We start from the raw sequence: 288,358 nt of genomic DNA, 5'->3' as shown, positions 1-288,358 counted from the left end.
ACAGAAGGGCCAGTTTCTTCCACCATGTCCTGACGAGCTGAAAAGTCTCTGGTGGGTAAAGAGGGACTTGTACAGAAAGTGATCAGGATCTGGCAAGTGGTTTTGTTGCTATGTTTTTAGCAGTTTAGCGAAAAGCAGGCTTGGTAGTCCAGTAGAAAGCTAAGCAGTTAGACACTTGTTCGGCATCTGTGTCCCTGGGGTATCCTTCTTATTGAAATGGATAATATTTTAGAGCACATAGCCCAAGCGACAGCTGACAAAGGTAATGCTGAGATTATTAGCAACTACTGCAAAGCTCAAACAAAAAAAGTGGCTAGCCACAAAACCCAGAAAATTCTACAAATTCTGCAGATAAGTGGAGGTCACCAGGGTCTATGGGATGCAGGATGTGTGCCTTTGGGACTAGAGACCATATGGGGAGAGTCAGGAAGGAATAAGATGCGTATCAGCTCAGCTCTTCCCTGTGGATGTGCCAGTGCTGAACATCTGGAAGCAGAGTGGGTGCACAGCTTGGATGTTTTAATACAATCCCCAGGATCAGCATGTGCCTGATGCTGTCTGCATTTTCAGTCTCATCCTTGCCCCCCGCAGATAAAACAACTTGGAGATAATTGGCTCTTCCAGTGGCGTATAATGAAAGCAACATTCTTCCTTCACAGAAGAGTCTTTATAAAGCAGCCGCTGAAGTAAATGCTTACAGTTATGTCCCATCTCAAAATATGCTATAAACTCCATGAACTAAGCTATGTAGAAGGAGCAGGTTGAATGACTGTATTTTTGCCACTGAATACTTTCTATCACCTGCTGTAGCTATGAGAAGAAACTCTTATGGACTGAAAGAAATTGCCCACAGACCAAGCAAGGACCAAAGGATGTATTTGTGTTGAAAGCACCAGACAGAGATTCAGGAGGAAAGGTTCAGCTGGCAACCTGTCCACAGGCTTCCTTTGTGCTTTAGTTCTCCACATGTGAAACATGGAAGCCATGTGCAGGAGAGTGTAGGGATAAGTATATCCTTACAGCTTAAGGCTTAATTTAAGGTTTTGTGAAACGAGCACTGGCATTTATCATAGTTCAAATGGTAAAACATGCCCAAGTAGCACACAGATGCTAAAATGACAGGTATAGTATTTTTGCATATGTAGAAATGTTTTACACCTGTAGCTAAACCAGAAACCATCAATAGCTGTCATGTCTCTATCTCAACATGGTGAAACTAGAAGTGTTATTTATCACAGAAGAAAGATGTCAAAACCATTGACTGATATTTAGTTTTTTATTTAGTGGGTGATTAGAATCATCAAACTATAGAAAAACACGGATTGGAAAGGATGTTTGGAGGTAGTCTGATCCAACCCCATGCTGAAAGCAGAGCTGCCTTCACAATCAGGTGAGGTTGCCCAAGGCCTTGTTTGGTGAAGATTTGTATCTTTGCAGGAGTGGGGTTGCTGCAGCGTCTCTGGACAATCTGTTCCTGTGCTCAACTGCCCCCTCCACGAAGAATCCTCTTCTCTCTTCCAAGAGACAGGTAAGAAAAGATTTATTTCCTGATTTCCAGAAAAGCTCAGTGTCAATTGGGCACTTTACTCTTTAAGCACCTTAAAATGCAGGTAGCTGTACACATACCTGGAGACAAAGACTTGCTTTCCAGAGTTTGACCTGCTCTAGTCAACTGAGCAATTCCTGAAGGCTGCGAGCAGTCCCTCTACTGATTTTTTTCAAATATTTGGTGAAGTTTTTCTTTCCGTTTGTGACTTTTTAATGAAAATTCAGTTCAGACTCATTAGCTGCTTGCTTTGAGGGTTGGGGTTTGGTTTTGGTCAGTTGGTTGGTGGGCTGGTTTTTTATTTGGGGTGTTGGGGTTTTCCTGATTGTGGCATTGGGTCAGAAAACTTACCTGATTTTGTTTTCAACACTGACTGCGGAAAAAAAGAAATCACTTTTGCTGTAAGGCCTCACAGTTCATAGACCTTTCACTCTGGCAGTTGTAGACCTGTGAACAAATTTTTCTGGTAGGCAGTGTGAGGTAGTATAGGAGATAGTATATAATAACCATTATAGAGAGGATAGTATGAGAGTAAAAGTAGTAGTTTGCTAGTTTGAGTAGCAGTTATTGACACCTTATTTCAACCTCGCTCTAGCAGGCTGAACAGAAATTGCAGGATCAGAAAATACCAACATGAAAGACACAAATGAAATGAAACTATGAGCAAAATTTTAGTAGAATTAGTGTGAACATTAAGTAGCAAATAAATGTTAATACTTATTTTGAATAAGAGCAGATAGTTATGAGCATATCCAGTTACCTTGTATAGATTAAGATATTTTGTATTACTGCTGAGTATGGTAAAAGTTTGGTATGGCTCATAGATGGTGTTCCTCTGTTCTGGGATTCCTCTATTTTTATCCCTGTCTAGTAGTTTTCATCAGCCTTTCAAGGCAAGTTTTTATGATGTGAACAAAGGATGGCATATAATCTGAGATAGAGATTGATGGGTTTTTCTCCTCATTTGTAAGGGAACGGTGTGCATTATCATTTTAATGTCTACAAATAGAAGCTCACTTTTACATAAAAATAAAGTAATCTTGATAATTCATTGACAAACAGCATCAATTGCCGTTTCTGTTGGCATCAATCATCAGCAAGTTTCTGGATGCTACTTAAGCTGCAACAGAACGGAGGAAAAGAAAGTTTCTTGTGTCATTTTCATTGGCCTTCAATCACAAGTTATGAATGCATTACTTTCAGGAATTTCATTATGTATAAGGCTGTCAGGTATTTTGGGACTTGATGATTTATGTTTTCTGAAAAATGTAGAGCTTTTCAGACAGCTGGGTTGTTTGGGGCTGGAGGAGCTAATGTAGCAGAGAAGGCACTCATTTCGGGAGAAATTTGTGAGAGATATGGCCTGCACATGAAGAAGACAAGCTACTGGCAAAAGAATTATAATATTATGGACAGCTATATAAAATACCAGATGTGGAGAAGTAGGATGCCAAAAAAGCCAACAAGATCTCGGTGGGAAGCTTTTGGCATGTCAACTTTAATGATCGAGCAAGATGCCATGAGAAAGGAGAATTTTTTTCCAGGAATCAGAAAACTAGGGATGTGGTTGCTGAAAGCAAGAATTCCAGGAGAGAGAAGGGGGGAGAGAAAATTTCAGATAGAGATGTACAAGGCTTTGCTGGAAAGCTTACACCTTAAAACATTTGAGTAAGGGCATTCCGGTTTCAAAGTCATTGTGTTAAGGGTAATAACCTAGATAAAAGAATCCTGAATAAATGGGAAGTAATGGTGTTGCTCCACTGCATGCTTCAATATTCCTGGCACGTCACAGCACGGTGGAGTCCCTGTAGGCAAGGCCTGGGTCAGGAGCTTCTCTTCTGAGCACTTGGTGCTCCTGATAGGAGCGATGTAGACATCTCAGCTGTTAGCAGAAGACTTGTGTTTTACAGACATCTCAGCTGTTAGCAGAAGACTTGTGTTTTACAGACAACTACATTCAGGCACGGCTAGAATAATCAAGATGTCTTCTACCAGTGGCAGACCACTAAATGGACATCTTGGCTTTTTCATAATTCTCACTAATGAAATACCATAGGGATATTTTTGCTGGGATAACCATGTTGGCTACAAAATGCTGCTTCTTTCTGGAATGAGAGTCCAGTTATTATTGATATGTTTCTAATGTACTTAAGGCAGTCTCTTTTCCCACACTCTAATATTGCGGTTCTGCATTTTTGGTAGTAGCCAGTCAGATGTGTTATAATTATGAATCAGACATTGGTTTTAAGGCTTGCAGACCTCTCTCATAAAGCTTTAATTTCCTTAGCCATTTGCAATATTCATACTTCTGTCACATTCGCAAGGTATCTAGACAGGGTACCACCAAATTCCAAGGCTGTGCCAGGCACAGTCCTGTATTATGTCTGTGGATTGTACTTAATTAAGCCCTAAGTAGGGCTTGACAAGTCACTGGCATATGATCCAAGTCTTTCTTATTTATCAGGGGTACAAGTGGTTTGTGGTCAGTCAAAAGTTGAAATTACTCTGGAATAGTAATTGGAAGAGCTTTCTTATGCATTTTTCACATGCTTCTTTTACAACGAGACACTCCTCAGTCTTCAGAGAGTGATTTATATCATCAGTGAATGACCAGGAGCAGTATGTAGCAGCCCCTCCAGTCTGACCAGGCTGCAATAATGCAGTAATCTACAACGCAATTACAGGAGGCGGCTGCAAGTGGTTAGGGGAAGGGAGCACTGGTGTGCCTCAGGTGGGGCTTCTGCTCAGTTGAAAACATATTCTTGTATTATGTTCAAATATCAGGATATCAGGTGCTTACATTTTCCAGGAGTTCATTCCAAGGATGTATTATTGCCATTCATAACCCAGCATTCATTTCATTTTGACATAGATTCAGGAGCTTGCATTAATTTATTGCATACTTAGGCCAATTTACCTTTTCTCAGTCTGCCCTTAGGCCTAGGTTTTGTGCATGTTATCTCAGTAGTTCAGCTAGTTTTGATGTAGCCCAATGTTTATTGCATTTTAGATGCGGATACCAAGTGTCTCTGGAAATCTAGACTGGCTTTTATCATATTTCGCTTCTTAATGGCAATATCCCAGGACTTTGTCTGTACAAGCAACTATCCCTTTCCAGGTGCTGCAGTAGCCTTGTCATTTCCTTTGGAATATATTGGGTGCAGTAGCAATGCCAAAAGGAAGTCTGCGGAAAGATTACCATCCAAAAGGCATAATAAAAGTAGTTAACTTGGCGCCATCTGGGTGTAGAAGCATCTGCCAAAAACTATTTGCGGCATCTAAAAGGGGAAAAAACTTGGGCATTCATCTTGGAAAGATGTTGTCCACTGCGGATAGGACAGTGTTCTGTCACGCACTTCGTTTTGTGGATTCAGGTCAAAGGATATGCTGACTCGTCTGTTTTTGTTGAGGCCTTATAACCACTGGTAAACACCGTTCAGTGGGTTTGGCTATTTCTTCTGTAACACTGACAGGGCTTGGACCGTCTTATCCTGTTCTTTGAGTGTGAAGCACTGAACTGAGTATGTTGTGACTCTAAACACTGTAAGGAGCTATATTTCTTTGCGTAGAGGGGAGATGAACTTAGTGGTTCTCTTTCTTCCAATGTTTTTGGCTCATTTTCTTTTGGCAGATTTGGCAATGTCATTGGCGTATCTTACTGAACAGTAAATTTTTGAACCCCTGGGAACAAAAATAGCACCCCGTCTGTTCTGTAACATTGAAAATTACTTCAGGTCTTACTAACATGTATGTTTATCCATGAGTTCAAGTGACCCAGTCACTTGTTATTTGTTTTTAATCAGTTCTTTCCCATTTCTCATTTCTGACTGTTCCATGACTCCCCTCAGGGACTTTCTTCTTGTTTCTCCGTCTTCAAACCCAAGAGACTGCTTTCTGCTTAATTTTCGTCCTTCTCTAATCTCTCTGAGAGGACCTTACTCGGCTTTTATTGCCCAGCCTATTCCCCTCCATTCCTGCTGGGGTGAACATCACCACTGTGATCTCAAGACCTCAGTTCACTAAAGCTCACCTCTATCTCCCTGGAGATGTTCTGCTTCCACAAGAAGTCTGTCCCACTGTCTCCATAGCATGAAATGGAAGTATGAGAGCTCACAAGGAGTATTCATTGCTGTCAGCTAATAACTAATCAGGGCATGAGGATCTCAAATGCATATGTATTTCTCATGTTTTTTCCTGGTAAAGAACTAATTCATGTTGCCAAAAAAAAAAAAATCCCAAAACTGTAAAATTTCTTCCATTTCCTCTTGTCAGTTTACCCTGTGCAGGAAGATGGCTAAGTTGTGAGTGTACACAATTTTGGCCAATACTTCACAGTCAATAGTGTTGCCAAAGGGCAAGAGCTATCAACCAAAATGTGGGGATTCAAAAAATGAAAGTTAGTATCCATTGTTCTGTATTCTACTTGACCAAAGCAAGCGGTCTGGATTTGAGAAATTATCATGCCCCTTTAAAAAGATCAGGCTTCAGTCTCATTTTAAAGCACTTAGAATTGAAAATCATTCCTGAAAATTTTGACTTAAGCCGCTGCTATTATACAAAAGGCATCACAAACTCACTTGACCCTCAGAACTGAAATTTTCTTCTACCTCCAAGTTCCAGACCCACATCCTGCACACTTTCTTCATATCCCTCTGTTAAGTACTTCCAGTTGGAATTCTTAATGAATAAGGGAGGCAGAAGTTGACCCTATTTATGCATGTGTATGTTCCTATCCATACCCTTGATCAGGATTTACGTGGCCCAGTATATACATGTATATTCTTGTTAATTATGCCTGTGTGAGCCTACAGCTTTTGTTGCAGGAACCAAGAGAGAGAAACATGAAGTTACTGTAGCCAAGTAGCAAATGTAAGATATGGGAATTTCCCTAATGGTGTAAAACATACAGGAATACGATACTAGAAATCACAGGGAAAGCTACAAAATCTTAGATGTCGCATCACTCTTATGACAGGGACTAAATCTGTGCATGTGAACATATAGCTCAATGTTTAGCCAATGTGGTCACTTGATAAACAACGAAATTTAACCATCTGCATCAGTCCTATGAAATAAATGGATGTTAGGCATGCAGACATAGGATGGCTGGAGTTGTCATTTGAGATTGTTGTCAGATACCTCTACCTGGCCTGCCCTGGGGCTTTTCACTAAAAGACTTCAGGCGAAAAGGCTTTCCTTTGCCAGAAATCTTGGTGTTGTCCTTCAGGACGGGAGCTCAGGGTGCTCTGAGCCGCTCTGCCCCTGTGCCTTACAGCCTCTGCCCCTCCCCTCACACCAGTTCATCCTCCATGACCCCAGCACAGTCCTGGTGGAGCTGATCATCAGGGTCAGTGCCTCGCAGCTGATGCTGTTGGTGGCCCCACGACAGCAAGGACCCTGCTGTGAACGCATATGGTGGGATGTACGTGGTGTTCTTGGCAAGACAGTTTGAGGAATAAAGTTTTGTGTGGTCATAAAATCTCAGATGTGAGTGGCTTTAAATGAATACTTTTAGACAAGGGAGTGGCTAAGAAAGGCCACAACCATTCAGTATGCTTTTATTTTAACTGAACTACCGAGTGCTGAGAATCTGTGAATGTGTGGGAGATCCTCTTGGTAGAGTGTAGTTGCATCCTGACTTCTCACAACAACGTGTTGCTCTCAGAAACCCTCTGGGGATTGGAGATGTGATTAGTTTGCCCTCCGATCCCCTTTGATTAGTATTTATGACCAAAATGAGGGGTGATTTTAGAGGAAAGCACTTAGGTCTCATTTTGTCACAGTGGCAGTTAGGCTTAGTATTTATCGTTGTCGAGGCATTTGTATTTTCCATATGTTTTTCTCTTTAGCTGTAATGTTAAAGTTTCAAGGGGTCACTGAATTTGGCACACATGCTTTTTCATTTGACCGTGTCTTTGACTATTAGGGGGCAGTAAGTGTTTCTAAATCCTAAAATGGTTTAAGGAGGTACACGTAGGCTCAGATATTTATCTTCAAATATTTGTAACAACAATAATAACAAACAACCAGGAAATCCTTTTTTCATTATTCTTTTCTAGTTAATGACTGGCTTTTCAGGAGCCGTGGTCTTCACCCCTGTAAAGAGAGGCATTACTCGGAAAAGTCGGGTGCAGTTGAAGGTTTTCACCAAGAGGTGGTGCTAACAATTACCACAGTCGGGATAGCATCCTTGTAAAATGTCTATAATCTATTTGAAACCAAAATTAAAGGGTTTATGTGGCTATGTGTGCTAGTGCAGTAGTACGGCGTCCTTCTATTTATGAGCTGTGTAATTGTATGTTTAGTCCTTTTTCAGTGTAGGAAAGCCGCACCATAATGTGTAATTATAACCTTGGTAAGTGTAACACCATTAAAGTTAGAACAAGTGGTGTGTGCAGCAGAGAAATGATAGGGTGATGACAGAGTGACATGCTATAATCAGAAGAGTCTTGTTCCTGCTATTAAAAAGGCTGTTCTCTGTACCAGCTAACTTTTGGTTCCCCAGGAGAAGCAAAATGATGCTAAGCCTCACAGAAGCACTGGCTGTGCCTGTAGCAGTGACATTTGCTTGACACTTACCCAGAGGCTGTTAAGGACCTAGAGGGATCAGAGCATTGGGGGAGGCAGAGTCTCAGGATGTCCTGGCAGTCTTTGGGGGCAGCAGCACTGGCCATGACGCAGTTGGGGTGTTTGTCCTGGGGGAACTTGTTCAAACCAAGCCCTCCCCAAGCACTGAGCACCCGCCTCAATTTTGGCAGACAGGAGGATGTGCCAGCAGGAGGGCTGTATTAGCAAGTCCCTCCAGTGCACAAAAATCATTTTTCACAAGCTGTTCCAGGGTGTTTTTGGCTCTGCAGGTGCAGAGGACAGACCCTCTTTGCCCCTCTGTTTTCCCAAAGGCAGGGGAAGTAAAGCAGTAGGTACTCATCAGTGCAGGAGGCTGCAGCATGTGGCATGGCAGAGTGGTGGGGAAGTGGCCTTACTAGGGAGGTGTCTAGGTGAAATGCTGGAGCCTTCCCACCAAAGTTTTCTGCAGGTGGAAACAACCAGCAATCTTGTGAAAAGCAGCCTGTGGTGGACACAAACTTTGCTCAAGAAAGCACAGACTTTACTCAACTTTTTTAATGTTGCTGTCAGTAGTGAATCCCAGGTTCATCTCTGAGCAGGGGAATTTCCACTCCCTTGGTACCTGTGGGATGCTTTAGCCACATTGGAAGTGTGTACCAATTAGCATCATGGAGGAAATGAAAAAACTCAGTGTGGGTATATGGCATAAGCTACACTACAAATCAAATTAAACTCCCTGAAAATCCTGCCAGAGAGGACAGCCTTTTACTGATTAAATCCCAGCCTTGCAAGCGCTTTTATATAGGATTGCAGAAGAGAGCCTTAAAATGGTCCTTACGGCATTTTTAACAGAGGCCAGTCCCAGGGCTGTTTTGGGGTAGCTGGTCCAGTGGTTGTTTTCACTTTGGCAGGAGTACATCACTAATATGAAAGCTGTTGACAGTCTTCTCAGTGATGCTTTTTTTCCATGTTTGTGTTTTGTATTTTCTGGCTGAGTTAGCCCGTATCCTGTAAACTTTCTTATTGTGCTTCATACTCATTGCAATGACATCTACTGTGGAAGGGAGAGAGAAAGCTTATTAACCGCAGGCCCGCCTCCTGCTGACTGCAGTCAAAGACGGCCTGGGACAGCACTACCAGCAGATGTTTCTGCTTTATAGATCAATGGAAACTTTACAGATATTTCTCTCTCCAGTCCAAAAGCAAATGCCAGCAAGTCTGAGATCCAGTAACTTTGCTGGACACCAAGAATTTTATTTGGTTTATTATATTTTTTATACTCACACAAACTAGCTACCAGAAAGTTGCCTTTAACATTGCTTTAAATGGCATTTCTTACAGGAATAAAGCTGCTATCCACTTGTGGAGAGCGGTCTTGCTGCCTTTGCCCGCACATGAAGTGTCATTGTAGGCTAGAGCCCAGCAGATGGGTACGGCACAAGACACAAGCCATTAGCTGTCACCATGGGGTGGTATTTTCTGGTGCTGAGTCTCCAGGGACTCTGTGGAACAAATCCATATTTCAAAGGATAGAAAAGTGCTATTTTATTCAAACAAAGGGGTGGAAATGTATCTTTCTTTCTGCACATTATCTTGTTTTCTCAAGGAGGGGCTGACTGGAGAAGAAGGGAAATGGAGAGGAAGGAAAAGGGAATACTTGATCTGTGCCCACTCATGACTCCCCATGCATGGTAACACATTACCCCTTTCTAATCACAGCACTACTGTCTGCTATGGCTTCAGGTACAGTTGCTCCCATGCTACAATTTCCCTCAGAGCAACTGCAAATAGGAAATAATTATTTTTGTTCTTTCAACCAAGAAAGCTCATCTGTGGTTTCAGATCACCCATGTGAAACCCTCATAATCCTCCAGGACTCCTTTTTCTCTCATACTTTGCTGTTTGTGCAAAGGAAAACAGGAGCTGCTTCACTTCCATGTGTGTGTGCACTGCAAGAGTGGTGGCATCTGTGGGAAACAGACCTTCAAACATCCCACTCCTGTGTGATAGAGGGAGAGAGCTTTTTAGCTTCACAAATATCTGCAGGAAACTCTGAATTCAGAGACATGTCTTTCAGTGACAGAAACTTCAGCTATGTTGAAACCTCAACTGATGTTTCAGTGATGGAAACATCAACTGTCCTGTCAAAGAAAACTTAAATCTGTGGGAGTATTTTTCTGTAGCAGCAAGTAACAAACTTTCAGTGATTACCTGCCATAAAGGAGCTGGAGACTTCCTCTGACCGGATCAGGCCAGATCTGGAGATATTTAATGTTCCTTTAATGTTTAGGGATCTGCGTATTTGGTGGGATATCTGCATGAAGAAACAGCTGTACTGTGTCTGGGCGTTGTCTTTTCTCAAAGGGCATCTGTCTTTTGAATGTATTGCAGCCTTCCCTTTAGGGAGAACAGAGAGAACCAAGCAGACCTCAGAAGTATGTGCACGGACTGCACAATAACAGAAGTTTCCTATAATTCAGTTGGCATTTCTGTGTTTGGTCAGAAAGCCCTGAAGGCCATGAAGTTTGGGAGAGCAGATTTCCTTTAGTGCCTGGCTTTTAAATGCCCACTATTGTGTAACACAATGGTAAGTCCAACCAGGTTGTCAGAGACTTACAAATACACAGTTCCCTACCTTGTCTTTCCGAGCTAAGCTTCATTGCACTAGTGGCATTTAGAAAGCATATGAAAAGCTTATAATTTGATTGTTAATCAAAGTAACCATGATCATCCAGCTTACATCTGAGGCTCTGGCTATTTCTGTCCACAGAGAGGGCAGCAGCTTTATAAGCACTGAGCAGAAGCAAAACCATTCAGTGCTGTGGGGAGCTCAGGCTGCTGCAGGTAGCCTTTCTGGTCAAAAATACTGTAGACACACTCCTCATCTTCCTCCTGCAGGTCTGGATTAAGTGCAGTTTCCCATATGGACACATCTACAGCTTCATCTAATTCCAGTACATGGCAGCAGCTTTCAGGATGCTCCATTGTGTTTTATATTTGTCTCATCCTTAAATATTTCTCTATGCACCAGCAAGTCCCTGACATCCCTGAGCTCACTTTCTTATAGCATTGGCAATCTCAATTTCTTGTTTTGTTTTTTTTTAAAATATGTCTGCTGCTGACAACCCATATGTCGTCCTTGTTATTTCATAATTTAAAAGTACTTCATATAGATCTGATGACCTCTCTCCCTCCTTTGCCAATAGGTGCCTTATTACATTGGCAGCTTCACTCACTGGCCCAATATGGTGCTATAAAGGGGGCCTGCAGCTGTGTGTCTGGGACTTCACTGCTTTATGTTTCAAGCTCCAGATCACTGGTGCAGCTTGTGGTCAGGTACCTTTACATGATGAGTGCCACAGTGAGTACAGGTAGAGCGCAAAGCAGCCCTTGTTTACTGGTGCTATCCCCTGCTAATCCTCTAGATTGTTGATCTAGAGGCTGTGTTTTTGACTATGAACTCTCTTCTATGTTTTTATTAGATATCCAAATATTTTCCCTTAATAACAAAAAAAAAAAAAACAAACTCCACTGTTCCCAGGGCAAGTTTGTCATGATCTTTTCAATAGCAGTAGTGACATCATGTTCTTTCCAGCTATTACAAGCCTCCAGTAGCTGAAGACATAAAACCTTTGACACCCAAATACCATAGTCAAAACCTTGTTCTCTGTTACAACATACTGACATTTTTATTAGCATCCATGAGACATAAACTCATGCTTTTAGGAGGATCTCACCAATACCCTTCATGGAAGAGTCTAAGGACTTCTCAGCTTTTTACTCACAGTTTTAGTGGCTCAAGGCTGAAATTCTTCAGTGCAGTACTCTGATTAGCTACCTCAGACATTTTAATACTGCCGTCATCTGCACACCTTTCAGGCTCTCAGGTCAAGTAGCTGGATTAAGCATGAATTTCCTGTTCTCACTCAGTATTTTGAGGGATGCTTGTCCTTCTTGCACCTGTCTCTGCCAGAGTTCCTAGAGTCTTAGTCCTGGCACCTCCTGGCCATTTTTCTGTATTTATTTTTCTCCTAGGAACATTATTTCTCTTACATACAAAATGTATTTTCAATTTTTCAGATTTAGGTCAGCACTCTGTTTTTTTGGTTTGGGTTTGGTTTTTTTTCTGTCTTGCGCAGAGCCTCCATCCCTGTTATTTTCCTTCTGATTAAAACTTTATTTCTGTAAACCTTTGTACACTTTACGCTGTCAAAACCATAATGCATTCATTCAGTCATCAAAGCCATTTGATTTCCAATCCACATGGAGAAGAGGTGTCTTTTCCTTTGTTAAATGAGCACAAATGTGTGCTCCATTTGTGTAGTGGTACCTGCCAAAACCTCATATCAAGCACAGCAAAAACATTTGGCATCAACCACCTCTCCAAAGACTTTTCCCCTTGGAGGGTAAAATTCCATTTTTCCATGTTACATTCTTTCAATGATGTACATAAATGAGACTTTTTAAGGTTTGGCTGCATTTCTACCCATCTGCATAGACTATGCACTTACAGCTTCTTCTGCTCTCTCTCAGCTTCCATGCTTCTCCTTCCTCAATTTGGTAAGACTTGTATTTTAGCCATTAACACCCTGTTTTCTGTGGGTTTCCTTGTAATGTTAATGTTACTCTTTCTGGCACTACTCTAGTCTAGAGCTTGAACACTCCAAGGAAAGCTTATGATGGATCTGATCTCTTTTTCTAGATGCCAGGTGTCTGCTTGGTTTCTGTTATATACCACAGCAAAGGAGTCTCCATGTACAGCTCCTAAGGGGTTCAGGCTCTGTGGGCTTCTCTGATCTGAATTTCTTCACATGGGATCTCGAGCTTTCTGGGATGGCCAAAGCATCAAGAGCTTCAGTCTCAGAGTGTGCTGGGATCCTTAAGCGTCCTTCTGTGGGACTTTAGTCCCATACTGACAGCTTAACAGTAGCTCAGCTATCTGAAAATACAGAGGCATTTGACAAAGCAACAGAGCTGCCAGACACATCTTAAAAAGAAAAGTATGAATTTCAGTACAGGACTGAGCATCTTTGATTGTGCTTCTGGCTCTATCGGTAACCACCGTTTATCTTTGGATAGGACACTACCTTTACCATGGCTCTACTGTCTTATCCATAAAATGAAGGTAACAGGTTTTTTTTTGTAAAGCACTCTGAGTCTCAGCGGCAAAGGAGATGTGGCATTGCAGACATAAGTCAACTGAAATGGCTGCATTATTTTTGTTGAAGCCTAGAGTTTATCCACAGCCTGAGCTAACCGAAGCAGTAGTTAGACAACAGGAGAAATAACTGGGTTGGGAGCTATATTTATGAACAGAGGCAGGGTCATATTACTCTCTGTGAATAATTTATCTGACAAGGACATATAGTTTGCATAATTTTCTTAAAACACTGTTCTGTAAATACTGCAGTCTGCTGAATAATTTGAGATGAGTCAATGGGATCTGGTTAAAATCCAACAACTTCTTGAATTATTGAATTCCTCACTACCAGACACTTACTTGAACAGCACCAGCTGCCAAACGAGTAGGTTCCCACTCACTCCAACTGGAAGTTCCCTTCTCAAAGTGGATTTGAGAACTGGCTCAATATGGTTGACAGAAACCTGGCCCTTCAAGGATCATGGGCTACTTGGCTGCTGTTGCAGACAGTATGCCACCAAGTCTTGCCTGTCACACTAAAACTTGTTTTGAAGAACACGGGCTTTTGGTAAAACCTTGCCTTTTGCTCTGTGTAGCTGAGTGGCTCTTGGACTGTGTTTTGCACAGTGTTAAAGCTCAAGCATTGCACAGTAACATTTGCTCACATGAACATTTCTGCTCACAATGGACTTCTGTGAGCAGCACACAGTTTGCCTTCATAGAGTATTATTTTAAATTTAACTTAGCATCCTTGAAAACTTTAAAACTCTGTGTTTATTCACTCCTAGACCCTCACTGTCTTCTGGTTAAATAAACCTTTGTGGCATTAATAGTGCTCAATAGTGTCTGTTTGAATGAAGAACCTTAATAGTTTCTGAACGTTATTCTTCCATTCATAGTCAGAAAAAAGCTCCCATATCTCATGGGGTTAATGACAACCACTCACCTCTGTCAAATCCTCTCTTTCATCATTTGATTTCACAAGACAAACAGGGTCAGTGCACAGAATGGCTGGCTGGTTTCTGTAGGACCCGACCTGCTGGAAGTGTCTCAGAAGAGTGCAGTCACGCAGAGCCAGCTCTCCTACAGAGGGAGCTGCACCACTGGAAGGCAGGACCTTGCTGAGGGCTGCTGCAAGATGTTTCTCTTGCAGTATTTTGTTCTTTGAAGGCATCATGTTCCAATGAGAACAACTGTCTTGTTCACCAAAAATCCTCTTCATCATGATCAGACCTGTGTTGCGCTCCCTACACAACAGATACGAGCAGCTTTCACCTGTCTGGTTGAGCTGCGTTCCACAACACTAAGAACTTGGGGCAGGTCCACCAAATCTTTTTCTTCACATCTATTTCATTATTATTACCTTCCTTCTTGTGCTGCCCTTCCAAGCAGTGGGAGAGGCAGTGATGCTGCACCTTCCTGGAGAAGGATAGTCTGAATTCTCATGCGTTCCCTTGGTTGAGGTAGTGGGGCCAAGCAGATATTGCAGGAGGAAAAATGAGCATGGGATGAGGAGGAGACTGAACCTCTTAGGGAAGAAGCAAAGCAGTCAGATAGCAAGAAAAGAGAGGCTGAAAAAAAGAAAGGAGAAATTAAGCTTTGGAAGAAGAGGTGGGGAAACAGCTTCTGAGATGAAACTAGCATTTACTAGGGTAAAGACTGCTTTTCCCCCAGATCTCCCACTGGAGGAGACTCCTCCATGACCCTAGGCTTTAGCTTTGCTGCTCTAAGTTTAGATGTTTCTACTATTTATTTTCAATCTCCAAAGTAAATAACAGGACATGGTGTATTATCTGGCATTTGGAGTTATAGAAGACAAGACCCAGGGGGAATCACTTTTAATGTGCTGCCCCCTCACTTACTCAGACTCACAGTGAAAACGTGGGTATCCAGCCCTGCCGTGGGCATGAAATACAGTGTCTAAATTCAGCACTGAAATTAGTACCCTTAAGTGAATGCTAACCATGTACCCAGACAAAAGGAACGCATTTGTTTGGTCAGTAAACAACTTTTTATGGGCATGAAAATAATTTGGTTTCTATTTTCTCCCTACTAGGCAGATTTTATTTAGTCAGTATCAGGGCTATCAAAGGCTGTGCCTTTTTTCTCTTTGTCATGCCCCGTGCTCTGTGTTGCTGGAGCTCTTAGTGGTGCTTCAGGAGAGACACAGGCACAGGGCATGAAAAACCTCTGCTGCACATGGTCGCTGCTTTACTGGCATTGTAACACCCTCAGCAACCGACTCAGAAAGCTTAGAGCTGACTTTGCATTTTTTGGCCTTGATGTCTGGCACTGAAGTTAATTGGGATAATTCAGAGTTCACACCCATCTCCCCAAGGGGCTGGTTTAAAAATACATGTAATGTGAGTTTTAAAATAATTTCTTTTGATTGGAAGTATTTGGAAAAGTTCCTCTCCACTGGTTTTAAAAGGCGTCATTTTTTTATGAATGCTGAGACGTTGATTAATAAAATTCCGAAAGCATTAACTCAATTGAGTGGACTCCAACTTTTCCTTTCTTTATTATTATGATTTGTGAAAATAAATGCAATAAAATAGAAGTCCCAGCAGCTCTGTTAAACTGTATCCTCAGCAGTCTCCTTCCTGATAGCCCTACCATATGTTTTACGATGCTAGACACAAGGCCGTTTGCTCTTTTCTCGGGGGAAGGCCGAGCAAAGCCTTGGCTCAGCACCAGAATCCTTCAGCTTGTGGCCCTGTATCTCAGGCACATTGTACACTAGCCTGTACCCTGGTTTCATCTCCCTGCTTTTAAGACACCTTAGGAAGGAGCAGGTTCTTGGCTGGCTACCTCTGGTTGCCCTCTTCAGCCTCCCAGGAGCAGCTTAAGGGAGGTGATGCTCAGGTCCATTCTCTTTACCACGTGCCCTGGCATGGCCCTGGGGGTTCATTTAGGAGGATGGCAGCTTCAGGCTCTGGCTCTGCCCAGTGCCACCTCCCATGCAAGGATGGTCATGGCCACCCAACAATGGGAGACCCACCAGGGGAGATCTCCTTCCCTTGAGGCTGAGCTTCTGATTCTGCTCTTACCAGGTCTGCCACGAAACATGCCCTCTGAATGAAGGTAGAGAGGCTTCAAGCCTTTGTATTTAGGAGGGATGAGGGGGTGAAGACTGGGGGAAGGCAGAGGCAGGGACCGCTTGGGCTCTCAGCTGCTGACTGGCCTGCCAGGGAAGGATTTATTGCCCTGGTTGCATTTGGAACGCAAACTGCTCAGAATATCTATCCGTCCTACATGTCCAAGTGAGCTGCCACAGGAGATTCATCTGTAAGCTGGCCTACCTTCTTCTTGAGGTTTCTTTCTCCTTTATACTGCAAAGGCTAATATACTGCTCAAATTAAAGCAGGCCTGGGGACCGAAGACAGAGCTGGTTATTGAGTGGAATGGACTGATGAGGAGTGGGTAATATATTTAAAGACTGTGTAGGAGCCACTAGGGATGATATAGTCTGATTTATTTGATTTAGCATAATTTATAGGACACTAGACTATGTTGTGATTCTTTGGGATTTTTATCAGGAAATTTGCATTCAATTTTTAAGGATCTCTGGGCAGAAACACTCTCGTTCTCTTATTATTTTGGCTTTAAACATATCATGTACCACAGAAGAATTTATAAGTGTATAAAGGATTTTAATAAGTTCAGATGGCAAAAAAAAGGTTTGGAACCTAAGATCAGCAGAGGATGAGGATTCCTGCTTCACCCTCTCCCAAGAGCATGAGTGGACTTCATTAAAAAATAGGCAATGCTATATCTGCATTAATTCTCCTTTTTTTGTCTTTAGGACAGAGACAGCCTTGGCAGAATAGCCAACATCCAGTAGCTTCGGCTGTATAAATAAGCACTGGACCTCTCTGCTTGTGCCCACTAAAAAATAGATCTGATCTGTTGTGCACCTTCCTTTCTGAAATGGTCCTTGATATTAAGGCTGGAATTCTATTTAGTGGAATAGACGATAGTCCATATTTTTTTATGCTCTAAGCAAGATTTTTCCATCATAAAAAAGCTTGTGTTTTGTAAGTTAGTCCTCTCGTCATTTCATCCTCTTCAGAGACCGTCCCAAAATAGAGATACCTCAGGTGAAACTGGGGCTGTCGATACAGCAGAAGTGGCTTCAACATAAGATTGGGTGTCTAAGCACATCATTAGGAGAGACTCAATCTTTTTGTACTAAAAGTTTAAGCCTTTTCCATGCAGAGAGCAGGAAAGGGGGGCGTTCCCCAGACTGTGCCCTACTGAGGTACCTCATGATTCACCAAATAACTCAGCAGATGCCAAGATGTAAATATTACCATTTAACATCTTAATGTTCATGGAAGGCTCTTGATCTCAAATCTGTGACATGCCATGGCTTCAGTCACTCTGCTGGACCTTTCCATGAATTCACTTATTTGGAGGTTCCACATTTTTTGATGTTTGCATCCCACTAAAGCATAGTGGACTGCAGCCCTTGAGCCTCCAGCATGAAGGTGTTCAGTCGAGAAAGCTGAATCCCTGGTGATCTGCAAACTGCAACACTATTTAAAACCTTTGTTGACAGTCAAGCACACTGAGTGTTTAAAGTTTTAATAGGCTTAAAGTTAATTCTGGAGTCCACCAACATCTGCATACATCCATAACTTACGAGCGTCTCTTACTTGGTTGGTTTAGTAAATTGTACCTAAGAGTGTTTTTGGAACTTTGGCAGCTCTATTTAGAGTTTCATGATTCATCTGTGCCTTTGCCAATTGCTTCAGTTCTTTTCTTTTTGCTTCATCCTTTTATCCTTTACCCTTTTTCCCCATTGGAGAACACTCTTCAATACCTAATTCAGGGCTGGGGTTTGGAATGCACTTTATCACACACCTTTTCTGTGCCAAAACCCTTTACACACTCTGTTAAGGACAATTTTCCACATACTAATGTACTTATTTGTGAAACGGCTTTTAAAGTTGGTGTAGATGGCAGAATGCAAAGTGTGATGGTCCAAGTTCACTTGTGAAGGAGGAGCCTTGCTCCTTTCTCGCAGCTTACACCCCTGCCTTGTGCAGGCAGGGCTTGTTCTCCTGAAACCTCTCCCTCTTGCAATGCCAGCAACGCGGGCAGGACATCTGTGTGCCGTTTTGAGGAGAGAAGTGATGGGCTGGGAGCTGTGGGAGTGTCTGTGGATGGGAAGTGATGGGTGGGTGTGCACCATTAGTGGCAGGTCCCCAAGGTACCACTAGGTGCCTGACTTCTGGCCAGGGATATTGCTTCGTCTGGGAGGGTCCCATCAAGGAAATATAGGACAGCTGCCTGGAGGAGGCAGCAGGAGAGCATGGACGCTTCCAAAAAAACATCTTTTTGCCTTTGCCCTGGAGAGCCCTTAGGAGCTGGGCTGGGAGCCGCCAGGCCGGTTCATTGTAAATAGAAGAGTCAGTCTTCCTCGCATGTATGAACCTTTTAGTTTCTGGCAGCTCTTGTCAAAATAATCCTGTGTTCCTCAAAACATGTGAGCTTTTTTGGGCTCTCAAGAAGCCTGAATGCCTGACAAACTCAGCGCCTGCCTCTTCAGGCAGCTAGAGGTGGCGGGGGCACAAGTGCGATGCTGGCTGCATTGGCGGCTCTCATAACTTCCCTTGTTATTTTTATTGTCTGAGCCTCCAGAGTGCTTTGATTAGGTTGGAATCTTAGCTTTCATATTTATTTATTTTTTTAAAAGCGAGTTCCTAGCCCTTGTGGCTGTGGAAAAAGTAGCTTGAAAACATGCGTTGTGCTTTGGATGTGCTAAAATCAGAACAGGAACAAAGAGAGCCCAGCTGGGACTGCAGGCATGAGACATGGATTTTCTGTCTTGCAGAAGCTTCAGTCTTGTCGAAGTCAAGGTGTCCACACCATGTGCTGCAGTGCTGCTGCCTCACTGCCTCACAGAGGCATTTCACAGGGTCCGGGCTGGTGCACGCGTTGGTCATGCTGGGAACAATTGGTAGCAGAAGAACAAAGAGTTAGAAAAGGAGTTGTTTGTATCTCATAACAAGTCAGCTTGCTTTCACTTCGTGTTTCTACCCTAAACCTCATGATAGTGCATTTTCATTGTGTTAGGTTTTGATATCTACAGCCTTGTTATCACACCCTTGCGATACCCAGTGCAACACTCTTGCTGCAGTTGGCAGCTTGGAAAAATTTGCCTTTTTCACCTGAATTTGGCAGCATTAATCTGAAAGCACATGCCCTTTCCCTGAAAGGGTGCACCTCTCAGCATGTCTCATGGCTGGGCAGTGAAGCAATTAACGTGCAACAAGACATTCTGAGCTCTAATGAATAAAGGTCTAAGAATTATGCTGTGAAGAAGTCAGATGTGAGGTACAGAGCCATTAATTGTCAACAGCTTGTGCTCTGCTATCATTCCTATATCGAAATAAGGATGGTTGATGATCTTGTACTTATGCTGGTTGATTTGACTCAGGCAGATGGCTGACAAAAGGATTTAAACTGAAGTGAGACGGAGTAAGGGGTGGAAAAAGACACAAAATAGAGCCAGTCCCATTTTAAGAAAAAATTACTAACTCACAAAGAGTTAATTCAAGCAGGTTTATATTTATCTGTCTGATATGTATTTGTCTGACACATGTGGTCGATACAAAGAACTGACGTCTGCTCTGTCAGTAGAAGTATTTTATTATTATTAATAGCTATTTGCTAACTCTGGCATCTGTAGTCTGCCAGGCACTGTGCAAAACCCAAGGAAAGCGCAGTGTCTCCCCAGAGAGCTTATGGTAATCTGTTCTATTGCAACAATATTTTTTTAATGCTGTGTATAAATCATTCTTCTCGCAGTATTTAGTATAGAATTTTACACTTCCCCATTCATGTTTTCATGGCAGACAGATTTGCCACAGTGAAAACACTATGCAGTTCAATCCAGCTATATTTTATGGAGTTTCTTCCAGGCAAACCGTTGGAAACCATCGCTGCAGAGAGACCCTTAACACGCAGTTAACTTTGAAATCTGCCTAAGCATCATTAACTTTAATGGCCCTGAGCACATGCTTCCAGCTAAGCATATGCTGAAGTGCTCTCCAGAATGTAGACAGGATTAGGCCCATACAAACTGTTTTGAAGAAATGTGGCATAAACCTTCAGAGAGATTAAAATCCCCAAGGATTCACCCTTCCATTCAGGCCTATTTTCCAGTCTGAGGTATATGGAAATCCCTATTGACCCCAGGGGCCTTTAGCAAGGGTGGACTGTGCTCTGCTGCATGGCGAAGTGCTGCGGAACTGCCCTGCATGTCATGAAAAATGACTCATAAGAGAGTAGATGAGATTGTGATGGCCAATAGTGTAAGATAAAGATTTTAAATAACAACAACCAAAAAAAGACCTTAATTGAGTCTGACTAGAACTAAATCTGTAGTTAAATAAAGGCATATAATGAAATGGAAACAAGGAAAAAAAACACAGAAAAAGAAAATAAAACAAAAAAAAATGTTGTGTGCTAAATAAACTGTATCATCCAGTCTCCAGGGGGAAATAAATGAAAAAAAGATAGTATTGGAATAACTTTTAAAATGGAATAATGCCTAATGAGGTCCTTAGGGGACTATTTATGTAGACTTCATGAACAGCTTGATTGAAAAGAAAGCTTTGCCCACATTCCAAATTGTGTTCAATTTAGTCTTATTTATTTAACACCTGAAGCTAGCTTGCATCCACTGTTGAAATGCTATCAAGAAGCACTGGCTATACCTGGTGGTGCCCTCCTGACTTTTAGGGAAAAATAAACCAGCAGATCCATGATAGCACTTGCCTGATGGCAAAAGTTTTTTGATTCTCTACTGGGTCACTGACCCAAAATTACCCTGCATGTCTGAACCTTTTGTGAGCCTGTGGGGAGTCAGAGGCAGAAAGCCTTCATAATGCAGAGAAATATCTGAGCTAGCCTTTTTCGCCACAGGACCACGATGTGGAAAAGGGGGTGCAAAGGAGGTGGTGGTAAGGAGCAAATTCAAGCTCCTAGGTTGGATCACTCTAGATTTCTGAAGAGATGCCCTCACTGTAGGGATTTTTCTATTCTGCTAAAATCACAGAATCATTAGGGTTGGAAGAGACCTCTAGAGATCATTTAGTTCAACCCCATCTAGGCCAAGGCAGGGACATTTTGAGCAGGCTACACAGGAAAGCATGCAGATGGGCTTCAAATGTCTTCAGAGAAGGAGCCCCCACATAATTATAGGTAAGACCATTTGGAAAAAATAAATGTGCAAGGGCAAGTGCATTTATTTCTTGTGAGTCTCTTTAGAGGCAGAAGGCTTCAACAATCAAAGTCTTAGATTCCCCAAATGGCTACATTATGAGTGTCCTTTGTTTTTAAGAAAGCTCAGTAAAAGTTGCCTCATTTCTCTTTTTAGAATGTACCATCATAAACATCTTCCAATCATCAGATTTGGAAATCTTCCAAACATCAGGCAACCACGATATGGCTTTGTAGAGTGTTTTAACTTGTTTAACATGAAGAAGAGTCTGCTCAAACAGCTCTGTTTATAAAATTATTTGCTAAACAATCAAGAAAATAGTTTATTTAGAAGCACTAAATGACAAGATTGAGAACTGGAAACCAGTAAGAAAGAAGGGAGCAATAAAATACTAGGCACCCAAATGGCTGTGGCTTGATATATCTTGTCTCAGCTTTTCTTTGATTTTCTCCAAAAGAAGTTGGCAGTGACAATAGAAATGCTGTGAACAATGTAACAATGTGATGTACTCGTGCCAAAATGTAAATACAAAGGAAATTTCCTAAAATACTCTGTATCAAATTATCTGCAAGAACCAGAAAAAATGAATCATATTTTCAGTTCTTTGGAAACACAGAGAAAAAATCACATGCTGAGCTTAAGAGTTTATCTTTACATAGGTACAAATTCCGTATTAAAAATTTAATCCCAGTTGGAGAAGACCAAATGAATACTTTGGTGATGATGTGATGGATGGGATACTTTAGTGATGTGTTTCATTATGATCCCAGTAAAATGAATAAAACCAAAAAAACATCAAAAACCCAGAATGCCTCACACATCTCTTTCTCAACAACTAAGGATATAAATGAGGATGTATTGACTTTTAAATGAATTTCAAGTTCCACAAATGGGAGCCTTTTAGGATCAAGATATTAGGTGGGCGTGCAATGTGATATTTTTATAAGGCTTTCAGATATGGTCTTAATGCAAGAGGTTACAACCACTCAGATGGACAATAACTCTTCACTAACTCTGGATTAACAGTGGCATAGAGAGAGTATGTAGGGAGGAGAAAATAGTCTCAAGCCAAAGGCCCACCCTGTATGCCTATATATGAAGCTCAAGAGGCATAAAGACCTTAATCTACCTTTCCTTTCCTAATGCAATATGTTTCCACAATAAAACCAATGTCTCATCTGTATTAAGTTTATTCCTAAACTAATGTCTCTGGACTCATGGCTTAAGCAAACAGCATGCTGCCCCAGGAAGGCTCAGGGTCATAGCTGTTAAAACTTCTGGGCGCTTCGTAAGTTAGGTGGGTGTACTAGACACTCATTTGAACAGTTTTGTTTTCAGAGGGTATTGAAAGTTTTACTCTCTAGCATTGCTCCTTCTCTGGCCTATGGCCAAAGTACCAAGCCAGTATGCAGGCAAAATTGTATTTCACATCAATACTCTGGGCCTTGGTCACTATTCTCTTTTGATCTTGTAAGCATATATTGTAATACTGAAACAAATATTTACTGTTTGGTACACAACATTTTGTAGTCCTCCTGTGGTCTTTGATAAAATTCACTTCACTGCTCATGTTTTCCTAGCTAAAAGCTAGTTAACGAAACAGATGGATGATTGCATGCGTGTGATGTTGAACTCTAGAGGAAAGTCAAATGCTCTGCTTTTTTTCTCCATGTAAATTTGATCTGAGATCACTGGGACTTTGCTCTTAGAAGGTTCTTTTTTTCCTTAGTTAACCCAGTGGCTTCCAGTGGGTCGATGACAAGAAGACAAACTAGTCTAAGAAGAAAACTGTGTTGGTTCTCTCTTCCACATCTGGTCCTTAGTTTTTTCAGTGCGACCTTAGTTTTTTAGTGGCTACAATTGTATGAATAATATGCCTAAGTCAGTCCATAAGATTAAGAAAACATTACACATAAAACCTGTACCTGAGTTATTTTTCTTAGTTTCTCAACTCAGGAAAAAATAATTAGATTAAGTTCAACACACTCCTACAGCAAAAGGATATCACAGTATGCTCTGATGGGCAAGCGTAGGAGGCTGTAAATTAAGCGAAATACGTTTGTTGGGATCCTCCAGTTCAACTGTATGAGAAAGCTGGCTGTCTCAAAATAACTCTCGCTGCCCTTTTTTTTCTTAAGGTCATATAGACAGGGCATCTGGCAGACTCACGGTCTCAGTTCAACCAATAACATTAACCTTAACCAGCCCGAATACCAACTGGATCACCTCCTTATCTGTAGCAGAAGAAATCAAGCACAATTTCCTAGTTGCTGATATTTCAAGAACTACATGAAATAGTTCTATTTTCAGTAAATATCAAGGCCAGGCTGAGTGCAAGGCCTCCACTCCAAACACCCTTTGTGCTAATAAAAGCACATAATCTTTGTAAAGTAAGTCACTATTTCATTGTGAACAAGGGCATGGCAGTCTGCCCCTAAATTAAAAACTAAAGCCAAATCCCATTTGTTGTGGGTTATTGCTATAATCTCCAACTGACAATGACTGCATTTTATGAATCCATCAACAAATAATAATTTAATTTACAGCATGTCCGGGTCTGTTAAGCATCAAAGATGGTAACTCATAAATAACATCAGCAATAATTCTGCCGTCAGCCAAGGCCATTTCTGCTGTCAGTCCAGGCTCAGACTCAGCACTTCAGCTGGCAGCTGCTTGCACTCACCAGATAATGCTCAAGCATCTGTCTTTCAGGAAAATGGATGTTTCTCTTTCTGAGGGCAAGGGGACACCTCATTCCCTGCATGCCTGGGAGGAAAGTCTGCCTTCTCTTGGAGACGGGCAGCCTCTGGAGGCACCTGCACCATGTTGGCTTGAGGCTTCCAGGGCTTTGAGGTAATGTGGATGTCCCCCCCAGTCCCAGTGCTGTGCTGCTCCTCCTGCTTCACATGGGTGATTACTGGGCTCAGAGATGCTGCTTTTGCATGGCAACTATAGTAGCCTTTCCACAGGAGAAAGAGTCATTGGAGAGCGTGCTTCGCAGTCCCCAGGGTCATCTTATGGTACAGGATGGACAAATCAGCTAGCAGCAACCGCCTTCTTCCAAGGCACTGGAAAGCTGGAACTTTTCTAGTTCTTTTTCTAGTTCTTCACCATTTTTGATGCCAAATGTCATGCAGAGTGTGGGAAGCTCAGAGAAATGCTGCCTGTAGATCCTGAGCTGTTTACCTGAAAGAAAAACTCTCCTTCCTTTTAGGGGACCATGGATCTAGAGAGAAAACTTCAGGGTAACCTGTTTGTCCATCAGTACTTTGCATGCTTTTTATACCTATGTCTCCTCACTTGGACATGTTCTATGCTTGCACCCCACAGGCTTCAGTCCACCTTCTTCCCCCACTTGCTGGTCTTTGATGGACGTCCCCATCCTTCATCGATCTGAAACTGGTAAGGAAGTTATTGCTTGATTTTTGTTCTTCATGTTCATGTCTTCTCCAAGGGAAGAAAATAAAAGGCAACTGGGGAGCACAGGGGACAGAAAAAGACAGTGCTCAGTGTTAACTGGGAAAAATGTGGGAATGGAAGAACCCTTTATGCTATCAGGGCACGAGGTATGGAGACCTTTGCTAACAAACTCTGCCACCACAGCAATGACTCCCAAGTGTCTTGGTCGTCTGCAATTGGCGACAGAGATACATCTGCTCTCAACTTGTCAGCATATAACAGCACTCATAAAATTGCCTACACCCAAAATGAATTGGCTCTGTACTGAAAATATCCCCTGTTACAACTGGAGACGCTGAATACAGGAAATAGGCTGTCAAAAAAGTAACGATCCAACTTATGGCTTGATTGAACATTTTATCATCTTTAAAAGGCATGACAGCTGGTGTGAACTTTTGTATCAGATATCAGAATTCCCTGCTCCAAATACTTCCATGTGACTGGCTTTGGTTAAACAAGGCACTCTTCCTGAATTTAATTAGATAGAAACACAATTTAGGGGCAAATACCACCCTTCTTTTTACCAAGGAAGATGGCCTGGAGCTTTGCTTTGTGCCCAAGAGTCTTCCTAGCCCAGCTTTCTGGCTGAGAAAACAATGCGCTACATCCAGGAAAAATATGAAGGCTATATCTGTGCCTAGAAACTGTCACACTGGTATCTTTATAAATTGTACTGATACAAAAACAAAGTGCCTTAATTTAATTATGTGTGTTTTCTTTGGTTAGTTCTGGGAGGGGATCTGAGGACCTTTTTCCTATCAGACTGTCTTGAGAGGCTGAGGCCTCAAAGCAGATGCTGTCTGCACTAAGAGATGTATGCTTCTGCTGCAGGGCCTTGGGGTGCTCACTTGTCCTCTCTCCATGGGATGAGTCTGCTCTTCCCACATGCACTGCACTCATGGCTTGGTTATTTTAGTAATGGCAACAAATTCTGGGTGAGGAAAGATTATGATTGGGGCTGGGAAACCTATCTGAGAGGAAGACTTTATTCAGCAACTTTCTTTCTCTTCCTTCTTCCTTTGTGAGTTACCCACAAGCAGGTGGGACATTTTCCAACCTGGCCACCTGAGCACCGCATTCTGGGCAGATCTGCATCCCAAGCCTCTTGGAGTACAAGAACAGCACATCCTCCTGCCACAAATCCGCAGGAAGAAAGAGCTTGCCCTGGCTTGGAGCTGCTCCATTGGCCAGTGTAGGGGCAGGAGTGCAGGAGGCCCTGTGCCCCAGGGCTGGGAGCCTGTGGTGCCCTCACTGGGGAAAGAGATGAAGCTTTAGTACACGCGTAACGATGGTTTCTAACCTTTCTGCAGATCACACAGGGGAAGAAGACTTTTGCAGCTGTGTTTCTTAGTATAAGGTGCACCAAGTGCAGAAACACATTTTGAAATAATACAAGCACTTTCATTTGTATTGCCCATTAACAGTCCAACCCCTTTTAATGTCTATAAGCAGCCCGGAGTCTGTGGAGAGCTGCTGAACAGCTTGGTAAGAGCTTGCTGATCAAATCTGCTTGGTTGTGATCAGCTGCACGGCATATTCCCATGACAGTGGGGTAAAAGCCCTGCACCCTCCTCAAATAGTCTCCAGAATTACCTTCCAGCTTGCAGCTTTAGCACTCTTGCCTAAAGCATGTCTCCTGTATTTGTAAGTGAAAGGGAACAAGGAAGGGACATAGAAGACAGGCTGTGAAAATAATCTGACATCCCTTTTTTAAAGAAGACAAGACAACAGCCTGCAAAGTTTGGGAGAGCTAATGCTGCCAGCGCACTTGAGTGGGAGACATCTGCAGTGAAGGTATGCATGAACTCAAAGCCGCAGCCAAACATGCCTAGTGAGGTTCTGAATGAAGCACATTGAGGAAGAGGTAGGACAGATCCCTGCTATCATACTGAGCATCCTGGGAAATGGGAGTCCCAGGCACTGCAGGTGCAGGGTGGCAGGCACTGAACTCCCAGGCAGAGCTGAATCAAATGGCTGGGGAGAACTGGACAGGAAAACATGTTGCTGGAACGGTAGCCATCAAATTCCTCTTACTCTTTCTCTGGCACTTGGTTCTCTTTGCAAAATGTTGACAATGTTCCTTAGACAGAAGGAGACTAGAAATGGAAAAAGTAAGCGGATAGGCCGTGGTTATGGCTTATTTTCTTTCCCCGACAGGGGAGTATTGTATAACAGAATTTTGCTTGAGTATCAGTTTTATTCTTAAAATAGTTATTATTCTTCATACTGCATATGAAAAAAGAGCTATGTTTTGGGTCTAACATACTCGTTGATAACAGATGGCAAGTGACCTTTTAAAAAAGTAATAAATTTAAAAAAAGAATTTATTAAATCCATTCTAAATTAATTTAATTTAAACTAAATTAAAATTAAATGTAGAAGGCGATATGGGAAAAAACTTTTTTGTGTGTACTGGGGCAAACCAGACATCTGTGGACCCAAGGACTCTGAGAACAAAAATCTTTTGTCTTCTGCTTTCTGGTAAATGAACTAAACAAAGGTGTATTTTGGAGACAGTGACCAGATTCTGATATTGGGTGTAATTTAACACTGCCAGACTGCCATGTTTCCCAGAGTCAGAATGATATCCACTGAAAACTGAGTGTCTCTCTAAATGAGACATGTCCACCACATGATGCTAATATAGGATCAACAGTGGTAATGTATAATGCAACAACCATCCGAGTGTCCGAGTTCTCCTGTATCAAAACAAGGCCGCTGTGTTTCAAGAAACCTAAGAGCCTGAAAGAGATCTTGTAACTACAAGAGCTCTACTTCTAAATCCAAAAACTTAAGGAGCAAAATTCCCAGATCAATCTTTCTCTTTTTTTTTTTTCCCTACTTTGTTTTGTTTTTTTTTTTCTTGCATTGGAGCAGAAAGACTATCAAAAAGGCATCTCTCAAAGTTATTTCAATACTTCCTGCAGTTCTGAGAAAAGATATATAAACCTGAAAAACATGCTGGAAGAAGGGGACAAAGTAGCCTTGAAAGACTGTGGTTATTCATGGGCAGGTTGTGTAGCAGGGGCAATGTGCTTCATTCTGTGCAAGACAAAAGGTTTAAACAGTCCTCTCTTCAAATATATTACCCACATAAAAGACAAGATGTTGCACCTAATTCAGTTTGCATTCATTCTAACCCAGCTGAAAAAACTTCTGGAAATTTAGTGTGAGAACAGTTTCCAAAAATAGGTAAGAAGTGAAGGATTGATGACGGAGATGGCAGCATCCATGGGAAAAGGGTGAGACGGCCGCAGTACTCCCTCATCTTCTCTGTGCCCCAGAAAACTTTGTCTGGTTTTGCTAAGTTTTTGACTAAAAATGGAATTCTCTGGTATTATGCATTTTGTTTTCTTTCAGTCACCTTTCCCTGTATATTACCCCAGTAAAATAAACAAGTGCAAGGAGCTATAGCTTTGATTTTGAGGTGGCTATGTGTGAAATATACTGAGTTAGGAAGGCTATGCTAACCATATGTACTGTTGTATGTATGTCACATAGACAGATGACCATGAACAGGAAAATGCAATCCATCATGCCGGCACTTTCTTCTCAGCCCTCCTCTCATGTGCCTGCACCAGAAACCATTGATATGCACACATGTGTAAACAAAAGTTGGCATATTTCTATTGCTTTTGCATTTTTTTCGGATCCTTCTGTAACACAAGGATAACAATTGCCTCTCATTGTTTTAAGTGGCAATAATCCACTTGTAAGTGGAAAAACTACAATGCAAAGGTTTTAATTTAAAATCCAACACAGAAAACAGATTATTGCTGAAAAAAAACAAAGCTTTTTTATCCAAGAACCCTTTTTTAAATAATTTTCTTGATAAAGTTAGAGGCTAATAGCAGTGACCTTAAACTAAGTTTAATTAGGCACAGCTTGTATAAACTTCCCTGAAAACCTTTGCCAGGGTATTTTACTCTTCATCTGTGTGTCACTCCTTGCTAATGCTGTTGGCTACACCACAGCCCATTTTGTGATGTGGAGCTCCAGGTGAAGTTGCAAGCTTCCACTCCATACTGAGATCCTGAAAAAAGGAAGATCCTGAAAGGTCCTGAAAAAATTACATGCCCAAGGAAACCCAGAGGCTCTCACAAGAATAATCACCTATTTTAATGCTTCCAAAATGGAAGCTTTAAATGGCTCTGCTTCAGCTCTCCCAAAGTTACTTTCTGATGCATCAATCACATATACAATGGTCGAACTAAACTGCACTAAACAAAAGCTATTGACATATATCCTAAACCCACTACTAGAATACAGTGATCTTGAAACAAGTCTACTTGGCGAGCTTCAGAAATGTCTTGTCTTTCAGGCATTGTGAATGCAGAACTTATGGAGCTGGTAAGCCATTCAGTGTGCTGGCACACCAGCATATGAATTCTGGAGATTGGGAACACCAGTGGAAGGTTGGTTACACAACCAGATGCCTTAAGCAGGGTTGCTAAGTGGTTTAAATGAAATCAACAGTGTGCCACATTAAAGGGTGAACTATTGCTCATGACAACTCTTTTCCATGGGGCAAAGAAATTAAAGCTTCCTAGAAGCCTCTAAAGAAAAGAAATCAGTGGGCTCCCTTGAAAGATCTGACTCCTTAAAATTTATGTTACTGGTTTCTGGGGCCACTTTGAGCTGCTCCACTATTATTAAATAACTGACATTTTTTTACTGGCCACAGTTTCAACACTTGGGTAGTTGAGTTGTGCAGCCCCTGGAGTGTTAGTAAGGTAAGTGGTGAGATGCATTTCCCTTCAGGTTACGCACAGTTCTGTGCTGTTGGGGCATCTGTTTGTGAGCTCTTTCCCCTGCTGGCCCATCCACATGGACAACAAGCAGCACCATCGATTGCAGGTGCTTGGTGGCACCATCCTCACCACTGGATGCATGCACCCACCATATGCATGGCTCTCCCAAACTGAGAGTCCTTTCTTCCTCATTTAGCTGGATTTTCATAAAACAACCTGTGGCTTAAAAGAAAAAGAATGGACTTTGGGTGTAAAAAGCTAGCATGCTGACTCCACACCATCTGGTGACTTAACTGCAACCATACAGCACAGCACAAGTCCTCTGAGGCAAGAGGTGACTAATAAGCTGCAGAGAGATCCTGAGCTGGTTAGGAAGTAACATTAGATTTCTGCTGTCTTCACTAGTTAATGTGATATGTAAATGAGTAACATATGATATGATTTGAAGCCCTTGCTGTCTGTAGGAAACATATGCCAGTGTAAGTGCTTTGGAGGGGGTGGTTTCCCTAATGAATATGCTCTTTGTTTGAGAATGACAGTGGAGTCCCAGTTTTCTTCTATCATGTTGTCTAAAGCAACAGTTGTTCCAAGGGGTGGAAAATGTTTGAAATTTGAACAGGATTGGCTCCATTAGCCTGAATTTGTACTGTCACACCCTGGCTTCCACACTGCAAGAAATCCTAGCCCCTTCTTCAGCTGCTGGAAATGGACTTTACAGTGTATCTCAAGCCAATAAGAAATCCCTGAATCTGCTGATTTCCACCAAAGCTAGAGTTAACATAGCAGACATTTGAAAGCAAATTTAAGACAGAAATTTCAGAGACACCATGAGTTAGATTTTCACACTGGACTGAGGCACTCAGGCAAGGGGCTTGTTTTTTGACCCAGCTCAGTGTTTCTCAGCTCCTGTGGATTTCTGTGAAGACTAACAAACAGTCAGCATCTTTGCAAATCAGACCTATAGGAAGGTTCTGACTAGGAGCAAAGGACACTACTTTTAGGCATCAAGTTATCAAACTGCTGTATCTAAGCTTTCTGCTGTGCGGCTCATGTTCTTGCAGTGAGAGCTACTGAATACCCAATTATCTGGGGAGGTGGTCATCATGTCTTCCTGCTGACTCCCCATTTTAATGTCTTGTGTCTTCTATTTGTTCATGTGCATGGCCTTCCTGTTTTTTTCTTATGTTAGGCCTCTGGGGAGGGGTTTTTATTGTCAAAACTGGTAGAAGGAAGAGAGAAATGCAAAGAGACAGAATACAGCCTCCAGTCATGTCTACCTTGAAGAGGATGGATTGAATTTCATCCTGAATGAGCAAATTTTGAGGAAATCTCAAATTTTCTAGTATTTTCCCCAGCAACTTAATCCCTAATGTCATACTCAAGTAGTTAAGAAACAGAATCATACCACAAATCTTAGGGATCCAGTCAAAACAGCAGGCACTTCTGATGATAAAACATTGCAAGGTGTTTCCCAGGCAGATTTAGAGCAACAATTCTTAGTAAGGGTACTTTTGCAACATGATTAAAAATAATTAAAATTCAAATAAAAATTAAATAAAATCACCCACTGCAGAAAGAGGAGTGGTTTCTACATCTTACATAAGTTTTTCAGTTTAGATTCATTTCATTCAGGTGTACTCCTGGGGAGCAATAACAGCATATCCATGGATTCTCACATTTTTTCAATGTGCTGTGAAAACATCTGCTAGTACTCATCAAACTCCTCTGCGGTTGGTTGTCCCCATTTTACAGGTTGAAGGAATTAAAGAGGCAGGTTTAAAGGACTTGCCCAAGACCACACAGAATCAGATGACAGAGTAGGTATTAGAATCATAATTTCCTGGCTCTACTTCCAATTACTTTGCGCCAAGGAAAGGTCTTTTTTTCTAGCATAACACCTTGGTTATTTGACTTTGCTCTTTCTCTCTCTCTTTTACTCTTGCTCCATCTCACCTAAAATGTAATTGAAGAAAAAAATATCTCCCCTTTAGTGTGCAGCTTTGTATTTAATCTGTGGTGCCAAACAGATCAAATAAATGTTGTCACCACTCCAGAAAGAACAGGGAGAGTTTATTTAGCTGATGTGATGGCATAGGTGGCCTATAAAAAACTCCCAGGTTTTTGGCAAGGAGGTGACCTCTCAAGCCCTGATTAAGCTCACTTGTGTTAAGCAGGCTGGTCTGCACAGCTTCCCAGGCAGGACAGGTGCAAAGCTGACAAAAACAGCACCTTGAAAAAACAGTATCCCCCTATGGATGTCATCCAAAACACCCACCTCAGTTCCTCATCTTTCTTTTCCTGTAGCTTTCCAGCCAAACATGCCTCTCTATCTGATTTTGGTGACAAATGTGATGGGGTAGGAAAAGGGCTACATGTCCTTCTAAATTAAGTCCCTAAAGAAGTTATTTCTTTATGGTTCTCCTTTGTGCCATGAAGAAATCTTCTTTCCATACTTTAAAGGTGGTGGTACTTGATTTGCTATAAAAGCTGAGGGGATTTGATATTAATGCATCCTCAAGATGTATCTTTTTTTTTTTTTTAAGTCAATAACAATTGCTTTTTTATAGATGTCTTTCACTACGTCTGAGGAGTAGTAATTTTGGAGAAGTAGTTATCATCAGCCCTCAAGATCAGGTATTACTTTATTCTCATAGAATCATAGAATAGTTAGGGTTGGAAAAGACCTTAAGATCATTAAGTTCCAACCCCCCTGCCATGGGTAGGGACACCTCACACTAAACCATGTCACCCAAGGCTCTGTCCAACCTGGCCTTGAACGCCACCAGGGATGGAGCATTCACAGCCTTCCTGGGGAACCCATTCCAGTGCCTCACCACCCTTACAGTAAAGAACTTCTTCCTTATATCCAACATAAACTTCCCCTAACCCATTACCCCTTGTCCTATCACTACAGTCCCTAATGACTATCACTACCAGCATCCCTATAGGCCCCCTTCAGATACTGGAAGGCTGCTATGAGGTCTCCATGCAGCCTTCTCTTCTCCAGGCTGAACAGCCCCAACTTTCTCAGCCTATCTTCATCCAGTCCCCTGATCATCCTCGTGGCCCTCCTCTGGACTTGTTCCAACAGTTCCATGTCCTTTTTATGTTGTGGACACCAGAACTGCACACAATACTCCAGGTGAGGTCTCATGAGAGCAGAGTAGAGGGGGAGTGCTTCGTTAGCTGGAACATCCAGTAATAACTTGAGACTCATGAATTAGAAGTGACATGAAACAGTCTTCTGGAAGTCACTGAAACTTCATTTGTGTGAGGTTTTGTAATGCTGTTTCTGCATTTTTCTCCTCATAACAAACACAACAGTTCAGTTCTGAGTTGTGCTGACAAAGGGATGCAGATGAACAATAATCCAAACTAGCTGCGCCACAAAGCTCACATCCAGTGCCTGTGTTATCAAGGGTCCAGCCTTGACCGTGCGGTCCAGCCTGTGCAGCATCACCGCTGCCTCCTAACTGGGTTGGCTCATGCTAATGAAAAGGTGAGCGGGACTCCACTGTGCCTGGTCCTTCTGCCATGAGACACTTGGGGATCTCATGCTAGCATAGTCACTAGAGGTGCTTCTCAGCTGATGTTATGTAAGCCCAGCTCTGAAGTGACTGCGAGTGTGCCCACACTTGCTCTTGCCCTTTCTATCCCTTCTGCATTTCATACTCTCATCATTCTCCAACTTCTCAGCATAAGTAGAATCCAGCCGTCACGGCGAATTTAACTCATGCCTGGAAATGTGCGTGGATTCAGTGCTGATTGTGACAGTACAGTCCATTTACCTTAACAAAAACAGCTCAACAGAGCAGCAAAACACCCCTGTGGAGGCTGCAGAGATGACATCTCTTGCACTGGGTTAAGTATATTGTACACTTACAGCAGGATCTGGAAAGCTTTGATTGAGTTACTTGTAGGTTAAGCATGTTAGCCCATTCTTAAGCTGCCTTAAATCCGGGTTACTGGTTTTCACTCAAATTATGAGCAGCTTTGCAATAGCCAAGTGGCTCAGCAGCACTCTTTCTCATCTGCCTCTGCAGTTGTTCTTGCATGGAAATAAATCTCTTATAATGAAGAACTCCTTAGTGCTACATTATCTCTGACCACAAAGCTGGACTACATCATTCTTGTGAGATACAGAAATACAGCATCAGAGACTTTTTCAATTTTAGGCTTCCCGGCAAATAATTACTTAAAAATAGTTTACTGACTCTTTAAAGTGTCATAAATACAGCATAATGGTCTGCTGCCCAAGGAAGGGTATGGGATGTTTCTTGGAGTGGTGTTTTTTAAGCAAGCACTAATACCGACTAATACCCATGAACATAATGACACCGTTCATGCAAGGTATCTGTGAGCCATTGCATGAGGACATTAGAAACCATGTAAAAGGTATGAATTGGTGTTTGTCACCAAACTAACCTGTGAAGTTTGTGCATACTGCTGCTCTTGGAATAGTGACAAGAACAGGATACAAGAAATTATACAGATAGAGATTTGTCATTGCCACATCCAAACCAGCAGAGAAGCTGTTCATTAGTGATATACTGTAAGAAAAATATGTTTGGTATAACAGTAAATTAGATCAGCAATATGTGTTCAGCAGGAGAGAATTTCAGGTTTATATCTAAGCAAACAAATGGTTACTTATCTTCTGTTTTACCAGGTGGTGTGGTGTGTGTCTTGTTCTGCTGCTGCTGTATCATAATCTCTGATACATGTATTAAATGAATGTGGATCAAGCTGTTTTGTTTTCTAATCATGTTTTTTTTAAGAGGAGTCACTGGGCATAATGGTCTGTTTGTAGAATATTCTCAGGTTATATATTTGCCAGAGGTGTACACAGGCAGCAGCAGGGGTATAGTTTGTCTAGAAGCCAACTTTTCACAAAAGAAATGCTTCATAAATCACTCCCCTGAACTGTCAGTGCTGTTAGCAGCTCCCTCTGGCACTGTATAGCTGAAGGGGTTATGTTGAGCGCAGCACTCCTCTGCAGCCAGAGGAGTCCGGCTTTCGTTTATTTTTCTTTCCTAATTACCTATAGCGAGGGAAAGCTGGTCCAAGCTGAGGAACCTTTATAAAACACATTGGATGATCAAAAAAAACCACGACAGGCCTCTTCCTTGCCTAACAACCAATTGTGCACAGTAGCCTGCGCCCCTGCTAGAGTCAGCTTGGCATCACTTACTCCTTCCTTCGCATCATGGTAATGAGCATTCCTTGCTGACTTAAAAAAAAAAAAAAAAAAGTGCTTTTGAAAAAGAAACAATGTGTGGGTGTCTGGACCCAAAGTCATATAGCTAATGCAGACATATAGACAATGCACAGAAAAGCTTCCCAGTGTCAGATGAGAAGAGCATGGGCTGTAAATTCTCTGTCCTTAACTTATATCCACACAGATGGTTTTGATTACAGCAGATGTTGTGTGAAAATTAGCTTCAGCTTGTGGCTAAGTGGAGGAGCATTTGTAGAAAGGGGTTCAGGAGGTGAAGGTTATTTTTAAGACTCCCGTACATAAAACTAAATCTTTGTCTATAGCAAGGTGGCATAGTTGCCTCAAGGTGCAGATTGCACGCACAGAGGGGTAAGGAAAATATTTAGCTTTCACAACCACCTTGTACTGCATTACTTGTAGATGCGGCACTTCAAATAGCGCCTGCTTAGTGTTTTTATCTGCTTCAACCCATTGCTATGCCAGTTGTTGTAAGGCATGAAGAGTTTCTCTCCCGAATACCAGGAAAGGAAATGAAATGAGACTAAACTGCTCATCTTGCTTATCTTGGATGCTGCTGTTCTTTCCTCTGCTTCTGTGCAAAGGGAAGATGGTGTAGACTGGCCATTTCTCCCAGCCCTTGTGCAGAAAGCCAGGAGAGGTTTACCCCTTCAGACACAGGTGGTGGTAACATTTGCATCCACTGATGTACAGGACTGCCTACGCCATGTCCAGAGAGCTATAAGGCCTGATTTAGGTGCATAAAGGTGCATACATGCTGCAGGTGATATTTCAAGGAGCTGAAGACACCAGGACTTTCCTTATGAGGCACCAGCTATCAGAGGAGCATATGCATATTGATGTCTGAGGGTGATGGCAGAAAACTGCCCCTACCGCCTCAGCTGCCTTTACCTTTGCCCCCAGATACATCCATCACAGCTGGGATTCAGCCACCTCACCCAGCAAGATGACATGAGTGCCCTTGGACTCTCCAGGGCAGGTGATGGGATTTGGAGACACAGCCAGCCAAGCTGGCCACTGCTGAGTTTATTTCTGCCTTTCCCAGAATATGCAGACAGAGCTATCTTCCATTTAATATTTGGTATATATAGACTTATACAGGCTCATTTTCCGTCTTTTGAAACTCCCCAGTTAGCCAATTCAACTCCACTGTGCTTGAACATTTGCTTTCAATAAGAAAAAATGTTGATTAAATCAGTGGCCTGGCCAAATCTTGTAAGTTTTTTCTGGCAATACCTTTAATGAGTCCCATTTATTAATTTTTTCCCCCTACCTTACTTGTGTAACAAATTTCCAGATATTAACATCAAGAAAGGCAGTATTTGGCCTGTCATATGAGAAAAGTAAAAACAAACCAGCACACTTCCTTTTGTAGTTCTCGATCTCATGCTCTCTTAATACCTATGAAAGGACCATTTTGTAAAGTATAAATTTGTAGCCAAGTGCTAAAGTATGCTGGTTTAGATATGATTATGTACAAGCATGTATGTGCTTATATATATACGCATGTATATTGTAATGTGTACATTGTAATCAAGTGACCACTGACCCGTGCAGTCTTTTTATTTTTGGCAGGTCTCTACTCTTTCTTCCCCCTCTCCTCTCTCTCTCAGGGATTGTTCTTTAATGTAATTTTGCTAAATTGGTGTTCTCTTTGTAGCATTTAAAAAAAAAAGAGCCATCATTTCTTAAGCATTCATATACTGTGAGTATATTTTTTGGCTTCGAAATAAAATGACATTCAATTGTGTTCTTAAAATATTATGGCTAGATAAATTAATTACACCAGAAAATCTAGAAGAAACAAACAATAAAATATTAATAAATATCAGCTGCCACTTCAGTCTAAGCTCACCTATTATGCTTTAAAACTTTATTATTTCAAGACGACGTATAATTACAGGAAAGTGGAGGAAGAGACCATTACTGATGCAAATGCCAATGAAACTATCAGACATAAGCATTTGTTCTGGAAGCATTCGGTTCCCAGGGAAGGCAGGAGGGTGAGGGGGTCCCTCCTTGCCCTGCTGGGAGGATGTCTCTGTGTTTAGCATCTCTGTGGGGCTCATGTTGGACACTGGGCGTGTTGCACCAGAGGAGGAAGGGGCCACGCCATGCTCCACCCTGGCTCTGGTGGGACCACCCGCCATGCTGAGAAAGTGGTCAGGTTTCCACCACAGCTCTGTCCTTAACTTCCCAGGTAAAGCCAGCAACAGTGTCAATTAATTCCACTTCTGGTTCTGTTTTTGTGATATTTGCCTCTGTTAATGGAAACCGGACTCACACTATCAATTTATTTCTCATTCTGTGGGCCACCAGCTGGTAACGATACGATTCTTGTTTACTGCTGACCTTGGCTGGATGTGAAAGAGTGACTTAGACGTAAATGGTTCCATCTCCCATTCCCAGACCCCTGAGCCATTATTTCCTTCTGCCCTCTTAAGCAACACGCTGGTTTTAATAAAATCTAATGCCATCTCTTTGAATATTTATACAATTGAACCGTTTAAAAAAATCTATTCACATTAGTCTGGTTAGGCAAAAATAGCCCAAAGACAGCACCACTGCCAACATTTTCTTTGGTTACTGCTACCGAAATTTCCCATTTCATTCTATGGCTGAACTGCAAGACAGTTATTCCTTATTAATAGTGAGTGTAGTGCCATTAAGACTGCCAAGTAACAGTATAGCCAATATAACTCCTACTTACTTTATAAAGACAAACATTAAAGTCATCACTTACTTTGTGGCTAAAACAGGGGAAAGCGCAGGAGCATACCAGATGAGCCTCAGACATTTCACCCTTCGGCACTTGCCCAAAATGCTGTGATGCTGCAAATGCCATCAGCTGCCAAATCCACCTGGTGGATCCTGACATCCTGGCTACACAACAGATGCAGTGGCTGTGTGTGCTGAAGCTGAAATGCTGCTGTGGGGAAACTGTCTGTGACCGAGGATATGTGAGGGTACATATTCTGGACTTGTGCCACCAGAGTTTAGCTTATTGCTATATCTAAAGCTACACTTCAAGCCATATCAGAACCACTTGCTTTTATGGACTGGCCTGTGTCAGTGTCATAGGTTATCCTGACTTTTTAAAATCATATTTCTCTTAAATTTTTCCCCTCTGCGGGAAATGGACATTTGGAAAGCTCATTCTAGTTGCCGATAAAACCAAATGTTGAATTGCAGTTTCCTACAGGACAGAAAGTCTCATGTTCAAGAGGCTCCAGGAAATATGCAGCACTACATGATGCTTAGAGAGAAACAGGCAAGCTTTTCTCTGGAACTGGCTCCTGAGATATGGGAGCTGGGCTCTGGGACTGATAGCAGCTTATAGAGTAAGGTGGAATATTTCACCCTGCTCCCCACTCCCAGATTTCCTGGAAAAGGATAGAAAATCTATAGTGATTTTCTGGGTTTAGTGTGTCATTTTTCATTGAATATGCTGATGCTTTGGGTGCCCTCCTGAGAAGTGCACAGCACAACCTTTCTAGCAGGATGAATAACAACCCATTTAACAGAAAGTGGTGCAGCAGCATATTCTGCTGTCTGCTTAGCCTTGGGAAAATGTATCTGCATAGAAACATGGCCTGAGGTTGGGAGTTCAGGGCATACAAATATCTTTCTGATGCCAAGATGAACCTTTCCTTTGTAAGTGTGCATTTTTCACACATTCAAAGTAGCTCATCATTTCTCTGCTTAAAGAGTTTTCTGCATATTAATTAAAGAAAACGTCTTTTTTTCTCATTTATCTCATGATTAACTTTTACAAAGTGACTATTAGTACATTGTTGTGTGTACTTTGGCACATACTTCCTTTAAGCTTCAGTAAAACTCACTCACACACATTAACAGTATACACACACGCATGAATCACTATTAATCCTTGCTCAGGGGAAGGAGTTTGTGGGGTCCCAGCTGTACAGGACTTGCTGCTAAGATGCAAGGTCTTGTTCTTATGGAGCCACCTGCAAGTTTCTGAACCCAAAGGGCTGCCATTGCTCATCAAGGCTATAAAATATACTCTTGTTCTTGCTGGTGTGAGGGGTTTTGAGAATCACAGTCCCAATGACGTAATGGGTTGCAACACACAGAGTGCAATACTGTCTCCAGCTCCCCCACACCAAGCATGGTAAGCTCCTGCCTCCTGACTCCAAGTGAGCCAGGAGCTGGAAGGAGCCCCTGGGAGGAGAGGGATGGCGAGCTGCAGCGGTCTCCCAACAGTGGAGATGTTGTTGGGGCAAATACATAAAGCTTCCTTGTTTAACTGACAGTGGTTTAACTGGAAAAGGATTCAGACAGCCTGCCTGTAAAATGCAGGGGTCTGTGGCTAGAGATAAAGGAGCCAGGTTTGGTCATCCTGCTTGCATGGCGGGATCTGGGGATAACATCCACAGCCACCTCAGCACAAGAGCACACAGCCTGGAGCAGCACTGCTTAGATAGACAGCCTTTATTCCTCCAACTCCTCCAGTATGAGGGCATGACCTGCTGGAAGTGGTCACTTCCATCCTTTTGCTCTTCTTCTCTGTCGGCCTTGAGCAGACCCTTAATGCTTCTCTGATAGCACAAGCTGCTGTAAAACTATTCTAAATGGACGACTGTAAAATTCCCTAGACATAAGGAAACTAATACCTGAATGCAGATTTCAGCCCAGCAGGCACTTTGCCCCTATGAATGTCTCTGCAATATACTGATGCATTGGGCTGCTTTGCTTGGACAAGCAAGTATCTACGTTATACAACTGGTAAAATGGGATCCACAATTGTTTTTTAAAACACATTTAATAAAATGCTGTATTATGAAAAAGTAGCAGTTATATGAAATATCCAGCTTGCTGGTACTAAATGAATACTTCCACTAGACTTTAATAATGTTCTAAGGGATGATAACCTCACAGTTGCCTTTTCCAAGCGTTGATTATGAAAAAGCAAAGAACATGAAGGAATGGCCATAAATTGGCAATGACACTCATCAAACCTGTCTCAGAGCAGCTTCTCCCTGTCCTGGGACAGGGCAGGTTGCCAGCAGGGAAGCAGCATGGGGGCTCTCTCCTCCCTATCTGTGGCCCAGGGATGGAGCCAGCTAAGATTCAGCAACTGCCTTCCCACTCTCTTACAAGACCCAAAACAGGGGAAGCAGCACCGGCTCCGTGCACTCCCCATATATCCTGCCAAAGGAGCCTCAAAGGAAAAATAAGTGTCTCACACAGAAAAGGGTCCAGTTGCAAATTCTGTGCATGGGGTACAGAAATCTTGGAAGCTTTGTAGCAGGCAACCCTCTACGGCTGGTCCAGCTCAAAAAGTCTCACTGTGCCCTAAGTGATGGAGCAGGGACAGGGCTATGCTTCAGCTGAAACAGGTCACCTCTCTGGAGGTACTCACTTCAGCTGGTTTTGAAAGATTCTTGAGCTGAAAGGTCAGGCATTTTAAAATATAGACCATATATAAATATTTATGTGGAGCTATGTAAGGGGTACTATAGGAGGAATATTTTTTCAGTGAGCATTTGAAAATAAATCTGTGGTTTATGTAGTCTGCAAGCCCCCATTATGTTAAATGTCTCAGGGTTTTTTGTATACAGTGACTTCTTCTAAGATAGGGTATTAAAAAGAGACTAGTGACACAAATTTACTATTCAAAGGAACACATTGTGATTAAAAAAAAAAATCAGAACTTCCCTAGGTCAAGGAAAATAGTGATGTGCTTACAGTATATATCGTGCTGTTATTGCCACATCTGTAATGGAAAGTTCCTCTTTGTCAAATCCATTAAAGCCAGGCCCATTTGTTTAATGAGTCTTACTTTCTGGGTCAGAAAGAGATGGGGAGAACTCTGCTCAGCAGAGAGCAATAACATTTCCACAGAGGCAGCAGTTTTTGTAGGGAGAGAAGAAATTAATTTTCAGATAACTGCATCCTTGAAAATGTATGTGTAGGTCATCATGGCCAAAGTAGCCTTAGAGTTACTTACACCCTAGGGGGGGTTGCTGAAAATACATACTGATAAAGCATCCAAGTAGAAACTGTTGTAGGATGACTTCAACCACCCATGTGGAAAGCCTTCTCCATTTCAGAACAGTGAGTATAAAACCTTAGCACTCCAGCCTTTATCACATCCCACAGTTCTTATTCAGACAGAGAGGGAGTGGGGAGAGGGGAAATGAAGGAGAATGAAAAATGTGGAGAGAGCCACCAAGAGCTGAGCAGGGTTGGCAGTAGAAGTCACTGGAGGATCTTCCCCTCTGTTGTCTGTAGTCAGTGTCTTTCTTAAGGGGCAGAGGTACCCTGTGTGGATTCTGCTAGAGAAATTGACTTTATGAACATCTGTAAGGATCTGGTTTGTTCCATAGGCTGATGTTGAAATAATGAGAGGATTCTGCAAGAATTTTCCTGGTGTAAAATATCACCAAAATTTACCTTATTTTGAGAATGCCACCGTTTTCCTTTTCCACTGTGGCTGGTGAGGAATGCTTGTGTAACTATGTGCTGATCAAGAGAGCTTCTCTTTCTTAATCCCTGTGTCAAAGCAAACAAAATAAAGTCTTAGGAGTGAGCTTTTCTTTTTCTTTTGCACAGACATCTCTGGTGGGCAGAACCTGTCCTGGGTGCAAGACCATCCTTGGAGCTACCTGAAGGAGTAAGCATCCTACCACTAGGCTGTGCACACAGCTATGGGTGGCAAACCCATTCTGAGATGGGCAGTGAAACTGCTCTTTGCCCCTACTGCAAGGCTGCAATAATACTTCAAAAGCACTTTGGGGCACCTCTCCCTTGCAGGGAGATCAAAACACTGGAGTGAGTGATAGAATGGATCTTGCAGAGAAGTTGTTCATTGCTTAATAATGTCTCAACTGCAGTGGGTGCAATGATAGAGAAAAATGACAGCTATTTGGGATTTAACAGTAGTTCTTCAATAGGTGTCAAATAGTATTGAGTTCTACCATGAATGTTTTCTGGCAAGAAACTCATTAGCACAAAGCTAAGATTTCTAAGTGAATGCTTAAGTCACCACATAATAATTTTCAGGATGATATCAGAAAGCAGAATCTACAGCTGGTAGTGTTGTTCTTACACAGTAAAACTTGGCGAAGTGTGCAGTGAACGTACAAACCCCAACAAAGATGCATTCAGATGAAGACTCATCTAAAAGCTGTAAGTCAGACACACAGTGCTGGGGATATGCTGGGAAATTGTATTTACATTCCCTGACTGCCATTAATTTCAGAAATCTGTTGTCCTCTTTTTACCCTTATGGTCACAACACTTCAGAAACAAGTGTGAAACAGCAGATGATTAAGTTTTGCCACTTAAATACTAAAACTCCACTGTAAGCAATCATGGCTGGGAGGCTGGAAAAGATAGATGGAAGAGAAACACTTACAGAGGAATACATTTTTGCACATTAGAGGCAATAGAGCGTGAGGCTGGTGGAAATGGTTTGAGTCAGAGAATACGCTTTTTAGATCCCAGCACCTACCTCACTTTTGTCTGTGCAATGAGACTATAAATGGCAGAGGTGTATGCAGGACTCAGGGTGGTTTGGAGGCTTATGAAAGAGTCTCCCACTTTTTCCACATTGCCACGTGAGGAAGAAGAGGCTTAAACCTGAACAGCTTTGGCACAAGGTGCTGAAGCTGAAGGCACAGCAGCAGAACTGTAGGTAGAGTGGTGAGGCTTTGCTCATGCACCATCACGGATGGGGCAGACATGGAGGCTGCCAGCACTACTGCTGACCCCAGGGGGAGATGGCTGTCTGGCAGCATCTGTCACTGTGACCTGAGACAGCGATTAAAGGTGTAACCTACAGAATTAGGTGTTGCATGCTCCTTACTGGTCTGTCTTGAGATGTGTTACACTGCCTAGAGCGTGACTGGTGTTTAGAGTTGCAAGAAGAAGAGAACAGTAAGAAAAAGGCATATATGCCAATTTGTAATAAGGGCTGAACTGCTCTGATCCATAATTCAGTAAAGAACAGCAGTAAATGTATAGACAAGTAACTGATTTCTAACATCTACATGCTACAACCTAAAACTAAATACAAATTTGAAGCGATGGTTTGCACTTAATTTCTTTGTAAGCAAACTGCAACTTTGTAAGCAACTTCTTAAAGGCCTTTTATATGACTGAATTTTATTTTAACTGTAATATATAAGGTAAGATTTAATGGCTGGCTTACAAGAACTAATAAGCATCTGAAGGAAGCTATCTTAAAATGTCAATATGAGCCTGGCTTAAAAGAAATGCCTTGTCTCTAGCCATCTGTTACATACTGGAGTTAAACAGACACACAAGTGCTTTTTCCTGGAAGCCATCTGCACAAATATTGATTGAGTAATTTCATAAAATTCCGATTTAGTAATTTACCAGTTGACGAGGTGATAGTGCACAGTGTAGGTCTGAGTTCCCTGGTATTTCTACTGCAGCTAAAACAACATTGATGTGCATTTCTTTTGCCACTAGCATTATTGCAAAAGGAGACACTGGAATCAAGTCCAACATAACCTATTGAGGGAGTCTGTAAAATACTTTCCTATTAACATCAGAATAAAAAATAATGTGGTATTCCAGAAAATTGAATGGCACTTACATTCCATAATCTTCATCAGATCAGCTTGCATGGGGTTTTGTTTTTCCTTCGCCTAGTTTGAGGCCGGTTTGTATTAATTCCATCCAGCTTTATTTTAATTAGCTTAAAAGTCTAGGGACTCTTGATTATCACGGTGTTTAAAAGGCTGGGTTTCAGCACCCGCCAGCAGTGGCTTTTTCATCCCCCAACTATTTAAGAGTTGCGAATTTCTCTTCATTTCAACTCCCTGCAGACACTGGCTCTGCCGTGGTGACTCATGCCTCTATGACCCCTGGCTGGCAGGCAGCTGCCTGCAGCAAACCGCCACTGGGCTTTCAGCTGGAGCAGCAAACCACTGCTGGAGAAACAGCCGCAGAGCATGCCCCCACCGCAATACGTCCTTCCACCACCTCTCCGCAGACCCCTGAGCCCTGTGGAACGGCTGCAGGCAGCGCCCTTGCCCTACCTCTTGCCATAGAAATGGATGAGCTATCCCACTGCAGATCCATGATATTTTCCAGTCTCATCCCTTAGTAACTTTCAGAAGTGCCACCTTTCTGAGGGGGCATTAAAGACAGTTTTCATTCCATCCTGTTGTCACTGATTCTTTCCTGATATCCACAAGACTTGACCAATTAGAAAATGGATCTAATCTAAGAGTATAGAATCATGGAATCATAGAAACATTTAGGTTGGAAACGACCTTTAAGATCATTGAGTCCAACTGTAAACCTAACACTGCCACCACTACACCATGTCCCTAAGAGTAGAAGGTAATTTCTCCGTGCTGGGATGGTGGGACCTGAGCAGCCCAGGGCACACGGGGCTCTGGTCTGTGATTACACAGGGTGTTTACAACCCAGGTAGAACCCTGCAAAACCTTCTTAGGCATCAGCACACTTAGGGCTCTTTGACTCAGACTGTAGGGTTAGGAGATAGATAGGGTTTGTTAGTCTCCCACCTCCAGTAGGCACCTCCACTCCTCCCAGAACAAAGGTAGAGGCTTAGCAAGGATTTGTTTCACATCATGGCTTTCCTGGTTTGAATGCTTGGGGTGTTACAGCTCTAAATACTGACAAAGAACATGTGAAACCTGGCAGGGGCAAAACTTCCAACCAGTATGACTGGCCCCCTGGATCTATCCTAAGTGCATGTGATCTTCTGTGCACATGGGAGCAGCCACCTGCGGCTTGTGAAACACTATTTCAGGTGATGTTCCTCCCTTTGGTCCAACATAGGTTGAATCCCATGGGTCACTTCATCACTCATTTGTAGACAGCCAGGATAAGAGCAGGGAGACTACACAATGGGACCAGTAACATCAGAAAGTTATGAAGTCCCAAGAAGGGAAGATGTAGGGTAGGTGTGACTACCTGTAAAAGCTTGCTACCGAGAGGAGTCGGAGAAACTTATCTCTGTATCCATTGCAATCAGACATGAAAGGATGGGCTGTCACTTCAGCAGTGGTGACTTAAGAAAAGCATTTTACCAGAAAGGGTAGTGAGTCATGCAATAAATTGCTCAACAGAAGCAATTTTTCAGCCCTCAGCATCAGGGGATTTATAGAAAAGTTAGATGATCCATTAGGTATAGGTAATCCTGCCTGGGATGGGAAAGGGCCTCCAGATGCCCTTCCCAGCTCTCCACCCAGTGGACACATGGTGCTGTATGTAATCCCATTGCATTTGGGCCTGCCACCCTTCTTGCACAGGAATGGAAATGTCCATCTGTCCTGGGTTCCGCAGTAGCAGTCATGTTTTTCCTTCTATCGCCGTTAATGTAGCTGAAAACATATTAAATGAATGCATATGAACATATATGTAGCATATATTTCACAGGTTGGTTATAAAACAGTCTTCCAACTTAGAGCTCCCAAACTGTTCACAAAGAGAACCTCTTAAAAGTATGAAGAGAAAAGAAAACTCACTCACACATGCTATGGCTCATGCTATCGGCTAGAATAGCACTGCTTTTTTAGGTTTTAAGGAATAAGGTTCATTACGCTTATGTCACACCATGACTTTGTTTAATAGGAAATAAAATGATGTGAGGAACAAAATGGGGGAAAAAAAAAAAAACAAACCTCAAAATAAAATACCCAAAGGATCAATTCAAGTGAAGACTTTGGCAGACATTGTCATTTTATGAATTATTCCAGTGCTGTGCTCATAGCTAAATCTTAGTTGACAGGAAGAAACCCGATCTGTTTTTTATACAAACACCAGAGGAAACTGGAATCTGACCTTGTCTCAGCCCTCTTTCACCATTTGCCTCCTTTGGGAATCTGGGATCAGCCCAGTGTTATCTGTCGAACAATGCTCCTGTGTCGGCTCCCTGGCCCAAGCATCTGAGTGGCACTCCTTTGGGTAGCAGAGAATAGGGAGCTTATTTTGAGGAGATATGAGCTGTTCTGAAGACAAACAACCTCCTAAATTAAATTAACCACTAGCCTAGAAATAGAACTGCACAGTCCTCAGCCGAAATGCAGCACTGGAGCCATTCATTCCCCACGAAGATCTCCTCCATGCTGCAGGGCATTTTCTTGGGATGAACCTGGAATTCCAGTGGTTCATCAGCAGAACTGGGAAGAGGAGCTTTAAGGAGGAAATATGAACTCATGGGGGTCCTGAGGAGCACACGAGGATGCAATGGCGAAGGGATGAGGTATCAGGATGAAGCTCAAGGTGGATTGGAGGTTCACCCACCTGGAGGGCTGTCAGGGAGCCATGCGAGGGCTGCATTGCTTTTCTAATTAACCACAATATGAAGCAAAACCCTGGCTGCCAGCAAAGCCTTCTAGGTCCTGCTTATCCCAGGAGCCCTATGCAAAGGCCAAATGTAGCTTTTCCAGACTTTCAGAGAACTGCTATGGCCAGAGTCCTATTTCCACTTCTAATAACTACATTATACAGCCCTTCAGGAGAAATATTTTCATCTCTCAGTCTTGGTGTTGCTCTAAATTTGTATTACTGACAACTCTATTCATATATATTGAAAAACAAAATTATAAGCATCTAAGGTTCAACAAGCCATGAGAAGGCAAATACTTCAGTACATTGCTTGACTGTAAAATCATTTAGGTTGGAAAAGACCCTTAAGATCATCAAGTTATGAATTGTTTCACATAAAGCATTTTCAGTAAAATATTTATAAGTGAAAAATCACAACTTTTGTTTTTTGGGCTTAATAGGTGGAGTGAATTGTTCCATTTACCTACCTTTGTAGGTTTCTTCAGGAACTCTCTGTGGATAGTCACGTTAAGATAGCTTTTTCTTTAGCTGAAATTACAAGAGAAAAAAATACAAATACCTGTATCATCATCTTAAAAATTAATAAATGAGAAACCCAGCCCATTTCACAGCAATAATCTTAGTATGTGATACGAGGCACACTGCCATTACACCTGACTGGTTAAACGTTAGCAGCCACTTCTGACTGACTTCGCTGTTCAAGAGCAAGGAGCTCAAGGTGCAAGGCCCCCAGGGGAGGAAAGGTGACTCCAGCAGCCAAAGTACCCTGTGCTTTCCAGCAACTCAGGGTAATCCTGATTTTATGAGAAATGGTCCTCAGGAAGTAGATGTCAGTTGGATTCAAAACTCATGGCATTTTGCTCGCGGCTTGTCCTATGTAACCTGTGGAAACTTCCAAGTTTCCGCATGTTCAGCAGTGCAGCTTTGGTCCCCAGCAGATGTTTTCAGCCCTCAAAGGATGTGCAATAGTAAACCATGGCAAATGCTGCCCCGAACAGTGATTTTCCCATTCTTTCAGTTTCCTTCACTGCTCTCTCTCCCGCAGGGGAAAGCCTCTGAGGAGAAGAGCACTGACTTACGAAAACCTTTTGGGCAAGGCCCAGGAAGTTCTATTCCCACTTGTATTAATGAAGTTATCAGTGGTCCCTCTGCCTCACGGACTCCTTCAGACACCTGGGATTTTACTGTGCATGGAGGAAAGCCCACAACAGCCACCTATGTTTACAGTGCCCCTCCAGCAAACCTCACCTGGAACCCTGGGAGAAATGTCTGTGGTGGAGTGTGATACCTGTCCCTTTGATCCAGTACATGTTTGCCACAGAGCAATCCACCTCTGATCAGATTTTTTTACATGCAAGGGCCACTGAATCCACAAAGCAGTAGCTAAAGGCAATGCTCTAATAACTATCATAGCTGTCTTTTAACAGGGCTTAGGTCACCAGGGAACGTGGACTAATTTGCTGTAATTCATTTAATATGTTTAGTCTGAGCAACATAATTTCAGCCCAATAGATGTCTAAGAAATCACTCATCAGTGTTAACTGGGAAAGGGTTATGGCAGTGCCTGATGTGTCCCCAACCCGGGGGTGCAGGGCTCTCCTGGCTTGCCCCAGGCAGGGCACGGCCTCCTTTGGGGCAGCTCCAGGGTGCTGCCCCCTGGCCTTGCTGATCTCAGAAATGCAGCCTTCACTGCCTTGTCTCTTTTTTTTTAATTATTTAGTATTTTTATTGTATTTATTTTTATAGACATTATATTTTTAATGTTTTTTTTTTTGTTTGGGAGATTTTTTGTTTTGTTTGTTTTTTTAATTAACAACTGGAACAATAAATAAGTCAGCAAATTCTGCACAAATAGGTCAGATCAGTTCAGGTCTTGAAAACCCTGTACAAGGTTCACCTGAGTCATTGCACGACCCTTATATGACCACCTCATGAGCCACACACCTATTTGCACATGAGGACTTGCTGCTTCTCACCTCCCTCTGAATGCTTCAAATATGAATGCTTCTGAATCCCTCTGAATGCTTCAAATGTGGTTGTTGCTGCTTCTGGGTAACCAGAAAGGTTTGGACCCCAGGAGTGGGGAATTTCCTTCTGCAAAGACAGATGAGTTAAGTCAGATACAAGGTACTATATCCCTGTCTAATTTATTTTGAAGTATGTACATTCCTGAACAAGGATATTAGATGGCAAAAGCAATACGAGCCTAATAGCTCACAGATGATGCACACACACACACACTTTGCAAACTCCAGCAGACAGCTGTAGCCCAGTCCCCAGCTTATGCCCCTCACTCTTTGCTTTCCTCAGACGTTGCTCCAAGTGTGTAAAAATGCTAAATCTTACAGCCACTCCCTTCTCCCCTTAGCCTTGGCAACTTTGCAACGTGAAATGAAATCCATCTGAAGTATCAGCAAAGCTTTTCTGTTTTTGTTGAGGGCTCCTTTAATTCTAAGGCTTAGATGCCTGTTGACAGCAGATGCTCAAGTTAGAAGTCATCAATTGTCTTTATCAGTTAAATGAACTTACTGCTGGGTGGGATCAAAAATAGCCTATTATTATTATTTTCACATCTCTCACTTTCATTACAGCATATAAAGCCAGACCCTATTTTTTGTGTCTCAGACACGCAAATTGTCAGCAATGATGTTATGGGGGCCTGATCCCAGAGTTTTGCCTGCACAGGGTTTACAGAATGAGGGTGATTTTGAAACATTTCTACTGCCTAAAAATGCTACTTGAAACCTGATTTCGCATGTGTTTATATCAGTTTGACATGGGCTTACCTCCACTGAACTCAGTGATGTCCTTTCATTAATTTCAGCCTTTCTGGGAGAGATCTGCTCAGTTCATTAGGTCTGCAGGCACATATGTAAATCTGACAGTCAGCATATAAGTGTACCAAAGCTCTTTTTTTTCCCTGTTTTTCCATCCACAATTGTATTCAGAAAGTCTACAAGCAATCACTACATTGTTCAAACGTATAGCAGCAATGGCTAACTTGCTTGCAGATGCCTCCTAATATCTAACTGAGCACTACAGCTGCCTATTTTAGAGCAGGTTCCTAGGACATCCACTCAGCAGAGAGAAACCCCACCTTCCCATCCTCCAGAAGACCCAGCAATTTCCCACAACTCCCCAAAACAGAGAGGGAGCATAGACAAACCTTGTCCTGACTCTACTACTCCTGCGAGACCAGCACTGCTAACACAGAAACAGACAAGCCTCCTTCCCTCCCAACATGCTGGCACTAAGAATCACTTCAATTACAACTTTTTTTGACATACATCTCTTATTCTAGATCCACAAAAGTAATAATATGTCAAAAAAATATCTCAAATCCCAGTGACACCAATCAGGCTGATAGAAGAAAGCATTTGAAAAAGCCCAAACACACCAACACCGAAAGTCATGATGCTATACAACGAAAACTGTAAAATACTGCCTCCAGACAACAGTACTTAGTTTTTAAGAAAACAGCTGTGCCATGTCAGGTGCTGATTCTATCCTCTGCATCAGAGCAGGTTTCTCTGCCTTGACCGAACTTCTCTCCAGGTCTGAGCAGTAAATGGAATTAAGGAAGGTGACCTCTAAGCAAGTGGAAATTTTGCTTGAGAGAACTGCAAGATTTCGGCCAAAGCTTCCATGGCCATTAGCAAATTGCTGGGAAACTGTGCTGTAGGTGTGTAGGAATTAAAAAGCATTTGGGGTTTCTTACATACTGATGGACCCTGAACATACTACACAAACCCTGTTAAACCCTTCAGCAATGCCTATAAGAGGCCCAACCCTTTCTCTCACTTTCAGCAGCCCTTTTCATCTTTGGCTTTGAGTCTTAAAAAACATCCCCAGTCCTGGCACCCCTTGCTGCCAACAGAACTCCAAGGGAAGATCATCAAGGGAGATCCAAACTTCAGACATAAGTATGCACCTTTGTTCTGATTCATCATGTATCCTCATGTTCTTCCACAGAGTACCTTGTGAAAGGACACCTGGAGTGTTTTCAGAGCAGACATTTCAAAACTTGGAAAAAGTGGACTTTATGCTAAGTGTTGAACAGTCGGAGGTGGAAAAGGTCTGTGCTGCAGCATTTTGTAGTAGCCATTTTCATTCTGCGTCTGGATATAATTACTTTTATGGAAAGAATATACATGGTTCACATGCTTTCAGCATCTTTGTAAGCTTTGTTCATAGTCTATAAACAAATACAAATCTCCCAACTGGGCTCCGTACATTTTTCTGGCAAAAATCAGAGATCAATATTCCAATTACCTTCCTCTTTTCAACCAAAAGTATGTTTTGAAAAGATGAGATTCACCATCCTCAGTGAGCATAAAAGTAAGCTCTTAAAAAGATAACTGCTGCTCTTAAAAAAGTAGTATTTCTTAAAAATATGCAGGAAATATTGTCCTGTGTTATTTCTTTTGATTTGGTATTCAATCTAGACACAAGCTGTGTTTGTCAATTAATACAGAGACTATAGGCTGAATAACACAGATCTGATTGCACAAGTCTAAGAAGGATGCTCCAGCGTGGAAGGGGCAAATAAATGTGGGCTCGCAGGTAGAGTTTTTTGGGTCAAAGCTTAAAGCAGCTGTGCCTGGAAATTTGATCAAGAAAAAGGGGTATCATCACCAACCTTGAAATGCAATAGCAAGAATTTGACATCCTTCTGCAGTTCATTTTTCATAAAATTCCTCATTTCGCAAGTACCTGGCAGGCTGAAGAGAAACATGGGGATTCTAACCATGGTTTCCACTCATTTATTACGTGTCTTTGCTCAGGTGATGTCTAGAGCTGGATCATTTCTTATGTCCTCAAGAATGCATGGATCTTACTTGTTGCCAGTAATAATAAGTGGATGGTTTTAGTAGCTCATAAAAATAAGGTCAGGCCTGGAGAGGAATGGTGAAGCAGACTGACAAATCTTCTGAATAACAAAATGAACATCAGCTCAAGTACCAGGGAAGTGGCTGTTTCAGATGATAAAAACACTGACTTTGTCTTTTATTGACGGTGACATACATCCAAAATGTTTCCCTGAGGAGAAAAAAAAAAAAAAAAAAAGAAAGAAAAGAAATTTTAGGCGGAATATTGGGAAAAAACTTCCTGACAGTGAGGTCTACTATTCAGACGCATGTCTACCCCAGTGAAATGGCAGAGGGAAGCCTAATTGATTGAACCACTTAAAACTGGGTTGGAAAAAACATGGGAAAATACACTGTGAATGAAGGACTACCTTCCACTGGCAGATCTCTGATTTCTGTCATTCTTCAAAAAGTCACCGCCAGTGTCATTTTGGGAGGGATGGGAGTTCAGGTGCCAAGGCTTCAAAACGCCAGATTAGTCGCATCTGAAAGTGGCCAGAAAGCACACAGGACATGTTTGGTACAAGTGGACTCATCCTGTTGTGATCATGGAAGTCTCTCTCAACTGAGACCAGCCCTTACACCTGGGAATTTGGCTAAGAGGCAGCATGCAGCATTCATCAACGCCAACATGCACCACTTACCTCCACCTCACCCAGGTGGGTACCATGTACATGGCATGACAGCACAAAGTTCAGAGCCTCGTGATCAGAGTTGTTTGAAGATTGGGATGGCTTTTTCTTCTTTTGAAATCCAGGGGGTTTGGCTAAGCTTTGATTTGCTTAAAGGCTTTTAAGTCTATTTGGACCTGAAGGACTTGTACAAGTCTTCACCTAATGCATCAGATGAGGGCACCTTTCCTGAATCGGTAATTAAAACCTAATGCAGACTGGAGAACCCTCTATTGAAAATGAACTGCTACAGCTGCCCTGAGCCTTTGACAGTCCTGTGTCGCCAGAGGGAGGAAGATTCTTGGCTAGCAAAAGGACAAGCTGCCCAGGAACACTGGAAACACTGGGAAAGAGCAGACTACAAAGGGAAAGAGCAAAGGCTACAAAGGTAATGTGCTCCCTGATGGAAAATTTGGGATTGGGTGGAGATGCTTAGACTAGGAAGAAAGCATGGGGCAGCTGTGGGTACTGCCATAGCTGACCTACACAAGCCTGATAGAACAGGAGATGGTTACTGATGAGGAAAGCAATAGAGGAAGGGAAAAAAACACACTGAACAAGTCCAGAAACCCTACTGTTCATTTAAAAGAAAGTATTTAAAAACTATGACACCCAATCACATTATTGATTTTACAGACAAGCTCTATAGCTCATGCAAACCTGGTCCTAGCTGTTCCCCTGCGGAATAAAAATAGGGAATGAGAAAGACAGACACAATTTATTCTGAAGGTTTCAATCAGTTTGGGGACTCAGCTAGTTTCCAGTCAGGTAGTTAGTTCTCTGCACTATTGCTGTGACCCATCACTGTCACCCCAAATAACGGCACCTTTAGACTGCAGAAAGAGCCTTGGGGTTTTCACTGGTGAAAATGAAGGAAGCACAAAAATATTTTCAATCAGTACTGGAACAAACTTCACATTGCACAGCTGCAGTGTAAGTGCTGTCCCCCAGAGACCCTCTAGAATTTGATTAAGGTATACGGAAACTTGACTCATATTTTATGAACATTCATTTTCAGGATACATTTTTAAAGGGACAGCATATATTTCCATCATGTGGAGGAAATGAAGGCTGTTATTTTGACAGGAATAATGTGCTTCTAGCATGCATCAGTTTTTGACGGCAGCTGAAGAAGCAGCACAGGAGCTGTGGTGTTAGCTTCTGTGGGGACTCTCTGGTGGGAGAAGCACCATGAAACATAGTAGAAATTACAGTGATTTCAATTTCTGTTTTTAAAAAGAAGAATAATTTGCAGGAGCAGAAGAGCTTTAAAGAGGGAGGACATGGTTTCCCAAGTCACTGTGGGATGTGGCTCCCAGGCTGGTGGGCAGATCCTGCACCCCCTAGCAAAAGCCCATCTGAAAAGCTGTGATGTACTCTGGGACAGAAAATCACATGCAAGAGGGATGTAGTCCCACCTGATTGCCCACAAAAAGCCTATGGGCTGACAGCTCACCAGCATGGGGGGCAATAAACTGATAAATGCGCAAACACATAAAAGCACATTGGGCTAACTAATGCAATGGCAGGAAATGCTCAGCAGAGCACGTGCTTCTTCAGGCCATACTGCTGTTTGTGAGAACCACCAGTATGTGCTGCACTGGCCCCACAAAGCAGGGAACATGCAAAAACTGCCTTCCTGTAGACCCTAATGTTTCTGCAGGCTATAACTGCAAACTTGCAGGATGATACAGCAACAACAGGCTCTGCCCTGCTCCATACCTGAGCCCCAGGGAAGTCAGGGGAGCTATCAGAGATTTACACCCCTGGTGAATAAACCCCATTGTCTGCAGAAAGATGGTTATTCTCTAAAAGACATGCTTTGCTAAAACATCATTATCGCAGCAGGAACTTTCTCCATCTGTTTTTATGTAAATAATTTCAAAGTGTATGATTTATGTAATGGATTTTGTTTGAATTAGTTTACACCAGTGAAAGAAGGATAAAGATTTTCTTTTATATTACACAGCTGGTTTTACTTCTTCTTAGCATCCAATACTTTTATTATTTATATACAAATTCCTTTACTGCAAGAGATTTATTACTTATAGTAATCTTGCATGGTGTGAATTTCTTATAGCTCATTCATTTGGTCTTTCATGTGACTAGGCTGGAGATAGAATGAAAATGAGGACATCTAAATCTGGTAAAAGTTATGTTTTTTTTTTTTGTCAGGAGTCATGCCTGCTGTCTCTTTCACAGTATCCCAGCATCTTATGTGCATCACTCAAAGAATTAAATAACTAGCTAGCTCAAACAGAGCAGCAGAACTGAATGATTTCATACATCAAAATCTCTCAGAGATGTTGAAAATTGTGAGGTTTAAGAGGCGAAGACTGTTGTTATTGCACAGCCAGACCCCTAAACCAACAGGTGCTAACACAAATAACAACTGCAGGAGCTGGTTTGGAAAATGCACTGATGCTGAACACAAAGCTGCATGGGTCTAACTGAGAAATTGTTTTGAGTACAGCAAAGTTTTGTTAGGCAGCAGAAACAACAGCAAATTTGGCTTGATTTCCTGGGTCATTTGGGTCCAGAAGATAGGAGGATGGCAATTAAGTGTGCAATTATAATTTCGTGAATTTTGTCAATTTCAGAATGAAGCATTTAGGTGTTTCTATTTTGAAGCAACATTACCTTTAGAACTGTTATTTGATTTAGAGAGCTCAACAACATTTTTGCTTCGTCTTCATTGGCAAGTGCTCCAGCCACACCGCCCATGTCACAGAAGGCAAAGGCAGGGACTGGAAGGATGGAGAACTGCCCACTGTAGGAGAAGATCAGGTTTGAGGCCAAGGATCTGAAGGTGCACAAGGCCATGGGAGCTGACAGAAGTCATACAAGTTTAACTTGCACCTAATGATGCTTCTAAATTATTGCCCCTCCATCTATAGGGATACCCCCACAAGATTTTATTGCCTGACTGAAGAGTCTATTTGGTATATATCAAAATAATAGCATTTGTAAATGAAGTGTGTGAGGGCAAAGGGGAAAATGTTAAACAAGCATTGCAGAGCTACAGCAGCAGGGCAGCACCATTTAAGGTGCTTTAGAGATTAAAGAGAGTAAGCAATTTCTAGGTATCACCTGCACTGATCTCTTTACAAATAAGCAAGAGTAGTGAGACAAACAGCTAGAGGGAAGGTGGCATGACATAGAAAACTGATTTCATTTCAGTCCCAGATCTGGCTGTGCAGAGGATGGATTAAACAGCAGGGAAGAGTGAGGCTGAGGATGACAAACTGGAGCTCTCTTGCATAAAGATGAAGTCCACGGAGTATCTCTGCTGGCATTTCACATGTAATGGCAAGGAGGGAATCCTCAACTCAGTCCTTGGAAGCCTCTAGACTTTTTGCTGTGTATAACCTCATTGCAGGCCAAGATAAAAACCTGTCTCCAAAAGCCCTGTTCCTGCAGTGGTCTGGGGAATAACATATGTCAGCTTCATCCGATTCCACCCCTACATATGGAGCACAGGGTCACTGAGCGCCATAAGGTGTGCAGCTCCTCATTTCAGTCTCGGATTTTAAGTGAATGGATTAAACACTATTAATACAGTCCAGACAGAGTAAAAAGTACAGAGAAGAGCAAAATACAAGCAATAGCAGAGATAAAGAAGAGATGTAGGAATTGTTTCTGGGCAGTGTCTGTTACCTTTGTCTGCTAAAAAGCCTTGTCAGCTATATTGGTTTATTATATAGACACACTGTATGTACCTTCTGTTTTTAATGCTTTTTTTCAAAAAACATGAGTAGGCAATTATTGATATATTTTATCCCGATTAAAAAAATAGGATTGCACTTTTTTTTTTTTTTTTTTAGGTGGGAGATGGAGTCAAGCTTCCAGTTTCTTTTTGTTTCCTGTACTAGCAACCCTTAAAAATTGACTACTTTGACTCTAAAGCAGCCACTGGGGATCAGTGTATAAGTGCATAGATGGATTTGCCTAAAGAGTTACTGCGCTATTGCAAGAAGGCTAGCATCAAGTTATGTTGGATATAAAACTAGGGAAGTAAGATGACTTTATTAACTTATGGTATATGTTTCATTATTGTACAACTCCCCTGCTTGTGGGGAAGATTTTTAATCTCAGCTTCTATCAGCTGCTGCAGCATAAAGGTGGAAGAAAAGATACACAGGACTTCCTGAGGTCTCCTTTGAGTTATAAATAAATCAGAGAATGTCTGGCTTTTAAGAATTAATTTCATTCCTTGTCTGTCCTCAGTATGACCACAAGAAATTGTGTTTTCCTCAAACTGTTGTTTTATCCATCGCATTTGTAACAGTCCTTATAAGTCTGCTTCTATTCTACATACCAGTCATTGACCATCGTCTACACGTATTTGATAGCTGGTACCCAAAATTCAGTCAGTCCTCATCAGTTGACTCCATCCTCTAAATCATGCGGTGTAGAGAGCTTCAAGCTCTAAACTAGAGGGCCTAACAAGCAAGGTGCTCCTCAGAACAAGACAACTTCCAGTACTAACGTTTGCAAACCTGAGAGGCAGCATGGGCTGGAGCACCATCTGCTGGCATCCTCTCTGCTGACTGCTTGCATCCAGGCGCCGCATGTTTCTGTTGCTTCCACACCCCTCCGGGCACTACAGCTTATTCCCACTAAGAGACACGGTGGTCAGAGATCCTCGCTCCCACTTCCCCTGCGGGGCACTGGCCATTGCAGCTGCAGAAAGGGGAAGGAGCGTCAGCTTCCTCTTCTGCCTAAGGTTGGCAGGAGCCCAGGGGTCTGCAAGACCAGGGGTCCAGCCTTGCCACCATGCTTCCCAGCTGTGCATCCATTGGGCATGCCTGGGGTGCACAGCTGGTGCAGATACACACCTGAGGCACCTCTCACCTGATAGCCCCATAGGGCTGCACACCCCCCAGATCCCCAAGACCATGACCCAAGCATGAGGAATCTCACGGCCACTGCTGGATCTTGCTTCTGCTGGAGGCGAGCATCTCAGCGAAAACAGTCACTTGTTTCAGTGTGATCGCTTTCCCAAACACAGCATTTTTTGCTTTCTGGGTACCACTGACTTTGCCTGAGGCCATCCCTAAACAGAAGGGAACAGATTTTTGCAAGGTTGATTGGCTGCCAAGAAAATTAAATATGTTTATTTTTTTCTCAGCAAGTTACCGTAAGTATTCTCCCTGTAAAGCATCCTTTCACTGCTTGTCTTCTTAGCTGTCAGAGGATATTCACATATGTTCCCTTTCCCCACGAGCTGCTGCAAGCTCAATTCGTGTATGGCTTTCTTGCCACAGGCATTCCACAGAGGACAGAAGGGCCAAGGCAGCTGTGGAGAAATCCTGGCTCACATGGAGCATCTACAGGCTCCAAAAGCAACTTTTTGCGTGGCCACATTTTATATTTAATAGTCACCAGATCAAATACACAAATACTGGAGAGAGTGCAGAGGAGAGATTAGCAAGAATGATCTCAAAAATGTGACCTCTGAGTAAAGGCCAAACAAACTGAGACTGCTCAGGATACCCTTGAGATGCAAAGACCAAGAAAGGGGAAAGTAACTATCCCATCGTGCTGCAAGGAGAAGCAACACGTTGTTCTCCGCGTCCTTGGGAATAGACCAAGGTGTAGAGGACTCAGCTTAACATCAAAAAGGTTCCAATCAGGCATTTTGGAGACTTTCCAATAGGACAGGTAGCACAGCACAGTTGTGCATAGAATCTCTACAGCCAGGACCAAGTAAGGCTTTTCTCAAGAATGAGGAAGGTATAGCTGACCTTGTTCCAGTGTGCAGGGATGGATCTTGAAATCTTTTTCCAGCTGTATAAGTTTTAGTGTCCTAAGAGCAAACTCATGCATCCCTGCCACAGTCTTCCCTGGAGGAAACACTTCTGTTCTCTCAGAGGCACAGCTTGGGTGTCTGGCGAACAAGAGAGAAGCTATATATGAAGTTATGGAGCGGATGAAAGTGGCTATCCAGAATTACAGGCTTAAAATTACATTCAGAAATTATGCCCAAATTTTACTGTAGCCAGTTAAACATTTTTTCTCCCACTGTGGAGCTGAAGTTCAGTCTTCTCTAGCACAGTCTCATGAATAATGTTAATGAAGATCAGGCCAATGTCTAAGCATGCCCAGTGTCTCCTAAGATCTTAGGGCCCAGTTGTATTATTATGCATTATTCCTGTACACATTCTCAACCTTCTAAACTAAGTCTGGTTAGAAAAGCTTAGGGGCTATTTTAGGCTCCAACAGGCAGACAGAAAATTTGCCATGTTAAAGTAGACAATAAGGACTCTTTGTCTGAGTAAAACTGAGAATTCCCATGATCAACGACTTGATGTAGGAGGAAGGGGAAAGCAAGGAAATTTTTAAGGAAAGATAGCCGTCTGAATGCAGGACTAAGTTTCAAATATTTGTGACTAGCATCAGTGCACTTAATAGAAATCATGCTAATATGCAAATGTTTTCAATTCAGCTACTATCTTTTCATATTTTATTTGTTTATTTAGTCATGGTGTTAACAGTAAAAATGTATTTTCAGCACAGTGCCTTCGGGGATATTAAAGAAAGTTCCTTTATTATTTCAGGCAGCTCCTGATAATAGCATATGTGTTTTATATAGAAGCAGCAGATCAGCAAAAGCATTCCCTCACAAGACATACAAATCCTGCATTTTGCATTTTGCACTCATGCAAATGGGCTAACAGAAAAAGAGGAAGAAAGACACAGGCCAGTAAGCTAGGAAAAATCCTACAGTCAAGCAACTCAAAGAGCCAAATACTCAAGCCTCTTAAATCAGGTCCTCCTAACTTGTCTTCTAGATCGCAGTATGTAACTCACACCAACTTATGCTCTCAGCTGTTTGGATATAAGTCTAGAAGCAAACTGAATACTTCAGCTTTGGATTTCACCCTGCATGCTGAACCCCATGTATCCTTCAAACGTGTCTCTGGCTGAGGGTTAAATTTTAGTTTGCATTTAAAAGCATATTTGGTGGTGAGTGAAAAACCCAGGGAGAAAAGAAACATTGCTATAACCACATGTTTTTAAAAACGTAGTCTATTTGAAACTGCCCTGAATGCCATAGAGGTAGATTAACCCAGCCAGTGAAGTAGATGAATATGCTACATGAAGCTGATTTGCTCATACACTTAAGATAATTCATTGTACAATGCTATCGATGTGTGTAAGAAAAATAAATGGTAGGGAATTTCTTCCAAGTCTATTACGTATATCCATGTGTAGTTGTATACGAGCAAAATGTGGATGAGCTCAGTGATCGCCAAGTTGGCAGCATGAGAAAGCTTCTTTGTTATGACTGTACTCAACTTAGGAACATTTTCTTCTGGATGAGGAAAGTCTCTGATGATGAATAATTTCTTGAAAGCTCATCAAGCTGTTTGTTATACATTTCAGTACTATTAAAGAAGACCAAGTTTTGTAAAAAGAAAATCACTCTATCTTACTATTATCTCTATCCTGCCAATATACAGGGTACACAGCTGACCCGAGTGGAGAAAAGCACTGAGTGTAAAATTTGTTGCAGAAACATATGCCTTGAGATAGCATTAGTCTCCTATTTGTCTGGCCTGAATCAACACTGCAATGAAAATAAACTGAAGTCTTTAGAGGCCACACATTCTCTGCTGTGTTGATGAAACTTTTAATTACAAAATGAGTGAAGCTGGTTAAAACCACGGTGATTGTGCTGCCCTAACACAATTACAGTCATTGCAGGAACATACCTTTCTGCTAGCTCTCTCCCTTTTCTCTCAGGCTCACTGCTCCAAAAACATGGAAGAACAGAATATTGAAACTCCAGAAAATGCAATTTGCATCACTGTTTTTGTGATGCCTTTGTTAATGGCCAAGATCAATAAACTGTTCAAGTGTGTTGGTATGCTTTGCTGGCTGCACACAAGTATGAAACAAACCCAGTTCCTGGTGTAGCCTTGTGAACTGGAGAAACTGAGTGTATTGGAAGAAATTCATATACACTCACAGGAAAAGTGAGGAGTTTATCTCTGCAAGCAACACTTAGAAATCTGCTAGCTGTTGAATGAGATCAGTACATTAAATGGATCACATTCATTTTCAGTGTGATTATGTCATCCTCAAAAATAGGTTGAACTCTACATGTCTTAAATTCCAGATCTTACACTTAGTCCTGTAATTTTTCTGCATGATTTTGTAACAGCAGTGTCCATCAGTGAACTCAGCTTCAAGTATGTGAAAACTGTGAGTCTTAAATTCATAATTCATGAAAATAAAACATTGCAGGAATGTGAAATAAATATATGTGAATAAAAATATCCCCTAAGAGGAGCTGCATGGATTTTAAGGGAGTTATACCAAAAATGCTTTTGGACAATTATTTGATACAAACAGTTATTAAATGCTAAGGTGACTCATATTTATACATGAGTTCTCATAGAAATGTCTGTTATATTGTATTTCTATGCTGCACAGCTGAGCAAAGAGGGATGACATGTAGTGTACTGTATTACATATTAACAAAGCAAGACATTGGCTGTGTTAGGCAAGGGGAAGGCAAAGCCACAATTATTTTTCAGTCAGCTAAATACATTTTTATGTTTCTGAAATAAGACAGCAGGACAAATCCTGAGAAGCCCAGGCACCTGATAAAATGTGATGCTGAGAATCTAATCCAATAACGATGGCCACATTTCTACAGGTATAACAGACAAGGGTCCCAACAAGACAAGGCTACACCAACAGTTGTAAATTAAGCAGTACCAGAAAACACATTGTTGTAGTCCCTACCTGTTCTCATAAACAGTTTCTAGGCATGGTGGGGAAAGATTGCTATCTCCACATTGCACTTGGTGGGCCCATATTCATCAGTATGTACTTTCCAAGGGATGTGTACTTCTTTCTTTAACTGCTCCCATAACTCTTTTTGTCACTGCAGCATATAGTTTGATGAAAAAAAGCCTTAATCTAAATAAAAGGATCTTCTTATGGGTTCCTCCCATGTACACTGTAGTCTTGTCTTGTGGATACACTTGGAAAAGTGAAGTTCTCTGAAACAGAGGAGAGAGAGTTGGCATTCATCAGTGCATCCAGCACTCCCACCCTCTTCCTCATGGCACATGTCAGCTTTCTTCAACAGGTTTTACAGAAGCCAAGGAGTGAAATATGCATGTTTTGATCCAACAGGAGCTGTGGCTGTGTCCACTTACCCCAGCAGCACTTGGCAGCCATGTGTGAGGAGCCGAGAGTGGACAGAAATGCTGCAGCCACTCCTGTGGTGAGCAGACAGTGCCTATTGCTATTGACATATGTTTCTGGGATGTGTCGATGCCCTGGGATTGCACTCCCCTCAGAGCCATTCAGGCTCCCAGGGGTTCTGCTTGTGCCACCCTCTGCTAGGGAGTCAGAAGACAGCAGAGGCAGGAGTAGCTGTCGAGGGCTTGGCTACCTTCAGCTAAGGACCTCAGCACCAGGATGAAACCACCTCCAATAGCAATATCTGATTACCTGCTTGCTCACACAAGTCACTCCAAGAAGTCAAAAGGCAGCACAATAAACACAGACAAGAATCAGACCAAATTGGACTGAGATCTCTCACAGCCTTAGTCATACCAGTAGTTCACAAAAGAGTTTCTTGCAACTCCAGCCTTGTACCATCAGTGTTTGCTTTTGTTTTTGCACCACCATATACATTGGCTGTGAATGGCTTTTTCTTCGTCCTTAAAACCAATCAGCACAAATTGACAGCATCTCAGTCACTTGCTGAAGTCCAAACAACCATTTAAATTACATGGCAAGGGCTTAGATACCTCTGCATCCCCAGCTGAGTTGTGCTATTCAGTCTTGGCACCTTCCCAAACACAGAAACACTAAATTCAGCTGAAAGGCCCCATCAGGCTGAAAAACAACCAAAACCACTACCCACTCCTGTCTGTATGGATTTGTCTTGCTGGCCTCCGCTGGTTTCTTTTCATGTTTAATCACAGCTGTAAAGACTATCTGTTTATCTAGCTAAGAACTTAAGTAATAGACTGGATGTGCTTAATGATGTGGGTGTGGATCTATTGCTCAGGACGCTCTCTGTCAGATAGACGTGTGGCTTTCAGCAAAGCCTATTGGGCCACTGGGTTTTTTACAACCCAGACTCCTGTTACACAACTAAACACACAGTTAGTGGCATCCAATGAAGGAAGCCAAGCTCAGCTCTTCCCCACACTAGCTCCTGGCTGCATGGGATCCCCTTTCACTCCAGTGTTACAGGGCAGCAGCTGGATCTCCTTAAGCTTTGCTGAAGGCTGCCTGTGGGAACAGCCTCTGAGCAGTGCTAGAGGGACCTCCAGGGAGCCCCAGGTTGGGGGGGACAGTCAGAAGCCACCTGGACCTGTCCTCAGGGTGCACTCAGTGAGCATCACAGCTGTGTGGTCAACCGCTGGCAAACCTCAGTGCGCTGTCCTCAGTGCGACGCTGCCAGTGAAGTAAAACCAGTCACATCAAGTAAAGTCCAGGAAAATCATGTAAGAATCAAATGTTGGGGTTTTATTCTCCTTTAAAAGTAATTCAAGGTTAAGCCTCCTCAGTGGCCTTTTTTTTCAGCCAGATATAATAGGCATTTCCTAAAATCACTTTGGTATTTTCCAAGAAATGATGTATTTACAGATATTTATGCCATCCATATATATATATACATATTTTTCATATTTGATAGACTGACAGCTACAAATAGTTGCATTTAATTAAGGTATCCCAAGCTCCTGGCTCTTCACATCTACACCTGTTTCACACTGATTATGTTCTGGATATCTTCACAAGCCTCAGTTGGGATTCTGCATGTCATAGTGCTCCTTCCCATGTTTCTCTGGTTCCACTGACAGTGCCTACACATTGAGGTTCATAGGACCGTTCTTCTTAGGGACACATGTAAATCCTGTTGATTGGTTTGGATTTTTTTTTTCAAAGTCCATGTTTCTGTTCCATCTGAAATTCATAACTGGTTTCAAATCTAAAATATCATTTGAATGTGCAGTTTATTTCTACTGAATTAACAGTTTGCCACATCTGAAGGCCCTTGTAACCTCTGTTAAATCATGGCTTACCTGAGACTGTTTTTCCAATGGTACTACACAGAAAAGAAGTACCCACTGCAGCTGGCAACTATATGTAGCTTGCTCTAGTATTTTTGTGGTGAATCTTGGGGCCAGCCCACCATGTAAATCCACACTCCTTTGTTGGTGCTGGTTTGTAGGAACCTGGTACCATTAATGTCTTTCCAAGTCCAGCAAAACAGCTCATCAGTGGGGAACCCACTGGCCCTGCTTTGCAAGTGAAAGGCTCATCATGAAGTCTTTCAATATCAGCAGGCTATTTAAAAATGGAATTTGTGGCACTCTGCAAGAGACTTCTGTAATTTCAATTAGGCTTTCTTTGGAATGGGCTATCTGAGAAAAGAACAGTTTTGGAAAATAAAGACTTTATCTACTTATTAGCAAGTCAATAAAAGCCATGAAGACTCCAAACTTCTGCTTTGGCTTTGTGTGCTTTAACATGCCAAACAACCTAGCTTCATTTGAAACTGGTTTCAAATTACTTGCAGATGGCTGGATGTAGATGAAAGACTGCATAAAGGTGTTCCTTATTCTATTCTCTACTCCCTAGACTATTGGGCTATGTGCTGACACTTGGATGCTTGTTTTACAATATCATTTGACATGTGGGATTTATGTGTCAAAATTTCATTTAAAGCCAAGAAAATGTCAACTAGCAAGTACAGAGAAGCAGCAAAAGACTGTGCTTTTCAAGACAGAAGTCAGCGAGTCAGACACTGCCAAGTCTTAACCCTGTACCAAGCACACACAGACAAGAATTTGACCCAAGTGCCAGCAAACTAAGATTCCTTTGGTGTGTTCTGCTGAGATTCCATTACTGCCTTTATCATTAAGAAAATAATGTAATAAAATGAAACCTTTTCCCTGAATGCATTAATAAAGATAACTTGTTGGTCAAGCTCCAAAACCACTGGAGCCACATTTAATTTACTGTTTTTATGGATTTAGGATTTGGTTTGCTGCTATGTTCCGTCCACTGCAACAATATAATGGGAAATTGTAATGGCATGTTTAAAAGAAAGGGTTCATAATCTATCACTGAAGCTTTAAAATGTCTTGTGCAGACATCCACAATTAAATGCTACCAAAAATGGCATTTCACATGAATTCACCACAGCTCACCAAAGGCAAAAAAGGGAAAGATCCAAATAATCATCAATACAGCTTTTTGTGCTAGTCACCTTAAAAAAGTTTGGAGAAGAGAACTGCTAAAACAACTTTTACGGGCTTGCAACACCACTATGCCTGTCCTCGTATTAACCGTGTCTGTGTGTTACTTCATAAAATATCAGATGGCATATCGCTTTATTTCCAGTCAATAAAAATAATAATGAGTTGTGTGAAGGTCTTTCTGATACTTCAGTTGCTCAGAAAGGTGATGATCTTTTGTCTGCGCCTAGTTCAGGTGGTGGAGACTTTGCCATGACCAACACATAAGGCACTGAAAAAAACAGAGCACCTGTGGAGCACAGGACCACAGGCCTATCGCATCATTACAGGGATAAAGGTGATGTGAAAGCCTTGTATCTATCAATCTCCGCATGAGAGCCCTGCTTAAAGGGCTGACTCTGCAGCCCCTGCGTTGAGCAGAAACTGCTCCAACAGCTGCAGTCACTTGGGCTTGCTGTTGCCTTGTGATGCAGGAAAAATAGGAAATTGGGTATTGGCTTATTTGAAATGTCCCTTACCTGTAAAGGAGATCATTCTTCAGAGTAATGCATTAAGGCAAAATGCCAGTCTGAAGGGTTAGACATAAATTGGCACAGCTTCAGCTCACAGGCAAAAGATGGGTTCAAGCTATCCTCCAAATGCCACTTGTGTTTCTCCCCCATCCTCCCCAGGCACCCTGAGCCTCTTCCTTGTGCTTGAGCTTTAGAAGATAACAACAGTAGCTTGTTCTCTGAACTGCTGAGCAGTATCCCATGATACCATGATGTGATCCAGCCCCGGCTGAAAACAAACCAAAGCTCCTGACAGAAAGTGAACATGAATCCCACCTGATTCCTTTGGATTTGTTTTAAGATTGTGGGTTTTGTTAAAGAATGTCTGACAAACCCTTTCAAACGTGCCCATCTCTTCGCTTTTGGGCAAGGAAGGAAGGAATTTGTCATTTTAATTTTACCATCAGGATTGATTAAATGCTTTGTAAGTTGTGCTGGATAAAGGCATTCTTCAACCCAGGTGAAACCTTATTTAGAAAATGCATCTTGTACAGAGACTTGCTCTAGCTGCAGAATTAAACAAACACGGTTTTTATTTGTGTTGAGGAGTTTCCATTTGTGCAGCTTTTGCCAGAAGACTGAAGAGGCCTGTGATGTGTAATTTACTGCTCAGTGATTTTAAAGATGAATATTTGGATTCTCATTGATATTTGATTTTTATTGCTCATTTTGTTACGGGGAGGTTTCCACATGCTGCTTTACATAAACTTGGTCTGGTTTCTTGTTCTGTCCTCAGGATACAGCATGTCTTTCTTCACTAAGAGTTTAGAAACATGCTCTGAGTTTGGGTTTTAATTATCTATTAACTCCTTGCTGAAGGTAAATTCTTTATTGTTGGGATTTCTGTCAGTGGTCTTAGGACTCCTTACCCTTGCAGACCTGGTGAACAAGGCTCCCCACAGCAGCTGCAGCAGCAACTGGGCATGGGGAATTCTGCCCATATCCACACTACTGCATGTCCTAAATGCTGAAGCCTGCAGTTTTGCCAGCATGGGCCCACCATGACCAGTGAGCAATTGGTGAGACCCCAAACAGCCCAATCACACCAGTGCCCTTTCTTCCAGCTCAGCTTTGTCACTGTGTGGATGCTGTGAAATCCACCCCAACCAAAGTGTCTTTTAGGAAGCTCTAATGGGTGAAAGTCCACAAAAAGTCCTGAGAGACCTGAAGTAGGGCTCAGATCAAGTGTAGAAGGTTAAATCCAAACCACGAATCCTGACAGCATGGAGCTGACCTACCGAGAAGCACTGGGACCTGGATGCCTCATTGACAAAGGCCTTCTGCCCACACTAGATGCCCCATTGACATGGTCCTTCTGCCCACACCAGAAGCTGCCCCAAGCCTTGGGGCTTAAGCCAGGTCAAGGCCCACTAACAAGATCCCCTTATAGGGTTGTTCCAGTAGGTGTCCAAGGGCATGCCTAATAGATGGTGTCAGAATTTTCAGAAAATGCAGGATTTTCAGAAAATACAGCAGCAGTGCTCATGACATTGGAGGACGGAGAGAGGGTGGACAGAGGGAGGCGATACCCCTTTTAGACAAAAGCCAAGTGGCTGTAACGCTCTAATGAATAAGCAAATCCACTTCATTTCCTCCTCCCCATGGACGGTTTACGGCTCACCAGGTTCCCCTGACTGTGTTTCACATAGGTGCCTAATCAAACAAACCGTTCATGAAATAAGAGCTGACTGAGCAATATTTCAAATCCTGAAACTCTACGTACAATAGAAGCTGTTTTAAAATTACTTGCCAAATTAGCTCAAGCAAGCCAGAAGCACTAACTCATAGCCAAAGCACTCAGTGCAAGTTTGAAAGTTGAAATAAAACTTTCAAGGGCTCTTGAAAGAACAGGAGATGAGGGAAATGGCATTCACATTTATTACAGAAATGTAATTCATAATCCCAGCAGTGGGAATGCTAATGCCTTTTGATTGATTACTGTGGTTTCTTTGTGAAAGCAAAAGATCTCAGGACCTGAGGACACTACAAAGAGCAAATGAATGCCCTGTAATCATGGCTATGATGCAGGAAAGCAGTTAGGCATATACCGAAACTAAAGTACCTGCTTAAGTGCTTTGCTGCATAAGGTTGTGTTTACGTCAATGAGTTTTTTCCTGCAATAACCTGTGTCTTGCCTTGTTCTTGCATTCTGTTTCTGCTTCATTTGATTTTAAGAAGAATAGCTTTTCAGACATGGCTAAAAACATTTTAAAATATTTATCAGTAATGTTTCTTATCTGCCACTAGTTAAGCATACAAGGAGTGTCTCTGAAAATAAACACTGATTTCAGCATGTCTTCTAGCATTTCACATGAAGAGCGCATGTCTTCCAGCACACCTCTGAACACCCCTCTTGACACCAGATATTTTCACCCAGTAGTGACCTCTAGCTAATTCCTCCCTCACCTTCTTGCACATTGGCTTGTAGTGTGGAAAGGTTGTGGCAGGCAGAAATACCTGGCTTGTTCTGTGGGCATTCCACCACAGCACATGAACCATGTCCTATTTGTTGCTCTCTTTATAGAAAGTGAAGTTTATTTCCTGTCTGACACACACAAATAGCGCTGAAGGCCAAAAAGACATCCAGAAAAGTCTGGGCTACAATGTAATTGCATTGCATCCCTCACTGATCCTTCTTATGAGTACCTGGTGCAGCACACATGGTTCTTTAGGCCATCATCCAGCAAAGCACTTTAAGCGCTCTCTTAACTTTAAGTATATGATTAATCCCATCTATATCTACAACAAATAATATGCTTCCTCTCACTGCCTCTGAAGTGGATAGATCAGATTTTATCAAATCCATGCATTTATATATGTATGGATATATATAAAATAGATAAAAATAGTATTTTATGTCCACATGTTGGGCAGTTTATTGTTGATAAACATTTGAATTCTTAGAAACGGGTAACTTGGCACTGAGCATATTCCTTTCGAGCTAGATGTTCTCTAGACCTGAGGTTTTAAACATACACCATCCTTCAGCCAGTCTTGTACAAGAAATACAGCAATTTTTAATTTGATGGGAAAATGCCTAAGTGGATTTTCCTTAAAGTTTCAAATATGAGAAGTATGTGCTATTGCTGTTTTGGAGGGAACGACTCATAAGCACCTGCAACTAAAGTTGTCAAAAGCAAATGCCATGCAGAAATATAAACAGAGGGGTTTCAGTGTCATTTCACGGCATCAGCAGTAAAGTAAACTGTGACCAGTCAGATAAAACTATAAGGTCTGTATTAGTGTATCATGATTCCCGTAAATTTCTCCTATGAATAAGCATGTTTTAAATTAAAGACTGGCAACTTATTTCTACTGGCTCCACTCTTGTCGCTTCAGCTACACCCCCACCCTGGGGATCACAACAGGGGGTTATTGCCTGCATCTGACAGCTGCCCCTGGAATAATGATAAAAAAAACCCAAACCAGAAAAAGGGGAGAAAAAAGAGAGAAAGGAATATAATTGCTAAAACATGGGCTGTACTCAGAAATTGCCTTTTTTCCCCCAAGTAATATACTTTGGAATCTCAAGTAAATGGAGTGTATAATTCTTTGTGAAATGGACACAGAATTAACGCAGAAACAAATATTCAGAAACACAAACTGGCACACGCACACATATGCATATACATCTGTGTTTTACGCAGTCACACACAGGCACTGTGATCCCTTTTATCCAGTTAATTGTATGTCTTCCCCTAACATCTTACTTTCTGTACTTTCAAAGCCTTATTTGTTAATTAAAAACACCTATTTCTTTTCCTAATTTTTCTTTAACGACAAAGCCACAGCAGACTTGTGGTAGGCTTCTGGAGTGCAATTACTCAATTCCACAGCACCAGCCCCTTTTCTTTTTGGATGGTAGTCACAGACTCCAGATGCCAATGTACTGAGGCTAATTTTTTCCATCAGCAACATCTAGCTATTTGGCAGGCCACTCTGGCATTTTTGCTGGCTGCCTCAGAGCGGTTAAATGGCAGTGCTCTGCATATATTGCCTGGGAAACTGATTTACCTGGGTGGTATTTTAATCAATGTTTTGACTTACCCATGCATTTTATGCAAAGGATTCCTACTAATAAACATGCCTGTGTATTATCTGATCATTAGATTTCCCCAAAGATATATTCTTACGTGCAAAGTCCTGCGCTTAAATGTTCTTTTGTAATTCACAGGCTCTTGTGGTCACAAATCCAGGGTACAAGGATTCCTGCACCCCTGTATTGAGGGGCAGTGGAAGCCATGCAACTAATTCTCCTCAATTCACCAGCCAACCTGAGAGAGAGAAGGGAAATTGTTTCAGGCTGACCCCAATTTCAAATTGCATTTGTTTGTTTCATCATCAGAATACTTCCCTTCTCAATGGTACTTCCAGTTGACTAAAACGTCCTACAAAACTTTTAGTACAAACTAATTTTCAGGTAAAAACCTATCAAAATTCTATTTTTTCCAATTTGCTTATCAAATGCTGAAAAAAATGGTGTTCTTTTTTGTTTTTTTTCCTTCTTTTTATTCAGACCAGAAACATTCATGGAGTTTTACATGAATTTACAAGTAAATGTACTTGCCTTGAAGCTTCATGTTTTTTATCCATACCAAGTTATTAACTTCATATTATACCACAAAGCTGATACAAAAATAGAAGATTGGTTCTCACTTAATACATATATAGGTGTGTGTAAAAACTCATAAATACATCCATATGCATATATATATACATGCGTGCTGTGTTGAACTATAGTGCATCTACATGCTATGCAGAACCATTCTATGATTCTATCAGCTGCCCAACATCCGTTGCTTACTTGAAAATATATAATGCCTGAGTTGAATGACATAAAATTGGACCTCAGTAGAGGCAAGTAAGGGGCACAGTTCAGTCAGAACAAGGGCAAGGCTGCAAGGACAATAAAGGCTCTTTGGTGCCCCTGTGGCACTAGATGGCCAGGACAGACCCTGGGACACTTAGGTTAGATACCAAGAAAAAAATTCTCACAATGTAGCTACTTAAACACAGTCCAAGCCTGCCTGTGGAGGATGAAGATACTCAAGATCAGACCCAAGAAGTGCCTGTTGACAAAGATCTGGGTCCAGTTAATGTTGCAGGATGACAGCCCAATCTCTACCACAGCTCTGAGAGCCTAGAACTCCAGGCTTGCTCTCCTGGGAGGCCCTCACCTCTTTCACTGGAATTTGTCTCCCTTGCAAGTGAGAGACAACAGGCCATTGCTTACATCCCCTATAATCAAAACATCAGGCACTTTCCAGGGAATGATGAACAGTAGTCTCTCCTCATAGGAAGCCAACCGTGCGCTGCTGTTCAGCTGAAACGCTGGACGTCTTTCCCGTGAGCTGAATCACAATGATTAAGCTTTCTGCTGGTTTGTATATTAAATCTTCCCATTGTAATTAGGGGTTCGGGAGGAGAGCTGTTTTCTTTGGAATGAGAAGGGTGTCATTTTCATTTTTTCCCTTTGGCACTCCCTCCTTTTGGAAAAGACCCCCATGGAGCTGAAACGTGGATAATTTGGGTTTGCATCAGGAAAAGCACAGTGCATCGTCTGGAGGACAAGGCGTCCCTTGGCTGCAGGGGCCATGCTTCAGGCCAGGCAGAGAGCCATGGGGCAATGGTGGCTCTCCCCCTGCCCATTATGGTAAGCACTGTCCTTTTCACTGTCCGCACACTGCTCGGAGCAAAGAGCAGGTCTCCTATCCACCCCTGCAGAAGCAGTATTTTTTGTGTATCTGTGTTGTGAGGGTGCAGAAAGTGCCAGGAAAAAGCACCTCGTGTTAATGTGCTCTCAAACCCCTCTGCATCCCCCCAGAGTGATGGCACTGCTGGGTCAGCTTTACACTCTGTGGTGGTCTTTTTCCACAAGAGTAACGGGTTTGTCATGCCAGGGCTTTTCTTCCTGTGCATTTTCCCTGCTATCCCAGGTGGTTTCAGGGCCTTGTGAAGGCTGTCAGGTTCACAAGAGCTGTTGCTGCCTCCCCTGGAGCTGGTGACAAGCTACATGGATGACCACAAGATCATTTTGTCTCATTCCTGTGCCTGGAGCCTTTCTCCTCCCCACTCAAAACTACAGCCTTACACAGAGCTACCGAATGGAGGTGAAGCATTAAAAGACATTTTGCTCTGTGACAGTGAAAAAAATACAGCAAGCAATCATAATTTGTAGAAAGTAGCAAACAATCATTTTTTTGTAGGACTGAGCTCATCAGAAGGACAAACTTTCTCTGAAGTAAGATTTCATATCCATCCTTGACATGGTAGCATATGATGTCCATCTTCTCACCAACATACCACAGTAGGAAACTGCAACAATCTGATTTTAAATAACAGAGGGCAGGTCCTCTTCAGTATGAGTTGAAAAGTCTTCCTTTTGCCTTCACCAGTGATTTAATTTGATGCGCTGGACTGTGCCCAAGTGTCAGCAAATCACCTGCAAGTTGGTGCCTCCCTGCTGCAGGTGGAGCCCATGAAGAAAAGCTGACAGGGCTCCCGCTGGGTAAGAACACGCTGCTCCCTCCATTTATCAGTTTCACAAGAAGTCTGCCAACAGCTATGGGTACCTGCGTGTTCCTGTAAATTTGCCTATGACTCCTTATGGTATAAAAAATGCATCATTTTCTTCTTTAACAGCAGAATTTAAGAAACTTAATCCTTGTGTCAAATGCGCTACTGCAAAATTCTGTATCATTCATGAGCAATTGTATAGCACTTACAGCCTGACCTCCACAGCTGCTTATCAATCTCCATTTCTAGTTAACTCAGCTGGGTCACCTCATTCTCCAATGCCTTTGGCTCAGTTACATAGTCTTACAACAGATAAATTTAAGAGTTGGAGACCCAAGGATTAAATTGTGCAGGGTATGAGACCGAGATAAAGGTATAGAGGCCCAAAGAAGTAATGGTTTGATGTCAGCTGTTACCTTGTGCTGGCATTCTTGGGTCATTCAGAAATGTAAATTGCACATGCATGTTCTGTTGATGTTGCTACTTGTCCCATGAAACGCTTCTTCTTGGCCAGTGACAAGTCCAATTCTGGAACACAAATCCTAGTGCTGTTTTATCACCAAATGCTGCCACATGGAAGATAAAATTTGCTATTCTCCCTGTTTTACTGTCAGCCCTTTCTCCCCCAGCAGCTTGTCACATGCCATTCCTAGATTATACAGCTTTCATCTACCCAGTGGTGGATGCCTGGCTGCTGTGATTTTGCACGCTCACAACCGTTGCTTATGGGGAAGACCCAGTGTCTTTTACCCCATTGATACAGCTGATGATCACCCTGTTGCAAAGACCGCTGGTGGGCCACTGGGAATAGGAAGATCCAGGGCTGATGGTGAGCAGCAGCACTGACAATGTGATACCGTCATGTAATTTTCAAACTTGAGGCTACAGCTTCTTGTATCCTTAGCCAGTAACTGTTGGACAACTGCCTTTGTACCAGCTTGTCTCCGACACCGCAGGGCTCCATCTTTCCAAGAGTGGCAGCAGCAGAAAGGAAATAGGAAGAAATCAGAAAGAGCAGTATGACAGGCTTTGCTTGAGGGTGGCAGTGCCTCATCCTTCACTTTTACTTCTTTATCCGTCACAGATGTCAGTAGGCTATGGCTTCCCAGACTCCTATGAGATCAGGCTCCAAACAGGAGAAAACAGATGAAGGTTCTTAAGTGAGGGAGAGAAATCAGTTACCATGATAGATGGGTTGTAGCAGCTGGAGGTGAAGAAAAGATAAACAGCCAGTGAGCTCTCCTACAGCATGCAGCAATAGTCCATGTAAGGCAGCTGTAGCTGGGAGGGTGTTTTCAGCCACATGAAGCATCCATGACAAGCAGAGACAATGTCCACCACCAGCCAAGGGTGGTGCCAGGAGCATCTCCTGGCCGACTGTTGTGGTTTAAACCCAGTCAGGTAACTCGTTCACTCACTCCCCCCCTTTCTTGCCCTCCCCCTGCTCCCGGAGGGACGGAGAGGAGAATCGGAAAGAATGCAACTCCCACAGGTTGAGGTAAGAACAGTTTAGTAACTAAGGTATAACACAAATCACTACTGCTACCACCAATGATAATAATGATAAAGGAAATAACAAGGGAAGAGAATACATCATCTCACCACCAGCCGACCGATAACTCGCCCCCCCAGCCCGACCAAGCTCCGACCGATACCTCCTCCAGCCCTGCAGTCTCCCAGCCCTTCCGGCTACTCCCAGTTACATCCTGGGCATGACGTGCTGTGGTATGGAATACCTCTTTGGTCAGTTTGGGTCAGGTGTCCTGTCTCTGCTTCCTCCTGGCTTCCCCTCCTCCCTGGCAGAGCATGAGGCTCACAAAGTCCTTGGCCAAACCAAAACATCGCTTGTTATCAGCTCTGTTCCCGAGCTGAAAGTCAAAACACTGCACTACACCAGCTACCAAGAAGGGGAAAAATGACTGCTACTGCTGAACCCAGGACATTATCCACCCCTTATTCCATACCATTCACGTCATGCTCAGATCCCACATTTTCAATATACCATCACTCTTATCTCGGTGCACTCTTATCTTAGTGCATGGACCAGTCCCTATAAAGCTGCTGTGTCCATCTGGTCCATGATGTCAGGCTCCATCTCTTGTAACAGTCTTCCAGAGCAGGAGAGACTGTGTGCAGTGTTCACACTCGTGAATAACCTGGGCAATAGTGTCCATTGCTAAGTCCACCCCTCGATCATAAGTCCATGTCTGTGTTGCATCTCTGCTCTGATGGCCTGAAGTGCCATGGGCTGACCAGACTCAAAATAATTCACTGTCCCCTTAAGCACTTTCTGCAGCTTGCTGCTGGGGATTCCATACAGCTGCCTTCCATCTCCGACGCTTCCAAAGCACTGGAGGGGCCCAGTGGACTAGATACTTGCCCATACTGTCACCCACACCCTGCCACTCATCACTGTCCAGCCTTGGAGAAAACCTCTTGGTCACGCTATATTGTTGTCTAACCCCAGACAAGACCCAAACCTGACTCTGCTTAACTTTTGAGATCAGACAAGATGGTTGTGGGTAGAACACAGCCTGTGTGTGTGCCAACATGCTGATCCCCATCACAATCAGCAGGCAGGTCCCAAGGACACCCAAAGGCCATTCACAACCTTCAGAACTCTCAAACGATGCTGCTGTACTTGTCACTGGGGCTGGTGCAGCTGCTGTGCTTGCCGGCTCTCCCACCGCCAGCTTCTCTTTTCCTGAGTCCAGCTCTTCCTCCTCTGCCTTGCTGGGAAATGCTGCGTGGTCTCCTGCATCCTCCTGGGGCTCGGCGGGCGGCTTTCGGGGGATGCTCTCGGCCGTCGCGGGGCTGGGCTCGGCCGCGGGGCTCGACTCCTCCGCGGGGCTCGGCCCCTCCGCGGGGCTCGGCTCCTCCGCCGCCTTTTCCCGCTGCTCGGCAGCCGCCTCCTTCCTCTCCCCGACCGCCCCGACCTCCTCCACCGGCAGCCGTCCCCTCGCGGCCTCCGGCCCCGCTCCCGCCGCCGCTTGGTCCCCGGGGCCGCTCTCCCGGGCCGGTTCGGCTGCCGCCGGCTCCCGGGGCCGCTCCCCCTCGGCTCCCCGCAGCCTCACGAAGATGGAGAGTAGGGTGAGGGCCAGGACGGTGAAGAGCAGCCGGACGGCCAGGTACAAGTCCACGGCCACGTCCGTCCCGCCCTGCTGCTGGAGCCCGCCCGTATTACAAGCCATTGCCATAAAGCACAGTGAGACAAGAACCTTAGCCCAGGCCCCACACTTGATAAACACTAACACAGCAAATACCGGCTCTACGTAAGTTACAACATTCTGAAGCTGTGAGATCAAGCAAAACAACTCTGAGAGCCAATAAATCAGCATTGTGACGAGTGACTATTAATCCAGTCAGATCTGTCGTTATCTCAACCCTTCGTGCCCCACGTTGGGCGCCAAAAAGAACTGTTGTGGTTTAAACCCAGTCAGGTAACTCGTTCACTCACTCCCCCCCTTTCTTGCCCTCCCCCTGCTCCCGGAGGGACGGAGAGGAGAATCGGAAAGAATGCAACTCCCACAGGTTGAGGTAAGAACAGTTTAGTAACTAAGGTATAACACAAATCACTACTGCTACCACCAATGATAATAATGATAAAGGAAATAACAAGGGAAGAGAATACATCATCTCACCACCAGCCGACCGATAACTCGCCCCCCCCAGCCCGACCAAGCTCCGACCGATACCTCCTCCAGCCCTGCAGTCTCCCAGCCCTTCCGGCTACTCCCAGTTACATCCTGGGCATGACGTGCTGTGGTATGGAATACCTCTTTGGTCAGTTTGGGTCAGGTGTCCTGTCTCTGCTTCCTCCTGGCTTCCCCTCCTCCCTGGCAGAGCATGAGGCTCACAAAGTCCTTGGCCAAACCAAAACATCGCTTGTTATCAGCTCTGTTCCCGAGCTGAAAGTCAAAACACTGCACTACACCAGCTACCAAGAAGGGGAAAAATGACTGCTACTGCTGAACCCAGGACACCGACTCACAAGCTTCTGAAAGTATGGCCTTGAGGAGACTATAATGAAGAGAACATACTGTTTTTTGTGCACTTGCACAGCTTGATGCTTAGAAAGTAGTCATCCATCAGAAAGAAAAAGTGGTGGTGTAGATTTTTTTCTCCTTTAGTAAATCTGCTGCTTTTCTGAAGATTTTTTAAAATCATTTTTATGAATGAAAGTGGGTAAAATTACAAAATAATGGTACTAAGCGTATCACATCTTAGGTATTCAACACGGGAGGCTCCACAAGTGCCAGGTCTTCAGAAAGCATCAAGCAGTAATCTTCTGAAAATGAATCCTTTCTAAGTTATATTTGGTATAGGCATACAAGAAATTTGACCCTAAAAACCCTGGTATATTTAAAAAAATGTTTCTATAACCCATTCAACTGTAATTTTGATGTAGCAATAATTAATCAGAGTAGTTCTGCTGGATATTTGTACATAGAGCCATTGACAAAATCATTACTTTCTTACCTTTCATTAAGCTAATGTTAACATTCAATCACTTGCATAGAATAAGTTTAGTTAGTATTTCAAGTATGAAATAATATGTCAGCTTGTTTTTATACTACCCCTTCATGCTTATCTCCTGTACTTTCTGTCTAGCAGAAGATTTGATACACGGCACTGTTTCAGTATCAAGGAAAATATTACATCTGCAGTGGTTTTTCAATACTCAGTGAGAAAAATAGGCCTTGCCAGATATGAATAGTGGGCATATGTTAGCTGAGGAGTTTCAATGTGCTTGTTTAATTTGCAATAATACACAAACTTAACAGTAAACAACCTCAGCAAATAATGATTATTTGATGTAGAACATTTTTTACTAGGGACAACAAGCATGAAAGTCAAGATGAATACATTGCTTTAATTTCATGGACAATGTGAATTAGAAACAGGCTGCATACATTCTGTTTTAACTTAGAGAATAAAACGTTTTCATTGTCTAAAAAAACAGATTTATCTTCGATAATACTCAAACCCTATTTTTTTCTCCCAGTGATTTCCCAAAAAATTTCACAAGTAGGGAGTAGCTGTCTTAAATACGGCCAATTAATTTTGTTATTTAATTGGATGTGAGACAGCAAACCAACTTTCTTGCTGTTGATAGCTACAGAAGAGATGCAATGGATCACCTCAGTCAGCTCAGATCAATCTTTTTGTATTTAACATGCATTTTGAAAACACAACTTTGCAAGTGATTGATGCGAGGAAAATTGACTAGTCTCCTTCTGTCATATTGGCTAGAAATGTCTATATTTAACTCCTAACAGACCAATTTCAGTGCACAGTTTCTGTGCACCAGTTCCAGCTCATATCTAAAGGTCCCTAAAGGACAGTACAGTGGGAATGACAGTTCATGGCATTTTCAGAGATAAGAAAGAAGAAGGTGGAAGCCCCACTTCTACTCCTGCTGTCACATCTGACAGTTGAGTGACTTCAAGTCACTTCTTGTCTCCCTGCTCCTCCCTCTCATGCAGGAAAGAGCAAGGAGCACCACCATGCTCCTTGCTTAATGGCTGCTTAGTGCCAGTCCAAGAAGCCTCTCGTGCCCTACACTAAAGCAACTACACCAGCATATGAGAGTGCAAAACCAGATGCAAAATGAGCCAAATCAGCTTAAGCCTGCAAAGTACCAACTACATTCACAGAATAAGAAAGAAAAGTCTGCAGCATAAGTACCCACACAGATCTAAAACATACATGGGAAAGAATACTACAGCTCAGTAAAGCCAGGGGAGAAAAGCCCACTGGGAAGAGTGCGGGAGGAGTGGGGAACGGCTGCTTCAAAAGATAAACAAGCAGAAGGATGAGAAGCAAGCCCTGGAAAAAGAGTTAGAAAGACAAAGAATAGAGGGTGGGAAATAAATAAAACCAGAAACATAGCAAGGATTATAAAATATTTTTATGTGAACATTAGTAAAGAGCCCATAAGACTGGTAAAATATTATTTAACTCACAGACTCCGCATTTTATGGTGCCTACCTGATTGGCAGGTGCACAAGCCAAGTTCTTTCATAGAAAACTCATTTTTCAGGTGTGCTGCTGCATCTGGAGGAAGGTCTTCTGTAGTTGTCTTAATGTGGATTTTTGCCTACATCCACAGGCTGTGATTTTGCTCCGAATTCCCCCATTGGTTTGCCAATGACACCAAGCTGTGTGGTTCGGTTGATATGCTGGAGGGAAGGAATGCCATCCAGAGGGACCCTAACATGCTTGTGAGGTGGGCTGATGACAACCTTATGAAGTTTAACCAAGCCAAGTGCAAGGTCCTACACCTGGGTCAGAGCAATCCCAGGCACAGCTACAGGTTGGGCAAAGAAGAGATTCAGAGCAGCCCTGCAGAGAAGGACTTGGGGGTGCTGGTTGATGAGAAACGTAACATGAGCCAGCAGTGTGCGCTCACAGTGTTCAAGTGTGCTGGCAGTGTTCAAGGCCAGATTGGATGGAGCCTTGGGCGACATGGTTTAGTGTGAGGTGTCCCTGCCCATGGCAGGGAAGTTGGAACTTGATGATCTTAAGGTCCTTTCCAACCCTAACTATTCTATGGTTCTATAATACAAAACTACTATTGCTACCATCAATAATAATAATGATAAGTGAAATAACAAGGGAAGAGAATATAACCGCTCACCATCAGCCAACCAATACCTAGCCTGACCTGAGCAGTGGTCTAGCCCTTCTGGGTAACTGCCCCCAATTTATATACCGGGCATGACGTGCTGTGGTATGGAATACCTCTTTGGCTAGTTTGGGTCAGGTGTCCTGTCTCTACTTCTTCCTGGCTTCCCCTCCTCCCTGGCAAAGCATGAGACTCACAAAGTCCTTGGTCAGAGTAAACATTGCTGAGCAACATCTAAAAACACTGGTGTTATCAGTGTTCTTCCCAGGCTGAGTCAAAACCACAGCACTGCACCAGCTGCTAAGAAGGAGAAAAATGACTGCTACTGCTGAACCCAGGAAACATGTACAGATAGATACACAGACAGATGGCTGTGCAGTTTTCTCCAGGAGCCATTATGTTATTTACTAACATTTTCCCATATGAAGTGAATTGAGCACAGCAGAGATTAATAGCTACCTAAACAAAACTGCACTTTGCGGTGAATTGGCTAATAGCATGCCTCCTGCCTGAAAAGTGACATGTAAAGCATTGTATGAGTACAATAAAACCACAAAGGCTAAATATGAAGTGGATAACATTTAAGGATAAAAGATAAGTTGTTGAGTTATGCCTGACTGGACTAAATGCATCCTATTTCTGCTTAGCTACAGTCCATTCTAGCAGGTGGATTACACTAAGGGACTATTGCAAGGCACTGACAATACCTGTTTAAAATGAGAATGTAGCTTTTGCAGTAAATGTAAACTAACTGGCAGGATCTTGATTCACCTCTGCCCCCTCTGAGGGGCAGGGATTTTTCTTGGCCACCGACAGTAACTCTTTCATTTGCCTGGCTACATATCCTTGGCATGTGTGATCATCTATTCTTTCAAGGAAAGAATGAAATACCTTTCCTCAGTTTTATACTTTGCAATTGGCCTAAACTTATGGTTCTGAATATGCTTTTCTCCATGCCCAAGGAATAACCTATCAGGCATTCTAAAGAAGTCCTGAGTGGGGCAGGTGAGAGGTGGGTGGTCAACCCCATGCCATGACTGGCCACAACAGCCTGTACTTTCTCAGAGACTGGACATTTCTGCAAGTTTTCTTACACCACGCTGATATGTACAACTCCTACTTCTTTTCCACTAATGCTGTAGAAAATCCTTCTGAAAACACCCAACCTCTTCCAGGCTTGCATTCAATTTGCAAATGCTGTACACATGTGTGTGTGTGTTTGTCATTTGGAGGTGAGGGAAAGGCATTACAAAGACCCCTTTTGGCAATGTCAGGATGTTATTTATGCCACTTAACATGGGCTTCCCACAAATAAAAGCACTAAGTCTTTAGCACCGTAGCCACAGCTGACTTCTTTCTCTACAGTTTTTGACTATAAAACATTTTAAAGTGTTTGTTAGTGTCTGCAGTGCATAAACTGCTGATCTAATGCTTTAGGTTTTAAATCAAGTTGACACTTGTATCAGTCTTAGTAATTCATTTGTGGTTGCACAGAAATATTCCCAAACATACACGTCACCCAAAACATTTCATTCTGAATGCCATGAAGAAAGAAAGGCCTTTTCCCACACAGTGCAAAATTAAACGGTGAAATGTGTCACCCTTACCTTATGGATACCAGAAGTTTAAAGGGATTAAAAGAGAGATTAGGGCAGTTAATAGAAAACAAGTTAGCACAATGGCTCTCAAAGACAAGTTTGCCCATACAGCTTGCAGCTTACCATGTGTCATGGCAGACACGAGGCCCCCGGTGGACCATACTGGGCTGGTTTTGGTACTCTTCTTGCAGGCATCTGCTGTTGGCCAAGGCTGGGGCAAGACATGGGACGGTTCCCATGATCTTCTCTGCCTCCCTTAGGAGCTGTGGATACAGCAAATCTTCCTACAGCTGCCTCTGGAGCAAAGTTATGACACTCTGGGATGAGACCACCAAGGTGTTTGAGCTGTGCTCTTGGGAGCAGACGCCCTTTGCTCTTTCTTCTGGTGGTATGTGTTCCAGCTGTGGTGCCATCACACAGTAAGATTGGGCTAAATGCGCACATGGGTGCAAAGAAAATGAGAGTCTTTGCAAAGTCAAATATTACCACACCCCTTCCATTCTGGGACTATTGATGAATGTTTACGCTCACAGCACTGAGTATTCATTAGCAGAAGCTGTCATTTTTTCATCTGAGATCATTTAGCTAAAGTGTTTTGCCAGTAAATTTCTGGCACCCTTCTTTGCAAGGAATGCCAGACAGCAAACTGCTCACTAGCTGCTGCATCTACACCTTCAACAGTTGACAATTCCATTTTGTTCATTTTCACAAAGACATTGATGTATCTGGCAGTTCCCTAAGAGATGCCTCTGTGCTCAAACTGAAGCCACATCTGAAGAAACAGCAAACTGGAGATGCAGTATTTCTTTTTGCTCTTCCTTCTTAATCTAAATACCTACAGTGTGAAGTGCCAAATATTGGACTCTACCTTTCTCTGTGTATAATAAAAAGGAAATATATTTCCAAAGATGACATTTTTATTGTGAAATAAACTGCTGCTTTTTAAAATACTGTTTTAATTTCCTCTGCATTTTTCCAAACTCTTCTCAGCCTACCCAAACCAATTTTGAGTTTTCTAATGATGTCCATCATCAAAAAATAAATAAATCTGAGCACACATTGTTTAAATTACTAAAATCCACCAGGACTTTTCTACAATCTCTGACTTGTTTCTTTTTTGAGGAAAATCTGGTTGAGAAGAGCTGGAGGGAGGAAGCAACTGAAAGGAGACAGTCAGTTTTGCAAATGGCAATTCGGAAGGCAGGAAAGATGGAGGTTTTGCTGTGCTTCCTCAAGGCATCCACTCGATGCTTGCCCGATCCCTTTCAGGCCCTTGTACCTGAGCCATCACACAACGCAATTGAGTGTGCCAGTCTGCAGTGTCACAGCTGTGCTGGTGGCATGCAAACTGATAGTCAACCTTTTAATGCAGCTGGGACTTGACTGATAAACATGGTGGAAGACTGGGAAGACCCTAACCCATCATCCAGAGCTAAGAGCCAGCTGAAGGACTTGAGCCCAATGTTCTTGCCACATGGAGAAGGCAAGCAGCCACATGCTGTAATCCTAAACAACCTTCTCAATGGTCATATACCTAAATATCCTATTAGACTCCATGGCAAAAGAACCCCCAGACAGAATATGTAGAAATCTTGCAGATCAGTAGATATGTGCTGAGATTTGAACACTAGACCAGTGAAAAGTTTTTAAATTAAACCGCCCAACTTCGTAAGGTGGGGCAGAGAAGAAACTTTAGCCTTAAAACTCTATCATCATATCTAAGCTCTTGCTCACATTTTTGATCAACTGGAGCAGATATACTCAAGAGGCAACATCATTCTCTGATGGGTCTTTATGTAGTTTTGCATAACAGATAAATGATTTTACTTGGCTTGCTTAATGCTCTGTTGACTAAAGAAGGGTGACATTTCTTTGGAAGAAATGCTTTTCCTCTAAAAAACATTTATTTGAGTCAACCAAAATTCTTTGCAATTTGACTGGTATTTTTTGGCCAAAAATAATTAAACCTTCAAACATTTCAGAACACTTCAGTTTTGATTTGTCATTCACTTGAACTGGTTTGCTTCCTGCTTTACTAAGGACTTTTTAAAATAAAAATTACTTTTATTCAGCTCTCAGTTAAATCCATTCTTGGTGGTTGTGATGATTTTACAATAACTTAATTCATTGAACCTTCTTTACCCTTTACTCCAGTTTTCAGGTTGTCTACCAAAACCAAAAGCTTATTGTCTTAGCATGTCTGCCATTCAGGCAGTCAGGAATAACTATTTTCCTGCTTACTGCAATTCAGAAATGCCTTCCCAGTGAGACTTGCTTTTGCAAAGCCTTAACACTCCCTAACCCAGCTGATCAACCACAGGAGAGCTCATAGGCAAATTGGCAGTGTTCAAAATGTTCAGGGAGCTTATGATCACTGCGTGGCACTATGCTCCAAACCGAGGTGCACAATTTCCTAGTTTTCTCTAGAGTTGGGTCTATTTCTACCTAGTGAGACCTTGTGCCTGGAGGTTCTTTAAATATCTCACAAAGGAAGTTATTCTTCTTAATGCCCTCTTGGCTCTACTTCTTATGCCAGAAGAAGCAGCCTCTCACTTGTGAAATGGGGTCATGCTGTTGCTTCCTCCCAGAACTTCAGTGTTTTAAAGTCAGCAGTTACCTTGGAGGTAAAGGCCCTAATCAGCAGTTTAGGTCAGGCTCATTCTCAGAAGGCCTTTCCCATCTAACCAAATCTGGATTTATCTGGGGCTCAGCAATACAACTTCAGCAGAGGAAAATCAGTGTCATTTAGCAATGCTGTTATCAGTCTTACTGTTCACATCTAAATCCAACCCATATTCAACATATTCTTGAATAATGGCTGCCAGAAAAGGAGAGCTTGCACAGCAGTCACTGTGCCAAGTACAAACATGAAAAAGCCCCCACACCACCTAATTTCTCCTTGATTTTAGATACAATGCTGAAGGCTCAGTTCACCTTTTTAGCCAGAGGACTGTACAGGGACCAGGAGTTAATCCATTAGCACCACGATTCCCAGTGCTTTCCTTGGATTGCAGAGTACTATGACAAATGTGGCCAGCATTGCACCAGGACAGAATGCCATACCAGAACAGAAAGTATCTGCCCTTTTCACTGTAACACATCCCCTGACTACTTTTCATTCACTGGTCTCTAGGTTAACTGCAACTTATGTTTTCAGGCTATTGATAAAAGGCAGGAAATTGTATTGGTCCAAGATCTTATCCTGTTCATTCCCCTGATGAGGTCATATGGATTTTGCATTTTTTTTACATCAAAAGTAAAATATAGTGGGGAAAAAAAGCCGCAAAAATAAAACACCAGGAACCTCACATCAGCACAACAATCATTACCAAGTAAACCCACAACCTTAGCACAGCTCTATCAAATTTAACTGGTAAGTTCCCTTTTCCCTCATCTTAAGTCTGTCTCAGCCTTTGCAAACTGGCATTATATATTTTACTGCTGCTAAGTTCCCTCTTAAGTGACACCTCAGCCTTTCCAGCATTTTGTTCAGTCAGGCTGACAAGTGCACAGTGATTACTCCAACTGTCTCCATTTAAACACCGACTTAATATTTACATCTATATTAATTCCCCAGGATGTGTGGGACCACCACATTTAAAAACCAGCCCCTTCTCAGGTAGCTCATTACAAACTCCTATGATCTAATTATTGAGACCTGCGGCTTAACCTGCTTGACTACTGTGTTACTGGAAGGCATTTCAGCATCAACCAGCATAAAAGCATTGCCTGCTTGCCTTTTCCATCTGTCATCTCCAGTATTTGCCTGACAGAAACCTCAGTGCTAAATCCTTCTGCTTAGCTTCATCTGCTGTGGCTGACCCAGTGGGATTAACAGCTTGAGTCATTCAACAGCAAAGCCAGCTACAAACCCAAGAACCAAGCCCCAGATCGTCGTCTCCACACAGCCACAAGAAAGCAAGACCTTTCTGCAACCATCCTGAGCAGGAGCTCACTGAGAGCAAACTCAGCATGTCTGTCTAACTGACAGTGACAGCAGCTGCAGGGAGAGGGCTAAGCCTGGGCTCTTCTATGGAACTCAGGACAAAACAGTAAACATTCCATCTTCTCACAGGAAGATTTTCTTCATGCTGCTATTGTTTTGTTCACCCAAGTTTGAGAGTACTGGATCAAAGGTTCATCCAAACCGGCAAATCTAGTTTTTCCAGAATAGGTTCCCAGGCTCCAGCCGGTTGCTGCTGAAGGATTCCCTGAGCCAGAAGCAACTTCTTTCTAGTAAGACCCCTGAGCGGACTTTTACTCCACAAACTGTTGCAGGGACTTTTTAAACCTTGCATACAAACACAGGCATATGTATGTGGCACGTTTTTGTTGTTATAGATACACTAGTCTAGAGAAGACTATGTATCATTGATAAGCAAAACGATTATTAGAGTAGCTGCTTGATAGGGGCCAAATGGTTACATAAGCAAAATGAAGCCAATTAAAAGCCCATTTTTCTCACAACCACAGTCTTCTGAATCACTCATTGTTCAGGCTGAAGTTTTCCATGCCTAAAGAGAGGGTTTTTTTTCTTATCCCCTTAAAGTCAAAGCAAACTCCCTGCAACCATTTTTAGGTTATGGGAGAATGATTCTAACCAAACTTTTTCCAGAAGAGCTACAGTAAAAACAGATGAAATCTGAAACTTGGCCATGACTGCGTAATCAATGAAAATTAGTGCTCTTGCATGCTTTGAAATGAATTGGCTTTAATTTAGTAAAGTTGTGGCTTCTTAAAAACAGTGTGCCATATACTGACAGCTGAGATATTGTCTACAGGTGGACATACTGAGGAGTCAGTGAGCACACACACTGATTTCATAGAGAACCCTATGTTGTTGCAGAACCTGCCACTCACTGAAGTCACCCTGTATAAAAGTAATTCTCTTTTATGGGTGTGATGTTAAAAAAAATATCATCCAGGGCTTGCTTTCACAAGATCTGAGCCAATCCAGCCCTTGAACTTCCTCTAACCTCCAGCAGGTGTGAGAGGGCCCTGTGCATCCTCTGATGGAATAAGGTAGGAGAGGTAAAAAGGAAGGAACCAATAAACCAACAAGAAGGAATCAATAAACCAACGAGAAGGAATCAATAAACCAAGAGCACTACTGAGTCTGAAAGGATCAGCTTCTCACTCTTTCTTTCTGGGAAGGAAACCCTTGCAGCAGCTCACCTTTACATGGGAAGAGTCCTTTCTCAGAAAACCCAGTGGTCCACTGGAACTTCCCTGAGATATAAACTGTGGTGATTAGGATGCCTTAAGATATGTCTTACCTCATAACTCTTGCTTCTTGGACAAATGTTTTGACTCATTTGCAGCCAGGGAACAGGATGATTCCTGGGTGAAAAGGGGCAATTGGAGATTCCTGCTCTTCTCTGTGAAGTCTGTGGGACCCTGGCAGTGGCTGGGTCATCTTCTGAGCCTGACAAGTTTCTTTAGGAAGTTAAACAGCTGACTGCTTCGTGCGACATTCCCAGAGGCATCCATTGCCTCTATAAGAAATTCACTGAGTAAAATTTAAACTGGGCAAGAACCTTATAGGGCCAAATATGTATAAAACTGATAGGTCAGTGACCATGTCAGGCTACTTGAACTTCCCCCTCAGAGTTTTAGAATGAATATTTCCCTTAATGGTGGCCATATTTGATTATTTTTCGGTTGTGTTTGAAACAACACAAGAAATTGCGTAAGATAACATCCAGCAAAGCAACAAACAAAAACCAGAGTTCTCCTGAAACATTTCCTTATACCTAGGCACCGCCTATTTGCACACCTTTACATGAATGAACAGTTCTCACAGTGTCTGAAAGTTTTCACTTCTGTCACTAACCTTCAAAGAAATTCTTATGAAGCAATTTCCGATGCATCAATTTATAGCCCTTTAAAATAAGATTCCTCTTCTGGGAATCATTTCCTTGGATAACTAAATAAAAGAGCAACCCTTTTTTTGGACAAATTTTATAAATGCTAGAATAAAGAAAGATAACATCATTCTGACCCATTGGAAATTGCTATTGTGCTTTTTTCCTATTTGGAAATTGGATGATGCATGACAGATTACTACCTTGAATTTATGCACCCCCAGGAAACGCTGTTACCTGGCATGCAATGTTGAAACACAGAACTCTAGAAGTTATTTAGATGATTTACACTTATTGTACATGGGTTTTGTTTGGGTTTTTTTTCAGATGCTTATCTGTTCTTCTCATTTAATGTATTTATCTATTTTGTCCTTCATCAACATATATAATGCCCTTTGAGAAAAGGAAGTGCCAAAAAGGTTGGCCACAGAAGATTACGCAAGAACATGATGCTAGAATCACTTTTAATATACAAAACACTAGAATGGATGACCTGGGGCAGGGTTAGGTATGAATAAAATAAAATTTCTTAAATTCTGTACAATCTTAGGCTTCCCCTGCATTACAAGTTTCAACCCTTTTGCAAAGATGCAGCTACAACTGAATAAAACCTATTAACATAAATCTAAACAATCCATGACAATTCCTATTTCTTTCAAAATGAAGAATTATTTTCAATATTAATTTTAGCAGTACTCCAGATTGAAGTATAATAAGCATCTGAATCAAAATAAGCAATTTATGTATTCTTTCCCAAACATAAAAAAATTATTTTAATGTTGGGTTAATCAACCTTTAATTACCACTGTAGGAAGGACTGGAATATATGAAGCATCTCAGTTTAGACAATAAAAAGCCTAGTCAGACCCAAGGAAAGAGTCAGCTTTGAAATCCTTTGGCAATGTAATATAGTTGTTTCTGTTAGAAACCCTAAATTATCTTTTCTTTTATGGGCTCCCAATCCCACTAGTTGAGTTCCTAATTTTCGTCGCTTGCCATTAAAAGACTTTGATCATGTGCTAAATGGTTTTACAGTAAATGGATAGGACTGCAAGTAGCAAGATAGGGAATAAAGAATTCATCCTCAAGAGTCTCTTATTTTGACGGGTTGCCTTTGATCCCACAAAGACCGGATTACAACTTTAAAGTTCATCCTAGCAGCGGGTGGATCACATCAGGAACCGACCAGAGAACAAAGCACATTCCAAAGGCAGAAATTGCAGAACCTGGCTTAAAACTCCTAGCTGCAATTCAGGAACTTCACCAAAAAAAGAAACCTGAAAATTGTGCCAAGCCATCTGACAACCACAAAATTTGGGAGGGCATTCAGCTCACTTCCTTTTCTATCTGTTTGTCCAGCCTCCAGCTTTCCCCTTTAAGATCACCAGGTTTGTTCTTCAGCGTAACAATATCAAAGTTATTTCTTGCATTGTATTCTGTTATGCCTGTACCTTGTGCAAACAACAGGAACTATTTAACATTTATGGGAATGTAGCAGACAAAAGAACCTGGCCCTCCCTTCCTTAAGGCAGCTTAAATACTGAGGATGCTTGTACAGCGTTGAAATACTTAAAAAATGAGGAATCGGAAGACGAAAAAGTGAGAAAAGCATTCAAAATGTCCACAATAAAATAAAGAGAAGGAAATAAAAGAAATTAAAGATTTATTTTTCCTTCGGTGAAAGCCAGCAAGGAATTCTTGAAATTTTTCAAACTACATTTTGCTACACCTTCTATACCTAAACGTGAATCTGCACAGGATTTAAGCACATGCTTCCAAAGGTATTTCAACCACTGGCAATTAACATTGCTCCCACAGGAGGGCTACCTCTTTTCTTCTCATTTCTCTATATCTTCTACAGTGTCTTCATTGAAGTTGTTTTTGACTTGCAAATTTGGTTTCCGAGCAGCAAGTTTTGAAAAAATCGTAAAGCATTAGATTTATTGCAGAGGGAAGCATAAAATGATGTTATTTTCATGTTGTGAGCACCCTTCCACGTATCTAAGATAACTTCCCTGTGTCAGAATCCCACTGAAGCCCTGAGGGAGAATTGGATTCAACAGAATTATTCGAATCATAGAATCAGCTAGGTTGGAAAAGACCCTTAAGATCATCAAGATCAATCCCTGATGGCTAAGTTACGGTTTTTATACTTACAGATATTGAAAAGTGGGAAACTTCATGGATAATGCCAAGAAGTGGAAAACATGTTACAGACAAGAAAAAGAGTAGGACATTTCTCTCCTGTGGCTCATCACATAAACTGGTCCCTGGCTTGAAAGCCACTTGGGGAAGGGAATTGTTTGCATTCTGTTTGTATTGCAGCACTCTGACTAGGAGCAATACCCATAGGAAAAAACAGTTAATTAAACCCCCAACAATCCATTTACAACAACAACAAAGCCTGTTGCGAAAATTCTTGGGAAAGAGATACTACTGTTGTATTTGGGAAATTTCCTCCAAAATTTCCACAGAAAACTATCCAGATTTTAGGCTCTAATACATAACATCCAGTGACTGATTCAGCCTTTGAGCCACAGATGACACTCTGCAGACTTTCAGCAACCAGGAACTTGGGATTCAGCTATGGCAGTTTCATTTTCACAGAGAACTGAGGCCCTAATCCCTGTGAGCAGGGTGCCACTATCCCCAAGTTGACTCCTCTCCCCAACTAACAAACTATGAATCTCCCCCTTGGAATTAGCCTGATCCAAATAGAAGCTACGGATAAGCTTAATGACCCTCCTAGGCTGCAAACAAGAGACTTCATTTCATTAAAAAAACAGGAAGCAATTCCTACCTGTCCATGGTTAAAAAACAAACCTCTGCCTGTGGCTGATCACAAGATATTCCACTTTAAGAAGTGTGTCAAAATTTCTGCAAATCAATTTTAGAGGTTTCTAAATTCATAAGTTCCTTTCCTCTCCCAAAATTCTTTACAGTCGGAATTGTAGCATTAATGGAGTTTGGCTTTACAGGCAGAGACAGAAATAGCAACAATAAAACTTTAAATCTTACTAAAATACTTTATGAATAAGTTGCTGTAGAATATCAGGCATCCACAGAGCACACACTGGTGTCAAATACTCTAAAGGTCTTATTGCTGCTTCTTGGAGATGACCTACATAACTCACTAACAGCATCTCCACTCAGAAATAGTGCACCTTTCCAAATACATGCTGCAAAACCTTTTCAGACCACGTTCCAAAAATGTTACAATCTTTATATATCCCATATACATCTTTTTTATTTTCACATCTCTAAAATCAGTGAGATGATTCAGTAATGCAACATTTAATGGATAAATGTGCTTGCAGTCATTTTACTACAGCTACCCAGTTTGAGTTCAATTCCCAAAACAATTTTTGGCAGGAAGAGATATTGGGGAAGGAGGGAGAGGAAAAAGAGGCAGGAAAACAGAGAAGGAAGGAGAGGTAGATTTGTGCAATTGGAAGCTTAAATTAAATGTGCCTGCTTTTGAATTTTCATGCATTATTTATTATATGTGATAAACTCTATTATGTTTCAAAATATCTTGACGAAAATTCAAACAAAACATTTTGAAATATTTGAATCCCTGAGCAAAACCTGATACAACTCTATTGTTCCAAAGTTTGCATCGAGAAATGGCAGTTCTAGATAGCCTAATGTATTAAACAGAGCTCTGTGAGTTATGGTGCCTTTAAGAGTACTGAGGTCCATGCCAGTACTCATGATTCTGGACACCACCATCTCAGCACATTCTCTTTTGTATTTGCATTCATGTTTTATGCAACTTCTCTGAATGACAGTATTTTCTTTGTGCAAATCAGATTAAATTCTCTTTTCAAATACAACCGTGTGAAGTGCTATTAATCAAAAAGCAGTCAATACCTCTTTCTGGTTTGTACTACTGAAGAAATATAAAGAAGCTTCACCATTTTTAGGAACAACAAGCATTACCCAGTTCATTAATAAGTGAAGGGAATGATAATGTTACTAAGGTCAGAAAAGACATAAGAGGGTGGATATGGCTGAATTAACAGTGAGGGTATTCTGCATTCAAGAATCAAGTAAGAACTGGCTGCAAATGCTTCAGGTATGCAAATGCTAAGTCGCAATAATTTTTGGTAGTAAAAGAATACTGGAATAACAATTTATTTCAAGATGCTGAAAAAGTACTGATGACAGCTGCAAAAATTGCTCAGGGACTAGAGAAAATGACTCATGGTGTGACAGTAAAAAAGGTCAATATTTTTACTAGGTAAAAAAAGAGATCAAAATTGATTTGGTTACAGTGAGCAATCATACTAGAAATTCAGGTGCTCCTTAATCTAGAGCAGAACAAGGTATTATAGGAACCAATATCTGGACAATAAAGTTTGACAAATTCAAATTGGAAATTAGTCCATATTCCCTCTTACAAACTGATGAAGATCTCTTCCGGTCAGGCTTGTTTCTGTCACTGGATCTATTGGAAAATATTACACAAGCCAGAAAAACCTATTTGTAAAAACCAGTCCAGAAAAATCTGTCTCTACCAATGACCTTGTTCCAGGTCTGCTCTTCCCTTTTCAAAGGTCACCCTTTGCTCCTGCTCTAGCACTGCACTATTCATCTAACTGGCAATATAATCTGCAATAAATGTATAATGTTGGAATTCTAGAATTAACTGTTACTTGGAACTGTGTCAAATGCTTTTCTGAAACTCAAATACAAAAATTCCATTGAATTTATCTATGAAGTTACCTTCCCAAAGATTGCAGGGTTTGGGCACATGACCTACCTACACTGAAACCCACGCACAATGTGATTGCATCTGTGTGTCGTGATTTTTCTTCAAAGCTGATTCTAATCCAAGAGAAGTTGTGTGAATCACTTTATTTTCCCCTTCTTTACTAGGGGGAACTCCATCACGATTTTCTAGTAGCATGCTCTCATCCCTTCCTTGATGAAATAATTTAAATGTCACGCCATGTCATGGGCATGTTAACTCCACACACACGTACTTATTCAGTGTCTTAGGAAAAGGACTATTTTCATTTTGTGTGTGGTCTCCCTTCCTTCCCTGCCCTTACTATTAGGTCTGTCCTACCATTCATCCCATGGTCAACATCGCCACTAGCTTTACTGCAAATTAAGGTTAAAAATGCTTTCACTTGAGCCAGAAGACCTTATTTTTAACCTCCACCTCATTTTTCATGGGTCCTACTTCTTTCCTTCCTTTTTACAAGCAAAGAAGCTTTGTCAGTTTGTTGTAATTTTCTTAAATCTATTCACTGAGGTTTTGCAATCCTTACACTTTGTCCCCTTTAAAACAGAAAAGCTCCTTACTAGACAGTCCATGTCCTATTTTCTTTTCTCTGGATAATCTTTGCTATCCAGACAGTTCCAGCAAATGTTCACATCTTTGGCTTGATAAAATTCTAAACTTCCTCAGCATTCAGACTGCTGCGTCCCAACGTCTTCACCTCTATATTCATGAAAGTTTGCTCTTTGAAGTAAGTAATCCTAGCATTTAGCTTACATGACACAGTAGGGAATATGATCAAAGCTATTTTGGGTAGTGTAGCTATGTCAGCGTGATGTTCCACTTGAGCTAATATAGTTTGAATCTGTTAGCCAGAGCAAAACATGTGGCAGTACAGCTTTAGATATTCAAATCAGCCCATTCAGAACTAATTTGGTTCTCTTTGCTGGCTATATAATGTTGTGTAGACATAGTTCTTAGTTACAGACCTATTTCTTCCTTTTATTGGAACTTTTTTAATTTAAACAAAACTAAATTTTGATTACAGATATAAGCTTGTTTTCTACAAGGAAACATCCCAGCAACACAATCACAGAAAATTCTATGTGTATGTATATACTAGTGTCTAAACCAAACTTAGGCACAACAGTCAGCTCTGTAACCAACCAAATCCAAAAAGAGTTCTTTGGCTACTTTCTGCCAAAGTGACAGTAATTCAGATCAGCTTTATTTTTGCTGTCCCTTCCCATTTCTCTACAGTCTACCACATTAGTAATATATGGTGCTACCACATCACATTTTGCATTTAGTTCTGCTCTCCCTGACCAGCCCACTTTTTTTTTTATAATTGTGTTCCAGTTGTAATTATTATATTTGATTTCATATCCTGCATGAACAGCTGAAGTTTCACCATACTGCAAAGTACAGTGCTCAAGAAACAGAGGAACCTCAGTTGTGTCCAGCCTCATTCAATATCAGACCTAACCTTTCATCACCCACTGCATCATCTACGTGATCCGTATTCTTGGTGGTAACACTTCTTTCTTAACATAACAGACTTACAGAATAATTTAAGTCAGAAAGGACTTCTTGAAATCTGTAATTATACCTCTTGCTCAAAGCCATGCAAGCTTCAAAGATATCAATTTGATCAGGGTACCATTTGGTTTTGCAAACCTCCAAATCTTTTGTCCATTCACCTTGCCTCTGTGATTCCTTTCTCCCTTATCCCTTCCCCAACTCACCTGATTCTTCTCTTCCTTGTAATAGATCCAGCCTTGAGAAATTACATGTTCTCCCTGACTTTCTCCACACTGTCTTCCCTGATTCTTTTCTACTTCTTGACAGACTGGCAGAACTCTAGTGAAGGTCATCTAAGCTGCAAGGTCTTGAAACTTCCACCTCTCATGAATATCCTTGATGGACTCTAGCAGACAGTTTCTTTTGTTGAGACTACAGGTGAGCAAAAGAAGCTTTTTTTATTCCTCAGAAGTTAATTCTCCATGTCAGGTCTTTAACATGTAACTGTCCTTGGCAGGCAGCACAACTCTGTTCTTCTGGACCAGCAAGTACTCAGTTCTTCTTAACAGGCAGACCTCATTGACAGAGATCTGCCCCATGTCTGTATGTATCTTTGCTCTTCCTTTCAACTGTAGTTTATCCCATCTTCTCTGTCATAGACTTTCACATATAACCCTCTTTGTTCAGTGCTGAGACTCACAACATCTCTGCTTAGGAGATACACAAAGTAGAAAAAGCACATACATTTCAGAAACATGCAGTCAGCAGTCACTGGAAGGACTGTGCTCAGATTATTCATAATTCATTTCCCTTTTAGGAAAATACTCCCACATCTGTCTTTTATATATATATATATATATATTTTTTTTTTAATTAAGCAGCAGAGTGGATGATAGGTTCTGTGGTGTTCTACCACTCTCCACTCTTGCCACAAAGCATTGCTGATCCTGCCATAGGATACAATACTAGGCACTTTGTTTATACATGTGAGCATTATCACTGCTATAAAAGAGAAGAGCTGTAATAAAAGACTAGCAGCTTTACATGCCCCAGATCTAGTAGTCTTGACCATCACAAGATCTTCCTAAGCAGTTAATGCCTCAAGCAAGTGGATGAACCAGATGAGCTTTTTACTCAGTCTCATTTTTTAAAACTCAGTTATCAAGATGTCCTCTTTGCTTCACCATTTCATCTTTACACTACTTGCAGTAATCAAATTTCCTTGCTGCTTTTGGTTTCTATGGTATAAACATCACTACTTAGCTAAATTTAAGTCACAAAATACCTCACTAAACCCTATCCCAAAACTGTTGGTAATATGAGGCTTGTGCTACTAAACCTTCATGTATCTCTAATTTCCTATTAAATGAACATGACATTCATCTAATAGGAAACATTCACATCCTGTCTTCACACCTTAACTGATTAGGGATCAGAATCCTGTATTTTCAGTTACTAAATATAAGTTATCAGACATATACGAAGGATGGAAATGGTGGACACTGGAACATTCTAGCTAGATATGGAAAAAATCCGGAGGATATGTGAGTTCAAATATATCATTGATCAAGTACAATGTATGATATTCAGCAACAAAGTTATATGCAGTTTTCTGTAATTCTGCTGCCAGCAAACAGAGCATGCTGCTGAAACTTACCCATTCTAGCCAGTGAATGTGTGATCAGACAATGGCACAGGATATTCCATTAGTGCGACAGAAGCCCAAACTCAAACTGCAAAAGCTATATGACTGTGGAGTTCAGCTTAAAATTGAAAAAAAACATATGCACCTCAGAAAAAAAAACCACAACCTCCCCCCCAAACCCAAACAAACCCACAGACCCCAGCCACTCAACAAACCCCAAACCCTTCCTGGCTACCTTAATGTTAACAGTTACGAGGATCATTCTGAAGGCAAGTGCTACCCAGCACTTGACCTCAGGTGAAGTGCTTACAAGACGAAAACAAGTAGTGAAATCCCTGTCTGAAGACATGATTACTCTATGCATTCAGTAAAAGCAGTAGCAAATCAACCAGCAGACTGCAGTTTACATAAAAGTAGAATGAGGAAACAGTAAGTGACCTTTGCCTTACAGACCTGCTCAGACCTTTCTAAAAGTCACTCCAAAATAAGCATATAAAGCAAGGCTTGCATCAATCACTGTGAAGCATAGAGGAACCTCCCCTCTAAATCCCACTTCCCCCACCACCCCATGCTGGTTCTACTCTCTTTTCCAGGCTCTTGATTTCCCTTCTTTTAATGCTTCTTCCTGCTGGTTTACAGCCCTGCACACTGGGGCGCCAGCTTTCTGCTGCCAGTGACTCTTGTTACAGTACCAGGGAGGCACACATGTTGTCCATTTCTTCCAGGTGCATATTTTATTCAAGTCCCACTGAAATAAGTGGAAGAAGTCTTGGGGTGTTGGATCAGAACTCGGTATTTTCAAACCTTTTGAAATTAAATGAACCCTACAGTTTGTTAAAAGGGAGATGCTGGAAATGAGTCTACACCCAGCTAGATGGGGCTTGAGACAGGAATTTCTGAGGTCAATGCAAGCAAGCTTGACTTGCTACTCATTTCTTCTGGTTCTGGCACCAGTAACACCATTTTAGAAACTCTTTCAGGTTTCCCATTTGAAAGTTTTCAACGAAACACTGTAGGCATATATGAGTAACAGCAAGGTATTCCTCCAGGTTGGGATAGTGAGTGGACATCATCTGCCATATCCATTCGCAAATGCCACCTTCACATTACAGCTACTGTTGGTTGACCAGCTCTCACAATCAACAGTTCAACATCCATTTCCTGAGCTTCTGAGAGCTTTTCATAGGCAATTAACATGCAGTTTTAGGGAAGGTGGCCAGGACTGTGCTAAATACTCTAAAAAGAAAGTTAAACATAAGATTATGTTCAAGCAGATACGGTGACATGGACATGGCTGACAGTTTTAATGCAGTTTGTAGTGTGGCAATCCTTTTTTGTTTTTTTTTGAATAGGATATTCAAGAAATTTGAGTTTTGTAATTATAATTAGATTTTCAACTGAAGTTTTGAATACCATGGTGGATGGTCCTTTACCATGACAGCTGCATTTTCAGGCATGTGGTCTGGCATCCCATGCTTCATTCAGGACAGGACTTGTTTGGGTCAGTCAAACATTTATACAATAATGAGGCAGCAATTTTTATTTTTATGACCATCACCAATTAAAGGACTTGGTATTTTCTACATTGCTCAAGTAACTCAAATATGTCAGAAACAGAACAGTTTTGCAATTCTACCCTACCCTTATGCCTCTCTATATTCCTTACAGATGCTTTTCTATTACATTTTACCATTTTAGAAGAAAAGCATCTGACATTTTATGAGGAATAGCCCTAGCACCAATGTAAAGTACAGGGCTAAAGTAAGTTTTAGATCCTCCTTCTTCTCAAACTTTTAAAAAATGTTGTATGTACTTATCATGGAATTTTCAGAGTCACAGAGAGGATCTGGATGCCAGACTCCAGCTCCTCTTACAAGATCTGAACATCTAAATGCATATACATATTGAATATACATTAGGCTTTGCATACTTGCTAGTGAACAGCTAGCAGAGCTACAGCTGTATAACACCCAAAAGTATACTCAATTTGATTCTGCAACACCTTAGTTATTTCAACCAGATCATCTACAGGGAACTACGCCACATAACACCATAGTAAGTTGATTCTTTTGTGCCAGATACTAAGAGCAAGAAGCTGTAAAGCCATTTCACTTGCAAAGTAAGCCAAACACTAAATATAAACCTCCCACCAGAGTATATTCAATTACAAAGTGGCAACCGTCTCCTATTCCAATCAGCTTTTTTACAGGATTTTAAGGAACACCACCCTTCACTCTCAGCCAGCCAGTGCCAGTTCCCTCTCTGCAAGGATTCCTCTGTGTCCTTCACCCTCGGGGGGGTGGTTTTCAAAGAGCAATGCAGCCAGCACGCACTGGGAGGAGGTCTAATCCCAATGGCTGCGCACACCTACAATGGCCAACTGGATTGCCAACTGACCTTTGACTCCATGAAGTGTAGAAGTATAAGGCCATACAGGCACAATCATCTAGCAACATTATAGGCCTATAGGTGTCTCAAAGAGAAGAGTTAAACATAGTTCTTCAGGAAACTACATGCAGTTAAAGAAAACAAGTGAGATACAGCACAAGGAATTGATGGCAACCAAACGTAAATGATAATAGGAATTGGTGGTGCCATAAACTTAGCAATGATGATTCATTTTTATCTAAAACTTCTTTAGGAACAAACAATTCCTGACTGTAGATGAAGATAAAATACAAACTAAATATGGACTTGTGTAGGGAACTGGCATTTTTAGTATCATTCTAGGAAATAAGTATATATATTTTTATAACCTGTAAATTATGGATTCCCTAAAAATATGAAGGCTTTTCCTCTTTGTACAGGAATCTGCTTGAACATCAATTTAATGATTACTACTGGTAGATGGAATTTTTATATCCATTTGGTAGTGATTTACACCAGTGTTTTCAAGGCTGCCAACAAGCAAATCCAGAAGGCAGGCAGCCAAATTCCAGAAGAGACAACTGTCTTTTATTTTATAGCTTATGCATTTTGAGCTTAATATGATTTTCCACTAACAAGTTCTGTACCTTCTCCAAAGTGCTAAAACTGGTGTGCAGTATTGCAAAGTAATACAGCCTCTTCGAGGCAGGCTAATATTAAACTCATGGTAAATTATAGAAGTTATACTGTTTACTTAGGGAAAAAAACATTAAGGTTAAAAGAACTACACGATTTATTGCAGACACTTGTTTAAATGGTCACATTTTTAAGCTTGACTATATATGAAATAACAATATATTCTCTAAGCATTCTTTCTCATTTGATACAGAATGAACAAATACATAAGAGACAAGGAAAAGATTGCTGTAACACTTAAAAGGAGCACAAGGTATGCATTGGTTATGTCATGTGTTTGATAAATAGAATGCAAATAATATCTAATATTTTCAAAAAGGCATTGAAAACAAGCTGCATTTGAAGTAGCAAAAAGGTTACAAAGAGAAACAGGGTTTTCTCACTTTTCAAGCAGAGCTATGGGAAGTGGGCACACATTAGCATGGTGAGCTCCAAATCTTGTCCTAAATGTGATGACTGAATGCCTTCTAATGCTAATAGTATTTCATTTGCAACAGCAATATTAGTGAGGAAAACGTTACTTATCCATTAGCCTAGATTCTATGCATGAAATGAGGCCCTAGTGCCACTTCATATCTATCACTGTGAAAGACCAAACACAGTTTTCTTGTGTAAAGCATTTATTCTTCCACCAATCACCCATTGGAAAGTTGACCCCTTTCAGGACAGCTTGGATCATTGCTCCTCTGGGCAAGAGCTACCACTTGACCATTACCACCTGAAACTAAAATCAGATTAGCTAAATTGTTGACTAAATAGAAAAGTTAGTTCTGTATGCCACGTGTGCCTCCTGAAACTGTAACTGCACAGAACTGGCCACCACAAAGAACACCTCTCATTCTATTAGAAATTACTTTACAAGTCATGCAAGTCAAAACCAAACAGGCTGTAGATCGCATAATGTTAATGGGTGGAGAATAATATTCATTCTGAAACAATGGCCTTAAACTGATATTCCACATTCAGATTAAAAACTGAGAATGACTCCTCCTCTTTGCTTTCCTCTTCCTGTCATGGGGCTTTGTCTGACTATGAAACTTATCACACTGTCTCCTTTCTTAGTAATATTTGTCTGTCCTGAAGAGTTTCTAACTTATGTCTTGTTTCATACTCCACGCAGTACAAAGAACAAATGTCAGCTTTAAAAGAAGCACTTAGGCAGAGCAGTATGGATCCTAACACATGATAGGATAGTGCAGGTGCAGCCTTAGAAACAGGACCTTATTCAAAGACAGGTTATGAGCCCACAGGCTGCAAATCTTGACATGCATGATTGAGGAAAAGACAAAAGCCACTGCACACATGATGCTGATAGCTCAGAATCACTCAGTCTAACAGCACAGTATGCTTTTCCTCCACCTGCTGTGACCTGTATAATATACACCTCTGTACACATCCAACATATAACAGGTTCCCAGGCAACAATTAGACCCTTCCCTACAGACCAGTTTTCATACACATGATGCAAAAGACTTTTAAATATACACTGAAGAGAAACAAGAGTTACTTTAGATGCATTTTCTGTGTATTTTATTGATCTGATACAATATACAAGCATACACAGCAGTATAGGCATGTGCATGTGTCTGGATATACATACATACACAAACTGCCATATGTATGATACATACAACAAAAAAGGCCAGATTATCTGGTCTTGCAGAGATATGCCCAGCCCAGGACCAAAACCAAGGGTGGAGGCATAGAGGCCCTTCAGAACTGTAACATTGCCTATTCTTACAGATGCCTGGGGACCAGGACAACTTCTGTAATAGGACTGACAGTAGGTATCTATTTTAGATCTAGTAATGGAGAAAATGGTTGCTTTTACCTTTGATCTGTTTTCCAAGGGTGATAATTATTATTCAGATAAACATTACTCGCTGGCTTTACACCAGGAGATAAACAAAATGTCCACAGAAACTGCTAAATAGGATTCCACAGCACAGACAGCTTAGAAAACCCACTGGGGAGCCATGGCAGATGATGAAACTGCACCAAGCTGAACAGGCTGTTGTGACCCAGGGGCTAAGATGTGGAAAGCCTGGGCAAACACTCAAGAAAGAGCTCAGTAAGAATCCTTGCTTTATTCTTTGCCCACCCCCAAACCTGCTGTACTTACACATGCCTTTAGTACCTTCTTCTAGTACCACCACAGAGGTGGTCATAACCCACCAGCATGCTAATAAAGTTTTTCCACAGAAAAGAATTGCTACTATTACTTGTTATTGACATATTTTATAAGAAAAACAGTAAAATTGGTCAAGTTGATTATCAGGCAACTGGCTGCATGATTTACCACAGGTTTTTGGAGCTGAAAGAGGAGGAGCTTCATGGCCTCACAATGAATTCTGGGAAGAACAAGATGGATAGTTACCAAGTTTGCAGCTATTTTGTATTTTAAACTTTTCAGCTCATGAAAACAAAAATAATACTGGTGATATAGCTCTGACAGGCATATTTTGCTTTTTTAACAGTAACAAAATATATTTTAAGCCTTATTTTTTTATACCATAATCTACTGTCAGTTAATAATCTAGACCTGAATTTCTTCCTCTGTTGCCAGTTCATGGCTTTGATTGATAAGACACATTCCTATAATTTTCCCATCGGACATTACTGGAGAAGCAGCAGGTGTCTGCATGGTAAGTAAAGAGAGAGAAGGAGAAAAACTTGGAGTCATGGTTGGTGGAGGGTATCTAAGATTACTGAGAAGGGGAGTGTGAGGGTATTTTTTAAACGCTTGTCCTGATACTATATTTGGCATTCGTGGTGGCACTGTCCTTATGCCAGGCTGAGCTACTGATGTTATCAAGGGAGGTGGGAAAACAAGAGATGTCTTCTCATTAGGGAAGCTATGAGTGTACATGTCTTCATCTTTCAGTTTTGAAATATCATTAAACACTGAAGCAAGATGTTGAAATCTGGGTTCCCAGCTGAGCACATAATCCCAGTTATAACCACATCCAGGATCCTCATCACAGGTGCCAAGTGTTGCAAATGAATCATACCCAGAGTCCTGCCTATCTGACATTAAGACATACTCTCTTGTGAGGTCTGTCATTATGTCCTTCTCTTTTATTCCAATTTTCTTATATGTTGGGGATGATATTTTATGTGCATAGGCTGTGTCACAGGCTTCTTCTCTGCCCCCTCTTTTAATGGCCTTCATGCTTTCCATGCTTTGTGTGTTAGCCACAACATCTGTTTCTCCAGACTGACAGGAGAGCTGATCAGACTCTCTTGGGATCCCCGAATCTGGTACCCGTGAGCCACACACACTCACCGCTGAGCCGTCACTCTTTCTGCATGAACGCTCATTGATCCGTTTGATTTCCTCATCCTCTGTTGTTTCTCCTTCAGCAGAACCATGGCCACTGGAGTCTGAATGCCTGCAGGGGACATTATCATCCTTTTCCTCTCCAATTCCTGCTAGGCTCAGCCATTCTGCTATGGCACCCATGGGAAGCATACTGCTCTCGGTACTATGGATTTTCTGGCAGTCCTTGTCTTTGCTGGCTAAATTCACATCAGTAGCTGAGGAGCATGATGCTTCTTTTTTCACGCAAGAGTTCATCAGATCATTCTGCTTACATCTCATAGTAAGCGCAGAAAGACTGACTGCAAGCAGTAGCAACACTATCAAGAAGGCTGAAATGCTAATGGTTAGGTTGTATGCTGACACTACCGGGTAACTTTGAGGAGAATTGGAAACATTTACCAAAACAGTGCATACTGTGAACTTGGACTCAGTTTTGGGGCTATGAGCTCTTACCAACAATTCCAGGGTATCATCATTCCTTTTGCTGCCATTTTTCTTCCTGTGAACAGTCTGAGTCAAATAAATATTACCACTGGTTTTATTCACTGAAAAGAATGGAGAAGTTTTTAGCAGAGAGTAAGTAACAACTCCATCCAGTCCACCATCACTGTCCGATGCTGTCACTCTACCAAGCAACTGGCCTGCTTCATTCTTCTCAGGGAGATTAAAGAAATACTGATCTTGTGTAAACACTGGGTCAAATTCATCCCTCCCCTCAATATCCACCTGAACTGTAACAGTAGCCAGTGAGTCACCTTTGTCTTTTGCTTGGATTATGAGACAGTACCTATTCTTACTTTCATAGTCAAATATTTGTTTTGTATGAATATCTCCCGTCAAAGGATCAATGAAGAACATGTCATGGTCTCTAGGAGCTTCACGATGAGCCAGACATGATGACTGGATGGAGTAGGTAAGGTGTCCATAGGAGCCTTTATCAAAATCCAGCGCATTAACAGAGCACACAAAAGAAAAGGTAGGCAGATTTTCACTGACAGTGCAGCTCAGGCTGGGAAACAAAAACAGCGGGGCATAATCATTGTCATCTAGGACACTAATAAGGACAACGGAAAAAGCCACATTTTTTACATCAGCTCCTCCATCTGTGGCTTGTATGATCAGAGTGAATTTTACGGTATCCTCATAATCCAACGTTTTCATCAAATCCACTGATCCTGTTTTCCCATCTAAGCGAAAATGTCCCCTGTCATTTCCAGAGATGATAGTGTAAGTGACCTCTGCATTAGTGCCTGCATCGCAGTCATTTGCTGAGACTTCAGTGACATGACTACCTACAGAGATGCTTTCTTTGACATGAATATGGTACTCTGGGCTGCTAAATACTGGAGGATTATCATTAACATCCAGGACAGTTATTAGCACAATAGCAGTTGAATTCAAGGAGGGTGTTCCATGATCAGAGGCAAGAAGGACCAAACGGTGAGAAGAAGCCATTTCCCTGTCAAGAACACTGATCAAAACAAGACTGCCAACAAGTCTGTAGGATGTTTCTGACTCCATGACACTTGTTTCCACAGTGAATAAATTCTTGTCATTGCCATCAATAATAGAGTATTCAACATACGTGTTTTCATGTGTCCAGTCATTGTCAATGACTGAAAACATGAGGACACTTTCTCCAACTGTGGCATTCTCACTCACACTGAGATTGTACAGAACCTGTGTGAACTGAGGGGCATGGGTATTTACATCTTCTACATGCACTTCTACAGAAGTGACTGCACTCAGAGCCGGACTGCCACCATCTGTGGCTTCTATCAGGAGCTGAATAATGGAAATCTTTTCCAGTTGTGTCACTGGTCCCGTAGCAAACACTGAACCTGAAAATAAAACAAAATTAATAAAAGCCAACACTTCACACTCTCTAAGGCAAGTAAATGTGATTCCAAAAGCTGTAGCTATTTAATTGTACTTGAAAATGACTCAACTATAATGTCTGCATACCCCAAAGTAATTCTCTTGCATCCAAAGAGTAGTGGGTCAATGGCTCAAGGTCTGGGTACAAAACAGTGATGAGTGGTGTCCCCCAGGGTGTCTGTATTGAGACCAGTACTGTTTAATATTATCATCAGTGACATAAACAGTGGGATCAGGTGCACCTCAGCAAGTTTCCCGATGACATAAAGCTGTGTGGTGCAGTTAACACTCCTAATGGACAGGATGCCATCCAGAGGGACCTAGACAAACATGAAAGTAGGCCCATGTGAACCTTATGAAAGTTAACAAGCCCAAGGTCCTGCACATGGGTTGGGACAACCCCCAGTATCTATCTAGGCTGGGGGATTGAGAGCATCCCAGTGGAGAAGGACTTGGGGGTACTGCTGGATGAAAAATGGGTATGAGCTGACAATGTGCACTCACAGCCCAGAAAGCTGCATCATGAGAAGCATGGCCAGCAGGCCAAATGAGGTCAAGGAAGGTGATTCTCCCTCTCTACTCCACTCTGGTGAGACCCCAACTGGAATACTGTGTCCACCTCTAGAGTCCTCAACACAGAAAACACTCATTGGATGTGGTCCAGATGAGGACCACAAAAATCATTAGAGGGCTGGAGCACCTCTTCTATGAAGTCAGGCTGAGACAGCTGGAGCTGTTCAGCCTGGAGAAGAGAAGGCTCTGGGGAGACTTTATAGCAACCTCTCAATATGGAAGCGGGCTTACAAGCAAGATGGTACAATAGGACAAGAGGTAATGTTTTTAAACTAAAAGAGGGTAGTTTCATACTAGATATAACTAAGGAATCTTTTACAATGAGTGCGGTGAAACAGTGGAACAGGTTGCCCAGAGAAGTTGTGAATGTTCCATTCCTGGAAAGATTCAAGGTTAGATTGGATGGGGCTCTGAGCAATCTGATCTAGTTGAAGTTGTCCCTGCTCATTGCAGGGGGCTGCACTAGGCGATCTTTAAAAGTCCCTTCCAACCCAAACTATTCAATGATTCTGATTCTACGAATCCTAGCCTATGCTGTAAAGCCAAGGCCTACCCATAATGAGGCAGTATCAAACACACATACTGCATTTAGACCAGCAAAAATTTCTCTTCCTAGTAACAGACTGAACATGCAAAATACATAAAATAAAAAAGTAAACAAAGCTAAGGAAATAGAGGCTCCTTACTAGAGGCAGCTATGCTGTGCAAGTTCATTACTGAAGGTCATTAGTTCTGTTTTACTTGCAGCCCAGTAACAGCCTTATGGGCTTGTTTGTTATTTAGATAGGTTTGCCAATAAGCTACGTAAACATGTTTCATTCAAATCATTTATCTGAACATGGGGGTTGGATGATCTTGAAAGGTCCCTTCCAACCCAAACCATTCAATGACTCTACGTTCATAAGCCATCTATTTCTACTTCACCCTTCACTGTGTATAGCTAAGCACCAGAGACAACAATTTTCTGATCCCAGTGGAAAACAGCCACTCGCAAAACATAAAGGCAGGCTACAGAATAAAAAAAATGGGTAAAAATGAAATCTGTTTTAACTGGGTGAAACATCTGTATTTCAGTGCTTGCAGTTACCCTCATCCAACAAACACTGCATTCAAAAATTCACCTCATGTAAACACGTAGGAACAGCAAATAAGAGATAAGAACTTGCTCACTGAACAACAGTTGCACATAATTTTTGCAGCATCTAGTAATCTCTGAGGCTGATATTCCCAAAAATCTTATGTTCATATACATATAAAGAGACACACATTTTTCCTTCTCCCAGAATGTTATGGTATTAAGCCAGAAAATTCAAATTGCTAAATCTTGTAACCACTGAAGAAAAAATTATGTACTTTGGAGAGAGTGTTCTCAATTTAGAAAAATTTTATATTCCATTTACAAGATTACAAGATAACATAAGCTCTGTAAAGATGCAATATTAAAAAAATACTAAGCTGTAGAGAAGCTCCATTATGACAGGTTCAACTTACACTGAAAAAATAGGAAGTATGAACTTAAATTGAATTAAATATAATACATGAGCTGAAACATTATGAATCAATGCAAAACATACAGTAACTTTTCTATCAAAGCACACCAAAGGAATAGCACCTATAGGATGTTGTGGCTGCTTGCCTTGTGCATGGTTCAGGGACAAACTGAGAACTCCAGCCCTCAATGCAATCAGTTCTTCAGTGATAATGGCAGATTTAGACAAAACATATAGTGGACTTTTGCCTCCAAAGATTTCCAGAACACATGTGATCACTGTAAACTGATGAGGACGTACAATAGGACTGCTCAATTCACACTGAAAAAGCTGAAGTAATAAACCATGCTTACAGACTCACCATTCTTGTGGTCAATGGAAAATCCCTCAGTAGAAGAGAGGATTTTGTAGGAAATCACTCCATTTTGCTCCGAATCCCTATCCACAGCAGAGACTATCAGAACAGTGCCATCCATAGAAATGCGCTCTGGCAAGCTCACCTGACATATAAAGCAAAATTACAGTTTTGATAGAGTTTAATAAAAGATTTTGAACATAAAAAAAATGTGTTTTCCTTCACTTGGATCTCATTAGGAGAAAACTAAAAAACAAACCCAAACATAGTTCCCAGGTTTGGAAAAAAAATCACCTGTTTTCTTCTGGGACAAAACTTTAAAGAGTTGAGATATTGAAAATGGTGCATACAATAGAGCCAAATCTTATAGTAAACTAAAACCAGCAGTAAAACCCATCTAGTTCTAGTTCATTATGACAATAAGTTCAGAGACTCACTGAATCTCTTTTTTCAACAGTGGGCTAATGGAAAGAATACCTACAATAGACTGGAACTAAAATTGGCTTTACTCCCTACTTGTAGAATCACCTTGATTGTTGTACACAGAATACAGTCTGCAGTCACCATCTCTAGTACATGATTGACCATTACAAAAAACAACATGCATACCCTGAAAATTCCAGCAGATAATAGCACTTAAACATCACTGGATTATTCCCAGAATTTAGTTTTTCAAAATGCTCCCTTTTTCTCTTCATGTAATGTAGAAAACCATCAAAATCCTTTCCCTTCTTAAGAGCGTCCATTATTTGAAATCTAGATACTGTACTTTTGTGTCCAAAGTTTCCTTCCATCTTATAAATCCAGTTTCAAATGAACAGTATGATTCAGCAGCTACCTTTGTCATAATTTCAAGTGTTAGTTTAAATCATTTTAGCAGAGAGAGTGTATGCATATAACAGCCATAAACATCTATGAAACTATATAGAAAAGTATAAATATTAAAACACTTGAAAGGACAATAAAAGGGTAAAAATTACAGGATGATGAATAGGGAATTATATGCACCATCGACCAAAAAGAAGCAGTGTACCTTACCCTGCAAGCAACACATCAAAACATAAGGATTGTGGGGAGAGAAGCTCAGCTGTTTATGTTAGCATGGTCAATAGAGCTGCACTGTTTTGCATCAGTTAATAATCCTGCCTGTAATGACTGCTCTGATCTACAGAAAAATTCCTAGCACTTGCACAAGCACGTACTTGTCTAAACTATTCTCCAAAATCAGACACAGATGGGGGTGTGGAAAACTTAAGGCAAGGTCTAAAAATCACTTGAGCAATAATAGTGCTTCTTTTTGTTTTTTTCCAGAACTTAGACTTATGAGTTTAAGTGGGCAATTTACACAAATCCTGACAACTCAGGCACCTGAAAGTTTCACAGGTGCCTACAGTCTGCCCTATACTTAGATAAGTGACTAAACTGCTGTGACTTCACATGCTCAGAGGTTGAAATTTCTTTACTAAGACAAATGTTTAGACTTATTTCTTGACTAAATCTGTCTGAGATTTATAAATGAAGCAGTAGTAAATCCACCACTTCTGTGGTGCCTCATATTTTTGGCTCTGAGCACATCTACCACACACAGAAAGCACCGAGTCAAGCAAACAGCTCAGTTCACACGATCGCAGAACGGCTGAGGCTGACAGGCACCTCTGGAGAGCATCTTTTCCAGCCCTTACTCAGAGCAGGGGCACTATAGCAGGGTGCCCACGACCATGTACAGTTGAGTTTTGAATACCTCCAGGGATGGAGAATCCACAAACTCTCTGGGCAACCTGTACCACTGCTTAGTCACTGTCAGAGCTCAAAGGAAAGATAAAAGTTTTCCCAGATGTTTGAACAGAATATCCTGTATGTCAGTTTGTGCTCACTGCCTCTTGTCCCGTCACTGAACACCACACAGGAGAGTCTGGCTCTGTCTTCTTTACTCCCCCCACTAATATTTACACACATTGGTAAGATCATCTTAGATGACCCTTCTATTTTCTAGGCTGAATTATCCACGTTCTAGATTCTCTTGGTCCTGAGCCCAAGCCACACAGCTTAGCCCCACACAAGTCCTAAGGAAACAACTCCTCTGGCAGCCTCACATTTCCTATGGAGCCTAACCTCACCTGGAGCTCCAGATTTTGTCTGTCTCCCATCCCTAACCACAATTCCAAGCTGTTACATGTGCTGGGACTTAGCCCAAGCCCCACAGCCTTAGGACTGATGAAGTCAGGGCAAAATCCTTTTAGCAGCCTACCCTTCAGAGCTTTGTAGGATATTATGCTTGCTTCGGCAGCACCTATGCTAAAATTGAAATGACACAGATTAGCATGGTTCCTGTGCAAGGACAACACCCAAATTCATGAAGCATTTCATATATTTTATTTTTTTAGGGATCTGGAGGTGCTGGTTGACAGCAGGCTCAGTATGAGTCAGCACTGTGCCCTGGCAGCCAAGATGGCAAACTGTACCCTGGGGTGCATCAAACACAGTATAACCAGCTGGTCAACAGACATGGTTATCTTACTCTATTCGGTATTGGTGTGGCCTATGCCTTAAATACTGTGTGCAGTTCTGAGCCCCACAGTATAAGGATGTGAAGCTGGTGAAAAGTCTGGAAGGCATGTCCTACGAGCAGCAACTAAGGACTTTGGGCTTGTCTAGTTTGGAGACAAGGAGAGTGAGGGGTGACCTCATCACTCTCTACAGCTTCCTGAGGAAGGTACATGGAGAGGGAGGTGCTGAATCTCTTTTGCCTGCGATCCATTGACAGGACGCGTGGGGATGGTTCAAAGCTGCACTAGGAGAAGCTGAGGCTAGACATTAGGAAGCATTTCTTTACCAAGAGGGTGGTCAAGCACTGGTATAGGCTTCCTAGAGAGGTGGCCAATGCCCCAAGCCTGTCAGTGTTTAAAAGGCATTTGGACAATGACCTTAACAACATGCTTTAAGTTTTGGTCAGCCGTGAATTGGTCAGTCAGTTGGACTAGAAGATTGCTGTAGGTTCCTTCCAACTAAATATTCTATTATATTCTACTCTATCCTATTCTTATTCTACTCATGCTGCAATTCCCTTAATTGTCTTAGTGGCCCATAGTTGTCCATGTCACTAAACCAGATTTGTTTCAAAACACTGTTGGACAACAACTTCTACAACAATCTAGCATTTCAAATGCTTGTCCAGAAGTCTAAAAGCTGAGCCTTGTACCCTTCTCAGTCTAGTAGGGAATGTTGGGGAGGTCAAAATTCACATGCCTCAATCTCTGGATGAGTGCCATTGTGATGAGGCAGGGTTACATATTACAAACTACATGTGCATAATCTACCACAGGGACATTTGCTACACCTCTGTGGAGCCGTCTAACTGAAATGGCAGAAATTCATGACATAGTAAAGGGGCCAGAATAAATGTACTAACTTGTTTATCATTGTCTCAGAAGACGGAGTTCTGAGCACTGCACCCTGTTCCCCAAACTGGTTTGAATTGTCTCTAGTAACTTCTAGTAATGAATGAGTGGTAATGGAGTACAGCTAGCATACACACCACTTTTCTTCTGAAGTCAGAAACCACAAACATGAAAACTGAACAATTCCCTCAGTCCTTTTAGCAGAATTCCCAGGAAGGGGCTGGAGTTTCCCAGAAGAGCTCTGCTCTGTTTCTGCTCAGTAATAATTCGGAGAGACCCTTCTTCTCAGTGTTCAAATGTTTATAAGACAAACATAAATGAGACAAATATAAGCACTCCTACTATTTATCATCATATAAAGACAGACATCACATATTTGTTGTCCATTTGCCATGTTCCCACCTGATATGAATCCTGAGTGAACACTGGTGGGTTATCATTGACGTCCAAAACAAGGATGGTAAGTTCTGCTTCTGTTTGATGTACAGAATCTGAAACTATAATTCTCAGCTTATACACAGCAGTTTCTTCAAAATCTAATGGTTCCACCACTCTGATTACACCAGTGTGTTGATCCATGGAAAATTTCATTCCAAGACTATTATCATAAATAAAACCAAACTGAAGTGCTGGGCTTGAGTCCACATCATTTGCTGACACCTGAGTCACTATAAAACCAGGTAGGGCATCTGAAACAATAATTTTCAGAGTAAGTCATAGCTAAAAGATGATGTTACAGTTTCTGAAGATTTTGCCAATTTTGTAATATTGCATCTTAGATATATGTAATCTTTGTGTATTAGCTTTTGGTGTATTTTGACTTTGTGTTTTAGAGTAACAGCAATATCCAGAAACACTATGGAAACAGCAGTGGATTTCTTCAAATACATCTACTTTATCTCAATTTTAACTCAGGTCTTCAGACTTCCGCAGATCCAGTGTAGACATAACCAGCAACAGGCACTTGCATGGTCTTCCACAAGCATTTAGGTGATGTTAATTTATTGAACAGTGTTACAAACTTCCACAAGAATATCTAACTGGGGCCTCAGAGTCTCCTGGTCTGTGTAGAACCAGTGATGCAATTCTTGAGCTTTTCCAAAGGAGAAAGCTGCCAGAGAGAAATGAGATCTCCAGCAAACCTATGTGGCACAAAAATTTTAGGAGCTCAAGGTATAGTCTTGGCTGAGAAACTAGATACAGACAGCTTTTGTCATGCGCCGAATTGACAGTACCAGGGATTGCAAACTGAACTTATTAGTGATCATCTAAAAAACCCTGGAGCTAACAGAAACGGAACCATTTCTCATTTGCATGCCTGGGACGTTAAGCCTAACACATGCTGTGCAATGTCCTACAGTAAGTATTCTTAAACAGAATACAAAAACCTGAATAAGTAGCAAATGGTTCAGTTGCTGTGCACCCATGACTTCCATACTTGTCATTATCATTGGCAGCTGAATTTAGGAAAGGCTAAAAAAGTATCAATAGAAAGATAGCCTTGATGTTTTTTGTTAGCAGGAGTACTGGAATTTCAGCACCTAAATCTTTATAGCATTTCTGTGGTGTATCTTAATGCATCACAGGTATAATGCCTGTATTTAAAAATACTGGGCTTAAGACTCAAGGTCTGCAAATGTTGAGCTACTGTCACACAACATACCAGATGTATGAGGTGGGAACTCAGGAGGTACTAGGTCCCCCTCTTTATGATCATCAACTGGATCAAGCTATAGAACATTTTTATACTCCATTCAAATTTACAGAAATTATTTCTTTCATGACAATGAAGTTTAAAATGTCTAATTTCTAGCAATGCTGGGTTTAACACCAAGTATTTTTATTGGAGAAAAGCAGAAACTGAAGACATCTGAAGAATACTATGCAGGAGTCCAAAATGAAGAGATTACAGACATAATTTTGCAGTTTGTTTCCCTCTTTCTGAATTGCCTATGGTTTTGTTCCAAACAATTCTTAAACACAATGTCTGAAGATTAAGAATAATGCCTCTGAGAACAAAAGCAGATATTTTGGTATTAATATGATCCATTATGCTTTTTACTACAGTTGCTTGGTTACACCAATCACCAAAAGCACTATCACCTGAGAACTCCCAGTCCTAACAAAACTTAGCTGTACTATCATACTTACCTTCTGGGACCTCCACTTCACTTAGTGGTCGGACAACTGGAGCATTGTCATTAACATCCAATACTTGTATCTGCACAATAGTTGTAGCAGAAAGTCTGGGGTTTCCTTTATCAGCAGCTTGTACAACCAGCCTACAATTATAGGAAGCAGTAATTTTCACTACTGGTCAGAAATCACTGAATTACCCACTGATGTTATAAGCAGGGGAAAAATTACAAACTAAAAGGTTATCCCTTTCTGCCCCTCATTGCAGCTCTTCAATTCCATCTTTCTGTGACGTTGACTGTCTGGAGTTTTATTTTTTTTGTCTTGCAGGAAAAATGTCCAGGAGATTATAGATGGCAAGACCGTGACAAAATAATACAAAAAAGAGAAAGTATTAATTTGTATTCGTTTCACCCCATTTCATACCAAATGAAATAAAACAAGCTATCAAGACTTTCAAATAAGACATATTTCTCCAGATGGTAATTCAGAGCAGGAATTAAAACTTAAGTACTAAATTGTCCTCTGGAGGAACCTGACTGTCCTCATTGTTTACAAAGGGACAACAGGAATGTGAAAATTGGGTAAGATAAAAACATACAAAGTAATACTCAGCCAAACATCTGCAGAGACACAGAATAGTCCCCCTTTTAAATTACAAATATAAGTGATAAAGTGAAAAAACAGGATACATACACCATTTGACATTTGCAAAGTTCTCACTGATTTTAGTGGGACCACAATCTCACTGTCAGATTGAGAGAGTTTGCCTGTACACTTCCATTTTACACCTGCATAAGGATGGGTTGTAGATTCTCTTAACAACCTTAAAATTTCCACAAACAGTGGAGCAAAAAAAAAAAAAAGGTTAGTAATGACTGCTAAATTTAGGTAAAAGGATGCTTATTCTCTGTGGGAACTATCCTCTGAACAGCAAAGAGCAAATGTTTAGTGTAAGCAGGAATTTGTTGGAAGACCACTCTTCAGTATTAAAAATTACCCAGAAGGGAATTCAAAATTAAATCTAGCTCAAGAAGCTCAACAAGTGGGCTAAACAAACCGTAAAACCAACCACCCAGCTATGCAAAAGGATATACAAGTCAGAGCTTGGCATCTTAATTAAGTATTTTGTGTACTAGCAAATGCCTGTATGTTGCATGATATTTTCTGTGTCTTTCTGCAAATATTCTGAATGCTTTGTATCTCCTTCTTTCTTCTAATTCAGTTTCTGTTTAAAGTGCCAAATAGATGTTACTTCTTACATGTTCACAGGACAATACGGAATACCAAGGTGGTTACTTAAGTGGATTGCAGCACTTCCATTCCAGAATCACACTAGCTGCGGTTTGGTGTTTCCTCACAGTTTCTGATGCCAACTGAACATATAACTCAAATTGCAGGCTAGTATTCAAACAATAACCATGCATAATTCCATATAGAAAGTGAATTTTTATAGAATAAATATTGGTAAAGTATACATATGGAAATATTTTACTAAAAAAAAAATCACGTTCTAAGGGAAAAAAAACCTCATAAAAAAATCTCAGCCAAGGCATTAAAATTAAGGTTCTGTCAACACTTTCCTTATAACTCCTATATAAGGGACTTAGAACTTATGGAAATGAAAATGTTCAATTTATAGATAAAATAAACAACTCCTTGCAAGTTTGAAACATTTTTGTTTCGTAACATTTTGAAATTAAACAGGAAAATGGTTTTGAAAGTTTCTGTTGCTGTTCACATTTCACCTAACAATGTACAGATTAATAACATATTAATAAAGAGAAGGAACATAAAGCTTCGAATTCCTTGAACAAACTGTCAATTTAAAAGGCTAGAATTTCAACCTAAACACTGAAATAGATCAGGCAGTCAGTTAAAGACAGATAGGAGAATTATTATGCTTACATATCCAATGTTTCACCAACAGTAAACATCCTTCCTTTGAAGGATTTATTGCAGGCATTCTTTTAAAGTACTGGTTACAAATAAAATTTATTACACTATTTAAATGACTAAAAATCAGGATGGACACTTTTGAGTCAGTGAAAAACTGAAGAAATAAACTTCAAATGAAGTGTTCTGTATATTAAGTTAAAACAAAGTATTTCCTTTAGGACACTATTGTCAAATTACGCTGATATTAAAAACCCAACATATTCTGTTGAGCTTTTTGATGTGGTTTTAGAAAAGGTATTCTGGTTCCTAAGAATTCCGATTGGATGTTTAAAACTTTGTGGGTCCAGAGGATAGGAAACCTTGTGAATACTTTAACTGATGCCACAACAACATGGAAAGAAAGAAAAGAAAAGACACATACACAGAAATCTACTTTTTATATAAATTGCAGTAGATAAAAATATGAGTATGAATCCACATACTCATATTTTCTCTTCAAGGCATGATTTATTTGCTTCCTAATTCCAATTATGGCATGACCTGTATAGAAAAATTGCCATGTCCACTTGATCATATTTACTCAGAGTTTCTTGGAAACGGGAAAACCCCTAATACTTAGTACAAGACAGCTTCTAGGTGGAAAGAGCTTTCAGAAGCATCTTTATCAGATTATGGTGAAGGAAGTTGGAACAATATTTTAATTAAAGAACAGAACACGTGTGTCTATTTCTTGTATTCAGTTTAAATGTTTTCCCTGTGTCTTTACATACTTAAAAAAAACATTACAGACAGGGAATAGCTGTACAATTCTTAATCAACTAAAATCCAGGAACTGTGATCATTCCTATAGTGAATCATCCCACTCACTTGTATCAGTAAGTGTTCCCATTGATTAAACAAGACTTTATTTCTTCCCCTAAATTTAAGAAGTATGCAAGAATTCATCATACAAATGAGCAGCTTCAGTGCTGTTCTCAATGCTGTCTGGCTTGCACACAGGATTTGTGGGCAACAGATATCAACAGAAAACTATAAAACATGTAACATGAGCAATCTCAAAATGAACAAAAAAAAATACATTTTCATAAGAACCTTGCATACAAACCTGTAAGATGAAGTGTTTTCATGATCTAGGACTGTATTAGTTGCTAAAATCCCTCGTGCTGAATCAATTAGAAATGCTGCATTTTCATTACCAGATAAAATTGAGTATTCAGTTTCCCCATTCATCCCACTGTCAAGGTCAGTTGCAAATACCTGTTTGAGAGCAAACCTGAAACTTAATTCAAAATGTCAGAATGCAATTTCAGAAATAAACCCCCTTTACTAAGGTCATGTATTTCTGGTTATTTTTGACTGCACAGATTTAAGCAAATAATCATACTGGTCCCCAACATGAGTGTCATGTGAGGTTACAAAAATCTGCTCATTATAGGAAGCATACAAATTCTTTCCCTGAGTAATCTGAAATTCAACTCCACAAAGCACTAGGGTTGAACGTAATAATTGGAAACTGCTTATATTACTAACAAGCCCTTAACATATTACTGCTATACTAACAGAAAAAGGATAAAATAATTAGATGAAGTTTTCAGATAATTTTCATGGAACAGTTCATTGATTACTTTTTAAAATACAAACCAGAAAATGCAAAAAGGGGAGAGGCAAGCTATAAAACCAGCAGAATAAGTAACATTCAGCAACAGTGAACAGGTTTCTCAAAGACTCCTCTGGCTCTTTGAAGAGCCGTCTTTGCATTTTTCTGGTTGCTGAACAAGCATTATAATCAGTACAGGATCCAAACCATAGCAGAGGCAACAAGACAGATTGAATAAAGGAAATAGAATGTGTTCTGTCATAAAATTTTGACTACACATCTGTGTTGACTGCTTTGTGATTTTTCTCCATTCCTGGACATATGTTTCTCTAAATACAATGTCCATCAGTTTCTAATCACTTTGCCCTGGAGGCATTTGTAGCTTTCCATTTATTTATTCTCTAGAGGAGGAATATCTTTAGTACCTAACATGACCCTCACTGTGACCTGACTTGCAATGCAAGAACATGAACTGAGGAAATAATGTGTTCTTCTAGTCCAACTGATGTCTTCTTTTGCTCTAACACGGCCAGCTGGAAACACTTTCGGAGAATAGATCCATTCAGAGGAAGAAATGTTTACACATTTAAATTGAGACAAGCTGCTCTTTAGGCATCAGGTTTTAAATTGAACACTTGGGCTGACTCTACTATTCTGATGAGTTGAAAGTATTCTTTTTATTGCTATAGCCCTTTCAGTAGATGCCTTATGCAAGACCCAGCCTTATATTGTAACAAGAGCCACGGCTTTGAATGGTGTTTTTCAACTACTTGAAGAGAGAAACAGAAAATTAAAAACCAAAAAAAAAAACAAAAACCAAAAAACCCACAACAACAAAAAAAAAGTATTTCAAGTCCAGCTGCACAACTATTAAGAAGATAAAGAATTATATAAAGAATTATCTTTCAACTTAAATCTGAAATGTGGTCTAGAAAAAGAATCATTTAATATTTATTTTAGATATTTAAACAAAGTAGTAGCAACACCAAGAATCCATCTTTCAGTTTTTAAGAGACAGTGGTCCAGAACAGACTTAACAGGATTGTAATCATGAATAGATCAACCAAACGTCTTTTTAACTACGGCACTGGGCTTGGGAAGGTGTATTTCCACTTACCTGTAGGATGTCTGTTTTAGGACTTTGGCCTTCCCATACTGATGCTCTGTAATAGCTTTGCTCAAATTTAGGTACATTGTCATTCACATCTTGTATCAAAACTGTCACTCCACAGAGTGCTGAGTTTAAGCTATTTTCAGCCAAAACTGACAAACGTATTTTGTTCTTAACTTCATAATCAAGAAACTTTGGCTCTTTTACTGTGATTTCACCTGGTTTATTAAAACAAAAAATAGAATTAAAAAAGGGAGATGTGATATAAGTATTCAGGAAAAATCATGCACAAATGCAGTTATGAAGTCCCTAACATATAGGGTCTCCTTTACTGAACACATGATCAAATTCCAGCAAGCTCCCTTCCCACCATGTTCTTCTTCTACCTAACATCACCCTCACATGCTAAGTACTGTACAAGTCTTGGACAGTGGATTTTTTGCTGAACAACTACCACATTGGCAATTTCCTAAAACAAAGCTGATTTACTTGTAGAGGACTAGACACAGGAAGAAAGTGGCTGCATGATGTGTGCTTCTTGACATGTGACAATGAGCCAGCTGTGCCTCTTGAGTGCTTCTTGTCCTTCATCTGAGAGTGGCCACATCCAGCCCCCCATCTATATCCAAACTGGGCAGTAGCTGTATCAACTTCTGCAATGCCTTTGAAAACCCATGGTCACTATTTTGATGTTCTAGGTAATATAGTAATATACTCAAAATTCATCATTACATCTAAACATCAAACATAATTATTTGTATGTTAATTTCATTAGAACTGAAATTCATGTTTGCATAGATTTTTCAAAAATAATGCCATAAATATCTATATCCCAAGTTGTGATAGCAGAAGAACTCATCTACTGTGCCTCTCCAAGCTAGTGCTTTTTAGTTTTTATTTTCTATGATAAGCAGCAATTATTGGCTATTGCTTATGGATCTGCCCAGTGTTCAAGAATTGCGTCTTGAACATAAAGATTTCAAAGCTCTCAGGTTATCTCTCCTAAGTACAACACTTAAAAATTACTGTATTCTATATACAGGAAAAGTAAAGTAGGCAGTGACAGAAGGAATACACTTCAAGATGACAGAGAGTAACTGGAAGACTATAGTGTAGAGTGGAGCAAATAACCAAGTTTGAGGTACACCACCTAGGAGGAACAAGTGAAAGAACCAGAGTTGCTCATTCTAGAGAAGTGCACATAAAAAAGAAACAGGGTAGCAGCCTCCAAATATCTAAAGAATAGGGTTTTTGTCTTATGTCTACTATTACTAGGTTAAGAATTATTAAGTTTAAATCATTTCAACAAGCATTCAGATAAGTATGAAAACCTTTCCAACTGCTTAGACAGACTACTGAGGGGGTTTGCAGAATTTGTGTTTAGATCACTTCCTACTATACTTTATACATGAATCCTCCTAGGATGGGAGAAAATCTCCAAAGTGCAGTTAATTAACATCAGTGCTTATAAAGACAAGTAGAGCAGACCTTTGGGTATCAAAAATACATAACAAAGAAATGGCATCAATATAGCTCAAAATATGTCTGCTGTAGAAACAATGGCTAGAGCTATTGGTGTCATAATTAATGCTGAGGGTAAGAACTGCTTTTAAAATGTCCTGAAAGGCTGCACTTCAATTAACATTTTCTGAAAAACAAAAGAAAGAAACCAGAAGAAACCACAGTGGCTCAAATTTCTCAAAGGAAGACTTAGGACATTCACTGCTGTAGAAATTTCACTATTGTTTGTGAAGAGAGCGCTTCTGAGACTCTTAGATACACCATGTAACCACTTTTCAGCCTGGTTTGGTAAAAAAAAACGAAAATCCCATTTGAGAATCACTTTCTTGAGGACAAATTTATCTCAGTCTTTTAAGATTAATCTTAAAGCACATCTTCATTTCAATGAAAGAAAGACTTTGAGATCAAGCGTATGCACTTTTAGTTCCCTTCTTCTAAACAAACCAAACCAATCTTAACTGTCCGTCAGCATCAAACATACTAGGTTTACAGGAGTAAAGCCACTTGATACCTGCAGACACCAGAATAATCAGAGACTAAAGCCTCCAGGAAGCCAGGGAGAAAGACAACTGTTAAGGGTACAACTATTTATACTATTTCTGAGGAAAACTGTTTGCACTGTCTATGCAATCTCAGAAAGACTACAGCTATTCAGAAGGCAAATTCTTTTGTTGCAGATGTTTAGGAGCTGAGAGGCAACCAGAGTAGCTATGCTCTCTTACATGCCTTAGGTAAGAGCATGTAAATGCACACGGGGAATGTCCTGCTCTCCTGCCATCCAAATTTCCTGACTGAAGAGCAGGTGAAGCAGATCTGCTGCAGAACGCAAATAAAATTGCAAAAAAAGAAAGCACAAAATTGACTGTCAGACTTGTCAAGGTTTGCCTGAAACAAAGAGCATTAAACTCAACAAGGGTCTAACGCTTCTTACATTAAGAGTGTTTTGAAGGATTATGTTTATTGAGTTTTTGGGCAGCTTGATGATGAGAAACAAAGCCGCATCTCGGCCTTGGGTCACAAACCAATAGTTTATCAACTCCCAACACCTGGTGATCAATAGTTAATCAGAACTGAGCGTTTTAAACAGGTATACTGGTGTTCAACTTCTTTCCACATCAAGTTTACACTACTACAGGTCTCATCTGCAGTAAAACATTCCTGGTTTTACTAATGATTTATTCATTGTAACAGGAGAGTGATATTCTTAAGGCATGTACCCCCTGCTCTTGTGGTAGGAGCTTGCTCTATTTTAGAGATTAAGCTACACACAGACACTTGAAGAAAAATATGTATTTATAAAAATGTACCTGTAATGGGGTGTATGGAAAATATGTTTTCCTTGTCACTGAAGATGCTGTACTTTATGCTTTCTCCTGTAAATTTGCGTTCATATGCTTCTATGGTTAGGAGTGATGTACCTATGAAAGCAATGCAACATTTTCATCATGTCCACTTTAGAAGGTTTCATTCTAATTTTGTATTACTATGATTAATAGCAGGTGCACAGCCAAACATCTGTGTATTAGGTGAGATGCTACTTCATGAATTAAAATAGTAGACAATAACAACAACTCTTCTATGAGTTTCACAGCATTATAACTTCATAGACAAGGCACTGCCTATCCCTCCTTGCCCAGTAAATTACTCATCAGATCGTAATTTCATCACCTGTCCAAATAAAATGACGAGTTTTAACTTCTCTGAACTGCAAAGATTTCCTATTTTTTCACAGTACATGAATTACCACTTACCTGAGATCCTATGTATTCCTTTTATTCAGGTTATGCCATTTGTGGTCACTTAAATCCCACTTTTTCATTAATTCTTTTAAGAAAACTAATCCCTTCTTTTTTGTGCAGCATAGGAATGCATAATACCCCTGAATCACCATAAAAAGCTTATTTTCACTCATTTATCTGAATTCTATTGGGATTCCTAAACAATATTATAAATGAAATATTCTTTAATTTTTTAATTAGCCATCTTTTAACAGAGGGAATCAAGAGATGAAACTACATGCATAATTATGTGTCAATTCTAGCAGAATCCAAATTCCATGAAAAGAGCAATAATTTAATACAGAATACAAGGGACATGAAATAAAAATCCTGTTTGAAACGAGATTAGAGGAAAAATGGGGAACCGAATACATTATCTTGTTTTAACAAAAATGCATCAAGTTTAAAAACCATTATCAAGATTTCCAAATAATTATTCTTTTCAAGTGAGTTACGAACTTTTTTAGCATATATGGCAATTTCTTTTAATGGATTTTAATTATGTAATTTAACTGTAATTGATTCCATATAACTGTGATGGAGTGAGGCTACTGTGCAACCTGAACTCTTCCAAACAGCATCACAGATAACTAGATATTTTATTACATTACAAAGGGCATGCTGTTCACACTCAGTCTCCTGGATGTCAGAGGCAAAGACATGTATCTTTAGTGTAAAAATGAGAGAGAGGAAACATTGCTGTTACAACTATCTATCTGCTACCTTTTTTTTAAGCATTGTTACTAATTTTTAAACACAGGAAGTTTTGTTTTGTGGTTTGTCACTTGCTCCCAAAATCTATCAAAAGCAAAACCTTGCCACTTTCAACAGACACAATTTTCTGTACTAGTCAGTATATTGTAAGATATTTATAAAAAAGTTCTGGAAGTAAAATAACCACACAATGGGTAAAGACTGCACTGTTGGGTTTTTTTTTTAGAAACTAAAATAGGGAGTTGTAGGATGAATTTTCATTGCCAAGGAACTTTGAAGTACTACAACAGCCTGCAAGCACCATCATTCATAGCATCCTCAGAGCAGACTTGAAGAAAAAAGTTCAACTTTTGAAAAACATTACTATTTATCTTCTAATGCTTTCAACAGCATTTCTGTTTCTTTGTTTGCGTGTTTAAGAACAAAAACTACCAGAAGTAAAGGAAGCAGCATCATTTCTTCTTGAAATCCTGTTTTTCAGGGTTTAGGTTAATAAACTGTTGCTCTAAGTCTTCAAATCCTAATCCTTAAAGTTTCCTATTTTTCACATAGTTAAAATTGTTTACATTTTTTTTTGGCAGAAACTTCTCGTTTCTGATACTTTTCACAGAAAATTACTCCTTCAAATAGTGAATTTTGTAGTTCATTGTCAAAAAAATATGACCCAACTGGGAGGTTTGTTGTGTGACCTATCGTAACACAAACAGGTCCCATACAGGTAAATAACAAAAGATAGTACCCATCTGATGAAGCTCGCAATTTCAAATACACATGATTCAAAGACTGCTTGAAGTAGAGGTCACAAAAAATAACACTTAGCTTGGATAAAATTAGGAGGAAAGTAGCTTTCTGGCTGCACAGAAATGGCATGATGTGTATGAGATCAACACTGAAGCTCGTGCAAAGAAGGGGGGAGATCAGGACCATAGAAGAATGAAAACTGGCTTGAAACACTATGCAATTGACTTCTGAATTAGTTAAAAATATCAAAGGAAGTGAAGAGTGATTTAAAATGTTTATATTTAGGTTTTTTGGTTGTTTTCTTTTTTCAGTTCAATTACAGACAAGCTAACTGCATTTGAAAGTACCTCAAACTGATTTAAATAGCCTCACACCAACCTTTGCATTATGCTTGCCTGCTTGAAACTGAAGCATGGCAGCACAGACAGTATTTGCCTACCTGGCCAAGTACTGGCCATGGTGTTAGGCCATAACATATACGCTGGAACTGAGCTAATGTATCACTATATCATTGTTTTCCTTCTCTCCTCAGTACCAATTACGGTAGTCTCTTTCCTCCTCCTTTGCCATCTAACCCCCTTTCATCCTTGTCATTATTTCTTCAAACCCCTTAATTGCTTACGAAAGAAAAAGCTAACTGCACAAACAGTAAGAGATTACTTACAGAGAGGCTATATATTTGATATCTAACAGAAAAAAAATAGAGGACTTAACAAGTTTTACTCGTGAATTTGTCTCCAATGAAGCACACGACCGTTCAAGTAAAAGCTTGGAGAATAATAAAGGTTTCTTACCCTCTGGAGACTGCAGTGACTTGATTATTTATTGACTGGCTTCTAAGTACCTGTTATAATGCAGTTTATAATATTTAAAGACATTAAATATTCAATAATAAACAAAAAGTAGAAGAATGTGGTTTTCTGAAGGTCAAATTTGGAGGTCAAACACTTAAAGAAAAATATGACCACAAGGACCAGTACCTGAGGCACTCACGCAGTTGACAAGTCCAGACTAAATTAAGACCAGTTGACGAGTCCAGACTAAATTAAGGCTAAGGACCCTCGGCTCTGACTTTTGTTGATTACACTATTCAGATTTTTGATTATTTTAAAAATAAACTTTCTACTTTAATTCTATTAGTTAAGGTAGAAAAATAAAATTAGGAGGAAAACTCACATTTATTAATACCAGGTCTACAAATAATCAGTGCACAATGTAAATCTCCCCTGGACTAAATACACTGGTACCATTCATATTTATAGGGGTCCCAGGATCACATATATTCTATAAGCTAACTTCTGTGAGAGTTTTAATTATAATCACAATTTTTCCCCTGAAATGTAAAATATTTGATATTTATTTATGCTTATATAAATAAGAAAGTACTAAAAAAAAACAGCCAAAAATTATTAGTATTTAGTAAAATCTCTCATACTCTAAAAAGCATTTTTTTAGAGTATACTCTAAAAAGTATGATCTTCTTAGCAAATAAACTTTTATTAAATATACAAACTAATATTTGGGAATGAAACCCTCTTGTTTACCCTGCAGCTTTGCTCAATTTTCTTTAATCAAAACATCTTAAATTGGGTATTATTTATATTCTCTACAGATTGAATGGGACAACATGTGACTATGGCATTCTGATACCACAGCTTCTTGGGGCATTTTGTAATTCCAGGGTTGATTTTTCTAGTCTGACCTCAGATTTTATCTACACTTAGGAAAATTTAGGATCAGATCAGTTTATCTATTGCCATAAAGCCCTGATTTTAATTTTCTTTCTTTAAACCTAACAAAACCTATCTTTCCTCTTACTATTTTTTCCTTAACCAGAAGGAAATTTTAATGCAGGATTAATGCAGGTTAATCACATCTCTCCTGAAAAGACTGAAACCCCGGGACCTTGTCTTTACTTTGCTAGGAAGCCTGACAAACAGGTTCTCAGGATATTTTCTGAACATATAAGCTGCTGCAGCAAGGGAGAGACAAAATTGAGAGCCTGGAGCTCACCTATGGAGTACCCTATTTTCTCTGCTTCCCGGACATTTAGGATGGAGGGCTCCAGACATCACCACAATTGACTCTCAATGGATTTTATCAAAAAAGACAGAAAATGACAGATTTAACATACATTGCTGTGGCATCCAAATTGTAGCTTCTGGAAGCAGCACCTCTCCCAGGGCAGAATCTCATTTGCAAAGTGACACACAATTAAACACTGTACAGTGCTGACTCTAGCAAAACAGGGCTTTGAGGCCCTGGGTTGTTGGTGATTTACACTCACACACAAAAAAAAAAAACAGTTTTATGGTGTCCAAAACTACCTGTAAATTGTGCTCAAATTAATGGAATAAAAGCAATATTTTTTAAATTGCAGGACAAATGTGTTAAGGGAATTTCTTTTAATTTTGTTTTTGCATTTGTAATAGAAGCAATAAATAAAGCACCCTAAAGAATTTATACTTCAGGCTCCCTACTCGGAGGGTTCAGTATAGAGTGAAAGGGAAATAAATACTCCTCTGCCTAAGAAGACCTGAACCTACACCTTTCATATTTCAGTAGTGTTTTAACCACCCGTGTACTGCATGCTCTACTCTTTCCTATTGGAAGCCTTTTGCTTTTTTTCAAAATCTCACATTTTCTGACAAACAAGGGAAGAGCTAGAAGGATGCTCTAGTTTGGTGCTTTGATTGATTAAATTTTTCAAGATAGCCTGAAACCAAAATATTTCATCTATGCTTAAAAAAATAAAAAATAAAAAAAAGTAATTAAAAAAATAAATAATCAAACCTCACCTTATTGCCTATTTTTGATGTGTTAATTGAAACATCAGTAATACTCACAGCATTATATTTACCTTAAAATACAAGGATGAAAATTAGGCTTTTAGTCCCAAACAGGCACAGAGGAAGCAATAGCTGAGTAACCACAGCAGTAATTACCGCAACAGCAGTCTTTACCTTTCATCCTTTTTTCTGTTTATAATTATCCAAGAATATTGATTGGTTTTTCAAATTTATTAACATATTTCTTTTTTACTAGTTCCTAATCAAATATACAGGTTATTAGTCAAGATCTAAGAGTTCACTAGTCTCACAATACCCTTAGGATATAAAGGAATATTGCTTTTGTTTTACTGAGGGAAATTTGAACTATAAAGAGGATAAATGACTTGCTCAAGGTCAGCCTTATGAGGCAGTGCTTGAATCAAGAATACAGCGCAGGTCAGATCTCAAAATACTTCTGGTCGATTGTACAGTGGGATTTGTGTTCAGAAAAATGTGAAAGGTGCTCCTTTCTGCCCTTTATTAGGATGAAGCAGGAAAAGGTACTTGCCATATATAACTGGCAGGAGATATAACTACTAATAGTCTCAGAATGATAAAAAGTAGAGCAGTAATTCTTATCACTATATGGAGCAAAAATAAGTCTGTAAGCATCTTGTGATTGAAGCTGGTTTGTCCATAGGTAGCTTTCAACAGTGCAGACTCTACTTAGAGGTACACTGTAGAAGCCTGTCCAAGTGACAATGTACTACAGCCTCCAAATTCCTCTCCCCTTCACCCCTCATACTCCTTATTCTCCTACTTTTGGAAAGTCCAGGTTTTCAGTAAGGTTTTACAGTATCTCTGCAAGCTACTACCATTCATGACGGGTTTTGCAAAACCAAGAAATGTCATGTTGCAACTGGTACACCCCACTCATCTCACCTGAGCTTATGTGCATTGAGATCGCTAGAGAAATTTTGCTAAAAGAGTGAACCCACTGATGCTCAGGGCATCCCAGGCTGAAGGGTGGAAACACACCACCTTTGTCAAAGGAGTTTCTGTTTATTGTGAGCATTGCTGCTGTACGTGGGCAGCAAACTGTAGCGCCAAACAATGTCTCCAACTTCTTTTTCATGCTTGTGCACTGGAAAAGGGCAGACAGGTATTTGCTACATCCAAATTAACTTTTCCCTTCTGCTTCACAGGGAAAAGGCTTCCCTATACTATTCATTACAATTACGATTCCAAAATGAGGGGAGATGGGCAACTTCAAGAACACAAATTGGGATTTGATGCCCACCTGCTGCACTGTTCTCAGGCATGCTTGCTTCATACAGGCTACGGCTGAATGATATCTCCTCCTCTTGTTCTTCTGTAAAGATGATGACCATAGCTGTGGCTGTTCGAGGTGAGATACCTTGATCTGAAGCCATCACTACCAGCTGGGTACTGAAGTCTTTGGAAGCCAAGGGCTCCTGAAGAATAATGTCACCGGTCTTCACGTCGATCTGAAACGTGGTTTCTGCTATCATCAAACTAAACACAACAGCTCCATTTGACCCCAGATCCATGTCTTCTGCTCGCACAGTGGCTACTGTCTCATTCACAGGGGTTTCAGCAGGCACAAAGGACCTGATAGGATTCTGCAAAAAAATGGGATCATTGTCATTGACATCATCAATGTGCACCACAACACTGACAGTGGTGCTTCTTGGCAAATGTGTGCTACAGTCACTTGCCACAGCCCTAAATGTGTACTGGGATTTGGTCTCCCGGTCCAATGCCTTCGTAGTAACTATAGACCCAGTTACACTGTCAATAGCAAATGCTCCAAAGGTGTCATCAATGAAGGAGTATGTAACTTCACCATTCAGGCCATCATCTTCATCAGAAGCAGAGAGGTGCAGGATGGCTGAGCCTTCCTCTAGGTCTTCTCTCACGGAGATTTGATACTGGGTCTTTGCAAACAATGGGTTGTGGTCATTTTCATCCAAGACTGTTAGATAGAGCTGTGCAGTGGAGCTTCTTGAGGGACTTCCTAGGTCATGGCATTCAATTACAAGAGTGAAGCTGCTGACGTCTTCTCTGTCTAAGCTACGAGTGACAAGCAGTTTTCCTGAAGTGATATTTACTGTGAAGTATTCTCCAACATTTCCACCTTTCAAACACATTAAAAACAAACTGGTCACAAACAATTGCTTTTGAAAAAAATAATCACTTGTGAATACTGCTATGTTAATTGCAATAACATGATGAGATTGCTCATACAGCTGATGCACTCATGTGCCTTTTACATTTTTTATTCCTCTTACATGAATTAAAACCTGCATTTCATTTAAATCAGTGGGTGGCAATGACAGTAAATACAGAATGTCATATCATTTTACAGAGTGGCTATTTTGCCAGGTGCGCATCTTCTTATAAGGTGTGCTGCTTTGAGAAAAATCTCCTGCAACTACGCTGCTGCATAAAGTGACCTCTTCCCAACCTTAGTTATAAATTCCAGAAACCTATAAAGCATTGCTGACAGTTGTAATTACTTGCTCTTCGTTCTCTTCTACAAACCTGTCTCTTGGAAGTGAATAGTTGTACAAGGTCTTGATTTGGGGGGTGTGGGAGAGAGAGGTAAATAGAACTAATAATATAAAATAACTTACATTTATTCAAGTATAAATAGATATAATAAAGCAGTCAACAGAAAAGTCAGGGTGTTTGGTAACAGTGAATGGCATACCTACTTTATAATATGTAGAAAGACAATTAAGGATCACAAAAGATTGTGAAATTAAACCCAAGAACACATAAAGGAATTTATAACTGTTTCTTCAAAGAAAAATGTGTTGGCTATTACCACAGTAGCTATTTGCCTACATTGGAGATACTGCTGAGGGCCACAAACCAAAGTAAGACCAGCAAACTTGTATTTGTGCAAAGATATTGCAGGAGGCTTTGAACAGCTGTGGAGCTTACATTGACACAGTAGACATGGGAAGAGCTTGACAATGTGAAACCCAAGTATGACATTACTAATTGCTCAGTGAAAGCAGCTCTCATGAAATAAAACAGATAAAACTAACAAATAAAATTAGATCATTGTACTTATTTGCAAGGGCATATGACATTCAGAAAATCCACAACTATAACAAATGGACAAAATTATGCCCCCATGATTAATGACTCCTTCCAGCATTTGGTAGGTTTTTTTTGGTTTTCTTTTCTGTACTATTTCAAATCCAGAAAGCAGACTAAAAGTATGCCTGGTAAGTGCTTATTAATGCTAACAAAGGGGTGAAGAATCTTTTTTTCTTCCACACGAAATAAGCATATGGACAAGATGGGAGCTAGGGAGGCCTGGTAAAATCTAAATCTTGGATACTGCTGTTTATATACTTTCTGATTTATGCTAACAAAAATGATGGAGTATAACTTACCAACTATTTTGTATCTCAGAGCTCCATTATTGCCAGCATCCATATCTACAGCCCGCATAATGTAAATGACAGAAGGCTCTTGATTCTCTGGAATACAAATCTCAGAGGTGGGAAGAAGAAATGTGGGAGAGTGATCATTTTCATCCAGCACTGTGCAGATAACTGTTACTGTGCTCGAAAGCGATGGGGTTCCACTATCTCGAACCAAAACTAAGATTAATAAAAAGAAAGCAAATTTTATACAGTGGTTGCAGGTTCAGCAAGAGATGTTCCTTAATAATGGCAGAATAGGAGAGCTCTTTGTGCTATGCAAAAAGTGCTCTTCTGTACCTGAAAATCTTACCATTTCCATCTAATTCAGATGGCATGAAAAAAGGTAATGCTGATAGTAACACCACAACCATCCTCACTTCTCATTTTAATGGCACTTGTAGACATTTCACACTGTTACCTTTAATACGGAAAACCTCCTGGGTTTCCCTGTCCAGTGACACAGTTGTTACGAGTTCTCCACTGTCTGAGTTCATCTTGAAATTCTCATAATCATTTCCTGGTAAGATTTCATATTGAAGCAGGGAATTCAGTCCTTAAAAGCAGAATGGAAGTCTTAGTAGAACACAGCCACACATTCAGGTCAACAGATTTGTCTCTTTTTTCGTCTCCTCCCTGGGACATGGGTTATGTGTATGATCTTATTTTTAATACAGTAACTGCTTCTTCATTAGCACACAAGATACAAATTCAAAACCTGGTTCTTCGAAATCTTTGTCCAGATGCTGCTTTGTGCCTAGATTTTCCAGATACTCAAAGTGACCCCAACAACATTTCTAGGCACTCAGGGCATGCCTCCAAAGAAGCTGACATATTAACATGATGCAAGAGAGCATTAACTTAGTGCAATTGATACATTTGTCGTCTGCTTTCCCAAGGTAGTTAGTTTATTTCTCAACAGGATGTCAGGCAGAGTACTGGGCTGCTCTGGTTCTCCACTTAACTTCACTCGGAGGCAACACAAGAACCTCTATACAGTACAACACTGAATAGTATAAATATTCTGAAAAAACATTCACTTCTTGGCATGACCACCAGTTCTAAGTATTCATTATACTGAGCAGGCAGATGTCTAAGCCCCATCAGGTCTCACGGGCTAGCCAGCTCCTAGCTGTCTTAAACAGAAAAGCCAATTTGGTGTGCTATGGGAATGTTCATCTCAGACCTTTTAGACTGCTCCCATTTGTAGCAGTCTCTGAAATGATACTGCTTGGGTTTATAAAGTCGTGCAGGATTTCCAGAAGGGGAGGCTTAAATAGTTTCCTTCCCTCCAAGTTTTTCTGAATGCCAATTCCATTCAGTTCTTAATCATACCTACCATTTGTACATAGCACAGGGATATTAGCTTTCCTGTCTTTCTCTAGGAAATAGGGTAAAACTGTACAGGCTTTTGAAAACATTTCTTTCAAAGTTGCCTGAATTGAACAAGAAATATGATTCCACATTCTTACCTATTATGGTTATAAAATAATTTCTTTCATATTTCTTCTAGTTTCATCACCCTCCTGAGGAAAGTACAATGTCATCTCCATCACACTTAGAATATTAATTTTAGTGAGTTTAATCCTACATTATACTTGAAGGGCTTGTACTATTGTGGTTTTTATTTTTCTTTCAATTTTTTCTACATTTCATTCAATCACTCTGTGTTTTCCCAACCAACAATCAGTCTTTTAGTAGGGTAGGGACAGTTGGCACACCTGGAAAACTACACCACTTCTAGTCATATGAAACATGCTACTCAGTCAAACACTGCCTGCCTGTTCTTTGCTGCAGTCAAAACCAGGACAATCTGTGCTGGAATTGGTGGAGAAATACCAGCATGAGAGAAGAAACAGAGCCCACAGTTTTTAACATCCATGATTTCCTTTGTTTATCTTTGAATAGCTTTGCTAACTAGTTGACAAAATTTGATTAAGAGAATTACTACTGTAAATGCATTTGCACCTAAATGAAGTCAAAGGAAGGACATACTCATACAAGACACAGCAGAAGGAAAAATAAGTTACAGAAATCCTTCCAGCTTTCTAGCAGGAAGGAGAAAAATCACAGCAGTGACAGCAATCAAGGAGAATGTCTTGAAAGTTTAAGGTTACCAATGCACACTCCCTGATCTGCCCATATTGGATACCATTTAACTATTTTTAGAAACAACTATTAGAAACAATTTAGAAACAACTATGTTTATGAACTCTGCCTGCATTTATCTATTCTTACTCACCAATATGCTACAGATGGGGAAAAATAGGACACATGACATTGTAGAGCTGATATTAACTATTAGCCTTTGGTCTGCTGCAACTGAACTGCTTCAACCCAGTGCCTTCACTTGCAGATTTCACAATGGCCATTATTTACAGACAGTGCCAAAAAACACACAGGTGCCACCCAAGCTGACTATTCACATGCTATTGAAATTAAACTTTTAACCCTTCAAGGACACAGATATGTCACACCTTAATTAGATTTCTCTACCAAGCACTTATTGCCTTCTTTCTCATAGTCAGCTGCTAGGAGCGCACACCTAGCAGCAGGAGAAACCTGCACACCCTGCCCAAGAGAGGAGCATGACAAATCTATGCATTCACATAACACGGCATAACAGCTGACAAGTCTGCACTTGATCCAACCTGTTGGTAAATTATTCAGTAACGCCAGTCACCTTTGGGGGCTAAAATTACACACTGAAATTAGAAACAAACAATTCTTACCCTGCATTACAAGCTCGAAGAGGAGCTAAGCCCCTTCCTTGCAGGACCCCTTTCCCTGCAGGCAAAATTGCAGGGTGGATGCATGGTGTCTGAGCAGCAGCCAGAGAAAAGCTTCAGCCCCTTTCCTGTTCCCTCGCCACAGCACCAGCAACCCCTGTGCTCCCACAGCTTCTCAAAAGCAGCAGCTGTGGCATTACATCATGCCAACACCAGTGAAGAAGCAATGGGAGCAAGGTCTCCCCTGTCCCAAATCTAGGCTCAAGTCTCATCTTTATAATACAAGTGTTTTTAAGACTACGCTAATCCATGAATTTGAGCAAGACAAAATGTCTAGTGAATGGCAGCATGCCCTGTCCCATAACTCTAAGTCAGCAGTCCCTTTTAACGTTCTGAGACTTTCCTCCTAAGGTTCCAGACATAACTACTAAACCACAGAGGTCCACATCAGCTTAAAAGCAGACCTTGACAAATGCTATTTCAGTCCATTCAGAGCTTCTGCAAAGACACATCTCAAGACAAACCCCTGAACTATCTTTAATATGCTGCAGATATCTTTGATTTTCCATGCAATTTTTTACCCCACTATTTACCTGTATTACACAGTGTTAGCACAAGGCTGATATTGTCAGTAAAAATGATTCCTCCCTGTGGTCAGTCAAGGAATATATGAAGTAAAAAACCCAGAAAGATCTGTGATAACAGGAAAGTCATCCACTAAAACTATGCAAACATTACGGGATGTGAACTGCAATTTAAAAAGCAAATAAAGTAAAAAATATGATGTAAAAAAATAAAGACCACCATGAGAGGAGTCATCTCATTCAAAAATTCAGTTCCAAAAATGTAAGAAAAGTGAGTAGCATTGTACTTATATGACACCTACATAAACCCTGTTTTCTTACCTTAGGAGCATCACTTCAGCATTTGTTTGGAACTATGCTGTTACATCCACATGACAGGGGCCAAATTAGCCAAATGTGAGCAAAAAAAAAAAAGTCAACAGAAGGACTGTGGTTACTGAAAAATGCATTTAGAAAAAGACAGGAAGGAGCCATCAGCCACAACAGTGCTGCAGCCCAGAGTGTCTACACAGGCAGGCGCACACTGTGCCACCCAGTACACTTGGAATGCCCTTCCTCTCCACCCAGCCAAGCCGGCCCTGGGCCCTCCTCCTAGCGGCTCCCCACATTTTCCTCTGCTGTATTTCCCACAAGATGTGCAATAAATAAATATAAGGGACAGAGAAAGGAGGGAAAGGAAATAAAGCAAATTCCTACTTATTTTCTCTATTATCTTGCAAATTTTTATATATATAGTGTGATCCACAAAAGAAAGAAAATACTTGGAAGAGCAAGGTCCAGAGGTAGACTGTAATGCTGCTCAGCTGTCACAAGGATTTTCATTGAAGAGCTACCCCCCCCCCCCCCGCTTCATAATTCCTAAATACTTTACATACTTGTGGGGAAATGTCTCTTCTGTACAGCACCTCCAGTGAGCTCACATCAGCTTTTTGCAATCAATACATACTCTACATTAAAATGACAAACGTTACTGAATACAGAAAATTATTTTGCAAATGAGATCTGTTGTTTTACTTATTTCTTGGGTAGCACAACTGTAAACAATTATAAGGATGTGCAGAAAGTGAACACACAGCAAAAAGAAAGTAATTCACAGAGCTGAGACCACCTTTGGGCCAGCTGCAGCAGTACTGTAATATTTAATTCTCTTTCCAGATTCTATCTTTCCTGCAAACTACAGGCTCCATGTAACTGCTTCATGTTACATCAACTGTATGTGCCGTGCATGGTATTACTAAGATAAGATTCTCTCCAGCACACAGACTACCTATAACATCATCTGCATTTTAGATATTTCAAAAGAGCAGGTAGTTATAGAGCCGGAGGGATTTTTTTGTTGCTTTGCAAAGATTCTCTCACGTTTAGTCATTACCTGTGATTCAAATAGCGTATGAACCACCTCTTCTTACTCGTCTATTCTGCATATGTTTGAAAAGCAGTCCATTAACATCATTATGTGTGTAAAATCCTATTTGAAATCCAGAGCGGTTCCACGATCCCGGCAGAGCGCAACTAGCTGGAAAATCTTGGATGACAGTGCCCCTCTCTGGTCAGAAAAGATTAATGCATATTTGCAGGGTCTCTTACAAAACCAGAATTCTTGTCTCGCAAACCGTTTTATAACTACACAAAATGTTCTGATTGAGAGCAACAAAACGTTCAAATATTAACTTTAACTCAGCTAAGCATTGCTTGCTGGTTTATAACCAGAGCGTGCTGGCTACCTTCACATGAAAGGCATAGTACACTCTGCATCTTGCAAGTGTACATTTTACACTTAATTTACCAGTCAGAGCTGAAACTACCCCAGTGTGCAAGTTCAAATGCCTCCAAGACCTGAATAAAGGTTGAGGGCCTGAACCAAAAGCCATGTTTTGAGATCAATATATCAAGGTATATATCACTCAAAAGTGATATATACCTTGGGTAAATCACAACAGCTGTATGCTCAAGCAGAACAGGCAGCAAGATTTGATAGATCTACTACAGTCCACAATGAAATTAATAGCAAAAGGACAGAAATTACCTGCATCTCTGTCCACAGCTTCCACCTTTATGACAAACTGCCCTGGATCTTGGTTTTCATGAACTGCAGTCTCATAAAGTTGCTTCAGAAATATCGGGGTCTCATCATTAACATCAACAACAATGATGGTTAGAACTTGTGTGGCAGAGAGAGCTGGGCTGCCATCATCAAGGGCTATGACTGTCAAATTGTAGCACTCCTGAGTCTCACGATCCAGAAGCTGGGCTGTAGTTAAGAGTCCTATTATAAAGAAATAAGTTATTTATAAAGTATTCTGAAGGTATTAAAAAAGTATTCTGAAGGTATTAAAAAAGTATTCTGATCCAGGTTAGGATCCCAGTTGTTCCAGCACTCACAGCTTCAGTGGTAGCATCACTGTGCATGCTGTGGCACTGCAGCACAGCTTCCAGACTTTGAAGTCAATCATTACATGTGATTAGGCTGACAATTTGCCCAGAAATGCTCATTTTGACATCAAGGAAAACTAAGATTCACAGAATATTCAAGTGAAGTTCAGAGATTCCTTTTTATTTAACTTCGGTCTCAACTTTTTAGCTTAAATATTAAACTTAAATATTTTTAACTTAAATATTTGTCTTCTTTAGCACATAAGTTATGCAATTAGGAGCTCTACAAATCAGCCTCAGCTATATCCCCTAATGTATTCAAAACCAGAGTAAGAACCAGAAAATACTGCAACCATTAGGGCGAGATCTGCATTTGCATGCAGATGGTATAATAGTTGCACAATTCATTCAGGAGTGAGAAAATTTCAGAGGGCTGATGAAATTCATCAGCACTTTGAGCTGCCACCAAGCATGTTCCACCACAGTGTAATGCACACTCCTTGATCTTGACTTTGCCTTTCCCTGTGTGTATGTATAGCAATATATGTGAGCAGCATGCAAAAATGAGGATGAAGCATTTCACTGCACACACGTTCTTCCCACATTCCTTAATGTGCTGTTTGGAAGGTGCTCCAGAACATCTACACAACACAATAACAGTGTCATGTGGCAATTTTTGAGCTGAGCATCATCGAGCTTGCCTACTGCACGTAGTACTGCCATGCTTGTGTGGCGCTCTGCCCAAAGTTATCACCCCTGAGGACAGTAAGTACCATCAAAATGTGGCATTTCATGCACATGGCATTGTATGCACTCTCAAATATTACCGTGAAAAGCACACAAGAAACTCCAGAGAACGGTAGTTACAGTACCTGTGATTTTATCCAATACAAATGCTTTGTTTTCATTGCCTGAAACAATGTGAAATGTAACTTGTCCATTTCTTCCCTCATCAAGATCCTTTGCAATTATGCGGTGCACAAGGAAGCCCACCTCCACATCCTCCATGACATAGGATAGAGGTGAAGATGTAAAACTGGGGCTGTTGTCATTGGTATCTAAAATAACAATTTTCACAGCCAGAGAATCAAGCCTGCGATCACTCAGATTTATTGCCTGGTCTGTTGCAGACACTGTAAGGACCACAGAGTGAATAATCTCCCTGTCCAGTGCAAAAGCTGTGGTCAAGGTGCCGTACAAAGGGTGAATATGAAATAGATTTTCACCCATGTTACTAATTTCTAGGAAATACTGTATTTTGCTGTTCAGAAAACTGCCATCTCCATCTTTTGCATTGAATGTGTAAACCAGAGTGCCAATAGGTACATTTTCCTCTATGCCAATCACTACAAAGTCATCTTGAAAAAAAGGAGAATGATCATTCTGATCTTCTACATCAATACTTAGGAAAACAGTGTTATTCTGTGGAGGATTATTATTATAATCCTTTATAGTAACTTGCAAAAGGAAGTGCGAAGCTGTTTCATAGTCAAGTTCCTTGGAAAGATAAAGGTCTCCTGTCAAGCTGTCTATTTCAAAATGAGTATCATCGTCATCATCATCTCTAGCAATACTGAAATGCAGTTTCCTATTGGCAGTTAGATGATTATCAGGCCACTTCAGAGCATTCAACACTTGCGCAGGTCTAAAATTTTCAGGTATGATAAAGTGCTTGAAATCTTGAGAGAAGACAGATCTCCCATTGGGAAGTGGGATTATCTGAAACAAAAGCACAAAGACCTCAATACTTTCCCATCATTATTACAAATAGTATAATTATTTCTTTTTCCTTAATAGTTTATTTTTTGTGACTATCTTTATCCTAAGCATGCCTCAAAGCCAGAAAACAAACTCAACATGCTCCATGTCATTTCGTAACTGTTTTTCATTCCTACGTTAAAAGAACTAATAAGACTCTCTCACCCCCTTAATAACAGGGTCTGAAGACAAGATGACTTGGATATTGCTATCGCTGCCCCTACTCTGAAGCACTTCAATTGCCTTTGACATAGGACAGCCTGACAGGGACAGATGTGACAAAGAAGGCACAGTAGTTATGCAGCTTGCCAAACAGAGATAGCTGGGGATTTTTGAGGGTTGTTTATATCATTACAGGGTTTCATTCATTACAGATTGCTGCAGTGTTCCAAGTTAATGCTTCAAAATGAAAGAATCTCTTCCACTGTGGGAACTGCATTTGCCTTGTCTTGACTGAAGCTTTTTTTTTCTTTCCCCCAAGCTATCCAAAACAAACCAGCTTTTGGGTGACATGAAAATAGCAGCCTCAGTGACATTCAACCTCTCATAAAGGAGCACACAGGCAGCCTGGACAAAGCAGCCCCACTGCGGCTCAATGAACAGCAGGTGGCTGGCTGTGGAAGGAGCACACGCTGGATTTCACACTCCCACGCAGAGCAGCCCTGTATAAACCAGCACAAAAGAATGAGCTATCTTTATACCGGGTTACAGAGACAAAGTATTTTCCTACTCTTTTCCAGTGTTCATAATGACCTTCTACTAAAGCACAAACATCATCTACTTGCAAGACAATCCAGAATGCTGTTGTGCATTCTTAACAAATCAAAATGAGTCAGCCCTCATTTTCTCCCTCAACAGAAAAATAGCTAAACTACCATGAGACAAGGTGCTTGTAATTTTGAACCTCTTTCTTTCTTCAGCTTTTTCCCCTAGCTTCTCCCCCCCCAATTTTTATTTTATTTTCAAAGAAACTAAGTATCTAACATAACTCTTCTATCTGTACAGCATAAATAAGTACCTGGACATAAACAGCAGCATGTCCTTGAAGTGAAGGCATTCCCTGGTCCTTGGCTGTGACCATAATTCTGTAGTCTGATCTCTCAGCATGTGACAGAAAGCGGGTTGTTCTTATCTCCCCACTGACAGCATCAATCTGGAAGTATCCTTTATCCTGTTCTAGGGGATAAAATGGGTATGAGTTACTGCAGATCTCTTCAGCTTTCCTCTATAGTACTGAACATTGTAATTAACAGTAAGAAAGAGCAGGACACAGAGGAAAGAGAACCTGCTGCACTCACGGCAGCTCTTTGTGGCTCATTTGGATCACCTTTCTTCCTTTGAGCAAATAGTTATTATAAAACACTCAGGATTTAGAGAGCGACAGAGAGAAACACTATGGAGTACTAAAGCAACTGTTCAGTTTTATACCATTGTTATTCACACCACTGAGAGCAGCAGACACCTCAGGATTGGTACTCCTACTTCCAACAAAAGCTGCAGGCAGGGCCAGAATAAAAACTAAGTCCCTACACTGGCATGAATGGTCAAGTAAGTAATGCTGGGCATACAGCTGGCTCATGTCCCTCATAGACTATGGGTCAGAAAAGAGCCCTAGCCACCTCTAAGACACCGTAACTGCAGGGATGCCACCTGCCCTGTCTGTGCTCTGAACCGGGAGGTTACTGGTGGTAGCTAAAATCTTACAGTACATTGTTGCAGAGTAACTTGTGAATTCTGGAAATTATGCTTACATCCTTCATCAAAGACTGGCTGCATGCTAATAACAAGCGACTTCTAATTAAAATTACTACTTGCAGGTACATCATATTACATTTATGCTAGAGCTGCAAAGAAAAATTCTACCATAGAAGAGTAAACAGCTCTTTGTGACTTAGAATCACAGAATTATTTAGGTTGGAACAGACCCTGCAGATCATTGAGTCCAACCATTAACCTAACACTACAAAGTCCACCTTTAAACCATGTCCCAGAGTGCCACATCTACACGTCTTTTAAATGCCTCCAGGGACGGTGACTCAATCACTTCCCTGGGCAGCCTGTTCCAAAGCTTGACAACCCTTTACATGAAGAAAGGTTTCCTAATATCCAATCTAAACCTCCCCTGGCAGAAATTGAGGCCCTTTCCTCTCATCCTATCACTTGTTACTGGGGAAAGAGACTGACTCCCATCTCCCCCATTTTCAAGAAATGCAACACAAATTACTCTCCAATTTTTAGTGAAATGGGAAAGTGTCTATTACCTGGTATACCTTACCAGAAACTGAGAAAATGGAATTTGTCATTACTGCTTCTCTCTTAGAACACTATGCAAACACCCTTTTGTTATGTGGAGTTTTAATAAGGTGTGCTAGTGGGTTAAAGTCATGCAGCATAACAGCTGCAATTCTAATAAGCAGCTGTGGTAAAAATAAATCCAGTGCAGATGTAGTACACAAAACATCCATAAAGAACTTTATTTCCATAGGCACCTAAGTGAGCATGAAGTTGTTTATGGTCTCCAAATCTGCACATGCAAATTAGTTAGCTGCATATACAGATGTTGGGTTTTGTAGACAACCACCTCACCTGCAGCTGGAAAATATCTACACCTGTGCAATCTGAAAACAATACTGGGTACACCAGCTACAAAACAGGGGGTTCACAATCAACAAACATGAGGGGTTTTCAAATATTGTTCTGCTATTTTTGACTAACTATAGGCTCCTAATGCTCCATGAGTCCCTTCTGGGTTGACTCTTGCAGTCTGGAATGTAACAAGGAAATTGCCGACAAAGGAAATAATATGTAGACACAATTATATTGGATGAGACAGTCCCGCACTCTGCATTTTTCATGATAGTTTCGAAATATTAACAGTGCTATATTACTGTTTTCATAAATAGCTTTTGGTTACTTTCCTGGTTTAGGTCCCAACAGTATGTCTACATTCATAGATACGCTATTTTGTTCCATATAGAGTTTCACAGCACAAAATCCCAGCTAAGCAAAAGGCAGAGGAGATATGAAAAACAGAACACATAATGTGAATTGCATGCATAGAATTTTAACATTTTGCTAAAACTGACATTTAAAATAACAAGAACAAGAAAACAGTTAACAGGCTACTATTCCCTTCATTTTTCTACCAAAATAAAGCTACAGTTACCAAACTGAACCAAAATTAAAAAATCACTTAAAGTATAATAATCAGAGAACAAAAACATTCCCAGTGTGTAATTGCAATGTGAGCATGAGGCTATGAGGATTCATCCTTGTTTCAGGAGTGACGAGGATAGTCAGTAACTCTTAGCATAAAGACTGATACTTGGTTTTTTGTTTCATGTAGTGGAACAAAGCTGGAACTTCTAGACGGTTGAAGCTTATTTGACAGGAAAAAGGAATGGTCAGAGTCTACTTTTCTGAATAAAAGAGAGCTGGTCAGGAATTACCAATAGTGTTACTCACCAGAGTCCACAACTCCATTAAAATCCTAATACTGCATGAAACAGTCAGTTTTGTGCATATTTTGGTGCCACCAAAAGTGACAGAAAAATCTGATAATGCTGGAAAGAGATACTGTGTAAAACCAGAACTCCTTGGGACTCCCACTGTGAAAGTGTTTGCAATTTTTATCTCTTTTTTTGCACTAAGAAGCCATGTCTCCCAAAGAGCTTGAATACCAGGGGGCTGCTGCAGAAACACAGCCTTTTGCAAGTCTAGAAATGCTCTCTGCATGCTGCTTGCAAATCACCCTGGAGAACAAGTACTTGTCCACTGACATACGTTCAACACTTGTCAATTTGTGTGTGTTAGCAGGGCAAACTAGGCTTCTCCTAACACTCTGGTGGTCACGTACTAATGTATGCACAGAATTGGTCCAAATAAAACTGTAAAAGCCTCTACTTTGCCAGTGCCAGTCTTAACATACAAAGGAATAGTTTATGATGCACTACAAATACAGAATATTTTTTGGTATAAATGCTATAGTACAAGCTATTGAGAGTCATAAAGAAGGCAAATCACTTTGCAATTGGCAGTGTCACTAAGGAATAATACACATAGCTGAGATCCACCTCCCTCTGAATTCAGTTGCTCTTTCATTGATAACACAAAAGTGGAGGTATGGCCATTGACCATGCATTCCCATACACACGAATGTCTAACGAGGATTTGGTTTAATTTTCTGGCAAGAGGGAGGGGTACTTTGAAGGAAACACTTCTCCTGTGAATGTTAAAATTCATCTGTTGTGTAAATCTCAGAGTTCTTTAACAGATTTTTCCTTATGTCATTTGTTGGCATCAGTCATCAGCCCTCCTGCATAGCTTGATCTATTGCTGCTATCTTGGCATTTCTTTAAGGTCTCAAGAACATTAAGAATTACAGAGTGACTCTTACAAGCTCAACAGCTGACACTGACACAGCTCTTAGTCTTGTGGCAGTGCCTCAACTGTTGAAAAGAGCACTGGTCTGCATGCAGTCCTCCAATTAACCTGGTGTCTCTGTGTTTAACAAATAAGGCTGTAAATCAGATCATATTTCTTCTTCATATATTAGTACTGAACAATGTCCCAGAACTTGAAAATACTATTTTAAATATAAACCAGGCAAGAACTTCACCATCAAACACAAGACCAGATGTTAAAGGCTGTGAGCCAACTCACAACAACAACAACAAAAATTAGTATCAGAGGAGCTCAGCTGTTTCTGGATTTGTTTATCAGGAAAATATCTCGTTCCAAGGCTGGGAGGGCTCTTCTAGTGTTGGTTTGTGGGGGTTTTTTTGCTGCTGTTTTTATCCTTTTGCTCTTTCTAGAGACAGCATTTACAAGACCAGTCATATTTTGTGTTGCTAGTCATTTTTATAATTTGAACTCTTACTTACTCCCCTCTGGGGCTCTACAGTGAAGCCAGTAAAAAGCATCCAATGTGCTGTTTGAAGAAAGGGGATATAGTTAGATATACAGACAGGCAGAGACCCCTGAAGGACACTTCCCATGTTGCCTGGCCACCATCCTTCAAACAAAGGATTGCACATTACTCATTCCCTTTTTCTTAAGGGAGATAATTTCGTGCAAAATATTGTTATTCACAAAGCAGAAAAGTATAATTCTCTCCAGTTCTCTCTGGAAGAGGCAGTCACTTGTATCCAAATTAAGGGAATAATAGCACAGCCATAAACCGACCCTACAGTATTTTATTATCTAAATATTTTCAACTGCAAAATTTTCAATAGAGTTGTTAAATGTCTCATTTTTTTAAGCATCTCATGTTGGAAGACGGCAGAGTTAGCTCCCTGGCCCTTGTGGATTTGAATCTTAAAGTCCTTCCATTACTCCACAGAAGTCAAAAGGGTGCATAAATACACAGTATAACATAATCCATGGGATTCTTTTGGTAATTTCAGCCTTGGCAAGAAGAGACTACAGATACCCTTGCTCTTTAAGAGCGAGGAGTAAGGTAGCTTTGCAGTATTTTTTTCTTTACCAACTGAGTCCATATTCGAGCTTTGCCTACACAGAAAAGAACACTTGAGGAAATGCACTGAGTGGATGGAAATACTGGAAATGCTTTTTTGCTCTGATGAAACAGTATACTTTGTGAGCAAATTACCACAGACTACAAACACCAAGCTTAAAAGGTATTGATTACATGAAGCTGGTAAATAGAGCAGGTACCGAAATAAAATAAATAGTTCTGTTCTTGGCACCTCTTGCTGTCTTGAGCCAATAGCAAAGCAGGGCAGAAGTAACAGACATGTTTTCCTCATTGGTTACAGATGGAGATCTCTTGTGTAAAACTGTAGCAAGTGGTATGTGGCAAAACCAGAGATCACATCTATATCTCTTACCAGCATTAATGGCCAGTCCCACTAATGTTCCAATTTAGGACTGCTCTGTTATCGATTCCACTGCACACAAAACTGGATACCATAGCTTACCCCAGAAGTGAACCAATACATGCAGCAATTACAGGGAAAACTATAGAGAGGAAGTGTTTTTAAGTGGCCACCCTATGTCAGGCTAACACAGTGCTAAACAAAGGGTGAAACATGAGCTAAAACCCACAAGCCTCATTGTTTGCCCAGATTATCTGCTGATCCTTCCAATCCCTGTCTCAGACTGTCATGAACCATTCTTTTAGAAAATTTTCAATTGGTCATGGGAAAAGGGAGGTTGTTTTTCCTTTAAGATGTTAACAATTGAAATACGAAACTGTACAGTACAAGATCATGGCCCTAATCTTTTCTAAGTGCTCTCTGGCCAGCTGTCAATCAAGCAATCAAACCCCTGGGAAGATGGGGCAGAGAGGGAGGGAGAAAAGGTAACTGCTTGCACCTTTTTAAATACTTCATAAGACATATGATGTCCTGATTCCTATTTACGGAGCCACATTTATTCAAACAGACACAAAACAGACATAGCATCCTGTATGTATACATGGCACCTCTAAAGCTCTAGTTTTAAAACTCTACTTCAGTGTATCTTTTCTTATGGATAACACTTTAAATTCTTACCTGAATCTATTGAATATAACACAACACCGTTGTTTCCAGAATCAGGGTCTTTTGCGAAGACAGTGGTAATAAGCGTCCCTGGTGGCTGACCTTCCAAAACCTGTCATCAAGCGGTTTATAAATAATTTGGAGATACACATGGATAACAGTGAGTCTTAAAATAAATCCCTTGCCATAACGCAAGAGTTTAGCTGTTGCTCTGTTTTCCATTTCATTAATATTTACAGTAATACAAAGAGCGTTTCAGGAACTGGTAAATAATCCAGCTCTAGCAATCTATAGTCTGCATATATTGCCAATTCAAAGCCTTTACCTGAGCAGACTCAGAGGTCAGAAATTAAAAGAGATTCTAGGGCACACCTAAATAAAATTACATGTATATATCCTCTACATCTAACAGTATAAAATCTTTTGTAATCATTTTGTAATCATTAATTCATATTTTGAAGTTCCCAAATATATCCGAGTCTCAGTGCAGGATTTCTGTTTCAGAGCACGGGGGATTTGGGCTCCTGCCACAGGGTGGTGCTCGGAGCAAGGCAGCGCATCCCGCCTGCAGCACCCACCTTCAGGTGCAGCCCGTGTCCCGGTGCCGCCTGAGGGAAGAAGGGCCTGTTGTCGTTGAGGTCCCTCACGGTGATGTACACGGCTGCTGTGGCATTGAGCCGCGGTGACCCGTGGTCGGTCACTAGCACGGTCAGCTGGTGGTGAGCTTGTTTTTCACGGTCCAGTGCAACCCAGTTTATGATTTCACCTGATGAACAAAAAAAAATGGAGAAAGTGAGTTGGGTATTTACTATATGCTAGCAGTCATCTTACTACGTGCAATTACATACTTAAGTTAACATGAAACAATGGTAAATGTCTTCTGATATATCTTACGGCTGACATTAAAAACTCAGCTTTCCAAGCTCCATTCCACAGAAGCACCCTGTCAGTCACTTTGCCCTTCTACTTTAGCACCATATTACTTTCTTTACTGCACAGTGGATGCCCCGGAGCAAAGGTATAAAACAGTACAAAACACTGTGCTGACCTTCCAAAGAAATTCATCTGGCCTTTTCTTCACCACACTTCAGGGCAGACAATATAGCAGCACAGGGTTTTAACTGCTGACAAATGGCCTTTATTACACCCGCAGGTTAGGAAGCTCTCAACACAATGTCTCTATATTAATCAGGAACCCTTATGTCTCCTATATGTTCTAGAAAACCCAGTGAAAAAATCTGACCCAAACTTCTCTCCATTTGCTCAGCCATACTCAATATAGCTGTAGATTTGTGGTTGACCACAGTCCTTCACACAGATAACCATGTATTATTTTAAAATCTTCCACATTAACCCCTAGTACTCTATTTGCCTTTAAACTTCCAAAAACGTACTCAACAGCAACCTCCTTTGAAAGGGCAATTTTATTTTGAGATTCATACAGAGAAATTCTGGGAAAACCTATCCACTTCCCCTGAGCACAGGACATTTGTGAACAGGAATTTTAAATGGCGTATCTTTGCTGCTACATATCATTTTGCTAAACAGGATTATTTACAGTGCTGGGGTTCCTTCCAGGATTCCCTTCCTCTGGGCTCTCCATGCTGTGGTCAGTGGTGTTGAGCCATGTGGACAAAGTACCTATTACTAAGACATTTGGGATTCACTGCGGGGTACACCCTGTGCTGTGAAAAAATTTTCTCAGTCAATTTGATTTCTGTGGTGCCATGTACAACATGAACTCAGGTTTGAGGTAACTTACAGAACTTTCTGCAAATATCTTAAATCACTGTAACTGTCAAATGTCATAGTTACCATTACAGTTATTTATGGCTGATTTGCACTTTTCAACTGTACTTGATCACAGGCAATTAATTTCCTCATATGAACTACTAAAGCTGTAACTCAAAACTCCTTCTTTTAATTTGTTACAGTCAAACACTAAAACTTACAACCAAGTCACCAGAATGGAGTAATGAAAAAATCAAATCCTAAGGGTTAGCTCATTCTCCATGAACATGTATTAGATTTATTTCATTCCCCAAATTGTGAAGCTCTGAGTTAGGATATTCACATACCAACCCAAGAGATTCACAGTAGTTCCTGAAAGCTTTACACTTTACTCCCATTCCCTTAGGGAAGGCTGCTTTCCAAAAGCACTATGAAGCAGATCACAAATCATAAAATGCTACCTGTGTTGGAATTCATCTTGAAATACTTTCCATCAGATAAGAGGAAGTAGGAAAGTTGTCCATTTCTTCCAGAGTCTTTGTCAACAGCTGTAATGGTGCCAACCACACCCCTAGGAACTGGATTTTCCTCCATTTCAAAGAAGAAGCTCTCACACATAAACACAGGAGGGTTATCATTTTCATCCAGGACATTAACTATTACCGATGTACTTGCATTTTGCCTGAGGTTTTCATCCTCAGAGGTGCTGACCAGGGCTCTAAAACTTAGTATCTGTGTACATTCATAGTTCAAATGTTTCCGAAGATAAAGCCAACCAGTATCAGAGTTGATTCCAAATGCAATAGAATCCGTGCTAGGCTCTAAGGAATATGTCAGCTTGGAGGTAACACTGTGTAGATCAAGTGAGTGGGCTTTAACCTGAAGGATTCTGGCACCTGGAGAGGTAGCTTCACTGATTTCTACTTGATACACCAAGTTTTGAAAAACCAAAGTAGGGCCCATCTTCTGCTCTTCAATAATCACTGTCAACATCAGGAAAGAAGTCAGAGGAGGACTTCCACAGTCTTCAGCTGCTATATGCAGAGTATATTCCCTCTGCTTATCTGCAAACACTGTCCTAGTGAGGTTTACCACTCCAAGGCTTGGATCAATGCTAAATGGATTTGACTGCTTGCTTGCAATACTATATTTGATAGCCCCATTTAAGCCACTGTCTTTGTCTTCTGCATGAGCAATGTAGACAGCAGTGCCAGGAGGCTGGGTATGTGAAATAGTTACCTTATCAGATCTGGTAAGAAATACTGGGGGGTTGTCATTAATATCGATTACAGATATGTTGACCTGGGTGCTACTGTAGACAGGGGAGTTACCCAGCTGTGACTGAACGGTGAGCACCGCAACAGACTGAGTTTCATGGTCAAGCTGTTTTTGGGTGCGGATGACACCAAACTGAGGGTCAATAGAGAATTTTCCATGTGGATCACCAGAGGAAATTCTGTAAGAAACAGCTTCTAAAGAATCTAGAAAGGGAAATAACACAAAAATGTAGAGAGAAAAAAAAAAAAAGGAAAGATATAACATTAATATTGGTAAGAACATATCTGTAAAGAATGCATGCTGTTAAATTCAGTGGAATAAATATAAGTTACACAAATGTTTATTTGACTTCTTTGGCCTTTTTACGCTTCCTTCTCCCTGCTGCTGGAGCTCTTCAGTAAAATGTGATTGTATATAGTTTGCCCATTTATGCAGCATTTGATTTTCATCTCACTGGTATGATAAAACTCTATAGAGAAAATAGTATAATAGCCTCTTGGTTTTCTCTGATCTAAAATATAGAGAGTAACCCACATCTATAAATTAGTCTTATGTGATTAATTTCACTACACACTTCACTATATGAAGGAATGAAACAGCTGGCTGTTCTCTGAACAAACTTAATTTTACTGAACTTACTGTTCATGGAAAACCATTGTTATTACTCTTATACATCAGATGCTACCTAAAGCAAAAGCTGTTTAAAGGTTCAGGCTTATTACAAAGGCCACTCTGCAGATGCTACCTCACCCTGAGGACAGTGGTCAATGCACTGTCCTTCCAAAAGGAGGAAAGTTAGTGAGGAGGACCTGACTAATTAAACTTACATAAAACCTCTGCCTCTACCACCTTACAAGTATAGATCCATCATTAGGTTGGTATGTGGACTTATGGCTCCCACTGCTCTGCATAGGAAACAAATATATATGGCTGTCAAGATTCTCTGAAGCTTCTGAATACTTTCTAAGCATGAGTATTGCTCTGAGATTTTTCTCACATGGCTAATGATTTAACAGAAGCCACACCATCATACAGATCCTTCCTCACACTTTCACAACATGCTCCCAGTCTCCCCACTTGCAATTACAGAAATCCAACTGGAAGAAACTGGAGGCAGTTGCCAATCCCCATGAACCATCAAGGAGAGTACCATGAATCTCAGTCTTTTCAAAAGGACATCCTGATACAGCAGCGATTACACCAGTTGCTGTAAATACCAACAGTAAATACTATTTAATGCTTGGCAGCCTGAATGAATAATATGAAAGCTTAAAAAAAATTACCTGCAGGTATTTACAGTTAATGGTCACATTAAAAAACTAACTTCAATGCAATCTCTGACTGAGCATGCAACTTACCTGGAGGCTCTCTGGCCTTTACAGTGCCAACTGGGCTGTCTTCAGGTGCATCTTCAGGAACAGAAAACGCATACCGGGATCTCTCAAATATGGCAGGGGCCAAAGCAGTCTGAAGGATGTTTACTGTGATGGCTGCATTGGTGGCAGAGGGAAGGCCACCCCCATCCCGTGCAGAAACGGTCAGGAAGAGCACAGAACGTGTCAGGTGGCCAAGAGCTGAGATCAGGTAAATACTTCCTGAAAGTACACAGAAATGCAAGAGCAATGAAATAAGTTAAAATTTAGCAGCCTGACAAAACAGTTTCAACATGAACTTCTACTCTTAGAGAAGGCCAGATAATGGGCACTTTTTGTACGGCTTCTGGGAAGCAGTCACTTGCTGTCTGATCACAAGTTTCTCATAAAATACCCTTTAATAGTAAATCCTAACATCTGACGAATTTGCAAGCTGCTAGCAATTACATTTTATATAAACTATATGAGATAAGTAATTATTTGAGAATACAATGCTCTGTCCAGAAATACAGCACTTTGGATGTCCCTTCCTCAAGATAAATATATTTTTCATCCTTTAACTGTGATGAATGAGACTAGCTGTCTCCAAATACATTCTCTTCTGACTGCTAAAATAAATCTTTAGTAATATTAGATAATTATGCCCAATTTTCAAATACTCTCCATATAACTACAGAAACCCACATCTAACTATTATTACTTAAGATGGCAGTATGAGTAGAAAGAATGAACATGGCAGGAATCCTGTCCCATTCTTCTTCTATGAGTAAAAATTGCATGAACTTCAAAGAAAGCTTTGTTTGAGTGAAGACATCAGACTCAGCAGTGAGAATTATATTCAAACCACAGGTCTCTATGGGATGTTCATAACGGTCCACAACAATTATCCAAAACTGATACTTGTTAATTGTTCTGTGACAGTCATACATTGTCCTTTGCAAGCAAATTAAGGATTTATAAATGAAGATATAAACCCAAAAATAAATCATTAGCCTTCAGAGTACTATTAAATGTCTGGTCCAGGTGAAGTGAACATAACTAGTTAAAAATTTAGGGGTAAACACTAGATCGAAGGGTAATACAGCAGATCACAGTATGTTTGTGATTTCATAAACGGTACAACTAAATTATAACCTAAATTATAAATTAATTTATAATTAAATATTACAAATTATAACGTGAGGCACACAGCTGAAGACCAGGTGTTTACAGCCAGGTAAAAGATGGAATAAAGAAATGTAATTATGCCCTAGAGAGCATTAAAATTGGTTTATCTTATCCATTCCAGCATCTTCCCTATCACTCACCAGAAGGAAGAGCACTTAAACATTATTTGAGGTGGGAAAAATCCATCAACATTCTTTGGTGGTCACAAATTTTGCAGTACAAAGAACTATTTGTAAGGTAAGGTTTTGAACATGAAAATGAAGATGGGAGGTGACCAAATGCAATAAAATTCTCAGCAATGACTGAGTTTAACTAAATATACACTAAACACTACAATTGCAGTATGCTAAGTAGTAAGGTCACAGTAAACTCAAGTGATTCAATAGGGACAATTTCTACATACCAACAGGTATTTTTAAGAACTCACCTACTCTTTTTCCTACAGTTCATACGGTTTTGTAGACACTGGTGAAGACACAAAACTTCTAGCAGCTCAGTAAAACCCAGCCTTTAAACTTTGAGCTACCTTTGTAATTTCCTGGCTCCTGAGACAGGTTTATTGGGAATGTTGTTTGGTATTCAAGTCAGACATTTAATTGTCCTATTTGTCAGACAGGGTAAAAATTTGGTTTAACTCAAAAGTGCCTTAGGAGAATCAGTGCATTATTCAACTACAATATATCTTCTCAAAATTTTGGTGAAGCCACAACGCTAATTTGCTACAATACATTCTTAAGCAGAATAATGGAAAATATATAAAATCCTTATAAATACTCAAATACGCATGTGGTATACTTTCCAATTACACTGCCAGGACATTATGATAACAAACTGTGTCTTGACATGCTTAAAATGCATTCAAAGGGGCTTCAGGATGAAGGAAGAATACTTTCCACTACCAACAAATGTCACATTCCAGTGTGACAAACCACAGTAAAAAACCAACAGAGCTACAGATGGATTCAGAATTCATTGCTGATCCAGCTCCTATTCCAATAACAGATGCACTTCCAAGACTCAACCTTATTTTGGCCTTTTTTAAATATTTTATTTTTTGTCTTTTGATGATTGGGTTTTACAGTTACTTAGACGTATACTTTCGCATTTCCTGAGGTAATCTGAGCAACTGTAGCTTGAAGGAAAAAGGGGTTTAGCCTTTTCTTTTCCAGAGGTTAAACATACAAACGTGGATTTTAAACACTGTTGCTGTCAAATCAAGTGAAACCAATCAAATGGACTGTTTTTTAGTAACTTGACTAATTGGGTATTTTTCTATTAACAAGGCAAAAAATATCTCATTCCCATTTTGGATACTTCAAGATGTGAAGAGTGGGAAATCTCCTACAGAAAATTATCATGTTGAAATTCTTACTCTCAAAGCAGTAACTAACTTCAGAATATCCCTTAGCAAAGAGGGGAGCAAATAGTGCTCCATTCCAGGAATGGTGACCTGGTGGAACAGACATATTTCAGAATCAAAATTCCTTCTCTGCTCATCTAGACAGATTACAGCACAGTCCATGCCAGATCAGCTACAGAGAGGAGACAGGGAAAAATACTGGTAAAAGATTCATTTTTTTTCTGTGTCCTAGGGAGGAAAGGCAATAGTCAAGCACATCTCACCAACTTAGCCCTCTCCTGTGGGACCAGGGATGCCCTAAGAACAGTGGTAGATGACAGTAAAAAGTATCTGTCTTCCATATAGTTCTTTCCAGCCTCAAAACTGTAGTATGCAGGAAATTTTGTAACCCAGTTTGACTTTTAATTATATATATTCTGTTTCTTTCAACATTTGTAGGACTGGGCATTAGCTTTGCGTCTGGCAATATATAACCCATACAGACATTGAGACAGCTCTACTGTATGTTGAGGAACATGACACATTAGGCTCTATTATGGCACTATATGACGGGAAAGAAGCTGTAGAACTAAGCAGCATCTGGGAGCCTACTTTCTATGTGGTTAGGTAACAGTGTCAGACTATGACTAAAATGAACAGCCATGACTGCTTGGGTGCAAAGCAGCTGCCAGCATACCTCGGAGCAGGCTGGCTAGGCATATTTGATCTGCTAATGTACAGTGTAGGAGTTCCCCAGTACTACATTGCAAAGGCAGGAACAGAGGGCTAACTGCAAGAAGCATGTGGCAGGAACTAACTGTGTAAGTCACACACTTGGTGTGCGAAAACTCAAGGTATGTCTTGCTAAATAACAGGCTGAAGACGAGTCACAGGTTTTTTTTCTTTCCTGTTCTGTAATTAAGAAAATACGGTGTTTATTATTGTTATTACCATGGTCATTTGCAGCCTGCAATCTGTGGCTTCAGGAAACTTAAATGGCAATTAGATTGCTGTGGTACAGAATATATTCTTCCATTACAAATAACAGTTCATACAACAGTTTCTAGAAATGCTGACAACATAAAGGGAATAATGAGATGGCTCCTCTGTGAAGAACATTTTACCAAGACCAAAGCTCTCAGCAGGAGACCAAACAGACACAAATGTGGTTCCACTTTAAGAAGGCACTGTGTGAAAAATGCCACTTTCTTTCTTATAGCTTGGCTCCCCATATATATATATATGGACAATCTTATCTGCTGCCTTTAATAACATTTAATTCCCTTTTTCAAATTCTATTGTTTATGTTACTGCAGTGCCTTGAAAATGTAATTTCAAGTAATTTCTCATTGTGCACAAGAGAGAGCTGGAATCAATTGTGTGTCACAGGTGAACAATCATATAATTACATACCAGATGAAGCATTAACATCCAGCCTCACTTGCAGCTTGGCAACCTCATTTTCTTGACTAGATCTGCATGGGTATAACTAACTGCAGATTCCAACCTTTACAAATCAAAAACATGACACAGAGACTGCCCATCATGATTTACATACACATTTTAGATAGGATCTGCAATGCTTGCTGAAACTGCCACTGCAGGCCTTGCTCCAGGGCAGGTTAGCTCAGCACAGCCACACTGGAATTTACAGATGTTTTGCTGCAGAACAATCTGGGCTCACTGGCTAGCATAAATCGTTACAGTGGTTTCAGGGATTCAATGTACGGTGAGAGCTAGTACTAATAAAAGGCAAAATCATGACTGTCAAATCTTTGATCTCCTTCATGCTCTCTCAGTCACTGTTACCTGCTACAGTACTAACTTCCAAGAAGTTCTTGCTCTCCGCTTTGTGCCTACTAACAATGAAAGATAAAAGAAGCCAGTGCTTGTGCAGAACATGCAAACACATTAGTGAAAGACAGGATTCTGCAGCACCTGCCATCTCCTGGTAATTCTGATGGGATTTGTTGTTCTTATTTTTGTGGAGATGCACCCTACTCCACAGGTGAGTCAGCTGCTAAGGGCTGTATCTCAACAGTTAAAGACAGGAGACAGGGGTACACATCTAATGATTCTCTTAAAATATGTATCTGATCATCTTCATGATTGTGTTCAGTCTTAACATTACAACAGCCTCTACCACCAAAGTAGGTTCACTCACCATAAGCACTTTTTGTACAGCAGACATAATACTGGTTATCCCAATAGGATTTCTGCACATAGCCTCTAGCTGACCAATTTGAAAACCTGTTTTTCCACAGGGTCCTCATGGAACCAAAGCAAAAACCAGACCTACATTTATAGCTATTTGTAGGTAAACAAAATGTTTTCCATTAGTCAAGCACTGCAGAGGCAAAGATAAAAATCAGGACATACTAACTTCAGGACACTGGATTGCATAGAAATGTGTTCTTGCTTAAAAAGCTTCCAGTATTTTCTCATTGTTCATGAAATAAGAAGGCACTTTAGAACACAGCAAGAAGAACAAAATCAGCAACTATCAACAGTGTCCCCTAAGACCAGGAAACTGACTACTTTAAATAACATCAGTGTTTATTCACCAAATATTCTATGATGGGTCAGCTGACATGACCTGACACAGCTCAGACAGTAAGCAGATGGCAAAAAGTAGGCACAGTTCATCACCCCAATTCACCTTCAAAGCTGGCAGCTGGACCTGCTGTTTAACACTGTATATCTGAGAGCTGCATGCAGTTAGGAGGTATAGACTTTGCATGAACATTAAAACCAGCATTGTTCTAGGGAAGAACAACAGTGTTTCTACTTGACATTTCCACTGAACTTTATCCGACTCATTGTCTACGCTCTAATCTTAGGTTGCCATTTAGGTTCCTGTTTTAGCTATCTACCTGTATTTAAAATGCACCTTTTTAAGTGAAGCTGCATTCTTGATGGTAACCATAACAACACTCTGCCAAATGCACTGTTTGAAGAGCTGGTTTAATAACTGTCAGGGGAAAGGAAAGAATTAATGAGGAATTACATTGTTATTTATAGTCTACCTGCTGTAATACACAGAGCTTCAGCTCATAACAAAAAGCTTTAAAAACTTAATCTTGATGGCATAAACACTGTGTTGCATTTCAATGAATAAGAAGACCATTTCAAGTCCAAAAGTATTTGGCATTTGAACGTTTTTCTAGTAATTTAATGATTCAACTGGTATCGATCTCTTGTCTACATTTGTATTTTACAGAAGCCTTATACCTTGCACCGGGGATGCTTTTGATAGTGGCCCCTTGCTAGCAGATTTCTCTGCTAAACCCACAGTTTTCCTCTTAGAAAAGGAATTATAAATAAAATAGCTTAGTGCCTATAATCAATACTATATAAAGATACTGTGTTTAAGAGCAAGATTTTACTTAGCGTATGAAAGTCTATTCAAGAGTACTTCATCCAAATCTGACCAGGTTGGTAATCTGCAATATAAGAAACCAGTACCTGGATCTGTAAACTAATGTACAGTTTTAACACTGCGGCTCTCTACTTTTAGAGCATTTTTTGTTATTTTAAATACTACAGGTTAGAAATAACTTTTGTGAGCAAATAAATATTCATCAACACACAAAACATTAATTTCTAATTAAGGCAACTCCGTTATTCACAAGCAGAATATCCACCTGAGCATCAGCCTCTCATGTTGAATGATTTTGTATTATCATAGAATCATAGAATAGTTAGGGTTGGAAACAACCTTAAGATCATCAAGTTCCAACCCCCCTGCCATGGGCAGGGACACCTCCCACTAAACCACGTCACTCAAGACTCTGTTCAACCTGGCCTTGAACACTGCCAGGGATGGAGCATTTACCATTTTTTTGGAAAACCCATTCCAGTGCCTCACCACCCTTACAGTAAAGAACTTCTTCCTCATATCTAATCTAAACTTCCCCTGGTTTAGCTTATACCCATTACTCAAGACTATGTTGGATGGAGCTTTGAGCAACCTGCTTGCCTTTGGCAGAGGGATTGGGACTAGGTGGTCTTTAAGGTCCCTTCCAACCCAGACCCTTTTATGAACTCAACTGGGTCCTTCTGGTCACCACAGCAATTGTTAAACTGAGGGATTTCAGTTTCTAGCTTACTTTGTAAATCTATTGCTTCATTTCCTATATTTTTAACATTCAAGTCAAATTAAATATTTTGTTTGATCCACTTCCTCCCATTTTTAATTTCAACATAAAACCACCTCAGACTCTGAATGGATTTGTATTTGCTACATATCCTTCAGAATACTGTCAAATCTAACAGCTTCCCAAAACTAATTTTCCATAGTACATATTTAAAGAAACCTGGAGATACTGAACCAACTGATTGTCATACTAATCCACTGTTGTCTCATTATTTCAGCCTACCACAAAACTCACAGGACAGGACTAGGGTTTGGTGGGGGTTTTGCTTAGTAGAATGTTAATGTTAATAATACAACGGAGTTTTTATGGCTCACCATAGGACATCAAAATTAAAACTTAATATAGAAAAACAAGTATTACTTTGATGTAGCTTTCTCTATATTAACTATTACATGTTTAAATAATTATTCCCTAACAAAAAAAAAACGACACCAGCCAAAATGCTAATTTGTCAGTAAAGCAGCATATAACCAAAGAACATAATAGTAATGCAGAGCATGTTTGTTGTCTGACTGCATACAAAGAGAATGCTTCCACATAAAACATGAGTTTTAAAAAATCCCCAACCAAAAATCAAAGCATGCACCAATAACTGGGCAGGACTCTGGTCTGCTGAACTGCTGTATTTTCAAAGACAAAGGCAGAGCTTTCATTACACAGTCTACACTGCCACAGCATCCCACTAGGTCACCTTTGCTTGCTTAGCTTATTGAAGTTTTCCTAAAACATCTTTTTAACCAAGGACCTTTTCAATCAAGCTGCCAGCCTGCAGATCCAAAAATAGCTCAGTGCACAACTCGACTGCCAATGTAACTGGAAATGCTATTTCTTTGAAGGCACGGTACCAAATGATGCATGTTTCCAGCACAGATACAGAATGAAGCCTAATATAAGACCAGTAAGATACATTTGCTGTTCTCATATTAAGAGCATCACAAAACACATGCTCATCTTAATCCTCGTGAATTGATTTTCTGCCACTCCCTACTACATTCATTTTAACAGTCCAACAGTATGAAGGCATTTTGCCAAGGCTGTCTGCTCTCTTTGTGTGACCTGCCGCTTTCTTTTCTTTATGTTAACTGAGAACATGAAGTACATTAAATACATCTGCATTTAAGACTCATATAGTCTCTATCCCAGGAAAGTGTTGATTGCCTGAACTTTACTGTACAAATCTCACATTACTTGTCTCCTCCAAAAGGGGAGGTTTGGGAATATTTTATTTTTCTTTTTGCTTTTTTCCATTTTGCTTGTTAGCAGCCCACATCATCTGTGCAATGCCGAAGGAGTTCAGTCTCTGTCTCATCTGGTGTGTTCTTGTGTTTCTGAGACCTGGCATTGACTTAACTATAAGAAAAGGGGGTGGCCTAGAGTATTTTTGTAAATAATTTGCATTATATCTTGTACAATGTAACTCAAGTACACATGTCACCACACTATCACGTGGTTGAGTTTTTGGCACATAGCCTGTAGGAATTCTTCTCTTTGTTGGTGGTCAATTCTATTGGATTTTATTCATAGAAGAAAAAAGAGATGCATACATTAAGAGCTGGCACTATGGGTGTTTTTTTTGTGCTGTTCAACTGCACAACTTACTTTCAAGGCCAAAATCTGCACTCCAGCACTTAATACACAAAATTTTGTGTGCTTCAAGGAGAATATACCATTTCCTGTATTCTTTATGTTAGGTTTTTCATTAGATGAGATCTCAGTGAGGGTAAATGCCCACAAATTACTCAGCTAAGGCCACTAATTTTTCCTTTGTGACTTAACTCAAACAAAATCCTTCAAAGGCGAAAACATAGTGAGCGAAAACAACGCCTCAGACATATTCCTCTGATTTGTAGCATTCTGAATATGCTACCCATTCCATATGAAAGATCAGAAATACAGTAAATGAAGAAACTGCATTTTTTTAAAAAAGTGGCCTCAAACCATTAAAAAATAAAACATTCCTAATTTTAAATGTTATTTATGCAAACCTCTTCATATGTTTAGCAAATGTAGTACATGCTGTATGAAAATGTCAAAAATAGTTTAAAAATAAACTATTTTTTCCTATGATACTATACAAGAACATCATAAATCATCATAAAAATTGCCTTGTTTTCTTTAGAAAAGATGCATCCCCATTTTACTTTGATGCACATTACAATCTGCTATATATTACGTTCTATAATACATGGAATTAAGCAAAATTTGGAATTAAGCAAAGTTTGGATTTTTTTTTCCAAGAAGAAATCTTGGTATTTCAGCTTTTGTTTTCAACCTGCACTGTACTAAAAAAAAAAGACAAAACTTTATCATGCATGGAAAATATCCTAAGATATGACTGTTAAACAACATTTCCATTTTCTTCAATACAACAAAACTTGTCAACATCTTTAACTAGAATGAATCTATTCTGGTGCTCTGAACCCAAAAGTTTATTTTAAGTCAGTTTGACATTAAACCACATTTACATATGGTGCCACAGTACAGTAATGGAAGCAGTACAGCACTAAACTTCACGCTGCCAAAGCAAGAAAAATGTATCAATGGAAGGACTGTTCTGCACAAGCTCTACACTTAATCTTTTTGTATCCATTGTCGGACACTGTTAAAGATGAGATGCTGGACTTAAATCTGTGGTTTGGCTAATTAAGTTAATAATTCTTACATTCTTAAATTTGTATGTCCATCAGATATATCCCTCCCTTTGTTTTTCTCCAATGGACTAAGCTCCTAGACTGCTCTGTATCTTTTACAGGACATTTTAGTTGCATGATACCATATGCTATTTAGTTAAAAAGAAATCAGAATGCATCCTAAAGGCAATAAATTATTTTTTAGCAAGTTAAAGTTTCCTCAGGGGGATGTTCATTTTGTAGAAAAAGCTGTACTTCTGTGTCAAAAATAAATTTTTAATGCTAAAGTATTAGCATCAAAAATCCTCTTGCTAAACCAGTTCTTGTAACAAGGCGTGTCTGTTGTACTCAATATGTATTTTTTGGTATAAATAAGTAACAGATGTATTATGACAAAAGGTCGATCCAAGTATCTTCAAGTCAACAGAAGGATCTCCAAATTCCTCACTTTATTGGGTTTGTGTATAAAGGTTTTGGTAGTAGGGGACTGGCTTCTATGAGAAGTTGCCAGAAACTTCCCCCTTACGCTGTACAGCCAATGCCAGACAGCTCCAAGACAGACCTGATGCTGGCCAAGGCCAAGCAGTAAGTCAAGGGGTAATGGATATAAACTAAACCAGGGGAAGTTTAGATTAGATATAAGGAAGAAGTTCTTTACTGTGAGGGTGGTGAGGCACTGGATCAGGTTGCCCAAAGAAGTGGTAAATGCTCCATCCCTGCCAGCATTCAAAGCCAGGTTGGACAGAGTCTTGGGTGACATGGTCTAATGTGAGGCGTCCCTGCCCATGGCAGGGGGGTTGGAACTTGATGATCTTAAGGTCCTTTCCAACCCTAACTATTCTATGATTCTAAGCTAAGCCTGGAAAGAAGGGAGGGGTGGGAAGAAGGTGTTTTTTAGATCTAGTTTTATTTCTCATGATCCTACTCTGATTTAATTGGTAATAAACTAAATCAATTTCCCCAAGTTCAGTCTGTTTGTCCATGAAGGTGAATGATCTCTCTCTGTCCTCATCCCGATCTATGAGCCTTTCATTATAATTTTTCTCCCCTGGCCAGCTGAGAAGAGTGACAGAGCATCTTTGGTGGGCACCTGGTGTCCAGCCACAGTCAACCCACCACACTCACAGGAACATTCTCATTAAAATACAAAGGAGGAAGGGTATAGCATTTAATTTAGATAGGATTCACAGAAACACAAGCCTAAATATCTTACATAGTCAAAAGAAACAGAGAAGCTAAATTAAATGCTTATACTGCTGTAACACACACTATGTAAATGCTACCTTCTCCACATCCTTTTCATACAAGGTTTAAATCATCAACACCTTCAAACAAACATAAACCAATGGCTGCTGCCTTTTACTTAGCCTTCAGAGGAATTTTCTCTGCACACAGTGGCTAGCTAGGGGACTTGCTCTAAGAATATGAAACAGACCATTTACCTGAAGACTGACACATGAAGTCACCCTGGCCTAAAGTAATTTTCAAAGACTACCTTGTGGAGGTAAAAGAGCTTCCTTGAACCAGGGCTACAATAAGACGATAACCATTTTTTTTATCCAGCTCTCATGAAGGCCTTCAGTAAGATCAATGTAAAAATGAATTATATGCCTTTGAGTGAAGGAAAATATTAATGCCTGTAACATAGTAAAAGTTTATAAATTCAGCTGTTAATCTCAAATTCTTAAAGTTAGCACTGCATAGGTTTTCTGCAACACTTGTGATTGTATCCTGTGACTTACATTTTGAATTACCTGCTGAGCTATAACTATAAATAGTTATAAAAAGCTGTCTTTCAGATAGCTTTTTAGGTAACAACAGGAAAATAAACAAACATAGCTCAAACAGTTTCTTAGCCAGAAGAGCTCTTCAACTTGCCCTGTTCTAATCAATTCATGAGTGCTGTTCATAGATCATGCATGGATCAGATATCTACAAAAGGAAACATAACGAAGCCAAGATGTTGTTTACACAAACACTAGAAACAAACGATAGCAAGAGTCACGAACTAGCAGAGGAACTGGTTTAGTTTCCTATCCATACATTTTTCTAATTACACAGTTCTTTGAGTGTTTTTTCTTGTGGACATTCTATCATTAATCAAATTAAAAATACTTCATTTCATTTTTTTTCTCAAAGGAAAATACAACAAATGTTATTTATTTGTACAAGTGCATATAAAAATAATAAATGCACGATATGAAAGCTAAAATAGCAAACAAATATTGCTAATAAAGACTTGTTTAGAATTCAAAAAACTTTTAAATGGAATATCTATTTGCTTTATGAAAGGCTCTTCCTTCCCACTCCCATTGAATCTATTGATATACAACATCCAGATCACAGGGCTTGAAACAAATCATGCAGCCCCTTCAAGGAGTTTGAATGTGGCTTGACCTCATAATATTTCTGTATCAAAAGTACCACTCATATACTCTGTACATTCAGTGCTTGACCAGCTGATATATCCTGTACTGTGAACTCAGTTCACTATGCAAAGCTAAAAGCTTTCTTGCTACAACCATACAATTGCTTTAACAAAACAGCCAGAAGCAAGCCACAGCATTGAACAATTTGTGTTCAGTTTTGTACTTTTTTATCCATTTCTCTTTTAAAAATGAAAATGTTAATGAGGCAAAAAAGTGAATTCTAAGTGCAGAACTCCAAAAACACCCACAAAGAAAACTACAGTGACACAAGTTTTCAAATCCGCAACCTGGATGCCATAAAATAGGAATTACATACGCCATGGAGTACATCATCATCTTGCATATGACTTTAATGTATCATAGTGTAATGTGACAAACAGTTAGCTACTGACTGATCCATATCTCATAATACTGAAAATGTCTCTGTCCACTTCTATATATAATGCTAAGTGCTACAGTGAACATAAGTCAAAAAAGTCTAATGCACTGGATTTCATTGCTCATTTCTAAATGCTCTATCAGTGAGAAAAATTAATTGTTTAAAAGATAAAACTTAGCAGTAAGGCAAGTTCATGGAAGACTCCAACACCATCATGTCCTTTCAGGTTGTGTAATAATGAAAAAGCTGATAAACCACAATCATAATGCAAATAAACCCCCCTGTAGAACACATCAGTAACAAACTGCACATCCACAAGATCAGAAAACCAAAGACAAAAGCTGTAATATGATCTTATTTGGCTTATGGGTTTGGGGATCCATGCCCTGAAGAATTCCTGTTGCTTGTCATTCTTGTCCATTGTCCTGTGTTCACAAAACACAGCCCACATAATTAGATAAAGTTCCTTACATAACCTTCAGACTGGAGAGACCTTTAAATTAAGCCATATATCACAGAATAGGAAGACAGCCTTAGCACAACAAGAACTGGGAAATGTCACTGTCCTAGCATGAAGTAAGGAGGAAGAGCTCAAAATCTCTGTCCCGTAGCAGCAAGGCACCTGCTTCACCTCACTATGAATACTGAACTGGTTTCACAGCTGTTTAACCCACAAAGATGGCAGAACTTCTGTGTGACAAATAGGCAATTTTAATGTTTATAACGTGTATTTTTTTAAGAGTTTAAAAATCATTCTGCTCGCCAATGACTGAGCCTAAGCACTGTTGTAGGTAGATGTGGAAGAATATAAAAGGAAACAGTGTATTCTTCAGAAAAAAAAACCTCCACACACCATTAATATTAATAAGTTAAAAATAATAGACACAGTCTGACCTCATGAATTACCCTGGAGATCTGATTAAGTGCAATCAGATTCAAAGCACTATGATGTCAGGAATAGTCTCTGACCTAAATGTTCTTCTCATCATGAAATGTCAGCAATAATGACCTCAAGCAACTTCACCCTGAATTTGGCCTGCCTTTTGATAAAATACCATGACTGATCCACAGATAATAGCAACTTATAAACGTATATGGTCTTCATGATTGAGCATGACATTTTTTCCTATACAAAGTGCCAAAACTAGAAAAAAAGGCCATAAGGTCACAATCTGAGAAAGAAGCCTTTCAAAAGAGAGGACTGCTGCAAAGCCAGCACTGCCAGCATGATCTATACGGGCTCTCTCTGACAAGTCTGCTGGGGCAGTTTTAAAATGACCAAATGCCTGTGGAGATCCAGCTCCCTAATTATTGATTGACCTATGTATTTTTGGCATTAGTTATGCCCCCGAGAATCTGATTTGACAAGCAGTTAAAAGTCCACTGTTAAGTAACTTCTGAAATAGCCAAGACAAGCAGACCGACTTCCTAAGAAGATTAGTTTCTTCTGTTCATCAGAATATTTTGGGGATCATGTAAGAAAGTGAAAATAGACACCATTTTGAAAGAATAGAGCCTTCCAACATTTTGTATGCCAAACAGCTCATACATACACACATACGACAGCCCTAAATATTCTTATAACATATAAAATAATCCTCTGTACCATGACCATCACAAAGCAAAACCACTGATTAGGATACATTCATATGGAAAGGCTGGCTCTCAAGTAAAATGGTAGCCACAGTTTAGATACCCTCTCTCTGAAAGGTGTGGTGGACATTTATAAATACACTGCTCTTGTTCTTTCTAGCTGATCTTGATAAGTATCTTAAAGTTAGAAAGCAGACTACAGGGGCTGCTTTGTGGACATGGGAAAAATAATTCAATCTGTGAGATTCACCCATCTTCAAAAACATTCAACCAGGTTTGCTTTTGCCATAGTTGTTTTCTTGCTCTCTTCATCACTCCTTCACTGAATCTCTCCAGAAACCAGAAGAACAAAGAGCCACATCATGAAGCAAAACACAGAAAAAGATATTTACAAAGCTAATCATTGAGTCAAGCAGGGAGGCAGCTGGACATTATGACTGAGCAGAATGGGGACTTATTCTAGCACAGTGTGAGGAAAGAAGATTATGACAGAAAGAGAGAGATGAAATGAAAGGAAAAGCATTTTGAAGGGTCTTTTATTGCTCCTCAAGAGTAAGACCTAAATATTTCAGGAATTCAAATGTTATTACAAAAAAAATAAAGTTTTTATTATTTCTTACAATTATGAATATATTTACGGCTGAAAATAGAGGGTAAGTGGTATACTGCTTGTTCTGTGTTGTAATGGCATGTACTATGTTTCCCATTCTCCTATTTGTTTCAGTGAATGCAAAGGTTTTATTTTAAACCTAAATCCTCCAACTTCCTCTAGAATTATTTTCCATTAGGATATAAGTTTCAACTGTATGACCTGACTCCAAATAAAAAAAGCATCATCAAGGAAAAGCTACATGCTGTATATTTATAGCCTTTGTGAAACATAGACTCATACGATACCTGTGGATGCATCTACTGTGAAAAAAGAAGAAAATTCTCCCGGGACCAGTTCGTACATGACAGCACCATATATTCCCGAATCTCTGTCTGTAGCAACAACATTGATGATCTCTGTTCCTGGCTTTGTGTGACTGCTGATGCTCGTCACATAGACAGCTTGTTCAAAAACAGGATGATTATCATTAATATCTTCTATCTCAATGCGAACAAAAGCCTGGGCACTCAGCCCACCCTGTTGGATAAATCAGAAGAGATAAAACCAAAAACACAAGGTCAATTTTAAAAGTGTACACAATAAGATGCTGCACATCTGTCTTCAGCCCATCATTAGGAACAGAACATGCTGCAATACTGAGCAATGAAAATGTCAATTAAAAGCAACTTCTGGTATTTATAATACGCCAAAATACCACATTTAGGCAAGCTAAATGCTCAGAACAACTCCAGTGGGCTGACAGACTACACTAAATTCAAATTCTTATATTGGCGAGGCCTGAACACAAAGTTATTTTTGTTAATACTAATGAGCAGCACACAGGTTAAAAACCTTACTAGTCTAACCTCACTTGTTTTTACTATAGTCACCTACACATCACTTATTCTTTCACAGATAAAAGTCAGGGCTTTCTGCACCAGAAACACATGCCCCTCAGGTGATTGTGTTGCTCCAGTAAAGTGGGAATAACTTCTATATTTGAGTCTTACTTAAAAGCATGAGCATCATGACAGCAAATTTGAGGCTTTTTCAACTGCTGGTTAGGAACACAGAGAGTGTAGAACAGTCAAAAGCTGATCTGTCAGGCTCCTGCCTGCAAGAGCCAGCCTCAATTTACCACCCTGAGAGGTTCAAGCAGTACTGCTCATGCAATGTGCGTGCCTATACATATATGTTTATTTGCTTACACATAAGTGTGCGCATATATATTTCTCTATATATGCACATGTGCTTGTCTATATACCCACATTCATTTTGTGTACACAGAGACAAAACAAACACCAAATTTGACTAAAGCACATAGCTGAAACCAGTTTGTTAATGTAAAATTCATAACTGATTCCATAAAATTATTTCCAGCACATATGTGATTTTACAGGGAAAGAGATCTCACCATGCTTTCTAGGGGGCCTGGCTCAACTTCCCTGCTCTTGTTTCTTTTCCCTACACAAAGAGCTGGGAAAACAGCGAAGCCTTGGTCACAGCTTCAGCACCGTACTTCTTTCCAATCCCAGCCCAGCCACTGAGCTGCTCTCCACACAGTTGAAGCTCCTCCTAGATATGCCCACCAAGAGCGCACTAAAATACCACCTGGGCAGCCACAGGGAACTACTTACCTTTGCTCTGCAGTGAAACCAGAGAAACAAGGAACAACTGCAAGTTGGCTTATCAAACTATGCCACAGCAAAATCACGATTTGCCATGGCAAAGCACTGAAACAGCAATTTACTTCTCAGAGGCACTACCTCGCACTCCCTGTGGACTCCCTCCATCAGTTTCAAGGGTCTGATATTTCCAAGGTTATTTTATAGCCATAACTACCAACATTTTTACAAGAAATCTGCTCTGTTGTGGCACAGCTAGTGTAGTGGGGCACTGACATGTACAATGGAGGCACAAAACTGCACACATGTGCTGTATGCAGTACATTAAGATACAGATGGAGGAAGAATCCTGTGTTCTTCAAAGTCACACTGAGCATGCTGTACTCACGCCAATTAGTCACTTACAGAAACCGCTGACACAGATTGGATGTTGGTGTCTACACATAACAGGTTATGCTGAGCTCGCCCGAACTTAATTTTGCAGTCACAGGAGTTATGATATGAGAAAAATAACTAGGCTGCATATTTCTTCAGTCTAATTATTCATACCAATTATTTTCAAACCTGACCTTCAGGAAACTATCCAATGATTCAGATGGATGCTACTCCTTTAGACTTGCTCTATAAAGGTGACAATCATCCCAAAAACTATTTTTGAGGGTTTTGTTCTTATGTCCACAGGTTCAGACTTACTCTGGGGTTAAAAATACTATCAGCATTCTCTTCCACATTTCCATTGGGATTTTTGCTTTGTTCTGTTTTGTTTCTTCTATTCCATGTTGTAATATTGTATCTGCTGGGTGGCAGTGACATGCCCACGAAGGCTCAAGTATGTAGAAAATCAAGATCCTGTGCATCACATGTCTGTGCTTCAACTGCAAACTAGGAGATCAGGTCCAGATCCTCCTGGCACGCTTGGGTTTTCTTATGAAGAAAATAAGGCATGCTTCCAGAGCTCACACTGCTGCAGAGGCATCCAGCGGCCAGGACACATGCCTGGGGACCAGGGCTACCTTCAGTCTCAGAACTACTGAAACAGCCATAAAATCCTGAACCCTGCGTTGATATGGAGACGTGAAGACATAGCAGGCTCATGGCCAAGACACCAACCCCACTTCATTGCAAGTCCCTTACCATGATTTCCATAGGAAGGAAAACCCTGCACAGGAGCTAAGGGGTGAGAGTGGGGGAGTGCTTTGTTAACTGTCAGAGGATGCTCTGTGGCTCCACAGAATTTTTAAGGGAGCAGGGAAAAGGAAGAAGTGAGGTCAAAAGCAAAAAGCACCTAAAAAGATGATTGGAACAGCATGAAACCAATCTGCAAGAGCTCATGAGAATTTGTGTTAAACTGCTTCTGCCAAGTTTCATTATGCTACACAGATATCAAAAACACAAACCAAACCAACCCAACCCCACCTACCATTCACCAGCCAAATTGTATTTATCCTATAGAATCATAGGGATAGAATCATAGAACAGTTAGGGTTGGAAAGGGCCTTAAGATCAAGTTCCAACCCTCGTGCCATGGGTAGGGACACCTCACACTAAACCGTGCCACCCAAGGCTCTGTCCAATCTGGCCTTGAACACCACCAGGGATGGAGCATTCATAACTTCCCTGGACAACCCATTCCAGTGCCTCACCATCCTTACAGGAAAGAACTTCTTCAATATATGCAATCTAAACTTCCCCTGTTTAAGTTTGAACCCATTACCCCTCATCACATCACTACAGTCCCTAATGAAGTGTCCCTCCTCAGCATCCCTATAGGCCCTCTTCGATACTGGAAGGCTGCTATGAGGTCTCCACGCAGCCTTCTCTTCTCCAGGCTGAACAGCCCCAACTTCCTCAGCCTCTCTTCATACGGGAGGTGCTCCAGCCCCCAGATCATCCTCGTGACCCTCCTCTGGACTTGTTCCAACAGTTCCATGTCCTTTTTATGTTGAGGATGCCAGAACTGCACACAATACTGCAGGTGAGGTCTCACAAGAGTAGAGCAGAGGGGCAGGATCACCTCCTTTGACCTGCTGGTCACGCTCCTCTTGATGCAGCCCAGGATACGGTTGGCTTTCTGGGCTGCATGCGCACACTGAAGCCGGCTCACGTTAATTTTCTCATCAACCAACACCCCCAAGTCCTTCTCTGCAGGGCTGCTCTGAATCTCTTCTCTGCCCAACCTGCAGCTGTGCCTGGAATTGCTCCGACCCAGGTGTAGGACCTTGCACTTGGCATGGTTAAACTTCATGAGGTTGGCATCAGCCCACCTCACAAGCGTGTCAAGGTCCCTCTGGATGGCATTCCTTCCCTCCAGCATATCAACTGAACCACTCAGCTTGGTGTCCTTGGCAAACTGGCTGAGGGCACACTCAATCCCACTGTCCATGTCAGCAACAAAGATGTTGAACAAGACCGGTCCCAATACTGATCCCTGAGGGACCTATGTGTTATGTAAAGACTGCAAAGTCTTCATAAATTGATTAACTCTAAGTATCTGGGGGAATCAAATCTCTCAGAAGACAGACCAAATTTTATTATGGAGACAGAACATTCTTTCCTGAAGCAGCAGTGTATTCTCTCACATGAGTCAAATACAATATTAAGATGGGAAGAATACCCTGACTGTGCTCTGCAGTTCGGAACTTCTTGCCCCACTGATGAAAACAGTTGGTACACTGGCACCTGTACTGTGCTATGTACAGAGGTGTTTGTTGCTGGCATTGGTCCATAACTGGTAGAAGCTCTCATAGGCTTAGGTCATCTAATTTTGCCCAGCCTTTGAAGAAAACCTGTGTGTGCCAGCTCCCAGATGCAAGGTGGGACTCTCCTGAACACCCCTCACTGTTCACCAGCATCAAGATTATGCAACTCAGATTTTGGCTTTGAAGGCCAGACAAGTGTTGTCTGTAAGCAGGTAGTATAGTATAGATGCTGCTAGACAGAATATATATTAGCATTATTCCAATTAAATTTCTCTAGATTATGACAGATTAACAGCTGCAGTATACTGTTTATTTGGTTGGAAGAAAAAGAGAGGTGATGGGCATCATAAAAAATGCAAATGAATAAACAAGATGATTGAATTATGCAGGATGCAAAGCAATAAATCTTGCTGCCATCCAGCAGCATAAATGTGTGTTGTTAAAAAAAAAAGTTTACGGTATGAAAATGAATTCACATTAAGCCTCACTAAGACAGAAGTATATAAAACAAGCATGATAGGAAGCATGAATTTATGTATGTCATAGTTTGGAGACTGCCAAGCAAATAGGGAAGAACATACAATGGAGTGTCCATTTCAGTCATGTTGTGAAGGGAAACAAAAGAAGCCAAACAGAGGAATTGGAACATACAAGACCTAATTTTCACATAGTGAAGAACAAAATAAGTACTGATTTTGTCCTCTATAATGCTTTCAAACATGCAAATACTTTTACTGTAATCCCTGGTTTTCCATATTTTCCTTTCACAGGTCTTTATTTCATGGTACATCTGATCTAAACCTCTCAACTGCGTGTGGAGGTTCCCCAAGCAACATACCTTCTTCTAACTGTCTTTTTGCAGAGAAAGAAAAAAAAAACTTACAACTTTAACATCTTTACAAGAAATTTTTGGCTGACTGTAAATTCAAAAACTCCCCAAATGCAAACTGAAACTCCTTCTGATCTGTCACAAGTGCACAAGGGTGCAGTCTGAATGTGGGGTGTCCCAGGCTGAGGTGGCATGTGGATCACCAAAGGGTCACCTCACTACTGGAACAGCTCTCAGTCTGCCACAGTTCAGAGACCCAGGAAGAAGGCTAGATGCAGAAGCTGTGGGATTCAGTGCAAACACCCTTCTATAAACCTAGCCTCATAATTTATTTTCATATAAAAGCATTTCAAGGAGGAATAACAAATACGCATGTGAAGTAAGTGACTTTGGGACTAAAACTGGTACTGCCAACTGAAAAGGCTAATGCTAATATTATCATCAGTTGTGTTCCACTTAATCAATGAGGGTGCTCCCACAAGTTCTCAACGGGATGTTTATTTAACACCAGTTTAACAGAATCTTGCCTCTCCATGGGCTCTTGTGCGCAATTTTAGTTCTCCCATTACACTTTCTACACAATGCATAAAAGACATGACCGACAAGTTCCAAAACCATGTAATGGAGTAGGCATGAACAGGTGGAGGAAACTAATAGTTTTGCCGTAAGAGAAACTGAGCACCAACTGCAAAATACTTCCTTTTCCTCCTCATTTCTAATTAACTTTGTTATTTTGTTTCCTTTCCATCTCTCCCCCCTGCTTTGTCAACAGTGACCCTTCAACTCTTCCTCTGTCTTTTCCATACACGTTTCTCCCCTGAACATAGAATCTACTTTGAACCCCTCACCTAACTTCTTTAATCCATCAAAATCAGCAGTGGAATGCCAGGAGGTAAAATATCTTACTAAAATACCTACTAAAGGTGGAAAGTGGCTCTACAAAAATTCAGATATACTGAAAATTTTGGAAAGCTAATACTGAATTTTTAGGTGCTTTGGTATTTAAATGTCAGATAAGCAAATTTTTAGAAAGAAATCAATGGGATCTATAAAGTGCTGACTTCCAATAAAAGATCAAGTCCTGCCTGTCACAGACAAGGCAACTGAAAATTGAACCCCTATTCCTATTATTGAGCTTCTGAAAACACAAGGTCTCTAAATGAAGATAAATGACAGATCAGTTTATAAAATAAATAGCCTATAGGATTTAATGCATATAGGATTTAATATGCATTGGCTGTTTTCCTTTAATTTTTGACATAAGATTTATCTCTAGAGCAATAATTTAACCAAAAACTGCATCAAGCTTTCTTCGTGTGAACCTATTTTCTTTCACATTTTCAAAATAATTTTCTGTCCCAGACCAGATATCTTAGAAACTTGTCAGAATTTGACTGCTGTTGTCCAACTCTCACACAGCCTTTACTAATAAGACTAATCTGGATATTCCAGATACATGTACATGTCCTTTATGCTAATACAGCTTCAAAACATGTGAGTGAGAGAAAAAATGAAGGGATCAAGTACAGCAGAATATGTAATTTTCTGCTGCCATACACTGTAATAGTGTTTTACTCTTCAAGGCTTGGGTATCTGTACTCAGCTGTATGCTACAAAATTTTGCCCAGAAAGGAATTTTGAAGACAAAAATCACAAATTAGAGAAATTCCAAAATGGTCACATAGACTTACTTCTACTGTAAAGATTACAGACAGGTCTGTATCATGAATACCTACTTCCAAGCATCAGATCTTGTAAAGTGGGAAAACTCAGACACGCCATTGCAGGTAGGCTGCACTCAGCCACAGCAGCAGCAATGGCACCAGCTAGCTACAAAGGACAAGGAATTTAGCCAAGAAAATCACTGGCAGCCACGCAGCTCTAGGACAAGACACTGGTTTATTACTGCTGCAGTCATCTTGAAAGCAGAGGGCAGAGATTACCTGGAGCCCACCAGTCCTGAGAAGAGGAGAAAAATCCACACAGCCTAGAAATGGTTTTCAACAACTTTAGGAGCAAATGTGGATTTCACAGCCAATTTTCTCAATTTGGGTTGATAAAAATTTATGGTTCACTAAGTATCACTTTCTGCCCTCTGCAATGATAAGAAATTTTGTTCGAATTCATGCAACTTTCACATAGTCATTACATTCTCATTTAAAAGTATACAGTCCATCCAAATTTGCAAATGCATTCACAAGTCTGGCAGTGTGGAAAGGTTAAACTTACCCCATCTGTAGCCTTTACTAAGAGATCATAAGTGGTTGGATCTCCTTCTCTGTCAATGTCTTGAGAAACACAGATCTGACCAGTACGTGGGTCAATCTGGAAGGCTTTGGATTTCTCGTAATAATGAAATCCATCATAAAGGAAATACTCAATTTCACCAAACTGGTCGGCATCTGCATCTGTTGCCTTGACCTGCAGGTTAACAAGAGATAAAAAATTAAGACAGCGAAACCATTACTCATTCATTCAAAAAAATCACAGATACTTTGTTTTAAAGTTACCCGTTTGTGTTGTAAACGCAAAAGAAATGCAAACACACTGCTACCTCAGCTGTCTGTCTGCAGTTTGCAAAATGATGACTCAGCTACTGACAGCATATTTATTGCAACAAGCACACAAGATCGATTAGACCTGTCTGTAACATGATTCGTTTATCTGTCAATAATTATCTGTCAAGTGAACTTCCTGTGACTGGAAAAGCCTCACACATTAAACCATATCAGGAGGCCATACCTTAAGCTACTTTCCCTTCACATTATTTTTACCCATGGAGGTACTTCTTACAAAAACCATGACACACTTAGGTCAGAAAAGGGACATTCTTACCTTTCTTATTCTTTCTAAAAGACTCCCCAGAGCTTAACTTAGTTTCCATTTGAAAGAGGGCTTGGTGGCACAGTGATTCATACAAGTTAAGGACCGGAGGGGGTGTTTTAATCTTCAGTCATCTCTCCAAGGAACCTGAGTTCTATCAACACAGCTAAACGTGACTATTGCATGTATGCACAGAACAAAGCAAGAGATGCAGACTACAGCAAGTCCCTGTGAGAGACTTAATTACCTTGCAAGCATAGACTTGCATGTAGCTGTATCTGCTGACTGACAAACAAGCCTAACACCTTTTCAGCTATATTAAGTACATCTATAAAGCAGCGTGAATTCTGCTGTAAATCCCAAACAAGACATGAAAACTCAGTCACTTTCAAGATGCTGTATTGCCTTCCTTCAGCTGAGTTTTGAAGGACTCATACAGCATTACACAAACAGTACGAGGTTATGCTCTTTAACTGAATGAATGATTAAAGCACTGACTAGTCTAGAAAGTACAAAACCCCAACCATCAGGTGATTATAAATTTTAATACAGAACTTACCCAAAGATTTTTTTCTAACAGAAATATTTTCCTTTTTACAAGACATGGGGGGAAACAGAAATCAACATACCTCTTAGATAGTTTAATAAATGTTTACCGTAGCAGTATATTTTGCCAATACCATATACATGTGGCCCTGCATGAGGCAAGGCTGAGATGTGGGCTTGTTCAGGGTGGAGAAGGCTTGGGGTGGGGGATTTGATAAGCGCCCTCCTGTGCCCTAGAGGAGATTATCAAAAAGACAACACTAGGCTCTGTTCTCAGGGACTGTCTGTCTGCAGGGCAGCAGATGAGGAAACAGTAATCACAAGCTTAAACTGCAGAGGTACCAGCTAGACCTAAGGCAGTATTTACTGTGAAGATGATTCAGCACTAGAAAAGGCTCCCTGCCCAGAGGGGCTGGGGTCTCCATCCTTAGAGTTTTGAAATCAAAGGTAACACAGCCCTGAGCAGCCAGGGTTGTGGCAAAGACCTCCTGCTGATCCCTACACCCACAGCAGGGCCAAGGAATAAAATGCTGCCCAGCTGCATTAGCACTGCAACACAGCAGTGCTGCTTCACCAGCCACCAAAAGTCAAGTCAGCAGGATGCTTGAGTGTGAAACTCTTGCTCTTTGGCTGAGAGGTGGGTTGGTTAAATACGTACTTGATAAACAGAACAGTTTTGTATATTGTGCCCTCACTTTTATTGCTCTAAGATCTCTGATAACAAAACATTATGTGCTGAGTTTGGCTCTTCTCTGGCATGTTCTATGATGAAAGCTTTCACTTACACTTGCAAACAACCTGGAAGAAAATAATTTATAAAAACATGCATACATTAAAAAGACAGTATTTTTAGTTCTGTAATTTGGAGATACTTAAAGGCTTTCTCCTTCTCAGTTGGTTTAATTTTCTACTCACTTTTTGATGATAAATCCTGTGTTTTTTCCATCAGCCTACTTGCACAAAGTACTGAAGTACAATGCCTTAAGAGAGCTTTGGAAACCTTATTGTCGCAAAGCCCAAGAGTTAGTACCGCTGGGAGTTCGAAGAGGAGACCTGTGCCAGCCATTGCCTACACATGGTCCGTTAAAGTGAGACTCACAGGCATCTACCACAGACAGGGCAAAGGTAGAGGTCTGCACATGACTGCCCATAAAAATAAACATCTGGCATGGTTTTAGGCAGGGTTTCAAAAAAGACCAAGCAGGACAGGCCAGGGACTATTGCTAGCAGGAAGTTTGGATGAGGTCATCTTGTTTTGGGATGTAAATTAATTTAGCTGCAGGGACCCAAGCTGTGCCTGGTCATATGGCCTTAGTGCCCCAGAACACCCTTTGTCTGCTTCTCCTACTAGTACAAACATGGACTTAGAGAGCAGTCAGTGCCTTCATCGCACACTCGCTTTTTTGCCCACAGAGGAATTGTTTTGGCACGAAGATACTGAACTGGGACTGAATTAAAACCAAATGAATGAAACATGCCTTGGAAAGTCTGAAAATCATAGAAGTGGGGAAAGGGAAACCATGTAAAAAGTGCCAAGGCAAATTATAAAGCTAAATGTTACTCTAGACCAGTTACTTCAGTCAGAATTTAAAAATGACAGCTAGCCCAAAAGTTGCACATGTTATTTCAATTATTTTTTTGCTTGTTGTGGTTTACTATTTGTTTATTTTTAAGCACCCTCTGGACTTCTACACTTCTGCATGGGATGCTTAAGATTTGCCGTCTTTCAGAAGAGGTATCATTGTGACTGTAATTGGACCACATACTCCGGTGTATTCCTCCCCCAAGAAAAAAATGTCTTCTCATAGCACTGAGGGCCATTATAGCAGAGTTGATGCTGCTGCAAATAGAAAGCTCCTCCAGGGGAGCCCTGAGTTTACAGAGCCCTTCATGCCCCTTTCACACCCTTGCAGCTTGCATCCCATGGCTTCAGCAGAGGGTGCAACGTGCAGTCACTCCTGACCCCAGTCCAACCACTTGTTCTGGGTAAGTCAAAAGCAGAACTCACACTCAACTTCAGCAGAACAAAGATTTGGCCCTAAAAATTCTCTACAGCTGTATATAAATCAAATCTACAACACACGTATTTCACCAGCCTTGTACTTTGTTATTTCTATCATAAAAAATAATAAACCATAAGTCTAGTGTGCTCTTGGTACTCTGCCATTTGGCCCTTATAAGAAAAGTATTGCAGTTTATTTCTCATGCCTGAAATATAGTATGGGTGACAATACTGAAATGTTCTGTCTCCCTGTGCCTGCACACGGTTACGTACGCTAACATTTATGCCTGCAATTGAGCATGAGTGATTAATTACAGGTGTGAAATTCAAGGGTATTGTTAGAAGTTTAACCCACCAACTTGTTTTATTTCTGGTAAATTATGCAGTGCTCAGACACTGAACAGCACATGCAAAGGCATAATGAATAACAAATTTGAATAAAAATGCTGTAGTTCAAAGTAATACAAATTTGAGGGTCTAATTGTGTTCACCTTCAACTACTTTAACCACCTCTCAGGCAGCAGAACAAAGTGGCATCAATTTCTGCATTATAAAAATATGATCTTTCTCCCTGTAAAAGTCCTTCACATCCATTCAATTTCCACCCACATTAAATGGGTCCTTTTTTAATCACTCACCGTGGAACCTTTGATCTGAAGAGGGAAGAACCTGGAATTAAAAGTGAATGAAAAGTTTACAGTAGCAGACAGAGCTGATGTTGAATGGCACTACACTTGAGGTCAGGGGAACAATTAACTGTTATGATTGAATCATAGAATCATTTAGGTGGAAAAGACCCTCAAGATCATCAAAGCTGTTTTAGAAGGTGAAAACCTGTAACAAATTCAAGTTTTCTGACACAGTTAAGAGACCAAGTCATCACAGATTTTAGAATTTGCAGCAGTCACTGTCCAAAACACATCAGGTTATCACAGCGTACTGCAAGAAGTACTAATCCTACAGAGTATTGCAGTAGTTAAATGCCAAAGAGCTGTGAATTATAGCAGTTCAAACAGGAGGAAATGAAGGAAGAAGCAGGAATTTTCACACTGGATTAATCAAGGGTGTTGTATGTCAACAACATCACAGAGGTGATAGAGCTGAAAGGATTTATATGCCTTGAAGATGTGGGAGGCAAGAGAGTGCCAAATCTGTAACATATCTTTTCTGACAGGCTGAATATGAGATTGAGATCTAGGAGAAAAGAAAGGGGATAAAAAAGAGGGCTATGCTCACAGGACCTTTCTCATTCTTTCACTAAATATGTTTTCAGTACACTAAGTTGAAGATTGTAATATTAAAGAGTGTAAACTTAGGAATAAGTAACTACAGGACAAAGTATATCCAAAAGAATAATTTTTAAAAGCCAACAAAAGTCATGGTATGGCCAGCCACTGGCTGGACTTCAGTCATGCTTTCTGTAGCCTACTCCTTTAGACAGTTTTTACACTGTCTAGACAGCAAATCCATTATAGAAAAGAAAGTTTCTTCTGTCCTGCTGACACTACCAATAAGGTAACAAATGGCCAGAATGCAGACATTCTCCCAGGAGCAGGAAAAAGGGGGACCTAGAGAAATCCCATGGAAAACAATTAAAAAAAGAGCTGATCAGTCTATGTGATGCTCAAACAGACCAGCCCATGAGAAGAATAAATGGTAGAAACTGGTAGACACCAAAGGTTGCAAGAAGATAAGGAGAGAAAGAAAATTAGTGCTGGAAGCGCAGAAATAACCTTCCATTTGCATATGGGAAAAGAGGCTGATTTCAGAGAAAAGAAAGTAAAGGGAATCACTGTATAATTAATTAACATCACCTAAATGTACATTTAATCCTGTAATACCTGTACAGGTTTGAATGGTGAACAAAATGCTGACAATACACTTAAATAGGAGGGGACAGAAATACTTTTTTTCAGTGCTATGCTAAGGAAGGAGAGACTTCAGAGCTTGTAGAAAGCAAACGTTTGTCAGATCCTCAGCTGGTTCCCTTCACTTCAGCAGAAGAATGACAACTCAGCAATGGGCAATATGTCCTTATATTTTACATGCATGAAACAGTGTTACCAATAAATGATTAGTAAACAAGATCATAAAGAATTATATCAGCTCCTAAAGCCCAGATTCCCTTAAATGGTTTAGTGTTTAAAACAAAGTCATCCCCCCTCCCTTTTAAATTTATTTTTCATTTCCACTCTTTAAAAATCCTCAAGCATATATTGAGCAGGGCCACTTCAGTATCAATGATTACAATGAAGTTCCTGTCTACAGATCTTTCTTTACTTTCTTTTCTAGGCATTGTTTCCTGGTTTATATTAGCTGAGTATACACTGAAAAGCATAGCAAATATTTTGTGTTATATGCAAAATGGAGAAAACACTTGTGCACACAAAACCACATCAGAAAAAAACATCTTATTAACTGTGCAGATCAAAAATTAAGAATCTATACAAAGACCATTTCTAGGATTTAGAGTATGCAGCCTGAAAGATGACTGTTCTGCAACACTGAATTTCACATGTGAGAGACCAGAATTAATTTTATGGCTTTCAGCTAGACAACATAAAAGTAGGCTATGATGAGAAAGAGCAGACAGTTTGCCAAATAACTTATGACAGTGGTCATCTCAGATAGCAGTTAAATGAGACTAAAAAAAATATTAGATCAATTTTTTTACGACTTAAGAATTGCTCCCATAACACATTTGTGTCAAGTTTACTCCACTTAATTTCAGCTAACCAATATGCAGCTTTTATAGCTCATAAAATCTGTTTGGAGGGACTCAGTGTCAGAGCATAAGACAGACTTCTATTTTGTGCATAAAAAGTGTGTTTAATTCTGTCAGTCGTACCGATAGCATGAAAAACAAGTTAATCTCCAGCACTCAGTTTCAAAGAAAATTGGAATACAGGGTAAACAAAAAGCATGCTCCTCTACTCCAAAATATTCATCATCAGAATGTAAGAAAGGACAAAATATATGGATGAAGACATAGGGAAACTACCAGGCAACTGAAAGGAGACTGTTCAATGGTAGAGTTACCTTGCTGATGAACGGTGTAAGCATATTCCTGTCTGCAGACATGACTAACACAAAAGCCAACATCCTTCCAGTCAAAGGGTCAAAGGACAGCAGGCCCGTTTATGGCAATACAGTAATGCCTGATCGCAGACCCTTACCAAATAAGCACTGCAATTTCACATGCAGCCAATTCAAACACAACCCAAACGGCTGACAACCATATTGCAGATATATCTGCTAAGCCAGATCTTCATGCCAAGTCCATGGCCACAGGGAAGGAGGGGAACAGCCTGCTTTTGTGGCATGCTGTCAGTAAAATGAGACTGCAGAAATACCAACAGTAAAACTACTGGTAGTCGATTCTCCTCAAGGGTCATCCAGGTACAACTGCACCTGTGAGATTAGCCCATGAGCAGCCAGAAGCACACACCATCAGATGTCTTCTATTTAGTGTTCTCACTTATAACCCTGGTTGGCAAGAAAACAGTATATAAAATACACTCAAATGATCTTGACCTCATAGCTTCCTGAGGGAGTAAGCACAATAATGCCAACACCAAACCTGAAGACTTTTAGTAAATACATTATGTCTCTGGATTTTTATCTGTCTGTCTCAATATGTATGCTCAGTCACCATCTCCCTCGTAAGGGAGGTTTAATGTACAGAAACAGGAATAAAGCCTCAGAACTACTTGCTGAAGTCCGAAGGGCATAAGCTTTGACTTCAACAACAGGAACTGTTTGTCTGAGGACTTGACAGCCTGTACTGGAAAGAGAACTTGCACTGACAACACAAAAAGCCCCACTACTCATCCTCAAACTGGGCCCCATCTAGAAAGCCACAAGCCAAAATAATAACTGGAATTTAAGCTGAACGTTCAACTGGCATTGTCGATCGCTTTGCCAACCACTACAAGTACCACATACTTCAGAAAACAGACAGTAAAATTGATAGCACTCATCTTTGCTCTGATGCAAAATATCTCCACTTGACTAACGTCAATCTTTCTGCATTCTTTTCATTTGCTATAGCATGGAGACTCCTACGGCTGAAACACTGACACTAAGCACAACACATACATGACCTAACTAACCTCGCCTGCAGCAGATGCACACTTCCCCAGGTCACTCCAGAATTGTTGTCAGTTTTCCAAAGCTGCTCATAACCTTTTCAGTCAAGTCCCACCTCCATCTCAACAGCATTTAAAGCAAAAGTACAGAAGCCTAAGCTCAAGAAGAAAAAGAGGGTGGACATACGCTGTACTCAGTGACAGCATGTGGAATGTACGATTCTCTGTAACCTCAAGTAAGCACCACATTTTTTAATTATGATACAGCTTTTGGTTTTGGCCTTTCAAACAGTTATTAAGTGGTTCAGCAAACGCATTTTGTGCTACCTGCCTTTTTATTTTTGCTTGTGAGTGGCCCATTAGTTGTACAGAAATTCCCAATAAACAACAAGGTTTTAAAATGAGGTAAGAATAATCTCATTTGACATACGAATCTCACATAAAAGATCCCACTGATTTTTATCTTTTTAATAACACATTGATTTTTTTTAACATTTTGTATCTTCCCTGATACAAGTAACTGAACGTAAACATATTTTACTTGATGAATGATTATGAGATTTTAGCTTTTAGCCTTCTCTGAGCTTCTAAGTATATAACTGATGACAATAAACAAACCTGCCAACAGAAATATTGACATATCTTTGATTTACTGCTTTCAGTTAGTCTCTAAAAAGAAAGATTAAAATCACCAAAGGAGAAAACAGCATTAGTACATTATGCTTTCGTTCTGGAAACCAGACATCATCCAGCAAGCCAAGCCCAGATCCAGGAAGAACTGGCCAATTCAGCCTTTATAGTAATCTGTAATTCTTGTTCTGATGCTATCCAGAGCCTGCGTTCGCTCCTATTTAACCAAAAAGTTCCTGACATGCCTTCAGTTTTGTTGCTACACCTGCTGCAAAACAGCACAAGTAACTAAATCCTCTTGATGCTAGCCAGGATACAGAGGTGTGGGAGGCAGGTCCAATTTGGAAGGCATGTCCTTATCACTCCTAACACACCAATAGGATCTGGACCACTGCAAAATAACTAACAGTTGTTGATGTCTGAATGCATAGCAAGCAGCAGTTCTGCTGATGCCTTCTTATTATATGGTAGAGAGGTGGTTAAAAAAATGTGTCTTGGGAGCACAAAGCTTAGGTTCCAGCATCAAAAATATCTACTAAAAGGACCAATTACTCTATTTGGTCTACATTGCCTTCCTTCTTACAATGCAAATATAACCAAATAGAGCAGCATTTGCTTTTACTGCCTGCATAAACTGGAAGAACAGAAATTAAAAGAGAACATATTTTTGAAGAAGGAAAACTAATTTTTGTAGCAACTAGCAAATATTTGCAGGACTAAAGCTTTGTTTAATCATCAAAGTTAAGACCCTGCTTTTCAGTAAAAGCAACTCCATCTATTCATTAATGCTGCTATAATTTTAGATTTTATAACATCCTACATCCTTGCAAAGCACTGTGAAGAGTTTAAGTACAAACCCATTTTTATTCATTAACTTGAGTAAGCTACAGAGCTCCAAGACTGAATAGCTCTGCCAAGCAAGAGCAGAACACAAAAATTTCCCTATTCTGTGCTAATTGCACAAAGCAAGGAGTCATGGGTTTAATAATCTAGAATATCTATTTCACAAAGGAATATTTGGTATAGAACATGTTATTTTCGTGGTCTTGCAGTGGCATGGATTTAAGACAGGATCAAACTGCACACTTATACGTGTTCGTGTAAACATTTTCCAAGCTCCCAAACCAGTTTGATCTGCTAATTCCTGCTCATGAACTACAATGCTCCAACCAGGGCTTCTGGCTAGACTGATACAACTATTTATGGAACTACATTGTGAACAGGATGTCTAAGAGCAGAGCTTAATCCCTCCATTTAAAGAAACAGAAAACAAAATAAAACCCAAGAAGTTATTGGCCTATAGTCAAATTATCTAAAAAAAAAATCTTTTCCTAGTTTACTCCAGGGTCAGACTAGCAAGAATCAATGAGCAGCCAGGGTACAAATCTCTTAAATTGATTTTGCTGTCAGAGTAAAAAGGTTTGTTAATGCACCTTTGTATTAAACAAAGATGACGGATGAGCTGCCCAAACTGGCACTTACACTTGTAAATTGCTGCACTCGTTGGGTAAATGCAGTGGCTTAATGTAGGGGAAAGGGTAGTATGGCAGGCCAACTGTCACTGGAGAAGCAACCTTTGAGTTATCATTACTGGCCCAAAGAGCCCTAGCAGGTTACCTCAGAAACTGTACAGCTTGCACAAGCCCAGAGAAGGCCCCAGAGAGGGTCCACCCAGAGCCCAATCCCTCCTCTTCCTGTATTACAGCTGTGGCTACTCTATGCATTGCACCTGGGTGTTTGCTGAAGCAGTGAGTTGGCTGGTCATTACCTTTCCATAAATCAGGAGGGAGTCCTCCTCAAAAAAGTCCCCAAAACAAGCAAGTTGATCAAAGCTAAACAGGTTCTTTTGCATTCTTTGCAACACCAGATTTTGACCTGCCATTTCAGCTTATTTATTTCCTCAATTAGTGGTGGGCTTCCTTTTAGCCATACTTCTTTTACAAGTATTTGTCCTTTTGACCACTGCCTGAGTCAGTGTGTTAAGTGACAATGGGTTTGTTTACTTTACCTACTCTCATCCACACACGCTTGTAAAACACATATTTTTATTACATCTGTTAAAAATTAGATGTTGTAATGACTGTAGCCCATGGTACTAATGTAGGTCAGATAACAGCAATATCATTATCATCATTCTGTTTGTCTCGTTTTGATCAGCAAGGTAAGGTTCAACAGCACTAGTTCAAGACAGGCTTTTCAGGTCACATCAGCATAGTTAAACAAAGGTTTCTATCACTTTGCACCTCTAACACTCAGAATCTGAACGCTATTCAAATAGTCAAATTTTAACAAATATGAAATGCCTTTCAGTCTTCAGACACTGCTCATTTACATGCTGCACTACTTTCAGCTGTTCCTGTAGAAGTTGTGTCCCTAAGCATTAAAAAGAAGAATAAACTCTCTCCTAAGGGAAGCATACATTTTGAGTGACTGGAATCTTATAAATCATAGCAAATTTATATTTGGAACTAAGCAGATAAGGGCTCTCTTAGTTCACTGCTGCCTTTATGGAAAATTTAAAATATGGCCAAACTTACAGCTTGAATAATCATATAATTTGGAAAAAAAAAAAAAAAAGAATTTGTATTTTGTTCATCGTAGACAAAAACATTAGCATTATCTAGTGCAGAAATGAAGCCTGAACACAAAATGTAGACATTTCTCCTCTCCTTCCTTCTAAACGAATTTTTCATATACACAATTTTGTTTTCTTACTCTCCAACACTACATGTCTACATTTTCTCTATAGAGTCTCCACTCACAATTTAGAGGCTAGTAGACTACAGTGTGCAAAAATAAGCAATCATCAGAAAGATCAAAAGACACAGAACATGCAAGATCTTAACCTCAACTGCACAACATGAAGCAATACCTGTGATACTGTCTAACAAAAGCATAAGCCTGTAGTACTTCATTTGATCTGAAATACAAAACCCATCGAGTGCACAATAAATGTGTGTAACTAAACCAGCAATTTTTTCAATTCACGTTAGCTATAAATTTTACAAATATAATTGACGGCCCAGTTTTGGGTATATGGACGTGGCAAAGCCACTCCCAAAAATTTAAAGGACATCACCTATGAGCCATGATGTCTAAGCAATGATATGCAGAAGCATCATAAAGTCACCACCACTCTACAGTTAACACAAGCTGTTCTAAAAGTACTCTCAGTATCTAAACCAGAGCTTACCATAAATTACTTCCTGCTCCTAAACTACAAATCCTAATTAGTATTATGAGAATTGCACTTATGTGTACAACGAAAACTCCATTCAGTGAAGAGTAAGCAAAAAATAACCCAATACATATTATGCCAACTAAGCCATACATATCAATAATTAAAACCCTTTTAAATGCTACAGCTCTTCAGATGAACCCAGTAACACCATTAACTATACCATCTCAGAATTACCTGGCTAGAAGTACCTCTATCCCTTTCTGACCAGGCTAGATGTCTGAATGACATCAGGTGCACCTGATGTGAGGTCCTCCAACCTTCCTTCTCCCTCGATCCATCTCTGTTCATACAGCTTCTGTGCACAACCCCAATTACATGATGACCATGAAACCAGCATGTCACATGCATGCAAGTCAGGATACACAGCCAGATGGTGCATTACATGCAAGTTTCATTTGACGATGTGATGGATGCACCTTCATCAGATGGGGACCCAGGAGCAGACTGTCCTGCTTCACAGCTGAGAAGTTGAGAATTGCCAAGTTACAGAAGTTTGCATGCCAGAAGAGTCCAGAGCCAACAAACAGCCAAATCAAAGAGAAAGGGGAGAGAATAACCAGTGCTATAGCCACAAACCTGCAGCACAAGTGGATCACAGCCCATTACATCTGATGTATTATAAACTCCATATACTTTATACAGCAATACCTTTTGCTGCATGTGTTGAAAGCTTTTAAATAGCATGATCTAATGCCTGAAGAACCTTAAGCCTTTGCAAAATACATCACATAACGAAAGGAACATCATACATGGGTGTAGCTTAAGCACGTCTACAAGTACAAAATGAGGCTGAGTTTTATAGCATAACATCCAAGCAAAGCTCACTGTGTACTAGCAGCGAATTTTAATTAGTAAAAGCAACAGATGGATTAAGTTCCAGGAAGGAAATGAGAAGGGCTGACAGGGTATAAATTGGCCACATCAGTGACACAAACAGAAGCATCCCTTTTTTTCTGATAAGGAATTCTCCCATAAACAGGACACTGGAGTCCACTGTTCCTACACTTCTTGCAGAGCATTAGAGCTGTTTTGAAGTGGGAGATAATGAAAATCAGATGGCTAGGTCCATTTGCTCAGCTCTAGAATTCTCTGAAGTCTTTTGTTTTCTCTTAGGAAAAGGAAATACTGTGTTCTGGGGACTTGTTCTGAACATGTTGGATGTAACCCTTTCAGTGACCAAAACAGTTAACTGGAATGAATTTCAGCTTCAGCAATCAGAAGACGGTGCTGGCAAGTAGAGGCATTCTTCATTACCTGCTCTGCAGAAACAAAAATTGAAAACATAGCAACCCCAAAAAGAAATGTATGTCCAACTTGGTGTATGCAGAATTTGTGTATCCATATGTTTAGAGAGGATTGAGGCCTCCCTGGATATTCAGACAGCATGTCTCTAATACTAAATCACTTTATCACATGTGCTACTTTTAGACAATCCATTCCCTATTTCCTCATTACGTTTTTCTCAAACTAACATACAAGACCATTTGTAACATGGTATTTAAACTATAAACAGATCAGATATTCTTATTAAGCCAAAAGGATCCCAGCAGTTTTGTCCCATCTATGTGCTAAATTTGTAGCTGTAATTTTCATTGCTGTGTAATGTTTCTCCATTTTCTGGAGAAACTAGAAAGACACATTAGAATAGGGAACTGCTGAATATAAATTCTGCTCTCAAGTGCTTCCATCTCTCATGTGTATTATTGGTACCTGTCCATGATGTTAGTCAGTTCTCAGCTGCCTTTATTTGAGCTTTTCACCATCTGGACAAAATAAATAGCTTGTTTTTCCCAGTAGCTTGCCATGTCATTCCATTCCTAGCTCTGGTCCCATCCTTCCCATACCTCCACAGAGAGGGGCAGCTCCCCCTCACCAGCAGCTATAGCGCAAACACATAGCAACAGGCTTTTCATTTAACTTTTTAAACAAACAGTTTCTTAAAGAGACCTGGCTCCTGTTAAACTACACAAACGGGAATCACAGCAGCTAAGATTTCACAACAGAGCTATTATAATTCAGCCGCACAAGAGACACTGGAGAGCATTCAGTAGAGAGATGGGGATATCGGGGCTACAGTATGTGCTTTTTCCACTTTGCACCACTGGTTTCCACTTCACTTGTAAATACACTAGCAGATTTTATTCTCAAGATCTTGTTCCACTGTACAGAATCAAAGCTTGTTTTCTAGTTTGTCCTGCCACATTAAAACCTCATTTATTTCCCTCCCCCCCTTCCTTCTTTCCCAAGTGAAACTGTAGCTTTTGAAGGAACACTATGAAGATATAAAACTTCCAGACTGTAGCAGAACGACTGAGTCTTTAGTCCAGGACCTTGTTCCTAGACAATGGCCAGTGCCAGAGCCTGATGACTGAGATGCAAGAACCCCACAATCAATAAAACTACTCTCTACCTCTCTCCCTTCTTCTCCTTCCTCCTCTCCCTGAAAGGATTCAACATAATAGTTAAATAGGCTAATAACCAAGACAAGTCATGGCTACAAATTCCCTACTCAGTAAGAATTTTATCTCGTATTTTTCAATTTATGTCTTTTCAATTTAATGGAGTATTTTATGTTGTTAGACAAGGAATGAAAAGCTCCTCATATCTACTCTGAACTACTCATTATTTCATAATTATTCTAATGTGCCCCTTTGTTAATTTTCTGGCCAAGAGAAACAATACCAATCTTTCCTTTCTATTCTCATTTCTCAAATGAGAAACATTTGACATTAAGTAACAGCGTGCACTGTGAAGCTGGGTGAATGGATCTGCAGACTCCCATCATTCAGCACTAGAAAAGCCCAATCCCCTTGACCCAGTATGAAGCTGGCATTGGTCAGCACTGTAGTAAAGAAAAACCTTAGCCTCTGACAATGTCCTAGAAAATAATGAAGCAGTGCCAGTAAAGATCTTTCTCCACTGATGATGATTGAGGTATCTACTTCCTGAGGTAATGGGAACACTGATGATGACTAGTAACTAATCATTGCTAATGATCACTTACTCATGAAAAGTGAAAAGGCATGATGTTGTCTCTTAAAAATTACCCCAATAAATATGCCAGAGTCCTCCACCAAGAAGGAACATGGAGCTGGTTGATCAGTCTTCTTCAGACCTTTATCGTCATGGGAGCTGCCATCAAAACACACCACTGTGGTATACCTCCACAATAAAGTCTGACAGGGAGATTCACTTCACCATAAAGTATGGAACTTGCTTAATTGGCAGATGCTTCAAATTTGGAAATATGTCACTTCCTGTAATGCTAGATTCATTCTGTATGCAGATGTAAAGGTAGGCTGCAATAATGGTGCAGAGAGCAGGACTGAAATCAACTGATAGGCTAAAGAATACAAATTGACAATAGGGAATAATGGAAGAACACATGTGGGCTAAGCAAGCACCTGTGCAGCTCAAATTAACTCCAGCAGAGAAGTGATGAGGGGAGGAGAAATGCCGTTGGGGGAAACACAGGGCAAAAGTTCAAGTTAAAAATTGACATTTTAAAAACATCGGGGGGGGGGGGGGGAGAGGGTATGGGACAAACAAAAACAAAACAAAAACCCATCAAGGAGCTGGACTTTGCAGAAAGAGCTGAAAACTAAGAATAAAACGAGAGGAAAGCAATCTGAGCAGGAAAAATGCAGGAAAATAGCATTTTTAAATGTGACTCTTCTTATGAGGTGTTAAAAAGACACTTCAAAAATTTATGTAAGAATTAATTATGCTGATAGTGATGGGCTTTGGTGGGAAAGCACCAGCTCTACCACAAAGTAAGTGTAGTCCATCTGGCCCACCAGCTCTTCCAAACATACAGTTAGAGAAGCCCACACACTTTAGCAGTCAACTGCTGTGTTTTGCAGACATAGTTTTTTGTGACAGGAAACAGAAACACGATCCCCACGCAGCCACCATGCTCTGTGCACCATTAAGACTCACAACTCTGCCATTTGAGCTGCTTTCACACCTGTAATCTAACGCTCCAGCAGTCCTGCCTGAACAAATAATCTGGTAGTGTCATGCACCAGGAGCACAGGTGGGATGACATAAAATCAGTGTGCTTTGAAGTTAATGCAGAATGGACTGGAAGTGTTATCTAGAAATAACTGAATACAGTGACCATGTCAGTAGCTGCCAAAGCTCATGAACAGTGAGCTGTCTTTAATAATTCTTGGTAAAGCTACTTTACCATTAATGTACATTCATAAGTAGCCTACATGGAAAAAAGAGACTGACAGGGCTGTCACACAGCAGAGAATGTTTGCCAAGTACTTGATCGCAATAATTACCTGCTAGGCTGTGCAATACGCTCCAAAATATTTGTAAGCAAGGCAAAGAGATTTATAGGAAAAAAAAAACAAACAAACAACAAAAATTATACTTTGTGTTCTATTAAGAGGCAAAACCTTCTTTGAAGTTACAATGCATTCTCCATCTGCCAAAGATGCAATCTCCACGGACACTGTAAGATAGAACAGTAAGATTTACAATTATTTTCTCTCACTACTGACAACTTAAAATGGTTTTTCTCTGTCTAGAAACTGCCCATAGGACCTGTACTATTCTTTACTCAGAAAAAATTGCCATTCTCAGGAGAAAATATCAGGAAAATAATCGCTTCATACATGCACTGCTACTGCTACTATACTTTGCAATACAAAATCCAAGCTGATAAGTAAGGGTATGACACAGGAGGGGTGGGAATGATTGGTGACCCAAAAATCACAGCATGCAGTGCACTAGTGCCGTCACTGAGAGTTGCACAGCCAGGATTGCAAACCTTTACTCTGTGGCTAACTGTGGAGAAGCAAACTGAATCCTGCAGAGGAGGAGTGGGTGAAAGGGAGAAGGCTGTGAGACATGAGACCATGATATAGGCACTGGACAAGTGACAGAAGTACCAGGAGATGATGTGAAGGGTCTTTCAAGGGTTAGTTATGTTTAACTAACCAATCTGTCTCCTTTAGCTTTACTGGAAATGGCTTAAATAGTTTGCTGGAGTTAATGCAGTCAACTTCCATCAGCTGTAATTGTGTGCTGCTAGCACAACTAGGAGAAAGCTTTACGTGCTTCCTAGCCTCAGCTTGAGACCAAAGAAAGGATATAAAAAAAAACTGTAGAAACTCTCTGATGAAAAAACAAATCCACCAAAACAATTTCTAAAGCCATGAGACAAGATAGGACAGAAAAACTGTTTAAGGTGGGATTTTTTTCACCCAATTCAAAGGGCAGGAAAGAAGTTACAAAATTCTACTATAAAATGAATATAAAATGATACTACAGAGATAAAAATTATAAAATAACACGATAGATTCTGTGCTGAAGACAAAAACCGACGGCAACATTGTCGTGAATTCCTACTGTTCTGCAACACAAGGAATCCACGAGTTTAGTAACACTGTCACAGTAGCACACAAAGGCATTTGTAAAATGTATGTCAAAATCCATTTCCCAGCATAGGCAGTATTCTCTATTACAGCATGAAATCCTGAGAGACTGATTTGAACTGACCATGAATGCACTCAAACACATTTTGGAACTAACCCCACTGTCACCACCTGTGGGTTCCAGACAAAAGAAAAGCCCATTATGCAGGCCAGCATGCAGAGAAAGGTCTCTCTCTCAGCATTATATTCCTCCAATAAGGTGTTTGCTTTCTGTCCTGCCAATTAATCTGTAACATCTACAACATGATGAAAAACAAACAACTAGTAGTTGCTCTACCTTCCCTGCAGTCTCAATGACTCCTTGAATTATAGGAGAATTGCATCTTCAGTATTTCAAAATGCTTAAACTAAAATTTTTCACAAATAAGCACTCTGATACCATTTCTCATTTATGGAATTTATAAAAATATATTTAATACCAAATTCAAAGCAAACTGTGCCATGGTATATTTACCCTCCTTTAATAATCTTTCCCCTTCCAAAGAATTCTACTCTATTTTAATATGCTAGCAATAGACTAGGAAATTTCAGTCAAATTATCATTAGTTTTATAATGTCATCACCTTGGCATTTAAAGGAAAAGGAATGCTGACTCTATGCCTTTTTCAAGGCTCATTTCACACCTAGTATAGAAAATAACATCACTCCACAGCACTAATATCAGTGATAAAATGTGAGCAGTCATGCTGGCATGCATTCATCTGATACCCATGCCCAAATCAATAGCACCAAGATAACTTTCCCAAAGACAATGAAAATAAATTACTAAATATTGATAATGTTTTGCAAAATAAGTGGTTAAAGAGAAATTATGGGAAGCCTGTAATAATCAGGTGTTTTGGACTGCAGCTTCAAGAGAGCCCTCTGCTTCCGGGCAGCTGCAAGCAGGCACAACTGCTGCGACGGATGATAATACTATAGATAAAGAGCCCTGCCCACAGATCAGACTACCAATGCCCAAATATGGAATGCAATAGGGAAGAAAAATGCATTTCAGGAAATAAACAAGGTGTAGGATTCATGCATTAAGTGTAAAAACTCACCTTGTAAAAGTCAATTCTATGGTTATTTATTTCTGGACTTCATCAAGAAAAGCAAAGTGGTTATGCCAATACCAAATGGAACAATTTCATGACTGACATGATAAATGTCTCTTGCAAAATACTGTGGTTAAAAGCTTCTTCAAAGCAAACAAAATTAGCACAGAACTCAGAAGAAATATTAAATCCTTAATGAATACCTAATCATCATATACGCATGTCTGTCACCATGAAAACAAACTCATTAATTCAGAAAGCAAGAATTACATGACAGCAAATGACATGTCTCAAAAGATCAAGCATAGAAAAGCAGAGTCTTTAGTGCACAAATTTTGTGATGAATGCCTTTGCAGTATATCTGTCTACTTTAGTTTACATGCAGCTCCTCAGCAGTCTTGAGGAATTCGTACTACTACTACAAAGATCATCTGACTTCATCGGTGGACATATTGGACATTGATAGACACCTTGGTAATCTTTATAAGCTTCTCATCTTCACATGTGTTACTGCAAGTAAGCTGTTTCTGCTGATTTGCAGGCAATAAGCATCTACAGTGTTGACCTTTAAAGCAGTGGAAATAAAAAAAACCTGTAGTGAGATACAACTTACTGCTTGCTTAGTGCCAAGACAAAGTTCTGCGGTGAAACAGCATTTTTCTATAGCACTTTCAAGTATGAATAGTAGTAGAGTCTCTCTCTTGCATGCAAACCCAGTTCATGTGGTCTTCATCTCTGAACAAAGCTGCAGCAGCTGTCTCACATTAACATACTTAAGCACATAAATACAGCTACAAATGTAGACGTAAAATTATAAACGTTGAATTAATTTTAAGCTAGTATATAGTTGATATAAGCCCTTTTCTTCAGTGAGCATCAGAATCCCATAAATCTCAGCTACTGCTGAGGTCTCAGTCCTTATTTTCTTTGGCTGGGTAATATTTAAACAGATATATTTTTCCTCTTTGGGGGGCTTTAATCACTCAGTAAAGTAACTATTATTATTTTGTCTATTGGATTAACCTGTCCACAATTACATACTACTTTTATCTAATTTAAAAGGTCACACAGCAGTCACTTTGTGTTCAACCAGATAATGTCATGTGAAAAACTGCATTTGGACCTTTTAATGTAAACAAGTGTAATAAGACTTTATGAATTTTGTGGTAAACTCTCAGATATTTCCATAGGATACATTTGGTTCCCATAAAGCCCCAAACCAACAGCACTGGCAAAATGAAACCCCTTCTCTCCTCTGACAGGATAAGTTCCTGTTGATGTGAATAAGCACCAACCACAAAAAACCACACTTTTAGTATAAAGATTTCACTATGCGTACGTTTGGATTTTCTGGTTTTTTGCTTGGCTGCCAAAAGTAGCAGCTTCTTTCACAGTAGTTTCTGTGATAAAAACAAATGAAGCAGCAGTAACCAGCACAAGACATTCAGTCTCATTCCTGAAGGCTAAGGAATAAAGAGTAAGAATATTCCTTAGTCACATGCTACAGAGCTGTTCCTAATAATCTGGGTTTGTAGGATAAGGACAAACAAATTCTTCACTGTTTTTCAGTTATGATATATTCCCTTTTAAAACTCTTATGAGAAGAGTCTCCTTTGAAGCACACCGTATTTGGCTCTCCATTTATTCAACTCCTCTATTTACTTACCATCTGTAACATAACCTCCCAATTCCTGAGGAAGCCAAATAAGAGACTTGACAAGAATTGCCTCCAAGTTCATGCAGGAACTGCCAAGAAGTGGAATTCCTCCTGACTGCGGATGTTACTGCCATAAACACCTCACAGGGGTTATGGAGATTACACTGAGCTGGTTTCAGAGCTCTTCTCAGAAAATCCTAAAACATCCTGCTCTTCCTCTCCACAAAACCATTGGGAAAATTAAATATAATGGTTTATGTACTGGGATGTATGCTATGTGTGCTAACATCCCTCCCTGCTATCAAACATTAGAGTTATTTCCTAGGTATCCAAGATGTAAATAAGATTTGCATGTGGATACTAGACAGCTGGCTGAACCCTAGCAATCCTAAACTGGCTCTGGTGAAAAAGAAGAGTTGTTAAAAAAATTTATCGCCATTCAAGTATCACCAGTATCAAATATAATCTCCCTGCAGAACATTAGACAACCTATTTTAGTATTCATTTGAATTCATCATCCTTCCCAAACACTCAGAAGGCCAGAGCAGCTCAGAGGGTCCCATTCCTGTCCCTGTTGGACTTAAACACAATGATGACAAGCTTTTTCACCTTTAGGCCTCATCACTTCAAATGGAGCAGATAACTGAACACACTACAACTTCAAGGCTCCAACCAGACTGAAAGACAAGGTCACAGTCACTCACCACATCTCCTCTTACTTTGTCTTCCTTTGGCTAACTCTCCATTAAACAACAGGTCAAATTCAACACTCCCATCCTCATCTTTAGAACTCTTCAGTGGAAATGGCTTACCTACAAGAGAAACTGCTTTTCTAAAGTGACAGAAACATCAGTTTCAAGTTACGTGTTCAAACGCTTTTTTTTCCACGATGGACACAGAAAGTTCAGAGACCATTTCCATGAGGGATGAGGACAACAAAAAGCTTAGCTTTATCAAAACAGAAGGCAAAACCCCTTTCCTTAAACTACTCTTCTGACCAAACCAGCTAAACCAAAATCATCCTCCTCCCCAAGTAAGCAGTATGTGGTCAGCACCATAGAAACAAAGGAGAAAGAAACAAATCTGTGTTCTCTTAGGCAAGCAAGCACCATGGCCAAAGGCACCACTGGTTTCTGAAAGAGACAGACATGCAAGTCTTTCCCTTGAACAAAATTAAATTCCTTCCAGATGATTACAGAAATTCCCTTCTCAACAAAGCAATGAACACTGAAGTAGCCGTTCAAGCAGGAAGAATCTATAGCTGTGATTCAGTCAGGTCTTACAATGCAAGGCTGAAGGCTTCCAGAAGCACTGGTTGATTCTGGAGTGTCTGGGGGACACTCAGGGATAACACAAGAACATAAACAAGGAGAGGGAGAGGAAAGATCAGAATTGGAGAATTACAGCCAAAGAAAGAATTAGTGTTATTTGGGGCCTAAAGAAAAGATGTTGATGACATAGAATCATAGAAGAGTTAGGGTTGGAGAGGACCTTCAGATGATCTAGTTCTAACCTCCCCGCCATGGGCAGGGACACCTCACGCTAAACCATGTCACTCAAGACTCTGTTCAACCTGGCCTTGAACACCACCAGGGATGGAGCATTCACAGCTGGGCAACCCATTCCAGTGCCTCACCACCCTTACAGTAAAGAATTTCTTCCTTATATCCAATCTAAACTTCTCCCGTTTAGAAGATCTTAGAGCTTATTAAGACATTACTTCACTACACAGAAGGTAAGAAGCGCGTCTTTTCAATTGGGCCATTTCAACAAGCTAAGCATTTATGTAACTACTAAATCAAAATCTCACAAGGATGTATTAGAAAAACAATATTTTTATAGTATTGTTATTCAATATGCTTAGGAAAAATACAGATGTTTTTTCTTACACTAACAAAACCCCAGTACATTGACTAGTTTTACAAATTGGACTTTGTGTGCTCCTTCTCTGGTCATTAATATTACATAATAATGCCTTACTTTACACTTCAATAACTTCTTTGTGTATGTCATCTGGCAGTGCCAAGCTTCCAGTCCAAGGGTCTGAAAAAGGAGGTGGCACCAGAGCTCTGTCATGCTCCATGAAGAGTTTCAGGTACACTGACTGCTTTTGTCCCAGAAGATAAAGCTTGCACAATTCTTTCCTTACTGTAACTGCATCTGTCACATATCCAGTGCCCTGTGGAGTTTTCTGTCCCCCAGGAAAGCCATAACTGCTTTTGTCATGTAGCTTCAACTACAAAGTTGTTTGTTAAAACAAGTCTACTCGCGCCTACTCGTCTACACATGTCCAACCCCTACAGTCAGAGCTGAGGATAAGGAGCCATGAAAACAATCATCACCCAGGCATAGAGAATAACATCCAGGCAAGTGGAAGGAATGAGAGTGTTTTCAAGCAGTCAGGTTTCTTGCTGCCTACAGATGCAAGCCTTGTGGAAGCATGCGAGTCTTCTCAGAATAAACTAAAAGCAGCTGTTAGATTTCTCATTCTCCTGTGAGCCCTGATTTCACAGTGAGGAGTCAGTATCCTGTTTTACAAATAAAAGTGGGTGGTTGGTTTCTTTTTCACAACAGGACCTGATCTGTTGGTTCTGGACCTTTTCAGATGAAGGCAGTTGGACACACTGCAGCTGCTCAGCTCCGGAAGAGAGTAATAAAATACTTCCCACAGTCATTCTGAAGACATAAAATGTGTGGCTTTAAATTTGTTTTAGGACAGCAGTTGACAAACTGTATCTGTGAAATGCATAGGAAAGGTACACAACTGGGGTGGAGTTTTTCTGCAGTAAAGAAATTTGGGAAATTTAACAGTCACTGTTAACTAAAATAACCTCAGGAAGTTTTTCAACTCCTGCTGAAAATCCTGCTATCAAAGAATTCAAGCTTTGATTCTTGAGTTAAAAATCCTTGGACTCTGACAGCAAAATCAAGCTGCTCTTACATATATGCATCTAAAGAGAAGCTGCAATGAATCAGAAAGTTCATTCAAAGTAACTTTCTTCACAATATCACAGATATACAGACCAAAAAAAATCCGAATAGCAAGCAGAAAACCTCTGAAAGGTTATTCACAATTATAAGGAATTTATACTATAATACTAACGAAAATAGTGCCATCAAGTTCCAGAAACAAATAGAAATATAAATAGCAGAGTGAAGCACATTGAAGTTTGCCCTTTTCCATGGCTAGGACCACTGTAGTCAATGACACAGCTTAAGCTGCTATACAAGTACACTATCCAAAGCTAGATCTAAATAAACAGGAACACTATTGCTATTACAGACATCAGAGAACAGAGAGTGATAAAATTAAAGCTGGTCTTCCTGTTTATACTTACATGCTAGATGACTACATAACTACAGGTACTTACACGTGTTGGTAAAGCCCTGGGTACCATACATTTTCAAGGCCTTAAGACAGGACTAGACTGGAAGAGAGATTTTTTTTAGTCTAAGGCTTTGGACATCATTGCCCAAGAAGGATAATCAACAGTTTTGAAAGAAGACACTTGCTCTTTTCAAGTCAGACAGCACTAAAAGGAAAAATGAAGAGTGACAGCAGGAAGAGAAGCAAATGGCTGAGAAACCATCCCTGAATGCTTATTTTCACTCCAGTTTTATCAATTAAGGCTTTCAACTCAGTGGACAAGGAATTAGAAATAGGACTATATACTAAACTCCACAATTACTGAACTAGACATGAAGACATAATGGCCAGGAATACAGGAGCAAATGTACCTTTTGATATAAAAGTATAACAACACAGACAGAACTAGAGAAGTATGATGGTTAACAGACTAAGCTTTGATGTTCAGAAAAGTTTGCTGATACATGTCAGGCGGTCTCTGCAGGAATGAAACAGACTGACCACTATCTTGGGTAAGACTGGGACTTACCAACCACACTGCACAAAGAGACAAAGGAAAAAAGAAAAAAGGTCTTTGGTTGCATGGTTGACTTAATTGACTTAATTAGAAAAAGAGGAACTCTGCCACACACCAAAAATACATGACAGGACTCAATGTTCTGCATTTGTCACATTGATGTTACTAAATGCTCCTGACTGTTAAAGCATGAAAATGCAAATGTTGCTGACAAACATAAAAGCTTCTTCAATAATCTACTGCCATCTGTATTATTAAAAGCACATTTTTCATATAAGCAAGTTTCTGAGCAGCAGACAGAACAAGTCACCACCCTGGCTCATGCTATGAAAAATTCTAAGATAATTCTATTGAGCTGATGAATACTATAATTATAATGCAAAAGTTTCACATGATCAATTAGAAAGAAACCCAATGTAACTAAAAATACACAAGAAACAAGATTAGGTTTTGTAGTTTGTACAGAGGACTGGGAGCAAAGAACCCTCCGTCCCACTCTAACTTAAGCACTATCAATTATCCCGCTCACTGCTCAGAAACACTACTTTATCTGAAGACACAATTGCAGAAAAGCCTTGGTAACCCGGATACACTCCACGTTCTATATTGCTGGGTTTAGAGGCCCAAAGCTTTGCATGAATCTAGATATGGGTCAGAGCTGGACCCTAGCACGGGTAGGAGTGGGAAAGGTAACTAATTATTATTTTTAATATTTTTTATTTTAATAATTTTTTATTTTTTTTATTTCAATAAAAATATTATTTTAATAAAAATAATATTATTTTTAATTCCCTTTATTACAAAATCAGGGCCAGAGAGAAAAAAAAAGGGTATCTTTTTGCACAATTTTTACTGAAAATATCAATGTCTAAAATTCACCAAAAGATCTGGTTTAATTATCTGCTGGACTTCCAGAAGATTTCTAGGTAGTACCTCTGCTAAGATGTAAAAAATCCTAACTTTTTGCTGTGCAGGCTCCCACAACCTGATATTTATAGTTAAAGAAGACTTTCAAATCAAATAATAAAGCTTGTGAACAGCAGAATACTTGACCACTTCTATGTGGTAGCATGCCAACTATAATTCATTGTCCTAGTGGTCTCAATAGCCTAACCTGGGGATTTTAAATTGGGTATGCACTCACCACATCTCAGTATCTTAAAAATACCTTTCAGACACTATCAAAACAGCTAAATAAAGACAAAAATGACCAAAAAGACATCTACTAGTAACTTATTAAACCCATCCATTTCTAATCACAGGGAACAGCAACATGAACTCTAGTTAAGCAGAGTTCACTAAAATACAATCCTTATCAAAGTCTTAGTCTGTGAGAATTACAAGTACCTTAAGTTACTGGAGCTTTTTCCTACATGCAACTAATGAAACAAAATGTGATCAACAGACATTCAGGACACTATCTAAACTTATTGAGGTTTTAATTGTAATACACAGGTTTAAGCTTCCAGTAATCCATTTTTCCTGCTCACAACATATACTAACCAAAGAAAGACTAACATATTACACAAGGGTCAGTGACACTCCAGTAAATGGCTGCCAAAGGCAAGGAGCATATTAAATGCTGAACAGGTGAAATTTCTACAGAATGGGAATGAATGCATTAATAATCTCTCCTGAGGAATTGTATTAACTGCAGAAAGTGTTACACTAGATCCCACTACAGTGAATGCAGCTGAGGCTTTCCCCTTTATTAACACCTGTACAAAGCAATTAAGCTCCAAAGTAACTCATTACCATTCCCAGCAAGTACTGCTGCAGAAGCATTCCTGAAGACTCACTTTTATGCCATTTCTACAACTTCACTGCAGGTCATTCCCATCTCCTCTGCTTTCTATTTAACTCATTAATTCCAGATAATTAAGTCAGGCTTTCAGTATCAAAGAGACCTCTGGGGAAAATAAACCAACAGCAATGCCAGAGTGGGAGTGAAAACAAAGAAAACTGAAAATTCATGGCAACCTCTCCTTCCTGAAAGAGAACCTTGCCATAGTTTCCAGGGCTTTTCTTTCTCTTTCCTTTCTTATGTCTCATTTCTGCAAGATGAATTCCATGTTCTGGTTTCCTTATCATCAGTTCCCTGGGAAACATCCTGGTATGCTATAGCATCTCACCAGAATAATATCACAGTGATTAAGAGCACCTTCAAGACTAGAAATGTTTTCCAAACATACATCTACATCTGTTATTGTGGAAAATACAGTCTGAATTGTGACTATTTTCAATAATCAGGAAAAGCCTTCACTTATAGATATCACACACCTCCTTCCAGAAAATGGGAAAGGGGAGCTTGATTTCTGCCTCAGGCCCTGTATTGAGTGAGTTTACAGCTGAGACGAAAATGAGAGAACATTTACTTTGTTAATTTCTTTGCTTACCTTGAAGAATCAAAAAAATCTGCTTTATTGCCAAAGAATGTCAATGCTTCATTCTGCCTGCAACACCTTGTTAATTTCATATTTAATTTGAAATAGGAAAAGGCAATAAAATGAATTTCAGATTCATTCTGATTGAAAGCCTGTATTCATTTTTCAGCTCAGACAAGGCATGATAAGATCTAAAGCACTGAATCAGAACAAGTGTGATAAAAGAGCTATCAGAAGCCAAACCTCTGGGGATGTGACCCAGAGAAGATATCAATAACAGCTTAATCTTGCTACTACTTATTCTGTGCTGCTAGTTGAAACGTCAAAACCATATTGATGATCCAAAAAATTCACCATTCTGACTGATGGTGCTAGAGTTACTGAAAATTGATAAATTATCCCAAAACACATAGACTAAAAAACAAATTAATGATGGCTCTACCAAATTAATGTTTGTATTTGAAGTCTTTGAATAATCTATCACATAAAGATTATCCATGTTATCAATGCTGTAGCTAGAAGAGATTAATATCCTTACAGCCTACTAACTCGCTGAAGACATAAAATCCTCCTGGAATTGTCACAAATACACATCATGTTCCTAGTATCTAAATCTGTGTAGTACATTACAGTTTGTAAGAAGGTCTACAACGACTATACATATGAGGAGGACATGCACTATTCCAGAAAGCTGAATAATTGTAGAGGAGTTACATGCAAAAGTATTCTTGAAGTTCACTTTTTAAACAAGAGTATCCAAATGACTAGAGCTCAACTTATGCTTCTCTACCTGACTGAACCCCATTTTCATTATCTTTTAAAGAAGTAACACTACCACTTTATTTTTATTTTTTCAAAAGGATATGACAAGAGTCTTGAATGGACAAATTACTGTATACTTGGTGAAAAGCACAGAGATATTTAAACAGAAGAAATTGTTCTAGATGTATATGGTATTGAATGGGGCTATCAGCTTAACATCTAGCTCTGGAAATAGGCCTTTTTACAGCAAGAAACAAAAATAGGCCAGCCTGCCTATCACTTTATCAGCACATCCCCTTCTATGATTTGCGACAAAAAATATGTACTACCTTAGAGGAAATCTCTTCCCTAAATTCCTGAAGAATTTGTTTTTTTAGATGATAGTTAATTCCACAATGGAAATTTGTATCAAACAGAAGTCTCGTATACCTACGCTCTTATATTATTGTGTTTTAAACGACCAGAAAATACTGAGCACACAAAGTGCCTGTAACTGTGACTCTCTCCAAAAGAGGATGCTGCAACCAATGCTCAGTCCCTGTCTCACAGCTAGGAGGCTATTCCTGTAGATCAGTCTGGAGACCAGCATATTTAACGCTAAACATATGCAGCTTCACCTCGTTACAAAACTATTTGCACAAATCCTTAACTTTGTAACACAACTGTTCTATTTGTAACACAACTTTGACCGTGTTCTATTACATACAAAAGGAAAACTGACACATTGTTTTGCTCTGAAAGCTTAAGTGAATTTCTGGCAGTTTCTAGAGCTACTTCAATCCTATCATGAACCATGTGAAACTTGCACAATAGCATTCATCCCCACACTAAAATGCTTTCTTTTTTGCTTTCAAGTATTCTAAGCACAGTAATCACAACACATTTGCAACACTACCCACACAAACCTAAAGACTCTGCAGGACTCTGATTTCAGAGACAATTCAGCACATTCCCCTTGGCTCTTGTCATCTTTCTCTTCTGAATACCAAGTCATGATAAAGACAAAATACCTTTTCTTTTTCCCTGGCTGATGACAGCTTAGTATTCCAGTCTCATCTCTGTCTCTATTAGTCTGCCTCCCTCTTATACTTTACAACTGTTTCTATCATCCATCAATACTTTAATGACTTGGGTATTCTTCTTTCCTCCCATTTGGTATACGCAACAGCAAAGTTATCAATGAAAGTAGGCTGAGTTACGGCCACCAAAGATCTCATACTCACACTTAGGAACTTCACAGACACAAGAGGAATAGAACGACGATGATTATTTTCCCCAATCACAGTTTTTATTTCTTGCTTTTTAGGGATGCATTTTATTTAATTCAGTAATTGTTACCTCTAAAAGGGATTACAGATATTCTAAATATTCAGAAGTCCTGAATTTTCTAAAACATTTTTAAAAATAGGATGAGGAATACAACAAACAACTGTATGCCTCTTGAAGCTCTCTGAAGGCTTCATTAACAATTCCACAGAAGAGCAGTTTTGGTACTGCACAGTGAGAATATCCAGGAATCTTTACTGTAAATTACCCATGAGCTTTGTCTGACATTTGGAAATTGTTTTATAAATATTGTTTATTCAATGAGTAACACTCACACACACCATTTCCAGCCACACCACTCCAACCAGACAGAATAGCTGGCCGTTAAGAATAACTATGGCTTCATTGGGTGAGGCTGATTAAAGCCAGGAATGAGTTTTCTCCTGCTTATCCACAAGGAGAAAGTGTAAAGAGCAGAGGACGTCTAAGCAAGAAAAATTCACTGAAAGTGGATAAAACATGAGCTCAAAAAGACTTGAAAGAAGGGCCTTCACAGGAGACAATCTCATTAATTTTCTGAGAGAAGAAAGAAGATGGGCTCTTACTTAGCTGGAGACATGTAAGATTCGCTGAGAACAAAATGTGAGAAAAGCTTTGTTATGAAGAGCTGGAAGGTGCAGAAGCCAAGAGGAGCTGGGCTGAATCCCAACAATCACTTGGAAGATTTATGGTATCTCCAGAAGGTACTTAGAGACCCCACAGAGGTTCAGATTCCAGGGAGCTAAAGAATGAATGGCCTAACAAAATAAATCCCTAACATATCAGCCAGCAAAATGTCCTATCAGAGGAGGAGCTCTATTTGCAACCCCAGTTAACCTGTATGTTATGAAAAAAACTCCACAAAAAAACAAAAACACAGAATGAATTCTCATACAAGCCTGTAAGCCAAGAGAAACAGAGATGGCTGGTCCTCGAGAGCAAGAAGATGAAATTTTAACAGCCGTTAAGTGCTGTTAAGTGCTCAGAGGCTACATTGTTCAGTGGAAATTTTTTTTTTCCAAGAATCACATGGAATAAAGCCAAGTATCTGCTATAGGCCTCCCTGGCACCAGGGTCACACTTTAAGATAGACAGAGATAATTATAATGTTCTTGGAGAAGGAATATCACCAGGAATCATTTATTTATGAGGAGCTTTAACTTCCCAGAGACTCACCAATCAATGAAAGTAACAAAGCCATTTGAGACGAATAGTTCAGACCGTATAATTATAACTTAAATTAAATGACAAATAGGAATACATAACAAGGAATAATAATAAAAAAAAAAAAAAAGAATAAACAGTCTGCATCTCAGTATTTTAAAGTGATAAATACATACTGTTAAAAATGAACCATTAACAAAGACTGTACATGAAAAAAGGGGGTTGGAAATGAAAGAAGTCTGGGACTTTAGTCAATCATGATAAAGATATATAGGTGTTCATGAACAGAAGAAAATAAGCAGAAACCAGCGTGCTGAGAAGGTAGCACACTGTTAAAATTGGGGTACCTTCCTCACTTCTTCCATCAGCAATGATAGTTGCCATCATAACTAAACAGTACAGGAATGGAAGTTATGCACCTTATAGTTAAAACTCAAACAGCATTCAAAGTGGGAGGAACAAACCTAGAAATATTAAAGAACTGACAAACAAAACTGCAAGTTTGCAGCCACAACCACTCTAGACCTTAACAAAACCATCTGTCTTGAAAATATAAAATGAAGGGACTACATTTAGAAAAGGAGAACAACTGAATGTGAACACTACAATCCTAGCAGCCTGACTGAAACAGATACAAAATAAAGAGAAGACAGAAAAGAAGATAAGATAAAATAAAACATTTTGCAAAGTACCTCAGTATCCTTTCAATAATGGATATTTCTAGATGCACAAGTCAGTCAATCTGGATTTAGTAAAGCGACCAATGGAAATCACATTTCTTTACATTTTATTTAGTAGACAATGCATCTCTTAGTCAAAAGATCATATGGTAAGAAACTAGGTAAAGAAGAAATTAAAACATGCCTAGGGAAGTAACAAATAGTTTGGTTGTATTGATAACCAGCTTGTTAAGTCTATTCATTAACCAGAAAAAAAATAGCATAAGCCCTTCAATGAACATTCACCAGTTCTTGAAACTAGAAAGCACTGTCGATGTAGCAGATCAAGAGGATCTTTATACAGAAAAGCTAGAAGACTGAAGTAATAAATGTAGAATGACAAAATATGAAATTACATACAAACAAAGTAGTATTTTTTCTGTAATCTGGGAATGTATTCCTTGGAAACTGAAGAGGATTAAAAAAATAAAAAATACATGGATGACTATGAGTCAAAGTGATCCAGCCTAAAACAAAGACAAGTGCAAACTGATTTAGGTGAGATATTACTAGCTAAATATTAATATTCCTGTGCAAACAACTTCTCAGTTCCCATTTGGAAAATACTGAGCACAAATGATGGGGTAGAGAGGACCAGTGGTCTAGCTAGAGCCAGAAACTTGATGATAATGCCCACCTGCCTGCCCATGTGTTTTAGAAGGTGCAGCAGTTCTGCTCTGCTTCCTGGAGATGTGGTGTTTGCGAGGGGAGGTGCAGTCACTGGGAGCCCTTGGGGATGGCGTTATCGAGATTTGTACCTGGTAATGCCCAGCAATGTTTCTAACTTTCATCCACGCTTTCTAGGAAAAACAACCACAGTTTAGTGCATGCTCACAGGCCTAAAACATGGCTTCTGTTATGAGCAATTAGTAAGAATAATACCATAGCAAAAAATTGAAGTCTCAAAAAGCATGCTTTAAATTGCCTCCCGTAAGATACAGCAGACAACAGAAACCTTCCAGGAAACAAACTTCTTTTCAACACAGCATTTCAACAACAGTTTCAGAAACTGCAGGAAAACTTGTGTCCCATGACCACAGGATTTTGCAAATATATCACATGCTCTGGTCTATCTCCCAAATATTGGCTTGGGTTCTCCCTTCAGACAAACATTTCTGACAATTAAAAGCAGTCAGCCTTTCAAAAACTGTGTTTCGACTGCTGTCAGGTCTTTTCCCCCTCCTCAGATTACAGGCACAAATGGAGATTAAAATTAAACCAAAAAAAAAAGGAGGACAGTAATTATTGATTAGTTCCATGAAATTCAAACCTTACTTCTTGAACTATGAATTACAAACCTAAGAGATTTTGGACTTTTTCAATGGAAAGGGAACACAAAAGCAGCCTTGTATCAGAGCAAAATCATTGTAAGGCTGCAGCACTGCCAAAATTCTTGCTAAAGACATCAACTTCAAAGACACTAAAAAAAGAAAAGAAGAAACAAATTCCAAAATATGGAGTTTTACTTTATAGTAACAAAAGACAGCAAACAAACAAACAAGAGAGGCCAAATATATGAGGTTTGCCTTCCTTTTTTCTTTTTAAAACCAGCATGAAATGCTCTTAGGTCCTTTAGAAAGTATACAAATGTAAGTCTAAAGGAAAAAGAATTTTCTAAGTTGTGACTTTGTTATCAAATTAAACTTGTGGTGGAAATAATGACTATAGTATTACTACTGATGGCAGCATATACTGTTTTAAAATATGTTACATTAAAAAGTTCTGTGCTCTGGGAAAGCAGGTCACATTTGTATTGGAGTTTATTTCATTTCATTCCCTTGCTCCTACAGCATCATGTGCACCGTGACCTCTCTTCCCCTCAGAAACCCACAGACACACATTAAATTAGTTGGGCTTTTCAAAATCCAGAGAACGTGAAAGCCCCCCAGAGAACAAGTCATGGCTGATTTCATTGCAGCTTGGGTTCCTAACCTCCCTGCACACTTGTGCAACAAAAGCTTTTCTGAAAAGACCTTCCCAGTTCCCCACTGCCTCACAACTTCTGCAGCCGTCAACTGGTGTGATGTTGTTGTATAGCCCTCCTATAGATCTACACAAAGCAGAAAGCAGGCAGGAATTACCAGGTTTGGTCACTTTTAAAATCCAGCATTACTGAATCTTGTATTCCAAGCCAATCTTCAATTTAAGCAACTTTTGCCCCATCCTAATTTTGCACCCTGCACTGGAGACTGGATCCTGATGGGGCTCCAAACATCAACTGACCCTTGTTACTAAAGGCGCTAAAAAGCTACCCCACAGCCACACTAGAGTAACTACAAAGGGAGCACAGCCTGCCCCAAGAAATCTGAAGTTCTCTCAGTGATTTCATTTCTCAATGCGCTGTAAAATCAAATTCCAGTTGATGTCTTCATGAGCAAGAGTACACACACAAAACACTTGAAACAGGAACCAACCTGCTGAAAACTGAGCAAGCACTGAGGTGGCACATTCAGGTTACTGCTCCCCTTCCCCTCAATGTCACTGCACATTTTTAGGTTTAAATTCTGTGTTGATATATTCTTGAGAATGTTTCTAATATTTTCTAATAGTACAGCAAAAAAAAAAAAAATCTATAGAGCATGCACTTATGATACAATGTACAGCATCAGCATTAACAAAGGGATCCTTGCCTCAAAGAGCTTATTCACCTTCATTCCAAAGCATCTTAAGACAACTGAAAATCTTTTCAGCACAACGCACGTTTTATTGAGTCCATGCCCACGTAAGTGAACATCATTCCTACAGAAATCTTATTAAGCACCACATTGATAAAAGTACCAAACTGAAATGTATCCATAAAATTAGCTAATTAAAAATGTTGGGGATTTCTCACAGAATCAAACTGGGTAAATATCCAAGGCAATAGCCTATCAAAAGAAGAATAATGTATCCCTAAGTAAAAATAATCAGGTGCCTATGCATCTATGGAAAATGTTTAATACCTAGCTCCATTTGTGTACGGAAGCAGAGATAAAGATGTCAATATAACTGTGACTGACAACAGTCTAACAGAAAACACAGTTTCATACAAACAACAGGTCTATTATCAATGCTGCCACACCACAGAAGGACACCTGGGAGAAAAGGCTTTGTAAGTCACTACTCTGGTATGCCTGCACATAAATTCAGAATTCAAAGCACCTACAAAACATAGCAGGAAAAAAACTGAATGTGTAGTAAAAAATTGTATTTATTGGGGTTTTACACGTTTGAAAACAAAAGGTCACATAGAAGGTAATGTACCAGAAGCTGAACGCAGCAATTTCCAGCAATTACTCTGACCGGTAAGACACATCAGCTCCTTGGACTGCATTAAACCATATGTGTTTGCTTATAGCTGCTAAAAAATCAGGGCATACACAAGTTGTCTCGCATATGTTTAGTCGGGCATTAGTTAAAAAATCGCCCTTCCTGTTACTCCTTTTCCAGTACCAGATGTAGGCACAAGCTAGTGGAAGTGGAGCAGACATAAGCATGACAACCTAATTCTCTGCATGAGGGAGGTAGCTGAGGACAGGGAGGGGGAAGGGGAGACAAAAACACTTTACACAAGATCAGTGCAGGGGATTGAGACATCTGTCAAGGCTGGAAGTTAGTACATTTGCTTTTATTACAGCAAATATTGCTGGCAATGCAACAGTTTAATGCTTAAAGCACTGCAGCCTGTGAGCAGAAGTAAATAGGCATGACAGTATCCTGATTTTTATTTTAAGTCATATCCAGCAGGAAATGGAGCTAGTAAAGTCTGGCATAAATGTAATGCTTGTTTTTCGTTCACTGCAAAGGAGAGGAAGAGACAGAACCTAAAGCTGCCTCTCTAATGCTGTACTTTCAGTTACAGAACAAAAACCTGTTCTGTACAACAGTGTTTCCAAACAAAGCACTATTTCAAAGTCTATAGATTTGACCCATTTAAAGTAACCAACATAACAATGGAAGTGAAGGAAGTAAGGAAATAGGCACAAGACGAGACTGCAACAAAAGCTTTGTCCCTTAAACCATGTGTGGCTAACTCTCACTGCCAGATGAGTGAGGCTTTGAGTTGCACTCTCAAGTTTACCCACATAAAAAAAAAAAAGCCTAGGTAAATTTTCTTTACACTGCTTCATTTAAATGGGACTAAGTAAGGAATGAGAACTGACTTCATCCACAGTACAATTTCATCACTAATCATTCTACTTTCAAAAATAGCTCCTGCACCTACCCTGAAAACCATAACCAAGTGTCCTGTGTTCAGCAGCAGCATTTTCCTCCTTCTTGGTAGCTGGGGCAGTGCTGTGGCTTTGACTTTCGGTGTGGGAACAGTGCTGATAACACCAGTGTTTTTAGTTATTGCTCAGTAATGTTTAGACTGGCCATAAGACTTCATGAGTTTCATGCTCTGCCAGGGAGGAGCGGAAGCTGGGAGGAAGCAGAGACAGGACACCTGACCCAAACTAGCCAAAGAGGTATTCCATACCACAGCACGTCATGTCCAGTATATAAACTGGGGGCAGTTACCCAGAAGGGCTAGATCACTTCTCAGGTCAGGCTGGGTATTGGTCAGCGGGTGGTGAGCGGTTGTATTCTCTTCCCTTGTTACTTTCCTCATCATTATTATTATTGGTGGCAGCAGTAGTGATTTGTGTTATACCTTAGTTACTGGGCTGTTCTTATCTCAACCCATGGGAGTTACATTCTTTCCATTCTCCTCCCCATCCCTCTGGGAGCTGGGGGAGGAAGTGGGGGGAGTGAGCGAACAGCTGCGTGGTTTCTGAATGACAGGTTGGGCTTAAACCACGACACCAAGTAATTATCAAGAAGACTAGGCAGAGGGTTTGCATCCAAGAATGGCCAGCCAGCACACAGGTCTTTACAAACTTTCTCTCTGCATTAGCAGTTACTGTAAATGCTGACAGTTACTACATTTGGCCATGTATGTGACAGAATACAACAGTTTAATCTGCTGCACATTTCATATATATATATAAAATTATATAGACAAAATTATACAGGACAGCAGTTCAGTACAAAAAGGTGAGAAACAGCTGCACAGCTTCTGTTGCAATGTTAAATATACCACTGCTGACCATGGTCTCCAGGCATGACGTAAATCCCTTGCAATTCAACATTCAACAGAGAGGAATGATTTCACCTAAGCGTCAATGGTCCTGATTTTGTACAACTTCTTAGAGAGGAGTCTCAAAGAGCTTAAAACTGACTGCATGAATTGTGATTTATAAGTAGTACCTTAAAAATCTATTACTTCTCCCAAAACAAATACCTTTTTACACAGATTGGTAAACTTTCTTCATAGACTGAGAGCTAGGATACTGTTTTCTATCAATTCTATAAAATGTGAACTTTCTTCTGCTGCACCACCTTTGCAAGCAAAGCTTAATTTTCTGTTTTCACCAGTGGCACATTTCAGCATTTGGCATTCAAGAGCTGCTGCTGTCCAAATGCTATTTTTTTATTTTTCAGCTAACAAGAATGAATCCTGGAAATGAGGTGGAGAAGTGATATAACAAATGTGTGAAATTATTAGTAGTCGGGACTGATCACTCTTCTTTCTTCAGGTTCAAAGCAAAAGGGCAATTTGTCATGGAGCAGGTAGCTGATAAGCACACCCCTTGCCACATTATGTTGTGGCTGATGATATTTGAGAAAAGCTGAGGGCTAGGTATGTATTCACTGAAAAAAAAAAAATCATTTGGGGTTGCAAATACATAGAATCTGTCTTGCTTGGGGTGTCCTTGAGCTGAAAACAGCTTAACACCAAGAATCCATGAGGGAAAGACTTACATGTTTGCCTTGTTCTTACACTCGCCTGCATACAGTGTTAGCACCTATGAGAAAAAAGATATGGGAGTAGGAGGGATATTGGTGTGATACAATACATACAAAGGCTCTTACATGTAACAGCTGTGCCAAGTGAGTTCTGTGGTATTTTCCCCCAAGTGTTTTCTTAGCTGATATCTGTGACTTCGTACTGTTGACACCTGCAGCAGGATTTCGATAGTCAGTTTGACAGACAGCCCCACTGCTTGCTACAGCAGTGTTCATATTACTTACCGTTTTGCACTGAATGTGGAGTAAGGATTGCTCAGACAAACTCTATCCCTAATGCACTGCACAAGTTTTCCAAGCTATCTAAATGCACATTGAAGCCCATAAAGCTCCTGACTTGGTTCTAAATCAAATTCATGATTTTAAAAGAGAAATGAAGAGTGTGTAAATCATTGATGTTTTTTCAGCATGCAATTAGAAGCTTGTTTTCAAGAATGAATTGAACAGCAAAGTAAAATAAAGGGCTCATTCTGCAGCATGTCAATCTGTTTGCACAGTAGACTGGAAGTTAAAAGATTCCTAACTCATCTGTTTCCCAATGCTTTAAAGCCTTCCAGGAAAGACTAAGTATTCTGCTGATCTAGCAATTTATGAAAATCTATACATATGATAAACTGACATTAATATTTGATAAATGAACAGACAGGCTATACCCAGCCATTTACAGCTTATAATACACTTGAGCAAATTACTAATAAGACAAGTGCCAAAGTCAGCATTTTTTATATAAAGGTGAACACCAGCAAAACCCCTGCATTTCTGAATTGGAATGCTTTCCATCTGAAAGGGTTGTTCACAATCATTATTCCAGAAGGTCAGTCTCTATAAAGGAACTTTTGCTGGACACATAACTGAATTTGTTATGCTGCATAAAATTCTACAAAATTAGCAGCCAAAGGTATTCGAGGACTCTGTTTGCCACTGGTCTTCCAGCTTATATTTTAATGCAGAGATCTCTGTGATATAAAGCACATGATTAAGACTACTTAATATCATTACTCCTCTTCCACTACTCCAAAGCTAGGGATACGTCTGATTTCTCTAACAACAATACCTTTATCATGCATGTCTCTTTTCTCATCATGGCTACAGATCAAAGTATACACAGAATTTCAGACTTGGTCACGCACAAGCCTTCAAACTTTCCCTCTTCCCAGACCCAGCTTGCTGACATCAATTAAAAGACTTCCCTGAGAACTGGGGAAAAAAAGGTCATTTTCTGCAGTAATTTTAAAAATGTTTTTGTTCTCAAACTTTCACATGATTTTTAATCATCAAATAAAAACCAAATGTTTCCATGTCAATGTTTTTGATGTTTCCATGTTTCATGTGTTCTCTAAGTGGTGGGTTTAGTTAGCAAACAGCTGTACATTCAGTACACGGAAGAGGAGGAATTACTTACCTCCAGAGATCTGGGTTTTTTCCAGGTGTTGAATACTGAAAATTTAACACTTGCTATGTTTAAGAGTAACTACAAACTAAAAGCAGCAAATGTCAGAGGCTTCCACCTCCCATTTATCACATCCTTTCACTTTCAGGATCAGAGTTTTTACATCTGCAAGCATCCATTCACTGTTGGATGCTGGGATTGAAAGGATTCCATCAAAGAACAGACTCTCACTCTTAGAAACATTTCAATTATTAAACGGAAGGGTTTTCCTATTGTTAAAAACCTAGAAGGGCACCACAATTAGTATTCTTAAGCAAAAGAATATGTAGACATTCCATTCATGTAAAGCTACCCGAAATTAATTACTAAAATAATATATTTCACTTTCTGATTCTTTTTTTCAATTTTTCTCCTGTCATGCAATCAGCAGCTATTGCACACATTCAAAGAGACATTTATTTATATCTGAGCCCAGACCATCCACACTTCCAAAACTACATATTAACAGATTGCAAAAAGTTGTGCACAGCCATAACAAGTAATTTGATAGCCACAAAGGTATTAGAATCTACTGAGAATCTACTGAATGGCTTCTGGAGTGAAAAGGGAAATTAGTTGTGAATTTAGAAAGAAATAATTGTTACAAAATTATAAATATATACATATACCTAACAGATAAATGATGACATGTTAAATGCTTTCAGGCTCAGTAAAATAATAACATGAATTGGATGAACAAATAAATAGCTTTGCATTATAGTTACAGGTTAGATGATAAATTTCTTTGCTGTAACTGTAGTTCAGCCCGGTGATTGGTCTTCCTGTTGTCAATTGCATTAGCTTTAAAACACGGTAGCATTCTAAGTCAACAAACAAAATGTGTCTTTTCTGCAGCTGACTTCTTTAAATCAGATGCAGTGAACATTAGACCTGGAAATGTCAAGCCAACAGAGGAATGCATGGATTGATCTCTTCTGGCTTCTTGTTTTAATTCTAAGTAGGATGAGTTGGATTTTATAGCTTTCTATAACTTACGTGAACCTAGTTTGCTGGCTTCATTTCTGATTTCAGAAATTGCAGTGTGAACTAAATGATCCAGTAGCATAACCATCAGAGAAAGGACTATCCTTTTAGCTCATTGCTTCAACTTTTAGTGAGAGAAAAGGAAGAAAAATGCAGTCACCAACCAATGCTGCTTCCTGCTCAGCAGCTCAATATCAAATGAGTCTCTGAGTTTACATCCCTCACAGTAGGGACATCAGTATCAGCAGTATCCTCCATCACTTTTTATCCTCTTAGTTTTCTTTTTACTGCTGCAGAAGGCAGAGAAGAATTCAGAAAATATGTATTTTAAAATGTCTTATTTAGAACACTCTCGTGCTGCAAGTACCTCTTGGAAATGAGCATTTCATGTAAGAATGAACAACTTCTCTCAAATATGCTAAGCACTTGTAAAGTCCTCAGAATCCATGCATTCTTCTTACATATTTATACCTTTAAATATTATCTTCTAAACCCACACAGGTCTATTATTCCATGATATCTGATATACCTAAGTTAGCTTTAAGAGCTTTAAACAAAATGTTTCTTTGCTGGCATTGCATTTACAAACACCCCACAATCTTAGCATCAGAAAGTCTGTTATTTTAAAATAAAAGGAACTGAGGAGCTCTAACCAGTGAGTTAAAACAGCCTCCTTAACAGACCTGAAAAGTGCAAGTTATCCTAACAGTGAAATGCATATGGGTCTTTATCATTTGAGAGAGAACATACGCTTTTCCACTTCCTCTGCTCTGTCAGAGATGACTCTAAAGCAAATAAACATGTATTTTCTAATAAACCATAAAATAAATTTAGTAAAAAACTACAGACATGACTGTTACTAATTCATGAGGATTAAAGTTCTCTTCCAAGTTGCAGTTACAGGCACATAAGTTGTTATAGTTTTCGTAAGAACCCATGCAGAGGATAAAGTGAATGACATTTATGCCACAGAGTACCTTACACGCTACAGCAGCATACCCCAGCAGTGGAAGTAAGTTTAACCTACAAGCCCAAGACAGATATAGGAGTACTCTGCTGTATAACACAAAATAGGCACTTTCATTAAGTTAAAAATCTGAGTTCACCTGAGAGCTGCCTCAGTCACCAAATCTCTATGAACTCTGCACAGCCCGGTAAGGGAGAAAAACTCTTTCATTCAGCAATCCCTGGAGGATACGAAATAGAATGGGGTTTCACCCCATCAGGGTGAAAGCTGCCACACAAGGAAAACTGGTGCCAACCTATGTGCTGAATTATTTCTCTTTATGGCAAGTTTTAGCCTGCTGCAATGGGGAGGTGGGGGGAGGGAGGAGGAGAGGAGGATAGAAATACAACATATTGCCGCTTTAGGTAGAATACCGAAAATCCTGACAAACCTGGCAACTCAATACTATAATTTGCAGACATATTATACAGCGAGTATTAAGCAGCACTGCTATCACCAAAAAAGCTTGAAAATAAAATTTGTAATCAATCTATTGAATTCAACTTATGTTATCAAGGCAGGTCTACAGAAAAGCTTTATTCCTTAATTTACTCATAGGATTAAGGGAATGGCTCAGAAAAGAGACACTGTCACACTCCTCACTCTTGGGTCATAGAGGTGCAATCATCACAGAGGTATACATCATCAGATGCTAAATGTAGCTGGATTTCCCAAGCTGACAGCAAGGAGTGCAGAAATAGGACATAACTATCACCATCGATCAACAGTCCACAGGCATTTGTAATCATGTTTGTCCTTGAGAATGGGGTGAAAGGTGTAGTAAGAAAAACAGGAGAAAGCCCAAGGTGCTCTCACACATTCCTCTAGCTTATTGCCTTTCTAGGTCATGCTGAAGATCTTCAGGAAACAGATACATATTATGATGAAAGTTCATTATAACAACTGAATAACTAATGCATCTGTAAGGCCAATGACCACTCAAAACCAACATACAGTATCTCTTACATGAAGAAACAGGATGTTGATGTACCTGCAAAAATCAAAGCGTTAATAAAACATCTGCTAACATCACATCACACAGAGTGCTTCTGCTGCTTCCACTTTACTGCAAATTGCCTTGGTCTACAATTTCTTTCCAACTGTGTTCATCTTTTCCTCCCTGTGCCTGTATCTTTTTCTCGTTTGCTGCTTTTTAATCCTCCCAGCAGTAAAGCCTAAATTTTAACAAAGGTGTGTCTGTGACAACCAGTAATAAACCACAAGTTTAGCATCCAAAAATGGACAAAAACATGAAAAATGCTGTTGGTGTCTTCAAAAGTCTGCTTATGTGTTTCACACCTGTGCTCCAGTTTCTAATGTTCAATAACTCATTACTTTCCCATTGATTTTCCCTTTTCTTCATTTAGACTTTCTCCCATTTTTCTGCTCAGATTTCTGATCTCCACCTGCGTTATTTTCCCCACTAATGCAATTATTATATTGCCACATGTCTTCCTTATATTAGCTGATCCAAACAAATTACACCTATTTCTCAGGATGCATATTCTCACTTACTGGTCAATCTGCATTGGAAAGAAGAGCTTTTGTCAACACAGAAAAACACACGTATATGCCTGGAATAAAGTAGTATTTCCAGAAGTGCTGAAAAATATATCTCCTAAGTGCGCAGTTAATGTTTCTCAAAGGTGAATTCCTACAGATTAGGAGAAACTGGTAAAAGACAGACAAATGCAAGCTAATCCACAGATCTAGTCCACATTATGGACTATACTGGGGGGGATGGGGAGGTAAACTAAATAATAATCACAGCAGGAGTAAAAGATTTCCCAGAAGGAAAGAAAACTATTATAAATATGCAGTCAAGAACATGAGTGAATAAACTGTGGCTGGGCAGAGCTACAGCAAAAGCACTAGTACAGAAAGCTCTGGACACACCACCTATGAAGCATTCGTTTGTCACTACCTGGTCCCCAAGCAAAGGTTATTCATGAACAAGAGCCCAGCAATGCACTAGTGCAAGAGTCCCTCTGCTTACGGAGGGGAAAGACTGGAAGCTTTAGAAGACATCCAGCTACTATGATTGCAACCAAAGCACTGAACAGAACAGAAACGTTTCTCACAAATATGTGATAACAACCTCAGACCTCTTCCAACACCCTCCAGGTTGTGGAGCAGAGGAAGCTAAGAGACATGAATAGCCTCCTTTGGTGTCTTGGATTATTTCCAGTTCTCTAGGAGCAGCATTAACACAGTCTGTGGTTACCTCCTCTCCATGCTAGCTTTTAAGTTCAAGAGCCCAGTTAGAGACAGGACTCATACCACAGACTCTGAGTATGACTTGGCAGGACCAAAACTTATTCTCTTCATTCTTATCATTAGCTGCAGCTCCTGAAGCTAAATGAATATATAGAATGATAAATAAATGAAGACAACCTGCTTCATGATAGCTTTTCTTGTTTACAGTGAGAGCAATCAACCACTGGAATAATCTCTCCAGGGAAGTGGAGATTATCCAGGCGTATTCCCCAACACTGGACACTTTTAAATTCAGCGGGACAGCATGCTGGGATATCTAGTTTAGGTCGTGCTTTGCCTAGAAAGGTTGGACTAGATGACGCTCAAGGTCCCTTCCAACCTGGCATATGATCCTATTATACGTTTAAATCTTAAAAGGTGGGTTTGTTTAAAACTTAAATCTACTATATCATGCAGTATAAAACCTGGATATTACTCTGATGATCCAGGAATAACCTGCAAGTAGAAACACCAGTTTCCTTCCCTGTCAGTCCATGGGGTGCTCATTCACTCTTTGTCTACGCACGTCTCCAGTGTCTCATTTTGTTCACCTTTGGCCTTAATTCATTCAGCCACCAGGACCCAACTATTTCTTTCTACTCTCTAAACAGGATTACAGCAGCACAGTGACACTTTCAAAATCCAGTACATAACGGATGAAATCCATAGTTTATGACACCTTTAACCTGATAGACAATCTGCATTATTAATGTACCAAAACCTACAAGAAAAAGTAAAGCCACAATCACCGTTTATTTTCTTTAAAATGCTCTAGGAATCCTTCAGGATGCTTCCATCTGATTAAATCAAAAGAAATCACTATTCACCAACCCCAGCCATGCATCAGGCTGTGGCAATGCACCCCCATAGCTTCCATCCTGCTGCATTTCAGCACCACGGACATTCACGCCTGAGCGCATGTTTACACCCACACCACCCTTATCTAAAACAAATGAAGCTGGCCACCCAGAGCTAAAGAGAGAATGAGTTTTCTTCAAAAGCACTGAGAAAACACAGTGCAGCTCTCCCGAGGTCTCGTTAAACATGCTTTTCCCCCAGATCTGTGTACATTTCTGCACAAACTCTGACACACTGGTACCTCCTCCTAGGATCAACTGCTGAGAATTTGCTACCAGTGGAAAAGACTTTGCTCAGTTTACAGGTATAAATGCCAAAATGCCCTCACAAGGTAAAAGCAACAGGGCTATCTGGCAACTCCTAGCTCTGCAAAGCCTCTATTCAACTGCACCTGCAAAGAATAAAGGTTTTTTGTTGTCGTTCTTTTTTTTAACGTACAAGTAGGAAGCTTTTCTATTAATCAATTTCTGTGAAGGTGGAGTGAATTGATTATCAATAAGAAGTTCTTCACTGTGTGGGTAGTGAGGCACTGGCACAGGTTGCCCAGAGAAATTGTGGATGCCCCATCCCTGCAAGCGTTGAAGGCCAGGCTGGACTGGGCTTTGAGCAACCTGGTCGACCGGAAGGTGTCCTTGACCATGGCAGGGCGGTTGGAACCAGGTGAATTTTAAGATCCCTCCCAACTCTAACTGTTCTATGATTCTATGATTAGCAGAAAGCTCTTGAAATACTGCAAGTCCCAGAAGCACTTAAAATTTAGGAAAAAGAAACCCCAAACAAACAAACAAACAAAAAAGCCCATCCAGGTCTGTCTGTGTTAACTTGCCTGGCCTCCTCTCTGTTCCCGTGTGGATCACACTGACCCTCAGAGATGGGTCTTACTGGTTTTGCTCCGAGGACTACCTCAGGTCCTCAAACCCTGAGGAGCACAGGAATTTAACACTCTTTGAGAGCGAACGCTTGAGTCCCTCTGAAGGCCTAGCTTCTGTGCCCACTGCCCGCTCAACAAGTTCTCCGGGACACGGAACGCGGGTTTAGTGGCACTCCCGGAGGTTACAGCAGCGACTGCGCACCGACTGCGCTCACCAGCCGCGCGGGGAGCCGAGGGCGCCACCCCGCACCACACGAAGGCTCCGTGCCACCCTGCCGGGCCCGGGGAGGAGCTCACCTGGAGGAGGCAGCGGCCGGGCGCGGCGTGCTCGGGCAGCCTCCCGCGGTAGACCTGGCGCTCGAAGCGCGGCTCGTTGTCGTTGGCGTCCTCGACCCGGACGCTGAGGCGGCAGGCGGCGGCGCGCTGCGGATGCCCGCCGTCCCGCGCCACCACGCGCAGCTCCAGCGCCGCCTGCCGCTCCCGGTCCAGGCGGGCGCGCGTGCTGACGGCGCCGCTCCGCGCGTCGATGCGCAGCAGGGCCAGCGCGGCCGGGTCCCCCTCCAACGCGTACCGCACCTCCGCGTTGGGCGAGCCCGGCTCGTCCGCGTCAGAGGCGCTGAGGCGCAGCACGGCGGTGCCGGGGGAGGCGGCTTCGGAGACGGCGGCTCGGTAGTGGGGCTGCGGGAAGGCGGGCGCCTCGTCGTTGAGGTCGGCGACGCGCAGCAGCAGCGGCTCCTCGGCCGAGAGCGGCGGGGCGCCGCCGTCCGTGGCCACCAGTCGAAGCTCGTACAGGTCGCGGGTCTCGCGGTCCAGCGGCCCCGCCACGCAGAGGAAGAAGATGCCGACGCCCGACGGCCGCAGCGCGAAGGCGCCGTCGCCGCCCAGCAGGGCCAGCGCGATGCCGCCGCCGCCGCCGCCCTCTTCCGCACCCTCCTCGTCCGCGTCCGAGACGGAGACGCGGGCCACATAGTCGCCGGGGCGCGCCCCCTCGGAGACCCACGGGCCGCCGCTCTCGGTGAGGTAGAGCAGGCGGATGGCAGGGCGGTTGTCGTTCACGTCCAACACGGACACGGAGACGAGCGCGCTGGAGACCTCGGGCTGGGCGCCGCCGTCCCGTGCCTCCAGGACCAGGCGGTGCAGGGCCCGCGCCTCGCGGTCCAGCGGGCGGCTGAGGCGCAGCACGCCGCTGCGCTCCTCCACCGCGAAGTAGCCGTCGGGGTCGCTCTGCCGGCGGTTGATGGAGTAGCGCACCTCGCCGTTGGGGCCCAGGTCGGGGTCCGTGGCCCTCAGGCGGCAGATCGAGGTGCCCGGCGGCGCGTCCTCCCGCAGCCGCGCCCAGTACTCGCTGCGGCTGAAAGCGGGCGCGTTGTCGTTCTCGTCCAGCACCCGCACGGACACCCGCAGGCGGCCGCGGCGCCGCGGGCTGCCTCCATCCCACGCCTCCACTACCAACCGGTGCGCGTCCGCCCGCTCCCGGTCCAGCCGCTGCAGCAGCACCAGCTCCAGCGGCTCCGGCCGCCCGTAGCGCAGCTGGAAGAGCGGCGGCTCCCCCGCCGCGCTGCCCTCCTCCAGCAGCGCATAGCCCTGAGTACCGAAGCGGCCGGCGTCGGGGTCGCGGGCTGCCGGGAGGCGGAAGGCGGTGCCGGGCGGGCTGAGCTCTGAAATGTTGAGCTGCAGGTTGTCCCGCGGGAAGCGCGGCGGGTGGTCGTTCACGTCAGTGACCGCAATCTCCACCTGCACCACCTCGCCGCGCAGCGTAGCCGCCGCGAAGCTGTAACGCGCCCGCCGCTCCCGGTCCAGCCGCCGAGCAGTGCGGATAACTCCCGTCTCCGGATGAACGTGGAAGTCCGCTAGTACCGCCGACTCGCCGCTCCCCTCCGAGAGCAAGAACCCGCCCGGCGGCCCCGCGCCTGGCGGCAGCCCCGCGCGGATGTCCCCCACCAGCGTCTCGGCCGGCAGCCCCTCGTCCACTGTCAGGCTGAGGTTGTACACCGGCGCCGTACCGCCGCACGCCGCGCACAGCCACAGAGGTACCAGCAGCGCCAGCGCCCGCCCCGTCGGGGGACCGCCGCCCCGGCACCTGCCGCCCCGCTGCCGCCGCGCCATGCCTCGTAGCTAAGCCGGCATCGCGGGCAGCCCGCGCCGCGCCGCTCCCCTCAGCAGGGCAGGTGGCTTCGCCCCGCTGCTGCGCGAGGAAATCCTGCAGGCCGCCGCTGGTGCGGGGAAGGACAAGCCTGTGCGAGGAGGCGGGGAGGGCGGCTCCCACCGCTACCGCCCGGCGCAGCCCCCGCCCCGCCGCCCCCGCTGCGCTGCCGGGACATCGCCCGTCCCGCCCCTTCCCCGCGCCCGGGGCTGGCGACCCCCGCGTGCACGTGTCGAGCAGCGTTTGGAAGACTCGGAGGAGTCTTCGCCGATACTGATTCCTCGGGGAATCAGCTGCTGAGGGTGGGAAAGCGGTGGCCAGCGCAGGTGACACGCCTCATGAAGGTAGGGACTTTAAATGGGACAGAAATGTGCGAGGATTAACGGGGATGCCCAATTGAGCAAGGAATTTTCTCACCTTAATAACGTTGTCCTCGTTTTCCATGTAAAGGCTTGCTTGCTATCCTAGCATTAGGTCAGTAAATGGTGCTTGGCATGGCAGGGAAGCATTTACTATAAATAAGCTTTAAGTAGAAACTTCATCAGCTTCAGGGAGACCAGAATTTCTTTCCCTTTTCACTGTTCCTGACTCTCATATCTAATTGGGAATGGTCTGAGGATGAATTATTGTTTCTTCAGTGACAGTGAGAATATACAGCATCATATAAACGCTAAGTACCAACCATCCATCTTTCCATGAAAGCTTAGTAAAATACTTCAGCGTTTACCAGTCTCTTGTTGTTCCTACTGGTCCTTTGCCAAACTTAATTTCACCTTTATGGCAAAAGTCTGACAGTTGGTCATAGAAAAAAAAAGTAAATTCATCCTAGGACAGACAAGGAAAATCAGGGCAAAGACAATAATGTAGCAGGAGAAGTTGCTGTAGCTTGCTCCTCTCTTACAAAGGGGCACTAGGGAGGGCAGCTGGTTTGCTGTTTGCCGTTTTTCAAGTCATGGAAGATCTACCCAAGTCCCACTGCCAGAGCACTGGTTTCCCGAGGAGGGGACAAAGCCACTGTAACAGCCCTTGATGTATCCACACAGGGGAGAAGTGTTTTTTCCAACACTGCTGGGACCCAACAATTCCACGTATCCAAATAAGCAGGAGAACTGGGTTCTGAAGTAAGGCAGGAAGTCTTAGCGCATATGTGTGTCTGCATGCATGGAAGGGGAGACACAAGATGTTATCCACTGTCTCTGACTTGCCTCCCTTACAAGAGAGATAGGGCTGAGCAAAAGATAGCTTTTGTAAAACCTTCTTAGACACATTCTGAGAAAGTCTCTGTATATTTATATACTATGATAATTACAAGCATAGAAGCAAGAAGGAAACACTGAGGACCTTGCCAGTTTCATTCATATTCATTGAGAAAACACATGGATCCTCCCCAAGTCACAGATGTTCAGCATGAAAATGCCTGAATTCCATTGAATCACAGCAAGTTTGGAAAAACAGCCATGTCCCATGCAGCCCATGCAGTCACTAAGAAAACATGTGAATCATGTTCAATCAGGCACATTCACTGCAACACTAAGCAAAACCTTCTGTTGCCAAGGTCAGGCAGTGCCTAAAGAGCAAAGTTCTGTATTCAGATACAGCATGCATCGAGATAGTGGGGAAAAAGTAAGATGAATGCAGTTATCTGTGGTTCTGGCAGTACTCACTCATATGTTTTGTGAGACCAGGGTGCTTTAGCAGTTTTGTAACAAGGGAAGTCAAAAGCACTGCCCAGCTACAAGATGTTTCCAGAAATACCACATCTTTGGGACACTATAGATGTTCTTTCCACTGCGCATATGAGCCTTGCCTTGTAAGTGTTCTTCCACCTTCTTCGTTTTTCTGCCTTCTCTGAGCCTTTTCTTCTTTCTATTGTTCCCTTCTTAAGCTTTTTCTCTCCCTCTCTTTTACCATGTTCATGACCTCATTTCTTCCACAAATCACAACCAGAAGTTTTTAAATCTTGAGGAGATGTTTGCGGTCTCCTGGATATATTTAGCTACCCCTGCTGTTCCCTTTTTTCTCTGTGACATGGTGACCTACACAAAAAAGACAAGTCCCATCATGTAAGACTTGAAGGGAAGCTGCCACAATGACATTATTCCAAAGGAAGCAAGGGTGCAAAGTTCTAGTGCACTAGCTACCTCCTTGCATCCTCAAGCGGTCTCTCTTAGTGAAGACACTTGCTAACTCCTCAGATCTACCAAGTCTTTTAGTGTAAAAAGCGGACAGGAGCACAGCCTTGTTTGAAGGAAGAGGATGTGTGTTAGAGTGTGCTAAATGCCTGTCCACTACAGTTTAGAAGGGACCATCTGTGAGCCAGCATGCTCAGTCAGGTAGCAGTCACCCATTTCTTCTCCCATCCCTTTCCTAAAGATGGCCACCTCTGACTTGGTAGGCAGGTGAACAGCATGTGGATCCACTTTCAAAACACTGAAGTTTCCAGCCCTTCCTCTTTGCTGTTCTCCATGTGCAAGGCAGAGAACTGATGCTCCCCAAGCAGCTCTGAATGCCAATTCAGCTGTCCTTGTGGCACAGACCCAACCTCTAGGAAAGGAGAAAGGAAGGAAGCTGGAAGGCGATAACTGCATCAGCTGCTCAATTTTAATCATCCTGTATTTGTAAATCAATATTTTCTGTAGCTTGATCCTCCCTGGATTAACAGGAAATTTTTTCCTTTAAGGAGAATTAAGCTGTAGCAAACTAAAGCTGTGGTACAATTCTAGCACACAAAAAATTACTGAAACAGAGATAGTGTTGTTCTTACCATGAAGGTGCATCATAATTCCAGTTAATTCTACCTACAAACATTGCCTTGCCCACGCAACAGCTGTGGCAGCTTAAGATGTGACCTTCCTGCACTGAAGACAGAGATGGCCGAGGTGTTAAAGCAGCATGACTGCTTCCTTCTTCTGCAGCTCCCTGGCTCGCTGCACATCGTCTTCAGCAGCAGCAGCAGTAGTAGTTCAAGCCAAACCAGCTGACTCGGGTTTGACGCAGGGTGGGAGAGAGACAGGATCCATTCCAGCACTCATCGGATGGGCGGTAGCAGCCAGCTGAGGGCAGAGAGTGGCTAAACTGCTCCAGATAGAGCTGAAGCAAATAACATGAAATAAAAAATAAGTCTTTCCATGAAGTTATTTCCTGTGCTGTTTGAAGGCAGTATGGGCTCAGCTGCTAGTTACTGCCTTTCAGCCAGCAGGCACCATGGTTCCATTTCTGCCTACCAGGTGGTGTTCCCTGATCTTCCTTGGGTTTACTTGTAGGGTCAAAGATTAGTTTAAGCAACACTGAAACAATTATTTCTGTTAAACCCAGTGATTTTTTTTCCCCTGTGCTGGATTACAGAGATCCCATATAAATCAGTTTTCTGGCAAAACTGTGGGATGAGAAAACACTAATATCTTCAACTATTGCAGCTGGATCTAAGAAACGATGTCTGCCTACAGCCTTACTGGTTGGGGTCACAACATATATTCAGCCTGGAATATATGATGTATGGAGAAAGCGTTAACTTTGCAGAGCATCAGGTGTTTTGTTATTTATAGCTCCCCAGGCACACGTATATTGATTTCAGCAACACCTCTTTGAAGGAGTGTCAGCTGCACAAAAGATTTGCTGGTGACCCAATGAAGCCTGGTCACAGTTGCTATAATAGAAAGCTATGTGTAGGACTGGTTTCCTTATAGATGCAGTGAGATGTAGAGGTTTTTTTGTTTTTGTTTGTTTTTTTCTGGTAGCCATCCCCTTCACTCTTGATCACAAAGTAGTTTGCAGAACTCATTTTGCTGTGGAACAGATGCTTGGCCTTCACTGATGAAGAATCATATTATTGCTAGAATCTGGCTGGAAATAATGTACTGAGTCTGTCCTGAAAGGTAGGAAAGACTTCCAGAAAAGACTGGTTTGAAAGTTATGAAGCTATGGGACAGGTACTAATAGTGGCTTCTTTTTCCTTTTGTTCTAGATGTATTTTGGATGTCTTTGCCCCTCCTGTGGAGTGGATGTTGCTGCTGCTTTCTGTGGGTAATCATTTCAGAATTTGTTGCTCAGATATAACTGCCTAAGTAGGGCTACCCAGATCAATACTTTCAGATTAACCTTATTTCTAGTTCACTTATCTCATATGCTATCACACAGGCCTAATCATCTGTCCTGATGTTGTGCTTCTGCCTTGTGGATCTTCATTAGTCTCTTTGCCGTCAACTCTGTTTAGCTTCAAACTGAGTGTCACATCACTTGTCCAGATGACTACTCAAATATATTTGTATCTGCCTGGAAAATTTGAATATGTTCTTTAACTCATGTCATTTTAATCCCACTATCCCCTGCAGGTTGAAGACATTTCTTGTTATGCATAAAACAAACCTGATAACTTTTTATGGATAAAGTTTCTAGAAAATATCAAATAAAATAAAATATGAAAATAAATGTTAACAGTATTTAATTAGATACTACTAGATAAGATAGGGCTTTTGAGCTACCTTGATTAGTGGAAGGCGTCCCTGCCCAGGGCAGAGGGTTTGGAACTAGATGAGCTTTAAAGTCTCTTCCAACTCAAACCATTCTATTTATACTTTATACTTTAGAGTAAGGTGTCTCTGCCCGTGCAGGGGGGTTGGAACTAGATGATCTTAAGGTCCTTTCCAACCCTAACTGTTCTATGATTCTGTGATTTTATGATTCTATAATAGGTGTGCATTCAGATTTTGACATTCTAACCATTTTTAAATACATATTTACATTTAGTTTGTGAACTTAGCCACAGATCTTACTACTCTAGCAATGGGATTTATACAAAAGTAGAAAACCCTATTTTTGATTGCTGTTGACTTCCTCATGTGATTTGCAATCTATATCACTATTCACATATTGTGAATTTATCTTTAAAACATATCTTTAAAACAAAACATATCTTTAAAACAAAACGTATCTTTAAAACAAAACAAAAAGACTTCTTTCTTTTGCTCTCTATCATTCTGACAAGCTGATGCAGATTTGAAACAATCCCTTTAAGACAGCAAATGGTTCACCCTTTTGGGACAGAAATAAACACAAAAGAAATTCCCCCTACATTGGGTTACATTCACATAAAGCTGTCTTTTGCCACCTGCTTGCCACCACTGAATCCAGAGCTTAGTGGTCTCTCTCCAGCTCAGAGGTGAGCTCCAGAAAGCTTGATAAAACATAGTTCCAGGTTGGATTTAATACTCTCTTAATAAAATACCTCCCTTGACTACTGTGTTGAGTTTTCACACAAAATGTATAAAATTATCTATAGAATCAACTCTTCTCACACAATAATAGATCACAACTTGCAGTCAGATCCAGTAGTTAAATTCCGTGTGCGTATAAGAACAGATGTTAGAAACAAAACAGGACCAAATTCTGTTATCTGATATGTTTGTCTGAACTGCAGATGATACCAGAAGTATGCAGTGACCAGATGCAGTTGCAGGAGCTCTAAATCCACAGATAATTTTCATCCAGATGCAGCCTCTTAACTCAGGGATGCAGCGTTAGGAAAGTTATTCTGCATCTACAGAATACGATACCATAGTATTTCCTACACTTCCAAAATCTTTCTCTCTGAACTTTGAAGCTTTGGAAAACAAGAGTTGGCTGAGAGCAAGCAAAACAAAATGATTACAACCATATCTGAATACATAAGAAATCATCCAGTAGAGGATTGCTCTGAATTCACTCTTCCCAGATTTCCCCTCAGGGATGTCAGTTAGCTGATGTTAACATTGCCGAACACTGTGCAAAGCACTGCTGGTGCCAGCAAGCCAAAATACAGCGGCTGAAAGCTGAAAGCCTGTTAGAAGAGCTCAAGCTGCAAACAAGATGCAAATAGCAAAAACAATTGCAATGGCATGACATGGGATAGAATGCATTTTCTGTCACTTATGGTCTTTAAAATAAGGCAAAAAGGCATGTTCAATTTCAGCCACAAATGACAGGGCTTTAGGCAGGAATTACAAGTAGAATGAAGTCAGGCTGTATGATTAGACTGTTCCTTTCTGGCTTTCACATCCATGAAAATCCAGTTTCCCAGGGCAGCTGCCCTCATCACGAGGAGTAGCCCACACAGCAGGCTTAAGAGCTGGAAACCTGCTGCTATCACTTCATCAGCCAAAGTCCCTGCTGAGGACTCAAGCTTGTGGCACTGAGAAGAGAGAGGGTCGACACATAAAGCTGGATCTTAATAGGCTAAGCCACTATGCCTAAGTAATTATTTAAAATAGCTGTAAATCAGAAAAGGGCTTTGCTTTTCAAAATAAAATATACTGTAATTTACGTGTGAACTAAGGCTGCTGGTTATTTTCTTCTTCTCTCACATGCACACAAATGCTAAAAGCAACTAATTCACCAGCAGTTTTTGAGCCTTTCCACTCCTTTTCCAGATGATAATTTCATGAGGAGTTTGGATGCCTGAGTCTTGGCTCCTGTGCTCCAACTGACACTACCACAATTACGATCCTAAAAGGTTCTCCTGTTTTCTTAGAGAGCCTATTAAGACAAGGCTATAAATATACAAGAACAAAGCACTCCTCCTTGTCCCAGTGCGCAAGTGCCCTGACCTGCTGATTTTCAGGGCACACGTATTATGCAGTACTATGCCTTTCTTCAGGAAGGTGTCAGCTGGAGGTGCAGCTGGACAGGGTGAAACCACATAGAAGCCATAGGGAGCAGATGCTTGCATTAGCTCCTGTAGCAGGTTTGTTTTTGTTGGCAGCTGGCAGTAAACTGCTGCTGGCTAATTCTGCTCCTTTCATTTCAGTAAGTGGTAGTGGAGCACCTAGCAGCTTTTGGATAGGCACCCATTTTTACTATGTGTGAAAACACATTTGTGCAAATCCTAACTAATGGATCTTATTTTCTTGAGCCAAATTGAGTGCTGGAAACAGAACTTGATTGCCTATTTTAATTTAGGAAGTACAAGCTGCATCTAAAAGCAGTTCTGCCAGCTTCCTCCAGCCACTCCATATCTGCAGGGGGAAACCTTATTTTTACAGTGTTCTCACTGAATTATCCAATGTCCTTATCCTTTTTTACAGAGTTTATCTTTACAGAATCTTTATGGGGCTGAGAAGGTCCATTATCACCATTCCACAGAGGACCACACACAGATATTAAGTTATGTGTCCATAGGGTACGTTTTGTATCCTACAACAGACAGAGTCCTTAGGTAATTCCAGCCTTGCTCTTCAGCTGGAGATGTCATAGCAGCACCCTCAGGGTCCCCAGCCTGCAATAACAGACCAAAGGGGAGAGTTATATGCCAGAAAAGCCCCAGCTATCTCACCATTATAATCCCTAGAGCCAAACTAGTATCTTAGAGCATCAGGTGTTTCATTATTTATAGTTCCCCTTCCCCAGGCACATGTGTGTTGATTTCAGCAACACCTCTTTGAAGGACTCTCAGCTGCACAAAAGATTTGCTAGGCAGGTGAACAGCACATGAATACATTGGGGTGAAAAGCTCCATGCTGCACACTAGCTTAGTTTGCCTGCACTCACACAGGGGGTCAGCAACACAAGCGATACCCCTCCTGAATCCTAAGGCAGTGTCTTCAGGCTTGTTTTTTGCTGCTTGCTCAACTGTATTTTAACTGCTGACCTTTTTTTTCCTCATGTGCTCAAGCATAAAATAACACAGGCTTTTACCAGTTTCAGCTATTTATCTTCTGCTCTGGTAGCTGGAATGCCAACTATGAGATGCTTGAGATCCCAGTGTCACAGCAGCGGTTTTAAAGTTTCAAACACTGAGATTGCACTGTTTCCCAACATAGAACTGCCAATGAAATATCTTTTAAAGTGTCTTTTCATTAATCCTAGTCATATTCCTGAATATTCACCTTTGTTACCTTTAACTGTTCATGGGTTGCAATGCTTTCAGGTATCATTCAGCAGTAAATACAGAAATCAGTGTTTGTTGTTCAGAATGAACTCAGCCAAAAAAAGGATAGGAAGGAGAAGCTTCTCAAGCCTTTAAGTGAGGCTCAAGATAAACTTGTCATACATTTATAGGGAAAAGGAACACTGCTGGGTATTTGTAAAAGGAAAATAGTTCTTCTAAATCCCTATACACAGATGCCCTAGAATGTGGCTACTACAGGAACAAGAAAGCATCACAGGAAGACTAAATTCATACAGCTAATTTTAGGCAAGAGCTTTCATAGGCCTAGGTCACTATTTTAATTGCACTTGCTACGTGTCTGTGCCTGGCTTGATTCCATTGTTCCCGAATTCCTGCATCAAAGGCTTTACAGCTGCTTTTTTTCAGAATAACACAAAATGCATCCCTTTGCTGAAAAATGCCATCAGGAAAATGAGACTGGATTCCTAAACCCACTGGTCACAGTAGGTGTCTTGGGGCTAGCGCAGCTGGGGACAGGCCCTTCCAAAGCTGGGTTTCCCCCAGTGTCCGTCGTACTCTAAAACTGGGCATTCGCACTTTTCGGATCAGAAGAGTGCACCTATTTTTAAATACATTTTTCCTAACAAGACTTAAAGGCTTGTTTAGTAGACCAAGGAAAAGAATCACTGCTGTGCTTTTCAGATTTTGCCAGGAAGAAAGATATGACACTCTTAAAAGGAATTGTATGGTGTTTAGGGATAGAAATGGATGAGCACTGAATTATACTCTGCTGGAAGCAGACCCCAGGCACAGGGAAGAACATGTCTATAGCAGTGTTGCTCACAACTAGAAGGAAAAAAAGCAGCAATGAGAAAGCCATAAAATATCCTAGTGAATTTAAATGCCATCATCCCTGTGCAGCACAGTAATTACTTGGCTGAAAATTCAGAGTACAGAGAAACTGGGCACTCTGCTGACTTCGAGTGGTGCCCAGGGCATCGTTTTCCCTTCACAAGAACCAGAGAAAGACCATTTCTGCAGCTGGCCTCTGGGCTGGCCCCTAGGACGGGACCTTCCTCAGGGATGCCACAGCCACCCCGGGTCCCCTGCTCTGCAAGGGAAGAGCTGTTGATGGGATGACACACATGGGCTCCCTGATGACATGCAGGGGCAGGGAAACCAGGCTCTGTGCTGTGCCCACCTAGCATGGGCCTCAATCTGCTTTTCAGCTTCCAAGCCTTGATCACCATGTCCCTGTCCACCACATCCCTACATCTGCCCACCACGTCTGCAATGAACACAGGCAAGACTCTTGGACCACCACACAAACTCAAATAGTTACGCAGGGCAAAATGGTTTTGTCCCAGTAAAATCTGTACGTTTTATCTCTGGCTCCATCTTCAGTTTATTGATGCGGGGTGGCGAGGATAGGGGAGGAGACCATCGGGCAGTGGGACTTGCTGGAGGCTGTAGGAATTTTTCTAGATGTGGGAGCAGTTCACAACTTCCTCTTGATGCTAAGGAAAACAACACACATGAAAGTGCTCCTGTGAGGCTCAATATAGGTCTTTCTCAGGCTCAACTCTCAGCTTACACCCATAGAAAAAACCACATTGCCAGCATGAGCTCATGACATGGTGATCTCTCTCTGAACACTCATTTTGGCTTACACTCTTGGAACAGGCTGCTGTTTTCTCTGTAGCTCAGTTGTGCGATATTTCACCTCACTCTTCATCAAGAACCAGGAGGGGTCCGTATTGCAATGGAATCTAAAGAGTAACAGCGGTTTTAATTTAACGTGCATTTCATTTATGAGAGGCCTTTTGAAATGACAGGATTTTTATTTTCATACACAAAGACATTCTCTGTGAGGGGAAGAGTTCAGGTCTGCCTTTACTCTTTTTCCTCTGTCATGAAAGAGCTGCTTTCAGTAGTTGACAGAGGCTGTCAGGATTTCACTGTACTAAACAGATTGTTGGCAGCTGATGGGAAGGTAAACTGACTTAATCTACACTGAAATAACAGTTTGTACTTTGAAAGTGGCATTCATTTGTGAGTCCTAAAGCTCTCTACAGATGTGAATGGATGAATGAAGCTTTACAGCAATCTTGTCAGAGGCATAAGCAGAGCATGCACGTTTGATTCCCAAGCACAGAAGGCACCTGAGTTGTCCAAGGTTAGACTGAATGCAGCTGATCCAAAATCTACCTGAAATCAGTGGAAGTTTTTCTGTGATTTCAAGGCATTCTGAGGTAAGACCTAAACTAGTGACAGAAATAGAAAATAATTCATGACCCTCAAACCTCTATTCTAATTGCTATTTTAGGCTACTTTCCTTCCTTCTGTTTTAGAGCAGACTTAAACCAGAACATCAGCCAAAACATGATAATTTATTATAACACAATACGATATAAGAGAACTTGTGGTAAAGCTTTCCAGAAAATTTCATATTGCAAGGGCGAATAACAGTACTTTGTGGCCAAGGTAATCTTTAAAGGAAATCAGAATGAGTTGAAATACCCCCATGGGCTTCGTTGCTTGATCACTAATGCACTTATTTGAAATGCTTTATTTACTGCAATAATTTCATGTCATTACTGCCTAGATTAATCGCCTGACAGAAGTATAGCAGAAGTACCACCTAGAAGTCAGGACTCAATAGTGTACCAGGGAAATGAAAAACCCAGACCACTCAGAATTGCACACCATTAGGCTAATAAACAGATGTCTTCCGCAATGAGAATTAAATCTTCTTAATAATTTTAAATACACTTTTTCAACTGCATAAATAACAGCTATGTAATCCTAACTGTGGGATCAATTCGGAAATACAGATAGCTGCCAGTTATGTGGAAATAAATTATTGTGGCTGGGAATTAGTCATACCACAGGTATGGAAGACACTCCAGTTGCTCTGAAAAAACAAGCTTATTTACTTGCTTGCGGCAGCACCCAAACAGCCCTACTCCTTCCACACCTGAGCTGAGCAACATGGATTTGTCAGCAAAGGCTTGGGACCTCTGCACTATGCAGTCATCAGCGTTTTCCTCCTGCCAGTTGTTTGTAATACCTTCTCACACTCTGATTTACTTAGGCTTTATATTAGCTATAGTTTTATTTTCTCTGGGTGGCCACTTCCTACTTCACTGGATATTTAAACCTACTGCGGTTACAATAATAGAGGATTCCCCCAACTGCCTGCTAACAAGAGTCTTGCAACAGAAAATAGCACGACATTAGCTTCAGCCTTTTCCTCTCCTCTAAACTTCAAACCACTTAATTCACCCCACTCAAGGCATTCTGACCAAGAAGAGAAAGCAAGTTTCCAAGTCAAAGATCTTGAACAGAAAATGACTCTCCTGCTACCCCTTTTCTCTCTCACATTAGCAGCTTTCCAGGCCGAGGGCCAGCACTAGCTGGTGGCTGGGCCAGGAAAGGACAAGCTCCCTTGGCTTGCTGGAGCTTGCCGGGCCAAAACTAACATGTTCAAACCAAGGCAAGAAGTGGCCAAAGTAGACTGTGGAGCACAGGCTCACGGGGGATAAAACCAGCTCATAATCATCGTGGGTATTGCTTTCTGATCTGATGGAAGATGCATCTTTGTAAGAAAGATGTTGAACAAACCCGCAGCTGGGAGGCAAAGGCCTGGATGAAATGGCAAGGTCTGTTTCCAGAAGGATTCATCAGAGTCAATCCTGGCCAGGCAACAAACAAAAACAACAGAAAATATTTGTCCTGGCTACTAACGCGGTTCTGAGTATTTAGAAATCCAGCCAGAACAAGACTGGAAACCCAACCAGGCCTTTGGACTGTAGACTTGGAACAACCTAAGACAGACTTGCTCAAAGGGCAAGATACTCTCTTTGCTTTCTGCTCATGTTACAACCCCCATCCAGACAACATCACCTCAGCCCCCTTCAGATCTGGTTTCAGACATTTTCTTCCCATCTGTGCTCCTTTCTCAGCTAACCTCTGTGTACCGCTGCCATTGATGGATTATACAAAAGAGAGATAAAAGATAAAGTATGTAACTTTAATGCAGTAAAGACTCTCCCATCCGCATTTCTTTCTGAGAACTCACAGACCCATACAGTAAGCCACAAGTGAAGATTGCTCCCCCCAAGGTAGAGAAGAGCAATCTTCTTATATTCTCTACAGGAATTGTTTTAGTTCATTCATGAATTATCATAACATATAAAAACGTATGTAAAAAGTATCAGGTGAAATGCTGGCCTGACTGAAGTCAATGGCAAATCTCCCATCTACTCCACAGGGACTAGATTTTTTCCACTAAGTTCCAAAATAAACCTTTTTTTGCGTACATTTCCTTGGATATGCATAATGCATATAAGGCAGACGCTCTGTATTTGCTCAACAGCTAAAGAAAATTGTTCTTTTCTCCCAAAACACGAAAATACACTTGGAATAATTCCTTCAGAAAATGATACCAAATTGTCAGAGTTTGTACTGTCTAATCTGGGTTTGGCATAGCCAAGTGAACTCACTGGCTGCTAGCCCTGCTGCTAATATTGTGCAGCAGCACAGTTTAAGACCCATCCTTCAGTTTTCTGCTCGTACACGTCTCCATGTCCAATTTCAAACACAATCAATCATGAAACAAGGAACAAACTGTGAAGTGGAATGTTTAAGGACAGGGAAATGCATTGAAGCGCCTCTCAACAAGTACAAGGGCAATTACCCACACTAGTGAGAGTAAGCTGGGCAGAGAAAAGTGTTCAAAGATGCATAACCATCACAGCAGTGGCACACGACCTGCCGCCCCCTGCCCTCTGCTACTCTTCTGCAATGATTGCTGTCCCACAGTCACAGGACCAGACACAGGTCAGCATTTCAGTTTCTCCACACTCCCATGAGTTAACCTTAAGTACCTCAATTTGTATTAACATATGGGGCAGCAAATTGCAGCTGCTGCGAGGGAGGCAGGCTCCTGCTGACAGCTGCCTTAGGCCAGGGCACCATAGCCAGGCAGGTACAGGGGATGACCCAGGGACTGCAACCCATTCTCATGTACACCCCAACATGAGCAGCAATATGGGGTATCTGAGGATCTCAAACTGTTGCAGATAACAGGTAAGCAACTCCCCACAAGGAGAGAGATGCTTGGAAAAATAAATATCTCTTGGGGAAGGAGAAAGCGGTAACATTCTCTCTTGGGAGGCTTTGATTTCCTACTAAATTGCTGTTCTGTGAACTCTTGCCTGGCTTTCCCCCACACATCAATTCAGGTATTAAAAAGCCTCAACAGAGCTCTGGAAGATGCAATTCTCTCTTCAAAACCCAGATCTAACACAGCCATTTGATGCAGCGAGTTTTTGTACGCCCAAGTTCAGAAGCCACTTAATGTTATTTGACCTTTCTGTTGGAAAGACAAAACACTTGTGCTGATATCCCAGCCTGGGGATTTTTCCCTTTTTGAAGAAACTTACGGAAAAGGCAAAGGCATAAAAACAAGAAAATGGTTCAAAGCGGTGTTTCAAACAGGTGTTTAGACAGAACAAATATTGATCCTATGATTTATCACTTTCTGAGATGGGGAAGGACATTAAAGAAAGAAGCAGCACATTAACACTGTTAGAACGTTTTAAAAGGAATGAAAACATCTCATCTCAGCACGCCTAGATTACCCTCTCCGTCTGCCTCACCTCAATTAGCATTAACCGATTGTAACTGAATATACTTTGAGAAAGGAAACCGCTCAGTATGGTAGAAATCAACTCCCCTGTTAGTACAGCTTCGAGGCACAAACACAACTGCAGAATTTGCTGCAAAGGGCTTATGACCAGAAGTACTAGCAGAGAGAAACATCATAGAAAATGCAGCCATGAGGACAATGTAACTTTTTAATTTCCCCATAGGTGTATGTCGGGTGGATTTATTGCCCTTTGGGCTATGAGGCAAGGTTTATCTGTTGGCTTAAATCTTTGCAAGGGGAGAAAAAAGGAAAAATTAAGGATTTGATAGAGGAAGCTTTACAGTATGAAATCTGGAAGGCTTGATCCTCTGGTTCTACTGCTGGTGAGTTTATAGGACACAAAGAGAATATGAAAGACCTCACTTCAGCATTATTTCTCAATACTCTCGCGCACTCTTTCTTAATCTTCTTTTTTCCCTACTTCCTTTTAAAGGAAGCAAAACCCCTGAACAGATATGGAACATATAGAGGTAGATGGAAAGTGAGTCAGGCAACCAGCTGGGACAGGTATTTAAAGTAATGCTGCTACTTAACCACACCATGCTTTTTTTCACCTGTCATCATCTTGTCTCTGGTACCTCCGGTGCCCTGTTCCCAGCACACTGGTCAACTGGGCTCTCCCTACCGCGGGCAGACAGCAGGAGTTTGTGTGTGCAGCACAAAGCACACGGAAACACATTAAACTCAGTGTGTGGGTGAGCAAGGCTGGCTCAAAGAAAAGGAGTGAAACAAAGGAAAAAAAAAGGAAAATGGGTGAAGAGCATGAGGAAAATAAAAAAAAAAACACAACAGTCTTCCAACGATTTATCAGGCCATTGAATGTGTTATTTTTTCACTTAAAAAGCAATATTTAAGAATAACAAGAAAGAAACTCATCATTTTAACTGAGGCAACTAATGCAAAACAAATGCATGGCTCCAATGAGCCAGATAGGGAGAAAATGCCAATGAAGAGATTTTGGCAAGGCAAAGACCACTTCAGAGCAGAGCATATACAAGCAACACTTCCTCTCCTCCTTCCATTATGAGATGCAGCAGCAAGGATTGCCACACACACACACAATACAACTCACAGCATTGCTGTCTTGATACTTCATGTAAAATGAGATGAAATAGGAGCTGCAAACTTATCTTCCCAAATTTTATGTGCTCAGGAATGTGCATATGCTTTATTTTTCTTGCTTAATGTCCATCATGCAACATAGATGGTTAAGTTGTGAAGCACACTTGGTTTGGCATAAAGATCTCACATTGTTAATGACAAGAGAGATAGGGCTGAGCATTTTGAGCGAAAGCCTACCTCCCCTACCAAGTCTGGCAGCATAGGCCACAACAGTGCCCTTATGGATCTAGCATGCATTCCAGTGGCCTACTGCCTCTTTCCCAGAGGGGACAGGGAACGGATGAGGCAGCAGCAAACAGCCTGAACAGCTGGGCATGCTTGCAAATAGCTCACACTGCACTGCCAAAGCTGCTGTCACTGCCAGTCATCCCTAGGAAAGGGAGGCAAGAGGTGGAACACGTATGGAGAGCAGAGGTGGGATCTACCTATGTACCTGTGAGGAAACCTCCAGACTGTGACATGGCCCCCATGGCTGATAGGACTACACCACCCTGAGTCCCGTGGGAAACATTTTATGGGCTTTTTAACAATAAAAATAATCAACACTAGCATCTTCTATCAGTGGCCTAGATCAAAAGCATCCAAGCAACCACCAGAGATAATGCAATTTGTGATGAACAAGCTTTACAAGTAACTATAGTCATACAGTCCTATCACCATAGCTGTAGGAGCAGGAGCCCACTCTGCCATGCTCAGTTACTGCTCAGGCTGTATGTTTGCTAGGGACGATTGCTGCAGTGAAGCGGTGAGCAAAGCCAGCTATGTTTTATATTCATTTGTACAGTTTCTTTTCTATAAACCACGTTGATCTCACCAAACAAAATCTAGAAATCCAATGGAGTTAATCAGTGATGCTGCCCAGTCCCATTTCAAAGACAAAATTGAAAAGAAAATAAAACTCTTTGGAAAAAAAGCATGTGAAAATATAACTCCACACTCAGTGCTCGTTGTGGTATATGATAGATCACCAGCATTATTTTTATCCTTCTGCTGCTTTCAGACAAGAGAAAGCAGGAGATCCCTTTCTTATCTCTCAGTATCAAAGAGGAAAAAATAATTCATTCCCTGCAATACACTCACCTTCATGATGGTCTCTGATGCACATGAAGGAAATAAGAGATTACTCTTTTATTGTGCTCATGAACAAGTAAGAGGCAAAGAGGCTTTGGGTATGACTGGAGGAAGGGGCAGAGCTCTGGGTTGTGGCTGGATTTCTGCTCACCACCTCCCTGGGAGAGGCAGGCTGAAGATGAGGAAGGAGGGAAGCAGAATTTCACTCTGCTGCGCTGGTACCCTTTATCAGCCTTGGCACAGGGTGAAATTACAGCAGCCTAAGGAAATCTGAAAGCACTGAAAGTGCCTTCTAAGAGCTGAGACATCAAACGCATTTTTTGCAAGAGGCTTAGCTGACTGTATCTACTTTATATCCACTTATCAACAGAAAAAAGTTAAGCTAATACTTTTTAATCTTTCCCACGTCAAGTCTCAGGGAACTTTACTTTTACCCTCTCTTGCTTAATACTGATTTGCTTCCCATTCTATTGAGGAAATTATATGAACTGCATGTGAGAAAGTGCAGGAAAACCTTTCAATAAAACCCATGGGAGAGAAAAGATGAAAGAGGATGAGGTTTCCTGTTCTTGGCAAAGCGTATCCTCCATACAGCAATGTTCCTAAATTCCACCACATATTCCTCTGGTCCTGTCTCCACCAGAGAAACACACCAAGTTAAAAAAAGTGTGAACTGATACGCCTTAAAACTGGGGCAGTGTGAAAACACGCTATTGCCCTTAGGTATGAGTTACAACAGCTGTGTTATGTTAACATGTGCTGGCTCCTGGTGGTTAATTGTAAGGTGTCCCCTGCAGATAATCACCAGTTTTGTTTTTCACATGCAAGGTTCACCTCTCCACACAGATATCAGTTTCAAATGAACTGCCTCAGTATAAACAGGGTGTAAAGCATACATTTACACTACAGCACACAGACATTTATGCTCTGGCCATTCCATTTCTAAACACACATGCACACACATACCCCACCACCCCTTCCGACATTCAGGCTTTTCTCTTTTTTGGAGATGCAGATTCTAAGGAGCAGAAAGTTCTCCCATTTCCTAATTGTGACTACAATTGATAGTGGCTTCTTGGCTGTTTCCTTATAGTAAGAGATATCATGTTATAGTGAGTCTTGGGATATTCTGGTGCCCACAATCTTAAGACAATTTAGAAGTTCTGTCCATAATTTAGAGACCTGTATTACCTGCAACATTAGGTCTTTTTACTACACTATTCATAGCAACTATTTACAGTGTTTAAGAAATGAAGAGTACTTTGTGAAACAGAGAAAAGCTAGACACTGTCACCTCACAAGGAAGACAGCCTTTCACTAGCAGAGTTTTGGGCATTTCTCCACCTCATCTTCCACTCAGCTGAACTAATACAAAGCATCTGCTGGGACAGTCTCAGCTTAGTCAGCCTGAACTTATCCGAGAGTAAGCTCAGACCAATAAACTGGAACTGAGCATGATGCTGAGCAGAACAGGAGGTTAAAGAGAAAAAGCCTACAGATATGATTTACTTAAACAGCTTCTGAATTTGGTTTAGGTTTCCATGGCATGCATCTCATTCAGTCTTAGCCTTTACCATTTGCCTTTATTCTGCCAAGAATGTGAAAACTGTTGTCAGATTTTGTTAGGAAAATCATTGTGAGGTGTTGCTAGCAACCACTGGCATATGTTATACACAGTGTGCTGTGCACCAGAAGGATACCTCGAGAAAAATCAAGTGGGGTAAGAACTGGGAGGATGGAGGGAGAACAGTCACCTCTCGACATCAGGTTGCATATCAGGAGAGAAAGTAAGGTTTTATCCAGTCAATATTTTCCTCATCTCCAAGAACAACTTCCCACCACATAGTTCAGTTTCCATGTTTGATATAATGAGGCAGAGCCATGTGGACACCTGGAAGAGCAATCCATAGCACTGCACACTGTAACTGGACAGTGTGAAGCTCTCCAGAACAGCTGAGGATCTTGCAGGCTCCATGGGGATGCTGTTGATGGAAGAAGACCAGAACAAGTTTGGGTAAAGGAATAAAAGGAGTTACCAGGTCATAATTAATCAGGCTGGAGATACAGGCTAGAGATAGCTTCCAATTTCGTAGCAGTGTTTTCCCCATTAAAGGCTACAGTCACCTTAAAAACCAAAAATCAAGTAGAAATTGAAACCTGTGGGAGAGAACACTACAAAACGCACTGCCACAGACCACAGGGCTATGTTGCTACAAAGCATCTGGAACTTTTCTTCGGCGTGTGAAAGTCTGAAACACATTGTGCTGTTTTAAGCACAGTCATCCCATTTTAATGGCTGGAGAAAAACTGCATCATTGACCTGGCAACTGCATGTACCTACACAGCTAAAGCTGGAGAAACAACAGGAGCAGTTTTCTTTCCCCTTATGTGATTAAAGGACATTTAAAAGCTCACCTACAAATTAAGAAATAAATTAACAAAATAGACTCGCTCAGGAAGAGAAATACACTGCATTTCACTACATTCATTTTAATTAGAAGCAAGCATTTTTACCTATTTCATTTAGCTACCATGATGACTCCAAGTCGCTAGTTACTTTTGAATTTCCTGTTACACATTGATTTTGAGCAACATGGAATAATAAAACTCCTTCACTGGGGTTTTCAGTTCCAAAATAGAACAAAGCCATTAACAGAACTGATTGATCCCTGTAGGTTTGCACTGCCAAGCTTTCTTTGAAAGAAGCATGTTCATTACCATGTTGCATGGGAAGAAAATAAATTGAATGAGCAGGAAAGAATTAATATACTTTGAGATGAAATTTGATTCATCTGGCAGCTGAATCCATGTTCAAATTTTTGTATGGAATTTTTCTATTCATACTCTATATTGCTGCTTTATTGACAGCAGATCTCTAGTTGTCAATGCAGGAAGCTTGCTTGTCAAGGGGATTACTTGGAAACAGTTAAGTCATGTTACAATTCGTAGTGTCTTTTCCTATTTAAGAAAAGCGCTGTTGGATGCAGCACAAAAGTTTTTCTGATTGCATACACTACACCCTTATTTATCACATGATAGTCTCCCAACAGCAATGCATCCTGTCAGCATGATATCTCCATGGCTAGAGTCACATCTCATTCTACAGCACACCATTGGCCTGTCAGAAAGAAGCACACTCAAGTGTTGTAAGGCAATCCTTACACTCAATCAGCTGTGAAAATCAGTCTCACCGTATTTTAAGCTATTCACAATGCAAACTTTGGTTTCACTCTTCACGCTTTACTCTTTGGTCTTGTTTAGAATTGCACTTGTGTTTCCTTTATAAAAATCCCATTGTGACAGCAAAACCCTCCAGACTCCTCACTGCATTGCTCTGCAATTTTTCATGTGCCACAGAATTTTCTAAGGTATACGTTATACTTCAGAGCATGAGGGTACCTGGACCATGCAGATACATGCAATGCCAACACTTCTCAGAAATGCATTTGCAAGTTGCTGCCAAATGAATTTGCATTCAGGTGCTCACGTTTTCGCTTTCACCACTGCCTGCACCCACACTAGCACACTGTTCTCTCCCATTCCTTCATTTATACCCGTACAGCATTCATCTAATCCAGAAATATCTCCTTTCCTCCAGCCTGACAGGTAAATGCAGCATGTTTTCAAACACTTTCTTTCAGATGTCATAGCTCTGGTCTCCTCTACTCTGTTTTTCCACTGTCCTTTTCACCTCCCTGAGAGATTTCCATTAATTACAGCTCTTTCTTATTGGGTCTCTAGGAGGTCTCTCTCTTCTCTAGGTGTAGCCCTTGGTATCCATAATTCATATTGATCTTGCATTGATTTTTCCTTGCTCTGGAGGGCTTAACCCTTCAGCCCTCCTCCTAGCAATGCATCAGCTGAAAAGAAAACCCAAACAAACCCTCAAACATTTGCAGCATCCAAAAAAAAGCTGAAGAGCTTTTCCTGCAGCAGAAGGAGTAAAGGTGAAGTGTCTTACAGGGACACTTACTCTCCCTAAAAATAAAGCAAAAAGGGTTGGCAGAAACAAGTGTTCCACGTACATTACCTGCACTTCTCAAGCACAAGTGCAAGGTGTGGTTTTTTTTTCAAGAAAATAAAAACCCCAGCAGCATAAAGTTTTTCTAAGCCTGTGCAAGCTTAAGATTTCTCATTTTCAGCTGTAGTTTTCTTGTCAGTGATTTCAGTCTTCCTTACCTGAAGACAATTAGCTCAGTTATTGTGTGTACTGTTGAGGTCTAATTTGCAGGAAAGTGCCCCAATTAATCCATGCTTCAGATACACATTTGAGGCTTGTGTACTTATTATATTCAAAACAAAAACCTAAAGAAAGACTATCAAAAGCCTGGTGACAACATGCACCTGAAGGAAGTTATAATGTTACTGACTTCAAAGTTCAAAACTAAACCCTACAAAGCTAATACTACAGTTTCAATGCAAGCAGCAATAGGAAAATAGTTAACACCTAAGGGCTGACCCTGCAAATCCCTAAAGTCAAAATAATGGAAAAGATTTTCAAGAGAATGTTTTGAAAAAAGCAAATCCACACCTAGAAACTTCACAGTTCCCATTTAAAGCAAATCCCATGGAGTTTTCCACACATCCTTAAAAATACCCAAGCATTGCTTCACAGGAATTTGTAAATAGATACTAATTAATGAGAAAATTATGCTGATTAGATCATTTTACTGGACAACCTCTCAAGTAATCTCCAACATCAAAATTTGTGTTTGTACTGATACTGACTTGAAAAATGCTGATACTTTTCTTGGAAGAATCATCTTTAGACGGGGATGGCCATGCATTTTTCATTCAACATTTTTTTGCCAGTTTTCAGACAGCTTCTGTCCTACTAAGCCAGAAAGCTGCTTCTTAGCTGCTGCCATTAAAGTAGCATCAGATGGAGTTTTCCAGAAGTGACCCAAATGACCACCAGTGAAATTCAGCTCCCTGTCTGACAAGTTTTCAAACCACAGACAAAAAAAAAAGTCAAGAAGCGTTTCTCCCTCTTCATGCAGCCTCCAAGCTCATTTTAGCTGTTTGCCTGCTTTCAAAGAAATGAAGTGATTCACCACCTGCATATTCTGCTTATGGAACAGCTTCCACAGAAAGTCATATTTACACTAGCTTCAAGGCCTCCTAATCTAGTATTAAATTTACAGAAAAATTGCAAACTGACATTTTTTCAGCTGATCAGGCTTATCAGCATTCATCAATTTCCAAATCCTCACCATTTTCTTTGGTATACTAATAATTTTGAAGCCCCACCTAAAAAAGAATGATGCATCTTGTGCACAAAGGAAAACCCTGCACCTTGTGCGGGTACTTACATACATGATGTGCCAGACTTGATGGTTTCTCCAACTCACTTGAAAACAACAAAATCAAAACCAAAGCACCCCACTGAGTGAAATCTTGACTTGAAAAAAAAAAGAAAAAAAAGTCAAAATTAATGCTAAGCTCCCATTGATTTCACTGCAACAAAATTTTCTGTTATGTGCCACAGACAGAAATACCCCTTTAATTTGTTCCCCATAAACATACCAAAATTAAACACTATAGAGAAAAATTAATGAACAATACTGCATTTGTTTTGCTAATCCTTTCATGCAAATAGGAAGCTGTGCATAAAATAGCTAGCAATGCTTTCTCTCCATTACAGTTGATCTGCAGGAGTATTTGTTACTGTACTGTGGGAAACAGTCCATTTTAATCCTAAATAACTTTAACTTTCAATACACAGTTATTTTCTGTTCTTCTAGCTACAAAACCCGACATAGAAAAAAAAAAAAGACATCATATTGTATTGAAGGCTTTATTGATGGCTAAACTGCTGTCACTTAAATCCGGCATAGCGCTTTTAATTTTTATCTAACAGGACTAAAAAGAAATTGGCTATTAAAGATTTACTTCTGTAGGTCTTTAAGGTGCCAAACACATACCATTCTGCACAATTTTCATGCTGCCAGCAAATGGCAGCATTGTAGCTCCATAGTTTACATTGTAAGCTTCAGTATACACCAAAGAGTGATCTTAAAAACTCTCAATTTTACCAGTTACACTTTTTTGAATTATGTTACAAACAAAAAAAACATTTTCTTCTCTGCAATTATGTAGAGTATAAAACAAAACTCAGGGTTTGTGGTAGAAATGTGTATGATTTAATCATATACAGAAGACAACAAAATTTTATGAAATAAATTACAATTGTTTTCTGAGATTAGGCTCCTATTAACTGACATTGCAGTGTGACGCTTTCCAGAATCATGGACAATACATCCAGTGGACCAGACCCTCCTATTTTGCTTTACCTTGTGACTTACACGGACAAATCTAATATCACCGTGTATCCTCCACAAACAGATATATGTGTATAAATTCAGGCACACTTTGCACTAGAGAAGAACTTAAATGAAATCCAATAATTTAGACATGTCATGAATACTACATATGTGATGCTATTCACATTACTGTCAAGCGGAAGAAAAACACTGTTGGGATGGAAATGAACATGCAAATCAAATGTTAAAGAATACAATTTAAAAAAAAAAAGACATTTAGAACTGGAACAACATATTATAGAACCAAAAAGCAAAAGTGTTACTCTAAACAATAGTGAGTAGCCTTTTCTGCAAACCAAATATTTACCCTGTGCACAGGTTCTGCAGGAGAATTTCTGATCAATCTTCAAAGTGATAGTGGAATAAATGCAGTTTTTAAAGGAGAAGAGATGTGCTGGAACTGTAAGCCAAAATCTCTGATTTCCCCTTCCTGACTCCAAATTGTCACTAGACACTAAAAAAAACTCCAACAAAACAACTCCCCCCAAAACCAAAAAACCTCACAACAATCCCGCCCACAATCCCACCCCTTTTCAAGTGCATTATTCCTCTCTTCCTCTCCACTCTGGTTACCTTCAGGGGATTTCACTGTGAGCAAGAAACTTCTGTGTAATGCCAATAATTCATCGGTTTCTGGAATGAAGTATTAGCAATAATACAAAATACATCTAAGTCACAATCTGTGTTTTCCCCTGTTATGTTAGTTAAAATTATAACAGCTGTAATAAAGATCTAGAAAAAAATCAAATTATCAAAATAAAAGATGTTTAATCCAACTTGTAAATACCAAATACGGCCCTCTCTCTTTTGTAAAGATGCTTCAGACAATAGCTGTCAACCAAAAATCAGGTATTTATGCAGCATGGACTCCCTTAAAATGATATTGTCAAACATTCAAATTATAAGTACAAGACTTCCTGAGTACCATAAAAAAGACAAAAATTCTCGTAATTTAAGCAACACTTAGTTTTACTAGCTTTTTGTAAGTTACATTGCAAGTAACTGTCATTTCTCCAACATTAATTCCAGGCTTGAAAAAAGTCAGACTGGCAGAGAACAGAAATAATTACTATGAACTCCTTGCTATCAATGCTGCGGCCACAGAACAATTCTCAGGACCTACCCAACATGAAACTTGCTGCTGCACCTATTAAAACTGCTAGCAAAGTTGCCAACAACTGGATGGCTTGATGGCTTTAACACTTCTCTCCCCCATGAATAGAAAGCGCTTCAGAGCATCACATACATCACAGAAAAGTTGTAGCAAGGAGGCTTTTATGTTTACTGCATGTTATGTGACTGTTTGTAAACACAATGAAAGATTTGTCCCTTCAGGAGGACAAATTATCTTTCAGAAATATTTTAAATTCCTTCAGAAGATCATGGGGAGACAGCAACATGTAAAATTAAGGCTGGAATGACTTAAGAGCTTTTCCTCTTAGACCTCAGTTTTAAAGGTTAACTGTACTCTAATGTCATATATACTTTAGATAACTGAAAAAACCAAACAGGTGGTTTACAAAGAAAGTCAACTGGTCCTAACACTATGGCGATGGTGAACAGTATGATTTGACAGTGGTACTTCCTATAGGAGGTCCACTCTGAAATGAAATGAGTAGTTGCATATGAAAGCTTTCCTAAGGAAAGAAACACTTTGAAGATCTATTTCACTCAATAATACAGCACTGGCAATGCTCAGTGGCTGAGTTTATAAGGTAAACTACATCATTATTATACTGTCCTCCTCCTTTCTTGATTACAGTTACTCTGTAATTTAGTATATATACCGTTTCATTGCAGTATACAATTAGCATATGTACAGTAAGCTATACTGGTCTAAAATCTAAAAGTGTCAATCAACAAATTCCCAGTACATGGCTTCTATGCATGAACTTGCAATTAACTTCTGGAGTCAAGTAAAGGTCTTTTAGAAAACCTGGCTCATCAAAATATTTTTAGACCTACACTCAGCAGATTCATACAAAAAAGTAACCACCTGCACACCTATCCTTTTCATGAACTATACATGCTCCACAGAAAGAAAGTTAACAGCTGCAAGTGGTCTGCTGGGATCACACCAAAACAAAAATACAAAAGGGAAGAGAAATAAGATTTATTATAAAACATGTTGAAATAGCGATGACTTAGCTGACTTCCTGCTCTGCTATTCTAGGCAGAACAAAATGTGACTGAATGCTCTCAGGAAAGCCAAAACAAAATTATAGTATAAGTATCCTGCTGCACTAAAATCGCTTTCTCTTGATAATTTCTGGCTTCCAGCTGACAGGATGAGTTTCTTCAGTCTAAAGGAAAAAAAGAAAAATCTCATAAGGTTTTTTTTTTAACACAAAATTCACCTGTAATTAGGGTTTAGTTTAAAATTACTCACATAGCATATATACTCTATGACATATGTAACATTGTAATTACCTAATCTACTATGGAATTAATTTATCCATATGGAACATTATCCCAATGTCTGAAGTACACGACAAAACTTATTCTGTGGGTTTGTTTTTTTTTTTTTGCAACAAGGACAAAAAACAGGTTGCCAGTAGCATTTCAGGAACAACACTGTAGTGATCAAAGCATAAAAACATGAATTCCAGAGACAGTCCTTCCAGCAATATTAACATCAGTACTGGCTGATGCCAGAGTCTACATTCTGCCCAGTCACAAAATGGATAAAATAGTGCATATTCCTTCAGACCTAAGAGTTGTTCCAAGCCTAATTCAATGCAAAAATACTAAGATTTAATGAAAATCCTTATATCCTTTATATCGAAGACATACGCTGATAAACTATATAATAATCTACTGTCTTATCTATTAGTAAATGGATCTGGATTAGAGAATAACAGCTTAAAAATAGACTATTTACTCTAGAAATTGCCAAAGCAAATGACTAATCTAAATCATATACAGAAGTACAATAAATCTTTCAAATGTAATCTTTTTGCAAATTCCCATGTTTTAATCAATACAAACACACACAGTCCCCTACTGGCTTTAAAATGCAGTATGCATCATTGTATTAAGATTTCTCCAAGCCTCATCACAAAGGACTTCTGCAGAAGAGTTGACAGGCCTGACACTTATTTGTACTATAGCATATAATAAAAAAATTAGGAGTGCAGAAACTAGCTACTGTCCTCTTAATGTTATTGCAAACATATTGCTTCCAAACTTCAATAAAATTGATTACACAAGTCTGTGCATGTCTCTTATTGATCTGCATAACATTAAAAAGCCACTTTGACATACCGCAGTATCATCTTCTTTGTATACTTTGATGGTCTTATCAGCTTCAGCAGTTAGCAGTCTGCTTTCTGACTGGTCAAAAACACATGCAAATATTCCTGATTCACTGTCCAAAGAGCCTGGCTGCACAGCTGCATGTACTCTCTGGAAGTTGTATCCAGTTCTCCAGTCCCAAAGATGCATTGTACCATTGTCAGCTAAAACAAAGAAACAGTATTTTTAACCAGTTAATTTCTACTAGTTTTCTAAAAACAGTATCATGAACAAGTAATTAATACATCAGCTATAACATTCACGCAGAACAGCTCAGTAGAGCCTACAAGGTTTCCTTATTTTGTACTGGTTTCCTTCTTAGTTAAGAAAGGCTGATCTTGTTTAAGGCTGATAGAAGCTTCCTCAGAATCTCATCCAGCTTTGTATTAGATAACCCAGAGAGATGACACACTACATCACATGGACACTGAAGCAAGGTGCTTTGGAAGCACAGCAAGGACTGGCATTCTCAGTATCAAGCTCCTTGTTCAGTAGCTCAACTAAAGTTGAACAGACATCATCCTGTCAAACAGATTAGAGATATTAAGGAGTCGGTAATGGGAAATAGCTTAATGTTTGCAGAGGTTCTATTTCAAATCCAGTTCAAACCACTGCCAGTATTACTGCTACTGTCATCAGCTACAGCGTATTCATAGCAATCTGAACTCTGTATTCACAAGGATGATCTCAAAGGAATTTTTCAGTTACAAAAAACAACCTCTCCTCCCAAAGCATTATCTAACCAAAACAGATCTATTAAAAAATGCTCCACAGCTATGAGCTAGACAAAAAAAAAAAAACACAACCAAAACAAACTAAGAAGTGTGTTTTTACAGTTCCTAAGGTAACCTCAACTTATTTTAATTCAGCATCAACTTATTTATACATGCTTGAAAACATAATCAGGGTAAAGTGACTTACTATCAGCTATCTTCCAAATCCTGCTTAGCACATTTCCATCTTATCCACATCCCTAGCCTACAGGATATACTGTATCTAATGAGACCAAGAGGGACCAAATCTATTTCCACAGTGTAGCTTCATTGTTACTTTTCTTGTTATTCTCTGGTTACAAACACACATACTTTTTTTTTAACTATCATGTAAACTCATGGAACACATCTTAAGCTATCATGTGTGATGCTGTGAATTGAGTCCTCTCCTTGTTCACAACTACCCAAAGTGTTAGACAAGCAAAACTGAGACACGAAAACTCATGCTCTGCAAGTTATGTGGAACACCACAGCCTGGCCTCTCAATTCACTTTCCTCTGCTAGAGCTCTCCCAGGACAATCTCGTAATTAAGCAACTGCTCTAGGACCTCAGAGATTTGGGTTTAAACTCCCATGCAATCCTGAACTGTTACTCTAGAGCTCAGCTCTCAAGCTGTAAAATTAGCACTTTCTTTTTCCACACTGTTTATTCCTTCCCTGTTTATAACAACATCTACATTAAAAACACACCACCTTCCTATTGGGATTTCTAAAAGCTTTTTTAGTGACAAGCTTTTTTTGAAAGAAAGTCTACTGTCATGGTTTAAACCCAGCGGGCAACTGGACATCTATGTATGTACTTTGTCTCGTACAAACACAGAACTCAAATTTCACAAACTACGGTTTAAGTAATTCCAACAAAATAATTCTAGTACAGTGCTTGGGTAACTAATATACAGAAAAATGCTACCTACAATGAGGTAACTGTTCTGACATAAAATTATTCATGATCAGCCACAGTAAGCATTTGGGATTCTTCTGCTACCCCAACACAGATACATAAATACAAACTAATAGCTCCAAGAGGTCGGGGGCTCACAGACCTCTAACAATAATGTATCAGATGATTATTAAATTCTGGAACCTTCTGAATGAAAAAATTAAATCCATGTGTCACAATAGACATAAAATCCTCCCATAAGCACTGGAGCCAAAGGACTAGTTTCTTAATTTCTGAATGTTTGAACACATAATATTGCTAAGTAAACATGGGTTTGATTCAGAGTAATATTTGGAGATTAGCCACCAATCTTTCGAACAATCAAAGTAACATCAGAAAACGTGCGCAGGAAACTTTAAGACAACAGAACCAGTCCATTTGTGCTGCATAAGGACCAAGGAAGAGTTCACATTTAAATGGTACAGCAAGCCTGGGCAAGATGTTTCTATATGCTCTACCCATTCTCACTGCATCAACTTGTTACTAACAGAGAGCAGCTAAAGAACCTGGTGTCTCTGAGGCAGCTCCCAGTTTCCACACCACTCCTGAGGGAATTCTAATCATCAGGAGATCACAGAAGATGAAATCTGGAGCCCTGCACAAGCAGCCAGGTGAGAAGAGGAAACCTCTTCCCTGCAGCACATTAAAAGTAACTTCAAATACATTTTTGTGCATGCAGCTCGGTAACATCCAAGAAGATAAAAGTGGCCCTACTGACTATGAAATTGTATGCTGTAGCACGTTTATAGGCCCAGATAAAGGACATCTCAGCTAGCATCTTTGTCTAAGGACCTTCAGCCATTGTAGAGGAGTGTAAAGGGGAAATACAAGCATTTGTTTCTCATTTTTACCTCCTGAGACCAGAACACCATCGGAATTTACAGCCAGTGTGTTGATAATAGCATTGTGACCAGACAGGTTCTGAATGAAATTTCCATCTGGGAATTTCCACTGCTTAATATTATCTGGAGAACCAGACGCAAATGTGTAACTGAAAGAAAATAAGCACAGTATGTTGAAATTCAAAACAGCTGTAGGTATAGCAGACATCCTTCACTGAAACTGCTGTTAAATGCTAGCTTCAAAGTTACTTCAAACTGCTTTTCTGACATTTTTACTTCACATAAAATGAAGCAAATTTATGACGTCATGAATTACCTATTTGTACTGTTTTCTTTCTGTTCCATAGACTACCTAAAATTTATTAATCCTATGCCATATAGAGTGTTAATATGCCAACAAATATTAAAAATGCACACTAAGTTCTTCTCAATTGTTATTCTGGCAAATTTTCAGGTTTAAGTGCACCCTCAGCAAAGGTACCAAAGGAAAAAAAAGCAGCAAACCCGAAACAAAAAAAAAAAATCCCACTATTGGTTAGTCATTCAAAACTATACAACCAAAGATAAAGAACTGCAAAAAAGTGAACTATGAAAGAGAACTTGTTTTACCGAGTTACCCTAAAACAAGCAATTCCCTCATTTTAACATGTGCAAGGAGTTACACTGTTACTTGGGTAGCACATACAAAACCCTGTAGGAATATTTTCAATTGACACAACGTCTAAGCCATTTGCTGTCTATTTAATATACCCTTCAACTAAAAAAATAATTAGGAAAAGAACTAGACCTTTTTAAAAAAACAGAAATACTAAAATACAAAAAATACTAGGCTGACAGCTGCTATAGCTTGATAAAAACTGTTCAAGTTTAGTTCCAAAGAGGTACAACTGACAAATCTGAAACCAGACTGTTTTTCAGAATGTAAGTAAAATTAGGGTTTTTCTCTGGTACAGCTAAAAGGCATAGCGTAAGACCATCACAATTTTTAAGACGCACAGATTGGTCAGAATTTATTAATATTAAAGATTCTGAATTTCTGCATTGACAGAATTTTAAAATATTACAAGTGAAGTATTATAGTTCTATTTGAATTCCTTTTCTGCACTGTTTTAATGTGTATTTATTCAAACAGGCAACTGCTGATGCATCAAAATATAGCATCTAAATTGAGAACACTTCCAACAACACCTGCTTCAAAGACTAAGTTCAAGAAGTTTCTTTTTAAGATCAATTAGACTGGAATGTTTTGTGCAGAGAACCACATATTCAAAACCCCCACTTTGTATTAATCCCTGTCTCCTTTAGCATTATTCACACATGCACCATTCTACAAACTGACTTCACTTTCTGCTAACAATCATTTAGTTACACCTTTATCATTAGCCTTACTGCGTCACTGATTTCAATGACTTCAAAGGCACATACATAAGAAATTCTGTGGGATGTAACACATTCTCAGGATTGCTAATGTACAGCAATGCCTGGGGAGCACAATCAATGTAGTAAAAGGTATTTGAGAACTGATATACGTACTTTTTACAGCATTCTAAGCTCACGAGTTTTTCCACATTATTATGCCCTACCACTCTAAATCATCACTCACATTGGCTTTCTGTCACCACGCAATGTTCTGAACTGCGAAAGTGTAAAAGAATGAGGAAAACTTACTGTCTTGGGTGTAGCACTACTGCTCTAACAGATTTCTTGTGATTTGTTAAAGTAACACGAGTTTTTCCTGCCACTAAATCCCAGAGCCGTATGGTAGTATCATGACTGCCTACAATGAAAACAAAAAGTAGTAGAAACCATCATACTGATTCTATCACCGTTATTATTTTGACAAGGCAGCCAAAACCTTATATGCAAAAAAAAAGACAAAAACACTATGCTTGTTACAAAAATATGCTATTAAATGCCTCTCTAGATGAAGAAGATGCTGGGTTGTAATGGTCTTTTTACACAGTTTGAAATTTAAGAGCTAAGTTACACAGCAAAGCTGAATTTTTATGCAATGGGAAAGAAGATAAACAATATTTTACCATGGTACCAGACACGTCTTAACTTAATTTGGGAGAACTGTGATATATCACAGAGAAGGCAAGCCTCAATTCATAGTACAACAGAAAATGTAAACACCAGAAACAAAGTGCAGAAAAATATTCAAGCAATGTACATCTATATTTGCTTAAACATACAATTAACAGTATGAAATAACCACAGCATTGACTATTTTCAACAGAAAACTAATAAGAGAAACTAAGTAACTTAACAAGGATTGCATTATGAACCTCACATAATTAATGAGCACATACCAAAATTATTAGGTTTTTCAATCATGTTACTTGTGAAGTAACCTATAAGCCCACCATACCTGTAATAATTTGTGGTTCTGCAGCCTGGCACTTCACTGTTGCTACTGCATTTGTGTGTCCCGATAGTGTGTGCACGCTGGCTTTTGTCCTTACATCCCAGATCTATGAATTCACAGTAAGTATGTCAGAGGTCAGTAAGAGGTGCACATTCAATGTATCTTAGGCATTGTCATTGATTACATGAATTCCTTGCCATAGTTCTACAGATTAAAAAGTATTTAGGTTGTATTTTTTCATCCAACAGTTCATTACACAGTTGCCTCAGCTGGAAAACTGCAAGGGGAGCAGGAAGCCTGCCACTGAATTTCTAGACATACAAATAACTTGAAGTCACCATAAAGCCATACTACTCTTCTAAATGCTAAGCAATCCTATATAAACACTATGAGGTCTACCCACTATAAGAAATAAAACCTTATCTTAAAGTGACACTGCATTTTTGTGTATTCAGGCTTGAGTTTTATCAACAACGGAAGACAAAGCTAAAACAAATCATCTTAGTATTTTCATCTTGATTTCATGTTAACTTTTACAAATGGAAGATGTTGAAACACTGACATACCAAGATATTAAAAAGTAACAATGCTATACTTACTCGTGCTGTTGAATCTCTGCTACACGTTACCAGTACATCTATTGTTGGATGCAGGTCTAAACCATACACAGCACTGAGATGACCATGGTAATGCCTAATAACCTAGATGAGTAAAAAAAATGCACACACGCTAACTTGATATTTGAAAGAATTTTCTAAATGCTTTGATTTTTATATTTGACACCACCAATTAATTCAAATTAAAGAAACTAGCTTACCTTATTGTACTCAAGATCCCAGCATTTCACTTGTTTGTCTTCTCCACAAGAAAAGAGGTATGGACTTCTTGCACTTACTATCACCCCTCGCACAGTACTGATGTGCCCCGTCAAAGACAATTTCAATTTGCCGCTAGCAAGGTCCCAGATCTGCATCAAAATAGGGATTTTGAGGTAGACAGGTAAAAGCTATCCAGTAACAGTCTGGGTAAACAGCCCAGATGTAAGTAACCCTGCTGCACTGTAAATCAAAACTTACAGTAACATAGACATTTGCCCTCCAGCTATTACCATGTAATAAATGAAATCTTAAGAAGTAGTAGTACTCCACAAATCCTTTATGACTAGGTAATAAATTAAAAAAACTGCTCTGCAGTTCATTATTCTGCAAGCAGTTATGCTACAAGGAGTTGCAAGAAGTTGTTTCCAAGGGCTGAAGACATTTTTAAATAACAAAACAAAAAGCTAAACACCCCCACCCCAACTTTGTCAGCAATTTCTTCCAGCCTCTTACCTTTATGGTTCTGTCAGCAGAGCCAGTAACAAACCACTGATTTCCTGGTTCTACTGCAATACATCTCACCCAGCCTAGGTGACCACTGATAACCTTTAGAAAGAATACATTTTTTTAAAATCAGAAATAATACACATACATCTGCCAGTATAACTTTCATTTCTCAGCACTGGAATTCATTTGTACTCATCAGGAAATATACACTCCCCAAAAAGTCAAATGTAAAATTAGATCTGAAGAGAGCTTGATTTCTACTTTAGTTAAATGAAGAAACTAACGAAAATTTAGAAGTCATATAGACTTTGGGAACTTGCAATACAGAAAGATCCTGTTCCTATATGCAACTTTTTCAAGTCCTTTGACAGTCCATAACACTGTGGCTCACCACTTGAGGCTTTGCAGAGAAAGACTGGACTTAAGCACAAGTTCCTTTTGCTGCTTCATACCACTTACACAAAAATAAAGAACAATTATATAAAATCTTAGCTATTAAATCATGTTGCCATATAAGAACTTGTTAAAGCATACCACCACCTCCTTTTCCCCAAATAAGGGATAATACGTCAGAAGCTTTCTGGTAACAAAATGCTGGAGACAGATCTCATAAGGAAAGCTCTACCAACACAGGGCTTGTTTACAGCAGCTTGTCTCTTTAATTTCTCTGAAGTCAAACAGCTAAACATCAAACCCCGTATTTGGTTTCACTGGGTGTTGTATTTCATGCACTGTTATACAGTTAATTTTAAAAAAATCTAAAACAATAAAAGTTCTTAGATAGAAATACTTTGGAAAGCTAAAGTGGATTCTTCTGACCAGATAAGACCACGGCCACATTTGAGATAGCTGTCTAGATTTCTTCCTAGTCTAAAAATAGAAACAGGCATTTCCAGGGGAGAAATCTAAGAAATAGTTTATCTGACCTATTTGAGGTCCTCACCTTTCACAAACTTGGGGAGATCAGTTAAAATACAACAGACAAGATGAAACCCACATTTACCATTCTATCTATGCTTTATTTCTGAAAAAGCTTCTTCATGCTGAGCAAGGATTTTGACAGCAAACTCCCACTAAAACCGTTTACATGTAGAATTAATACACTGACTTCAATTGTATTTACAGTCTCCCCGAAAAGAAAGTGTTCCTTAACAAGCATGCATTTTTCACTTATCTTAAATCTTTCATGGGTTTATTTTGGTGCAATTTTTTTTCAAATGGCATTTGCTTTGATTTTTATGAAGAGCACATTCCACTACTGCCACATTTAGAAAACCTATGTATTCCTTTGAGCTAAAGTGCTTTTTCCAAAAAGGCTAATCTCAAAAAGTAATTTAAGATTCATGACTAATGCAGCACTCGGTACTCTTCTGAAAATCTAAATGCCTATATATGGTGCTACATTCAGATGAACATTGCTAATGCAGTTCTGATACCAGAGCATAAGATTTTTCAGTGTCAGGAAAGCCTAACATTCATAATGTTGACCCTTTCTTTCGTATCCTGGGCTGCATCAAAAGGAGCGTGACCAGCAGGTCGAAGGAGGTGATCCTGCCCCTCTACTCTGCTCTTGTGAGACCTCACCTGGAGTATTGTGTGCAGTTCTGGTGTCCTCAACATAAAAAGGACATGGAACTGTTGGAACAAGTCCAGAGGAGGGCCACAAGGATGATCAGGGGACTGGAGCACCTCCCGTATGAAGACAGGCTGAGAAAGTTGGGGCTGTTCAGCCTGGAGAAGAGAAGGCTGCATGGAGACCTCATAGCAGCCTTCCAGTATCTGAAGGGGGCCTATAGGGATGCTGGGGAGGGACTCTTCATTAGGAACTGTAGTGACAGGACAAGGAGTAATGGGTTAAAACATAAACAGGGGAAGTTTAGGTTGGATATAAGAAGGAAATTCCTTCCTGTTAGGGTGGTGAGGCACTGGAATGGGTTGCCCAGGGAGGTTGTGAATGCTCCATCCCTGGCAGTGTTCAAGGCCAGGCTGGACGAGGCCTTGGGTGATATGATTTAGCATAAGGTGTCTCTGCCCACGGCAGGGGGGTTGGAACTAGATGATCTTAAGTTCCTTTCCAACCCTAATGATTCTATGATTCACATAAAAATACACAACCAATACAAAATACCAAATTGCTCAAATTTCATAATAAGAATCAGCCCCTTAAGAAAAAACGGTACATGTTCAAACATGCACCTGAAAAGTTAAAAAGATCTGAACAGATACACATGCTTAGAGATTTTCTCTTCAACTCAGCTCCTTTGCCATACTTATCACCAAAATGTTTGAAGATGGTATCAGATTTGGGGGGAATGGCTAAGAAAATTAAAAGGCAAATTAGAGTAATTAAAAAACAAGACTAGAAGTCAACCAATCTAAACCACAGAGATAATTTGTAATTTAAGTATTCAGCTCTTCTCCCCATTTTCATATCAAGTAAAAGAAGTCTTGCTGATTCAGTGACTGCCTTTAAGTGTTTCTGGCGACAATTTTACTGCATTAACAGTATCTCTTGAACGTGTTATCAGTTTCAAATTTTGCACCTTGCCTTTAGGTTCCTCTATCAAAGAATCACACTAGAAAAAACAAACTCTATAACAAATTTATCACAACACAGCTACACCTAAGTAAATATAAGGGTAAAATTTACAATGTTTACAAAAAAATTTGCCATATAGAATGATGTTCGTAATTTAACCTCTTTGTTATTTAAGGAAGTGTACATATGCAACTTAGCTGTGATCACTTTTAATTTGATTTAATTTTTGTGAATGAGAAGGAAAATTATGCTTTGAGGTCTTCATAGAACATTAAATACTCATTTACTTTTATGTGCATGTTCATATTCACGTATTTGTAACTTACTCTGTACAGTTTCCAAGGTGGATGCCACTGAGGTTTGGGCATGGTTGGAGCCTTCTTTGCCATTAATGCTGAATTTTTGTTTCCACCAGCTTCCACCATAGCCTGTAAGTCAAAAGGAAGGTTACTCTTATGTTTTATAACTTACCTCCTTACCTAGGACCTAAAGCCTTCTTGCTGTGACATCTCAACACTGATTATGTTTAGTCAGTCAGGAGATTTCCACACAACACACAAATGTATCCAGAAGCAAATCTGGTGAATACTACATACTTTTCACATTAGATGTGCAACTCACCACAGACATCCCAGGAGGCTGTGAACGCTCAGATATTCCAGCATGTCTGTAAATATCACCCACACCAGCAGCTGTTCGACTTGCATCCAACCTAGGTTGAATGAGAATGATTGATGGATTGGAATCAACTTTCTTTTACTAAACAGTAAGTTATCGCAGGGCTACATCCAGTTGAGCGTTGTACACCTCCAAGAATGGAGACTCCACAACCTCTCTGGGCAACCTGTTCCTGTGACTGACCACCTCAAGGTAAAAGACATCCACAAACAAAGCCTCATTTTTTCTTTTCCATGAAAACAGTAGGGCACAGAAAAATGACACCTGACCACACTAAAAGTAGTTTCTTTAATCATTTCATAAATGAGTTCATAAAAAATACTCAAAGTAGCTCCTATTCTGACTTCAGTATTTTGCCTTGAAATCCCCATAGAAAAGTGTTAATGAAGTAACACATCAGTACCTGGATTGAGAAGCAGGAAGTGCCACAGCTAAGGACTGTGCTGCAGATTCACTAGGCATCCTCTGTACCTTAGTATCTGCTGTCAGAGCCACACCTTGAAAAAAATAAAACGGCAGTGACAATTAGCAATGGCCAATGTAACAACATAGAAACATAACCCTTCCAAGCACAGACAAAACCAAATGACACAAATTATTAGACCTAATGTCTCTTTCTCAGGGAAAAGTCTCCCAGAGAAAGAGGACCACAATATCAAAGAGCAGATTTCTAAAACATTTTTGTCATAATGTTACCACAGAAGGTGAAACCTCATAGAAATGAATGACTACCTCACAGCAAGCTTATATTCACTGAGGCTCAGTGAGAAGACACAGCATCTGCACCTAGATCCTCCTCCTTCCTATCAGTCACAAAACTATCTGCATCAATACCATGAAAGTATTTCCCACTGCATTTCCCACTACTATGAGATACGGATTCACAGCAAGAGGAAGACTGCTCCTGCTAGGATGCAGGATACCGTGTTGTTACAGGAAGGCAAAAAACCCCGGCACACACAGAATTTTACTTACCAGGCCCAGGTGGATATGGATGTGTGCCAGTTATCAAATATTCAAGTTCTTGTCCTGAAAAGCAACAAAATGTTGTATTAATAATTACATCTCATACTGCAAATGATGTACTCAAACAGGAAATAAATCAAAACAGCAGTAGAAGAAACTAACAATCACTTCTAGTGTACTACACAAGCATTTTTTATTTTAATTTCATTTGTTCCAATTACCTCTGTATTCTAAAACTCAATAGTAAAAAAAATAAAATAATTTTTTAAACGGTGAGGATACCCATTATCAAGAGGGACTCTCAAGAGAAAAATCTTCATACTGTCAAAGATGCCTTTTGTAGCAGCTATCATAGAAAAGAATTCAAGTACACAAATAGCACTGGTATCTGAAATGTAAGCTAGTAAAGACAACTGGTTGTCTGTGGTATCAGAAAAGAAAAAAGTTTTTCTTTTTAAGATTTTTCATTATCTCTCAACATATTTCAGAATACTCCCACATAAAGTACCTTGAGAAAAAACCAACAGAAATCTTAACTGAAATAAGGTGGCATTTGGCACTCTTTAGAAGAGAAGTTTCCATATGGGATCTACTTATTACATACAGATTTTATATATAACCAAACATCGGTTGAAAAAAGCCTACAGATTTAATATAATTTTCTGGTTTCATAGTCGCAGAGCTAAAGGAAGCATGAAAAAATGTTATGAAACAAAATAAAAACAAAACCAAAACAAACCCCAACCAAATAAACACGCCCTTGACCATCATGAATATGTAAAAAGGAGAAATACATTACTCATCTTTCTAACACCCAAGTATAGCTTACACTAATGTTACCATAAAATTTGCTCTTTTTACTAATGCATCACTGTAAAAACTTCACAGCAGCCTATTATTCCTTGTTAAAACAAATTTCCTCCTTGTTCTGAATCACTTGACTCCTATGGACCGTAGCAAGAAAAATACAAAACAATAAAAAATAAATAAAAAAAGTATTTTGTTTTCCACATTTATTACCAATGGATTAACACTGGACTGCATTCTTTGGATTTTACATCAGTGAGGCTGTTACAAAAGAAAGGACAAATATACCCTTAAAAGCAAACTAACCTTGATTTCCAGAGTACTGTTTGTGTCCATAAGGATCCCCGGTGTTTGGACCTCCTTTCTCTCTCAAGTTTTCTTTAAGAGTAGGCATGTGTAATACTGAGCCATACTCCGTACGTAACTTGACTGCCATCTTTACTTTGTGACTGTTGGGAGAGTAAAGCACAATCCTGAATAAACCCTGATTTTTGTTGTTACTAAGTTTTGAAAGATCTGAGAGACTTTATATGACTTACTTTATGGTATTTTTTTTCCCCTTAAGACTACTTTGTTAACTCTACAGAACCTTCTGAACTTCTGACTTGGATGGAGCAATCGCTAACACAGGTTAAAACTTGACTGAGTGCAGTACTTACCTTTCATCATCTAATGGGATAGGCTTGGCATTATCAGCTACAAACATATCATGAGTCCTCTTCAAAGATCTGAACACAAGTGTATGCACAGAATGCTTTTGGACTTCCTAAGAGGAAAGAAAAGAACATTTAAATACATTTGATTATAATTACATGAAAAACTGAAACATAGATTAAACCAAATAGCAATTTCCAGACTTCAGTCCCATTAGATAACATAGCACTGTTTAGTTCACAGAAAACACTACTCATCTTGGAAACTAGAAAATTACATTCAGCTGTTAATTGTTTTAATTTATCATTTACTCAAAATAACAATCCCTTTCTTGGAAACTGCCAAAAACTTTGATCAGGCTTTCTGCACTGGCATCTACAAAACAACTCCATGAGCGTACAAGCTTTTTCCCCCTCCTCCTTTCACGTTCTGTTTTTGTAAGCAGGGAATAAAATAACAAATTCTGAAAACAGTTCTGTAAGTTTTATTTCACTACCACCAGAAAAAGAACAAGAGCAATCACCAGTTTCTGTGACACCTTACATAAACATGGCAGTTTACTAAGAGAAAACTTGGGATAAAACCTGACAAAACTTGTTCTCCTTTTATAATTTTCATTTGTTACTATGAGCAAAACATACTTACAATTCCCATCTAGAAACTAACAAGCAGAGTTAAAGCTATTAATTTATCGAGGCTTTTTACTTATTAACAGCACAAGTAATTTCTTGCTAATATTTTCTTCCCAATGGAAAAAAAAAAAAAAATCATTGTAAATCTGAGCCTGCTTGCTCAGGTACAAAGCCAAAACTCTTTGCATAACTGTACGTTCTGTACATCACACAAAAAACGGCAACAAATTGGAAGCTACTTAAATAACTTCTGGCACTGCCCAGCCTTCAAGACTCACTACACAAGTGCTTTCCCTATTTAGTTATCTGTAAGTTTTGTTTTCCTGCCTTCAAAGTTGTTTGTCCACTTACCAGCCCATTTTGCAGTGGCTATTAGCTTCCTGACTCAGTAGCAGCTACACAAAGTTTGCTGCTCTGGCTCAATACTTTCCTACAATCTCCAGGTATTAAACAGTAGGAAAAAAAACCAAGCCAAAACATTTAGAGTAGGATTAGGAATTTTATATATCTGAAGAAAGATATTAGAATAATAGAAGCTAATTACTATTCAACAACAGCAGCTATTGAAATCAACACGAGTACTAGGTAACACAACACCTCCCCAGTAGGGAAAAAGCATTTACAAATATTTTCTGACAAACACTCTTTTGTAAAAAGCCCTGCTACCGTTACATACAGCAGCAGTGTCTGCATCTTCGTACATGCTCCTGACAACACTACATGCTTTTAGAAATGCATGATGTTCACTCCACAGTAACTATTCCAGGGTCCGTAAAACCAGTGGCTTTCTCCATGATTTCACTTCCAAGCCCTCACAGGCCGGATTCCGTTTCTTTGGCTAGCTGACCAAGCCAGTAAGTCACCGGAGGCTGGGAATCACAACACCATTTCCCAGCACAAATACCGCATACGGCGTAAGTCTTTCAAATCAAAACTGCTGCCTGCTGCTTACTCCCGCCCGAAACCAGCGCCCTGCAGCCTTCACACCGGCGCCCCACTCGCTGTCCCCGCGGCAGGGGCTGGGAAGGCAGAGGGACAGCCGTGGTCTATCACCACAGCGGCGTTTTCACACCGAGGTCGAAGTGGGGGTGCGCTGAGGTGCTCGGTGGTCCCCGCCGGCTTCCCCCCCCATCACGGGCCCAAGCCGCCAAGCCGCCCCAGCAGCGCTCCCTAGTCCCTCCCGGCACGACTCAACGGCAAGGCAGGGACCACACAAGGTGCCCACTGGAGGTAACCGAACCCCCTCCGGCCTCTCACCTCCACCATGGCGCCGGCGAGCTCCAAACACCACCACCACAGTACTCCGACACCGCTATGGAGAGACTTCCGGCACCTGCCCCGCGCCGCAACGGAAGTGACGCATCGCGAAGGCGCGGGCACAGACTCGCGCGCGCGAGAGGCGGAGCAGATAAAGGCCCGGGGGCGGGACCTGATGGAGGTGGGGTTTACGGGTCTTGTGGTGCGGGCTGAGCTCGTGGGTTCGAGACCTGCGAGCGGTGTGGGAGTGTGCGGAGCCGCGGAGGCGGGTAGGAGGGGCGGTGAGAGGGCTGCAGTGAGCGGTACCCGCCAGGAGAGAGCAATGCTCACCTTTGTGAAAGGTACCTGGACTTTCATGAACCAGGGCGATGGAGGAGTCGGCGCCGTTTACGCAGCGGTTCCCCTCGCTGAGGGGTTGGGTGCCCTCTGGTCAGCCTGGTTTTACAGAAATCTTTGGCCTTTGCCGTTATTTTGGGTCGTGCAGCTACAGCTTTTAGGCGTCGTGTTCATTGTGGGTTCCCAAGGTTAAATTCAGTTCAGGGAATTGCACAGCACGAGAGGGATGGAGGAAAATAGTCCCAGGCCTGAAATGCAACCTCTAAACAAAAGAAAACAGTGCAATAGGGGATGCTAGCCATTATGCTTGGCATTTTGGAGAAAGTACCTTTAGTGTGAGTCTACAGGATTGTCTTTTAGCGGAGACTGAGATCTGGCAATCCCTACACCTAATGGCATGTATGCTATGTAAGGGCTTGTAGTTCTTTTCCAAAGGTACCTGGATACTCCAGTTGATTTTTCACTTGCCTTCATAGGCAGAATAACCAAATGCATATGTGCAAATTGGCATCGACTTTCTTCACATACGGTCACTTGCTCTTAAACTTAGGAAGTCTTAACCTCCCAAGCTAAAGCTGGCATTTGGCAAACACATCTTCTGCAACCCTACCATCACATTGCTTTTCTTTACCACTGTGCCTGCCACTTACTACATCTCTCTGTGTGCCTGAGCTGTGAGGAGTTTGCAAACCGATTTGGTTTAAATGCAATCCAGTGCAACATCACTCAGCCCAAACCTGTGCTCTTGATTAGCCACAGGATAGAATTAACTTGGCATTATTTCTGGCACATGAACTGCCTGCTTGACATAATGACCATCTCTTCTCTTTTTTGGAGTTGATGGGTCATGCCTGGTGGCGGCACTGGCGGTTTGTATTTAGTTATTTAAGATACAGTGACAGCTAGACATGTGCTGCAAGTGGCTTTGGCTCCCAGTTCCTGGTCTGGGGTTGAGGTGTGGGAGAGGTGTCGGTTATGTTGTACCGCTAACAGCAGAGGAGCATTGCCAGTTCAGTTTCAAGACAAGCCAGCCAGATTTCATGTTTAACAAGAGGACCTATTTTGATAGTCCCTCTGGTGATCCCTGTTAGGTTTCTGAGCCTTGGGTAAAGGCCAGCACAGCACCTTAAGGAGGAGGAGCATCATCCGTCCGGTCTTAAAGCGCAAACTCCATGGGGTGGTGTGTTAAAATGAGGCAAAGCTGTTGCATCCTCCCAGGCTGGTGAGGCTAGATTGAAGATACACAAGGTTTAAAAGGCGATTTTGGGGGCAAGGGATTTCAAACAGGTTTGGTGGTTTTTAAGTTTACACAGAGTGGTCTGTGCCTGTTGATTGGTCAGTGGATTTGATATGTGGAAATGGTTTAAGGGCTAATCTCTGGCAACACAGAGTATCATAATGCAGTTGTTTCTATTGTCTGTTGAAAGAAATCAGGCTTATTTTTACTGCCTTTTTAAAGGAAACTAAATTTCAAATACAGGCTCTTGTAGCAGTGCAAAAAAAAATAAAAAATTATCCATTTATAATTTCGAAGAAATTTTGCTCCTATGTGTTGTTTCTTGCTATTATTACTAGTGTGCACATGGCCCTGTAGTTGCTCTCATTTTTATTTTTGTTTTTTACAAATAAACATTCCCCTCAGAAGTTTATAATCTCACCTTATTTCCTGGTGTCCTTGGATAGCTTTAGAAAATCAGGGGACAAATTAATCTCTATAATAATTTTTTTTTTTTGACAGAATATGTAGTCCAAGGTGAAATTTAGCCCCAGAATTTCAATAAATTAATGACAGCAGTACTAATTAGGGTATGCACTTTATTAATTTTCTTCATTATATGTCTTCTTGCATGTCAGCAGCAGTTGCCAGCTGTAATTCTGGAAATAATACGCTATGTAATTTTTTATAAATTGCTACTTAGATGAAGGTGACTAGTAAGTTGCATGTGCTTTTAGTGCTTTTTTAAGTTCAAAGTGAACAGCCCCACTCATTAATGTTTGAGAATTTGTTTGCTTCCAGATCATGCATAGAGCATCAATTCTCATTTATGAAAAACCTTTGAAGTAATATTTCTTACCAGTAAAAGCAAGAAATGGGGATGTTCATCTCAGCAGAGACCAACATTTAAGTTTACAGTATTCTTTTCATAGTATGACACTACTACAACACTAGTTGTTCAAAAGGACATTTCTAAATGAACCGCTATTTTAAAGTTTAATTTAGTCAAGACTACATCTCATCGTGGCACAAGAAGGTTCTGTTCTCCCACCCCAAGAACACTTCAGAAGGCACATTCAACTCTGAAAAGCTGTGATTCAGTGACCATGACTTGCCTGACAGGGGTTTGTGTAAAGAGGGTTCCACCACTGCCAGACACGTCGGCACAACAAACACAAGGGGCAGCAAGCAAATAGTCATTCCTCCAAACATACACATACGCCTCTGCCAGTAAGTGCCTTTTCAGTACAAAAATACTGTACAAAGGGATGTCCTGAAACACCATCAGGTCCATGTTGTATTATTGCAGTTCCTAATAGCAGGTTTGTTGTGGTACCATTAACTCTGGGAACAGCTTCTCATTAACCACAAGTTGGAGGAGGGCATATGAAGGAACAAAGATTAGGTGTCCTGTTTTGAAAAGAAAGCCTTTTTGGTATCATTTTTAGAAGAAATTTAAGCCATGGCTGTGGTTGTTAATAAGGCTTCATTCAGTCCTTAGAAAGCATCAACCAAACTGTATTTGGTTGCAAGCATGAGAGAAAAATCACATTTCATAACCAGCATGCTAATGTAGATTAAATTCTGCTGCCAAAATGTTCTCGGTATACACGTTTGCCAGTGTAGGTTGCTTTGTATGCAGTTCAAATTTGGACCATTTTTTGCTGATAAAACTCCAGGCAAAATCTTTGCAGTGTAGACAAGGCCTTGGCTCACCAGCTGGGGCATCTGCTCCTCTGACACAAACCCAGTGTGGTATGACACGCATGTGGTTCACAGAAAATCCCCAGAGAGACACAACTGCCCAACTCTCTTGTGGAAACCAAAGAAAAGTACTGGAGGTGGGAGGGTCAAAGGACAAGTTTCAAAGAGGAAGTCCCATCTGAAGGCAGATGGAGCCTAGGGGTTCCCTGTCTGGGACTCTGCATCAAGCCTGGGGGCTTCTGTGCCAATCCCTGTCATCTGGTCCCTGACATTCTCTGCACAGGCATAGCCATGCTTCTTCACAGGGGGACAAAGTGTACTTAATGCCTGAAGAAGGACACCATAAGTTACTGCAGAACATGGCTATGGTTTCAGAATGGATTTAGGACAAATATCATACATTTAGTTAAGTTTTGTTTGGACTGAGACATGATAATTTAGTAGCAAGTTTCTAGGTCAGGACTAGTGAGACCTTCTTTTAGTTCTGCTGTACTGTAAGCTACTCGTAATCCCTGAGCAAGGGTTCAGCATCGCTATGTCCCTTCCTTATACGTAAGATGAGGGTGACTGAACTTCCCTCAGAGGTACATGGGGGGAAAACTGCATTTAAGGTTGGGATGTGCCCAGAATCAGTGATAATATCTTGGAAATTGTATGTTAATTGATGTCAGTTTTGGCTTTAGGCAGAATTCTCTAATGCCTGAGAGGAGAAGTTTGTGTTCTTCCAAATTAAAGTGTTGTTGATGTCCTCCTGCAAGGGATCAAATTCAGTGGAGTTAGAGCTCCTTGAGCCACAGCTGATGTTAGTCCAAGCTATTTAATAATTAAACTTGTCAGGTTAAATAGTTTTCATATTTCAGGAATCTCCATAGTTTACAAGAATTCTGACAACAGCACAAATACAGGAAAAAGGACTAAACCAAGTAATTTTAGCTGTCCTCATCTTTACTTACCATAAAATCTCCCACTCCATCAAGTTGATCTTTGAAATGGAACATCAGCCCATGGTTTGCATCTCTGTGTCTTCAGACACCAGAATGAATGGCTTTTGAAAAGCGTGCTATGGTCATTTATAATGCATGAGAAAATCACATTATATAAAGACACAAAAATGTTAAAAGCCTGCTAATATGAGAGCAGTGATATGTCATACTCTTATAAAGCATCAGAAAACATGTTTGAGTATTTCACTATGATTACAGATAACTTAATGCTGTATTCTTTTAAAAGATTATTAAAAACCTGTAAATAATATTCAACAGATATACTTTTTGTATTAAAAAAATAAAACCAGCAAATTCATATGTAAAATTATTTAATTAATTTACAATACTAAAGTGGTGGAATAGCTTACAATATTCATCTGATCTTTAATGTTTTCATTCAAAATTATTTACATATTGAACATAATATACTCCTTTTTGCTCTTGTACTTAAAGAGACCCAAAGACTTGCATACCTCTCAGGCACCAGAAGAATGTAGCAATCTGTATGATGTGAGTTTAATTCAAATTTAAGTGATATTTCTGAAATGCTCAAATATTCAGCAGAGAAAAAAGGGAGACATCACAGTGAGATCTGATGATGTGTTGTTTTTTTTTTCTTTTGATGTTCACCTTTTCAGCTGTTTTGAAAGACTTGTGATTTTTGAGAAAATTGTAACCTTGCGTAATCTGAGCAGGAGATACTTTTAAGGATTTAAACATCTATTTGGTGCCAGCACCAACAGAGGTCTCTGGGACATGTAGATAAGATTTGTCCAAAGAAATTGCTCAACAACAAATGCATTCCGGCACACAGTGAAGAGAAAGGTTGAATATTAACAGACATACAGCGATTGCTCAGAAGGGTTGATCCTATCACTGTGAAGCTGGAAATTAGGATTGCCGCCTATATATATGGGAATAGAGAGGACCTCTCCCTGTCAGAGCTGCTGGTGGGAGAAAGTCACTGAACTGCTCAAGCAAGCCAGCACCATGAAACTGCTCCTGCTGTTCCTGCTCTGTGTTTCCTCTGTTAAATCCCAGGCCTCTACAGACTATGATGATGAGGTTGTAATACTGATCATCAATAATAATAAGGGCAATAATAATTATAATTATGATAATAATTATAATAATTATTAATAATTAATTTAATTGTGTGCATGACTCATGTGAATTAACTAAGTTTGAAGCTGTGGGAAAAAATGATCCAGTGCATATTCTTTATGCCCACTTGAAGTGTTAAAAGAAATGACCTTTGTATTATATCTTCATGTACATGTAACTGCATGATAGTTCTTTTCTCAGTTTGGATATTTTATTCCTATTTATTTTATTCTTCTGTAGGGAATGAGAAATGTCCAATGGTAAGATTAATTATTTAGCTGAATTTAGTTAAAAATATTAATTTAGCAATGCTGTTGATGATGTTACAGACAAGTAGTATCAGGTGCAAATGAGTAGAATTAATGTGTAATTAATTATGTCCTGTCTCAAAGCCAGTAAAAACTTCCCTGTGGACTCAATAGACATTGCCAGCTCACAGCTTTACATTAGAAATGGAGAGGTAGCAATTGTTAAACAAAAAAGGCAAGCGTGAGGATCAATCTAAAATAACAGTTTAACCTGTATGTAATTTTAAGTAAAATGTTTAATGGGAAATATAATTTAGAATCTCAGTATATTTTTTTATATTTTTGAAAATTCCTGCAAAAATTACATAGGTCAGGGTAGCCAAAATGTGGTGATTTTCTCTAGTACAATCTAAACATTTGTGTCTGTATGTTTACTACTGATAACGCTACCATGCTAAGGAAGGCTAATTCAGGAATTTTGTGATTTGTATGCTGCCTACTTTTGAAACCACTTGAAGTCCTGATCCTGGTTTCCTACAAATGTTTATTATTTGTAGCTAAGTCGGAGTGGAATCTGAGATTGTTGAAGATTTTGATTCAGTAGATCAAACAACTATTAATTCAAATAGTTTAATTTCAACAACCGTTTAGGGCCTGTTTTCCTTCACAGCCTCTTAGATTTTACCATTTCTGGCAGGGATGGGGAGCATATGCATCAGAGCAAGCTCTAAAAACCTAGCCCGAGAGACAGCATTGAATGCTTTTCCTAATTCCATCAGTTAATAGCTGGCATGTGGCCTGAGACCTGATGATGTATTTGACTGTGGCTTGATTTTCTGAGACCTTACAAATTTTCCTGTAGCCTGATGAAAAGTTGGGACACTGATAACATAATGCTGAATATTCTTCTTAAGCCCAAGAATGTGTTAGGGTTTGGTTTTGTATCCTACTACATGGCCTCATGGTGCTTAGTGGCTCTGAACTACATAAACTTTATTCTTGATCAGAATGAGCTACTGAAATACTGTTTTGCTTTGGTTTGAAGACTTTTTAGTTTGTCTATATCAGGGTAGAGGGAGTGTGACTAGTTTTACAAGAGAGGCATAGCAATGACTTTTAGATAATGTCAGCGTAATGTTTCCATTATTGGTTTTTTGCATTCCATTCCATGGTTCTCCTTGCTGTTTAAGATACTAAAGAACGGATGCCTCTACCTTGTGCATCACGTTTTACAACAGCAATCCCAGATTCAGTTTCCTCCCCCCTTGGTTTTGCAGGATGACAGCCCTCAGCTTGGGGTTCGAGGCCACCGACCCCTGGACAAAAGGCGGGAAGTGGCTCCCACACTCCGGCCCGTAGCACCTCCCATCAGTGGAACTGGATACCAGCCGCGGCCCCCAAAGAGAGTGAAACCAGGAGACAAGAAAGAACGTATCATATACCCCGATGCTGGTGGCTGTAAGCATCCTTTAGAAGAGCTGGTAGGTGTCTGCCTGCTGATAAGAGACTGTCCTTTTCTTCTAGTGCACCCAACATGGAGTTTTCTTTGCCACACAAGGGACAGTCATTCATTTAAAGCAGTCCAATTTTGCTTCATTTTATTTGAGTTTGGTAGGACTGCATTCAGAAAAGGTAATGACACAGAGCTCATAGGATTCGTCACAGAGTCAGACAGCCAATGGGATTTGAACTGCAAATGAGAAAAGGAAGTACCTGTGGGTTAGCCTGCAGTATCCTTATGATTTTGAACAGGTAACTGTTAAGAAGGACAAAAAAAAAAACACCCCAAAAAACCCACTGCAGAAGCACTGGCTTGAATTTCAGATAATCTCAAGGAACCTGGAGAGCAAAAAAGTAACCTCCCATTTGTTTCAAACTAATTACCCTCAGTCACTGCCCCAGTACTTACGTAGAAGTGTGCAAGCATGCTGAGACCTAGCATACTCCTTGCACCCTTGCAGTAGTCCCTGCTGTGCTCTCTGCTGGAAAATGCAAGCTGTGACAGTGCTAAGGGACATTTTGTTGTCTGGGAGCAAATTTGAGTATGGAGGTTGCCAACAAATGAAGTCTGTTAAAGCTTAATGAGTACACGGTTGTGGTAAGTCCCACTGCTGCCTGGGTATTTTGGTTCTTACAGGACCTCAGAATTTCCCACGTCTTTTTAAAACATTGCTGTCCGTGACGGTGCAGCACTTGTTGTGGAAGCAAGGGTGCCTAGTTTCTTGAGATGGTAATTTTTAAATGAATTGTGTGGCTGTTTCACAACAGATATCTATAACAAAGTATGGATAACATGGTTGATTCTCTGAGGACAGAGAAAGAGGAGTAGGTAAAAACATGGCACAGGCGCCAGGTAGTTCCTGATAGGCTTTAATCATAGTTCAGGTGGCCTAACACCGTGAACATTTAGCAGGGCAGAAAAGTGAAAAGCAAATAGTGGACCAAAAAAGTATGAAGAGAGAGGGCTTTTCCTAAGATCTTCTATGAAAGAATCCTTACGGGGAACTCAGGGCTCCTGCCTGACCTTCAGCTGCAGCTGCTTTGCAAAAGTTTAATGTCTTGAGTGCTTATCTAGATAGTTAAATATCTGGTCTCACACTGCTAACTATTCAGTGCATTCAGAGGTGTGGTCATACACTAATGGAAATAGATACTTTTTATATTGACTTTATTGATTGTTTGTTGTTTTTAAGGGAGTGCTATGTCCAACTGGATGCGAGCTGCAAACTACACTGGTAAAACAGGAAAAAAATGTGAAATCAGTTGTTCGTGATCTAAAGGACAAAGTGAGCAAGCTGTCTGAAACCTCTGCAACTTTCTATGAATATGTGAATGTTCTAGATGATAAATTGGTAAATAGGCAAAAACAAAGAAGAGGTATGTTATTTCTATGAATTACTAGTGTAAATGCTATTTCAGTTCTATTGGTATTGCCGCTGTTGTTAATGGAATTTCTTCAAAAACTTAAAAATACAATGGAATATCTAGCAAAGCAGGGTTCCATAACCATGTCCTCTTAAATCTTAAAAAAAGAATCATTTGAGAGGGTCAAAGGAATGGATCTCATACCAAGGCAAGATTCATATGATGCCCCTAAACATGAAGGTCATGTGTTCCCCCTTACCTGCTTTCCTATGTCCATCCAATGTGTTATGCCCAGCACCTGGCTTGGCACCATGGCTCCCTAGAGAGAAACTCATTATAGTTCTTTGGCAGAATATAGCACCACTGATAAACCTAATAGCTAGCAAAGAAATAACAATACATATGCACCACTTTCCTGAGAATCTCTGCATATTTTTTTGCATTGTGGAAATGTAAGCAAATGAAATGCCTATCCTTCCTCCCTGCTAAGGAAAGAAGTGGCTTATTAAGTTGTGGTTACAGATTGCTCTTTGTTATTCCGTAACTGGAAAACATGTTGAAAACTAATCTGCTTTTCATCTCTTTGCTTTTCTAGACAATGATGATGTACTTTCTCAGTACAACACAGAAGTGGAATTGCATTATAATTATATAAAGGATAATCTGGACAATAACATCCCATCTAGCCTCAGGGTCCTTCGTTCAGTTGTGGATACTTTACACAAAAAGATACAAAAACTAGAAAATGCCATTGCAACCCAGACAGACTACTGCCGTTCCCCATGTGTTGTTTCCTGCAATATTCCAGTGGTTTCAGGCAAAGGTACTTATTCACCTGTAATGACATCAATCCTCCCATTTATATCACTGTGCAAATAGATAGATGCATCATTCAATTGATTTGAATGAGCTCTGAAGTCTGTCATTGATTAGGATAGCAGAAAAAATGGAAGGTTATCCTAAATGCAAAAAATCTTTCACAGATGTCTATACTGGTCGGACCAAAAATCTTCTTACACAAGATCAGTCTTTGCTAGTGGCATTTTAAAGAAATAGGTGCTTCAGCGTTTTGTAAGGTGGAGGTGATACATTTGTGACCCCTGATTTTTTTTTAGTCAGGAAAGGTTCTTTCACGAGTTTGTCTAGTTCAAAAAGTCTTTGGGAAATATACAGTCTTCCACCACTCAGTCTGAACTTTTAGAAATTCCTATTTGGAAAAGTAGAACAATGAAAGTGAGCTGTTCTTTCTTCCTTCACTCTTTCACATCATGTATCACAGAAATCAAAATGAAAGTAGAATTATATGTATATTTAAAATTGTTCTCTTATAATCATCAAACAAAAGGATAAGAAGATTGTTGAAGAAGTTCATAGCTTTTTCAGTAACAGTCTCTGGTTTATTCTCTCAGAATGTGAGGATATTATCAGAAAAGGAGGCGAGACATCTGAAATGTACCTCATCCAGCCAGATCCTTTCGTCAGACCATACAGAGTATACTGTGACATGGAAACAGATAACGGAGGTTAGTGTGAAATAACTGGGGTGTTAAAATATTAATTAATATGGATGTTTCAAAAAACATTTTAGTAATTTGCATTTTATAAAAACTAATATGGAGTTATCACTTTTGTGATTACTTGAGGTTTAAGTATGATTGACTGATTCTGAAAAGTCTTCTCGGTCTTCTTCAAATGCACAGTAGGATACTTCTATAATGAAACTGGAGATAAATTGCTGGGATAGGGTTGGCAAATAAAAACATATCTTACTGTGACTAGAATAAACAATATCTGGGTGGGCAGACCAGGAAAGCCTGTCTCATTCCTTACCCTGCTACCATGTGCTAGACAAAAGACCAGGGCAGTCCTTCAAGTTCTGCTTTTCCCACCTTTCCTTATGAAGCAAGGCACTACTTAAGTGTGAGTAAGAATGGTAAGGCTGAGCTTGAAAATTCAGACCTGCTGCAATATGCTCCACTTGTCTTGAGATGAAGATCAAAGGACTGTATCTTAACATTTCATGTTCCTTTCTTAATGGCAATTTAATATAAAAACTGTTGCTCCTGCAGGCTGGACATTGATTCAGAACCGCCAGGATGGCAGTGTTAATTTCGGAAGAGTATGGGATCAGTATAAAAAAGGATTTGGCAATGTTGCAAAGAGTGGAGGGAAGAACTACTGTGATACACCAGGTAAAACACCGAGCGTGAAACACAAAGAGCTCTTCTTACTGAAACTGTTTTCTTGTATTTCTTTAAGATCTTGATTTTTTTTTCTTTTAATTAACTAATCCAATTTTAGGCAGACCTATAGGCAAATAATAGATTTGCCTTGAAGTATATTTGAAGTCTATTTCACAGAGCTCTCACTTGTTGCTTCTCAGGTGAATATTGGCTTGGAAATGACAAAATCAGCCAACTTACCAAAATAGGGCCCACTGAAGTTTTAATTGAAATGGAAGACTGGAATGGCAATAAAGTGTCCGCTCATTATGGAGGTTTCACCATACAGAATGAAGGAAACAAGTACCAACTTTCAGTTAGTAACTACAAAGGCAATGCAGGCAATGCGCTAATGGAAGGAGCTTCACAGATGCATGGAGAAAACAGAACAATGACAATTCACAATGGCATGTTCTTCAGTACTTTTGACAGAGACAATGATGGATGGTATGTACTTGTGTTAGAATTTAAAAAAAATAATAGAACTGAGTATATAATATTTCTTTAGTTTGCTGTTAGTTTTCACAGGATTTTGTAGTTTATTAAAATGTGCTTTATCCCTGCAAGTTATCAGCCAAATGTCCATGCAGTTCTTTTGACATAGCCAAGGGCAGGTAAAACTATATAAAATGTTAGTGCAGCTCTACAAACAAGTAAGAAGCAAGCACACTGAATTTTATTCATTCCATGAATGATGTTACCATAGACAAATCCGCAGATCTGGATGCAACATTGTTCTATGTGCTGATGGCACTGTCTTGCTTAAGTAGGAATATTGTTACTCACTCCAGTAACACATACTGGGTCATAGAATCATAGAATGTTTTGGATTGGAAGGCACCTTTAAGATCACCTATTTCCAACCCCCTGCCACAGGCAGGGACACCTTCCACTAGACCAAGTTGCTCAAAGCCACATCCAACTTGCCTTGAACACTGCCAGGGATGGGACATCCCCAGTTTCTCCGGGCAACCTGTGCCAGTGTCTCACCACCCTCATAGTGAAGATTTTTTTCCTAATATCTAATCTAAATCTCCCCTCTGTCATCTTAAAGCCATTCCCCTTGTCCTGTCACTACATATTTATTACAGTTTGAAAATTTCAGTGCAGTTGCAGGTGTATGTACTCTGTTGATCTGTTTGCTTACAGTTCGTCATTCTCAACACTTTATTTTTCACTTCATCAGGTTAACTACAGATCCAAGAAAACAGTGCTCCAAAGAAGATGGTGGTGGATGGTGGTACAACCGCTGCCACTCAGCCAACCCCAATGGTAGATACTACTGGGGAGGGGCCTACAGCTGGGATATGGCAAAACACGGTACAGATGATGGTGTTGTATGGATGAATTGGAAAGGGTCATGGTATTCAATGAAGAAGATGAGCATGAAAATCAGGCCATACTTTCCACATTAACTGTTATCAAAATGTACAGAATCAGGGATTTTCTTTTAATATTTGTACTTGGTTATCTTTTTAGGCACGGTATTCAGGCTTGTTTTTACGTATGAGAGCCAAATATGTATGTATGAGCATATTGTGACCTAAAGTGAAAAGCAATGTCAACTGTAAATCAAAATCTGACTGATGAAAATAACTCAAGTGTATTTTGTTCCATTTTTTGCTTGTTCACAACAGTGGTAGCTAGTATAGAATAGCACTGATAAAAAAACCCCAATCCCGACTTGTTTCACAACGGACTTCTATACCACATTTGAAGAGGGAGAGGATTATTCTGTTTTCTGAAAACTAAATAAACCCTTAAAACTAAAGTTTTGTTCACATGATTCCTACATATTTATGAATTATCTGGGAAGGAGCGAACACATTTCACTAAATAAGGGACAGTAATTTTCCTTTATATTATAATGACAACTACCCGTGTAACAAGTTGAAAAGGAATAAAGTGAAAAGACACTATCTAACAAATGGGTAGGTCACCAGTCACTTAGTTCAAACCCTGTATGCTGGATAAAACATGCCCTTTCCTGGGACCTGGCTCACATACTGTGCCTCTCAATATCTCTTCCACCATCCCACACCATAGAATCATACAATCATAGAATAGTTTGGGTTGGAAGGGACCTTCAAAGGTCATCTAGTCCAAGCCCTTTCCAGTGAGCAGGGTCATCTTCAACTAGATCAGGTTGCCCAGAGCCACCTCCAGCCTGGCCTTGAATGTCCTCAGGGGTGGTACATCCACCATCTCCCTGGACAACGTGTGCCAGTGTTTTACCACCCTCTGTGTAAAAATTTTTTTTGTCACATCCAGCCTGAATCTCCTCTCTTTTAGTTTAAAAACATTGCTCATTGTCCTATCACAAGAAGCCCTGCTCAGATGTTCCTTAAAGGAGAGCTGTTCCATATCTCTGATCATTTTTGTGGCCCTCCTCTCTACCCTCTCCAACAGGTCCATGTCTTTCCTAGACTGAGGACTCCAGAGCTGGATGCAGTACTCCAGGCAAGGTCTCACCAAAGCAGAGTAGAGGGGCAGAACTATCTCTCTTGACCTTCTGGCCACACTCCTTAGGATTGGCCTCCAGGGCTGCAGGCACATGTTGCCAGCTCATACCCAATCTTTCATCCACCAGCACCCCCAGGGCCTTTTCCTCAGGGATGCTCTCAATCTCTTTATCCCCCAGCCTTTATTGATACTGGGAGTTGCCCCTACCCAGGTTCAGGACCCGGCACTTGGCCCTGTTGAACTTCATGAGGTTCGCATGGGCCCACCTCTCGAGCCTGTCCAAGTCCTGCTGGATATCTTCCTGTCCCTTGGGTGTGTCAACTGCACCAACCTTAGCTTGGTGTGATCTGCAAACTTGCTGACAATGCAGTCAATCCCACTGTCTATGTTGTTGATGAAGATATTAAACTTAGTTTTATCACAGAATAAAATACAGCAATAGAAGACCTGGCTGATATGTTTTTCATGCAATCACTTTTGTGGGACTAGAGCAATTAGTGACTCCAGTCATAGGGGAGATTATGTGTTTCATTGAAGTTGGTAGTCTGTGCTTCCCTATGTAGCCAGAAGCAGAGGTTGTCCCAAAGACAGGACTTCCCAAGCCTGGTAGGCAGGATTGAACAACTTTCAGAGGGGACTGCCTTCCTCCATAGAGGAAGCAACCCAGATAGCTAGCAGTAGATGGATCCCATCTGTAACCTCTTGTGTTAATCTATGGAGTTTGGGAGAGCAAGGAGGAGATATAATGGCATCATCTAAATACATGAGTGCAAATGTGCAGCATTCCCACAGGCAGGCTTCCACTGAGGCTAGGGAACAAGAAAACAAGGTGTAAAGCAGAAGCCCATTTTCCAACAGTACAGATGCTTCTCTGCACTTGGCTGTAAAGATGTCTTTGGTCTTCAGCAGACTCTCCAAAAAGGTTAGACAGTGGCTGTGTTTGAGAAGCACTGGGAAAAGGCTCAAAGTGAGTTATTTTGCCAATATTTATGATACTATTAAATGGTATGAAACACACTGGCCAATGAGGTTGGAGGCAAGAAAGTTTGCTCATGCTTGTTTCTCAACAGAAGCACAGAAATATTAAACAGAGTAATTAATTTAAGTAATACTTGTATAATTTTATGTGAGCATGTTCTTGTGCAGTTGTGTAACTGATATAATTGTTTTTCCATGCACCAGCTTTTTGCTAAAAAAACCCTACCATACACTCTCAGTAAGTTGCTGATTTAAACACCTTACCTGTAGAAGAATCCTTGCTTGACACATGTGCCAAGGAACATTCTAAACCAAGGAAAGATACTTGGTTTACAGGCTACATACTACTGCCATCCAGATGATGCATATCTTGCTTGTGCTGGTTATAGTCATAACCTTTTAGTGGTCACTAGAAAATAATTGCCTGTTCTGAGAAGTTGTATTTTGGTGATTTATCATGATCTGTCTTTTTGATGCTACAGTATGCGTGGCAATCTGCCTAGAATTCATCAAAGGGATGGAAGGTCTATGTCCATATTTGTAAAACCACACCTTAGGAGATCCTGAAAAGTTAGTCCTAAAATGGATGCACCATTTATCAAAGTGTACTCCATGTTAGGTCTGTGACAAAAGCAAGAACCCAAACCATCTGTGGCTCTGCCTGAGAACTGACTCCTCTGATACTGTTTTGCTGCCCTCAAAATGGAAATGGACAAAATGGACACCCAGAAGCATGACTGTTGAACTTGATCAGACTTTCACGGTTGATGCTAGTGGAGGCAGGACTTCGTGGTGAACATACTTCTAAATTATCTTATTTCTTTAACACTTTTAAACAAAATAAATAATTCAAATTATAAATATTTTTAGCTCCAGCTTAGGTGTGACCTGTCAAAGACAGAACTCTGGATGGCATTCTCTAGGATGAGGTGTCCCTGCCCATTGCTGGGGGTTTGGAACTAGGTGATCTTAAGGTCCTTTCCAACTGTAACTATTCTGTGATTCTACTCTTGTGAAAGGCAGAGACAAAGTTCATATAAAAAGGGGTTTAAAATCAATGTTTCCCTGAAAAGTTTTAGCAATTGCAAATAAGATGAAAGAACTGTTTTGTTGATTATTAATCAGTGTTTATTTTTAAAGCCACAGATGTGCCCAGTTGCCTTCAAATTCACAGAGTAAAGGTACATCATGCACATTCACATATAAAAAAATCTTTTCAACATAAAATTGTAACATACATTAAAAGCCTGTCTTTCTACATGGTTTCTATGGGCCTGATTTTCATTCTAACAATTTTGAGGGAGTAGTCAGAGGCTCTAAATGGCAGCCAGACCACACCATTTTCAATCTCATAAGGAACGTTGTACCTGGGGTCATAGTGGCCCCCCAGGTAGTAAATGCCATTGAGGTTGGCTGCCTGGCAGCTGTTGTACCACCAGCCACCCCCGTACATCTCTGCACAGCTCTCCTCCCAGCGGTCCTGGTCCCTGTCGAAGGTGCTAAACCGCATCTGGGCATGGGATGTGTATTCAGTGCCATCTTCCAGCCAGCCCTCTATCAGCGCATCCCCAGCAGTCCCCTCATAGGAGGACACAGCAAGGGCGTACCCTTCTGCTTCAGATCCTACCTGTATGATATACTCTGCATACTCAGCATTTCCATCCCAGTCCTCTAACTCTACCCGAAGGAGAGTGTCGTTCTGAGTCAGCAAGTGTATGTTTTCATTGCCCAGCCAGAACTCTCCTTGCCCTTTGCCATCCACGCTGCCGAAACCTCTCTTGTAGTCTTGCCAGGTCCGGTTAAAATTCACTGATCCATCCATTCTCTGTTGGATCAATAGCCATCCTCCCAAAGTTGTCTCTTGGTCGCAATAAACTGACAAAACCTTATTCGATCCCGCTGGCTTGATTTTGAAAATGCCACTTTTGGCACCAAAAGTGTGTTTCTGGCGGATATCATCACAGTCTAAAAAAAAAAGTTGATCTGGTTTGACAGGAGTTATCAGCAAAATTTAATAAAAGGTTCAGAGGAATCCAAGTACCAATAGTTCTGAGGAAAATTGTTAAACATGTCTTGAAATACACTAGGTATAGGGACAGGCAACATTAAAAAGGATTCAGAAAAGAAAACTACATACATCTTAAATTGTGAATTGTCTATGTAATACCCGCGTATCAATGAAATATTTTCCTTTTTGTTTCCAAGATGGCAATAAATGGACACAGTGTTCACATTTTAACATCACACTGTTTTACTACGGTATCTGAAACCAATGTGTCAGTTTGGTTATTGATGGAGTTTGGCTCCACTACCTCAATTAACTACTTCTGTGATGCCTGTGTACCTTTCCCAGTGCTGGCTCTCCTTTGCTTCTTTCCTGATGGTCTGATGCTGCGTGCCTGAAAGTCTGGGGTATCCTCTGCACTCTGATCATGTTGCACCCCACCTAGCTCCTCAGTTATTTCACGGGTCTTTAGTGATTTGGTTTCAAAAGTGGAGCCTCCCTTGTTGAAACTAGAAGAGGCGCTGGTCACTACAGTCTTGGAGTGACTTGCGCTGCCAGATGGCAATCCAGATGGCTGAAGGTGAAGTCCTCCAAAGTCATCTTCTTCCTCCTCTCCTAAGTCTGTAAATTTGCCTTTCTCCCCATAAGTCCCCGAATGACTGGATACTCCAGTACCTAAGTGGCTACTGCCTGTACCAGTTGCGTGGCTGCTAGATGAAATGCTGCTTGATCCACCAAAGTGCTTACTAGCAGTGGATGCAGAGTCAGGAGTAAAAAAGGACTCTAGCTCAGGGAATAACCTCTCTAGCTTGTGGAAGCCATCTGTTCCACCAACATGGTACATGCTCCCTTCCTCTCTAACATTTCCTGCCCCTTGCAAATAGGAGCAGTCTGAGCCATCAGAAGAAACTGTTTTTTCAACTACTTCTTCTCTAGGGCCATCGGGGCCAGTGACAACTCTTTTGGTGGTAGTTTTGGTGCATCTGCGGACGGTGGAGGAGGTTTTGTCTCCCAGACTAATAGTTTCTCTCCCGTGAGTAGGAGTAACTAGTTTGCTGGTGTGTGAAAGTCCATCCCCCCTTGATTCTGCCGCGAGATACACGCTGTCGCCTCGGGAGGGCTTTGTGTCTGTTTCTGATCTTTCTAATACCACTTGCATCTGCTTGATGTTATTAATTATATTCAGAGCTTGCATTTCTGGCAGAGGCTTATGCTTAAAATGCTCAGGAACATTTGAGTCCTTAATTGGCCTCATTTTCAGCGTGCTCAAGGTGGTTGTTTGAAGCTCTGGGTGCAAGTTGATGGAGTTGGCTTGGGTAAGCTGCTTCTGGATATTGTCATAGCTTTCTTTGTCCACCTGATAATCAAAACTTCTATCACAGGTTCCTTTGCAAGCTCGTATCTTAATATCAATGTCCACCTATGTAAACAGAGAGAAATAATTTGGTTAGGGACCTTTCCTGACTTTCTCAAGCAAGTGTATTCTTTACTTGGACTGGAGGAAAGGTGAGGGATCCTGGCACCTCCCACCTACAGCAGAGCTTTTCCAAAGCTCAGTTTTGAAATAATCCCTGGGTTTATTTCCAATAAATACAACACATGCAATAGCACAGTGCACATGAGCTCCACGGAGAAGTACATTGTAGCACGTTCCCAATCTCTGCTCCATTTATGCTTGGTGCATAGGGGTGTCTTCCTGGGTCTGGAGGGAGTGCTGTAGACCTGGGCAACTCCCTGGGGACTGGGACAGAAATGGGTCCTCCAAGGAGAGGGCAAGACAGTGGGCTTGTCCCAGAGCCTGTCATGGCCCTGCTGTGAGGCCTGCCATACTGAGGCTACCACTGCTTTCCTAGATGATTCAAAAGATGGATCTCTGATCTGGGGATCAAAACAGGCTTTTGAGCAAAACCACTGTTTGTGCCAGGACTTTTGCTTTCATTACTGTCAAAAGGATTGGCTGCAGCTTGGGAACATGGGCTCTAGTGCCAGCACTGGCTTGGGCAGCAGTGGTAGCACTAGGGAAGGACAGGGTACACCCCTCTCATCCTAGCTGCTCAGCAACTCCTTATAGGAGGAGAAACACCTCATGCAGAGCCAGTTATCAGTAGATATAAGATCTTTGAGAGAAGTGAGAAATGAGTCCTCCTGAGCTCATACTCGTTTCCACACCTAGCTGCACAAAAAAGCAACTAATTTGGGGATTTGTTTCAGTAAATCAGGTCCTGTGAGAGCTGCATCAAGTTTTCTTCTAGAGGGGGCACTTCTCACCATGTACAGTGTAATGGATAGACCCTCCTTCTGTAGCTAAGCCCTAGAAAGAATGGAAACTACATAGCAGCTACCCACCTCCAAGCGCTTCATCTCTGTCACCTGTTCCTGGATGCTGCTCTGCAGAGCTTTAATTCTGTTTACTTGAGTGACAACCCTCTGCTTTAATGTCACAATTCTCTGTCTCAGTTCTCCTGACACGCGACCATAATCATCATCAATCTCTGAAACAGAAATGCCTCACAGTCAGCTATGCACGTGTGATTTTCTTTCCTAAAAGGGTAGTGTTTTTTAAAATAAGTAATTAAAACATGTAATTAAGCATATATTTCTCACAGTACTCGACAGATAAAAAGTACATTAGTTTTTACTAGTTAGCAGTTAAGAGTCTTAATTACTATGTTTATTCTGGGTCTTGTTCATAAGGTCCAGTGCAGCATATCCTTCCCAACCCTAACTATTCTATGATTCCATGATATATTTTCACTACATATTGCTTATGCACAAAAAAAAAAAAAACAGTGATTCAGCAATATAAACTGGGTGCAAGATACTCACTCTGAGCACTGTCCAGGTTTGGTTTCAGTACATTTACAGTTTCCACAACTATCCGATTTGATTTTTTATAGTTGTTTTGATTTTCTAAGAGCAACTTCCTGATTTTGTCTATTCTGTGACTATAATCCTGGTCTGTTTCATCAATCAATCCTTGCATTCTGCAGCCTGATGGACATTTTGTACCCTAAAATCAGAAGATGGAAATAATTGTGTTAAAATCTTCATGAGTAAACCTTTTTTAGCATTATATTTTCAGACTTTTGGCCAACACTGAAAACACATAAAAAATTTAAAAAAAAAAAGAAAGTTAGGGCAAGATTCTGCAAGTTTTCTTCAGATGTCCATTTTTATATATATGTATGTATTTCCCAAAGGGTTGCTGTAAGAAGTCTGTTGTCTGGTTCAAGCAAGGATGTTAGAGGCCAACTTATTTAAGCAAAATTTTCCTTGGAAAAGCTTAATGTTCTTACAGACTAAAGCTCTTAGGCAAGATTTCATCAAATAAATGTAGCATAGAGATGGGCTAAGACGCATCAGGCAGGAGAGAGACAAATGAACAGTTTATACACAAAGACATCCAATCAATCATTATGAACCTTTTACTGAACTTTTTGTTATCTGACGTCCTAGAAAGAGAGTAGTGAAGAGAAAGTTATTTTTAGCTATTTATTTTCTTTGTCACACATCTTCCTGGTGCCTTTCTCTTACCAAGTACAGAAGTGGCAATATCAAAATTATTAAAAAAAAAAAATCCTTCTTATTTTTTTCTAGGTATAATCTTCTTTTATTTCATCTTTCTTTTCTAGACTTATGCTCTCTTCTGATTCACACCCTGGCAAACTTCCACCTCTTTCTTTCTCCTAATTATTTCCTTTCTTGCTTTCCTGCAGATCTTTCCAGGCTGTCCTGACGTGAAGTATTACCCATCCTCCCTAAGACCCAAGTCCCAACTGCATGCTGGCTGCATGGCACCCATCATAGCAGTCCAGCTGAGGTCCATGAGCACTCTACTGATAGGCCCCTCTTTTGCCCCCAGAGCTCATTGCTTACCCAGTCATCATCTGCACAGATGGGCCAGTTCTTCTCATACTGGCAGGTGGACTGGGACATGTGCTCCACAATCCTGGGACCACGCACTCCTCCACCCTCCTTTTCAAAGGTGCTTTCTCCATCTTGTGCCTGCCAGGAGGAAAAAGGGCAAAAGCAAAACCAAGATTAACCAAACAGCTGCCAAGAGAACAGAAACAGAATGTTGATGTCCTCAGACACTCAGTGGCACAGCTGATGTGTGGCGGTTACAGCCACCTGGAAAGCATCACACTGAACAGTGCCCTTGCACTGTTTTATTCCTGACATTTCTTGGAAGATATGATTTTGTTTGTTTTGTCAGAGTAAAGCTTTTCATCTCTTAGAATTAGTGCTGCTATGTAGAGAGCTGGTGATGCTCAAGATATATTATGGTAATCTAATTCCATAAAAATCTTTTGTTCTGTGTGTAAATATAAAATTAACTTCAAATCAGATTGAAACTGGTTAAGTTAAAGCCAATACTTAAAAAATCCTATATTCTATTTTCACTTGCTGCAATATTGTTAAATTTGTGTTTTCATTCTACCACCTTCAGTCTACACAAAACTGGCTTAAATGTAGATATATATATATATATATGAAGAGTGTTTTCCCATTAGTGTTTCTGATTTTAATTACAGTTGCTACATGCAAGCTTGTAGCCATGTTTTGCCTGGCATAAAGAGCAAGAAAGCTAATAACATTGTAATAAAAATAGTAACGTCACTGATGGGTGGATTCCACTGTGCTAATGGAAAGAAGAGAAATAAATATACTGAGATCTTCTTCAAACATGAGGAGAAGGGCATCTATACAAGCTAATTCTAAGCCAAAACAATGTAAGGATTTCTACTGTGTTACTTATATATGTTATATATAGCTATATTATACTGTTGTTAAGCCCTGGGAAACTGGAATGTATTATTAAAATTGGCAGATTCACTCTGGTTTGATTAATCTTGAGGATCTGGCCTTCTAAAAGTAACAAATAAAAACTTTACTTTTAAGTGGTTTGTGCCCCTTCAGCATTGACAGCTCCAGTATGACTGCTTCTGTTTTGTCCCATCGGCTTTCTGTAATTTCTGTCATTTGTTAAAATATGCATTTTCTTCAAAAGACAGTCATAAAGAGAAATGTGAAGAATCTAACATATCTAACCTATGGCCTGAGACCTCAATAAGAAAAACAAGCTTATATTAACATAGCTGAAAATCAAGTCTATCTGTTTCCTTATCTAAAAATTGTTTCTTACTTAGCCCTAGTTTAACCTGATATTGCTGCTACAGGAATCCTTGGGTTTTAATGTGTGTTTTATAATAAAGGTATTGTGTATCATTTGTAGGTGTAAAACCCTGCTAAAGTACCATCCAAAGGAGAGCAGAATTCACCCTAATAAACATGAAAATTCCTGGCTGGCTGGAGCCACAGGCATCCACAGACTTACAGCATCACCTATGAATCTAGAAATTCAGATTAATGGATTAATGTATATGCTGATCATGAATCCAGGCAGACTCAGCAAAACCAAATTAAGGAAAACTAGAGAGAGCTGGATGCTCAAGAACTATTGATGAAAGTCCAGCAGTGAAATGGTTGCAGTAGGCTTGTGTATATGGGTGTGCATTGAATTTTACAAGCTAGATGACAGTCAAAATTTATCTATCTAATAAACACTCTTCAAAACAGAAAGATATGAAAAGAATCAAATTCATACCCAGGCTAAGCAGAGGCACAGCAACACACAGAGGATCCTCATTGATATCATCTTCAGGAGAAGAGCAAGCAGAACTTTAACTAAAAGGATACTCTTCCCCCATCTCTGGGTGCAATTTAAACCTTAGCGTGAAGCTGAGATTAATCATTATGCTCACTTCTGTTTGGAGACAAAACATGCCAGATATCCCCCTCCCCCTTAGGTGATTACTTAAGGCATGTTGCACAAGTTTGGGCTGTTATTTGCTCCAGATAAGTTTGTACAACACCAACATGTGAACAACATCATGTATTCCAAGAAAATAAAAATCTGTCTAAAGCTTGGTTTCTCGTAAATGGACGTTCAACTTAGACGTACACAGGACCTAGCGAGATCCAGCAATGCTTACCTCCTGGAAGACACACACTATGCGATGGGAACTTAGTTAACATAATCGAAGAGCTGCTATTTGAAACAGGAAGTCATTGGTTTGCCCTTTCTCTGTGACTGTGTTCCACTGCTGCGAAATTCACCAGCCTTTCCAAGGCAAGTACTGGTCTAAGAAAGTTTATCTGTGACCACCTGGTCACCAACTGAAATTAATTCCTGAGGAGTCCAGAGCCCAATTTACAACAGTTTTTACAGCTAGACCTTACTGGTATTTGTATGATGCATGATGTGTTTAACATTATGCTGTCTCTTACACAAATGGTATATTATAACTTTTTATAAAGTAGGATTCGTTTGAAATAAACACAAATTTATGAAGAGTACCACAGTAGAGTGGTACATGAAAACATCCCAGAACAGATGTTAAACATAATAAAATATTCCTAAAGAGTCATGCCTTCTTAAATGTTTGCATAATGGGTATAGTTTGTATGTGGTAATTGATGATAATAATGTGAGCTCTATACTAGCCTGTTACTGGGGAATGATGCACATGGCTGTCAGACACTTGAGAGATGCTGCCCATCTCAAAAGCTGCCACCACAGTGATCAGGAATGAGCAAGAAAATCTTTGTTTAGAGCACATGTTGACCTCATCAGTCAAAAGAACAAAATTCTCTCTTGGCTTTTTAAAACCACATGACATTCGAAAAACTCATAATTTATAGGCTGCAACACCTTACCATGTTCTGCTTTACAGAGAAGTGAATGGGACCCTTTGTTTCCTCCCAATTCTGGCCTTGTATTTCATGCTTCTCTTATCTAGGGAACCCCTCTTAAATCTAACGTATACCGATATCAGAGAACCATAGAACGGTTTGGGTTAGAAGGGACCTTAAAGATCACTTAGTTCCAAACCCCCTGCCACGGGCAGGGATGCCTTCCACTAGACCAGGTTGCTCAAAGTTCTATTCAACCTGGCCTTGAACACTGCCAAAGATGGGGCATCCACAACTTTTTTGGGTAATGTGTGCCAATGTCTCATCACATTTTTGTATGAAGAATTTTTTCTTAATGTATAATCTAAATCTACCCAAGTCTTATTCTCAGGTAGCAGAAGAGCTCATTAAGATGGTGCTAAATTGATTAACACACCACCAAGACCTGGTTTTACATGACAAAGTGTTTCTATTATGTTTAAGGCTTAGTCTTATTTTGTCTGTGCACATTCTGAAACAAGACATTTTGTTCATATAAATTCCCTGCAACATGCTCTGTAAATCTTCTGTTGAATCTCAGTGCTAGTAATCCCACTGCTAGTGCAGTGCTAGTAATGCTGTGATTCAACAGACTTCTATTTCAGCAACAAGACAGCCCGAATAACTTCTGCAACAAATGTCCAAACAGACCATGTGTTACCTTTGCTCAGTTTGAAGATCAGCCAGCCGTTGCTGTGTTCTTTGATAAATGTCCATAAGGCAGCTCCTAAACTCAAAGCAGATAATCAATATTCTTACACACCAAAACCCCCAGCTACTAACTTCATCTGGGGCACAATTGGTGATGCTTCCCCACTCCAAGTCCTACACAGTTTTATTCATTCTGTTGCAGCAATTCTGTGGAAGACTTATTAAAAGCTTGTCAGACAATAAAATGCTTGAAGGAGGAAAAGACAGCAAGCAGCTGCTCAGAGCTGTACATTCTTTTCATTGTATGATGATGCTCTGCAAACTGTTTAAAGCTTCACATATTTTCCTATAGTGCTCATCACTCAGCTACCGCAGTGCTTTACCTGAGTATCTTGCTTCTGATCCCACAGGAACTGAGGGATGAGGGCAGGAATAGCACCTGATTTTGCAGGGTAACAGCTGTAAGTAAGAGCCAACTATATCCCACCTGGTTTTATTCCCTACCTGCATTACAACCTATGCAACAACGAAAGCATCCTTCATAATTCAGATGTGATGTGACATGGCACCTTAGTTCTGGCTTCTCTCACTTTGGAAGAGCTTGACTTTGTGATCTTCAATAATGTCTGAACATTATTTTGGTAATTTAATAGGACTTAGAAATCGATAGTAGTTAGAGCAAACCAAGCAGATGATTTTCTGCCTTTCCAACTGTGCTCACAGAGGATGCAACAATTTGCTAGGTGGTGACCCAGATACCAGCTACCAGCGTAAAACTGGACACGGCACAAAGCATGTGTTGGGCCTCCACAAACCCTGATGGAGGACAAAGCTCTCTGGTGACCTTCAAATGTAGAAAACTAAAGCTCTGGTCCAAGTAAAACTTGGCCACCATGGCTAAAAGGACTGGAAAAAGCTGATAACCAACCATTACCATTAAGTAAACTAAGTGGTGTTTCCTGCTTCATGTGAAGGGGTTTCTGGGTGAAGCTGAGGTGAAGGAGGATCTCCTCAGGATTTCCAGTTGAGGACTGAATCTGGGCCTGACCTTCAGCCTGTACCTTTGCTTTCCTGTTGCAATCATCCAATCACTTCTCCCTCTGTTTGTTTGAAAGGCTAAAGGCCAAGAGCTAGATAAACTTTGGATTTAACTTTAATTCACCATCAAAGGACAGACTTCATCTGCCCTGCTCCTGGCAGGTTGCCACAGCAATAGCTGGGAATCTGGGATTTAACTCTGGCTTGTGTACCCTAGATGTGAGCCAGCCCTTGTTTGCCCAGCACTGCCCCCGTCTCCTGTACTACCACAAGTCCTTACCATCAGTTCCCAAACACTGACTTCTCCTCTTGCCTGCTCATTCATGTTCCTCCTCTAGATACCTTGCCTTAGATTCCAGTCTTCTTCAGCTCCAGCTCTCAGCTCTACCTTCTCTTCATATGTTCCTCATACTACTTAACTCTTTTAAATTTGTGACTACCCAGTCCCAGCATCTGGTCCCACACTGTCTCCGTGCAATGTCCCAAAGACTGAGGGACCCAGCAAGTCCTCCAGTCCATCCACCTTACTTGCTTTTTTCTACCTCTACCCTTTCCTCATCCACTTTCTTCTGTTTTGTGCTACAGTGGTCTTTGGAAGAGTGACTGCAAGCATGAGATGTGAGAGAAAGGCAAACTCATCATAGCCACCAAATCCTATAATGAACTTTGATAAACTCAGAGCGGGGCAGGCTTGCCCAAAACCAGACAACTTTCACTATAGATAATATAGCTAATAGTTTGAGGGTCATGTATGATAAAGACTGATTTAGAAAAGAGAAATATGACCTCCCAGTATAGAATCATAGAATCACCTAGGTTGGAAAAGACCTTTAAGATCATCAAGTCCAACCATTACCCCAGGACTGCCAAGACCACCACTAAACCATGTCACTGAGGGCCTCATCTACATGGTTTTCAAACACTTCCAGGGATGGTGATTCCACCACTACTACAAAATAAGGGCATTAATTCAAACTGAAATATATTTTCTTGCAAAAAATAATACCCAGAGTATTATTCTCTAAAAGTCAGAAGAAACATGAGATCTTTTCAGGCCCCTTTCTGATAGTTAGATGGTTGGAAACAGTAGAAAGAAGTGCCAAAAGGCATGAGTGTTTCCAGTCTTCTTTCAGGACCCAGAGAATGTAACTGCAGACTGGGATCCTGCAGACTCCCTGATGAATTCTGGCAGAGAACTTTTTCTAGATCTTGGATTTGATAGCTCTGACCCTCCTGACCACTGGAGCAGATGGTTTTCTCCAAAGAGGTTAAAACTTTGGAGTTTGTAAAAACTTAGGACACCAGTCAACAAATCAACTAGAAGAATAAGGCAATCTTAGTTCTGGTGAGCAACCTACAAAATGCCAACTCACACCACTGAAATGTGTGCAGACACAGCAAATTCTCATCTAATAAATCATGGTGTCCGAAAGCTAATCAGGAGAGGCCAATCACAGTTCAGACCTAGCAGAGTGTGGATACAGAAGTCAAAGCAATGGAGGGGAAAGGAGTATTTTATAATTCCATGTTGCAAACATGTAGATAATAACTTTAATGTCATGTCATAGGTGGTATAAACTGAAAACAGAAAGTGGAAGGGACTTGGGCAATGCCACTCAAGTGGCTGTTTGCAGAACCAGGATCAGACAGGACTTGCCAATCCCCAGCTCATATCTTTCCCCCAGGCCTCTCTACATGTACTGCTTCAGCTACAAGGAACCATGGGAGAGGCCTCACAGCACAAAATGGTGAGAAAAACTGCTTTGCTTTGTGAGAAATTAGATGTCAAGGCTGGTGGTGAGCCAGCAGCGTGGCTGGTTGCATGGGTGCAATATTGCTGTGCAAATATTGTGTTCAGTAGTATGGAGGGGTTGTCCCTCATCCCAAACAGTTTTTAAACCCATGCTGACCCTATGTTACACAATGGCTTCTACTCACCTACTCCTGGGAAACCTGCCTTCCTCTTAGATTTTGGCTCAAGGCTGAAACTTCACCAAGTCAAAACAACCTCAGTAAAAATTACATGGGGACAGAAATTTATCATGCTGTGGGGTCTCAGATCCAGGGAAAGAAGCTTAGCATCAGCCTTGCATCAGACCTGGAAAAGTGTTGAGGCTGCATAAACTGCCTTTTAGATCTGTAGTATAAGACTAATGCCTTCCTGTCTTTAAAGCATTTGAATGTGCTATTCAGAAATATCAGGTGAACCTCTGGCCTTTTACTAGTAACTGAAAATAAAGACCAGGATATACTTTGTATTTCACTTCTAAATATATCAACTTGAGCTATATAGATATAGATACAGATATGTAGATATAGATACAGAGACATAGATATAGAGGTATAGATTCTAGGTCTGAGTGTATTTTTTGTTGAGCAATTTATCCGCAAATCTAATTTGATTTCCTAATGCACCCCTCAAATGCACTCGTCAGATATCCTGAGTGAGTACATTCAGACACCATTGCAAATTCTTTGCTGTTCTTGAACTGTGCTGCAAGTTTGCTTATGTGGATCACATGGAAAATTATTACCAGATCTAAAAAAAAAAAAAATGCAAATAAAATACAATGAATTTCTGCTGTAATTTTTGTTGTTGTTGTTGGATAATGGCACTAGATATGTTAGATTCACTTTCAGATATTTACGCATAAAAAGGGGGCATTTGAGAATAATGGTTGGTAGTGTAATACTATGTGCTATAAAGCAAATGAAACTTTTATTATCAGTAATATTTGAGAAACTTGTTGGTTTGGAGTAAAATATTTGTTCTTGATCATTGATAGTATACTTCCTAACGCATCCTGATTTAAAATATGTTCATTACTTCATTGTAAGCTCAATTAAGTAGCACTCAGCAGCAACCTAGTCCTCTTTCAAGTTGCTATGTACAAAAGTATCTATGCCACAGATCAGTTTCATCAGAAAATAGAATGAAAAATTTTGGAAACAGCCACTTTCTGGAGAAATAGCTCCAACACTCACCTCTAAAAAAAAAGCAGAAACTACTGGTGTGCAATTCAGAAATGACTGAATGAGGGTTACAGCTTTACATGTTTGATCATCAACCCTCCAACAATCATAAATTTTACTTTGTTTTGTTTGGCCAACAGTAAAGCACAGAAATTCAGATTTTTTGTAATAATCAAAAATTTATTGAGAATTTGTACAGAAAAAAATAACCATGTACAAAGGTAAGCACTGCTCAGGGAAGAGGCTTGGGCATTTTACAGTCAACAGTGTTTTAAAGTCAAAACTGAATTCTTTAATGTTAGGTAAGTTCAGTGCCTAAAAAGATAATAGATTTGTTCTCCCTGTTCAGACCAGTCTTTGTAGAATTGTCCCTTTATGAGTCTCCAACCTACAACAGAAAAAAAAGAAAGCGCATTTTAATGTTCTTCTAAAGAAAAAAGTACATAAACCTATAATGACATGTTGATAGCATTCATACATATTTGAAGCACATGAAAGCAGGGAATTATTTCCGATCACAAGACTATACATTTAGTTATCTGTTAAAAGAATCAGTGAGAATAAAATCAAAGCACAAATATTTCTGTGACAAAATGGGAATCAAAGCCAACTTCTCTAAGATGCAGTGGGATTAACGCTTCAGCTTTCCACGCTCAGTGTTTGAAGTGATTAACTATGTTCTGTTGTCATATTTAATATTGCCTTAGCCCTGTGGTCTAACCTGTTTGGCGCTACCCAAGTTGTGCTGCTGTCCGTCTACTGACAGTCTGTTGAATGGGATGATTTTCATTGCAGTTTTCTTCATGGAGTACCACCGGTCACGCCAGGTTGCCCAGGTAATACCATTGTCATATCCAGATGGACCAGCATCTTTTGATGTGTACACACCATCTGAAAAATACCAGTTGGAGCAAAACCATTAGTTGCTTTCTAGAATACTTAATGTGCCCATACATTTTTCTGGTACTAACACCTCCATGGCATCCCTGGGCATGCTAACAGGCCTTGTCCACTACCCTTCCTTGTTTCTGTCAAGACTGATTTTCCCACTCAGATGTGAGTTCCTACTGCTAGTGTTATCACTTATTGCAAAGAATGGGCTACCTCAGCTCTGGGAAATCCAGATGACAAAACATACTCAATGAAAGTGACCCATTTTTCTTTGTCACTGAAATGTGGTGTCCTGGATTACAGGTATTTAGGAGATACTTTACCTATATAATATTTGCCATTGAGGTGACCAGCATGACACCTATTCATCCACCATCCAGATCCATCTTGCTCAGCACAGTTGCCAGCAAAGTTATCATTGTCGTTATCATAGGTACTGAACCGCATGCCATTATGATAGGTAAAGGACTTGTCACTTGGATCATCTCCGAAATCAAAGCCATCAAAGGCATCCCCAGCTTCACCACCAATAAAGTAGGCATAAGTCAGTCGATACTTGTCTCCTTCACTTCCCACTTTGAATACAGCATAGTCAGCAGTGCTGTTAACAAAACAGAATGGTGAATATGAGAATGTTGCATTTCCAGTACATGAAAAAATGAAAAATACGTGTTAGAAATGCAGAAAAGGCATAATAGTGTCTGAAAGGAATTGGTTTTGCATGACTATGTGCCTCAGTTCAATGACACACATCCAATGAACTTTTGTGCTCCAGTATCAGAGATGTTTTCTGACTACTAGTCTTCAGTGATGTATGAATGATCTATGTTATATATACCCACATATATATATCTCCCAGGTTCATAATGCTAAGGCTTCCTTAGGTCATGAGGAAATTCTCGGTGGGAAGAAGGACCTCATGTCTCATGTGAAGAAAGAAGAAACATCCTTTCTGCCAAAAAAACTAGGGCTGCCAGCACACAGCCTTCAGACACATACATTTGCATGCCAACAGGTCACATGTGGTGACTACTGTCACAGTGGTGAGTTCAGGAGCCAAAGCAGTGTCATATGCATGACAGCAGGTCTAAGGGCTCAGTATTTTTTTCAGAAAGCTGCACAAACGGACACAGCAACAGGAGCAGTAGGCTTGAAGCTGTCATGTTTAGAAGCATCATGAGCACATACCTTTTTTTGCCACTCCAGTCCTCCAGTTCTATTCGTAAGGTGTATGGCAGAGTGGACTGCGTGGTTATTAAATGGATCTTTTCATTACCCAGCCAGAACTCCGTGGTGTCATCTGGAGACAGGTGTCCGAATCCTTCCTTGTACTGAACCCAATTTCTCCTGAAGTCCTCACTCCCGTCCAGTCTCTGGGAAAATAAACAAGCAAACAAGCAAGCAAAATAAAAAACCTCAGTAAAAAATATGTGCACCTGGTGTAGGTAAATAAAGACAGTGCTGATGCAATAAGCTTGTTTGTGGTACTAATACGTAAGTGGCATACCCTCTGTAATACTGTCCAGCCGTTGCCATATGAATCAATCTCACAGTAGACTAGGAATGACTGCTTGGCTTTCTGAGGCTTGATAAAGTAAAGACCACTTTTTCTGGCACCTTTATTTGCAATGTCTTGGCAATCTGAAGCAAAGATATTCAAAGGATCGTTATTTAACCTACAGCTCTATCCTCACATTTATTTGATATTGTAGCTTTCTTAGTAGAAGAAATATAACTAATCTAAATGTCATTGTTGCAAAGTTAGCTATTTAGTCCATATACTTTAATGTCATTTCTATAAGAAAACCTACTGAATGTCACAGGAGTTGTGTGAGATGAGGAGAAGTTTAGTCTCACATAGAAGTCAAGCAACTTAAATATAAAATACAGTCACTGCATTAATGCACTTTTGGAGCTAACGGAATAATTAATTTTTTTTTCAGATGACTCAGTAGAAATGTGATAATGGGTTATCTTCTCTTTGTCCTATGTCCATGAAAACCCTACTCAGGTCCCTCATGTTTAGCATACATTTGGGGATAATCACATTTTGGCCAAAAAGGCCAAAAGAACAAACAAGAACTCTGTCCCATCTGAATGCCTTGTTTGCAGAGCATCTACCTGGTGCTTATATTGATCTAAGCACTGTTTTCATAACTTGCAATTTTATTCATCTTTGCAGAAATCTGTGGCCCATAAGATTACAAATAACTCATTGCTGTTATGCCACCTGGCAATACTTGTAAGTGAACAAACCCTCGACCATACAAGAAGCATTTGGGGTACCTCTTCCAGTTGTCTCTTGTATTTCAGCTGTGTCTCTGCATGGCTCCTGACATTCTGACTCAAGCTGGGCAATCTTCTGTTTCAGCTGTGTGATTCTGTTGCTGTTCATTATATGTGCATCTGTCAACTGCCTAGACAGAGAGACATAAAAATGGCTTATTGTTTCAGCTGTTTCTGAATAAGTAATACACATGTCCATGCTTCACCTATGTAGCATGCTGCTACATACAGCCATGTAAAAGGGTCTGCTTCTATGAGCACTGATTAAATGTTGCAGAAACTAACCAAAACAGGAAAGCACACACTTAACCTTAAACTTAAACTTAACCTGACTCTAATCTGCAAAACTCAAACCAGTAATTAATGTATGAATATTATGCTATGGAAAGTTTTTCTTTGTTCTCCAAAAGTCAATGCCAGCTCACATCATGGATGCATTTGTAAAACATAAATACTGTAAATAAACTGCTGCAAATGTCAGAATACCTAAACCATCTTTGATATAATGTTAAAAAGGTGGATATTTCTCTACTTTGAAATAAAAAAAAAAATATCCTTAAGATTTAGAAAAGTTAATGATGTTTTTCAATTTTATTTTCAATGTCAGTTTACAAAAGACTACCACTGAGTTTATAGCTGCTTATGATTTACATTGATGTACTGAGCTGATTTTCATGGTTGTATGCAGCAAAATTAGCTAGATATTAGTCAGGTTATATAAGCATTCCACACACTATGCTTTACAGCACAAACTCATAGAAATAAAATATCCAAAGGTCATGAAAAAGATTTTAGGACCAGCTGGCACAGCAAAAGAAATGTAAATAAAAATATCGCCAGGCTTCCTGACATTCTTATCTTGCACTTCTTGCACAATTAATGGCTTATGCAGATAGCAGGGAATGCAGTATGTGATCTTCATGATCTTTCTGTGTCTTGCTAGGCAGCTACTAATGAAAGTGTGGGCACAATTGTCTACATGAGAACAAAACCCCCTTCTGGGGGATCCTTAGCTGCACTTTATAAAAGAACAAAAAGAAAACAATGTGGATTGTGAAATGGTATAAAATAGAATGAAAGATACCTACTGTATAGTACTTTCATGAGTGAAAATTGTGTTTTCATATCTGATGATTTCTTCAATTATTTTCTTGGACTTCTTAGTGAAATCTTCAATTGAATCTGTAAAACAGAGGTATAAAATTATTGCAATTTGATGAATAAAAAACCCAACAAAGGTACGTAAATTATATTTATCAGTTGTGTAGTTATTTTTATATTCTCACTTGGTAGTGTCTGCTTCTCTGGAGGGTAGAGGCTTTGAATGTGTTGAATCAAATGATCTGCTGTTACTGAGGAATTAGCAATTTCCCGCAAAATTCTCTCCATTTCCTGCAGTTCATTATCCATGGTAAGATGGTATTTATTAAAGAAATCTGCAATGCCACAGGTCGTTGGGCAGTAGCTACCCTAAAGAGGAAAGAATAATCATAGGCAATGTTTCAGGAGCAACAAAAGGAAAGCAGAGTATTTGGGCAGGGGAACTTTCGGGCACTGCTTACACAGACAATTGTGGATAACAAAGGGTAGGCATTCGCCACTTTGCTGTATTTGAATTTACAGAGGTGGTTTACTTCCACACCGTGTGCACACATAGCAGGAAAACAGTGCACGCTATTACTTGCATTGTATTCTAGATATATGCTTTCATCAATGGTGCAGCCTCCCCTATGTTTTTACCAAGCATGTACTGCTATTAATAAGTAACAGGTTTAAGCACAGAGCATTTAATAGGTATTGAAAATAACAGTGAGGATCGGCTGATAGCGGTAGTTCATAATCAGTGTAGGAAAACTCTAATTAGGCTTTTAAAATACAAGAAAATCGTTCAGGTACTTACAAATCGTTCATCTAATATGCAGCAGTTTTCTCTGGTAGCAATGTACTGAAGGGAAGAAAGAAGACCATTTCCAGTGAATTTTCTCCAACAGTGCTTTCTGTGCCAACACAGTTTTTAACACTGTCTCCTCACTTACCGCCACACTGGTAGAAAAGAGCAGGGAGAGGAGAGGCCCCAAGGCAGCCCAGTCCTGTAACCTCAGCACCATCATGTCTGCCCTACTGGGTGCCGACTGCTGCTCAGTGTAGTCGGCGCAGTCAGCAGCCGAAAATGTTCAACCCAGCACAGGGCGGCAGTAGTTTAAGGCAGCAGGCTGGGGCTGGGGGCGGGCACCGGGAGGTGGCGGGAGGAGGTGGGGTAGGGATTGAGGTGGATTCCCAGAATTTGCACGCTTCTTTTACTCCTCCCATTTTCAGAACCTGCTTCCCAGTTATCTGCTTGATCTCTGCTCCAGCCAGGAGGTCTCAGGGGAGGCAGGAAGGTGAGATGAGGCATGGAGATGCTACTTTTAGTAATATGAGCGTAAGGAAACGCATACATGGCACTGGGATGGTAGCTGGTAGAAGTTTCACTTAAACAGCACAAGGAAAAGCCACAGTAGTTACCTGAATTATGTGTAGCAACTGTTGATAGCCTGACAATAAATACTGTTTTGTGGTTACGTAGCACTTCCCTGACACAGAACTCAATGGCCTTTGTAAAGAGAATCAGCACTATTTTCCCTATCCTGCAGATGACAAAACTGAGGCAACAGAAAGGTATGAAGTCATGTTAGGCAGTGGCACATCTGGAAAAGAAGCCTGTGGTATTTCTCACAGACAATGAAAGTATGACTCTTCCTTACCCTTCAACACAAAGAGTCCATCTGAACGACTGTGGTTAAAGCTTCCTTGCTGGGGAACTAATGTTGTCAGTGCCTGCCTTATGCGATACACCTACAAAACTGGTGACTGGCTCTCTCTTCTACTTTGGCCTTTATCCCAAATAAATTATTTCAAGTATGTGCCTCTGCTTGCTATCTGTATTATAGCGTTAATAGCTTTAACTGCATGCCCTGCATCTGATCTTTAGGCTGTTGCTTCTCCAGTGAAATCCTCATTTTGTGTCCGTACAGTATCATCTGTGATGAGACAATGTTGAATGAAGCTTTTGACTTCAATACGTCATGCTTAAGGATCCAGCCACATACTACTATAAGAAAACCTGAGCATTTATGATGCCAAAAATCAAATTCATGTGACACTTATGTGAAGCTGAAGCACTGTTCATGGGAGGGCCAGCTTTCCAGTAACTCTACTGATGACCAGTGAGTTAGCTGCCACACTGCCAAAAGTCCTTTCCAATGGATGGCCAATGGTAGAAGTTTGTCCTTCCAAATCTGGCATTAATTCACTTGCCCACTTCAAAGAGTCATGTGCAGAATCTGCTTCTGTTGTCCTTACTGACACAAATAGGACACAGCTCCACCTTTCACATGGTTAGCCCTGTTTCCTAAAGAGTGAAAATAAAGTAAATACAACTGCCTAAAAGTCTACCTGCTCTTGTGTCTTCTATTGTTTCATTAGTGCTGTTAACATGTTAATCTCCTTGCCACTGCTGCTCACATATTGAGCTTGCTTTGCTGCTTCACTGGCTGCAGGTCATGACACGGGATCCAGAGAGTCCTGAAGGTGGGTGTGCACTGCCAGGATTCCCTTAGATGACAATATAGCATGAGTATGTCGCTGGTATGAACTTTGTATACTGACTGGCCAAGCTCCAAGCACAGATGTACGCTCAAGAGTGCAGACAGGCACGTAATGTTCATGATATGATGGGCGAACCACGTAACACAATCCAAGTACCCTTCATCCTTTAACAGATTAAAGAATACACCCTTCCCTTTTGTCACTAACAGCAGTACGTACAGGCTTGAAACAATTTCAGAAGAATATCTGGTAACAGAATAAGGAAAAATTTGTCTTGCGTTCCTAGGCAGGAATTTCAGGAGTCAGAAAAGATTACAACATTCAACAGTGGCGGTAATACCTTGGTTAATCTTGACATTATATGCCTAACATTTTACAATTAAAACATGAAAATGGCTGTAATCAAATAATTTCAATGTATAAGTAGAGTTTAACTGTTCTAGACAATTAGCTAGTTGAGTGGGTAAAACAAAAGGATCATTATGCCTGCAAATAGGTTAGGAATTGGAAAACTGAATTTTCAGTGAGATACTTGTGCTACACAAAATTGTTACTACATATATTTACATGCATGAAGAATTTTGAATAAAGCAAAAACATTGCTTTACTGTACAAAATACCTGTACACCTCATTTATAAGTGTTGCATAGCTGTATTTCTGGTTGCAAACACTTGTACTTCTTAGCAGAAGATGTAAATATTTAAACCTCAGGAAATTTTTGTTTGCTTTACTGATTACATGATCATGATTTAGCCTTGAATAATTAATCCCTTCCTATATTTGCTTCCTTTTCTTCAAAAGTTTTACCTTGCATGACTTAGAAATAAATTGTTCCTGCTTTTCATTCAGTTGGAAAACCAGGTATTCTTAGTGGAATGACTATGTAGTATTTTTCCTCCCTTACATGTAATTTTGTCTTGGATTGCCCTGGCTGCAAAGGAGCTGACCCATTTACCAAACAAATGTGCTAGAGACCTAGTTGTACCCTGAGACGTGTCCAACGTAATTTGACTGCATTGATTTTCTGAACAGCTTTTTCTTTCCAGTAAGTCTATTTGCTAATTTGGTAACAAATGAGGAACAACTCGTGCAGCACAGGTGAAAAGAAGAGTTCTCAGTCAGTTTACTCTTTTCCTTCAACATATTTTTGAGCAGATAGCAAAGGTGAATCATTATTTGTTTAAAAAGAGCTTTCTCCAACTCAATTTTAGTTAGTATTTTTGTCAAACAGCCACTGGGAGACTATCCAACACCTTCCCATTATTCATAGTAAATCTTCCCTCAGAAATACAAATCAGAAATATGCTTGTGTTTGTTTAGTTCCTATTAGTTCCAGAGTATTCTCATGTCTGTCTTGGAAAAATAAGTGTTCTTTAAATTATGACTCGTACATACATGCCTTAAAAATCTAACTTGAAAACTCAGTTGTGACATTTCAGAAATACTTTAGTGATACATTTTAACATTTCCCAGTGGATTTTATTATTGTTTTAACTGAAGATCTCCACTTTTTTTTTCTCCCCAGATGCTCCAGAAGTTGATTTTCTTATTTAAAAATAAATACCAAAAGTAAAAGTTGAAAAATTCCCAATAGTAAATACTGAAAAAAATTGTCTCCATTGCAGTCTATCACTAATCAGCATCACCCTGCTTGTGCAAATAATAAGCTATAAGCTATACAGATTAGTGGGCAAAATTCCCTTTGCTAGGTCAGTCAATGAGTGAGTCATAATTAGGATGAGAAACAGAGACGAGAAAAAAGCAGTCTAGTGTTGAAGTTATGTTGCTGGTGTGCTAAACAAACAACTGCAGGAAAGTGAAAATGAAAAAAAAAAAGTTTTGTAACTCACCTTTCTCTTTCAATATGAAAAACTTGGGCAAAAGTGAAATCACAACATTCTTGGCAAATGGCCAAAATAGTCCATTCTGTGCAACAGATTTCCTTCTCACCCCTCCTGAAGTGAAATGCCTGGAGGATTTGTGAGTCAGCAAAAATCAGTTGCTCTGCGTGGGAGATGCTTTAATTTCTTTTTCACCTGTGACAGCAGTACAGATATTCTCTACAATTCTGTTTAAATACAGGCTGGAAATAATTCATTCTTTGAAAACTGAGTGAGGAAAAAAAATTTTTGTATTTCATCTCAGCCAGAGGCTTCAATTTTGAAAGAATTTACGGGATACTCTGCTGCATGCAAACCACGAATGCAGAAGAGATGCTTTCACTCACTTTAGAGTGTATTCTTACATAACCATGGGATACTATAGTTTCTTAAACCTAAGCATGGATATTACACTGATGCATGACTGCTGAAAGTCATCTAGTTTGTTAGTAATGTTCTTGTGGTAATTTTTCCCATCACTTTTTGTACATAATATAGGAACATAAAAGACCGTTGGATTTCTGCAAAGAATAACCAAGGGGTGTTTATGCAGCTAATGCATCATCAGTTCAATACATAGTTCTTATTTTGATTTTGAATATTATTACAGATTTTCAAAAATAGTCAACAATTAAAAAGGTCAAAAATCAAGGCACCTCATCATTAACATACTTCTGAAAATACCTCATGTCCATAAGCCAGATGTTTGATGGTTTGGATGATATATTATCTTATGTTATAAAAATCATATAATGTTTTTGTTTAGTCCTTGCTTACTTTCATACGTCAAAGACTTTATTTATATTTCATCCAAATCTTAAGGAACTAAGAGAGAACATATCTCTAAACACAACAGAAATAGGATATAAAGGAACAAAATCAATATAGCTCAGAAGATTACATTTTTGTTGATTTGTCACAGCTGAGGTTTTCCTGAGCCCCAGAGCATAGGATGTTAAACTTCAACATGCTAAACATCTACTAAAATACTATAAAGCCCCAAACCACGTGTTGTGATGAGTTAAACATCATTATTGAGCTTTGAGTTGTTTGTGCCTTAAATAGGAGTATTAGATGCAACATGGCAAATTCTCTCCCTTTACTGATTTACAGAGATCATTTTCAACTGTTGATTCACTTAGAAAAGGTTGGCTTTCAGACCGTCTGCAAAAGAGAGATTGCAATGTATACTTTACCTTGAGGGCAAGAGCAGTGAACTCCATTTGTTAAACAGAGATACACTAATTTGTGGGAATGAGATAAGTAATAAATTCAAATATTTGCTGAATATTTTGTAATTAGTTGAGAGGACAGACCCTCAATAAACAGAGCCTATTCAGGCCAGTAAAATCCTGGCATGTGAAATACGTTTCTTGTACGTTTTTTAAGCAGTTAGAGGAAGCCTGACTGTCAGAAAAATCCTAGAGAAATTATGCACAATGTATTTGCTCTGTTAAAATGCACTCTTTGTTGTCTTCCCTGACTTCCAGGATTATCTCAGAACACTATTAATTCAGGATGATATTAGTAGAAGAATGAATTTCACATTTCTTTTACACATCATGTGTGCTCCATGCTGGTGCACAAATCTGTTTACAGGGAGGGAAGCACGGGCCTATGTTTGAAACATCAACGGCACTAGCATGATAAAAGTAAATTGAAGTATTTACAGTCACTGAAGGAAACTGGATCTTGGATTCACCAACATTTGACCCTTGAACAATACTCTTTGCTGTTTTGCTTTTTTCCTACTCTGAAGCTTTTTTTTTTTTCTCCAGTATGAAAATTTAAGCCATAATTTATGAGATTTATGAGAAGAATTCAGAATCTTGCTTACTCAAAAGCTGCACATTAAACAATGGATTCCTATTATGTGACAGAATTACAGCATCTATTATTATTGACCTATGTCCCCTTGTAGGCCACAAATACAGTCAAGTGTTTTAGTAGTACTTCCGATATGAATTTCACATAGGCTTGTCATTGACTGTAGTTTCTTCTTCTGGGTTTCATCAATAACCACACAGTGCCACCTAATGTCCTCAAAGAGCAACAAACCGTTTCTAAAATCTCACCTGAAGCCCACAGTCTCAAAATTAAGACTTGATTGTGACAGAACGTTGTTTCCTGAGCCTACCCGGTAAAGAGCCTCTAAATAATTTGCCTCTGTTTTCATCAATACAACCCTAGCCTAACGGATTAAATGATAGGGTCTGAGCTAATTATTAGTGCTCAAAATGGAATGATGATGATGATGATGATGAAAACTCACAGTCTTTAAGAAAATAATTTGTCTAATCAAATGGAAGGAATAGAGGAACTGTATAAATTACTCTTGCCAGTAAAATGGATTATTTTGTTGGAGCCTCAACCTTCTTATCGACAAGTCTAAATTGTGTAAGAAACAAACTGATGGGGGAACCAACAGAATACAGTCTTTGACCCCTCCATCTCTTCAGTGCACCATTGCAAATAATGGAAACAATATGGAAACAATCCTAAACCCTTTCCTTGTGTTTTTGGTAGATCAACTAAGAAGTGTTGGCACAGTTTAAGCCACAACAAGTAATTCTATCCCAGCTGAAACAACGACAGTTGTGTATTAGTATTTTATGCACATTAGATATTAATTTTCTCACACACATGTAAACATCATTTTCAAACCTTCTAAAATTGCATTTAAGGCTCCCTAAGACCTTAAAATGGTTTCTGACAAAGCAAGACCCAGCCCTTCACAGAACAAATGGCAGTTGCTGTCAAACCAGGCTACAAAAATTTTTGAAAGTTAAAAGAATAAAGCATCCTCTAGATTCCGAAACTGTTCTGCCAGTGAACACAGGTGCAGGTGAATACTTATATCGTAATATAGATAAAATGCATTTGTTCATCCAGGGCGAAATGGTCACATTTGACTCTAAATAGTGCAGACGGCACAGGGGATGCTGGGAGCAGATGACACTTCGTGGGGCAACGGATGGTTTTGCCGGCGAAGCGGGTGCGGCTGGTGTTGAAACACAGCCACCTACTGGCCTCTGGTCCGCACTGTTTATGTCGCCTTGGCTTCTCGTATCCAGAAACTCAGTTTTGGAGCACGAAATCTTGTCCCAGCCCATTTCAGCAGGAGCTTTACTTATATTCATGGGGTATAAATTATGATGTTCATTCGTGATTGGCATTTATTTTGGCTATGCTTAAGCACAGATGTGAATGAGGACTGCAGCATGTTGGTTATGGAGCCTCAGCCAAGGTAAACAGCATTTTATTTTCACTACTGGATTTGAGATCATTTGAAGACTTGCTA

General features: G+C 40.3%; 5 protein-coding genes, 3 long non-coding RNA genes and 1 other non-coding gene across 11 annotated transcripts in view; 4 read left to right on the top strand and 5 right to left on the bottom strand.

The window, feature by feature from the left end:
- The window catches only part of LOC134173450 (uncharacterized), a 7,236-nt gene extending 5,380 nt beyond the window's left edge, over nucleotides 1-1,856 (top strand). The window contains exon 4 of the long non-coding RNA XR_009968258.1: nucleotides 1,285-1,856. This is a non-coding gene — a long non-coding RNA (uncharacterized LOC134173450). The remainder of the gene's footprint in view (nucleotides 1-1,284) is intronic.
- Nucleotides 1,857-19,455: 17,599 nt separating this feature from the next.
- On the top strand, nucleotides 19,456-48,003 carry LOC134173471 (uncharacterized). The gene is made up of 3 exons (XR_009968269.1): nucleotides 19,456-24,339; nucleotides 24,701-26,739; nucleotides 47,270-48,003. It is a non-coding gene; the product is annotated as an uncharacterized LOC134173471 (long non-coding RNA).
- An 8,991-nt stretch (nucleotides 48,004-56,994) lies between these two features.
- Nucleotides 56,995-61,744, bottom strand: LOC134173449 (uncharacterized). The gene is made up of 3 exons (XR_009968257.1): nucleotides 60,967-61,744; nucleotides 57,538-57,680; nucleotides 56,995-57,120 (listed from the first exon to the last, which is right to left on the bottom strand). It is a non-coding gene; the product is annotated as an uncharacterized LOC134173449 (long non-coding RNA).
- A 35,903-nt stretch (nucleotides 61,745-97,647) lies between these two features.
- DCHS2 (dachsous cadherin-related 2) lies at nucleotides 97,648-210,388 on the bottom strand. Of its 3 annotated transcripts, none has more exons than XM_062637468.1 (20): nucleotides 207,877-209,918; nucleotides 164,887-165,078; nucleotides 157,810-158,041; nucleotides 143,204-143,440; nucleotides 141,029-142,048; nucleotides 139,415-139,602; nucleotides 138,849-138,948; nucleotides 133,352-133,509; nucleotides 131,448-132,294; nucleotides 130,229-130,468; nucleotides 125,311-125,445; nucleotides 124,860-125,069; nucleotides 122,846-123,586; nucleotides 116,732-116,842; nucleotides 113,910-114,121; nucleotides 112,301-112,452; nucleotides 109,312-109,442; nucleotides 107,563-107,849; nucleotides 103,769-103,907; nucleotides 97,648-101,307 (listed from the first exon to the last, which is right to left on the bottom strand). In XM_062637468.1, exons 1-20 carry the CDS (start codon nucleotides 209,683-209,685, stop codon nucleotides 98,681-98,683), a joined length of 9,768 nt encoding a protein of 3,255 aa, XP_062493452.1. In that variant the 5' UTR covers nucleotides 209,686-209,918; the 3' UTR covers nucleotides 97,648-98,680. The 3 variants fall into 3 exon arrangements, with proteins under 3 accessions (XP_062493452.1, XP_062493451.1, XP_062493453.1); XM_062637467.1 differs by having other exon boundaries at nucleotides 122,729-123,586; nucleotides 207,877-209,916; XM_062637469.1 differs by lacking the exons at nucleotides 97,648-101,307; nucleotides 103,769-103,907; nucleotides 107,563-107,849; ... (7 more) ...; nucleotides 130,229-130,468; nucleotides 131,448-132,294 and having other exon boundaries at nucleotides 133,393-133,504; nucleotides 207,877-210,388.
- On the top strand, nucleotides 106,034-106,135 carry LOC134173548 (U6 spliceosomal RNA). Its single transcript, XR_009968291.1, has one exon. It is a non-coding gene; the product is annotated as a U6 spliceosomal RNA (small nuclear RNA).
- Nucleotides 210,389-233,910: 23,522 nt separating the features above from the next.
- On the bottom strand, nucleotides 233,911-249,021 carry PLRG1 (pleiotropic regulator 1). Its single transcript, XM_062637470.1, has 15 exons — nucleotides 248,888-249,021; nucleotides 247,004-247,110; nucleotides 246,651-246,793; nucleotides 245,547-245,600; nucleotides 244,975-245,068; nucleotides 244,515-244,605; nucleotides 244,220-244,321; nucleotides 241,361-241,453; nucleotides 240,847-240,996; nucleotides 240,629-240,730; nucleotides 240,033-240,135; nucleotides 239,330-239,438; nucleotides 237,671-237,810; nucleotides 235,077-235,270; nucleotides 233,911-234,115 (listed from the first exon to the last, which is right to left on the bottom strand). The coding sequence occupies exons 1-15, from the start codon at nucleotides 248,894-248,896 to the stop codon at nucleotides 234,056-234,058; spliced, it is 1,551 nt and encodes a 516-aa protein (XP_062493454.1). The 5' UTR covers nucleotides 248,897-249,021; the 3' UTR covers nucleotides 233,911-234,055.
- A 5,013-nt stretch (nucleotides 249,022-254,034) lies between these two features.
- Nucleotides 254,035-261,164, top strand: FGB (fibrinogen beta chain). Its single transcript, XM_062637466.1, has 8 exons — nucleotides 254,035-254,194; nucleotides 255,759-255,962; nucleotides 257,175-257,358; nucleotides 257,942-258,169; nucleotides 258,756-258,869; nucleotides 259,416-259,538; nucleotides 259,730-260,015; nucleotides 260,755-261,164. Exons 1-8 carry the CDS (start codon nucleotides 254,042-254,044, stop codon nucleotides 260,981-260,983), a joined length of 1,521 nt encoding a protein of 506 aa, XP_062493450.1. The 5' UTR covers nucleotides 254,035-254,041; the 3' UTR covers nucleotides 260,984-261,164.
- A 2,950-nt stretch (nucleotides 261,165-264,114) lies between these two features.
- Nucleotides 264,115-270,773, bottom strand: FGA (fibrinogen alpha chain). The gene is made up of 6 exons (XM_062637465.1): nucleotides 270,623-270,773; nucleotides 268,891-269,019; nucleotides 267,841-268,024; nucleotides 267,361-267,506; nucleotides 265,354-266,434; nucleotides 264,115-264,974 (listed from the first exon to the last, which is right to left on the bottom strand). Exons 1-6 carry the CDS (start codon nucleotides 270,671-270,673, stop codon nucleotides 264,265-264,267), a joined length of 2,301 nt encoding a protein of 766 aa, XP_062493449.1. The 5' UTR covers nucleotides 270,674-270,773; the 3' UTR covers nucleotides 264,115-264,264.
- Nucleotides 270,774-276,570: 5,797 nt separating this feature from the next.
- FGG (fibrinogen gamma chain) lies at nucleotides 276,571-281,782 on the bottom strand. Its single transcript, XM_062637464.1, has 10 exons — nucleotides 281,625-281,782; nucleotides 281,489-281,533; nucleotides 280,875-281,058; nucleotides 280,677-280,770; nucleotides 279,589-279,719; nucleotides 278,810-278,943; nucleotides 278,491-278,675; nucleotides 277,626-277,903; nucleotides 277,133-277,302; nucleotides 276,571-276,799 (listed from the first exon to the last, which is right to left on the bottom strand). Exons 1-10 carry the CDS (start codon nucleotides 281,697-281,699, stop codon nucleotides 276,785-276,787), a joined length of 1,311 nt encoding a protein of 436 aa, XP_062493448.1. The 5' UTR covers nucleotides 281,700-281,782; the 3' UTR covers nucleotides 276,571-276,784.
- Between the last annotated feature and the right edge of the window lie 6,576 nt (nucleotides 281,783-288,358).

This window comes from Pezoporus occidentalis, unplaced genomic scaffold (assembly GCF_034315485.1).
Source record: "Pezoporus occidentalis ecotype Australia unplaced genomic scaffold, CSIRO_AGI_Poc_V1 ctg53, whole genome shotgun sequence".
Taxonomy (NCBI): domain Eukaryota; kingdom Metazoa; phylum Chordata; class Aves; order Psittaciformes; family Psittacidae; genus Pezoporus; species Pezoporus occidentalis.
This window is presented reverse-complemented; position numbering and strand designations above follow the sequence as displayed.

Bases quoted from the DNA above. Each gene is read 5' to 3' on its own strand.
- FGB (XM_062637466.1), top strand. From the start codon at position 254,042: ATGGGAATAGAGAGGACCTCTCCCTGTCAGAGCTGCTGGTGGGAGAAA. The intron at 258,170-258,755 runs GTACTTATTCAC...TTATTCTCTCAG, and splicing joins TCCAGTGGTTTCAGGCAAAG to AATGTGAGGATATTATCAGA. The intron at 259,539-259,729 runs GTAAAACACCGA...GTTGCTTCTCAG, and splicing joins GAACTACTGTGATACACCAG to GTGAATATTGGCTTGGAAAT.
- FGA (XM_062637465.1), bottom strand. From the start codon at position 270,673: ATGATATCAATGAGGATCCTCTGTGTGTTGCTGTGCCTCTGCTTAGCC. The intron at 269,020-270,622 runs GTATGAATTTGA...TCCTCCTGGCAG, and splicing joins TGTGCCTCTGCTTAGCCTGG to GCACAAGATGGAGAAAGCAC. The intron at 266,435-267,360 runs GTGGGTAGCTGC...CTGTTTACATAG, and splicing joins CAGAGATGAAGCGCTTGGAG to GTGGACATTGATATTAAGAT.
- FGG (XM_062637464.1), bottom strand. From the start codon at position 281,699: ATGATGGTGCTGAGGTTACAGGACTGGGCTGCCTTGGGGCCTCTCCTC. The intron at 280,771-280,874 runs GTGAGAATATAA...TCTGTTTTACAG, and splicing joins AGAGAAGCAGACACTACCAA to ATTCAATTGAAGATTTCACT. The intron at 279,720-280,676 runs GTAGGTATCTTT...CTCTCTGTCTAG, and splicing joins ACTCATGAAAGTACTATACA to GCAGTTGACAGATGCACATA.
- DCHS2 (XM_062637467.1), bottom strand. From the start codon at position 209,685: ATGGCGCGGCGGCAGCGGGGCGGCAGGTGCCGGGGCGGCGGTCCCCCG. The intron at 138,949-139,414 runs GTGGGTGCTGCA...GCTTGATGACAG, and splicing joins GACACGGGCTGCACCTGAAG to GTTTTGGAAGGTCAGCCACC. The intron at 112,453-113,909 runs GTAAGTGGAAAT...GCTCTCAAACAG, and splicing joins CTAAAACAGACATCCTACAG to GTATTTGCAACTGACCTTGA.
- PLRG1 (XM_062637470.1), bottom strand. The intron at 240,731-240,846 runs GTAAGCTAGTTT...TTACTCATCTAG, and splicing joins GGGATCTTGAGTACAATAAG to GTTATTAGGCATTACCATGG. The intron at 237,811-239,329 runs GTAAGTTTTCCT...ATTTTCTTTCAG, and splicing joins GTAGTGCTACACCCAAGACA to TTACACATTTGCGTCTGGTT.